Source organism: Opisthocomus hoazin, chromosome 6, assembly GCF_030867145.1.
Source record: "Opisthocomus hoazin isolate bOpiHoa1 chromosome 6, bOpiHoa1.hap1, whole genome shotgun sequence".
NCBI lineage: Eukaryota > Metazoa > Chordata > Aves > Opisthocomiformes > Opisthocomidae > Opisthocomus > Opisthocomus hoazin.
The window spans coordinates 60377441-60639473 of record NC_134419.1 but is presented as its reverse complement, the minus strand read 5'-3'; the positions used below and the strand labels follow the sequence as shown (position 1 = coordinate 60639473).

General features: G+C 44.5%; 8 protein-coding genes and 1 long non-coding RNA gene across 10 annotated transcripts; 3 read left to right on the top strand and 6 right to left on the bottom strand.

Annotated features, from left to right (window-relative positions):
* The first annotated feature begins 23663 nt into the window (after window positions 1-23663).
* LOC142361636 (uncharacterized) lies at window positions 23664-39334 on the top strand. The gene is made up of 3 exons (XR_012764276.1): window positions 23664-23944; window positions 26851-26972; window positions 39136-39334. It is a non-coding gene; the product is annotated as an uncharacterized LOC142361636 (long non-coding RNA).
* On the bottom strand, window positions 27093-44701 carry FAS (Fas cell surface death receptor). The gene is made up of 9 exons (XM_075423392.1): window positions 44597-44701; window positions 36902-37067; window positions 36153-36287; window positions 33688-33799; window positions 33122-33186; window positions 32676-32753; window positions 32481-32554; window positions 31958-31982; window positions 27093-28356 (listed from the first exon to the last, which is right to left on the bottom strand). The coding sequence occupies exons 1-9, from the start codon at window positions 44624-44626 to the stop codon at window positions 27941-27943; spliced, it is 1101 nt and encodes a 366-aa protein (XP_075279507.1). The 5' UTR covers window positions 44627-44701; the 3' UTR covers window positions 27093-27940.
* Window positions 44702-60004: 15303 nt separating this feature from the next.
* Window positions 60005-71637, top strand: ACTA2 (actin alpha 2, smooth muscle). Its single transcript, XM_009935660.2, has 9 exons — window positions 60005-60086; window positions 62687-62839; window positions 65724-65852; window positions 67203-67313; window positions 67819-67903; window positions 67989-68150; window positions 68400-68591; window positions 69528-69709; window positions 70515-71637. Exons 2-9 carry the CDS (start codon window positions 62711-62713, stop codon window positions 70656-70658), a joined length of 1134 nt encoding a protein of 377 aa, XP_009933962.1. The 5' UTR covers window positions 60005-60086; window positions 62687-62710; the 3' UTR covers window positions 70659-71637.
* An 838-nt stretch (window positions 71638-72475) lies between these two features.
* STAMBPL1 (STAM binding protein like 1) lies at window positions 72476-96203 on the bottom strand. 2 transcript variants are annotated; one of them, XM_075423390.1, is made up of 11 exons: window positions 96092-96203; window positions 84193-84387; window positions 83057-83274; window positions 81571-81646; window positions 80057-80152; window positions 78368-78722; window positions 77643-77767; window positions 76614-76751; window positions 75856-75968; window positions 74227-74326; window positions 72476-72728 (listed from the first exon to the last, which is right to left on the bottom strand). In XM_075423390.1, the coding sequence occupies exons 2-11, from the start codon at window positions 84274-84276 to the stop codon at window positions 72672-72674; spliced, it is 1362 nt and encodes a 453-aa protein (XP_075279505.1). In that variant the 5' UTR covers window positions 84277-84387; window positions 96092-96203; the 3' UTR covers window positions 72476-72671. The 2 variants fall into 2 exon arrangements, with proteins under 2 accessions (XP_075279505.1, XP_075279506.1); XM_075423391.1 differs by lacking the exon at window positions 96092-96203 and adding an exon at window positions 95560-95662.
* Window positions 96204-100946: 4743 nt separating this feature from the next.
* On the bottom strand, window positions 100947-116497 carry LOC104330462 (lysosomal acid lipase/cholesteryl ester hydrolase-like). Its single transcript, XM_075424123.1, is given in 12 exon segments — window positions 100947-101180; window positions 102667-102735; window positions 104035-104106; window positions 105073-105123; window positions 105126-105212; window positions 107129-107258; window positions 108050-108182; window positions 108185-108263; window positions 108489-108602; window positions 109228-109372; window positions 111089-111163; window positions 116406-116497. Coding segments are annotated over 12 exon segments (1281 nt in total).
* A 4215-nt stretch (window positions 116498-120712) lies between these two features.
* ANKRD22 (ankyrin repeat domain 22) lies at window positions 120713-126082 on the top strand. The gene is made up of 5 exons (XM_009935658.2): window positions 120713-120964; window positions 122719-122826; window positions 123141-123218; window positions 124097-124195; window positions 124973-126082. Exons 1-5 carry the CDS (start codon window positions 120713-120715, stop codon window positions 125048-125050), a joined length of 615 nt encoding a protein of 204 aa, XP_009933960.2. The 3' UTR covers window positions 125051-126082.
* Window positions 126083-127435: 1353 nt separating this feature from the next.
* Window positions 127436-141156, bottom strand: LOC104330438 (lysosomal acid lipase/cholesteryl ester hydrolase). The gene is made up of 10 exons (XM_009935657.2): window positions 141121-141156; window positions 138058-138196; window positions 136166-136280; window positions 134904-135102; window positions 134225-134334; window positions 132766-132902; window positions 132044-132184; window positions 130535-130606; window positions 128631-128699; window positions 127436-127669 (listed from the first exon to the last, which is right to left on the bottom strand). The coding sequence occupies exons 2-10, from the start codon at window positions 138187-138189 to the stop codon at window positions 127436-127438; spliced, it is 1209 nt and encodes a 402-aa protein (XP_009933959.2). The 5' UTR covers window positions 138190-138196; window positions 141121-141156.
* Window positions 141157-144261: 3105 nt separating this feature from the next.
* Window positions 144262-163260, bottom strand: LOC104330437 (lipase member M-like). The gene is given in 18 exon segments (XM_075424122.1): window positions 144262-144483; window positions 145698-145769; window positions 147308-147379; window positions 148460-148606; window positions 149161-149291; window positions 150018-150121; window positions 150847-150872; window positions 150874-151046; window positions 151754-151865; window positions 152832-152940; window positions 153031-153210; window positions 153834-153916; window positions 154409-154465; window positions 155797-155813; window positions 158883-158933; window positions 161175-161422; window positions 162383-162571; window positions 163208-163260. Coding segments are annotated over 18 exon segments (2046 nt in total).
* Window positions 163261-174628: 11368 nt separating this feature from the next.
* Window positions 174629-180645, bottom strand: TMEM72 (transmembrane protein 72). The gene is made up of 5 exons (XM_009935656.2): window positions 180576-180645; window positions 176570-176636; window positions 176135-176206; window positions 175279-175418; window positions 174629-175089 (listed from the first exon to the last, which is right to left on the bottom strand). The coding sequence occupies exons 1-5, from the start codon at window positions 180643-180645 to the stop codon at window positions 174629-174631; spliced, it is 810 nt and encodes a 269-aa protein (XP_009933958.1).
* Between the last annotated feature and the right edge of the window lie 81388 nt (window positions 180646-262033).

Below are 262033 nucleotides of genomic sequence, written 5' to 3'. Positions count from 1 at the left end.
GAGGCAAGTAACTCATAAAGTCACAGTCAAAGAAGAAATCTGAGGTCAAGATATGGGTGTAAATGACTAGAAATTGGGTGAAAAATTGAAATGGAAAACACATGGCATGAACCTGTGCTTAAAGAAGAGCAGAAGGCACCAGAGGGAAAGAATAGGTTGATCGAAATACACAGAGGGTAACCCCGTAAATCCTGGGGGCACAGCTGCCAGCTGGCAAAACTTTTTGGAGATGTTGGGATCTTTCTAGAAAGTATCAACAGTTTGTTTGATCTGCCTGTGGCATGCCTAATCTGGCAGCAGAAGGCCACAGTGGGTTTTTGCATATAGTGGAGCGAGAGCCTGAGGCTGTGGTTTTACAGCAGGAAGCCTTGAATGTTGTATCAGCAAAGATGTTCTTGCTCCAGCTCCAAACCTCAGGCACCTGCAACGTGTTGCTGCTCTTGCAGGAGCACTGGTCTGAGTGTTTGCCCAGCTATCCTGTGAGCCGCCTCGATCACAACAACCCCATGCAACGCTACAGGATTGGGTAAGAGTGGCTGGAAAGCTGCCCAGTGGAAAAGGACCTTGGGGTGTTGGTCGACAGCTGGCTGAACATGAGCCAGCAGTGTGCCCAGGTGGCCAAGAAGGCCAACAGCACCCTGGCTTGTATCAGGGATAGTGTGGCCAGCAGGAGTAGGGAGGTGATCGTGCCCCTGTACTCAGCACTGGTGAGGCCGCATCTTGAATACTGTGTTCAATTTTGGGCCCCTCACTACAAGAAGGACATTGAGGTGCTGGAGCATGTCCAGAGAAGGGCAACGAGGCTGGTGAGGGGTTTAGAGAACAAGTCTTATGAGGAGCGGCTGAGGGAACTGCGGCTGTTAGGTCTGGAGAAGAGGAGGCTGAGGGGGGACCTTATTGCTCTCTACAACTACCCGAAAGGAGGTTGTAGTGAGGCAGGTGTTGGTCTCTTCTCCCAAGTAACTGTGTTATAGGACGAGAGGCAATGGCCTCCAGTTGCATCAGGGGAAGTTTAGATTAGATATTAGGAGAAATTTCTTTACTGAAAGAGTGGTCAGGCACTGGAATAGGCTGCCCAGGGAGGTGGTGGAGTCACCATCCCTGGAGGTGTTCAAAAAACATGTAGAAGTGGCACATCAGGATATTGTTTTGTAGGAATGGTGGTGTTGGGTGGATGGTTGGACTCGATGATCTTAGAGGTCTTTTCCAACCTATGATTCTCTGATTCTAAGTTGATCTGCCCTGGAAAAAAAACTGAGGAAAAAAGAAAAAAGGGTCATCTCTTGTCTATTTTGTTTTGAAGTCAAATCTCTTCCTTGATATGGTCTAGCATGGTGACGGGGGCCAGTATGCCAGGAGTAAGTGGCTGACAGGCCTGAGCAGGACTACTTTAAGGCACTATAGCTACCAAAGGCTTGTGTTACAGAACCATAATATGAATTTTCCTACAGATGCCAGAATGACCATGACGTGGTGGTGGATAAGTACACTGCTTCTCTGTTTTTACTAAATCTTTATAATAACCTTTCTTCACACAGACTTCCTTACAGGCACAAAAGAGCTGATCATATGTTTGATTAGTTACTGAATGGCAGAGCAGAAATGTAGAGGAAGACAGGAGCCTGACAAACAGAAAGGAGTTTTCTACAGAGTGCAATCCAAGATTTCTTCTACAATGTATGACTTTTCAGAATGCTGTCATGTTTAAAACAGAGAACTCTTGAACAATCTTCTGCTTGCATAAGGAGCTTGTAGTGCCCTGAAAATTTTATGGTCTTCATTATGTTCAAGTTCTGAGAAAGCTCTGTGTTTACTGAAGCTGCTTCATAAGTAAACACTTCTAGAATTAGCTTTACATTTACCAATTAGTTTTGTTATATTTTGGTAATCTTTGTCTAAACAGAATGATGTGAGTGACTAATACAGTTGTCTGCTACCTACTCTCTCCCTTTTCTCAACAGCTTCCTACACAGCATTTGGCCACTTTCAAGCAAATCTGATGGTGGCAAAATAATCTTAAAGACAGCAAGTTTCTCCAGGTGTGAAAACACCATGCAGTTAATAACAGATTTTGACTTCCTGTGCTGATGACGTACCCACTTTTCCCAGATAAATAAGCAAGGACTGAAAGCTCCTGCAGGCATGACTGTCAAAGCATTGCACAAGCAGCAGAGTTAATGGCATGCCGGTCTTGCAGAGTCATGGCTTGTGTCTGGATTTCCCAATGTCTAATCTAAGTGGCGTCCACACTGTAACCCTTTCTTCATTATAAAATCTCCCTTCTTCTTGTCTGTTTTTCTGCAACCTGGAGAATGTCTTGTCTTTGGTCTGTATGGGTCAGATTTCTTGAAACTGGTCAGAGACTGTAAAGCCATCAGGAAAAGGAGGCAACCACATGAGAGACAGATAAACTGTCATACACGGGCAGAGTGATCACATAAAACTTTGTGTTGAATGTGGCAATTTTATTGCTCTGTGATAGGAGGAAAGGGAGGCAGAGTGGAGTGGAGGAAGTGGCACAGGGGAATTCTCTAGTCCATGTAAAGCCTGCTTCAGATAGCTTTATCCACCAAAGCAGACAGCAGCATCTGTGAGCTGCCTACATGTGGCAATGGCTAAGTAGTCCTTGCCATAAACCTCCTGGGTAGGTTGCAGCTACGGGCTGCGGGAGCAGCTGCCCTGGCCATGCAAGTGGCACAGGTATTCTGCCTTTCTGCTTCTGGGGAGGCCTCCAAGTACGAGGAGCTCTCATCTGCAGCAGAGCAGGAACCTTAAATCTTTGTTGCTATAAAGAGGAGGGAATGTAGGTGTTGGAAGAGTCTGCTGACTTTTCCCTCTATCTCTTGCTAGGAATCAAGAAACTAAAAGTCACTCAAAGGAATTTTTCCATCCCCAGAATCCCTCGCCTTGGGAACGCAGCCACAGGATCGAACACTTCATGAGCAGCATAAGCACGGTCATTCTGAATATTTGTTCTCTCTTATCTCTTCATGTTTTCCTTTGAGATTGAAAAGCCTATTTCTGGTATTTGGCTGAATTTAATCTGGGCAGAGTCAGCGAAGCCAGACTTCATCCTTTCATATAATTCTAGCCTAGCCCTGGGGACAAGTCTGAATCCATAGGGACTCTGCTGGCTTCTCTTCATAACTGGTTCCTATCCTCTGTGTTGCTTATTGCACGTGTGTGTGAGTATTAAAAATGAAACACTGATTAAAAGTTTTCCGTGGTAACGGAAAAGGCAATGTGATATGTAGAAATTATTTCCTATTCCGCAGGTTTTTTTGAGTAGTTTTTCTTAGTATTTCTTTGCTTCTGTGCCATACAGTCTATAGCTCCTTGTCTTATAAATGTGCAGTTATATGCACAGCAGATCCATGGAGATCTCTGTGCACCAGGAACAGCACACAGAGCACCTCCAATGACCACAGGCATATTCCCTTCAGAAAGGCTGGGTATAAATTGAGGATAAGTTTCACCATTTGCTGTCAGAACAATAGCTAATGCCTAATGTTGGCAAATACGCAGCTGTATCACCCTTACATAACATCTTTGATACTGCTGCCAGCTAAGTTCGACAGCATTAAGGGCATCTTTGAAGAAAAGTACTTGCGGCTTTTTTTATAATTTGAATGGTATGTCCAGAGTGACTTGCTGAAACAAAATTTTGAAAAGTATGCAAGATTAAAAACTAAAGAGCCTGCCAACTACAGCCACCCTGTTACCTGTGCTACCATTGGCTCTTTAATGATCCTGGCTGCACAATAGTTTCAGGAAGGTCTAAAGGTAAAGTTCAGGGCTTAGCCTCTCAGGTATGCAATACACAGCTTCAGGCGCAGTGACCTGTGGGCTGTGTAAGTCCTGTTCCTGTTCTTCTGGGAGCTGGAGGAGACTTGGGTGTAATTCAGTAGAATTGGGTGTTTATGTAAGTGGTGACTGATCTACGATTCAGAACAAAACCTGGGCATTTCGTTGTAGTCTCTCCTCTCCAAATGGACTTCCTTACCTTATGCCTATGCTTCAAGGAGCCAGTATTGAAGCAGCTCTGCGGAGAGGGACCTGGGCGTCCTGGTGGACGACAGGTTAACCATGAGCCAGCAGTGTGCCCTGGCTGCCAAGAAAGCCAATGGGATCCTGGGGTGCATCAAGAGGAGTGTGGCAAGCAGGACGAGGGATGTTCTCCTTCCCCTCTACACTGCCCTAGTGAAGCCCCATCTGGAGTAGTGTGTCCAGTTCTGGGCTCCCCAGTTCAAGAAAGATGAAGAGCTACTGGAGAGAGTCCAGCGGAGGGCTACGAGGATGATGAGGGGACTGGAACATCTCCCCTACGAGGAGAGGTTGAGAGAACTGGGCTTGTTCAACCTGAAGAAGAGAAGGCTGCGAGGGGACCTAATAAATGCTTACAAATATCTGAAGGGTGGGTGTCAGGAGGATGGGGCCAAGCTCTTTTCAGTGGTGCCCAGTGACAGCACAAGGGGCAATGGGCACAAACTGAGGCACAGGAAGTTCCGTCTGAACATGAGGAAGAACTTCTTCCCTCTGAGGGTGACAGAGCACTGGAATAGGCTGCCCAGGGAGGTTGTGGAGTCTCCTTCTCTGGAGATATTCAAGACCCTCCTGGACAAGGTCCTGTGCAGCTTGCTGTAGGTGACCCTGCTTCGACAGGGGGGTTGGACTAGATGACCCACAGAGGTCCCTTCCAACCCCTACTATGCTGTGATTCTGTGATTCTGTGTATTGAGAGAATCCTCACCAGTGCAAAACTGGGAATTTTTTTGCCTTTTGGCAACGTAGGGGAGATGAAAATGTCTCTCCACAGGCTTTTGAATGTTTTGTGAAAATTAGTATAATTTTAGGCACTCTATTAAGACAATGATTCTTCACTAAGAAGTTTTTATTTTTGCTTATAATTAGTCAGGGTAGATTTGATCTATTTCTGCCTCCAGGGAATCTACTGGAATTACTCCAACTGAATTCAGTGTAGACAAGATCAGACTCACCTGGCTGTTTGTTTCAGTGTAGAATACTTCTGTTTCTGATGGGACTTCCTGGTTAGGTGATTTTATTTGAGATCATAGAAAACATATTCTCCAGTCACTTTTTCATTTAAATCTATTAGTTTGCTATGGCAAAGTTGCTAAGTAGCCCTTGCTGCTTCCTGACCTTTGGCCAAGTGTTCTAATAGTTTCCCTATTAACAGTAAGCAGACATAGAATTTCAGATGGTACCAGCTTTGCAACAGGAATTATGGTTTGGAATTTTGTTGTTTTTTTGGTTTATTTTTTTCCTCCTTGGGGACTCTTCTTGCTCTATATGAGTTTCATGTGAGAGAATAAAATAGCACAGAAGACAAATAGCTACATTAAGCAACAAACAAAAATCGTGACATTGATGCACCACTAAAAATTGTTCTTAAGAGAATCTCTGAGATTGGAAAACATCTCTACAACATGAAAGCCAAAGCCTCTGTGATAGCTTGTTGCAGCTTTTATAGGGATCACCTGGTTTGATCTGTTCATTGTGGTGTTAAGAGCTAGAATGTTCTCAGCTGTGGCCAGATGGAAAATTTACATTTAGATTCTGATGACTTAGATAGGTGCCAGCCCACAGGTTTAATTAATACGGACAGCAAGTTTTCTCATGCATTGATGTGGGTGTACTAATTTCAGCAGAGCTGCTCCCATTTAGCCATCTGGGAATTTAGATTCTTCTGAATTTTGAAAACTTTGAATTGATATTGGTATTGGACTTCTTTCTGCTCTTGATTGCTGCGAAAGTTTTAATGATTTCACTGTGAGCTGAAACTACAAATGAGCATAAAATTTGCATATAAGTAATTACTTTTGTAATTGCTAAGTATGTTTTTTAATTTTTTTTTCAGTGAATTCTACATAGTTTTGTTCTTCCACATTCTACATGCACAGCTGCAGGTCCACTGCCCCGTTGGCAGCCATAGACCCTCTGAATCAGTGAGGGGAAAAGCTGTGCTTTGAGGTCTGCAGTGGCTGGCTGTGATCCTCGGGGAGGTGCTGGTAGCCCAGTTTCTGGTGGGAGGACAAGTCCAGCCTGAAGTGCAAGGAAAGCTAGAGGCACTTGGTGGAAACTGCGTCTGTGGTGCAGGGTTGCATTGGGACCTCTGTGCTGAGTCACTGAACCGGAGCTGTGTGGGTGCGGCAGTGCCAAGTCGACGCTCAGCACCTTCGCGGTGAGCAGCCTCGTGCAGGGCTTGCCATGCCGGGGGCTCTGGTAGCATCTCTGGGCATATGGCATCCAGGGGCCGGGAGCGGGCACACCCTGCAAGAAGATGAAAGAAGAAGTCTTGCTCAGCATGTGGTGGGAGGAAATAAGGCAACCGCTCCCTGATTTTGAATGGCCTTATGCAAGGCTGGTTTAAAAAAAACAAACTAAACCAGAAAATTACTTCCTGTAATGTTGAGATGACAGTCTGCTGCAGTGTGTTAATGTTCATATTTGCACTTGGCTTTAAGAGAGCTCAGACTAAGGAGGAAAGGGATGCAGCCTGTGTCTGGTTTTATAGTGGTCAGAAAAAGATCTGGACACCACTGCAATAAAACTTTTGCTTAGGATGGGAATTTAGAGTAGAGTAAACAGACAAACAGAGCAAGCAAATGACAAGCAATCAGCCAGACATAACCAAACCACTTCCATGTAAACACTCCTGGAAACTGGGAACTGTGGCCAATACGTCATGCTAAGTTCAGAGGAAGAGGCAGCACACGAGATCTTCACACACTGATTCCATGCGTGATGTCTTACTTCTCTTTCCTTTTTGGCCACCTCAAGTGGAATATTTGGGGTCGGAAGAGCCTGCACCACCACTGCTGTGGAACACGGAGGCAATTATAAAACCCTGCTCTGGAGGGGAAGTGAGAAGTGGTGAAGTGCGAAGATGGAGGGATTTAGCTAGCTCTGGTTAGAATGACCAGATGTTTGGTTGTTAAGGGGCAGAGGGCGAAGATCCTTCTTGTATCTTTTTAAGGAAGAGGAAGATGTGCTGCTGGGTCAGATGAGCAGTGGAGGAGCTTGGGCTGAGATCCATATCTTCCCCTGTCATGGAATAATAATGGAAGCAGGATAAACATGCCTGGCACTGCTGCTCAATGGGTGAACACTGCATTTTGTTAGCAAAATGTGAACACACAACATCCCAGAGCTTTTGTCAGGATGGCAACACTCTAGAAATGCCCCAGCCAAGGGGTATAGCTGATCCTCCTTTTTGCAGTGGCCTATCCATTCGTACAGCATCTCTGTTAGCTACTGCCACAGAAACATGACACAAATAGTCATCTTCTTTTGCTGTTTACTTAACTCATTTTCTCCCCATCTCTGTTTCCAGCGTGCTTGCTCTGTCCCTGTTTCACCTAATGCCATCAACTTCAGCTGCTCCACAGACATATCCTGTCTTTTATTTCATCTCACTGCTGTTAGCTTTGCTGCTACCACTTAGTGCAGACCTCTTAAGACCGCTTTACTGAGAAGGCAGGAAACAAGATAGTTATGACACTGTGGAAACAGCCTACTGTTTCTCCTCCAGCAAACTCCCTCTGGACAACAGTGCTGGGAATAAGCTCTTTTTGTGCAGTGTTTTTTAGGAGTTGCATTGGTGGTGTATGTCATGGTAAATTTGGCAGGCACAGAGAGTCACTGCCTTTCACTGCAAAGAGGCACACTAGACTGTCACTGTGGAAAATCAAACATTCAGAAATGCTCCACAATGGTGCTTGAAATCTGGACTGTTTCCCTTGGTAAGGGTGGATGCTCTGGGAGGAACCAAGCGCTGGAAGCAACATGTCCTGAAAGTCAGGACTTCTGATCCCTTCTGCTAACTGGGACAGAAAAGCTGTGGGCTTGGTAGAAAACAGCAAATAGCATGCTGTTGAGGAAATTGGGAAATTTTGCTAGTGAACTTAGTATACTCAAAAAATTCTTCCTGTCTCAGTCTTTTTTCCTTTCAGATTTAGGCTGATATTAAATAAGAAACATACAATATGAAAGCTGCCACGTGATTATTCTTCTTCTGTTTCCTGCCCTCAAACTTGATTGTTTCTTCTCATGTATCTTTGTCAATACAGGTCTGTCCTACTTCACACTACTGTCTAATCCTTCTGTGCATATTATCAATTCATTGAGACAGGGTTGCTACCATGAATTTTGATGCTTAAGAATCCATGGTGTAAGAGACTTCAACCCCATTATGCAACGATGTATAAGGTATTAAAATCTTATAACTGAAATTGGAGTTCAGCTAAGTGAGCATGGAAAGCTTTGATGAAGTGGGTTAAGCAAGCAAAATCTTTTTTCAGCTACATATAACGGAATGGAAACAATCTTTGATAAAGACATTGAATAGGATACAGTATGTTATGAATTATAAATTATTGTATAATTAACTGTTTGTAAAGTAGAACCTGATGTGTAATTTCTACAAGTGGTCTCCTGCAAGACATATTTGAATAGATATATGGACATGGAAAAGTTTAATTGATAGGTATTAAGACACATCTTTGCCCTCACTGAGATTAAGGAATATGTGGAAACACCTCATTTGGTTAGAAGGATTTAATGTTTCACCTGCACTCACTTTTCACTGATCAGTGGCTCCATAATTCACTTAGAACTTAACTGGCATCAAATCGGGAATCACACTTCAGCAAAATATTTTGGTTTTTTGCTTATAGTCTTGAGCCACTGTTAAAAGGATATTAACAAGTTCTTCACCCTTTTGTGAGTAACACAAAATACGAACTCAAAGAGTCCTTGGGGAAATTCCTCTCATGCAAACAAACTCATCAAGCTAGTGGAGGAGCTCTGTCAGTTCCAGTACTGGCTCCAATGTACATTCTTTAGCTACAGCTTCTGTATTTGATGCTCTCCCAGGCAACAGGATTCTGTGGTTAGATTTGGTTGGAAATCACAGTTAAGCCTTGTAACTTATGCCAGTTCTTCTTACTCTTCTTAAGCTATTGGATGTTTTTTCATTTTCTTTTTGCGTTCTTGTGGCTGCTGAATATTTTCCTTCTTTTGTTCCTTTTTTCTTAATTATAGACAGTACAACTAACATGTTTCTGTGGAGATATTTCTAAACATATACAGTCAGAAATATTTTTTAATAAAATAAACATGATAAACATGGGAAAAACTCAGAGAAAAATAGAGAAACTTTTTTTAAGTGTGTCAGCATGACTTGGAGTGACCCTTGATTAGGATATCTTTTCAAAGTGGCAAGCATATTCTGTTGTCTTTTGTTTATCTAAAGATAGGTAGGGCACGCAAAGATTAGCTTGAAACTCTTCACAAATACCTGAAAATCCTTTTCAGGTGCCATAATGCAGATGTATGGACACTTCAGTTTCCTTCTTTTATCTGTAGCTTTGTGTAACATAGAAACCCAAATTGTGCTCTTCTGTGATCTTTCCTCAGTTGCAAGTGGAAGGCAGACTGAATGCTTCTGTGGCTTATTCATAGCACCTTCATGATAACTGTTTGCTGTTCCATCTGAACATGAGGAAGAACTTCTTCCCTCTGAGGGTGATGGAACAGGCTGCCCAGGGAGGTTGTGAAGTCTCCTTCTCTGGAGATATTCAAGACCTGCCTGGACAATGTCCTGTGCAGCCTGCTGTAGGCAACCCTGCTTCGGCAGGGGGGTTGGACTAGATGACTCACAGAGGTCCCTTCCAACCCCTACCAGTCTGTGATTCTGTGAAATGAGGGATAATCATGGGTCTTACACCACAGATCTTAATGTGGTAAGACGATTATAAAGTCTTTCATAGTACTTGGACAAATCAAGAGATACTGCTTGTGCACTGCAATTTAACTATTCTTGGTAGTAAAATGCTGAATTGCCTTCTCAGAAGGAATGGGAAAAATAATATATTGTCCTTTAGGGAGAATCAGAATTTTAAATGGGTATTAAGATGACACCATTTCAAAAGATTTCTGGAACTATTTAGGAGAAAATCTAGGTGCAGTACAGAAGTCGACTTCTGTTGCCAGTAGTGATGGCGTACATTTGGTCAGGTAGTTTTATTATCAGTCATGGGATTGCTACCTTGGACAACTCTGGTCCATTGAAACAAAAATTTCTTTCTAGGTATATATATGTACACCTTTGAAAAACTTTCAGTGGAAATACTTGAAATTTTTGTCAAACTAAATGACAATGGATCTTATAAAAGAAACAACCGCATAGTGGCCTGAACACTCAGCAACAATAGGAGACCTAAATTTAAGTCTTTGTTCTGTCTAGTTCAGAGCAGGGATCTGTACCTTATACTGTTATTGCAAGAGAGAACTTTGGCCACAAGACTTTACTTGTGATGAATCTCCCTTTGTGTTTCCACAGTCCTAAAGGTGCCTGTTTTGGTCTCGGCTGCCGCCGGCAAAAAAAGCGCCACGCGGCCGCCCCTCCCCCCGCCGGCGTGCGGAGGAGAATGGAAAGAAAGAGGCAGAAACTGGTGGGTCGGGATAAGGGCAGTTTAACAGAACAGCAAACAGAGGGAAAACAGGAACAACAACGATACAAATAAGGAGAAAACACAACCACGAACCGTACAACCGCCGCTCTCCCGAAGGAGGACTGGCGCTGCGCCCCCCCCAAGCCGCGAGTGCGTTCCCGCCGCGCCGCCCCCCCCCACCGGAACCCAGCGTGACGTCACATGGTATGGAATACCGGGCTCTGTTCGGCCAGGTGGGGTCAGCCCCCACCCCCCGGCTGTGCCCCTTCCTGGATTCCGGTGAAAATTAACCCTGTTCTGGCCAAACCCAGGACAGTGCCACTTGCTTTCCTGTAAAGAATGTGAATGTTTTTCACGTGAAAAATATATTCTCTTAATAAGGCAATTTTTTTCACTTTGCTCTAACATACACAAGCATTTCAAAGCCAGTTCTTTCCCATGGAAAGGAATGAATCAAAAAGTTGGTTAAGTGCATGTATACCCTTGCTGAGGAGCGGGAAGTGAGGCCTGAAGGAAGCTGCAGCCCATGGAGACCCCATGCTGGAACAGGATCCTGTCAGGAGCTGTGGTCTGTGGAGAGAAGCCCACACCACAGCAGATTTTCTGACAGTAACTGTGACCTGCCAGGAACCCACATTGGAGCAATCTATTCCTGATGGACTGTACCCCATGGAGGGGATCCATGTTGGAGCAGTTTTTGGAGAACTGCAGCACATGGGAAGTTAGTGAAGGACTCTATCGCACACTGCAGCTGTGTGGGTCTTCTCTGGAAAGGATTAGGGAGGACTGACAGAAATGCAAGAGTATTCTTGTCCTTGTGAGAAAACTGTGAGTTCACTGTAATGGGTATGTTAGGCCTGGAGAAATTCTGGGTCTTCCCATTGAATTAACATGGCCCCAGCAAAGTTCTTCTCTTTCCCATCTGCAGATTGGTTCACTACTTGATTTAGCAGTGTACCTAATTTAATCTGTTGGGATTCCTTTTCTATCTTTCACTCCTCTTCCATGATCTCAAAATTTGGGTGGGTTCCTGACCTCTTGAATTTATCTGGCAATGTTATGGTCCTGCACTAAGATTGATAAACAGCATGCTTCTACCAAGCCCACAGCTTTTCTGCCCTAGTTACTGTCCTAGAATACACCTGTGACAGAGGAGAGAAAATGAAGAACCTCAAGGAAAGGCTGCTAAAATTCCTCTTTTTCAAGGAGCAGTCTTGCAGGATCAGTGTGGAAAGTTTCTGTCCAGAACAGGATCCTTGGCAAGGACGCACCACTGCCAGGTGAGAAGCAGATGCCCTCAAGACCAGGCAAAGCATCCAACATTCTTCCTCCTGTTTGCCCCAGGTATATATTAGGAAGTTGTGGGAACAAAGCTGGGAACTGTCTCCTTGCCTGTCATCCTGAACTGCACATGGTGGTTTCCAAGACAGAAAAAGATGGGTATGTGTCAGCTAGGAGGGGCTGAGGAGCTCAGGGTGGCAGGGCCAAGCTGTTTCTGTTGCCAGAACATTTCTCAGGTTACTGCTGAGGAAGAAGGTGGCTGGCAGTAGCTTGCACCAATTGTCTGGCAGTGGCAGCCTGTGCCTTGCTGGTGCTCCCCAAGCACGCACACGCTTCACTGGATGGCTGCACCATGCCTGAACAGTAGCTCCAGTGCTTTCAAGGAGCATCACGTTGACTGTGTGTGCATTGAACACACAGTCTTGTGTGTGTGTGCATGTGCAAAACATCCAGTTTTCTGCAACAGCAGCAGACCCGCTGTTCTTGCAGAAATAGGCTGGGCTGTTCCAAGTGCAGCCGATGCATTCGTGTGACAAAGGACAGCTGTTCACGCGGCTTACCGGAGAGGGTAAGGGAACCGGCCGGGCACTGTTGTGCTACGTAGCAGTGTACTGGGCCATTGATCCCACTTCCCCAAGAGAAGTGTGGTGAGGAACTGAGGACTAGACAGCTATACCTTAGGGAAAAGGCACAAAGCTAGCACAGGACTTTGTGGGCTTTAAGGTACAACTGAACTGGTGACCCCTAAGTAACATTGACCAAAAAAGCTTAGATGTTCTGGTGTATTTCTATCCTCAACACCAGGGATGCTAGAGGCTGTGACAGAAATTTAAGTACAACAAAAAAAAGAGACAGTCTGAGGTTTAAGAATAGGTAGGTGGAGGACAAGGAGAAAGATATGCAGCCGTGTATGCAGTTTGCCTATTATTTTTGACACTTCAAGAGCAAAGGAGGAAAAAACAAATTTTTGCAGCTGTAGCCTATGTGGAGCCACTGTCACATTGTTTGTCGTGCAAAAGTTTTATCTTCCACTTGAAGAGGTAAGGCTGCAGCTGTTTAAACGGTCTAGCTTTCTGAAAGACAATAACATATTTATGCTGTTGCATTTTTTTTAAACTTAAAGAATGGGAAAACTGAATGTTGATATTTATTGAATTAATAAAAGCAAAACTGAAATATACCTTTCTATTTAAATTTAGGTCCTGGAACTATTTCAGGTCATCATATTATTAAGCATCAAACTTGTATGTATTATATTTCCTTTTCCTTTCTTCTTCTGTGTTAGGTAATGTGAAGTTCTCTCTCTGTGATTTACCATGATGCAACACACTGTAGCCCTTGGTTTGGGCCTTTTCCTACACATATCAAAACCAGAGTCTTCTTCAGTTCTCTATTTTTATTCTTTCCACACACGGATGGAACTGAAAGAGTTTCTGCAGCCATTGCATAATGCCGTGGGCTGCCATTAGGTGCTACCAGCTGTCTAGAAGATCTAGTTTGAGTCCTGTGGTAAGAATACATCACAATTCTAATCTAATTTACACTGGTAGAAATTAAAAGTAATTCTATTGAAATGAATGAGCTATGCCAGCCATCTAAATGTGGGGAAAATCTATTAATTTCCAAGGGTCTCTTCCCTTTAATAAGCTTAGGCTTGGTTTAGTGCCTGCTGTAAACAAGGAAGCACTTTTTTTTACAATAGCTACTTATCCAAAATTATCTGCATTAACTGCATTACCTACAGCAATGGCATGGGAAATACCTTATACTGACATTGGTCAGGCCAAGGCAGAAAAATTACAATCAAACTTACAGGCAGCCATAAGATCTGCTATATTTGTGCTCAGTCACATCCCTTAATTTCTTCCTTTAATTTACAGACACAGATATATTTTTTCAATTCTTTGCGGGCTTACCTACGTTTTTCTTCTCATGCAGCCTCCATATTCCCACGCATCAGATACCAGCACATGGAGCCTCCAGCAATATCTGCAATTTTCTGCCATGTATCGAAGCTGCCAGCCTCTAGTCCTGGACCTGCTTTGCTCTTCAGATGACCCATTTGTCTCTAAGTCCTCATGGGAAGGTAGCTACCCCTCTTTACCTTCTAGGCACTCCATGTGGAGCCTCCCCAGGACATATGAAATGAGATTAGTGTGTGTAGGGCTGCCATGATTATGATGCTGAAAAATCCACCTTATTGCAGAGTAAGCTTGATGGTATCTGTAGTTACAGCAGTGCTCTGGGTACTCGTCCAGTTCACTGATGAACAGGGCCTTGAGATCCTGAAATCTGTCATTTATCTGAAAGGAGCCAAACACCAGGATGCTCAAGACAATCCTTATACTTGCCTTGGGGAAGGTGGTAGTGTAGATACACAGGAGACATCCCCAGGGGAGGTCAAATTGCTGTTGCCTGGCTCTGATGTTAAGGTGAAGTTGAGAAATGTCCATCAGTGAATTTGGAGTGCTGGATGGGGGTGGGGTTGTAGTGTGGTGCATACACAATCTCCTCCTGGTGCTGTTTAGTCGGCTTTTCTAATCTGCAAGTGATAGCGGTTTGTGTTCCTGTGAAAATACAGGCCTGTTTTGGGAATCTGTTGGGACTCCCATCTCCTGTATCTGTCTCCTTCTTAGCCCAGTTTCTGGTCAGGTCCTTTCCTTCTTCATCTTGGGTTCCTGCTTGCATCCCATATGTGATCAGCTGTCATTTCTGGCTGGGTCCCTACCATGTATTTACAGTTCTTCCTTATTATTAGGACTGTCTCCCTACAGTCTGTCCTGTGTCTGCTCTATGACAATGCAGTCTTAAACACCCAGAGAGAAACCTGCTGTCTGTCTGCCCGGCTGTCACCAGTGCTGCTAATCCTGGGGGCAGGCGGGAAGGCATTAGGTTGGTGTTGTGGTACCAGTGGAGGTGTTTGCATCTGTGACGCACCATCTTTGCTGTTGCTTTCTTTCTGGAGGTGCTCCTAGCTTTGTGCTATCTGGCATAACTAAAAGTAACAGACACGCAGATGGAAAAAGAAGAACAGATTTCTAGAAGCAGAAAGTGAATTTTGACATGTGTTGCTTATGTTCCAGACATCTGTACCACTATTGCCACATAAAGAAATCACATGTAAGGGACAAAATATGACATATCTATATGTCTGCAGTTACAGTGCATTTACAGTAGTACTCCACGTATTTTAACACGGATGTTTAAATACAGCTACAGATGCAGATCTTTGGCAGGTTAGTGGGCGTGCAGAGTGGTTGCTGAGATTAACTTCTGTCAAATGCTACCATATCTAAAACTGCAACACACCTGTGAGGCCTCAGAATAACTTTTCAGATGCTGGTCACATTCAGTGCTTGACTGTTTTGCTGAATCGGACTGTGTTTTGGCTTAGGATAAACATTGTGACTGATATGCCGCATCCTGGAAGTGTTTTAGCTGTGTGGCCACTGGCAGCCCTCTAGCAATGTGTTCTTCCAAACATTTTTCTGTTGCTGTGGCACATATTGTTTACTTTATTTGCATTCAAATGTGCTTTCTGTTAAACATTTTCTGTATTTCTTTTTCTTTTCCTCCTCACTTCATCAGGTGCAGCAAGGCTGACTGCTGGTGTAGGGAAAGGTGTCACAGGAGCCAGTGCCCAGCGTGGACCACAGAGCTTCCCTCCAAGCTGGTGAGTCATGTAGCATCTCTAAAGATGCAAATCCAAATGGCAGATTAGATCCCTGTCTAGGTTCGAGCTGCAGAGGTTGTTTGGAATCCAAAGTTATACTGGGAACAAACTGGTTCACTAGTGTCATTTTACAGCTGATCTTCTTCAGGGCAGAGATAGACCACAAAATAATTACATCTTTAGGGTCTTAGTTGTGTGACCAGTGTACCAACACTGTTGACAAACCCCTGTTGTGAAAGGGATCCCACCAGTAATGGATGGCATGAGGGACGCAAGGATATGTGAGATTTAGGGTACATGATGCCTGTTTCCCAGTAGCCACCTTCTTTCTTTTGTTCATCTTGATTATGGCATGTGGTCTCATAACCCATTTAAAATGTATTTACATAGAAAGTGATGCCTTTGAGCTAGGGATAGAAGTACTTATTTACACTTAATGTGTTTAGCATCATTCATATGCAACTATGTAATCTAGATTAAGATTTTGTTTTAGCAATAAGGTATTTTAGAAGGAGTTTCCTTGGGCACTGAGCAGTGTTCTCGCTGGAGTTCCTGTCTACACACATCCTAAAACTTGCTTTGAATGACAGTGCCAGAATATGTGTGTTTAGGAACGGGGTTCTTTCCTAGGAGGTTGACCATTTGTTACTGATCTTCAAGAGAACACTTTAGTTTTGAATCTAAATATATTTATACTTATTTCATTTGTTCTTCTGTATCATTTATTATTGTTGTCTGTAACTACTGTTGCTGCACTGTTGACAAGAGACTAAAGATATATGGTGGAGCATGGTGTGATGGCTATCCTGTGGGGACAACAGCTGAGGTAGAGTAAGCCAGGAGTTATGTCTTAACAGAATGGCACCTTTTGTGACTGCCTACAATGTCCCAACAGCAGAGAAGGCGTTGATTAATTATAGTGATTCAGAAAGTTATTGCAATGATTCAGAAAGAGCTGCAGTCAGAAAGAGCAGAAGAGTTATGTTGAAATTAAACTTTAAAGACTAATTCCAGGAAATAACTGATTTTAGACTAGTGACAATTATATTATTTTTTCTGTTAATGGTCTGGTTGTATCTTGTAACTAAATATTGAGAAAATATGTAAAGCTGCAAAGCTGTCACAGCAAGGGGTAGGGGTTAAAGGACTCTGGCTAGCACAAAATGTTAATGTCTTGTTCGTGTAATTTTGAAGTCATAGCTCCTAACATGTGCAGTGATTTAATGATCCCATTAAAGTTAAGAAGTGCATTTAGGACCTGGCACAATAAGAGAAAAAGGCATCCATTTAAAGTAATCAGCTGCATATTTGTGGCCTTGTTACAAGAAGGATGAGGCAGAAAAGAGAGAATTCCTCAGCAGTCCCTTAGCATGACAGCAGAAAAAAGGAAACAGATGCACAGAGCTCTCTTAGATCATATATCTAAAGTAGGTGAATACAGACTTAGTCCTGATGAAAGCAACATTTCCTCTGGAAATGAAATCTAAAGTATTGTAATACCTAACGATTTTGTACAGAGCCCAGCTCCTTGGGGCTTCTCACAGAGAAATATTTAGAGGATATGCAGAGAAGAGCCAGAATAGGCCAAGTTCTGGTTGTGACAGCAAGCCTGATCATGTGTAAAATACCTTCACGCTTGCAAAAGGTGCCTGGTTAGGGGCCAAGGAAATTAATATCAGCCATTATATTTTTGCCAACTATTTGTGGAACTAAAGCACTAACTGCGTAAATTCTGCTTCATTTGCTGAGGTGGTAATAGATACAGGAGATTCAGCAGAATTAGACTGAAATTTTTTAACCACCATATTTTCAAAAAGAATCCTGGACTACACATTATATACCCCTAAGCATACATAATGCTGTGTGAGAGAGTGTCAGAAGTCCCAGCTGTTTAATTCTGGATTGCAATGTATACAGAAATGTTTGTGTCTTAAAATACTCTCCTACTTTGGGGACTAATTAGCAAGTTTCAAAGATAGCTAACCAAAGGGAAATTCAAGGGTAGCTAAACTAGCATGCTTAATCATGCTAATGTGATCATGCAGAAAAGCAGAAAAAAAATGTTCTTTTCATTTTTGTGTGCTTGTCATTGTGCAAAAGATGTTCCCTTCAGTGAAAGACTTAACAAACTGCTGCTGTGTAGCCTAAAGGAGCAAAAAAGATGAGGTGGGAAGCACGATAACAATGTACGAATATGTACAAGGCTGATGTAAAAAGCAAGGGAACAAGATCTTCTCCATGTCGTAGTGGGTATGGCAAGATGTGGAGGGCTGAAAATACACCAAGGGTTCATTTTGACATTAAGACAAACTTGTTAAGAGAGTAGAGATTGTGAAACATCAGTATGAATTAACTAGAGAGTTTTGGAGTCTCCGTCTCTGGAGATAGGACAAAAACATTTTGGTTAATCCTGTGTCAGGACAAAGGGCTGCACTAAATGACCGAGTCCTTTCTAATCTCTCAGAAAGTAACTGGTAGCTTTTAAAGCGGAAGGGCATCTATTTTAAGGTGGCTGGAATTTCCAGACCTTTCTTTTTAAACATGAACTCTTTCTGGAGTCCATTGTTCCACAGGAAAAATTCTTGGGTTTCACTATAACTAGAAGTCTTCGTTTCCTGTCTGATATCACAAACAGTACTGTATTCTCAAAGAGAAAGTCCCAGATACCTTATTAGGAAAAAAGAACAAAACCAAAGAAAAATCCCAAAGGACATTGTAGTGTGACAAAGTAAAAAACTTTGTAGTGTAACACTTCCTTCACCGCATGTTTTTTTCTCTTGCTACCTCCTGCAGTCTAACCCAAATTAGTCCCACAGCAGAATTTGGGTAGCTAATGTATCAGTAGATGCCAGTGTCTGCAAGTGAGTTCTCAGTGCTGAGCTGCTGAGCCCGTTCCTTAGCTGGGTTCACAAACTGGGCAATTCCTTGGCTGCCTTTCCTCTGGCATGCGGTCCTCTAGATAACAAATGTGAATAACCTAATAGTTTAGGTATCTCCTGGAACAGAAAGAATCGATTTCAAATTTACACAGGAATGAATATTTAATTATGCATATTGGAACTGCTTCAACAACAGTGATCAGGAAAGAGATGTCCTCATATAGCCCAGACTCCTGCTTCTGGGAGGTGGGAGACTTGCATGCAATTTTCTGCTCCAGAGTGAGGAGGAGATTCCAGTCAGGTTCAGCCATATCTTGCGTGAATGTTAACATCTGCTGCACCAGTTAGTATGGGGTTAGAGTGCAAGAACGAGGAAGAACACCTGGCTTGCATTTCTGTGTTTGATAGTGTGGCAAGACAGGAAAGAGACAGGCATCATCCCATTTCAAGTCATGCCTTTAACTCCAAGAAGACTGTTTTAGTATTTCTAGATTTAAAAATTCTGCTTTGCTTTTTGGCTCTGTCATGGACTCCCCTATATACCTATCCACACTAAGGTTGTCTGTAAGTCTGCCCAGATTTGTTAAGTGGTGAGTGTAAGCATATGACTGGGTAGGTCCTCAGGTGGACTGCTGCCTAGAAAACAAAAAATCTTCTTGCTTTCTAGTGATAATAGTTTGCCTCTTCGATCCCAGATGCTGGTTTGAATCCAAGTAGAGCAAGACTTCACTTCAAGTCCTATTTTGAACTACTTACAGCTTCTAACGCTTTCTTTTCTTTGCTGAAATGTTCTGGACCTGGTTGCTGTCCAGACACAATGTGTTGATTTAATTTGGCCAACAATATTTTCAGTCACATTTGGAAGAACGATTACCTCCATTTAAGTAAAAAATGAATACATGGCTATCTTTCTCTGGAATAGGTCCACAGCTGGGAGAAGAAAGTAGGAAAATAGTATTTCTTGCTGAGAAATGGTTTTTCATGTTCTGCTGTTAGTTGGTTCGGACTTGGATGAGTTAGAGGATGTTGAAAACTGCATTTCCTGGAGGATCTATGTGTTTTTATTGTGATGTATGTAGGAATGCCTTTGGAAGTGGGAGAAGGAAGCTGATCTCTGAAAGACTGTTTGACTCCAGCCTTTACACAGAACAGAGCTTTTATTTTGTGTCCAGCTCTCAGATTCCAGCTCACGAATTTACTCATCTGTTTTCATTTACAAATAAAAAGAGAGCCTAATATGCTGCACTGACAGCAGGTTAATAGACTCGTACGGTTGTAAAGGCAAGCAATGGTGAGAGGAGAAGTAACCCCACAAATTTTCTATGCATTTCCTCTGCTCTCCCATACAGTGTATATTCCCTTGGTCACCAGGTAAGTGTAACTCTGTCCTGCAGTCCATTGGCATTGAGCCCCAAGGACCTTGTAAGGGGGCCACAGCTCAGGAATCCTTGGAAGCAGCTGTTAGTGTAACTGTTCAACAAACCACTAAACCGGGGCTCGCTACAGGGTGCCCAAGAGTACCTGCCCATGTAACCTATTATATTCAAAATTGCATTGAGTAAGGTTGCTTGTTACTTTCCTCGTAGCATCTTTATAGGGTGGTCTTTGGAAGTTCCTCACGCCAAGGTGCTTGATGTCAGGGAAAGGCTTTTGAGTGCTGTAAGAAGATCTGAATAGCGCTCCTACAGTAAGACCCTTTCTCAGAAGAGGCATCTCAGTAAAGGAGCTGCATACCTTGCACAGGCAGTTGCTGATTGGCTGTTTGCTAAAGGTACATATATAAAGCTAACAAAAAGTGTAATAAATGGACTACTTTGCAAGTTCTGATGTCTCATGGTATATTTTCAGGCACTCATGATCATTTCAGTTTTTCTGATGGAAGCAACAGCCATGGATTTTATAAGATTTAAAAAAATCTTGGCAGCAAGCTTCCCAAGGTGGTTATTCCCAACATTTCTATAGCTAGAACAGAAGTCAAAACTGCTTTTAATGTATAGTTATTTAAAATTACAGGCTAACTTGCAAGCCTGGAAGAGAAAGAGGACAAAACCATTTACAACAGCACGTTGTAGCAATTAAGGGTCTTACTCATAAGGCAGTTCCTCCAGAAAGTCTCTAAACTGTCACGACCCACCCCTTCTCCTCCCCTGTGCTCACCAGTTGCTTTTTCACTTGATTATGGTGATACAAAATTACCCTTTGGAAGACCCAACTTCAGGACAGCCGTCCTGTCTTTCCCAGGCTTTTCAGCCACTGCTGACGCTTCCCTTTGGTATCTTGGCAGTTGTGTAAGCCATGACCAAGCGGATGGCAAACTCCCAACTGCTTTATTTCTTCTGTACAGGTTTATTAGATGAGGCAAGGCACATCGGTGTGGGCACTGGTAATGCTGCGCGTACTGCAGTAACTGGGCCAGTTCCAGGTTCCAGAGTGTTCCGTTTGCAGCCCGAATGTCTTGTTCTGACATAGCTTTTCCCTGTGGCATTAAACTTAAAACTGGTGATGCCAAGTCATCGTCTGTGCTGCGGCGGAGTCCGGCATGGCAGCGCGGGACTTGCCGAGCCGCTGGACCCTGCGGCGACCGGAGGGGAGGGAGCCTGTGCTCGTCCTCCGACCCCAGCAGCGCTACCAAAGCCGCCACGCAACACGGAACGGCGCTGCAGGTGTCATTCTCGGCCTGGCGGGACACGCATCGAGGGCCGGGACTGGCTCAGCCCGCGGGCCGCCTCCGCTCCGCCCGCGCACGGCTTCGCGCCCCGGGCAGCCCCGCGGCGCCGCCTCCCCGGCCCGGAGACAGCCGCCGGCCGGGGGGCGGGCCCGGGGCGGGCGCGCGCGGGGCCGCGCGGACACAGGCTGCCACCTGCCGAGCGGGGCGGGGGCCGCTCTGCGGCGCCGGGGCCGGGGGGGGCGGGGGGCAGGGCTGCCGCCGCTTCCCGGGGCGGCCGTCGGCAGTGTAACGAAGCCTGGAGGGGTCTGCATCCGCAGGGACTTGGCTGAGAGGGTCGCAAATACCGAACTGTTTAGTGAGCGCTGTCCGCTCGTGGATGGAGGAGGGAGCACGTGTCTGGTACAAACGGAGCTGCGCCCGCCTCCCGCCGTAGAGGAGTGCGGTGTCCTCCTGCCCCAGAGACAGGCCTGGCACCGCAACACCCGCTGAGACCACTGAGCGGCTGGAGCGGGGCCAGAGGAGGCCGCAAAGGTGATCCGAGGGCTGGAGCACCTCTCCTGTGAGGAGAGGCTGAGGGAGTTGGGGCTGTTCAGCCTGGAGAAGAGAAGGCTGCGGGGAGACCTGACTGCAGCCTTCCAGTACCTGAAGGGGCCTACAGGAAAGGTGGGGAAAATATTTTCAGCAGGGCTTGTTGCGATAGGACAAGCAGCAATAGCTTTAAACTAAGGGAGGGTAGATTTAGACTAGATATAAGGAAGTTATTTTTCACCACGAGGGTGGTGAGACACTGGCATAGGTTGCCCAGAGAAGTAGTGGAGGTCCCATCCCTGGAAACATTCAAGGTCAGGTTGGACGGAGCTCTGAGCAACCTGATCTAGTGGTAGATGTCCCTGCTCACTGCAGGGGGGTTGGGCTAGATGACCTCTAAAGGTCCCTTCCAACCCAAACGATTTTGTGATTCTATGGTCACCGCCATCCTTCCCCATGAACCACAGTGAGACGCAGAAGCGTGGAGGTGCCAGGGCATGACCAGCCCCAGCAGGGACAGGAGCTACCTCAGCAGAGGGCTGGCAGTGTGTCAGAGTAATCTTGGGTGTCATAAAATGGTCCTTACAGCTTTGGATACCCCAGAGATATGTCTGGAGAGGGATCTTCATATAGCATGAAGGAAGGAACAGGAAAAGGCCAAAAAAGTGAATGTAAATCTTCAGATATTCATAATCTGGAAAATGTAGGAATCCCATTAGTGACTGTAGGATAAATGTGCAGGAAATGAAACTTTGTACTTTTGCTTCGTTTTTTCTTGTTTGTATCTCAACGACACACATACAGGTATATTTGTCCTCTCCTGTGGACAGCCAGTCATAAGGACACCACTGCGGGAAGACGTAGGGGAGGCAGGGTCAGCATCACCTGTGTGCCGCGTGTCCCTGGGCACAGGAGGCGGAGTGCTGTCCCTCCAAGGACTGCACCTTTGGCTCTCCTGCCATCGCTCTCCGTCACTAAATCCTCCCCTGCGTTTGTTCAGGAGCCTTTTTTCAGCATCCCAGATGCTGGTTCCTTCCTCGTTTGCCTGCAATGAAAACAGCAATATGTCACAGCTGCTGGTTTATCGGGGGAGCAAGAGACCTCTGTTTAAAGCTATGGGAAAGGGCCCTCTAGCACTCTGTCTGCCTTAGAAGTCTTGCTTTCAGTTTGGAAAGGAACTTGAACTAAAAACCACCAAAAAGCTATCCAGAAAACATTGAGTGTACATTAAGTTTTGTGATTGTTCCCACATCCCTCCTAATACTCAACCACAGCTCTGTGCTAGAGGCTAAATACACATGGTGGGCATTTTTCCTCTAGCTAGGAGTGGGATAGCAGGAATGCGAGCTTCCCTTTCAAGTCCAAAATCAAAGTATTGACAAACAGTAAGAGAGGAATGTGAATTTTGAGGCTGTATCTTCCCTCAAACAAGAAGGTGGTCCAGCTCCAAGGCTTTTCCCAATACAGTTTTATCCTGCTCATGATTTTTTTGTATTTTTTTCCTTTGCTCTTCCCCATACAGGAAATAAGCCTACGGCTCTCTCACACTTTAATATGCTTGTCATGCTGTCTGTGCAGAAACGTTTCAGACTCTGTACTCAGCACTTAATTTCTCAGTCATGTCTTTTCAAGGACTGGCAGCCTGCAGGATAACTTTAAAAATCATATATTTGATCTTGCAGCAATCCTGTATACTGGAGCTGTCTTGAACCTCTCATGCTTTCTTCTGGTGCCACACTGTAACAGCGATCTCATTTCTGTCTCCTTGCAGGTGTTCAGTTTCCTTGCAGGGCCAAAGGAACTACTCTACAGTTTGCAGCGTGGGTGAGCAGATGGGGTGGGTGTGCGCAAGCTAAGCAGCCTGTGGAATTTCTGAACAGAGCCTTCGCTTGTGTGGTCACTTTCGACTTGCAGGGGACTGAAGTAAGATCATCCTTCTGGCCTTGTATTTCTATGTTCCTGTTCTTCTATTGCTTTTATTTTTAAATAACAATTGTTCTGGTTTTACTATTTAAATAGCAAATGCAAGTGTTTTGCAAAGTTTTGGCTTCCTGAAAAGGGAGCTTCCCCTTTGAAATCTACTTTTCAAAATGTGCCAAGTCATTCCCTCGGCAAGTTTCTGTTTCAGTTTCCACTTGCTTTTCTGAGGCTGAGTTTCCATAAAACCGGAGAGTTTCAGTTTTCAAAGTAATTTCTGTTGCTTTCATTTTTTCTTTTTTGTTTCTTTTCCCCTACCTAAAGTTGAGAAAAGCATTCTCTTATGCTGCTCATGAAGCAGCCTTGCTGTTTGGGAGAAAGGGCCTGGTCGCTGCAAGTGTGCAAAGTGCAGAGCACAGAGTGAAGACACCAGAACTGTATTTCAGCGAGCAGCTAAAGCAGGGGCAGTCATCTTGCTTATCAGCATGAGACTTGGCATGGACTTTCTTTCTGAGAAGGACAGGTAAGAGCAAAAGGTGAAACAGTGCTCATACAACCTGCTGGGTACGATTTTCCCGTGCAGCCCTAGTTTGAAAAAGAGGCCAGAAGCAGGAGGCAATGGAAAGCCGGGCACGTTACTGGGGGTCAGCGGAACTAAATCACTGTCAGTCCCTGGTCCAGGGACTTTAAGCTTGATCAGGTAGCTCTAGGCTGCACTGCTGACTGCGGTGTAGACACATGTGCACTCTTTTGGAAAACTAGCTGCACGATATAATCAATCCTCTTATTTGATGCACAGTGTTCCAGTTAAGAAAAAAAACGATGATGTATGCTAACCACTAGAGTTAGCAGCAGTCTGGGTTCAGCCTTGCAGACATCTCCTGAGCAGAATATGACTCATTGCTCAGGGACTTTTTTTCTTTTAACCATCCATGTTATACCGAGTTTGGGGAATTCCAGTGTGATGAAAGCAAAATTTCTCACTCTATTTCACTGCCACAAGTTTATGAGGTTTGGTGCCTCCATTTTAAGACCAGCTTGGTTCAGATCAGTTACATCAACTGACCCACTGAAGCCCTGAGAGGTAGACAACCTTAGGTTCTGGTGGCCAGATGCCTCACTCTGAGAGAGAAAGCCGGAAGACAAAATGAGCCAAAGTTTAGGTCCAGCACCGGCCAACATACCTTTAAGCTACATTTATGCCTTCCTGGGTGAGACACGGTACAGGGAGCAGCCTGTAGACCAGGGCTTGTGAGAGCATGGACCTTTCCTTCCTTCGTGTCTTGGCTGTGCTTCTACTTAACTGCAACCTGGGAAAGACGGCAAAGCCTATGCCACTGCTGTGCTGCTTTTCTGAAAGGCAGACATGTTATTCTCCTGTATATGTGGAACCTGGCCAACATATGACAATGAGCAACACACTTTTGCAGTATGTCAGATCTGTACACAGGTGGTACAGGCACATGTCATTTGTACAATGCTATGCCTGAATCGGTTCATAGAGGCACAAGTCTGGTACATGGCTGTTAAACCATACAGCTACAGCACCCTGAAGTTTCTCCTCTGAAAAGCAGCACAGTGTGGGGATTTTGGCAGTGTAGCAATGGCAAGATGATTGATGAGACACTTAGAAAATGCAGAAAAGTTAGAGGCAAGAGGCTCCAAAGTGGGGTGGAAGGTTTTTCCAAGTGCTTAGCATCTATCTGGTGCTGAAGGCTTGGGGGAGTGCTGTACAACCTAAACTGACACTGGGCTTGGCAATCAAACGTGCTCTATGGCCTTCAGACCTTCCACGGCTTATGAAAGACCTATGAAAGGCTTAAAGTTTTTGAAGCTAATCTAAGTCCTGCATTTCATTTCAGGCTCCTGCTTAACACTATATGCAGATTTCTAGCTGTTTTCAAGGGCCACGTGCTGCCCTCCCAGGCACCTCACTTCCAGCAGTGTGACCTAGAGCAGCCCCACACAGCCGTGGGTGCCCGGCGTTGCCCAGGGGTTGATGTCCACCCAGCGGCCATGTTTTGGTTTGGCCTGGATAAATGCCAGGTGCCACCAAAACCGCTCTATCACTCCCCCTCCTCAGCTGGACAGGGGAGAGGAAATATGATAAAAGGCTCGTGGGTCGAGATAAGGACAGGGAGAGATCACCCACCAGTTACTGTCACAGACAAAACAGATTGAACTTGAGGAGAAAAGGGAGTTTAATTCATCACCAATCAAATCAGAGTAGGATAATGAGAAATAAAACTAGATCTTAAAACACCTTCCCCCCACCCCTCCCTTCTTCCCAGGCTCAACTTCAATCCCGTTTCTCTACCTCCGCCCCTGCCCAGCGGCGCAGGGGGACGGGAAGTGGGGTCTGTGGTCAGTTCACCACGTGTTGTCTCTGCCACTCCTTCCTCCTCAGGGGGAGGACTCCTCACACTCTTCCCCTGCCCCAGCGTTGAGGTCCCTCTCACGGGAGACAGTGCTCCACAAACTTCTCCAGCATGAGTCCTTCCTATGGGCTGCAGCTCTTCACGAACTGCCCCAGCGTGGGTCCCTTCCACGGGGTGCAGTCCTTCAGGAACAGGCTGCTCCAGTGTGGGTCCCCATGGGGTCACAAGCCCTGCCAACAAACCTGCTCCAGTACGGACTCCTCTCTCCACAGGTCCGCAGGTCCTGGAAGGAGCCCGCTCCAGCACGGGCTACCCGTGGGGTCACAGCCTCTTTCAGGCATCCACCTGCTCTGGTGTGGGGTCCCTTCCATGGGCTACAGGTGGATATCTGCTCCACTGTGGACCTCCATGCAGGGGGACAGCCTGGTCTTCATCACGAGTTGCAAGGGAAGACTCTCTGCTCTGGCATCTCGAGCACCTCCTCCCCCTCCTTCTTCACTGACCCTGGTGTCTGCAGGGTTGTTTCTCTCACATCGTCTCACTCTCTTGACTGCCATTTTTACCGAAGTTTTTTTTCCCCTTATTAAACATGTTCTCACAGAGGCACTACCACCGTCGCTGACTGGCTTGGCCGTGGTCAGCAGCAGGTCTGTCTTCGAGCCAGCTGGCACTGCCTTTATCACACATAGGGGAAGCTTCTCGCAGAAGCCACCCTTAAAGCCCCCCCTTCCCCCTCCCCCCCCCCAACCCTGCCACGCAAACCCCTAACAGCCTGGCACCCTGCTACCAGACCTGCCCTGCCCTTTCCAACCTGCGGGGCCAGAGCCAGCAATGGGACCCCAGTCCACAACGGGACTGTAGCCCACGCGCCCGCACACCCCAGCTGGCAGGCGGGAGCAACCCAAGCAGGTCTCCTCACCTCTCCTCCGACTCTTGACACTGGCTGGAGATTCTAGGGAACTGATGGCAAAGCCAAAGAAGAAAGTCATCCTGCTTACTGTGTTACCTGGAGAAACCAAACCTTTCCACTGGTCTCCTCTTCTGTTGAAAGGTTTTGTGAGACTTTGCATAAATGGGTGTGTGAGCGGGAAAGGCCTCACTGCAAAGCAGCCCAGTGCTACTGGTTCTTCGAATTGAGGAGCTGCGCCCTCTGCGCTCTGTGATGGAAGAAAGGTAAGGTGGGTTTTTTCAGGAGACCGATCTCCCTTTTCGTGATATACTGAGCTGAGTAAAAGAAAACCTAAAAGTGACATCTGTAGATTGCACAATAAGAAGTCATGCACTATGTGGGTTTATTTTTTTTTTAATGACGATGTTTTCATTGTATCAGTTCCTGCATTAGAAAAAGCTAGTGTAGCACACTTGCATATGGAGACATCATAGCTTGTGCAGGTTGCCTTCCAAAACCCATGGTTCTGCTGTGCTGCTTCGGCTCCTGCTTCTTTGAAGGGTTTTAACAATAGAAAAGGCTTGCAATCATTGCACAGAACAGGGGAAACAATAATTTTTACTTGGCACTGGGAGCTTTTGCACAGAAAACTTGCACGTATATACACACATATAAATACACACACACATATACAAAACTTGCTATACACACACACAGGTGCTTTCATACAAGGGAGAAATCCCATTTAAAACAGAGTAGAATTTAATTATACAGCAACATCTGTATTAAAAATTAGTCAGATGTATATTATATAACTTTTTGTTCAAGTATTCCTCCTGGTACACTTCATAGACTCAACACCAGAGTTTTCACTTTGAAAAATGCAACATCCCACAATTTTAACGTAAGCAAAACAGTACATTGATTAAGTAATGCAGGATCATACATTTAGACTAAACCTTTTCTTCAAACAATGACTAGTTCGTGTTTCTTGTTGCAGTGAATGCTATAACTGGACTCTTCTATTTTACCTTTTGGTACATAAGCCATAAAACTCCTCCTCCCAGTTGTTAACAACTGAAAAAATAAAAGCTAAAACTTTTTTAAAGGAAAAATACTGCTATAAAAATCGTAATTATTCCCTGTTCATATAGCTTCCTTGAATCAAGCTTCCAATGCAAATGGCATTTAAAAGCTTTGTTATTATTAGAAAAATACTAATTCAGTCAGAAATAATTTTCAAATGACTCTGCTATGTCGCTTCCAAACTACCAGAATAGGTTTTACTTAGCTCAGCACTATCATCATAAGAGCTTCTACCTTCCTGAGCGCAGGTTTTGCTTTGCTCAGTGTCATCACTATCAGACTGTCCCCCTTCCTGACAGCTAGAAACAGCTGCCTTCAGTTTTTCCTCGATTTTATCAGCTGCAGTGCACATTTTAAACTGTCTCAGACTGCTTATTAGGGTTCCATAGGCTCCTTTCATCCCATGTCTTTGATACCAGACTTGAAACAGCTTAATCTTCTGTTCAGATGTATCGTTAACATAATCCCGAACAGTTTGATCTATGATAGGTTCTGGTACTTTGTGATAACGAACAAATGTCTTGACTTCTTGGAGCGTCATCTCCTCCACAATACCAGCAACATGGCTGCTGAGGTCAACATCTAGAAGCATAAAAGAAAATTAATGCTCTTGGCACTTATATCTTACTGTTTTTTCTCACCTGCACACAGAGTTGATACTTTTCCTATCCAAAACAGGTTAAGTTTCAGGTATTCATGACTCAATATGTTTTCTATGTGATTTTTTACAACATACAGCGGGTCTGCTTTCACATGTTCCTACTAAATGCTAGGTATTCAAATATTTAGGGTTGCATCCATATTGCTTTTTACCACTTGAAATAGAATCTCAGTTCCCTCTAACCTATTCTGTCCTTCTCTATCACTGAAGTCTGCTTCATGCCTCATGTACCTGTTCTGCTCAAAACAGTGTTGGGAAAGGTCCTGGAACAGGACAGGTCTTTTGTTGTGATACAGCCTTGAAGCTTATGTCCCCTTCCTGTACAGCAGGACGGCTACGACTTGGTCGCCATCACAGAAATGTGGTGGGACAACTCGCATGACTGGCATGCTGTCATGGATGGCTACACACTCTTTATCAAAGACAGGCCAACAAGGAGAGGTGGTGGAGTTGCTCTATATGTGAAGAAGCAACTGGAATGCATTGAGCTTTACCTGGGGGCAGATGAGAAAGGAGTTGAGAGCTTATGGGTTATGATTAAGGGACAGGCTCATACAGGTGACATTATTGTGGGTGTGTACTACAGGCCACCTGACCAGGAGGAGGAGGTTGATGAGGCCTTCTACAGGCAGCTGCAAGCAGCCTCACAGTCACAGGCCCTGGTTCTCATGGGGGACTTCAACCACCCTGACATCAGCTGGGAAGACCACACAGCTAGGCACATGCAGTCCAGGAGGTTCCTGCAGAGAATTGATGATAACTTTCTGATGCAAGTGGTGGAGGAACCAACAAGGAAAGGCGCTCTGCTGGGCCTTGTACTAACAAACAAACAGGGACTGGATGAGGATGTGAAGGTTGGAGGTAGACTTGGCTGCAGCGACCACGAAATGGTGGAGTTCAGGATCCTGCATGGAGGAAGCAGGGCGATAAGTAGGATCAAAACCTTGGACTTCAGGAGAGCTAACTTTGGCCTCTTCAAGGAGCTACTGGGAGGAATCCCGTGGGCCAGGGCTCTCGAAGGCAGGGGGGTCCAAGAGTGCTGGTCTCTGTTTAAACGTCACTTCCTTCATGCTCAGGAGCGGTGCATCCCCCTGAGAAAGAAATCTAGAAACGGAGGCAGGAGACCCGCATGCATGAGCAAGGAGCTTCTAGCGGAGCTCAGGTGCAAAAGAAAGGTCCATGGAATGTGGAAAGAGGGGCAGGCCACTTGGGAAGAATACAGGAATGTTGCCAGAGCATGCAGAGATGCAACGAGGAAGGGCAAGGCCCACTTGGAAATGAAGCTGGCAAGGGATGTCAGAAACAACAAGAAGGGCTTCTTCAACTACATCAGCAGCAAAAGGAAGGCTAGGGACAATGTGGGGCCGCTGCTGAATGAGGCGGGTGTCCTGGTGACGGAGGATGCGGAGAAGGCAGAACTACTGAATGCCTTCTTTGCTTCAGTCTTCAGTGCCAAGGCCAGCCCTCAGGAATCCCAGGACTTAGAGGTAAGAGAAGAAGCTTACAAAGAGGATGACTTTCCCTTGGTCGAGGAAGACTGCGTGAGGGATCGCTTGAGCAATCTGGACACCCACAAATCCACGGGCCCCGATGGAATGCACCCATGAGTGCTGAGGGAGCTGGCGGATGTCATTGCTGAGCCACTCTCCATCGTCTTTGAAAGGTCCTGGAGGACAGGAGAGGTGCCTGAGGACTGCAGAAAAGCCAGTGTCACTTCAGTCTTCAAAAAGGGCAAGAAGGAGGACCCAGGGAATTACAGGCTGGTCAGCCTCACCTCCATCCTGGGAAAGATGATGAACAACTCATTCTAGAGGTCATCATCAAGCAAGTGGAGGAAAAGAAGGTTATCAGGAGTAGTCAACGTAGGTTCACCAAGGGGAACTCAGGCTTGACCAATCTGATAGCTTTCTACGATGGCATGACTGCCTGGGTAGATGAGAGGAGAGCAGTGGATGTTGTCTACCTCGACTTCAGCAAGGCTTTTGACACTGTCTCCCATAACATCCTCCTAGGGAAGCTCAGGAAGTGTGGGCTGGATGAATGGTTAGTGAGGTGGATTGAGAACTGGCTGAATGGCAGAACTCAGAGGGTTGTCATCAGCAGCGCTGAGTCTAGTTGGAGACCTGTAACTAGTGATGTCCCCCAGGGGTCAGTACTCGGCCCAGTCTTGTTTAACTTCTTCATCAATGACCTGGATGAAGAGTTAGAGTGTACCCTCAGCAAGTTTGCTGACGACACAAAACTGGGAGGAGTGGTGGATACACCAGAAGGCTGTGCTGCCATTCCGCGTGACCTGGACAGGCTGGAAAGTTGGGCAGAGAGGAACTTGATGAAGTTCAACAACGGCAAGTGCAGGGTCCTGCACCTGGGGAGGAACAACCCCATGCACCAGTACAGGCTTGGGGCGGACCTGCTGGAGAGCAGCTCTGTGGAGAGGGACCTGGGTGTGCTGGTGGACAACAGGTTGACCATGAGCCAGCAGTGTGCCCTTGTTACCAAGAATGCCAATGGGATCCTGGGATGCATTAGGAGGAGTGTGGCCAGCAGGTCGAGGTTCTCCTCCCCCTCTACTCTGCCCTAGTGAGGCCCCATCTGGAGTACTATGTCCAGCCCTGGGCTCCCCAGTTCAAGAAAGATGAGGAGCTACTGGAGAGAGTCCAGCGGAGGGCTATGAGGATGGTGAGGGGATTGGAGAATCTCTCCTATGAGGAAAGGCAGAGGGAGCTGGGCTTGTTCAGCCTGAAGAAGAGAAGGCTCCAAGGGGACCTTATAAAGGCCTACAAATATCTCAAGGGTGGGTGTCAGGAGGATGGGGCCAAACTCTTTTCAGTGGTGCCCAGCAACAGGAAAAGGGGCAATGGGCACAAACTGAAGCACAGGAAGTTCCAGCTGAACATGAAGAAGAACTTCTTCCCTCTGAGGGTGACGGAGCCCTGGAACAGGCCGCCAGGGGAGGCTGTGGAGTCTCCTTCTCTGGAGATATTCAAGACCCGCCTGGACAAGGTCCTGTGCAGCCTGCTGTAGGTGACCCTGCTTCGACAGGGGGGTTGGACTAGATGACCCGCAGAGGTCCCTTCCAACCCCAACCATTCTGTAATTCTGATTCCTCATCTGTGTTACTACTGTGGATTTACCTTTGAACGTAAGGTAGGTTTGCGTTTCTGCAATCTCACTGCTGGGCACGCGACTACTCCATTATCACAATTATCCAGGATTCTAGAAATCCAGCTTGCTGCCTCCTAGTGTCTGTACCACATACAGAACAGAAATTCACCTGTTGTCAATTAGTAATTGCTTCCTATATAACAGAAACTCCTCCTGAGGCAAAACTTTCAAGATACCACTAAATGCCTCAATAAGCACAATAAGAAGTGGCATTTCTTTAATAAATGCTCCCTGTTGTGCTAGAAAGACAGCTTTAGGCAGTGGCAAAGTCTACACACAGAAATACCCTTTTTCAGTGCAGGATTTACTTGCTTTTTTTTTCTTCTACCAAATTTTGAGAAATTACTTGTCTCTTACCTGTGGATATGAGAGGTACATTCTCCTAAGAAGAGAAGAAAGAGAGAAATGAGTAGAAACAATTTTGTAAAACACCAACCTTCTATAAGAGGATAAACACATTTCATGACACACTTGACTTTTGTAATTTTCTTTTAGTTTTCTCCATGATTACTGTTTTATGAGAGAAGGAATCATATCAGACAGATGGACTTCTTTTGACTTGGGTAAGCTTGGGGAATCACCTCACAATTGTTATTGCCTAAAAATATGCATGGGGACAGGTACCCTGGGTCAGTGGAGGCCTGATGATTTATGAAGTTTTGATCTTGGTCATGTAACTTAGGAAGCATGTCAACAAATACTGAAGAAATAACACAGGGTTTCTCTTACTTCTCCCAAAAGAGTCCTCATGGTGAAATTTACTTCATTAATGTCGTAAAAGAAAGGTATGCAGATGCTTGGGGACTCTCAGTGTAATTTAAATGGAACAAAGTTCCTTGCATCAAGCTGAGTATTTTGTGATCTAAGCAATGATACTTACATAAGAAACTTCTTGTTTGGGGACTATTTCACTTAAGTCCTCCGTGTTACTAAGACCCTTCTGTTTTCTCTTGTCTGAAACAAAAAAGGATTTTCAAAATCCAGGACAGAGTACATCTCAGGTCTCCAAGAAAATAAAATTACATCTGAGTAAGCAGCTGAGTATAATAGGAACAAGGAATAGGGAATCACTTACAGTAGATTCTTGCTCCAGCTGCTGCTGCTAGTACTAACACAATTATCAAAGCAATGGCCCACCATAGCGTTCCTCCTTCTGTTGGAACATTGGAAACATTACATTGAAGTTAAGTCAAGACACGCAATACAGCAACACACTCTGAATTTTAAAGAAGATTGCATCAGATTATAAAAGCCTTTCTGTTGTCTCCTAATGGCAGAAGCTGCCTCTTTGTTAAAGTCTTACCTATCACCAGTTGCCCCTAAAGAGGAGTAATAGCTCCTACATCTGCACAGCGATCAAGGGAAAAGAGCAGTCACGCTCTGCAGGTCACTACAGGGCCCAATAGATATGATGTCCTCAGCTGTCAGGAATCATTATGGGCCATTGTGTAGAACAGCAAAATTGCAATAGACTCTCAAAATATAACAGATGCTAGACCATGCTAGGTTTAAAAATGGTACCTTTCGTTCCGCACACAGTGTCTGAAGTTGAAGTACATTGTTTTTCAATCAGACCGCTTTCACATCTGCAGAAAACATGAACAACAATTATTATGGTATTTGTTTCTCCCTTTATAAACTCTGTCAAGAGAGCAAATCAGAATCTTCTAACACTTTTTATCAGCTATATATTTTGTATATCAAGACGTTGCAGTTTGGAATTGAACTGGTATGAAAATGGTATAGGAAGGTATGGGAGTAGAAAAAGGTGTGAAAACAATTTTCTAGATGTAACAGTACATCACACAAAGACAACAGGAAAGCTCAGACACTTCATTACATTTTTTAAAAAGGATATACAGACTTGGTGGACATACACAAGTTTTTCTGCGTGCCTTTGGAAAGCCTGCATGGATGCAAGTTGATGCAGATAAGTCAGCTCAACAAGCTAAGTGCAAAGGAAAACTGGTTATGTTTACCCCCAGGTTACACATTACCTTAGCCTCTGCCTTGAAACTGGCTGGAAAAAAGTGTGATAATATATGATATTGACAATGTAATATTTAACAACAAAGGCATAAACTTACATGGTACATGGACTGCAGAGTCTACATGGTATAGAAGAATTGCAAAAATGGTTCTTTGCACAGGTGCATTCCGTGTTGTGTTCTGGGGTACAGTTTTTTGTAACCTCCAAACCTAAAATAAATTTCTTGAAGTTTGTTAATTCGAAAAAGTAGACGTTAAAAGCAGGCCTCTGCTCACAAGCCCTTGTCCTCAGATTTATGTGCTTTTAACTCTACCACTGCTGGAACTAGTGAAGCTTAACTGTAGAACACGAATTTTATAAGGAGCCTTGCTGCGGGAGTACCGGGAGCATGGAGATGGCCAAGAGACCTCTGCTGGCCAAGAGACCTCTGCTGGCCAACAGCTCTAAAAACTGATCACACGATAAAGCACTTGCTAGAAGAGGACTCGCTTGGCACTGCCAAATGTTCTCAGCTTCTTTTACCCATTCAGAAGTGTAAAGCCAGAATGAAGACTCAGAAGATCACATAGCCCATCTCCCTGCTTGATGTCAGAGACACATTCTTTCACTGACAGACAAAAAGTTTTATCTCTTCTTGAGGACCTCCAATGGTGAAAAATTCCACTCTCTCTTTTTAGCTAACACATTCCCTGCTTAAGTATCAAAACAAGTGAATTAATTTTCTCCTAGCCTTAGTGTATATGATGAAGTTATCTCCATCTATGAAAAATTATTTATGCATTAAAAACCACTGTAAGTATGTACTTACTTTGAGAGCTATTTTCACAGGCATATAGGAGTAGAAGCAAATTTTTGAGTTATCGCATTCAGTGCCCTGCTGTAATGGGAAATTGTTATCTTTCAAAGTTTGATGAAGCTCTACTGTGAAACCAGTGCTGAAGCCATTAATGGAAATATAAAACATGAATGATCCTAAGAACGGTTCTCATGGAACTTCAGTAGTAATGGTCCTCCTGCCTAATGTTCCTACTGACTTCTCTTCATCTACATTGTGCATGAGATAATGCAACTAGTCATCCCATTACTCTTTTTTTTTTCCTCTTCAGTTTAACTAACAGTTTCCTTTGTGGCACTGTACAAAATATTTAATTGTTTTGCTGTACTCAACTTCATTACCCAACCAAAAATGCTTATTATAGTAGCTAATGAGAAGAAAATTTTCTATGCATGTGGTGGCATTACAGAAAGGGGAAAGCAATAAAGATTGATATTCCAGCAGGTGATCTGAGTACAACCATAGAATCATTTAGGTTGGAAAAGACCTTTAAAATCATCGAGCCCAACTGTAAACCTAACACTGCCAAGTCCACCACTAAACCATGTCCTTAACTGCCACATCTACAAGTCTTTTAAATGCCTCCAGGGATCGTGACTCAACCATTTCCCTGGGCAGCCTGTTCCAATACTTGATAACCCCTCCAGTGAAAAGATTTTTCCTAATATCTGATCTAAACCTGCCCTGGTGCAACTTGAGGCTGCTTCTTCTCATCCTATCGCTTGTTACTTGGGAAAAGAGACCGACACCCACCTTGCTACAACCTCCTTTTGCGTAGTTGTAGAGAGCAATAACATCTCCCCCAAGCCTCCTTTTCTCCAGGCTGAAAAACCTTAGTTCCCTAAGAGCTGTCTCTCCACTCACCAAACTCTATTTTAGATATGATGAATGTCGAACCATCATTCCCTAAATCCAGGTATACTAGAACTACAGGACACCTGGTGGAACTGGTAGGAGATCAGTTTAATCCATTAAAAAAAAAAAAAATCTATGATGCAACAGGTAGTGAATTTCTGGAATCTGGTGTTCCTCCCCAGGTTCATAGATGGATAGTAAAATGGCTAGGTATGGATGGACCTTCTATGTCCTTTCCCACAACAGCAGATGCTGGTAGACTTTGCAGGGAACAGACCACAGAAAGTTGGCAGGTTTGTTTGTGTTTTCTCTAAATAGCACATCTTGCCTCCACCGCTGAATGGAGAACACTTGGCTAGGTGGACCACTGATCTGACCCAGTAAGGCATGCCTCGTAGTCTCCTAATTTGATCAAATATCCCACACAGCATCTTGCATGTATGAAAGACAACACTCTATCAGCTCCAGCAATTTTAAATAATATTATTAATTACATGAAAGAAACCATTGGGAATCTCCCATCCCTGCTTCTTGCAACACCCCTCTTCTTTTAAATAGAGTGCAAAGCAGAGAGCCAGCTTTTCTTGCTTAACTCTAACCAGTTTGTGTAAGGTCTGCTTTGCAAGGACTGCTTTGGCTGAGCAAAGGCAGATATAAGGAGAAATAATGGACCAACATAGCTTGTTCTTCTTCCTACTTTGTGCTTGACGAAAGGGAACTGTATGATACACCTATGACTCTGTCATTCCTTCATGTAATACCACTAAAACATATTAATCTGCATGCTACCCACTATTCAAGGATTGTGGAGACTTTTCAGTCAAATCCTGTATCAAAAGTCATCATTAGAGTTGCTATTTCTATAGACGTACCGAATACGCTGTCACATAGAGAGCATCTCATACACTCGTCCAAATCATTGTCATGATCTATGTACTCCTTTCCATTTTTACATGGAACACAGTGGTCACTAATATCTGTTGGGCAGCTGATATTTTTAACAAGACCTGTAGAGAGAGAAAAACAAGAATTAAGATTTGCAATACCTTTGGACAGACACCATCAGCTCTAACACCTACGTCAGACCTTCTTTTTAATCCCTAATACTTTTTGATTTACAAATACGGACAGAATCTATATTCTTTACTCATACATATACGCTCTTCAGGAATGCAGTATACAAAAGATCTGATTATGCCCCCTCTTCCTCCAATTTAGGACTGAAGAAGAACACACCAAAAAAAATTGTACATGCAAAATTGGAAACCCTATGAGTATATGGAGTCTCACAGGCAAAAGTCTGTGCCTGCATTTTTTAACCTCTTTCAAAGACGTGTATGTAATTCTTAGCTTCTTAGTTCTTTTGTGACAAGCATGTTATGTGAGAACTACTACGGGTAGTGAAAAGTTTTTGGTGCACTGAGCTCAAGAAATACTTTTGAAGTGTCTGATATCTTGTAATATAATAATATAATAATAATAGATAAAGATACAGCTAGAATCAACCACTGCATCCAGGATATCACAGCATGCCACTTAGCTATCCCAGCAAAACGCAATTGTGCATGTTGCATTTTCCATTCCTAATGATTTTTCAACACAGTCTTACAATGATACTCACCACGTTTACATTTCTTGCAACACTGAACACCTAAACTGTATTCATCCACGTTACACTTAGTTTCTCTCTTAGCAATGATCCTTCTCGTGATAAATTTATTGTGCACTATGTGTACTGGAGCTTCAGCATCATTTTTGCACTGAGTTTCAATAATTAAGGCAACCACCTGGGAGAGAAGAACAGCAAATTATTAAAAAAAAAACTGTCAAGGAATGTAGACATGTTTTACTACTAGCACAGATACATCAGTACCATTACTCCACTGCTAAACATACTGATATTTACCCCCTTCTTAAAGTTGTTCATTACTTCAAAAGAGTTAATGGACAATGAGCACGCATATTAGATTTAATGCCATCAACCTTAACAGTACAGGCACTGATCATTTGAAAATGAATGTGTGCGAACAGGCCTACACATCTGAGTCATAACAATTACCTTATATGCCTAATTATAGTGCAAAGCAAAAGAACCCCCATTATTTTCCTGAAGAGCTTTCTCTGCCTCAGATCACTGTACCTAAATCTGCCCTTTCTTAGCCAGTAAAAATAATCTCCCATAATGAACATTACATTTTTCTTAATTTCTTGCCACCCTACTGTTCCTTGCAAACTGAACAGTGTTAACGCATCTCTGAAGAAAACAAAAAAAGGAATGTTTTAATCTCAGCCAAAAATACCCAATTTCTAAAATGATCCTGTTCTCACTTTATTTTCCAATGCAATTATTTTTCTCCTTAGTAGATGATGCCTCTATATTCCTGAAGTATCACTCTCCTTTCAAATTAATTTACACCCTGATCCATTTCTTTGAATGCACTGTCAAGTTAAATTGCATAGTGCTGCTTTTTAATTTTTTTTTTCCTGTTACTAGTCAGTAATAACTTTACTAGCTGTCACTGTCCTGCCTCTCTTCATAATAAGAAAGCACTGTGGACCAGAGACCAAACCACTCTTTTTTTCTATTTTGGGAGCAAGGTGGGAAAATGAGGAGGGTAGACCTGCTATAGTTTGCCTTCCTCTTGGCAATGGCTTGTGGGGAATTCTGTATAGACTTGGCAGGCACTAAGTATGAGATGTTCGTATAATGGAGCTATGTAATGCTTGTTGGCTGTCTCAACTAAACTCCCTCCTAGAAATACCATTATGCAGAACAGACTGAGGACAGTCTGCTGCTAGTTAATCCAGTTTCTGAGTCTGGTTTGGAGTGACTTTAACATTTTCACAAGTGTGTTACTAACTACCTGCATGGAGCTGTAGCAGAAAAAAATAAGACAGTCCTTGTCTTGAAGAGTTTGAAGTCTTAACATCTAAGCTGAGCTCTACGTTCACTGTTTTGCTCCTCTTTAATTAAAAAAATATTGGTTTGTATTTCACAAAAGACTCAGATACACACTGTGAAGGATACTGAGGAAGGGGCAAAAATGATGCCCGGGAAGAAATGGAGCAAAGCTACTGACCTTGGCAAAATGAAAGAGCAGGCCAAGCTGCGAAGGAGAGGGGCAGCAGGGTACCTTTTTTGGAAAGAAGATTAGTGGGGAATGAGGTGCGATACAAAGAAACTGCCAAATCGTCACACCAATGGCACACTGCATGGACTAAAAGGCCCACTGATCATAGATTCACTCACGTTTTAAATAAGCATGCAAAACACCTTGACTAGAATAATTTATTTTTGATTTTGTCTTGGATATTTGACAGAGGTTAATTCTCAATAGTTGCTTATCTTTGAATACTTTTGAATTGCAACTTAATACAAATTTGACTGTACCTGTTAATGCTAACAACAAGGGACATACATATTTAAGGAATTCGCCAGTAGCTTGGTGACTGGTTATTTTTATTGTTACATTTTTATTTTCCTGCCAGAGGGTGATATTTAACAGCCGATTAATTCAGTCTTCATGATTTTGTGTGAAACTGCTTGGATGCTGACCGCAACTTTAGTTAGATGCAGAAAACTCTTTAATTAAATATTAACTTACTGAAAAATGGGTTTGGATTTCAAACTGGCATCTCAAGGGAAGGAATTGTTATCTACGACTAATTAATTGAAATTACCAATATGACCACTGTCTGCTGACTTCTACAAGTAGCCAATTCTTTTGATCCTCTAGTCTATTCCGAGATGGGAAGGTGAAAAGCATTTTCCTTCCTTAGCAGCCATCTGTTTTAAAATGTGTATAATATTAGTTACTAGACTGAAATTGAGAAGGCCTTTCTTTGCACCTGCAGGAGAAGCTTCAGCTGCTAAAAAAGTGGTTTAGCACTTGAGAAACTGTGGGTATGGATGCTCAGCCCGTCACTTCTCCCGTTCGGCGCTCTCTCGCCGCTTGCTGCCACAGCTTTGAGGGTGCCCTTCTCCGAATCCCAGTGGAATTATGTTAAAAGGTTAAAGCTCGTGTCGCGCCTTAATAGAAGCTGTCAAATGGATGAGCCAAATTAGCATGATTTGTTTTCCTTTTGCCTGGGAGAACTGTCTTAATAAAAACTGGGATAGAAAGTCCGATTGACTACTTGTTAGCAATTGTTTTTTAGAGGCGGGCGTCCAGTCCGGTCTCGGTTTCCCTGAAGCAGGGTGAAGCCCCGCACCCCCATTGCTCCGCTGCCATGCCTTGGACTGGGCCGAGGGAGGGGACGGTCACAGGACATCACTGGGGTGACATGTTTTGTCCCGGCTCTCCGAGCTGGAGGACTGTGACACCCCGACTGGTCTGCTCGCCACGAGGCCCTGGCCAGCAGAAGAGTCCGGAAGCGAGGTGGTCGCCGAGGCAGGGAGGCCCTGAGGCAGCACGGCAGAGCTTTGGCCGCCCCCGGGAAGCCAACGGCGCCCTAATGGGCATGGCTGGGGCACGTGGCGGGTCAGCGCAGATGCCGCTCATGGGTGAGGAAGTTGGTGGGGGAGCAGCTCCTTGATCTCCCCGCGCTGATGGAGGAACTGTGACTCAGTGGGGCAAGAGAGGAGCGTGGCCCCGGCCCCGCCACCAGCTCCCTGCTGCGCTCAGCCGCCACAGCCCAGCCCGCCGCGACCGGGGCCCGGCCGCCTCCTCCTCGCCTGCCCTCACAGCTGCACCTGGCGAGGCCCTGCGCCCGCGGGGACCATCTCCGTCCTGCTGCTGGCACCCAAACCTCCCCTTTCTAGATCAGAGAAGTCAAGCCGTTTCTGGGAGGAAAAAAAATACCCTGGGCAACAGTAAAGAGAAGAGGGAGAGTGAAGATAACCACAGCCCTAATGCACCCACAAACAGTACCTGGGCATGGCAGAGAAACTGAACGGCACTGGGGAAACACACACAAAAAAGACAATGTACACAATCTCATGCGGAAAATGGGATATAATGAAAGAAGTAAACATCTTTCCAAATGACTGATGTCAGTAGAACTTAGCTGAGTTTCTTTTTGTGTTTACTGAATGCCTGCAACCACAGCGTGTGCACAGACACAGGCTTCCCTCATGCAAACAAACCTTTCCACTCCTTGCTTATGCTTTTGCCCAAACAAGCTATGCTCATACAGTGAGCATACTGGGGGACAGATTTATAACAGTTTTTGATGGAAGCCCTCTGCTGTCGCTCATGAACTTCCTGGTACGCTTACAAGAAGTGGGGATTACTTCTCAGAATTTGACATTTATGCAACACCAAACACCTACATCAGTGCTGCCTGCAGGGATGTCTTACACTGCCTTCCTATACAAGGAATAATCAGAAAACTGTGAAGATTTCATAGCCTTCAACATCCTAATTTCTTCAAACTTTTTTCTCCTCCTGGATTTGCACCCTCTTAAAAGCAATCCATTTGCTATAGAGAAATTTTGATATGTCTTACAGGAAAAAAAAAAGTTAATAGCCATTTAGCTTCCTGTTCACACCTTTCTTTCCTTCTTGTAACTGAGCAGCGAGTGCTAACAGCAGAAAGGAAGCACTTCAGGGGCTTTCACAGAGGCAGGGGTGATAGGTGCTTTTTTTGTGATGTGTATGTTCAAACAGTGGCTGTAGGTTTTCAGCCTAAAATGACTCACAGAGGCTCTCTTCTACCTTTCTCAATATAACCTAAAAAGCAGCTGTCATATCTAAACTGAAGACTTAGATTGAACTGAGCACTCAATGGGAATAAAATCAATCAATCAGGGATATCTAACCTCAGCAGAATCCATAAACACCATCACACGAGCTCAAATTTTTTTGTTTCTCTCCTTTCGCATTGCCCGGGTATTTACAAGACCTTTCTACTTCCCCCTCCTTCACCCCTACAGAGCCCTCCAAAATGCTTTCACCAACAGGCATCTGCTAAGCAGACTTAGAAAATGTGTTTTCGTCTATGTTCCCAAGGCTCAGTGACAGGAACTTTGCTTTCTTTGAAAACCTGTGTGATTTAGGGAATTCTCAGCCCTCCAGTTCTTCCTATATCAGAGTATTCTTCATAACGGGTCAACTTCCTTCAACTGAAAAGTTTCAGCAGACCTACCTTTGGGGGATGTCATCGCAGCTTTGGAAGTGAGTGAATGTGTTATTTGCATACAGGGCTTTTTAAAGCTTTACAGCTTTTAACCCTGAGAAAAAAAAATTCTCTGCTTTCTCCTGTTATCTTTGTAATATGCTATATTTTTAGCAAACCACTTCTCCCATTTCTAATCCATAGATGGCTATGGAAGGGTGATGCCTTCAGAACTTGGTGGCCTTTTTTTTCCACTCCACATGCATTACATGGGGCAACGTGCAAGAGCTCATCAGGGGCTTTCTAAGTGTTTGAAAAAAGGGGGGAGGGAGGTTTCTTGCTTTTTTGCCTAGTGGGAGCTGAGAAAAACTTTAACTTATTTTCTAAGTTTTGATTTGCTTCTAGTACTTTTGAGAAACGGTTGCTAGAGTTCGCTCCATTTTAATACAGTTTTCTATGCAATTAATCTCCCTTGCATTAACCCTGCCAGGATGGCTTTTTTCAAAGAGTAATTTCACGCTGCTTGTTAAGAGGACTCTCTGCTCCAGTTCTTTGACAGTGATAAGTAATTTCTGCTTCCAATATCTCCAGTATCATTTTTCCCATCTCTTTTTTCCCACCAAAGCAGAAGTTGGTAGCTAGCACCAAAATAACCACTAAAAATAATATTTGATGTTCTAAACATGTTTTATGAGCAGGACAAAAAGAATCCAGTTCCATTTTCTGAAGCCCAGCAATGGGAGTTGATATTTCCCCACAACTAGAAGTATCCTGAGCTGCTTAAATTTCAAGTGAGATGCCTGTGTTCAGTGCCTGAGAGAGTAAGAAGGCTCAGTTACTATCCAGTGTCTTAAAACAGTTGCTGCCCAAATTCAGTCCATTGCTATTTCACAAATCAGCTGACTCACATGCAAACTACGGCAATATACTCGGGGGTGGGGGTCGTATGGTTGGTCATTTTATTTGGTTTTTTTTTTTTTAATTTTTTTTTTTTTAGGAGTACTGTACAAGTGAAGACCTAATAAATACTATACAGTTTGGGAGAGTTGCAGCAATATTAACAGGTCCCACCTCACTTTGGTGGTAATGCGGCTAAGGATGAATAACAGCGTAGAAATTTAGCAACTCTTTCCCCTTTTCCTTTTGTAACATAATAGTTTCCTTATTGGCACTTTCTCTTTGTTCAGCGACTTGCCTCAAAGATAAAGGCATTTCACTATGGAAACGTGAGCAGAGAAATGTTTCTAGAATTGGGGCCCTTATACTTTTCACTTGAGTCTTGGGTCATCCCATGACTTTATGGCCATTTATAGATATGTATTTCAATGCATCTATTTGTTGTCTGGGAAAGGAGAAAGAAGGGTCAGCGCAACAATGTAGGAGTCCTATTTTCAGAGGTATGTCTTCTAAATTTCTGGAAAACTGCCTGCTCTGTAATTCTATCAGATATTTACAAAATATTTACGATTAACACTCCACTCCCTTAAGGTGGTCTGTTCCTTTAGAGTGTGTCTCTGAGTGGCATGTGGTTTTGCAGATTGTTTTACAGCATAAAGTTAGATGTTTTCTAACTATGTAGGACATTGCTATTTTGCATGACTACCCCTGCAACTGCTTCTACTTTAGTGCAACACGGAGTTCCTTCCAAAATTGAGGTCTCATTCAACAAACTACTTTCATGTTCTGATTTAATCAAATTAGTATGCCAAACACTGCCCAGGTTTACTGATTTACAAGTAGTGGGACAAGACGCTAATAAAAAACCCCCTTCATTTTTTAAAAATAGAAAGTATGTGGGAGTGCTACAGTCTTTCTAAGGGGTACTGAAATTCAGAAACAAGTGGAAAATAAGAATAGGAATGATACTTCTTCTCTGGGACCAGTGTGGTGAGAGAAAGTATTTTTTAATCTTAATTTATATTCTGAATAGTTCCCAGGTATCGAGCTAGACTGACATTTCTGCCAGTTCTTTGCTGTTCCTGTACAGGAACAGATAATACACACTTCTGTCAGCAGATGAAAATCCTTCTTTGTATTTAACTATGCTCTGGCGCTTTGTGCATGGATATAACCCTCTGAAACACTTTACTACCTGTTACATAGTAAATCAGACCAGAATTTGAGTAGTGTTTACCTTAACAACCAATTTTAACCTGCCAAACCCCAAAGCAAACTGCATTCATTAGCGATGTAACCACACTGTGAAGAGATTTTGAATTTTGACTGCGAACTCCAGCCAGTTCTCTCTGAAGCAGGCGAGAACTGGGGCTGGGGAAGCCACGTACACCGCACCCACGCTTCCAGGCAGGTCACGGCTCCGCGCTGCAGCAGGGCTTACTCCCACCTGCCTGATCCCCACTGTCCCACCTCCGGGCTCTCGGAGCAGGGCTGCCAGGGCGCGGGCAGAGCTGGGGCATCTGCACCGGCACATGCCCAGCTCTCCTGCCCGGGAGCTTGCTGCCACTACAGCTCTTTGGCCTCAGGCACCGGTACCAGCGGAGATCCCCGTGCTGCAGCCGCCGAAACACCTCCTTACCTTCCTTGTTGACAGGAGCCCTGCAAACCGAGTGTTTGCCAAGGTAACTTTGCTGGTGACTGTTAGACACGTGACCTAAGCTCTGAAGCTGCAGAGGCTCACACTGCGCACGGGGGATGATTAAGGCAAGAAAGCAAGGCCCTGCCCCGCTTCCAGCAAACGCTGCGCTTCACGCCACCGGACTGCGACTATTTCTCTCACTTTTCCTGGGTCGCTGCCCGTAGCGGTTCAAAACTCCTCCGCCACAGGTATCCGCTCTGACGCTGCCCCACCGGATCACTTTGTCACGACTCGGTCCCCGAGGCGCCGCGCACGTCGGCTCTCACCGAGGCGCTCTTTGCCCGGGCAGACGCCCGGCCGCAGGTCCAGCCGCCGGCCCTGGCTCGCCAGCACCTCGGGCCGGGGCCGGGTGTCCCCGGGTCCCCGCAGCCGCGGCGCACGGCCCCGTGCCCCCGACAGCCACCCGCAGCCATCCCCCGTCTTCCCCTCCGCTTTTCCACGACGCCCGCTTCCCTCCGCCTCGCACCCAAGAACAGACTGCAAAAGCACAAAGTGCCGGAATGCGGCGGGCGCTTCTTAAGGGAGGGGGGGAGGAGCCGCCTAAATCAGTTATTTACCTGAAATTTCGAAAAACAAAGTTTGTTGCGGCCGGCGGCGATCAGAAACCCAGCGGCGCTCCCGTCCCCGCCGCCCGCCCCACCGCCCGCTCGGGCCGACACTTACGAGCAGCAGGGGCAGCAGTCCCCAGGCCATGCCGCCGCCGCCGCCGCCGCCGCCACCCAGCGCCCTCCCGCAGCCCGCGGCAAAGCGAAAGCGGCGCGCCGGCCCGGCGGCCCGCGCCCGGCCCCTCCCATGTTGGTAAACACGGCGCGGGCGCGGCCCGGCGCGGGGGCGCGCGGCGGGGGCGGGTGACCCGCGGGCAGCCCCCCGCGCTCCGCCCCCAGCTGCGCTCTGCGAGCGGGGCGCGGGCGGCGCCGGCCCCGGCGGGGTGTCGCGGGGCCCGCTCCCCGCGGGGCTCTGGCGTGCCGGGCTGCGAGGGGCCGGCGCACCCGCGGGGGAACGGCGGGCGCGGCCCTGCGGAGGTCGGGAAGCGAAGCGCCGGCGGGCTTCGGGCCGGGCGTGAGGCGGCTGTGCCGTGTGCCTCAGCGGGCGGGAGGAGCGGCTGCCCCCGCCGCGGCGGGAGCCCCCGCTCTGTGCTGCCGGTGGGGCCGGGCCGGGCCGGGCCGGGGGTGCCGGCTCCGAGGGGTGCAGCAGACGTTCGGAACGGGCCCGGTTCCCTGCAGCAGAAGGCACTGTCTTACGCTGTCTGGTTGGAAGGGTTGCTCAAGCCTGCGACCCGCACGTCGTAGCTGTATCCAGTCGCTCCCTGTGTGTTTTCCTGCCAGTTTTCAGCGGTTTGCAATGCCGGCAATCTGGCCTCCGCCACAGAGTTACAAACAACGTGATGGTGTCTGTTACCGATACATGTTTCAATCTTTCGCGTTTTGACGTGATGCTGTTGCCTTGGGAAGGCCATGTTTGCAATTGAGCTGGCATTTTCGTTTTAAACACCATTTTTCAGTGGTTTATGACTAAGATTTTCAGAAGGCCTTCAGATCTGCTGCTGGTGTGGCTCTTAGCTGCCATACTGATAAGCTAGGTTCATAACATCATCAAAAAATAGCTGCTGTTTTAAATATTTCAGGCTTTTTAACCACTTCCGGATACAATGAAATGTACTGCTGACACGATTTTTAGAGATGCTGCCTTTGGAGCATCCTTCAACAACCAGCTCTGCCTTCCCAGTGGCAGTATGGAGTACGACGGACAAGAGACACTTCTCTTGGTGGCAGTGCCCATGTTACGCGTCTGTAGTTCCTACTGGGCAAACCCAAACCAGTGTGTACCCAAGGCTGCTAATTTTAGTGGAAATTTGCGTGCGGGTAGGGGTGGAGTAGGGACTGCAAGCCGTGTTGTCCGGATCTGGATGGCTGCTGCAGCAGAAAGCTCAGTAGAGCTGTTTCTGAATTCATTACCTGAGGGATTGTGGTTTGTCCCAGATACACAACCTGCCATGGCTGGGCCCTCAGCAGGCATCGCTCAGCGTTGAACAGCACCTCGGTGTGCTGCTTGCCCTAATCATCCTGTACCTTCCGCTAAAGCAGCTCATGCCTGTGCGACGCGTGTGGTTTGCGCTCTTCCCCCGCCCGGAGGTGTGATGACTGCATGTGTATCTCCATTTTGCGGTGGAGTGTTTTTGGTAGGGAGCTTTGAGAGACCTTTCAGAAGCCGCCATGTTCTTGTCAAAACAGTAGTGTCTGCGTGTGACTTGGAGTCATACCGCATGTAGTTAATAACTGTAGCTCTTTGGGGTTTTTTGTATATACAATAGATACAAACCAAAAGGCAGCAAGGTGTTTGGAGGATTTTGTTGTTGTTTGACTATCCTGAATTGGTACTGCTGGGCACCGTAAGGCCAGTGTTTTCATCTTTGCACTGATTCTTGGGTTGCAGCAGCTTTTTTGGGCTGGTAAAGTGGCAGCCTTGACCATTTTCTGTATTCACCCTTCATCTAAAGCTTCATTCAGGTGTCAGCTGAAGAGGCCTCAGCAGTACAAGACGCTGCACTATTTTTCTTACCAGCAGATGGCCTTGCACCTTGCCTAACGTGCGAGGAGGGATCAGGCTGTGGCGGGATCAAACTGCAGCAGCAGGAACACCCAGGAGACTGACTTTTTAGTTCCTGTGCGATTCCACCTTTAAAAAAGTAAGGTTTTTGAATTAGAGTGAAGTTTTTGATTTATTTACTGTGCGGTTTTGATTTTTGCATTGTTTTGTTTTTTTTCTTCGTATTGTAGTTCTATGTCCAGGTGTGTGCACTGGTTGCAGGAAATTCTGTTCAAGATAGCTGCAAAAGCACCGGAGGAATAATTTTGGACACACACGACCACAGATTTGAGAGTGGCTGAGTTGGAATCTGTGTTCATGCCTTAACTGGCATCAAACCTTTTCTTCCCTCTCCAGAAGTCTGTTTGCACCTAGAGAAACTGACTCCATCAGGGTATTATGACCTTATGAATTGCAAAGTTTTTTAGAAGGCTGACTTAATTAGTCTCTCCAGGTGAAGTAAAAATTTGTCAAGGTGAAATAAAACATGACTGAGGGCCCAAAGGCCAGTGCATTGTATTGGTCTCACCTCAAAACATTGAATCATATTTATATTCCAGAGGGAAAATAACAGGGTAGGGGGAAAGCATAAGATCTGACTTGCTTTCTGCTGCTTCTTTCTTTGTTAAATTGTTACAGATTTTTTAAAATTTAAATATACTGTTGTTTTAAATAGTTGGTATAGATTTGTTTTGTCATAATGGTAATTGTGTAGCAGTTCTTTTGTACTAAGACTGGGAAATTAAATTAATTAACCAAAGTAGTTCCATCAAACTTAAATTCTCCTTTGACCTACAATACCCATTAGAAGATCATTGTTGCATGGAAGACTTACATGGCATACCTGAATATAATAAATTTAGGAGCTGTTGAATTTGAGAAGAGTTATGAACTCCTTACTACGATTGTCTTCCTGTTCGGTTAGCATTTTCTTGTCTTGTATATGTTGACTTATTCCCCTGTCTTACTAGATAGTAAGTATGCCTTAAAATGTGGGTTAGGGGACATAACTGTTGTATTTGAATGTCTTATTTTGACTGGAAAGGGAGGAAAGTAGGAGACAATAAAGAATATATGTTTTGGAGATATTAAAATGAAACACTGTGTTACGTGATTCATGTTTTTTAAATAACGTGAAGTATAAGTGGAAGGGGGATAAAGCTCAAACACTTAAAAACTGGGCCCAAAGTAGCATCATTTTGTTTCATTTTCTGTGGGTTTTTTTTTTATTTATTTTGCTTTTCTGTTTTGCCTCTCCCCTCCCTCACGCATGTTCAGAACAACCTAGTTTTGACTTTTGGTTCAAGTACTAGACTGACTAATCCATTACTCACGCAGCTCTATTGCATCTCCTTCATCCTTGGTTCAAACCTGTTCTGTTCTGTGACTCTCCTCGGAAGCGTCAGATAACCCTCTTGGGAAATGATCAGAGTGGCATCAGTCCTTAAATCATCAGCTCTTACTGAGGACAGTTTTACAGTGGGATGCTTTGCCCTTGGTTTTCCAAATCTTCCATGAAACATGAACATGGTGACCTCACGCCACCCACCAGCTGCACCCTTTGCTCTATGGTGTTGTGGACCAGAAATGATCTGTAACCGCTGTAAATACTGGCTGTTTTGTTGCACTGTGATATGGCCAGGTTCTGACAATTTGAGGTTACCCTTCTCCCTTTGTAAGGTACTAGTTATAGTCACTTAGGGGTTGGTGGCATAATGAAAAGTTCTTGGTCAGATGTTGTGCTGGCAAAGCAGTGTACTGGCCCGAACACTCTGTTCTGCAGGTAGAGAAGCTGATAGACAGCACAGAAGGGGGAACGCAGTGTGTAATCAGAGAGGTTTTTGAACACCCTGTGGTTTTTTTGTAACGGTGCTGCACGGTGTTACATCAGATCAGATCAGGGAGTTCTGGCACGCAGCATGTTATTAGAGGTAAGGGTGATCTGATACACAGGCCGGTGGAGCCATAGACGCTAGCTAGCATTTATCTAAAAACGCCCACACTAGCAACAAAACAGAGTGGAAACACAACAAAACAGAGTGGAACAAAAGAGTGGAAACTGAAACTCACAGGAAGTCACTTGTCCCCTCCAGCAGTTCTCCTCTGGGGTAGGTGATAAAGGAGAATTGGGAATAGTTCCTGTCACTCTAGAAGAAAGCTGACAAACGAGTGTCTTTTCTCTTGTAATTCAACTTCTTGACACAAGCCTGGATCCATGCTCTTGTTCCACAGACCCAGTTTGATGACGTCAATGCATTCTTCGCAGCAGGGGAAAAGAAAATATCATTTTTCAAACAAACTGAGCATTTCCTTAGACTGGGAAAGCAAATTGGCTGGATGCCCAGTGGCTCCTACAGCCAATCATTATAACCTTACCATAAATGTAGATGTGTTTCTATCTTAGGGTTGATTATTGACCTTATTTTAGCCGTGGGACCATCCTGTCCCAGTCCTCTGTGTGTGCACACTATCAGTAAGTGCTGAGGTCCTGAATGCTATATTATTTAGCAAATATTTTGCACATCACATGGACTCACTTAAAATTTCACTATGTGAATTGATTTAATGTAAATGCATCTTTTTGAAATGCTTTGTAGAGCTCCTTCTACATTCAGAACTTACAGCAGGCAGCTTAGGTTCAGCGGTTGGCTGGTGCTCTTTTTTTCAGGCTAATTGCTCTTAGTTGTTTGTGGAGGATGGTATTACTAGAATTAAGATTATGCTTTGTATTGGCAAAGCTTGGTGTACAGCAAATGCTGTCAATTGTGTAACAGATGAACTGTAAAAGCTGTTGAGATAATGTGCTAGGGAGGCTGGATGTTCTCCTGAGGTGAGTGAGGAAGTGTTCAAACCCTTTCCCTTCGGGCACTGCCTGGACAAAGCACGGCTGATTTAGTCTGTGAGTTAAACCCAAGTCAGTGGGTTTAGTCTTCATACTGAAGTTGAGAGAGGAAAGATCTGTAAGAGATCTGTAAGAGAAATGTCCGGAGTTACAAGGTAAGTGTGAGTAAATGGAGGTCTTTAGTTCTGCAATTAACCTTTTATCTGAAGATGGCAGTAACAGGCACAACAGATGGCTTTATTTCCGATGTTGAGTAAGTGACACCCCTTCAAGGAAAAAAGTTTTCATCACTTTAAAGTTAACTAAGACAATTTTTATTAAAGGTGGTGGTAGGGAGGAGAAGCTAAAGGAAACTTTTTAAAAGATCTTAGTATACTGTAGTTGATCAGAATTTCTGGAACTGTAAGAAACATGATGTCTTTTGGGATTTAGTTCCACCAGTTTGCTTTGCTCTGCCATGCTCTCTTTCTGGGATATCATCTAACAAGTGGGACTAGCATGCTTAGATAAAGCAATGCCTCGTGGCTGAGACTCCAAACTCAGGTTTTTTTGGATATCGCTTAAGCTTTGAAATCCTTTGGAGGGGGGAGGGACAGCGTGTGAAAAGTTTTATCCCTCCCACTAACGTCTCAGATGCAGTTCGGCATCCTCTGCAACATCAAACGTTGCTCAGAGCAAGAACAGGATGCAGTGATCTCACTCTGAATGTTTGTCTCCTGGGCACTGCTGCGTGCGTTTAACCAGGGTTTGTGCTTCAGGTACATGACCGAGACCTAAATTCTGGTAGAGAGGGGCTGTTGTGGTAGGAGCAAGGTTTGGAGGTGGTGAGGCTGTCACAGTTCCCTGCCTTCACCTACTCACCCACTTCTACCACACGTCTGCACAAACAGACCAGAGGCCTGGGTAGCTCGTGCAGCTACCGGAGTGAGTCATATCTTCACTGTTCAGCTGCACAGCCTGCTGCATAGTCAAGCTTTTATGAGCATGAAGCAAATGCAATGAATACGTAGGACAGATTGATTTATATTTCTATCAAAAAGCAGTTGATTGTTTTTTGTCAGTGGTTCTCATCAGCAATTAAATGATGGACTTAGAAAGCTGTGGATCTCCAGGAGTGGAGTCATATCAGGAAGGAATACACTAATATTTGCTGTCTGAAGCAGTCTGCTAAGTTCCCAGACAAGACGTTAGCGGTGTTTTTCAGCTGAGTAATTTCTGAAATACTTCTTTGGAGCCAAGTATTTTAGAAGAGGCGTCCTTTCCACACTGCACGGTAGCTGCCTCTGCTGCTGTTAGCCAGCTCACACAGGAGCCAGGCACGGGAGACCGGATGGGGACCACAGAGGGATGAACCGCAGAATGTGTGTTTCTGGTTCCTTGGGATGGGCAGGAGAGTCTGGTGCCAGCACAGGCCACACCTTTAACAGCCACAGGTTTCCCATGCATTTCCCCCAGCTCGGGGGTGCTCAGAAACCCCTGTCTGAGGGTAGCCTGCTGAGAGGAGAGCAGTTCCTCAGTGTGAGAAATGAAGAGGGACTCATCCCTTTGCTGTAATAGTGTAAGGAAATGGTCATACCTTCCTGAAATAGAGGTGTTGTACCGGATTCTCAGCTCTCATTGAACCATGTCAGTGAGCCATGAGTTTACTTCGAGATCAGTGGTAACTTTGCTGTTGTCTTGAGTGAAGGTAAGGTCTCACTGCATATGCGCAAGGTGGATGTAAAGATACGTTAGATCAGTAAGTGGGGACTTCCCTCCCTGCGGGAGGCAGAGCTGGCCGCCAGCCCCTTCTCTGTCAGCCCCCGAAGGGGCAGCCCGGTCTGCCCTGCGCTAGCCGTGTAGCAGAGACCGAAGCATCTCGGCTTGGAGCAGTGAAGGGCTGTCGCTGTGTGGAGCTTGTTCCTTGCTCTCCCAGCTACTGTTCCACTATTCCTGAATGACCCGGTACAAACCTCATGTTTTCTTTTCAGAGGGCCTACATGAAAAACAGGATCTGACAAGAAAAAATCTGCAGAAGAGTAATTATAAATCATTAAAATCAAGGTAATAGGGAAGGTTTAGCTCTCATGAAAACAGTAGCTTATATTGTGTAAACAGAAAAAAAGAAGACAGAGGTTAGCCCTTTTTCCCAAATGTGGTTGTCCCCTGTTCCGCCCAGCCCGTTTTTCTGAGGCCTGGCCATTTGCAGTGCAAGTGGCACTGAGTTTTTAATGCTATGAAATACTACTATAGCAACACTGTTTTATTTAAATATGATTCAGAAAGGGAGACATGTTTATGCTGAAGACCTGCTAATTGCGTAATTTTCTCCTTTTATTAAACAACATGTTCATGCTATGTTACACAGACTAATCAGAGTGCAGAGGAAAGATTTATATTATGTTGAAGGGGTTTGAGCACTTGAGCTTGTAAGTGAATTACCAGAGACAACTAAATACAATGCAGTAAGTAACAGGCTCTAGTTAGGAAGCTGAAACAGTTGTGTGTAGTTAAGGTATCCTGATGTGGAAACTGTCCAGGCATTTGCAAGATCCTTGGGCAACAGTGTTTTGCAGCAGTGAAAGGAGTTACTATGTCTATTCAAGGAACTGAAAGAAAGAGAAACCTGGCAAGTGCCTACAGGAGTGACAACATGGTAGAAACCGTAATTCTGAGACAGAGATATACAAACCCTTGTCTTTTATTTTAGTGCTGTTACTGACTCACAAGAAGAACAGAACATGAATCATCAGGATTTGGTATTTGTTGCCTGTAGGTACCCAGAATATTCTCGAAGTCCTGAAAAATGCAGTGAAACCAGGCAGATGTTAGCCTTCCATCTATGGAATGGTGAGCTGTGTGCGGTGAGAGCTGTAGCCCTCCTGGTCCCTATGGGCACACTATATGTGTGTATGCAATACAGAACAGTATCTGTGATCTTATTCTGGTTAAGAAATGGAATAAAAAGCAGCTGAGGTTGGAAAAGTCTCCAGCTGGGCTATAGACAGATTAGACCCGAGTCCCGAGTTTTCATCCCCTGTGAGGCCAGCAGTAGTCTTGCCATTGATTCCCATGGAACAATTGGTGTTGAAATGGGCTGGAATGAGAAAAATCTTTGCAGACTTCTGTGGATTTCCTTATTTCTGAAGGGTGGTTATGTTTGTGTCAGAAATATGTGTCTAAGTCAATCTTACAGTCATGAAAGAAAAAGAAAAAAATATTATTCGTTGGTGTGATAGAGAATTTGAGCAAACAGTTAACAATGGGCATGTAAAACACATTTAGTGGAAGAGAAAGAAACGCCCCCATGTTTGACTGGAAAATGCTGACACACTTTGAGAAAAGCAGCCAGATAATTAAATAAAAATAGCATGTAATCTTGTACTTTTCCATAGTTCTTATGGCTGTGTGTAAGAAAGAGGAAGAAGAAACTACCTTATGTAACTAAGACGCATCTGCAAAGCAAAGGCGAAAAACCTGCCTACTTCCATCTTCTTGTGAGACTTGAGCATTGTTTGGGGAGAGGCCTCTGAACTGAATGTGCTAGAGCAAGAGTAATAGCTGTGTGCTAAGTTCCTCCTGGCTAAGTGACCAACCATCATCAGCTGCCAGTCGCCTGGAGCACCACAGTAGATAACAGGAGGGTCTCCCAGGCCCAGGCAGCAGCCAGGATGAGTGCAGGAAGGTGTGACGCAGGCAGGCTGACACTGCACGCAGGGCAGAGGAGAGCACCAGTGGAATCCTGTCCTTCCTGCAGCCTTTGGTGAGTTAGGCCTCAGGTTGCTGGGTGCATTTGTCTGCATCTTGTTTTCGTCAACCAAAACAACATTCAGCAAAAGTGCGATGGGAGGGTTGCACAGGTGAGAGATGCAATGAGTTTTATCAAGGCTTCGTATTATAAACAGGATTCTGCTGGGGTGGACTCTGTTTTATCCTACATCTATAATGTAGAATGTGGCAACTTATAAACACACACACACATACACACACTTTATCTGTGACATTTGTCTGTAGCTTCTGTTATTGTTCAGAGCACTGATAAAGGCGTTAAGGTGCATAGGCAATGATGGGTTGGGAAGGTCCCACAGAATCGCACCCACTCAGCAGTGATTTCCCTGTGCTGATGTGCTGTGAGACTTCAACTAGACAGTTCTCATGGTACTCTGCATAGGTCGATTCTGCATTTGACTTATTTTTAATTATTTCATGTTTTAGAAAGTAAAAAAATTTTGACAAGTCATTTTTATAAAGCCTTATTAATCAGAATTTGTTATATTACCTCTTTTTTTTATTTTTTATTATTTGGCTTCTAAATTGGCAGCTGTGATGGTTTGACTTAGAGTGGTGTGTTCATCTGGCGAGTCTGTAATTAGCTACTTCTTGCCATTATGTGCTTGGCATTTTTGTTAAATTGCCTTTCTTCCTGTTTTGGGGAAACCCCTTAAGCGCTTTTAAGGACTAATGAAAATAAGTGTTAAATGTTCTGGAGACACTTTGGCCTGTTCCCTGGAACACCAGGATGGATGCAGGCTATCCAAACCTGCTGCACTGTGCATGCCCAAATTTACTGCTGGCCCTTTTCATACCCGCCTGCAATGGTGTTGGAACAGAAAGACCCAAACTGTTTTGCAATCCTTTGAATTGACATCTGACTTTTTCCTGGTACAGAAAATGCACATATATTTAACATGTTTGCACTTGCCACACTTTTTTTGACAACTCCATATAACAGCATAGATTTCCATATAATACACGCCAATTACAAAAGTACATTTCCTTTTTATCTTAAGGTATTTTTTAAAGTAGATGTTCACTTTAGTCACACAGGTTGTACATTTCCCCATGTATTTTTTGTACATTCTTCAGTTTATTGCCATATAATGCTTATATGGTGATACAGTGGTTCACACGGAGGTTTAAAAAAAGAGTTCAGCTGTGCTGTTAGCAGTTGTTTGTTTAGGGGTTGCGCTGAGTGGTTCATACTCCAGAGGGTGAGGAAGTTGCAGCAGTGTCAGGTCTCCTTGTCCTGCCCAGCAGCAATGCTGGACTGCTCCAAAAGCGCTGAGCCCAGGTGCCAGGGAAAGGGGATGGAGACCAGGGCTGGGCCATCTGGAGAGGTAGGTACCTTCTTGTTGACGTTTGTGTGAGAGGGACTCCACAGGCTATCATCATTCAGAGCCCATGGGCAAAGAAGCTGTGTCAGTTGCAAGAAGTGAAACTCCGGCACTATGGAAAACTATTAAACTCGGTAGTGAAAGACATTGCCCTGTGGAAGTCCTTTTCCTTGCTGTTTGCTGGAGAGCCAGCCAAATTGGCTGGTACAGGCACTTGAGTTTCTGAAGCCGTGTGATGTAATTAGGCATGCAGAGTCCACAGGTTTAATCTGTAAGTAGTAGCCCTATGAAACCTGCTTCCAGGAAATGTCTCTGATGGGAATGATCTGATTTCTCCTAATGTGCAAGCTCACCTTGAAACCTTTCTTTTGGTGAGATAATAACAGGGCAACCACTTCCAAAAGTGTGGTGGGAACTCGGCCTCTTTGTTGCTGTCAGTCTGGGGAGCTTGGAAGTTGTTGTGGAGGAAGGACCTCTGTGCTCTCCCTGCCCCCCGCACAGGCTGCGTAGGTCTGACTGCCTGAGGAGTACAGGGCTTGTTTCTCACAGTGGTGGGAAGATTTCATTTGCATTTTTGCAAGTTTAGATAGCATGTTAGTAGAGAGGTTCTGGTAATTATATGGGGGAATCTGTTCTTAGCTCTTAGGAGACATGCCAATGTAACATAACCTCGAAGCCTTGTCTATAACGTCATTTAGGACAGATGTGTCTGCATGAACCGTGGCAAGCTACTGAGGTGCTGCTAACAGTTTATACAGAGTGGGACAGAGCTCAGTCTTGGCCAGTGGCCTGAGGGCCTATCCAGTATCTCTGGTGGATTTGCAGCTCTTGGTATAAAGACAGTGTTACTTTGATTATGCTTCTGATATATTTGATGTTTTCTTTCTAACATTAGGCATGTCTACACCAGCTGGGGTGTGAGCTATGGGTGCTGCCTTGCAGATAAAATATAGAGCTTCTTTCCACAAAAAATCATGGAGGGCACTCTATCTCTAAAACTACGTGTTTAAATTAGGCAAAATAATGGAGGAAAAATCTGTCAACTTCTATTATGCATAAAGATATAGGTGCAAACTCCTGTCTCAAGAAATCCTTATGCTGCATATAAAGAAGCAGAAAGGACAGAGGAAGAAAATTATTACTGTAGGTGTCCCATTTCTTTCCTTAGCATCTGCTATCAGGAAATCTCAGAGACAGGATACTGAGCTAGATGGGTATCAGCCTCGCCCAGCAGGGCTCATTCTTACGTTCTGTTTATTTACGTAAGAAGGATGGGGAGGGAGCCATTAGCTCATTTTTAGTTTGAATATGTTCCTTTGGTTTTGAATGATGGATAATTTTACCTAACATTACTGTGCAGAAAGATACCTTGTCAAGAAGATGAAGGAAGATTGTGGAGTAACTTGCTTCATGACCCTACTCAGGAGGCTCAGGAGGAAAGCACTGTATCCTCTAGCTCTTGAACAGCACCGGCAAAACTATTTTCCAGACTTTGTAAGTTGAAAACTGCCATATTTGAGAGTGATTAGAGCTGCTTTGTCTTAGTTGTTAGAGAGAGACCAGTGCAAGAGCCTGACAATCATGGAGAAAGCTAGTCTGTGTGTCTGATATCTTATGGTTTATCTGACACTGTACAGACGCATACAGTGTGACAGCTGCAATGAGTCAGGTTATTAGAGGGACTTTCTGCTCCCTAAAGCTTATTTATTTCTGTCTTTCTCAAAACAGGGGGTTGGGGAAGTGTAAAGCCTATCAATGAGATAGAGGAGAGGGCCTGAAGCCAGACAAACCAAAACATTTAGAGATTCTGCTAATGCTACGAAGATGAAAGGAATCCCCAAATAAAAAGGAGCCAGAGACATATTTAGCCGAGCCTCATTCCTAAACAGCCGATTGGATGTAGGCAGGAAGGTCTCCACACACATCTCAGAAGTTGTTTTCCCATATAAAGTCATGGCTTGTAATGTTATGAGCAAGTGGGTTACTTTTATTCCCATATTTCTGTAGCGGCTGGGATAAGACTGCAGCTTCTGTCCTCCTTTACCGAAAAAGTATGGCGTCTACGAACTGGTGTGTGGCATCTGAGATGGCATTCTCCAGGCCAGCTGAAGCCCATTTCCTAGGCGTGGTGGCTATACAGCTCCTGGTGCTGTGGAGTCCTGAGCACATTTTGTGTCCCTAAGACAGTCTGCACGAGTTACTGAAAACCAAAGAACTTAAGGAACATGTAGCTCAGAGTTGCCACTGATGTCCTGAAAGATGGTTGAAGTCAACAGGAAATTTCCCAGCGTGCATGGAAGCTGCTTTTCTAGTATCACTATAAAGAGATCGGGGAAAAGGGTATGAAAGAAAGAGGCAAAATTATTTTCCTGCTTATTTTCCTTTCTGTGATCATACTCCAGACATGCTCCTCTGATGGAGACTGCACAAGGTTTAGCATGGGCAAATAGAGAAATTCTCAGGGGAAACCAAATAAAAGCCATAGGTTTTGGCTATGGGTACAAAGAAAGCACTAGGCCCTCAGAGTATAGACACACCGGGCAAATTGTGCTGTGGCGGTGTCTATACAAAGGAGTGGGAGAAGTACTGAAAGACAGGCAGCAGAAAGTGGTGACAGAGTGGCCTCCAGAGGGGAAGCTAAATTACTTTCTGGAATGGAGTTGTGTTATTTTTCTTGCAAAAAATTATATATATAGTTGGGCTGAGCTGGTATGTGTCCATAGCTACAGAGGAGGCTTCAGAGGTTTGATCCCCTGCATTTAGATTTTGTTCTCAGAGCACTTGTTCTGTTCAGTTCTCTTTAGGTTCTTATTCCAGTCTTATGCCAAGCACTTTCTCCGCTTCCCCCCTACCCCTCTGGCAATGAACTATGTTGCTGAGAAGAAAGGTGTAAACTACTAATGTCATTTTTTCCCATATGTTTTCATCTGTAGTAATATCTGTGTGATCATAACTCGAGCATGGAATCACTGAAAAGAAATACGTATATTCTATAATGTCCCTTGAGCCAGACTGACCTAATTTCCTTGCATAGTTCACCTGTTTGCCTGCCTTCCTTCCTGCCCCAGGACCTTCCATAACGGAACGCCCCAGAGACGGGCTGCCTGCTGAGCTCTCCGTTGTGTGCCAGAGGCACGGTTGTATGGCATCTCTACATTTTTCCTGTGCTCTTCCTGTGTACCCATCTGGGCTTACTTCTCCCTTCTAGTTTGCATAGCCCTGTCTCTAACAAATGTCCTTCATATGGTAAATCCCTCCAAACAACTGGTATTTCCTCTTCATCGCCATGTCAACAGCTATCTGCTCACAGTGAGACTCTGCGTCAGCCATATCTTTTTCATGAGCACCCTGAAAGCTGAGATTCTGACATCTTTGGTGCCCATGACAGGCAAGGTTACGTGTGATTCCCACCCAAATAACCATCCCTCATAGCACCCAAGGGGCTGCTGCTGCCATCATTGCCAGCACTGGTAATTGTGGTATACACCAGGAGAAGTTTACAGGAATTGAGATGGAACTTAACAGAGATACAAAGGTGTCTGTGGTATCTGCATGGCCACTGCCTCCTATAATATCCACAGAGGCTGCTTGTAGAAAACTGTCGCTGGTATTTCTAGCCATGCAGATGTGCAGTGTGAATGGTTTACCCATTCCACTGAAGGGCTGTTTACTTGGCTCTGCAATGCCATATATGCTGTATCTGCTAGAGCATCATCACTAGTAAGATTTTTTGGGAGCGTGAACCTCTTCTCAGTAAGTTGAAGAGTTTGGATCCTTTTATAGGTTTATCCCAGCCCTGGTATTTCCAAGGAGAAGTAATAGATGATGTTTGTGAAAACCTTGGGTTATGTTTCCTCCAGTCTAGGAGGCAATTGATGTTTGTATCAAAATCAGACATGATCCTGCAGTGGAGGGTTCTGCTGTGTGAAATTCTCCTTCCCCTTGACCTGAGTTCCCTGTTCTAATACCATACGTTCTATGCGAGGGAGGTATTTTTTCTCAGCTCTGTTTTTGATTGTTGTTTTAAAACAAGGAATTTGGTTTTGGCTGTCCTTTGAGAGTCAGCTGGAGATATGCAAAAAATGATCTGTTTGTATCCTTTGTTGTAGGTTGCTTACCTTGGTGGGTATCTTTTCTGTTTTTTTTGTTTTCTTTGTTTTTTTTGTTTTTTTTAAATATCTCTTATCTTTTGCCCCAATGCTAGAAGTGAAATAATAGATTTCTTTTTAATGGCTCATGTTCCAACACTTGTTAGCTTCTGTTTCTGACCCTCAAAGGCAGTTACATTCCTTAAAAGTTCCTTTCCTTAAAAGTTAAATTCCTTTTGGCCTTCATTCCATAATTCTGCCTGTCTGCTGTCCCTACTTGTGGCCTAATCCTTAAATCTCTGCATCAGAAAAACTCCCACTGCTGTTGTATGGGAGATTTTCTTTCATTAAGACTACTCAGGCACCAAACACTCTGTAAGCAAATACATGATGCCCTTCTCCACTGTAACAAGACTCAAAAGGCAAGAATCTTGCTTGGATTCTCACATCTTCTTGGCTTGTGTGCATAAAGCAGTTCTGAATTTGTAATGATTTAGTATAGGAGTTTAGAGATGCTGATTTCTGGTCTTTAGTACAAACTTAATGACAAAGTATTGTTGGCTATGAAAGGGCTGCTTTGCTGTCTAGAGAACAGCTGGCTACAGCTGTAAAAATCCTGTCCTGTGCTGAAAATAACTTGTACAGTGAGAACCCTTGCTTTATTTGCTAAAAATATGTTCAATGGAAAAGCTAGATGGGGGTTGCAAACTTCAACAACTTTATTAAGAGTAATTTGAAATAGGCCATCGGTTGAATAGCACTAGGGTGAAGCTGGCCCACAGGTCCTAGGGTTCTGAAAATAAGCTAACACAGAAACAGAATGGATTCTAACCCATTGCAGTCCAAAGGGGATCATAACATTCTTCTAACAGAACATTTTCACAACCTTCAAGGCCTTCACTGCGAACCCTATAAAACAACAGGTATTTTTTTCACTATGCTTAAGCCTATGGGCAACATTTGTTATACCAGCAAAATGCCAAACTTTTAAAGAGACTTTGTAGCAAAATTCAGCAGCTGTTTAGCTTGGCAGAAATATTTTCATTGTTTTTGTCAAAATCTTTAATGAAAGCAAAGTGTTTATTTTAAAACACCTTCCCTATTATAAATGACTGCTCTTCCAATTTATCTCTCTGCCCCTTGGATGTTACTATGGAGGCCTGGACCTCTCTTGTTTGAACACACGCTCCTCCTGCCAGAGGGTATCTATTGTGGGCACACTCTGTCTCTCTGTATTTTAGCAACTCTCCTGAAGTTTTAAAGTGTTTATCTTACACAGCTGAAAGTCTCCTCGTGTTTCATGAGCTCTACACTGGAATGCAGTGGAAAAGACCCAGGGCCTGTGGCCACACAGATTAGAAGTTTTTGTAATACGGTCCCTATATGGTTTTGTTAGAGACTTCAGCTCTGTCTCTGTCTGTCTCTGCTCCTTGTTTGGGAGGCCAGTGGGAGGAGAGGAGCTGAAGGGATCTATATAACCTCACAGCTTGCAGATACGGAGTGCGCCATCCCAGAGCAGCTATCCCCAGCCAAGCACTGTCAGGGTAAGTGGCACGGAACCAATAGCATGATTTACAGAATGCTGGAGGACTTCAGTTAAATAATGTCAAATGGAAGCTATTCAGGAGGATGTACTGCTGTGCTGTAGTTTGCTTGAGCAAACTTACTTAGTATAATTGAATTGATAAAATGCTTGTAATATCTGCACTGAGTTGTATTTATCTTATAGCACTTCTGAAAGGGAACTAAAAGCTCTACCTGATGATTTTGCTGATTCCACCCCAGCACTCCAGCAACTGTATAAAGACACAGGGTGTGTAATGCCACAGCTGGAGTTACACCTATATTCGTGTTTAAATGGACATGTGTGACCTTGGGGTGTTAAGTTTGGGACAGAATAGAGTTCCTGAAGCGGTACGTAGTAGCGTTTCTCAGCAGGTTTACTTCAGTGCTGTTAACTCAATGTAGGGTGACGTGAGTGTTTTGGGGAATGTGACTGTAAGAAGAACTGGAAGTGGGCAAATTTGCAGTGTCTAACAGGTTACAATGAGGATGTGTGTATATTCATCCTTGTCTCTATGTAGATGAAACTACTGTTCTGTAAAATGACACACATTTCATTAAGGAACACGCTACGTGCAATATTACTTGTGGGGCTGGAGTTCTTTTAATAGCCTTTTGTAGAGAATGGTGAGGTCAATGGTTATCTTTAGACATAAAGCAGTCAGAAGAGAGAGGCCAAATACTGTATTAATTACTTGGGAGAAAAATTTCCTTTCTTCCACAGTACTGAGTGACATTTGCTGCTGGAAGATGTTGCTACTGCATGCCGTGGCAGTCCTGAGCTGTAACTCGCTGGCTGGCAGCAGAGCGCCCTGTCTGAAATCATTCAGCTTTGATTTTTCAACTTTTTGTGCTTTATTACTAAATATGGTTTTCATTTAGACTCCACTAAGCTCAGAAATGCAGCCTTTCCTGCCCACTTCTTTCCCCTCCCCCAAGTGATTTTTGGCATTACATTAGCTGCATTGGTTTGAGCAAACCCCCTGACCTCGAACTCTGTTCCAAAAACAGACAGTTGAAAAGCCTATTTCCTAATTAGGAAATGGTTTGTCCAAACCAGTCTGTTCATTCATGTTAGATAACAATTGTACTCCAGTCAATAAATGTTTGAATATAAAGAGCCTGTTTTCCCAGGAGTTTAATAAATGCCAAAATTGCAACCTACTTTCCTTTCCCAACGATAGTAATAAAATATCTGGACTACAAGAAGTTAGGATTTCCCTAGCCTGGTGTTCCCGTGGGAGCTATGCCTGCAGGAGCGGGGCTGCAGCCGTGTCTCTCAGCTGCCTGGCTGGGGAGAGGCGGAGGGTTGCAAAGGAGGGATTTGGAAGCACTGGATGCTTGCTCCATCCATTGTAGAGGCTAAACAGATTGTGGGCTCTCTTGCTCATCGGCCATGGCTCTCACTGACCCCTCTCCCACTTGGTCCTGCGCTGCCAGTATTTCTGCGGCAGAGGGTTTAGGAGACTGCGTGCAGAGCCAGCTGGTCTGTGGATGACAGCTGTATCCTTTAGCTGTTAACACACTGCAATTTGTTGAGCTCTGCATGGAAGCCCAGGCTCAGAGCTAGCCAAGTGATTCCCTACCACACTATAAATTGCAAGCAAATAGTTCTTGAGTCCTGATATTCAGTGCTTGTTTCTGTAATTGACTTTAATACAAAGCCTTCAAAGCATTTTTATTACCCATATTATCTTCCTGTTGTCAGAGGAGGAAAACAATTTCTTTTTACTGAGACAAGGAGCCAACATAAATTACTCTGCCGCTCTACAAATGCAGTTTGTTAGCTGCTTTGAAATGATGATAGAGCATACGCTGTGGCCTGTTTTTAAAACGTGTACAGTCCCTGACTTAATTTTAAAGGCAGGTTATTTTTTCTGAGTGACTAGGAAAGGGCTTGAAAAGGCATGTTTTTTTGTTTTTCGTTGTTTTCTTTTTAATTTTGAATATTTCTTCTCTTTTAAAAAGTTAAATGTAAACTTAATTTGCCATCTTGACCCAGTGGGTTAATACCTGCATCAGGAAAGCACCACTGGTACATTCGTAGCACTTAATGTGGCTAGTCTTTGGGAAGCCAAAGATGGAATGGGAAAGACTGAAGTGCTCTTACCTTTGATAGCTTTCCACATGTGTCAGGATTTTATCAGGGTGACAGAAAAGCAGGGGAAGTTGTGCTGAATCCAGTGCAAAGGGATCTTTGTTTTTGCAGCTGCCGGTCCAGCATTCTCTTTTATCTCCCACTCACCCCCAGCCGTGGATTTCTGTGGCCAAATTTAGATAAACTTTTGCTGCTCCCTGATGTGTCTGCCCATGCCACAGGACTGGAAGTCTCATCTGGAATCCCCTGGATAATCTCTAGGGAATACAGCCCTCCAGCAGATGTGGTTGAAACCGCTCACACTTTCAGAAGGAAGCCAGTTCCCTCGTGTGGCCCGGCAGGCCTTGTGGTTGCCAAACCGGTGCTGTACCTCTCTTTGCTGGTGCTGGCTGCTTTCATACAGCCATCTGTCTTTAAGGGTAGCTACCTGAATATGTTTTTGGTTTTTTGGTCTTTTTAAATTATTTTCTGCTGTTTTCATAGGGCCTGAGGACGTTGACGTAGAAGATGTGTGAGGAAGAGGACAGCACTGCCCTTGTTTGTGACAATGGGTCAGGGCTCTGTAAAGCCGGCTTCGCTGGGGATGATGCTCCAAGAGCAGTTTTCCCTTCCATTGTGGGTCGTCCTAGGCACCAGGTGATGAACTGGTTTGGTTATTCCTTACTGGATTTGTAGAAGGCTTTGCTGCCCCATCTCTAGCCGTGGACCCCAGAGCTGCCTTTTCCAGTGTTTGGGACTGGCCCAGCCCTGGGTGATCTGTATAGAATCACAGAATCACAGAATGGTAGGGGTTGGAAGGGACCTCTGTGAGTCATCTAGTCCAACACTCCTGCCGAAGCAGGGTCACCTACAGTAGGTTGTAGAGGACCTTGTCCAGGTGGGTCTTGAATATCTCCAGAGGAGACTCCACAACCTCCCTGGGCAGCCTATTCCAGTGCTCCGTCACCCTCAGAGGGAAGAAGTTCTTCCTCATGTTCAGACAGAACTTCCTGTGCTTCAGTTTGTGCTCATTGCCCATTGTCCTGTCACTGGGCACCACTGAAAAGAGCTTGGCCCCATCCTCCTGACACCCACCCTTCAGATATTCGTAAGCATTTATAAGGTCCCCTTGGAGCCTTCTCTTCTTCAGGCTGAACAAGCCCAGCTCCCTCAGCATCTCCTCATAGGACAGATGTTCCAGTCCCCTCACCATCCTTGTAGCCCTCCGCTGGACTCTCTCCAGTAGCTCCTCATCTTTCTTGAATTGGGGAGCCCAGAACTGGACACAGTACTCCAGATGAGGCCTCACTAGGGCAGTGTAGAGGGGAAGGAGAACCTCCCTTGACCTGCTGGCCACACTCCTCTTGATGCACCCCAGGATGCCATTGGCCTTTTTGGCAGCCAGGGCACACTGCTGGCTCATGGTTAACCTGTCGTCCACCAGGACACTCAGGTCCCTCTCCGCAGAGCTGCTCTCCAGCAGGTCCACCCCAAGCCTGTAGTGGTGCATGGGGTTGTTCCCCCCTAGGTACAGGACCCTGCACTTGCCCTTGTTGAACCTCATCAGGTTCCTCTCTGCCCAACTTTCGAGCTTGTCCAGGTCACGCGGAATGGCAGCACAGCCTGCTGGTGTATCCACCACACCTCCCAGCTTGGTGTCATCAGCAGACTTGCTGAGGGTACATTCTAACTCTTCATCCGGGTCATTGATGAAGAATTTGAACAAGGCTGGGCCCAGTACTGACCCCTGGGGGACATCACTAGTTACCGGCCTCCACCTAGACTCAGCGCTGCTGATGACAACCCTCTGAGTTCTGCCATTCAGCCAGTTCTCAATCCACCCCACCGACCACTCATCCAGCCCATACTTCCTGAGCTTCCCTAGGAGGATGTTATGGGAGACTGTGTCGAAAGCCTTGCTGAAGTCTAGGTAGACAACATCTATAACACAGCATTTCCAGGCAGAATGAGTCCAGCAGCGCACTCACCTGAGTCAAAGCAGGTCTCTTGCCTTCTGAGAGGACTTCTAAAATTTTTCACTCCCTTATATGCTCTCTTCTCTCTGTCCCTTAGTTTTGAATTACGCAGAGAACTCGGTGAGTAAAGCTAGTTTACAAAAACCACAGAAGCCCAACAAGAAGTATCTGCAAATTTTGACTGCCCTAAAAGCTGATGGTAGGTGATGCATAGAAAACTAAAGGAGGAAGGAGAAGTATTCAGTCAGCTTCCTATTAACCTTCCTGACTTTATTAATTTAGTTGTATCACAAATGGTACACTGTCTAGGGTTGAGTTTCTTTCGCTTCAAGGTTTACATTTGAGTATATGATGCATTCCAGTCGATTTTAATAGTTTGCATAATACATACATTATCTGAGCTGTTATACACAGAGAGTTTCTGAGCCAGGTCATTATTAGCATGAACTAAGCAGCTTGGCTAGGCCACAACAAACAAATCCTCCTAATTAGTAGATCCACCTAATTGCTTCTATGCCATCTAAGGACCTGGTGAAATGGAAAGAAGTAAACTGGTTGTAAGATGCAGCACTTTATGTACCCAGCAAATATATTTTTATCTTTCCAGGGCAGAAGAAACTTGTGCCTAATTGAGACATCTGGGTATTAACATAATCGGAAAAAAAATCAAATACGAGCTTCTGTAGGTAGTGTGAATGGTATTAATTGTTCAAAAGCAAGGCAGACGGTCACAGTTGAAACAAATACAGCAGATTTCTGGAACCTTTCCTTCCTGATCACGTACCACAGATAGCATGAGTGCCCTGAAGCACTCATCCCATCATAAATTGATCATCCCATCGTAAACTGCAAACCCAGCTTGCTTATTTCTAAGACAGGGCAATTGGAGATGCCAAGGTTTGGAGTGTGTAATGACTAAGTTCTGATGAGGGTATTATGCACTCAAAGCATCCTACTGTATACTGTTTAATTCCAGTATATCTAACTTTAACATAGAGATTATTGTATATCCAGAGTAGTTTCCAGCTTCTGGTCCATGGACCATTTCTACAAAATCCATGAAAATACCTAGAAAGAAGTCTGTACGAGTAGATTTAAACTGTCTGTCTCAATGGCAATATTATAGTGTTTAAAAAGAAGATTAAAAAGTCTTGAAATTTAAGCTTTGGCAAATGTAAAGTGTGTATTGCCCCATCTTGACCCTTAGATGGCACAACATCGCTTTCTGCTTTTACTCCACTTTATTATAGTTTAGCAGACAGTTCATCCCTAAATAATAATGAACATTAAAACAACCCTATTTTTCCACTTTATCTTGATGAATTTAACAATGTACTTGTGCTGTTTACTTAAACTGTAGGGGAAACATGAACTCCAGAGGTTTAAGCAAACTAAACATTTAATTTTGAAAAATAAAAAGCAGTGAGTAATTCTCCATTCATTAGTATTCATAAAGTATTTTGTAACTAGTGTCGCTGGCAACTGGATTTATTTCACAGCTAATGTTCTATCTATTTTGTGACACCTGTCTTTGAGAGACTAACTCCATTTGTGTTATTTTATAGGGTGTGATGGTTGGTATGGGTCAAAAAGACAGCTACGTAGGTGATGAGGCTCAAAGCAAGAGAGGAATCCTGACCTTGAAATACCCCATAGAACATGGCATCATTACAAACTGGGATGACATGGAGAAGGTATTTTGGCTTTGAAGAGTTGATGTTTATCACTGGTAAACAGAAATACATGAACCAAATGTTCACAGACTACCCACTAAATTTTAGATGAAAGTGTCAAGCTATCAAGTATGGTTTGACAAGAAGGTTGTTAACAAAAAAGGTTAACTTGCATCTAAAGCTGATAAGCAGTACATTTATTTTGTTACTGGGAGTTGTTTTACTCCAGTATGATCTATACATCTTTGCATTAGCAAAGAAGGAGGAAGGAAGAAAAAAGAAAAAAAGGAAAGAAACAGAATATCCTCAATTTGCTAGTAAAGAAATGGAATTTAAGAAGGTATCCGTTTCTGCAGAAATGCAAAGCATGTATGTAATTTTGATGTGAAGGGCACTGTTTACACACATACTTTTTCATGCTTGAAAGATTAGTAATATTGCAGGGCATATCCATTTCAGAGCCAGCAGTTAGATGAAAGGCTTGCAGAACCATGTTTACAGTCGTAGTCTGTACAGCTGATACAATTTCTAAGATGGTATTTGTATTTAACACTGTGCTGTGGAAATAGGGCTATTTGGAACAGTCGGGACATCACAACACAGTGCGTGTGGAGCCAGGACTTACTGACTCATAGCATTGTACATTTTGCTTGGAAAGACAGCAAAACCTTTCAGATGTCTAACGTATCAACCGACCTCTAATAACCAACAGCTTGAAAACAAGCTTAGAAAAAACATTTTGGCCTTTAGAAAGACTCCGTTGGTTTTACTTCTTATTGGTGTATTAACATCATCATTGCAGTCCACTTTACCTCAGATTTTTATAGCTGGTAGGAATGAGCCGTGAGGAGGTGATCAACACAAGCTGACTTTCAGCTCACAAACCATTTGCCATCATTTATTTTTTGAATTCTTGGGCTGGCCTCTACAAACCAAAAGATGAAACTGTCTTCAAGAGACCCATTATCTATTGCGCTCTACTACATAGGTCTGCGTATGTTCTAGAAGTTTTTCTGGAACAGTTTCACTTTCAATCATTATTGAAATAGCATTGCTGGAACCAAGTCTGTCCTGCTCGTTCTATTCTACTGTAAGAATACTTATTTACATTAACTTATGTGTCCTTAAAAGAAGTCATGTATTACTAAAAAAGTCTTATATTACTAGTAGTAAAACCTGAGGATAGTGCTTTTCTTTTTCCAGTTACTGTGGTAATCTCTAGGAAGGCAGTAAGAACCACTGCGTGAGAAATATTACTAGCCTGTCTCTAGGGCTGTAAGCAGAGTGCTGGAGCACAGTACCTGCCTGGAAGTGATTCTGAGCTGGGGGCTAATGGTGTTTCTTTCCTTTGGCTTTGCCCATTGTCCTCAGATCTGGCATCACTCTTTCTATAACGAGCTCCGTGTTGCACCTGAAGAGCACCCGACTCTACTGACTGAAGCACCGCTGAATCCCAAAGCCAACCGAGAGAAAATGACCCAGGTAGGCTCACACTGAAGCTATGGAATAATTCCAGCTTTGTGAGTTCAACAGGATGTGAACTTCATCTTTTCAGTTAGTCATGCCGGCTTGACTGTCTAGTAGTATATCTCTCGTAGTTATGGAAGAGGGAAAGTGCATAGTGACCAGCTGTCATATTTGCATACAATTACCTTTACTTTAGAAAGATAGCATGTCAGTTTTGAATATGAGACCTGCAGTCCGTCCATGATTTATGTCATCTTCATCTTTTTTTATGCCCACACTTATTACAAAATTACCTTCAGTATGTGCATGTGTCTATATTCATACCTTGTAGATATAGGCCAGATACAGAGAGATGTCTTATAGGACAAATATTTTTTGATTTAAATTTTGTATTGTACTTCCTTGTTATTACCAACCATCAAGATACATGAAAATCTTGTCTTCTGCCTCTCTTTCAGTATATTGCGTCAACTAAGCTAAAAACCCTAGTGTTAAGGCAATTATTTTACTTGCATTTCAGATTATGTTCGAGACTTTCAATGTGCCAGCCATGTATGTAGCTATTCAAGCTGTTCTGTCCCTCTATGCTTCCGGACGTACCACAGGTAGGCCTCTGGGGAAGGTGGCATAGGCATTTGAAATACTTCAGTGCGGTGATGTGAGGATAAATCACGTGTTATCTTCTTGAAGGGATTGTGCTTGACTCTGGGGACGGTGTCACGCACAATGTGCCAATTTATGAAGGCTATGCCTTGCCACACGCCATCATGCGTCTGGACCTGGCTGGCCGTGACCTGACAGACTACCTCATGAAAATCCTGACGGAACGTGGCTACTCCTTTGTGACCACTGGTAAGGACACTCTGCCGACTGAGGAGGAGAGTTGTTTGATGTGCAGTGTTTCTAGAAGCCTTAGGTGGACTAGCAGGGATTCTGCAGTTGATTAGACTCCAGAAGGAATCTGATAGGAAAATCCCCTGCAAGACTAGCAGAGGATTAGTTTAAAAAGTGGGGGGAGTATTAGAGAGTGAAAGGGAACAACCTGTCAGCATGTCTGGGTCCTTCCTGAATGCCATTCAAACGATTGAATCCTATTGACAGCGGAGCGTGAAATTGTCCGTGACATCAAGGAGAAGCTCTGTTATGTGGCCCTGGACTTTGAAAATGAGATGGCCACTGCTGCCTCTTCCTCCTCTCTGGAAAAAAGCTATGAGCTTCCTGATGGTCAGGTGATCACCATTGGAAACGAACGCTTCCGCTGCCCCGAGACCCTCTTCCAGCCATCTTTCATTGGTAGGTTGAATAATTGTTCTGCCTTGGTAAACTGCACATAAATATCAAGTCCCTGTTTGCTTTTAATTGTGCTCCATTGCTAACTCACTCAGACGTATACACAAGTATGTCCTAGCACCCGTTATAAAATAATCTTTTAGAATAGCACAATTAATATGGTGGAAGGAACTGCATGTCAAACAATAAGGCAAAATGCTTTCCCAAAATAAACCCTGAATGTTTATTTCTGGCTTCTGGCGTTGGGCCCATGCCATTCTGTATGTTATGCAATTGGCTGCTACGGGAAGGGAAGCCGCAAAGTCACTTTTCTAAATAGTGTGAGGATTGTAGTTTGAATGTACTTGCAGAGAGGTGGGGGGTGGGGTCGGGAAGCACTACTTTTATTTCTCAAAAAACTGCTCCAAATCCTGAATCCAAGACAATGTCATACTAACCAACAGCCATGAAGGCAAGACTTGCAAGGAGGTCAGACAGAAATCCAGTGTCAGTTCTGCCAGTCGGCAGAATTTCAGCTCAAAACCAGATAAAGTAGTTGCATACTTGGAGGTATTAGGACATATTTTGACTGTTCTGTCTCTGAGTTGGCTTAATTTAAAAAAAGAAAAGAAAAGAAAACAAATGATTCCAAGACCATGTAAGGAATTCTTAGGACATTTGAGATTGCCTGCAAAAGCCTAGTGGAAACTTTATTATTCCACACCCCCAGCTTTCTGTTTAAGGAGGAGTTGTGTGTGTAAGAAGGAGAGGAGGGCTGTACACCAAGGAACTCCTAAGCAAATAATTTAGGCAGCTGCAGAATGACGTTCCAGATTTCCACAGCTCTGAAGACTGATGTCTTCCAAAGAGACACTAAAGTTCATGTTGTCAGTTCTGTGTTAACAATTTTAAGTCTCTGTATGGAGTTGCTTCCTCAGTGTTCTTCTCTAACTTTTCCAGGCATGGAGTCTGCTGGCATTCATGAAACAACTTACAACAGCATCATGAAGTGCGACATAGACATCAGAAAGGATCTTTACGCCAACAACGTGCTGTCTGGAGGCACTACAATGTACCCGGGTATTGCAGACAGGATGCAGAAGGAAATAACTGCTCTGGCTCCCAGCACTATGAAGATCAAGGTATGGCACAATTATTTGTAGACTACTTGAGTCGGCATGTACAAAGTCCTCAAAAATCTAGTGAAACATAGCAACACTTTGTAAAGTAAGTGCTTTGTACATATTTTGAATCATGTCTGTACCTTCTAGCAAATAACCAGCACCTGGTAGCCTTGCTGCTAGAAGAAGAAAGCCGCCTCTCCTCTCATTTCCTTGGTCATGGTGAATTCTGCAAACTGCACTAACATGGCCAACGAAGAATAGCACGGACCCAGCAGCATAAATTTTCCTGTGGGGCTATAAGTGGTCTTCTTCAGCCCTTTTGGGCTGATGGAGATGGGAGAGAGGAAATACTGGTTTTGTCCTTGGCCTACAAGTTCAGAAAAGAAAGATCCTCTGACAAGCCAATCTTCCCTCTGCTGCTTCAAATCCTCTGTTCCTTGCTTCACAAACATTTTATCAGCTATACCAAGAAGAGTGCTCCATTGGTCACTTGTTTTTCCAAACCCTCCTGGGCTATCATTATATCTTTCCAGAGCAATTATTTCCCCTTTTCTCATACGCAGCCACGAATACGCAAAGGCACTACTCCTACTGGGCAGACTGACTTAGGCAGAGAAATTGAGGATTTAGACTCAGACTTAAATAACAATTTTTTAACTTTACTGCTTACAGCAATGGCCAACTATAATGCCAGGGGTGACACTAGCACATAGATAGTGTTTTTGTTAATATCAAATATCGTTGCTTTAATATTTGTGTATAAAAAAAAAATTATTTTATTCACAGTGGACAGTTGTACTTAATGCTTTTATTTCTTAAACAGATCATTGCTCCTCCTGAACGTAAGTACTCCGTCTGGATTGGAGGCTCTATTCTTGCCTCCCTGTCTACTTTCCAGCAGATGTGGATCAGCAAACAGGAATATGATGAAGCTGGCCCATCCATTGTTCACCGCAAATGCTTTTAAATTGTTTTATCTTTATATGTCTTCTTAGTGTATTACTGTGAATGTATTCAGGAAAATACATTCTTATAATTTCATTCCATAAATCCTTCATCGTAATGACTAATTCATTGGATACTATGTATTTTTTTGGAATAAATTTTAAATATGCTATGAAACTGCTGCTCCTATTTAAAAAAAAAAACAAACTTACTTTTGTGGAGGTGCCATTACCGCTGGTTTGAAGCTCCATCTTGTGACATGAATTTGTTACTACACTATACTGGGCTTAATAGAAAAAGTGGTACCTTTTTTCTCAAGTATACAACTGCTAGAAAACACTCAGCTATCAGGCTGCACGTTGTCAAAGTTTAGCCTCAGTAAACATTTTAGTCTGCAAACAGAACCAGTCTTGATTCTTCCAAAGTTCTGGGCGGTACCAAAGGAGCACAGCATCCGTTTGATATCAGGACGAGCATATGCACTCAGCTTTGCATCTGCTCTATCTAGAAATATTATCTATCCCCATCACTTCTTAATTCACAGCTGTGGTGCTGGAAAAGCTAATTTTTTACAGAGTGTGGCCTAGAGGTGTGTGATGCATACTAAAATAATTCTGTGTGCTTTCTTTAAAGAAAGGAAACCTTTTCCTTTGGGAGTGTATCTGAACACTAAGATTGAACACATGACTTTCCTATCATATGCCCTCGGGATGAGTGCATCCCATTATTTTTACATTGTGATTTCTGGCATGGTCTAAAGGGTAATTAAGCTGGCTTAATACACTTTCTTTTCAGAACTGTTTCTTTTTTTTTGGGGGGGGGTAATATAATCAAAGTAGATAAAATAATTTAGACAATTTTCTTTTTCTGTGATTTTTCCAACTCCATTTATAGACTGAAATACTTCAAAAGTGATATTCAACTATAAGTATATGCATAGAAGCTGAAGCCAGTAATACTGTCTTAAAAGTATAGTTGTATGAATAAAGAATTCACTGAAACAGAGCTGGTAAAGGTCAGTTCTAAGGAACTTGCTGCAATCTGTATTCATTAGAGTTCAGGATAAAGGATGCTATTTATTTTTGTTACCTATTTCCCTGTCTAAACTCAATAGTTTACCTCACTTGCCTGTTACTTGTTATCTTTTCAAACTGTAAGCTCTTTGTAACAGCACATTTTATTTACCATGTCTGCATAACCCCTGGGTTCCAGATCTTGTCCAGCTTCTGACTGTTAGCACACATTCCAAACTTTTTTGTATTAACATTATTATTTAAAGTATAGGTCATCTAGGTTCTTGGAACAGATACTAAATAAACTCTTGTAAGACCAAATAACTTTGTATGGTTCTTCCTTCTAACTCTATCTAGATCTTTTTATCTAACTCTAGACAGATCCAGGGAATTCCTTTCAGGATACAAATTTGATCTCAAATAAAAGTTTCTACTAGAGGGTTGCTGGAGAAGGCACATTTCTCCAAGGGACTCTGATGCATCTCTTATATTCCAAGATGTGATGACGGTCAGCTCTCAGGTAAAGGACTTGTGTGTTCTCTGCTTAATAACTTAGCTGAAACTCGAGCTATACAAGGATGGAATGGGTAAAAGGATGAAAAAAAAAAAAATCACCCAAACTGATGTATTTGCCTCTACTATACAGAATGTAAATTCACTGAAGCAGTGAAGAGATATACATAGCTGGAAGTCACAAAAAGCCAACCACTGTTAAAAATCCCTACTTCTCAGAAAGCAATTAATGCCAAGTGACAAAGAAAACATTACTTATTTCAACACAGTTACTGTTGTTTGAAGTTCATTTTATTGTTTTGTTTTATAGGTGAGATTTTTTTACAGATTCAGGGTTAATGCCACTGAACTCCATCTTGACAGAGCAACAAAATAACTCCAAAACAGGCTCAAGCAATAAATATCAAACCATTCAATCTAAAATGTATAAATATAAATGTAATTTCTGAAAATGTAGGAAAACCAGGAATCCATTTTTCTGTTTTGGCCATCACTATCGTCCATCTGTATCACCTCAGATCCAGCACAATTATCTTTATGTCTTTCCCGACCACATGGGTACATGGCTGCAGAAGAAGTCAACCCATTACTCACAGAAATAAGTTTCAATAAAATAGCATATGAGGACTATTGTTTCCTTTTAAATTTCTGAGCCTGCTTAATAGAATGCCTATCTATCCAGCTTTGATTGGACCTGTCGCTGTGCCTGTTCACAGGAACCCTGGCCGTCACAGGTATAGACTGCTGAATAAAGCAAGGGCTACAACATACAATCAGCAATAAATTTCTAAAGAGGATATTGTTTAGTGCTTAGCCTGTGAAACAGATTATAATTCTGTGCTATCCTTTATGTATCGCAGCATGGGGCACCCGAAATGGGGAAGGAAGATGTTGCGTGCTGCATTAGAACAGGTGCATGGGGGACAGCCGCAAGCAAAGCGTGAACTCTGTTCGCTCCCTGCAGTGGCTTCAGATGTGTCTGCCCACATGATGGATTTTTTTAAAACATCTAGGACTAGATAGTGTCTTTAAACAAGGTCATGACTAAATAACAGCTTGGATTGGGTCTGTGGAGAAGAGTTTTTCCCAGAAACCAGACAGATGCAGATCATGATTGTTTCAGTCAGGTTTCATGAAGCTTCCTGTATTATCACCCTTGATATTTTTCCTCCAGGAAGCGAGACTGTGATCTTACACTTTTTTCTGGAAGATCAATCTGTTTCGGAGATTGTACATGAAAGGATATTTGTGTTTGAGATGCAATACCAGCAGTGTGTCTAATGATTATAACTGAGCTCATGGGGCCAGTAACTTCACTGACAAACTAAGTTTGTAAAGGACCACCAAAAAGAGCCCATCTGCAACAAAAGTCTTAAAATTTTTCAGAGTTGGACTACCTTCTCATTATCTCCACAGTCAACAATAAAAGAACAGAACAAACCAAAACAAAGAACCCCAACCTCTCCTTCTTTTGAGGAGTAATACTGACATTCTGAGAGTCCTAGAAGATTTCCAGTGTCTTTCAACATTACTTCTCTGCGTTTGATCATTTTATTTTGAGCTATACGAGATGCTCTGTATTTGAAATGAGGCCCACTTTAAAAAAAAAAAATCTTAATTATTCAAATGTAACGATTGTTGTCTTCCAGAGAGCTGTGACATTTCTGATAATTCCAAACAAGTATACTGTTCAGCCATACATCTAGCGTTCTATGCTATTAAAACATCAAAAGATATGGTAGCTACTGAGAAAGACTTATGAGAAGCCAGGCAAAAATTATGGTCAATGAAGGAAATGGGGCTTAATCTACGCATAGCTGCACCTTTTAGCAGCTGGGATATTCTGTTGTGACACTGCACGTCAGGAGATGAACTGAATTCTTTGTTTAAAAACTGAGGAGCTCAGGAATAACTCCCATTTGAAATTGTGGCTTTTGTTTCTCTGAAAGCAGGTAAAAGTGGTTTAGAAATCTAATCTAGGACATGGGACATAAAATTTCTCCTTGCAGCAGAACCATGGGCCTGAATTTGAATAGTCAAAACCACGTTTGATTATATACTTACATTAAACAACCTAGGGTCCTTTGTATGTGGATGGAATCCCTTCTTTTTACAAGCAGAAACTTCTAGCATGCCAGCATTAGTAAGTCTGAAGATGCCAGTGCTGGAAAGCAAAAGATGAAACTTCTGTTACATACTCCTCCCATAATACAAGTCCAAGGTTTCACATACAAATTGCTTAGCTTAACAGAAGGACAACAGAATGGTACTCAGTAACCTTTGATACACAGGGGCCAAGGCTCAGCTGGATTCTTAAAGGCATTTGAAATCAAGGGGAGTTGTATTCCTGTAAAGGAAGAGACGATGAGGGGAAGAGGAGAAAAAAATCACAGTACTGGTGCTACTGTCACTAGGCAGGTTAGCCTACTAAGGGCCAAGGCTAGTTCATACAGGAGCAGATGCAATCCATTTCACAACTCGAGGAGCAACTTAAAAGCAAACAGCCTTTAAGCTAGCTGTGTAAATGACTAGTGAGAGTACACATCCTCCTGCCACTTTTTTAGGTAATCAAGTAATACAAAGCACTAGAAAATGCACTGCTGCATTGAGTATTGCATAAAATAGTAGAAAACCCACCCTTCTGTAAAGAACATTAATACATAATAACTACAGGACAGCACCTGATTGATAAAGGTTACAGAGAGGAGTAACAGGTTAGGATTGGTTACAGGGTAGCAGCATAAGCTATGAAAGACATTTGGAAGACCAGAGATTTGAAAATGTATGCAGACGTGCTCTGGGTTACAAAGCCTAGGGCTCGTGCACTTGCCACTCAAGCCGTATTTACAGCTCTGCTACCTGAATGGCCCATATAGGAAGTTAGGCAACCAGGATGGGATTCATGGAAGCCATCTACAGAGGTGGAAGGCCACAAAGAAAGGCTGAAGAAATGCACAGTCTAAACGATGGAGTTAGCCCTGGGGCCTTGAAATGCCAAGCACGCCAAAGCTGAATTACAAAATTGTTGAGGTTGGAAGGAACCTCTGAAGATAGTCTAGTCCAACCGCCCTGCTCCAGCAGAATCACCTTGAGCAGGTTGCCCAGGACCATGTCCAGTCAGGTTTGGAATACCTCCAACGATGTAGACTTCACACCCTCTCTCGGCAACTTGTTCCATCATAAACCTTCACACTAAATTGTTATGCAGTTCCAGGTTTTTCTAGATACTTATTGTTTGTATTTTATGAAATACAAAAATAGGATCTTATTATCAAAAAAGTGATCTTTATCCCTCTACTCCCCAAATCACAATTTTCCTATCATCCTAGAGAAATACATCTAACCCCTCCACTTCCTTCATCAGACAGAATGAAGCTAGGTCCATGGCAGGGCACTGGCAATGATGTCTCCAGAAGAACAGCTCCTGTCATTACTACTAAGTTTAGCAGAGTATAAAAATAAATAAAATTTAAAACCTGGTGATGGTAAGGGAGGAGGAGAGAGAAGCCAGAAACAATACTGAGCACAGAGTCTGACTGGAATGCAAGTACAAAGAGCCTAAAGAAAACAAACTCACAGTACAATATTTCTGCCCTTCATCCCAGATGGCATGTGCTGTTTGCATTTGATCAAATTTTAAGATAAGGAGCAGGGGAAAAGATCTAAATATTACTTAGAAAAATCAGAACTCACTCATTATGCTTTGGTGAACAAACAATTGCAATGGCCTCTGGCAACATTAGCTGATAAGAACAATGAGTATGAAGATCAACACTGGATAAGAATGCAGTTTGTGTTGGATGTGTCTACAAAAAGAAAGGGAAAACTCAACATCATGAAATATTTCTTACAAATCAAGGCCGACATACATTCAAGAAGGAACAATAATTTGTAACAATTGAAAGCGTCAGTACTTCCCCAGCTTGGTTTCTTAAGTTCCTATCAACCCAGATTCTACATTGTTAGGGTGGCTTTGCAGTATGAGATTTATGGAGGCACATTCACAACCAGATGTACAAACAATTTTCTGATCATGGGGGGAAAATGTGGAATGAAGCAGCACAAGACAAAGGGAAATTACTTGATTGTCCAATATCCCTAAGGGTGAAATTAATATAAAATTTAAACAACGCAATGCCCTAGCACCCAATATTTTGAATACAATAGAAAAATAAATGGCATAAAAAGTAATAAAATACCCCTAAATTGACATAAACAGATGTTGCACTGGCAAAAACAGGCCCATTGTGTCAACAGGATGCCTCAACTGCATTAAGAAATACTCATCTATGGAGAACATTAGTGCTCATTTACATCACTACAACTAGAATTAAGTGAGCAAATTAATCCGGATTATTCCAGTTATTTCTTTAGTTTGTTATTTCCAGGTTTTTCTCCATACAGTATGCAGAGCTGATATAGACAAGCCAGAATCTATGAGTCATACATACATGGATCCAGCCCAAAGTGAGGAGATCATGCTGATCCTGAATACCAAATAATTCTTCCACATTCTCCATGTCACAGTAGTCTGGTCCTGCAGATTGCTTTGGCACTATTACATGAGTAATTGTAAATTCATTATGTGTCTGTAAAACAAACGTTGACTTGGAGTGGAACAAATGAACTAATGAATACGTGCTGAATCAGAATCTGAAAGATGTCAGCCTATCAGCTAAAACAAAGCAGTATAGCTCCACTGATTCCAGTGCAGCTATACTGACTTATTGCACCTGAAAACATGCCTTAGCATTTTGTCATGAAAACATATTGGTAACAACACAAGGTGATTGTATTGAAACGTTCTCAGAGACCGGTGTGAAAAGGTTATAGTTTAAAATATTTTCAAACATGCATAAAATATTAAAAAACATGAAAAAAAAGGGTTTGAGAATCCTAGAATTGTTTTCTGTGAAACTTGGAACATCACTATTCTCACTATTCTTTGTCTTTATATGAGTCAAATACACTGGGACATCATCTTTAATATCCTTTTATGCCAGCATCAGCCATGACATCTTTCCCTGCTCTGAAAGGACATTCAGTGTTAAATAGGTCAAAGGGAAAAAACAGCCTGAAAATCAGATGTTCTACAGCTTGATGGGGGGATTTTCTTCTTCTTTTTTTGTTGTGCCATTATGAATTTGATGACTCCAGTAGATTCTAACAGTCTTTATATCTCATTGTCCTGTAACTAAACCTCACTTACCTTACATGAATGCCAGAGAAAGTACTCGAAAAAGCTTGTGTTGTACAGCATGCTGAAAAACTTGCTACATTTTATAGTGACAGCAATGTACTTTGATTAGATGTTTTCCCAATAAGGCAAGCTGAAGTGACTACTCAGGTCATAATATACTGTTAATTACATTAAAGACTAATTGTTTAGCAATGCTTTTGCTCTGAAATCAATACATTACAGGAAAATACAGCACTATCCAATATGTCTTCCCCATACCAATGTGAGGGTTAAACTGTACCAGTTTTCCGCAGAGAATTCCACATGTCTCTATTCCTCTTACTGTATTTGCCTCTGCTAGCAGCAGAAATCTGTGACAGAGATCCCTGGGCAAAATGACACCTCTGAGTGCTTCGGCCAATTGAGCTAACAAAGAAAAAAACAACAAAAACAAGGAGGGAGAGATAAAAAGACATTTGCAGCTTACACAGTGAAGCTCCCTGAAATAAGGAAATATGCACAGCTACAGGAACTTATTAAAAGTGAAAGAATTATACTTACCACATCACAGATTTCTAATGAGAACAAATGTACAGCACAAGCACTTCACCCTAAACTGAGGTCACCAGCCCATAAGACACGCTCACTAGCCCGCCTCTGAGGTGGCGGTGAGCTGATAGCTTTTCACAGACCAAGGCTTTCCAGGGTGAATCACCGCAGGTTCTGCTTTTGTTCCTTTGAAGTCCACGGCAAGATTCAGACTTCATTCCACAGGAACACTAAGGCTGAATCACTAGATCCATCTACTGGTACTCAACTGGAAAATGTGAAACTGTGCAAATAATCTCCTCTCTTAAAATGAAGAAACTATATGGAACTGTTGTGTGTATATCAACCTGTTCATGCTTATTTCACCATGGACATCCTCATGGTGAATACATATATATGCATACACAATATGTGGACTGCTATAATCAGCAAAGAAGCAGGTAAAATAAAAAGTGAAAAAAAAATCTCTGCACTTACTCTGAACTGCACTCAAAGTAGCTGCGGGCTTTAATACCCGGTTTACTGGAGGTGAATGTCCAGCACAGCCAGGTGTGCCGCTCCTCTCTTTTTTCTCAAGCAGTGTAGTAGATAAGGAACTGTTCTCTGGTACAGAAATACAAGATAGCATATTTCCATCTATCTGTTCAGACATAACCATGCTCCCTTTGATTTTCTGATCTCGAGCTAGTTCTTGCTTCTTAAGTTGATCCTCAAAGAACTGAAACTGTTCTGATTCAAGCTGCTGTTGCCGCATATGTGCAATTCGTTTCTTCTCTGCCTCTATTAGCTTTTGATGCTCTAGTTTCTTCAGAAATTCAGTTTTGCATTTGTTCTGAAACATACGCAAAATAGTGACATTCTCAGAACACTAAAAATGCTAAAAATAAAAAAGAAGGAAAAGAAGCAATCTAGTTGTTTAATATAATCATCAATCCTGTCATTACTATTTAAAAGCTTTTAGCAACCTGTTTGCTGAACTGCCAAAGGCAACTATATCACCAAAAGCAACATGATGTGGAAGAAAATATGGTAAGTAAGGGATTCCTAGCATGAAGCTTCCAATCCGCGTGCCTGTGGTGCCTTTTGTTCTTACCTAAGTAGTGATAGCGCTTGCTTCGTTTACCCATTATAATAAAGTCATTAAAAAAAGACTTTTCAGAATAGTGATGGTGAAGAGGCTAGACACAAGCATAAGCTCTTACAATTTTCAGTGCAACAAGAGATCCATGAGCACATGGATTTTCTGGTTTTGTTGCTTGCTGCTGCTGTTTGGGTAGGTTTGTCAACTTTCTCCTGCTGCTTTGTTTCCCCCACTTCCCCTGGACTGCTCAGCCTGGCTGTGGTGTACAGGCTCCCCAGCCTCAGAGATGTGGGGTGCCTTCTCCACTCTGGTCCATGCCCCTTGGCCCCAAGCCACCTGCTGTTCTATAGACTGCAAGGGAAGCTTCAGGTTATAACAGGCCCTCCTGCTCCCTGGTGAAGGAGAGCATCGAGCATCTCCAGAAACAAAAGAAAAAAACAAAGTAAAGTCATTTCTTAAATGTCATGAACAAAATCGAGCAGACAAGAAAGCCTCAAACCAATCGGTGACAAGAATGTGGGGTGTGGGGTGTTATGGCTTTTTGTGTTTGTTTTAGTGTTTTTTTTTCTTCTTCCCCCCATAATTCCCTAGGTCAAATTTAAGGGAAGGAAAGAAAAAGATAGTTTTTTCTCACTTTTCCCAAGACAAGTTTTAAACAGTTTGATCCTGTTTTCAGTGACTTCAGTACACAAGATGGAGGTATTTACAGTTACTTCAAGACTCAAACACGATCAATTCAAACCTGAGCACATTCAGAGCCAAGACGATTTTTCCACACACTCTTGTAAGTGTCTGAACAGTATTCTCTTGATAAAACAAAATCGGAGTGTATTCAAGACTATTCAGATATTCATAGACTGTTATTACGTAAATGTCACAGCATGTTTATTTCCAAGCACACGCTTGCATTACCTATTTTCAAATGACCAACTGATTAGATTCCAAGAATAAGTGAAGATCCATTCTAAGCAGCTCATGAAATGATTACTTTCTTGCAGAACTGGCATTTTACTGCTTAATTTTTAATAAGATTTATGACAGACAAAGTATTCATACCAAAGATTTAGTAACCATATAAAACTTACTTTGTTTTGCATATATTCTTGATATTCTAAGTTATATTTTTTTAAAAGATCTCTCTTCAATTCATCTGTCCGTGGAAATGCAACCTCCTTCAATTTCTTTGGAGTGGGGGAGAAAGACAGAGAAGTTTATTTTTCACTTTTTAAAAGAACCACTTGGAAAGCAAACTCAGCTGTAATACAGATTCAAAATAATACAGAATAAAAATAAAAATACTGCCCTTCTCCCAAGAAAGAAAGGAAGAAATGCACACTAAATCACCAGCTTATGAAAGTTTAACAGTACAGTGATTTCAATAACGCTATACTAATTTATGTCAGTGAAAAGTGTGACATAAGTACTTCTTATCTCAAGCAAAGATTTGTCCTTTTTCTATCAATCTGTTGTCTCCATTTTGCTTAGTATGTGTATGACAACTTTTGTTGTAAGGTGTCATTTATCAAAAAAGCCAAGTCCGACTTTCAATGTTTCAGCTGGGATCACCGCATTTTTCTCTGGGACTCCCTGGACAGAAATGTGACTGATTATGCCCATTTCCCGGTGGGGAAAAAAATGCTTATTTGCAAAGATAGCTACACCTGTAGCTTCCAGTGACAGCCCCAGCAAACAAAACAATTTTGTTTCACAAAACAAAAACAATGCCCAATGTTTACCACTGATGCAGAGGCTACTAGGAAATAATTTAGAGGCTGTAGTCAAGGGAGGGAGAGACCATGTGCTTAATCCTACAGAGTGCCGTAGGAGCATGTTAGACGCCCCTTCTCAAGACGGATGTTTTCCTAGATTGTGGGCCACCGTCAAAAATTTGGCATGAAGCATTTTGGCTTTGAAGATGATGTTATTCAGCTTCAACAGTGGAGGAAGCATGAAAATAAGGCAGTAGGAAGCAAGAGACATTTATGCTTCTTCCAACAATTCTCATTGGGCAATTCCAGATGTTTTAAGCTCAGTGTAAGGCTGTAGTTGAAATTTCTCTTTTAGGAAAAAAAAACAAACAACCAAAACTATTTTGTATACAGCTGAAGGAAAAAAAATCCGGTAACCTCTAAATACATACATATCTGGTAATAAAGGCAGCAAAAATATGTTTAGATTATTTAGCAGAGTAAGCAAATACTGCACAGGTACCAGTAATGCCATACATCTCTTTTTCCCCTCTGTTTGTAATAGTCAGTTTGGACTATTGGCCACTCACATAACTGAGAGAAGAATCAAACTAAGTACTGTTAAATGAGTGTATTTTTAATATGGAAATTTTCAGAAATAGATGTACCTGGGTTTCCAACAATCTACCAACTTATGCAGTGACCGTTCTTGTTCACCTTTTAGAATGGTAATTTAATTTCCAGTAATGATGAAGTGATCAAACCAAAACACTAATGGACAAAGGTATCCGGAATTCAAGCTGTGGTGGCTGCAGTGGGCTATGCATGCACTCTGGGAAAACGAGTGCTGGGAAAGAACGGAGAGATTCTGAGGGAAACATTTCTTGAAGTCCAGGAAACCATGACCCTACCTTAATAATATCTTGTTTTTCTGGTACTGCACATTGGTGATAGTCTCGGTGACTGGGCAGCTTTTCTACAAACAACCTAGAAAATTAAACATGCGTGTGTTCGCCTCAGTAGCCAGAGAAATATCCATAACAGTTCTTATGTTGGCAGAAAAGTCAGTTTCATACAACTTTTAAACACTGAATTCCAGGTGACTCCAAGCAGGGTTCTACACATTCGTTTCAATGAACACTTAAATTCTTGTACAGACTTGTATGGGACACATAGGGTAATGACAGGAGATTATTTTCCACATCTGAATGTAGTTTGGTTTTCATTAGTAGTGGGTTGGGTTAAAAAAAGGATTAACTAGCAGCCAGTATTTAAAAATAGCCCTCAAAGGCACCATCCACCCTAGCCAGGGTTAATAAATCGTATGTCTAATGTCTTCATCTCTCCTTAGCCGAAAGGCTGAATCTTCACTGGAAAGTCCAGAATGCAGCAGTGACTATCATTAAAGCAGATATTTTTACCAGACCAAGCTGAACAGCTAACTGCAGCATTATTAACCTGCTCATACATCTAAACTACAGAAATACTCAACAGCAAAAAGTTTGGAACACACAGCTGCTATCATTCTATCAGCTGTTTGTGCAACGTTCACCTCCAGACCTTCTTTTTATAGAGATACATACATTTAAAATTAAGTGGAATAAAAAAGACTTGGTCTAGTTTTCAGAATATGAGAAAAATAAGGAAGGAGGAAGGGAGGTCTCCTATTACAAATATTTTAAAATATGCCTATTAAAAAAAAGAACCTTTCACAAGTAAGAAAACAAACCAATCAATCCTACAGCAAAACTGGCTAATTAAAAAGTTTAAATCTGCCATGATATATTTTTCAGCTGGCTATTTTGAGATTTGTAATGAAAGCTGTCTAGATTTATTTTTTTGCTTGGGGAGAATAACCATACAATGAACATATATTGTGGATTTTGAATTTACTCATGTAAGAAGCAATAAATTATAGTTAACCTTTTGGGGGAAGTAAAAAAAAGGCAAAAAGCCACTTTTTCATGTTTTTAAGTGCTGTGCAATACTACCATCTTTAAGATCGGCAGAAGCTCACACGGTGTTAACTATTAAAGGCTCAAGAACCTTATCTAAACATTGCTTTTTAAGCCATGCACTGTATTTAACCAACATGCAGACACAGAATAATCTGTGGGAAACAGTGCTCATAGTATAGCCTGGTACAGTAAACTTAAACCTCTGTGTATTAGATTAGTTTATGCCTGGCAGTTAAAGATGGATAAGACTGCTATAATAACAGTTGAGATGAAACTACAACAAAGCCCGTGGTTAAGGATCTCCAAAAAGCAAAGCTATTCTTCAAGAACACACTATATATTTTTCTCCTGATCTAAAGGGATGCTCCATTTTCAGAGCAACTCTTCATTTCAGTTTACTCAGAATGATAAGCTTTAGTGACTAAAAATGATTCCTTACGTTATGAACTTGTTATAAAAAACAAAAGCATTCTCCAGGTTTCCCTCCTCCATATATACTGATGCCATTCGCTCCATCTCTACTCCAGATCTAAAGTAACGACGTGGAGTGATATCTTCGTTGATTGTGATATTGCTGCCAAGTTTGCTTAAGGCACGTACTCTCTCTTCTGGGGTCACAGAGATGTCTGTATGGTCGGGAATAGCAACTAGCTTTTTCTGGAAAAGAACAGAGACATAAGTAAAGAGAAACAGATACTATGTTTCACTTTAAGTGGGCTCATTCAAGAAACTCAAGGGAAGACTTCAGCTTTATTCTCAAAATAGTCATTAGTTTCCCCAGCGCTAGCCACAGCTGAAACCTTCCAACGTGTGTCTCCATTGCAAATCAGTTGTGATTGCAATTACAAATCAAAAGTGATCTTATCCCCCTCCCTAAATCTTCAAACTACAAAAAAAATCTCAGAAAAAAAAAGAAAAGATAAAATTAAGTAAACCCCTGTAGAAGTGATCGATGGCAACACAAAGTGTGTCCTCTTCAGAATCCCACCCCACCCCCCCCGTGAAATTTTACAAGGTTCTGTCTTAAGTCATTGAAATAATTTGGTGGAGAGCCTGAATACTCAGATTTCCATTATGTGATGTATAGCGTAAGAATGTTATGGTTCAGCTAACAAAGAGCAATAAATTCCCCTGGTCAGTCAACAGTTCACTTCAAATGTTCATTTCCAGTTTCAGATGAAGCAGTTAAAGAGTAAGCAGTTAGAACTAACTCCAGTGAAGAAGCAGCATAGTTGCTTATTATAATCTTTACCTTCCTGTTAAGTGGCTAAAGAAGTGGCTACTGCAAGTTGTTTCCTCTTACTTTGACGACAATTTTTACTCTTTCTATTCAAAATGTTCACTTTAACTTCTTAAAAACCTGATCACTGAAACAAGCTAAAACCTCATAAACCTCATATATAGAAATAAAATAAATTCCAACAAAGCCATCAGGCAGAAAGCACGAGGACCTGGCAGCATGCAGGAAAAGACCCTTGCAGCTGGCAGCCACCACCGCTAAACAGCTCTCTTGAATTATTTCCTACTTGAACAAGAGGCTGCTAAGCCATTCAAGCATTTCTTTGCAATACGTACCAACGAGCTAACAGTGAACGGTTGTTCCATGTTGTTCTCTGTCTGCAAACCAAGGAGATCACTCTTTTCCTCCAAAGTCTCCATCTGACTGCAAAGGGCAGTATCAAACCAGTGCTCAATATTTGCAGCCAGCTGTCCCAGCGTTTATTAGCCCAATGGAAATGTGAACACAGACACGTTGATCGTGGCTGTGTGCTGGAAAAAATATGACAAGTCATTCCAATGAGAAATAAATTCAAATGTCATGTAAATTTACACGCCCGTACCCACTCATTACGTGAGTATCACAGTACTTACATATTTAGTAATAATCCCAAATTTACCAGGCATCTAGAATTTAAAACGGGAATGCATGGGGGCTTACAGGACAGATGTGGACTAGTTCATCTGTTCTAACGTTATTATAGTGGATTAGAACACAGTACAAGAAATTATTTTTACAGCAACTTCAAAAAACCTCAACTTTCAGGCATTAAGTGAAAAACTCTAAAGTCAAACACTAATCACAGAATCTGTGTTTCCCTGAGCGTATGTTTGGGCAAACATAAACAGTGTCAGTTTGACATCTGTTTTCCTGCTAAGTCTATAATTAAAAATAAAGCTTCACACACAAACTCGTATCAGTAACATAAAGCAGAGAAAATATTTCAAGCCCCATGTGTTCCACCTGCACAGCTTGCCAACTTCAACAATACTCAAAACACAATGAACTCTGATGAGTCAACTGATAGTAATTGCTTCTTGCACAGCTCTGAACAACTAAAGACAAATATTTAGACATGTTGTGGTCATCAGCAAAAAAACCCCAACAAACCCCTGAAAGGGAAATGAATTATTCAAATCACACTGGAAATATGAAAATGAAACTCCTAATGTGCTTTTTCACTTCTGTCCACCCAATCTAAGCAGATTTCGTCCTGAAAGTTGAAGGCACTTTATATGTTGCAATAAATATGCTTTATGCTTTTATAAAAGCAGAAAGAGTAGGTTCAGCAAAGATATTTTCTCAGCACACCTCTCTCTAGAGACCAGAAGACTCTGGGTTAGAGAAAAACAACCCTAATGCATTTTTGTCTGGTTGCATTTCTCAAGTATCTATTTCTGTATTTAGGCCTTCCTCATTTTTTCCAAAAACTAACAGTATCTATTAGATAAGCCTGTGATTTTAATCATTAGTGTAAGTATTACAGAAGACATTAAACCCATTTAAGTAATACACTTTCTTTAAAATAATCAGAATCACCCTGTTTTACTTGTAAAAGCCCTTACTGGTGTACTCATACCACCATATTGAATCAATATTACTCCGCTTTCACGTACGCCATGCCAATCTCAATGAATGTATTCTTACTTCACTTTATACACATGCTTTCCATTTTCAAGATTTTTATTCTCATTGTCAAGTATGTCACAGGTCTGTGAATTCAATTTCAAGACTTGCTTTTACAAAATTAAGGTATTCAAAACATTTGCAGAATTTGTGACGAAAAAATGGAGCATGGCTTATACACCCAAGACATCAACATTAGTTGTGGTTGCAGTGCTAATGGAAACAGTTCTCTTAACAATTTAATTTTATACACGTGGAGCTCTGGCGTTAATGATCACTTGGCAGGAGAGCCTATTCATTGCCTATTCACAAACTGTAGAAAGGCCCCATGGGAACACAATAATGAAATATTTTTGCTTTAGCCTACACCAAGAAACATACTGCCTTACAGCTAGTTCCAGATGAAACCCTTCTTCAGCTGGACCACTGAAGATGTGGTAGACTGTGAAAGAAGGCTAAAAGCTTGACCAGTGCATATGTTAGTCTTCTGCCCTGCAGCTCAGATTCTAAGCAGAAATAAAATCTTCAATGAGAGACTCTGCATTCATATGCTGTGTGGCTCAGGAGTAACACTTGGAAAAAATATATGAGATGTAAAAAGCATATATTTTAAAAACATTTATTCACTCACTTATCCATCACTTGTGGATTTTTTTATTTTTCTTTTAATTTCCCTTAGAAGCAAGTGGGAGATCTAGGGTAGCTGAATGGAAGGCTAGTTTTGGTCTAAAGTATGCATCCAAGTAGGCCAAACTGCAAAATATTCTAGCCATTCAGTTTACAAAAAAAAAGAAAAAAAAATTCAGAAATAAAGGGTGTAGAAACATTTCTATATTCAAATCCCCATTTCAGCTAGCAGCTTTTGAGCAAGAAAACTGCTTTTCAAGACTTCCTCCAAAACCTAGAGAGGAAATCGACATTCAACAGAATGTGCTTGAGATGCTTCCCTATGGAGGACATGTGATATGGATCATATGCTTCTTTCAACTATTACCACACCTTGAAGACCATTCAGCCTTGCTGTGGGCAAGTGGAAAAATGTTAGTGCAGCAAGTGGGGAACACAAAAGACACAAATTGGTGGTTTTCTTTTTTTTTTTTTTGTTTTGGTAGGGAGGGGTCTGTATTGCTGAAGAGGTCTTTGTTAAAGAAGCCTAAGTTATCCACCAGCCAATCTCTTTGGAACTGGCACAGGGAGACGTCATAAAACCCTTTACTTCGAAACATTTTGCTTCTTGGTTGTCTCTAAGACAATTAAAGTCATCAAGATACTATTTCAGTGATTTTTAACCTAAAAAAGCATTCATAATATGGAAAAACATGTAATACTATGTAATACATGTAATACTTTAAAGAGGACACATCTGTTAACAGCAGAAACTCACACTTCCTCAAAATTGTGTCAGAGCTTTGAATGGATGAAGCAGCTCTGCAGAGAGCACAAGTCAAGCCACTGTGCAAGAGCTTAGCAGAAGAATCGCTGCAAACGAAAGAGGAAACTGACTTTTTAAATCTGGCTTCAGGAACACACCAAAACCCAGACACCGTAAATAAAGAAGAAATACTAGGATGAATTTGTGTAAATTTTACAAAAATGTCCAATAAGACTCAAATATCTTAGCAATTACACATGGCAGTGTAATTAAAACCAAGATCCTAGATAGAACATGGGCAGTCTTACAACTGCACTCGAACATGTTATTGTTAACACGTGGAAACACTGGTCAGAATTCTAAATGATCAAAACATGGAAAGTTAAGCTTTACTGAAAACACAGCCATAGGCATGTCTGCCAGCTCCCTGGGATGCCTCTGCACATAATGGTCCTCACAGTGCAGCTTCACAATCACCTGCAGCTGGTCAATGACCACGATACAGCCAAGGGGCTCCTCTCTCCCTCACCATACTTCTTTGTACTGTCACTTTGTTGACACCAGTCACTTCAAGACATATTGTAGCTGATCCAAATTAAAATCAAATAGATTTTTAAAATTAATTACTTCCTTCCCAAACTCAGAATGCAAGGGAGGGTGCAGAAACATGAAGCAAATAGACAGAGTGGCCCTTTCTGAGGCAGTGCTGTCCTAGACTGCTATGAGCTGGCTTTGAAAATGTGCCCTCAACACTTGTACAGCACATGACAAGAATTGCCCAGCACTGAAGAGTGACTCCGTCTTATGGAGATAGACTGATTTTTCATTCTGTAAGAGCAAAGAGAAATTCAAACACCAAACCTCTCTGTGTAACTGAAACCAATTATATTCACGTCTACAAAACAGTTATGCTAATACAGTGAACTGCACTCCAACCCCAGCCACATGGGATAAGTAGCAACACTAGCATGGAGCTGTCTTAATCTGTTAGAGTATAAAATGCTCTAAATTCTAAGAGTAAACATGCATTTTCTGCTTGACAAATTCAGGCACTCCAACTCACTTAGATGGGCTTAGGTCATGTTTCATTAAGAACAAATGTCCTTTAGCATGAAAATCAAGCTTTTTCTAATTATGAACTTTCTGAGATTCATTATCAGAATACGAGAATTTAACATTCATTCAATAGTTAAGAAACTTTCCTTGATTTCATTGGTAATGGCACTTCTCACCAAATCTCTTTTCCTCCTCAAAAACCACTCGTTTTCTTATCTGATCCAGCTTATTATACTATGCATTGATCCTCTGTAAAATCTACCTTTATTAAGTCAAAGGCCTTCAGCCACGGAAAATATAGTGAGAAAATCAGTGTTTGAAATGGCATTGAAAGTCACTCTTGCTGTTCAGGCTAACAAGCATGGTACCAAGTACCAGGGAAAAGCAGAGACAGTAATTTTAACTTAAAAGTCTATGCAAATAGTAGAACATGAAGATAGATTAAGTATACTACAACATATCAAGTACCTCAAGAGTAGGCTAATAGGACAGAGGTGGTATGAGAAGATCTGCAGAATGCACACACAAACTCTCAAGGCTTTCTGGGAGCTATATTGTCACAACTCAGCACAGATTCTCCAATGTCCTCAAAGCAGGCTGCATACTGGCATGTTTCGAACAATAGCAAGGACGGATGGATGTGGACAAACAAGAGCCCCTCTACCTATGCCAGGAGCCAGAGAGGCATGACCTAACCAAGTCTGTAAGCTACCTAACTGTGCTCTGTGGTAGTGAAAGGTGGCACACATGGCTGCACAGCAAGGCTTATTATCTCATGTGCAGTATGAACTACTTAAGTTACACAGTTTGTGTTTGCAATGCCTTGTGTGAAGCCAGCTCACAATCTGGGCAGAAAGAGCTTGTATCAGTCTTCATGCATTCCTATGACAGAGTCTGAAAAGTCTATTTAGTCTGATATGCCCTTCACCAATATAATCTATGTGAGATGACTGCACCAGCAAAGACAACGAAGCCAAGCAGACCATGCTCTGGCGGAGGATGCACACAGTGACTGGCTGTACTCCACTGGAAGCTGCGTTGCTGAAACCTTCTGGAGAAGACACAGCCCAGAAGAGGAGCTCTGTGTACAAGTGCGTCCCAGAAACTAGCTGAGTGCAGGGCGTGGGGAGTGAATTTCAACTCCTTATCATCATCCTGAGGCTGCTTCTCGTTCTTCAGAAGGGGTTTTAAATGTTGAATGAGCTTTTTAGTTTTATAAACAAGTAACTGCCTAACTACTAACTAACTACTAGTTTTATAAACGAGTAACTGCCTAACTACCCTCAGCAAGTTTGCTAATAACACAAAACTGGGAGGAGTGGTGGATACACCAGAAGGCTGTGCTGCCATTCAGCGTGACCTGGATAGGCTGGAAAGTTGGGCAGAGAGGAACCTGATGACATTCAACAAGGGCAAGTGCAGGGTCCTGCACCTAGGGAGGAACAACCCCATGCATCAGTACAGGCTCGGGGCGGACCTGCTGGAGAGCAGCTCTGTGGAGAGGGACCTGGGAGTGCTGGTGGACGACAGGTTGACCATGAGCCAGCAGTGTGCCCTGGCTGCCAAGAAAGCCAATGGGATCCTGAGGTGCATTAGGAGGAGTGTGGCCAGCAGGTCAAGGGATGATCTCCTTCCCCTCTACACTGCCCTAGTGAGGCCTCGTCTGGAGTACTGCATCCAGCTCTGGGCTCCCCAGTTCAAGAAAGATGAGGAGCTGCTGGAGAGAGTCCAGAGGAGGGCTACGAGGATGGTGAGGGGACTGGAGCATCTCTCCCATGAGAAGAGGCTGAGGGAGCTGGGCTTGTTCAGCCTGGAGAAGGCTGAGAGGGGACCTAATAAATGCTTATAAATATCTCAAGGGTGGGTGTCAGGAGGATGGGGCCAGACTCTTTTCAGTGGTGCCCAGTGACAGGACAAGGGGCAATGGGCACAAACTGAAGCACAGGAAGTTCCATCTGAACATGAGGAAGAACTTCTTCCCTCTGAGGGTGACGCAGCACTGGAACAGGCTGCCCAGGGAGGTTGTGGAGTCTCCTTCTCTGGAGATATTCAAGACCCACCTGGACAAGGTCCTGTGCAGCCTGCTGTAGGTGACCCTGCTTCGGCAGGAGGGTTGGACTAGATGACTCACAGAGGTCCCTCCCAACCCCTACCATTCTGTGATTCTGTGATTCTGTAGGTATTAGTTTAACCATTAGTTTCCACTTTGTAACAGCAGTTACTTTGAAACATTGTTATTAGATACTTTGAAATTAGTTTCTCCTTTGTAACATGTTTTTAAATTCCAGGGGACTTGGTCATAACACACCACCTTTACTGCTGTCAGCAACACTTGTCCATATTTTGACTATTGGTCTTACCAAAAAATTGCATTAAGGACACCACTGGTAAAATTTTCCAAAGCACTTTTTTCTTTCAAAGCTTAGGTTCTGTTAAAAATAACAGGGACTTGGGGCATTAGCAATGATTTATTCTTTGCATATTTTTTAATAGTGGGTTATTTCACAAATACTCATCCCTTTGTTTGATAATTTTGGTGGAATGTAAAGCCTAGATGTGGTTCCCATCAAAATAATTCACTTGAATTAATTTGGATCAGTATCCTTACAGTCTACCCAGAAATAATTGTTAATATAAGAGCTAAAACGTGGCATAGTTCCACTTTTTACAAACTACTCGAGAGCCCTGTTCTGCATTCATCCCATGATAAAAAAGCATACTTTAATACAGTAATAAGAAGTTAAAACAGAAATACTGTGTTTTACTACACCATGAAGTGTGATGACTATAGAATCCCACAATAAAGATGCATCTCAAACCACAAAGGGATCAGTCCTCACTAAAACAGTCAAATCAGCAAGTGCAAAAATCACCTTTTAATTACCCTTAATGGAATTAATAGTCTCAATAAATATAAAACAGGGCATATCCAGTGACTGCCAGGTCAAGATAAAGGACTGTTCCATGCTAGTAAGTCACCCATGGTGCTGATACCTTATTTCTGTACTTTAAAGTGGATGTCTAAAATGAATTTGGTGAAAAATAAGTTAGAAACACTGGCACCTAACTCATTCAGCTCTTATTGAAATGCTAGGCCATTTATTGGCACAGCACGTAATCATTTATACACACACTCTGGTTTGATATAAAATATGCTAAAACACAGCCTAAATAGCAAACTGCCTTCTGCTGGTTCTCTCCAAAAAGAAGCAGCATGTTCATCTGTCAACATGTTTTTTAAAACAACTGTTCACTGTTGACAGCAAGTGATTCAGCTAGTATAGTAAGTAGTCTCTCTTGGAAAAAAAAACAAAACAGCAAAGGACTGAATGTCATGGCAAGATCATTCTCTTGCACACAGAAAAAAACCCTAATCAACCAAAAACAACAGAAAGGCCTTTCAATGAAAAAAAAAGCACTGCAAGGAGCAACTTGCCGAGAACCCCACACCTTTCATTGGAGAAGCTGCTCTTCATAGCAGGAGCTATCAAGCTTGGCTCTAGAAAAGCCTGTCTCAGTAATGGTTCACAATTTAACTCTGACCCTTAGCTCCATGGATCCATTTAAACAGCATTGCCAAGACCTCCTCCCAGGCTCCACCACCTCCCAGAAGCAGCTGCTGAGCTATACAACCATCTCACCTATAAATAGCTCAAGGTTATATAGTCTTTTTCACCTACTTTGCAGGACCAGTCCCACTCACCTCCCAGCACACTGCCTAGCGCTCTTTCTTCAGACTGTGTCCATGATGTACAGATAGTAGCATCTTCACCTCCTCAGGTACGGAGAGGGTGAAATGATGTGCAGAGGACATCCTCTATGCACAGATCTGCCAATCCCAAGTCTTGCCTGCGTGGTTATGCCACTATGTGCTGCACCTTACATGACAAAATTGAATCTTATTTTCACCTAAAGAAAACGCGGGTGACAAATGGGTCTGTTTTCCCGCAGTTCAAAAAGTTAGAACAATTATTTGAAGACTTCTAAAACTGTTCTGCAAATATTTGGATGACTGCAGCCAGTTAATGTAACTACTCAAATATCATTGACTGCCTTTTTTCTAGGAACAGTTTTCCTTTTAGAACAGATACAAACATTACTGCATGAAGAAGCTGCACATATAAAAGCTGCACCCAGTCTTAGCCACTGGATCTGCTAAAACTCTGATAAACAACCACAATATGTAGTTAACATCCAACATGACACATGCAAGAACCTGACTTTTACTCCCTATGGAGAATACGAATGTAGAACCTGGAGGCTTCTCTCTTTGATTCAGAGCACAGAGGAGATCTCTGACCTTCACCTATTTTCTCACTTATTTTTATGCAGAATATTTTGAAGTCAAGATCCGGCATGTTTGTGCTACTACAACATAACTCTACGCATTTGAGGTGTATTGTATACAGATATGATATCTGTGAACATATTCATCACTTTAAAGAGAATGTGCTGAAAAACAGACTGGAAATACTGAACATTCAAACATCCATCTGGGACCTACTAACAATTCTTTCTCTTGTGGTTTCTCATGTCAAAGCAAAACACAATCCCTCCCTCCCTCTCCCTATTTTGGTAACACCATTCAGTTTCAGCAGAAAAGTATTTTTAACATCATGGATAAAGCATCACCAGTTTTAGAATTTCTTGGATTACAAGCAATAGCTTTCTTAGCCAGTCATGGAAATACACTGCTGCAACACAGAAAAGCATCTTTCCAACGACCCACTACAAGGATGTTTTAGCCATGCTGTAGAGAAACAGTGCCATTTCCTTCCTTTAGGAAATTCACAACAATCCCCCATCCACATTGGTGTACCAGGGCACAGTAAGCCAGAAGAGGGCAGAAACAAAAGAAATAGCTGTTATATAATTTGTTCTTTGATGATTCAGCTGAAATACTAGGAAAAAAAAAAAAAAGAGAGATACCTGCAATACATAACCTCACTGGTAAAACTACCTTCCACCATGAAGACAAGAAGCTGTGTTGCTAAGGGAAACAAATGAGGCCAAGATCAGCACAGAGGTCTGCAATACTTCATAGACTTCCAAGAAACAAAGAAAGCATGATTCCTTGCAAATCCTCAGGTTTCACAGATTTTCCTGCCTGCAGCCTCATTTCTCCCAGAGGCAAAGCCCCGTTAGGACAGAAGACTTAAGAACCTTCCTGTTCTTCCTACAAAAGGTAATGATTTGTCTAGCAACAGTTACTATTTAATTTTACAATGCTTTCAGACTCCATAACCTCTAATACTGACATTTGTTAATTGCGTGAGTAACCGGTTGCTACAATCAATTTCTGTTTCTATCTGCTGACAAACTGCTATTCTTGTCTTACATATTGTGGTTCATAATGTAGGTGAAAAAAAAAAGGAGAATTAAATTTAATTGACCTGTCTGACATACAAATTCACAGTTCATGTGAAGTCTATTCAATTGCCTGTAAACAATGCTGCTTGTCTTGTGGCCTCGAAACTAGAAAAAAAGAATTTGGTGCATTAGTTCAATGGATCCTGACTATTTTGTACACTAATGGTTAAGTAAGAATAGTGCAGGTGAAAAGCTGATAGTGGCACTACATACAGGCTAGAGCGTGGTCAGCTAGTACAAATATCTACTAGTTAATCTGGCATGTTTCTGTGGCACGATGCTTATATTAAGATAATACAGTTAGCTGATTTCATAATGAAGTAATCGACAATGTTTTATAGCAGCACTGACTATAACACAGTCAGCTCACAGCGTGGCTTGAAAGTCAGCTGAATTATCCAGAATATCAAAGCTGAGCACCATGACGCGTGGCTGACATTTTATACACTTGTGGGCAGACAGGCTGTTCATCCCAGTGAAGCTATGCGCAGACTACTTTTGAGCTGATTTCCAAGTTATTTGCTTTTTCCTTCAGGATGAGTCTAATGATCCTCACAGCCTATCCAAGCTCCTTTCCATATCAATGGACAGAGCTAGGTGTCTCTCAAGGCCTTGTGAGGGTGGTTCAGAGATGCTAAAAGAGGAAGGTACTTTCTATGTTGACAATGTAGGGAGCCCACAGTCTCCCTGATGTTGTGTGCTGAACTGTGAGTCACCCGGAGCTGCTGGTGGGAAGTGGTAGGCAACGGTGTTGTGTCTGAGCAGGTGCTTGACTCACAGCATTGCCATGGGGTAGCATCATCCACGTAACAGTGAAAATGCTGGATTTTTATAATACGGATATCTGTGCAACAACAGCACTAAGCCACAGCACATGGATCATTCAGGAACCATATAAGCAAGATCATTTTCTTTCATAAACTGATACTTCTATTTATACTGCAAACTATGACCAGAAAATATGTTTTTTGGCATGGCACTCTAAATGTCAAATATTTATTAAAATGGTACAGAAAAAGACTTTTGCTACAAGAGAGCAAACCAAGCTGCAGAACACAAACTGGAAACGTAATGTTTAACACAGAAATAAAACCTCAGGAGTTAGAGAAGAACATAAAAAAATCCACTATGCATACAAGTCCAGCAAACAGAGACCAAGTATTTATTTTTATACAGTGTTTGCTCAGTGTCTTCATGCGTAAGTCACCTTGTCGCTCCCTCAGCAGCTGAGTATCTCACGACAGCCCTCACCTTGAGCTATACTCTTCCTCAGCTTGGTGATTAACTTCCAGGAAATGCCTTAAGGCCTGACCTTGAGCATACTTCGTGCATGTGAATAAAACCACATGAGAAATGCCTTCACAGTATCCCCAGAGCATTATTGGTAATATACATGACTGGAGGATTGATCAAGACACTCAACCATATTTTTAAACATAATACTACAAAATAATCCCCCTGCACTTATAGCCATTTAAAATACTATTAAAAAAACATAACTATGACATTTGCACCTACAGAATTATACCTGATTTGAAAGGAATAGTTCCTACACTCTCATCCTGTGAAACTCTGGACTTGTCCACGTTGGCCTTTGATTCAGTTATTCATACCTTTACCACCTAGACACGCAATATACCAGGCAGAAAAGCATTTAGCACATCAGAAAATCCAGCTGTTGCAGAGGAACACAGTATATTGCCTTAACAACACCCACAACAACAAACCTGGACTCCGTTCTCCCAGGAATATTTCATGAAGTTATCAGTCTGTATCCTTAGACCCGATGGTCTAAGACAATTTATCAAATATATGCTAACTACAGCTTTGGACAGTCAACCACTTCAGCCTGCACCGAGGAGAAAACCCACTTCTGCGCAGACAGGACCCTCTGAAAGCCAGTCTTCACCCGAGGAGTGCACTTGCTAGGAGCCATAGTCCACCCAAGACCTCTCAATCTCACCGCTTTTCATTCTCTGTAGAAGGTGGGTTTTTTTCTGCCCTTGACTTCTCAGCCAAGAATTCAGAACCATGCACATATTGAATAAAAAGAATTCCACACCGAGAGGAATTCCCCCAGCAGAGACTTTTTGCCACCCCCCTGAAGCAGGACGGCGCATCCGCTGCGAGAAGCGAACGGGGACGCCGGAGGCCCAGAGGTCAGCAGGAGGCAGGCGCAGGGGGAGGCTCACCAGCAGAAACAGCTCGAGAGAGAGTTACAGACGCCCGCCGAACGCACCTTCTTTTTTTACATCATTTCACTTTCTGTTCCGACGATAATCTCTCACGCGTGTGTGGAAATTCTTTAAAAACCGACTACTGCTGACCCTGAAACGCGACAGCGTCCCGAGCTCCGCTGCCCCCCGCACCACAACCCCCCGCTGCTGCAGACGCGGTGAAGCCAGCGGCTCTGCCCGCCCGGGCCCGCCGGCCCCCGCCAGCGGCACCGCGACGCGCCGGGGGCCGCTTCCCCGCCCCCCGAGGCCGCCCGCCGGTGCCGTCCCGCCTGCCCGGAGGAGGGCGGTTCCCGACGGGCCTGCCGGCCCCGCGGCACCTCGCACCCGGGGCGGGCCGCAGACATCGCGCACCGGGGGCGTTCGCCAGGGCGGCGGAGCTGGCGGAGCTCGCACCGGCCCCGGCGGGGCAGCGGGCGGCGCGGCGCCGCGGCTTATCTCGCTCCGCCCGCCGGGACCCCCGGCGCGAAGCGGCGGATGGAGGCGGGGAGGCAGCGCCCCGCGCTGCCCGGGCCGGGGAAGGCGGCGGCTGCTTACCGGGTCTCGCATCCGTGTGAGCGGCCCCGGCGGGCGGCGCTCCCAGAGACGAAGCGAGGGGCTGGGGGGGGCAGGCCGGAGCGGCGCGGCGGCCTGGGCCTCGCCGCCGGGCCTCGCCCCGCAGGCACGCGGTGCCCCGGGCGGCAGGTGCCGGCGGCGCCGCGGAGAGGAGCCGAGCCGAGCGCCTTGCGCCGCCGCAGCCGGCCGCGGTTGCGGTGCGGAGCGAAGGGAGGAGCCTGCGCGGCACCGGGACGAGCGGCGTGGCTGCGTCCCGCTCTGCGCCGCGGGGTCCGCCGCAGCCCAAGGGCTGCTCGGGAGCGCGAGGGGCAGCGGCGGAGAGCGCGGGCGACGGCGCGGGCCGAGGGGGCCCTCGGGCAGGGGAGGGTCCCGCGGTGCGGTCCGTGCGTCCCCTCACGCTCCCCGCGCCGCGGGCGCCCGTCCGGCAGGCAGGCAGGCAGGCAGCGCTGCTGCTGGGGAGGTGTCTACGGGTGAGGGGGAAGGAAGGTCTGAACGAAGGTGCGGTGGTCAGCATGGGGCTGCGGTGCTGGGGAAGAGGGATGGCTGGAGAGGAGGGGGCTTTCCCCCTCAGGCGGAGGAGGAAGGGGGCTGCGGCAGGCAGAGGGGCTGCCGGCCTGGGTTTCTGAGGAGGCAGGGCGGTGCTGTGCTCTGCCCCAGGGCGCTGCTGGGCACCTCTAGCCGTGGTGAGTTTGGATGACCTTCTTGGTGGCCTTCTGCTGAACTTGCTCAGCAGATAGTGATCTTATCGATGTCTTTCCTGGGGGCCCAAACCCGGACGTGGCAGTCTAGATGTGGTCGAAGATACCTGTGTTTAGCCCATCCTGTACCCCCGGGCATGTGAGGGCTTTTCCTTTCCTTCCGTTCGCTGTGTGCGTGGCCGTTGTGGCTGCGTGGCAGCCCTGCCTTGGAGTACTGCTCTGGCTGCTGGTGGCTGTGGTGTGGGGCGGCAGGTCTTGGTCCTGGCGTTGAGAACGGGAGGGACTGATTTGGGCAAGCAACAAAAATCCTGTTTGTTATCACTTACCTTGTTATCCTGGATTTTTCATGCAATGCTGGTGGCCCGCTGGGTTTGGCTGAATGTGTTATAAAATAGAGGCTCCAGTCTATGCCACAGAGGGGTTTCTCTGTGCTGAGCAGGGCTGTTGAGTTAATCCTATCCTGAAGCAGAGGTGCAAGGAACCCTTACAGTGCTACAAGGATGTTGTCTACCAGCTAACAGTCTTCTGAGGGGAAGAGTGAGGCGTGGGTGTTCCTCTTATCCAAACACCAGCCATTCCAGGACTGCATTGCTGATGGATGGCAATAAGAAGAGAACATTTGGTTGCAGGAATCTCTGGCAAGTGGAGACCCTATCTGATCAGCACTTGGAAATTGTTGTCTTCCATTACAGAATGTGGCAATCCTTTGTAAAACTCAGGTCAGAGGTGATGTTATGTTGAACATTAGGCTGATTCAGGTGTTCAGTATGGAAGACACTGCATGTTGTGCTCTTTCCCAAGCAGTGTTGGTCACTGACCTGAACGCTTCCCTGTAGCCTCTTGCAGGCTGTGTCTGTGGCTGATTCTTCGTGTACAGCACACGAAGGACCACTACAGAAGTTTGAACTTGATGTCCTGGAGTGCCCCTTGGTGGCTGCTTGCAAGCTGAGTGAGCTTAAACTCAGACCTGTGTCCACACAACCAGGTTTTGAGGAGCTGTTAGATCCCCCTTCATTCACCTCCCCGGAAAGGGCAGTGCCCGCTATCGGCCCTTTGCTTTCTTCAGCCAGGCAGAGCCGTGGAGAATCTGAGTTAGTTCATGGGTAGCCCTGATTCTGTGGCAGGGAAAAGGCACCTCTGGTGAGGGGAGAAGGAACATGGTGTTTTGATTCTCTGTTTTCCCTCCCTTCCCTTGCATGTCCACGCTGTCAGGTGCATCGTGTGCCTCTTCTGTAAATGCTAGCTGGTGCTGCAGAAGTGTGTGAGAGAGCAGAGGTGAAGGGCTTTGCTGCCAGACAGTTCAAAGAGGTGCTCACTTCCTCTTTAGCTAAGGTGGAATTCGTGGTCCTGTTTCCCCTCCCTTGAGAGCTAGAGCTTCCATTTGTATTAGGTGTCCTGTCTGCTGTGCCTGTGCCAGGTCTGCCCTGCTACACTGTGGAGGTGGGCCAGGTCTGTTGTGAGTTCTCTGGGGTGGTCAGGACACTGGAGTTTATAAATAGTGTGATGTAAGTGAGAGCAGCTGCTTTGCAATCTCTGTGTCTTTGACTGTGAACCTCTCCAGAAGTTGTGAGCTCAGTTCCCAGCAGTACCACAGGCTGCTAGAGAAGGTGTGTCATCTCCATGGCATATGTTTTCTGTATTGCATGGGGCAAACATGTTTTGCTTATGTATTGATGTCCATCTCCCAGATTATCATCAAATGGGTTTCACTGGCCACAAGTCTTGACTGAGGAATCTGGGTTTAAGCCCCACCCAGAAACACCCACAGTGCCTGAGCTACCCTGTCTTGGCCTGTAATGATGAACCCTTTGATGTCATCTTTCACCTCCTGGATTAATCTTGCAGGTGAGCAAGTAGAACACACTAAGATGGTGAACTGAGAAGTAGAAGATCTTGAAGCAACTTCTTTAGTGAGAGTGCCAGGAATATTTCCTAGGATGGATGATGGCATCCTTCGTGTGCAGGCTGCTGCTTTGTCTGCACCTCCCCAGTCCTCAGTTGCCAGGTATTGAGCATGAAGACAGTAGTGCTCTTTGTAGTAAGGGGGTTAACAAACCGTTATTTAGTGTGAGAGTAAGCAAGTATTTGAATATGTCCAACAATCAAATGATTTCTTTCTGACATAGATTTTCTGATGGATTTCTTGGCATTTGGGCCATTAAGGATGACAGCTGTCTGCTTAGATGCCAGGGTAGTCTTACAACTGAAGGTCTTTTGGGTCTGGCTTGCTGCTGTTGGTAACGTGAGGAGAGGAAAACAGGCAAAACACTCTATCAAGAGGGTCGATGATTTAATTTAAACAAAGATCAATAATACTTCAACAGAGAAATTAGTATCTCCCATTTTTATGTTTTCATGGGATAACACAGAATCACAGAATAGTAGGGGTTGGAAGGGACCTCTGTGGGTCATCTAGTCCAACCCCCTTGCCGAAGCAGGGTCACCTACAGCAGGCTGCACAGGACCTTGTCCAGGCGGGTCTTGAATATCTCCAGAGAAGGAGACTCCACAACCTCCCTGGGCAGCCTGTTCCAGTGCTGCGTCACCCTCAGAGGGAAGAAGTTCTTCCTCATGTTCAGATGGAACTTCCTGTGCTTCAGTTTGTGCCCATTGCCCCTTGTCCTGTCACTGGGCACCACTGAAAAGAGTCTGGCCCCATCCTCCTGACACCTACCCTTGAGATTTTTATAAGCATATATTAGGTACCCTTGGAGCCTTCTCTTCTTCAGGCTGAACAAGCCCAGCTCCCTCAGCCTCTTCTCATGGGAGAGATGCTCCAGTCCCCTCACCATCCTCGTAGCCCTCCTCTGGACTCTCTCCAGGAGCTCCTCATCTTTCTTGAAGTGGGGAGCCCAGAACTGGACAAGAGTACTCCAGATGGGGCCTCACTAGGGCAGAGTAGAGGGGGAGGAGAACCTCCCTTGACCTGCTGGCCACACTCCTCTTAATGCACCTCAGGATCCCATTGGCTTTCTTGGCAACCAGAGCACACTGCTGGCTCATGGTCAACCTGTCGTCCACCAGGACACCCAGGTCCCTCTCCACAGAGCTGCTCTCCAGCAGGTCCGCCCCAAGCCTGTACTGATGCATGGGGTTGTTCCTCCCCAGGTACAGGACCCTTCACTTGCCCTTGTTGAACTTCATCAGGTTCCTCTCTGCCCAACTTTCCAGCCTGTCCAGGTTACGCTGAATGGCAGCACAGCCTTCTGGTGTATCCACCACTCCTCCCAGTTTTGTGTCATCAGCAAACTTGCTGAGGGTACATTCTAACTCTTCATCCGGGTCATTGATGAAGAAGTTAAACAAGACTGGGCCCAGTACTGACCCCTGGGGGACACCACTCGTTACCGGCCTCCAACTAGACTCAGTGCTGCTGATGACAACCCTCTGAGCTCTGCCATTCAGCCAGTTCTCAATCCACCTCACCGACCACTCATCCAACCCACACTTCCTGATCTTCCTTAGGAGGATGTTATGGGAGACCGTGTCGAAAGCCTTGCTGAAGTTGAGGTAGACAACATCCACGGCTCTCCCCTCATCTACCCAGCCAGTCATGCCATCGTAGAAAGCTATCAGATTGGTCAGGCATGGTTTCCCCTTGGTGAATCCATGCTGACTACTCCTGATAAACTTCTTTTCCTCCACTTACTTGATGATGACCTCTAGAATGAGTTGTTCCATCATCTTTCCAGGGATGGAGGTGATGCTCTTTTTGAAGACTGGAGTGACACTGGCTTTTCTCCAGTCCTCAGGCACCTCTCCTGTCCTCCAGGACCTCTCAAAGATGATGGAGAGTGGCTCAGCACCTCTGTCTCAGGTGGAATATGTGGTATTGATGTACAAGGGAGGAGAAAATGAAATCTTAGCTGTAGCAAAATCAGTCCTATAAAAACTAAAATCTTCCAAAATAAGTGATTCCTGAAGTGTTCCTTCTTATATGTTTGCACTTTCAGCAGTTACCTCCGTGTTCCTCAAGTTCCTCGGAGAGACTGCAGTCACCAAAATAACGTAACACCATGGAAAACAATGGGGAAAAAATATTGCAAACCAGTCGACAGTAAACCCCTATATTCCTGTTCTACTGCTAAATAGAAATCTTTGGGGTTTCTACCAGATGAATGAATTCCCTGGGTGAAGATTTAAGTGTGTTTTGTTATTAGTTCAATGATTTTCCGATACATTTTCCCAGTTGCATCAAGGCCCCAGTTGAAATCAAGATGTCCCCAAACACGAAAATGCTCATGGTAAATGAGATTAGTAATCCGAGGAAGTAGCTTTGCCATGTCTTTTGGATTTGCAAATGTGTCATGTCCACCGCTCCAAACAGCAATTGGTGTGCTTATCTTCTCTATCTTGTACACAGGAGGAGTAGACTGTAGGGAGAGGAGGAGACCTGAGTGAATGCTGTTGTGTACAAGCATCTCTCTTTCCCTTCTGCACACCTTGCAGTAAAAGAGTAAGGATGAAGGCCACCTTCTTAGCGTCTGTTTCCTTAACCCCATTCCCTGTTGACCATGAAGAGGAACGATCCATCCTTTTGCTGTGTCTTTCTGTAATGCGTGGTTATATGTTGTCCTGCAGTTTGACACCCACTTGTGCCCTTTGGAGGTGAGGATATGGAAAGAGCAGTGTCTGTGCTTATCAGGCAAGGACTGCGGAGTTTTTCATGTGTGTCCCATTTTGGCCTGTGTGGCATCCTCTTCATGCTTTTATGGGGCATGGAGTGAAAGAGTTTTAGTTGTGTTGTTCCAGACTTCACACTGTCTCTAGGTCACAGTGCTGCTACTGATGGAGTCATAGCCCATGAGCATACTTGCCTTGCCTGTCATCACAGAGGAAATCAAAGAAACATGGAAGAGTAGAATGGGGATCTTCCGAGACCTCAGTGAAATGACTTAATGCAGGACGGTTGTTTTGTCTGCTGGGTGGTAAGGGACCATACACAAGATGCTTTTAAACAGATTGCTGTTATCTAAGGGTGGTCCTGTTATTTTTCTTGTTGACTGCATTTTTGGGCAGTTTCCTAGCCAGCCAAAGTATTGGGGATAGAACATTCCCCATTCCAAAATTTAAACTTCAGTGCTTAAAGGCCATATGTGTGTATGGAAGTTATCTGAGAAGTCTTTGGAGTCTTTCTCCACCTCTGAAATACTGTGCTGCCCATAAAACAACATGCCCTGACTCAGAAAATCTCACTACAAGTCAACTGATCTGATCAAATCGCAGAAACTTGTCAGACAAGTTATCAGTGTTGCAGGAGGAGCACAGAATTTCTGGGTGTTAACAGGACAGTAACCAAAGCTCCTAGAGACCAAGTTTTGTCTGTTTCCTTTTCTCCTTACAGGATACATTCGTTCACTGCAACAGCAGTCTCCACTGTGCTGTACTGAATCATCCCTTCTGTTTTATTTGTGCGGTAAGTTGCTTCCCAAAACCAAGGTATACATTTCAACTTTTTTTTTTTTTTTTTTTTTTTTTTTTTGTGCCAGTCTAGTGTTTAGCTGAACGGCAGACCTTGAGGATTTTTGGGGAAGTGAAGAGCTCCACACGCATCCAGTCCTAGCACTTGGGTGTGGCTCAGACTTTTGGGAATGGCAGGTAAATGAACATGTTGTTGGTCGCATCCCTGCATCAGTAGGGCAGGCAAAACGAACTTCTGTTAGCTGTCTGCAAGGAACTGTCTATGCCTTGCCTGTGAACAGACTTTTACATTGGTGAGTATTAGATTTAGGTGAAACATTTTCTCAGACCACTCTCTCCCTCTTTCTGCAGCACTTAAGGTGCTAAAATCTGATTTTTTCTGTTCTTAGTTTTGCCAGGATCTGAGGATGAGTTTTCAGGGAAAGCGTACTGCCTTACCTGGTTGTATTTCTTCATGTTTTCCTTAGAGCTGTAGTCAGAAGCTTGAAATTGGTCTGCATGTGTTAACTATTAAATTTGTAACAAGGACAGATAAAATGAAAGTGTTAAGAGACAAAGCAGAGTGCAGGAGATGTTTTCTTGCCTGTGATTGAAGCCAAAGCTGAGGCAGTGGAGAGGCTTTCAGGCATACTGAGGATGGATCATAGGCTTCGTCGCCTTTCCCCTTGCTAACATCCTCTCCTGCTCCTTTGCCACCACACTTGCTAAGTTTTGTCACTAAAATTTTGCTTGACTAAGGTTCAGGTCCCTCTTTGTGACACAGAGATGTGTCAGGGCTATTACTAGTCTAGTGTAACACACGATACCTCCTCACACACCCTGACTTGTGTGTCAGTTTCATCTGGTCTGCTCAAAGTATTGGTGACATTTCCCGAGGCTCTGCAGTTCTTCAAGAATCTGGCTATTGGGAGCAGGGTGTGATTAGCTTAACACTGAACTGTTTTCTTCCTGATTGTGCTTTCTCTAATAGGAAATGAAAAATAAAAGATGGATCTGCCTTGCTGAAACTATGTGTGCATTTTTTTTATCCAGTCCTTTAAGTAACTGAGGATATGCTAGAAATCTGCTAGCTTGTCTCTGTTTTCTGGCTGTCTGTGCAGGTGGTCTGTATTCTGGGAATTTTAGTCAGGGGTGTATGCAGGAGCACGCATATATTTAAGCATTGGCAGAAGTGGCCACAATTCTGTGCACATGCAGTGACTTGTTTGTGACCCGACACTCTCTTGCGCTGGTCTGATTTGGAGCATAGGCAGAACAAGCTTAGGTCTGAGAGTGGCGTAAGATGCCAGCAGAAGAGGCAGTTCCCCACTTTGCCGTTGTGCCAGCAGAAGAGTTTGTGTGGTTAACCGGCTTTGGGAGGTGATCCAGGCTGCAATTAACCCTTTGGGAGAACAGTTTTACCCTGGATCACTTCTCTGTCTGCGTCATACCCTGGCTGCTCAAGTTTCCACTATCCTCCTCCTGCCTGCCAAGTGCCTAGACTGTGCTTCTGTTCACTTCTGCAGCTTTCAAGGCAAATGTCTTCACAAATAAAGACAAAGGCTGGAAAGCATTAGAGCCCAACATGCAGCAAGGCCTGATGTGCCCTGGGGAAATCTCAGTGCCTGACACCACAGAGACTATTCAGGTAATGGTCTGGTGAGCTGTGGGACACAGTGCTCCCTCTGTGGCAGGTGCTCACGGCAGCTCATGAGAAGATGTGATAGGCAGTTTCCCAGATCCGCTGCCTCTGGACATCCCTGGAGGCTGTCACTTGCATAAAAAGCAGTAGTAGGAGTCTGTTTATACATTAGCACGTGGTTATACCTGTTGCCAATGAATAATGTTCTGTACTGATGTTCCAGCAGGGAAATGTCCTACATAGGTATCTATTCGACTCTGGAGAGAAAACAGAAGTGTTACAAAGGCAGGGAACCAGTGTGGTGACAGAATAAATCTGTGAAGAACCCGGCAACATCGTGTTGCTGTGCTAAACCCCCATTTTGATAGGATATTCTTCAAATATCAGAAAGAAAATTGAGGAGAGGTTCACAAACCTGTTTTACAGTAGGAATGAATATATGGAATTTTATGCCTTTGGGAGAGTCATTCCCACATTAGTACTTAATCATATGGAAAACATCATTTGGGGAGTGTGTGTGGCCTTTGTTCTTCCCAATTTCTACAGTTTATATGATGCTTTTAAATAGCATTGTGCATAACTAGTAGAGGAGGATTGTTAATAGACCGTCTGCTTGAGCATCATGAGGCTACATGTGTGCGAGATTTTTGTGGGAACACTTTTACATAGTCGGAGTATGAGAGATTTAGGGGCTGGGAGAACAGACGTGTGGAAGGTCTACAACAAGAAAAGGCAGCAGACAGAGTAAAGGAACGAGATATTGCTGTTGAGAGAAGTGTGAAGAAACAGCTTTGAGTTTTGGCTGGGAACGTTTTGATGTGTAGCAACCAAAACGAAACAACCTCTTATGTTCAGATGATCTGGATGTCTTCCTATTTAGAAAGAAAAACATGACTTGTGCAAAATAAAAAAATCTTTTTCTGTCTGTTTGTCCATTTTAAAAATCTTTGGTATCTGTCCAACTTTTCTTTGGCTTAGCGGTAGAAGTGAGGGACTTATCACAAGATGAGACCATTCTGAATTCAGCCTTTCTTCCTAGTGTGATTTGAACATGTCAGGCGGCACATCTGAGCATTAGCTGAGGTCCTAGTTGGCATTACTTGAAAACCTCAACACATTTCTCTATCTACCTGCAACTGTATGTAGACATAGGGCAGAAAAATCGTTTTCCTTCAAAATTACTTTAGCTTTACTTGTATTAATGTGTTCTTGGATGTGTGTACTGTGTTCAGATTTTGCATTTTGTCCCCAGCTATGTAGCAGAAGAAACCGCAACAACTTTTCCTGGAGATCCATAGATCCATGTTAGAGGCCCTTTCTGCAGTTCATTCTGGTGAAGAGCTCCTTTGCAGCCAAGTAGTAACTAAGGGGAGGAAAAGGGCAAAACTTTTTTTGTTTTTTTTCCTTGTTGCTGAAATATTTCATGTAGAAAACTGTCACTCCCTCTTCTCTAATAGCCTCGCCTTTTAACTAAGGTTGCTGAAACTGCTTACCATCCCACTATCCTTTAAAGTTTATCCTCCGCAAGAGCACACCACATGTTCTTCCTGCTTCTTATTATTCGACATGAGGCCTGGAGGTCACTGTCCATCTGGTTTTAGTGCACTGACCTGAGTGAGAAAGGGCAGTTGGCTGCACTCATGACTGTACAGTATAGGAAGTCCCTTTTGTTCTAGTATTTTTTCTGGGCAAGTGCACAAATTGCTGCTAAGTAAGGAGGGAGCAGAGATATGAGGAGAGTGTAGAGCTGGATGTTCTATAGTCACGTAAAGGGTACAGCTAGGACAGAAAGGGCATGTGTTCCTGCAGTTTGACATAAAGTATATCATGCAGGATTTCTTCCACCATTCCTAGCAAATCATATTAAATTGGTAATTCTGGTGTGAAATAGCTATTTCCATTTAAGTTTCCTGTATCGTTTTACAAGCATAAATAAACTACAGGTCAAAAAAAATTAAGAGGTGAAATATCTTTTTTGTGGTTTTCTTCTAGTGTTTAAGGATAGATTTAGTAGACTATTTAGACTCCTTTTATTCTGGTATTTGTGAGCTTCCTTCAGAAATATTTGATTTAAATGAGTAATGGTGAAGGTATACCTGTAATGTTAAAGAAGTTCCAAAAGAGATACCGTGTCACAGCTTATCTCTGTGGAAAGTCTGAAGACTACCAGCACTGTCAGCAGTTTGATACACTGAATTCATTCTTAACTAAGTTTGTAAAAGACTGCACATGTTTATGCTGGCGTGCAGTAATAGAATAGCTATCTGAAGGTTGGCAGGTTAAGAGCAGAATTTTTCACCAGTAAAGCATGCATCCCATCCTGTTTTCTGAACATGTCCAAATTTCTCCACTGATGGATTTGGTGAGAAATTTAATTGGTTGCCTAAAAAATAGGTATCTACAGACACACAAAGTGATGTCATGGCCTGCATGGTTTGTTCTGCCGAAAGACCCTTAGAATGCACTTATGAGAAGAAAGGAAAATAATTGTCTAAGAATTTGGCCACATGCCACTCCCCGCCCATTTTCTGCTCTGTTTCCAAATTTGTTTTTGTAAAAGGGTCGTGGCACACCATGATATAAAATCCAGTATCTACTCATGGATCTTATATATGTCATACATACTAACAATATTCAAAGGCTGTAAGTGGCTTGATGTTGATATGCAGTGCTAATAGCAAAGAAGTTTTTAGCATTGATTTTCTTTTCTTACTTCCAGTGTCTGGTAATTTGTTTTTAAATAGTAATGCTGTCAATTATAGTCATACATGAACTTTGCTTTAAATAGTAACTCTGGCATGAATTTATGAGACTTAGTAATTTCTTTTTTTTTGTCTTTTGTTATTTGAACTGTTTTAAGGACTGTTGCACTGTTTACATCTAATCCATGAGGATCTAACATATAGATCTTTAAAACTGAAATTAATAAAATCTCATTGTTACTGAGACTTTAAGAAGAACATCGAATTGCTGGAAGACTATGCAATAACAACATTAAATGCTTAGAGTGCAATAAGAAAGGATACTTAGCAAACTATAGTAGAGGGTATCTGGTAAGTAATAGCTTTTATATGTAAGTAATCCTTACAGAAGTTAAAAGTGGTTTTGGATCATCTGTTATTTTCTTGTTTCAGACAGAACAGTCCTTAGAATAGTTTCCCATACTTTGCAGGTGACAGATTAGAAAGTACTTCTTCTTTCAGTAACTTCTTATGAGATAGAAAGACACTTGACAGAGGGACATATTCCAATCAGGTAGTGACGTTAACTGTTTTGTACCCAGATAGTCCTGATGTTACCTGCAGCTGAAGCCTCTGAGTGACCGGCATAATATACACCCTTCTGTCCAGTTTTATTCATGATGAAGTACAGCTCTGCCGGAATATCATACTTACCCATTTCCTCAAAGCTACAGGGGAGAAACACGAAAAGCCAACAGGCAATTTGGCTATCACAGTGTGAGCTACTGAATGCCAGTTTTGTTCATTGCACTAAGCAGAACCCACTGAAAGAAGAGACTGCACTCTGTCTGCATTCTTGCTTGAGCTGGGGCAGGGGGTAGCGAGGCGCAGCCATGCTGGCAGGCTGTCTGATGCCTTGGGCTCTCTGCGGAGGAGGTGGCAGCTTCACCTGTCAGCTGCAGCCCTTGGGGAACTGAATTTAATCAGGGTTTTCAAAAGCAAGGGTTGCAAAAAATAATTCTCTTTCAGTTAACATCAGTTGTGAGAGACCTGATTTCTAGACTGACCAGTCTCCTCCCCTGTTGCGCTTGGGACATGGTATCTGGTGTGAGACTTCAAGGTTACAGATGCCTGCCAGTTTTGGAAGTCTCTTCCCCAAAGAAACCAGCACTTTGTAAGAACAAATGTCACCTGTACACTTTGAGCTTTGCTTCTGTATGTGCTGAACTGTTTCCAGAAGGGCTTGTCCAGATCACGAAGCCAAGCCTTTGTTATGATCCCCCCCAACATGCCCAGAAGTGGCTGCATCTGTAGAAAAGAGTACATCTAGTCTGCTTAGATGTTGCATGTCCCACTTGAAGTCGTACTGTATGAAAACCCTACTGGTTTTCATATAGTACAGGAGGGGATTATTTCAAACACCCAGAAGGGGAAAGGTTCTGTGTCCCATTATAAAGTACCCAGGCTTGCTAGTCCCCTGAAAGTTGCTTTCTTCAGCAATTCTTTCTCTGTGGGGTACCTGAACTGCCAGAACTCTTTCTGTCTGGGATTAAGGGTCTTGTATTTTAAAGCCTGTGTGTCTCCTCGGCTGTTTCCCATCCAGACATCATAGCCGGCATCTGTGAGGATGAAGCCTAGGCTGTTGTTGGGTGGTTAGAAATCCAGTGAACAAAATCTGAAGTACCGAGGTGTAGCAGGGTTTTCCCTGTAGAAGAGGGTTTTCTTATGCTGTACTAGTACGTCATGTGTAATTAAAACTGGGGTGCAGTCTGGTTTTGCAGGAGTGTTTTAACTTTTATAAGGAATTCAGGCCACATTCCTGACTAGATACTCTTACTGACATGGACTGAGATGGAAAAGTGTGGAGCATGCCATTGCATCTGCAAAGGGCAGAGATGGGGGACCCACATAAGAGCTGGCTCTCAGACCTTCCCTATGTCCTGTAACTGTGTCACAACTGTATTCTGGCTTTTCCTCCCTGCAGCAATTCTGAAAACACCATGAATGTATCCATCCTCCGTAGTAACTTGATATTCCTCGCTGGAGTATCCATGATATCTGATAATTTCACCCTGTGAGAAGCCAAATGAGAGCTTGTTAACATGCATTTATGATGTAGAGATGGGTGGAGAAAGGGTCTAGAGGCTGCTTCTGTCCAGGAATGTGAAGCTAGCCAAGAATGTGCCACAAAGATGTGATAATGTGTTGCTGTTTTTTTTCTCTACTGCTCTGTGTTGTACTGGCATGAAGGGACCCAAAAGAGGTTCCTGCAGGACAGCACAACCCATGCCTCTCTTTTTCCAGGATGATCAGATATATACTTTGGGGATTCAGAGCAAAAAGTCTTGGATTACTTTGTGTTGTGAGAACCTGCTGTTTGAAGAAGGGGTTCAACCTCCTTTGCCACTGTACTGAGCAAACAGCTTGTTAGAGAAGGGCAGGACTTTGCTTCACTTGAGATTAGAAACCATCATTTGCCTCCATTGCAAAGGAATTCTTGTCTTTGTCAGCTCAGACTGTTTGGATGAGAGCATCAAAGTTTCTTCTAGGCTGGTGCTCCCTATCATAGTGCTGGAAGAACCCTTTCCAGGGGTCCTACTTTCAGTCTCCTGATAGGGACTGTGAAATATGGGGCAGTGGCAGTGGTACTGGGACAGACACTTTAGGAAGAAACAGAGAGAAGGTGACCCAGCTTACAATGTTCATCAAACATTTGGGGTTGCGAGTCTTCCTGTACTGGTTTTTGTCTGAATTCAGAGTGGAGGGTGTTGTGAATCCTGCTAAAAAGTCAATTCCTTGGGAGCAGAGCAGCATGAGGAGGCACCACGTCTTGGGGCTGTGTGAAAGAGCACAGGTAGTGGTGTTTGTGTTAGGAAGACAGTAGTGTGGAATTCCACAGAAGACCCAAGTGGGGAGTCTCCTTTGTCCAAGGTCTGTTCCCCAAGGGGCTGCCAGGATAAGCATTTGTGTGAGGAGGGACAGTCCACAGCTCGCATCACGTAGTGGGTGTCAGGAGTGAGCCAAGGGCTCCAGGAAGGTGTGGAACAGACCTGGGGGAATGTGCTTGTATGATACTGGTGCTAGCTTGTGCCATGAGTTTGTTCCTTTCTCTCTCATGTATCGTCCTCCCCATTCTACATCTGTTTGTTGACCGCCTGGAAGAAAGACTGCATTTTCATGGGATTTTGGGTTTGACTGATGGTCCCAGGAAAGCTTTTCTGAATAGAAATTGTAGAGTGAATTTTATCTAGTTAGTGCCCTGCTTTTTGGCTGTAGCCACCTTTGTAATTAGCATAGAGGAAACAGGTTGTAAAAACAGTGTATTTTCTGACGTATCATGGGGAATGCTTTTAAGATTTGGAGAGACTGGGAAGGATAGCCAAGAGATTTGTTCTCTCTGGGATATACCCTTGATTTTAGTATTGGCATCCAAACTCACTTTAGTCCATCCACTTTGCAGGAGAATACTTGCATTCTTCTGTCAATAGAACAGAAATACTCCCACGTGTGTTCTCTGGAAGCACAGTTTTGTAGTAGATACTCCACTGCTTTCTGCTGGCTTATTCAGTTCAAAAACAGAAGTAAAATGCATGTTCCTCTATTTCTGCATGTGGAATGTCATTTGGGAATGAAACTAAAAAATTCAGCTTAAGTCCAGTTTGTTTTTGTACTAACAGGTGAGGCAATGGGGTAGCTAAATTGTTGCCCTTTTCAGGGTATAAGTTTTACTGTGTGCTGTATTGTCACCTGGCTTAGCTGGCACTTTTTAAGGCACTTCCAGATGAATGCTTCGTAAATCAGAGAGCATGCCAATTAACTCCAAGACTTGGCACACACTCTCTCATTAATTTCAGTGGCAAAGTCTTGACTATAGGAGCCTTGAACAGCCATCTACTCTTTTCATCTAATGAAACACCACCAAAGAGGACCATTTACCATGGCAAACTGGAATTAAAGGAAATACTTAATTGAAAAAACAAAAAAGTATCCTAAGAGACCACTTGAAAAACACATTCAAAAGGCCACTTCTGGAGACTTCTTATATTTAATGAAAATAAGCTTTAAACCTTCTAGAAATTCATCAATGTGTTCTTGAAAGAGTCATAATATTTTTTTTCACATACACCTTAAGTGGGACATAAAGGCATCAGGGCCATTAATGTTGTTAGCAGGTACCAGAATATCCTGGTTAACTTACAAGGAAAACGTAACTGTATTTGAAACCGTGGAAGAAAAAATGTCCACTTTATGAGCACACTTTCAATATTAAGATTTTCAGGCATCCACAGTGACATCCTTAGAAAAAAACCAACAACACAAGTAGAACAAAAGGAAACCATCAGGTACTCTTTTTTTCCCATTTGTGCAGGTCAAAGACTTCTTCCTCTTCTCAACTTCAGCAAACGCACACTTTGACGCATAGAAACAGCCTTGCAGATCAGAAAGGATGCAGGCTGTCTGGTCTGACAAGCAACTGCACAGAAGCAGGGCTGAGCATCTTTAAGGAGACAGGCAACAGAGACCATGAACACATGTGTATGAGCAACTTGCTTCTGCTTTGACTGCCTTGCTTGTGTCTTTTGCTTTTGTTCCTGGTCTGTCTCCACTAGCAGACTTATTCACTGGCAGAAACCTTTGCCAATAAAAGGAAATAAAAATTCACTTGCGAGCAGCAGTAGAGTGCTCTCTGATGTCTGTATGTATAGGAGAGCATGTTTAAGTGCTGATTTGGCAGTATTTAAGCAGTGGATTTATTTCATGATAAACAGCACCGTTGCATGGTATTCTGAAAGACCAGATTGCACCATGGAGCAGGAGAGGTAAAGAGGCTTCTAACCAATGATTAGGATATTTAGCAGGGACCTGGGGATTCTTGTCCCCTGAGGCTGTGACAGATCTTGATATGTACAACTGCCTGTCTCAGGGAGTACTGTGACCACATTATTTTGGGATGAAGAGGAGCAGAAGTCCAGCTTTTCTCAACACTTTCTACCTAAGAATGCAGTCTCTGCTGCTGTGATTTGTACAGAAGCTGGCATGATCACTGGTTCCACACCTGTCCCTTGTTTTCTGAACTACTGTTCGCAGATTGCTTGGGGATGATTCTTCTTTGTTAGGTAATCCTAGAATAAAAATACAGGTGATTTGAAAAGTGTGTATTTAGTATCATGCATGTATTCCTAAATCTGAGGTTCAGTGAACACCACAACATGCAATGACTGGTTTGCTCTGAATTAGCTTGCTCCTGTAGGGATTCTCAAGTATTGAATGAAGTTTGAAAACATCATGTAAACTTTGTCTCAGAGAGGATGCTAGCCAGATTTCTTGCTTCTTCCAAACCATTTCCTTTAACTCAATGAAAACATAGTATCTTTGGAGACTTCTGCCTAACAGCTGAATTAGTTGTAGTCAGCCTGAGGGCTCAGTCCTCACTGAAATTGGCATCCTGCAGCAAATTCTCTGGAATGTGGGTGCTAATCACGTGCTGTATTGTGTGGGCAAATTGAGTGAAGTAAGTCTCTGTTAGTAAACAGAACCTGAGAGTAATCACAGAAACAATATCTGCTTTATAAAGTAGCATACTGTCTGTGGAAAGACCAAAAATGTGATTTCTCAAAGAAAAACATTAAAGCTTGGCAAGTCTGATATCCCTGCTTAGAGAGAGATACAGAAGACCTTTCTCTGCCGTATTTCCAGCTAACACCATACTACATTTTTTTTTATTTTATGGAATTGTCAGCCTGGAATGATCTGCAAGATTTTACCTGGTTTCACCTCATGCCAGCATAGGGCATGTATGATATTGTTTCTGATATTCTTAATAGGAATCGAGTGAAGAGCAAAAGATGGGTAAACTCACCCGAATAGGGGAAAGAGGTGATTAAAGTAATGCATATAAAAAGAGCATAGGAAACACAGAACCTAAAATGTGTACAGAAACTTCCCGGAATGTGTTGCTATGCTTTCCTGACTTAGAGAACCATGCCAGCTGAGATGGTAAGTATCCTGTTTTGAAAATGCTGGAGCAAAATTTTCATGCCCAGATGGTCTGGCCTGCAGCTGGACATAGCATAAGATACCCAAGTATGTCTTAACCCCCAGCGTCAGGCAACTCTCTCAGGTACGTCCTGGTTATCCTGTGCCTCTAAACATCCCTGATGATCCACAGGGTTAGAGAGAGAGGACAAAGGGGAATATGTGTGTTCCTTGCTCCTTTGCAAACCCTATAAAATAGAAAAGTAGTGGTAATTTAAGGAAATGGTCTGTATGCGCTCTTCTTTTTGTCTTTGAAGCCTATTCCTCTTCCCAGGTACTTCCATGGTTCTCATAAATTTTCTCCTTGCTTTTGCCAGTTGTCTACTTTTAAAGCAGACTTGTATGGGAATGGAGCTAGCTGTTTATCAAATGCTTCTGTGTGCTCAGTCACCGCCCAGTCACTGTGCTGCCTGGCCAATTTTAAATTAAGAGTTACCGTATAGGATAACGCTGGTCAGGAAAATACATACACTCGTCAGCTGGTTTGTGCAGATGTACAGCCCTACTCACTTCTACAGGACTGTTGTGTTCCACATTGTGCAGTATTGCCCATGAACTCTTTATGGGGAATCGGATCTTGGGCAGGCCAGGATCGGCCTATATGAATGGTGAATCCTAAGAGTGACGCAAAAGGGAAGGACAGAAATTCAACAGCCCTGACTCCTGTGTTCTCTCCTCAGGATACATCATGAAGTGGGAACATGTCAGTGTCCTGTTTTCTAGTACTTGCTTGTTGGAAGAACTCTCCAATGCATTGTGCCCTGCAGATACAGTCAACAGCTTAAGCCCAGGGACAGAACTTTCTCAAAACTAGCCCAAACCTGAAGAAATGGATTTCCTGGAACCAGCCTCCCAGTCCTCAGTTTCACAACTTTTAGTTCTCAGTAGAAAGTGTATTTTTCTGCCGTGATGTCTTCAGCACATATTTAGAACCAAGTGTGTAGTAAATAAACTCCAAACCAAAATTCATGCTTTTCCTCAAGGAAGAGAGTGTGCAAGCATGTGAGAGATGCTAGCCATGTTGCTCAATGCACCCAAAGGACAACTCTGGAGGTATTTAAAAGACATGTAGATGTGGTGCTTAGGGACATGGCTTAGTGATGGACTTGGTGATGTTAGGTTTACAGTTGGACTCAATGAGCTTAAAGGTCTTTTCCAACCAAAATGATTCTATGATTCGATAATTCTGTGACATGTTTAAGCAAAAAAAGCTTGTGATGGAGCCTAAGACTTTTTGGTTACTGTATGCCCAGGTAACTTCATTTCCTTTTCACCTTCTCCATTTGCTTTCTGCCTTTTAGCTTATGGTAATTTCTGACAGTTCTTTTGGGTTCAAGGCATGACATTTGACAGCTGGGATGGAGCTGGAAGAGATCAGTTGTCCACTGGGCATGTTAAGGAAGGCAGCCAAGCTGCTGGAGCTTAGCCACAGGATCAGCTGTGACAGAAGTAACCCAGGAGTGACCATGTGAGCATCGGGAGGCAAGGGGAGGGAGGACGAGAAGACTGAGCGAAAGGTGATAAAAGTGGCTGGCCTACTTAGTAAGAGACAGAAGCTAATTTTACTGAGAACTCTTCATTAAAAGCGTGGGATCCAGTTACCTCCCTTTTCCTGGTAGGCATCTGAGGTGTTCTTGCAGTGAGTTTGGGATATGTTTTGAGCAGAAGTAGCTTGGGTGGCAAACTACCTACCATTCATAGTTACTTGTTTAAAGTTTTAGGTTTCGTGTTTGGTTTTTTTTTTTCTTTTCCCCCTCTCCCTTTCTTCAGTTGTGAAATTTTCTTCCTCTCTCTCTCCCTCCTCCTCTCCGCAACCTGTTTTGCTACTTTCCTTTTTAGGCAACTGGAGGCTGTTATTGCAAAAATGACAAAGGAAAATGCTTCTCTGTTGTAACTTGTTCTGTCAGTCTCTTGTAAGCTGCTGTTCTCTTTTTTACCTCGTTGGGTTGGGTTTCTGAAGACAGTTGTTTCATGCTACCAAGCAGAAATCACTTAAACGAAATGTAGCTTAAGAAAGAGTGGTACTTTTGAGTTAAATATTAACCAGATTCAAACAAGATCAAGAGTATTTCAAGTGAGGTTAACTTGTTGGGCTGGTGGACAAGAACGAACACAAGCAGTGAAGAGTAGGCATGGGGATACTCTATTCAGAGGTACGTGACCATTTTCTGCACAGTAACTGAAGCTATTGGAGATGTGAATATTCACTGGGTTTGGTTAGTTCCCTTCACAGCCTCCCTTACACATGCTTATCCAGATCTGGAAGTTCTTTTCATTTGGAAATGCTGTACTTCGGCTATTACAAATTGACAGAAGTACTGTTTGTAGGGGTAAAGCAAATGCAATAACCAGGGTAATTATTGTGACTTCACAGAGCAAGTATTTGTTCAACATTTTTTATGGTTCTATGTTGAGATCAGAGTGATTCTGAGCATGGTGCAAACAACAAACGACTTTGCAAACTGCAAACAACTCCTTGGCTTACAATGAATATAGATAGCAAAGCTAATGCCGAAGGAAACATTCCCCACCACCTCATGATTGTTTTAGGAATTTGATTATTTTTTACCTCATCTCTTTATGGGTTTGTCTCCAGACCATGGGCCAAGTAGCATACCCCTGGATTTTAGCATAAATGCTACCTAAACATATTCATTACTTTATAAACTTTCCATTTGTACACTTGTGAACAAATGAGGATTTTGGTCTTTTTTTGGCTGTGAATACAGTGGATTGCACTGCTGTTTCTTTTTCTGGAGATAGCATTACATAGCTGTTCCTTTAAATGCTTATGTTTCTGTGCTGAAAGCCACCTTTCTGTTTTTAAAAGTCCATTCAGTGAAATCGAATATCTTCTCTTCTTTCAGTATTCTAGGAAGCTTGAATCTGTGCATTCATAATGTGAAGGGCTGGGTAGACTGCACCTTATTGTGAAAGGGTTTGTTGCCTCTCTCCAGATCTACTACTCTGAGGTAGTATTGTACACGAAACCAGTGTCATCTAGCTTAATTAAAGCTTAATTAGATGCTTTCCATGTCTTCCATGCTTATTAGTTAATATTTTCATATATGTTAGTTCTCTTCCTTTAAAAATTGTAAGTCAGGTACAGTTTCCTGGGTAAGGTATGGTTTGTTTATCCAGGACTGAAATCTAGAGAAATGCAAATAAGAAAGTGTAAGTTGCCTTTTCGAGAGGTATGGATTGGATACTAGTGCATTTCTTAGCATAGCAAGCCTGATTTAGACTTCCCTGTTTAGTTTGTAGCATGCCTCTGTATGAATTTTATTGCACAGGAAGAGTCTCCGGATTGGTTCAGAATATCTGGACATTATGAAGTGACTCCTTTTCTTCTAAAAAACTGCAAAGCATTGAGGTAACTGAGGCAATCCCCTGCAGTTCTCAAAGGAGGAAGCAATTATAGTCTGAAATAGCTCTCCCAGTTGCAAGACCGGCTTTCCCTTAGCCTTCTCTCTATTGGCTGAATGATTTGCCCTTAGTGCTGCACCTTTTAACCTTTATTTATGTGTGGTAGAACTTGCTGAATAGCGGTGGTTATCACTACCGCAGCAAAGCTAAGCAGAGGGAGATGCACGAAGCTCTTAAAACAAGTAAACTAATTCAGATGTGGCAATTCATCTGGATATAAGTAAACTACCAAGTCCTGATTTCAACCACGTGGCCCACAACTGATTAAAAAAAAAATTTAAAAAATCACTTGTGTAGAGGCATTGTCCTTCTTCCTGACAGTGAACGTTTTTTACTTTTCTCACACCCTGGTGATCTTGTACTGAATGATCTCATCCACGAGAACTTTTTCCTGTCCTGTGACTAATTCTCACCTATCCTGAAGCCTCAGAGACTGAACAATGAAATCCTCTTCTGATGGGCTTGTAGAAGAAGTAGTACTGTAGAAAGAGAGATTCCAATCCATCTATAGAGGTTTTGCTTTAAAACGATATGTTCAATTTTCCTTTGAACATCAAATTTGGCTGAGCATCACTCAGTCAATGGCATATCTAATCTTCAGACTCTAATTTCCCATCCCCAATGTTGGCCCTTTGCTTTCTTCAGCCAGGCAGAGCCGTGGAGAATCCGAATTAGTGCATGGGTAACCCTGATTCTGTGGCAGGGAAAAGGCACCTCTGGTGAGGGGAGAAGGAATATGGTGTTTTGATTCTCTATTTTCCCTCCCTTCCATTGCATGTCCACACTGTCAGGTGCATCGTGTGCCTCTTCTGTAAATGCTAGCTGGTGCTGCAGAAGTGTGTGAGAGAGCAGAGGTGAAGGGCTTTGCTGCCAGACAGTTCAAAGAGGTGCTCACTTCCTCTTTAGCTAAGGTGGAATTCGTGGTCCTGTTTCCCCTCCCTTGAGAGCTAGAGCTTCCATTTGTATTGGGTGTCCTGTCTGCTGTGCCTGTGCCAGGTCTGCCCTGCTACACTGTGGAGGTGGGCCAGGTCTGTTGTGAGTTCTCTGGGGTGGTCAGGACACTGGAGTTTATAAATAGTGTGATGTAAGTGAGAGCAGCTGCTTTGCAATCTCTGTGTCTTTGACTGTGAACCTCTCCAGAAGTTGTGAGCTCCGTTCCCACTGATGCTTTCTTCAGGGTTTTTTGTCTCAGGAGCACTGGCCATTGTTTCTCACATGTGCCTGAAGGAGATGCCACAGACTGTATCTGTGCTCCAGTTGCCAGTGGATGTCTAACAAGGGAAGCTGCAGGAGTTTTCATGGCTGTCCTACACTGCTGTGAGACTTCTGCACTCATAGTCCTGCTCCTTTCCACAGCTGAGCCTGAGTGTGCGATGTGAGCTTTGGATTTTTCTGATGCTGCTTCCCTCTTGCATGTGAAGCCCGGTTATTCTGAGTACGTCTCACAGTTTATTTCCCTCTTGTGTATGAAAGGTACATAACAAGAATGTAATAACCATAACATGAATCAGAAGCTGATTGTTAAGCTACATCATTACAGAGGTGCTCTTCTAACACTGTGGAAAACTGAGTGAGGGTTTCCAGAATTTTAGCCTCCATTCTTTTCTGTAGATATGAAAGAAAGATCTTTTTTCGAGTTTTAGGTGGAATATATTGCTTGTACATAACATTGTGCTGACTGTGTAATTGGCCTCACCACCTCACCACTGCTATTCTAGACAGATGCTGTCTAACTGTGGGTATGTAAGAAACTCTATTAATTGTCTTCTGTGCAAAGTTTGGAGAATTGTTTAAAACAGTCCTAAATACTAAGACCAGTTAGTCCTGATTTAGATAGAACTGCCAGAGTGGCAACCCAAAGAACTGAAAGGTGGAAGAGGGGTTTGTGGCAGAGGCTTCACAACCACAGAAATCCTTGCACGCTTCTCAAGCTCCAGCCTGGAGCCAGTCAGGCTTTCTGTCCATTCTGCTGCTACTGGAAGCCTGTTTTAGAGCTTTATTCTGCACATGGCTAGAAGTCTTTTTCTAATTCTCATGCTAAATTTCTTGGCCAGATATATTGCCTTTTTTATGTTGTTCCTTGAAATTAATTGACTCTTCTTCTCAAATGCTTGCCCTTTTATTTGTTTTGGAACACTTGCTGCCCTGTCTCTTTTCTTGCTAACCAAGCTAAGCAAATCAGTCTTTCTTCAGGCTCTTCATGTTCCTCTGTTGTGTGGAGGTTTTATGCTCTTGCCATAGTCTGATCTCATTTTTGGACCTGGAGGACAAGAACTGTATCCACTATCCCAGTTAAGTGCCTTCTATAACAGGTCTCTTCTCTTTCTGTGAGAAAGACTGCCTAATATAATTTTTGCCACTGCTTGTTGTTTCTGATGCCTTTTTTACACAGGTATCTGTAACTTTTATCTTTATTCTTTCCTAACACATTATTTCTGAAGTCCTATTGTTATTGATCTCAAAATAATGAGCTTATATTTGTTGGGAGTATTTGGTTCACTTACTTAAATATTCTGCTGCTATGTTTGCTCCTCCAGTCATGGAGTAGTGTTTGACAGTTTGTAAGGTATGTTACAAGTCTGATCTATGGAACCTTTCACTTTCTTTTGACCTCAAGGGGCATTTTCTAGAACGCAAACATGCAGAGTGGGCCTCAAAAAGATCCCATAAAACCAGGGTAGAAGTCTGGGTTTTGGTTTTGTTATACAGTATGAATGGAACATATTAATGCATAAAAGAAGCAGTTCTACAAAGCCCCCCCAATGCACTGGAATAATAATAATTTAAAAAATACTTTAAGTACATCAGTTACCCATGTATTAGCTGTTGGAATGGATGAGAATTTCTTCCTTACCTTCTTTGTGCCCTGGGTGTTTTCTTAGAACAGTCGGTTTCAGAAAGTAAAAGAGCATGTGAGATTCTCGTCTGCTGGTCTCTGTGCATGACTTCAGTCTCAAATCATGTACTGTTTTAGGGAGTGGTAAGTGCTCCATCTTTATTCATGGCTCTAGAACTGGGTTCAACAGTAGTGTAAGGTTTAGAAAAAGATCCCACAGGTCAATGAGAGTATCAGTCAGAATGCCTTGGGCTTAGTGGCCTAGCAAGTAAAACTCTTTGAGGTAGTACAGAAAGAAAAGCACAAAAGCATGTCAACTGGTGACACGAGCTGCTGAACTAGCAAGAATCAGACTAGAAAGGAGTAAAGTGGTATGGTAAATGGCTGGGATTTGAACAAGTGTTCAACTAAACAGCACATCTCCTGCATCTTTAGATAAGCAAAGCAATACTTAAAAGCAAGAATAATAGGGAGAGCAGAGGTGCAGACAGACTCCACTTGATCTCCTTCCCGGGCATGAAAATACTGTACTACACACCGATGCGACAGAGAGTTAGGTTCTAGAGCAAACTGGTCATTTAGATGGCACCGGTGTGCAGGTCACTTACACCAAGAGGGATTTAAAATAAGGGTTTTTCCTCAAAATCATTAAAATGGTTCTGGAGAAGTGTATAATAGCAAACTATGTGTATGTAGGCTTTTATAAGAATACAGGCAGATGTGCAAATTTACAATATCGCAGGTATTCTCTGTAAATTTTTGTCTGATATAATAATAACAAAACAAGAAGTGGCGCAAGGTCTAGTAAGCATGTAAATACTTTCTTTAGACAGGAAAATCACTCCTTTTACGCAGCTGTCTGGAAGACTGAGCAGGAATGAAGCCGCAGGTAAACCAGTATTGTAGGTGGTATTGTAGGTCTGTTTGTCTGACGTGAAAATGTAAATAAGATGAATCTTTTTAATCTGGGGGGGAAAAAAAGCTAGTTGCAGGAGGAATGAAGAAAGGGCTCAGAGTTCAGGGCTAGATCTAGTTCATGTGGTGTCTCTCGGATGTCATAAAGGAGGATGGGAAGGAAAAACTGCAGGCAATATTTAAAGAAAATGTCTATCTTGGAAAATGGTGACTAAAAACCTCAGTGTCGAAGACAGAAGAAAACAAATTTATTCTCTTCTTGACTGGAGAACTTCAAATGCTTTGAGTCTGCCACACTTCTCACTGTTCTTTTCTGCTTGTATTAGGCCATCAGAAACTCATAGTACTCCTGTCATTGTCCGCCTCTCCTTAGTCTGAGTTCTTGCTGCTGGAAAGGGAAGGAATTGCAGGTTATGTGAAGCACGCTTAGAAATACTGAGTGAAGACCTGAGCAGCAAGCAGTTCTCAAAAGCCAAGCAGGATCTGAGCTGTGGGCATATATGCATGTATTTTTTAGGTATGAATTTTAACTTCAAGCCCTAGAAAAGGAATATTTTGGGAGCTGTTTTTTTTTTCCACTTCCACCTGCAGTGTGGTTCTGTTCTGGGAATTGATGAGTCAGAAGTGGTACCTCTTGTTCAGCAGCGCTCATCCAAAGGGACAGCCTGTTGTAGCTTAGAGAAGCATGGGCTTGTCAGTGCTTGCTGCTTAATACTGTGACCGACTCCTATAAGATCCGGAGCCGGTTTCTTAATGGCTGGAAATAAACCGGATTTATTTCTTGGATTACAGAAAACATCGTCCAAAATGAGCAGAAAGTTCATTCCATCGTGCAAGGGCTGAGGGCGGAGAGCCGCCATGGCGGCTGCAGGAGGGTCTCTTGCCACCATCTTCTGGAAGTTACCTAGAACTACAATCTCTGTCAGAAGTGCTTGACAGTGTCTTGGGATGTGCAAGTAGCAGGTCAGAATGCGAAGTATGAATGTCTTAGTGAAAATTGTGCTGATGAATATTGTCTTCTCTCTTCAGCCGATCTGTCAGGCAGCTTATAATAACGATTTCAATAAAGTTAAGCTCCTTTTGGAGAGCAACAGCAACTATCTGAACATCCAGGACAGCTTCAGCGGAGACACCCCCTTAATTTGTGCGTGTAAACAAGGAAATAACAGGATAATTACCTATCTTCTCAAAAGAAATGCTGATGTCAACCTCAGAAACAAGGTAAGTGGCCACCAACGACTCATTTGCAGTGACTGTTCTTTCAGATTCTTGGAGTGCGTATGTGGGGACACTGGCAAGCAAAGCCAAACCTGAGGTTTGTTTCCATCTGAGGCAGAAGTATAACCTCTAGATTAGAATTCAATAAACCTACATGTTTCTGTTTGTCTCCTCATTTATTTTCCTAACTTGCCAGTGCACACAAGATAAAAAACATTGCCAGACTGAATTTGTCTCTGTTCATGCTACCCGTTTCGGTAACACTGCATGCAATCCCCAGTGAGTTCTGCCTGCTTAGTCGTGCAGCACTCTGCATTCACCTTGCTCTCCAGCTTGTGTCCGTCCCTTCTGTAGCCTTGCTTTACCCCCATCTTTTTCTTCACGCTGGGTAAAAGGGAGGTCTGAATGAGAGCCTGTCCATCTCTCACAAATGCATCCCTGAGAAGAGACTGACTCTGCAAAAACCTCCTTTATTTCCTCTGCAGACCTGCTTTTGTCATGCCAGAGAACAGCATGACGTGTAATAGCATGCTGGGGGTCAAGGAGGGAAGCCTTCCATCTTCCCTTGTTCCCTATTTCAAAAAACCTGCCTGCCTTGCACAATAGTTGTGACTGGCTATTTTCCCTGAGGTGATGAGGAAGTGTGTTTTTGTGGTAGATTTCCTTGTAGGTAACAAATAAAAGTAGCTGAAAGATCTGTGTTCTGGCTTCATTATTAATTTATTCTTATGATGTTAAGAGTGATAAATAGCCAGGAAAAAACCCCACAACACTGTCAATTCTATTGTATCATCTCATACTCCAAGGCAATATTTAGCAAGTTCCTACACATTTATGGGTGAAGTCATACCTCTGGTTTCCAGTGCATTTGTTTATTTCATCAGGGGCAGCAAATGTTTGTGAGGTCAGTGGCACATGCTATGCTACCTCCTCTTCTTGATGCAGCAGGCTTTCCATCTTACCTCAAAGTTCCTTTGAAAGTGTTCAGTATTTTGCAGTAAGATCATTCTAATTGCACTGGCAGCCATTTGCTAGCTGTGCCTGGCTTGCTTAAATGCTTCTCTGCTACACCTTTGCAGATGGAATCAGACCCTCGGGTGCAGAGCTTAACTGTGGTGCTCAGGACTGAGAATGGGGAGCAGGGGTGGCACAGAAAGGTTTCTCTGCTTATTTTGGACCCCAGTGCAACACTGTAACCTAGTCTGTCAGCTCCAGTTTGACAACCTGTAGGAGGTTTAACACCAGTGTTCTTCAACACACAAGTTAAATACTCTATCCTTTAGTTGCTTTGGTACACTCAGTATTCAAAGATACTTTAAATTCTCTTCTCACTGGGAATCTGCTGGGGGTGTTGCTACTTGCCTGTGTTTCTCATGTGTGCCAAAGGAGATGCCATGAGCCCTCCTACGTCTTTGCTTCAGTAACTGGCACCTTTGTAAGAAGAGGAGCTGTGGGGATTCTTCCTGCTGATTAAACTTGCTGGGCAGTGGTAGCAGCCACATGAGATGTCCGCTCTGCCCTCTTTCTCTCTGTGGCCATGTCCAACTTTATAGACACATGTATGGAATTCTTTGGGTCCCACTTCCTTTTGCATATGTTGCCCAATTTCCATGAGTCCGTATGAGTTTAATGTGCTTCGACTTGAAGAAAGCAAATTGCACGTGTCTGTTTCTGCTTGAAAATCAGATAAATATTTCTAGTAGGCAACCTGAAAGAAAGGTTGTGTCTGGTAGTAATCAGATTTATTTTGTGTTTAGAAAGAACGTACATGTCTGCATTATGCTGTGAGAAAGAAGTTTACCTTCCTTGACTATGTGCTCATCATAATCCTCATGCCAGTCATGCTTATTGGATATCTTCTCATGGTAAGTCTTGATGAAAGCCGGAAAGCCACCATACCCTTCCCTTTCTCATGGCAGTATTTCAGTCCAGGAACCTGTGTAGAATGTGGACTGCTGTTTTTAAAGCAAGGACTGATGGAGACGAACAGAAGCAGCAGGGATTTTGCTCTGAATATAGCTAGTGAAGGGACAGGGTTGTATCACTGCATCACTTTGGCATTTGCAGAGGCCAGATGTTCTTCTTTTTGGAAAAAAACCCAGTATTTAGCCAAAATCTACCTGGTACTGTATGTAGATGAACTGTCTTACTGTGTTAATCTTTCTTTCTCACCAAACAGGTCTCAAAGACTAAACAGAATGAAAACCTGATCAAGATGTTGCTTAGAGCTGGAGTGGATGTTAATGCTACAGACTTTGTGAGTGGATTTATACAAATGCAAATGTGGTTTGTATGCATACAAAATTAATAAAAACAGACTTCAGAATCTTCTAGCAATATAGTCCTGTAGTCTAGCAATATAGTAGGATCAGCAGCTGAACTGACTGTGATGTAGCAGGAGGATTAAATGTTTCCCCTTGACACTTAGGCAACAGTTCTGTAATGTACACAGAAATAATTCTTCACTGATCAACCAGTTCTCCCTTTCTGACCAGTGCCCTCTTAGGAGAACCCAGGCAAGCTGGGTTGAGATACTTATGTATTAAATAGCTGATCCTATAAAGAATCCAGTGATATGAGGGTTTGAGTTTATCACCACTTATGAGTTCCTGGACTGGAGCAGATTTGTGTGCAAAAGTTGTGCCACAGCACTAGACCCTGTGTCTTCTCTTGCTCTTCAGAGTGTGCTGATCTGCCATATGCAGATTTCTGTACCCATTAGCCTACTCGGGTGTGGTAAAGAGCTCCTCTCTTCTAAGGTAGTAAAGGAGACTCCCCAATTTTAGCAGCCCCAAATTCTAAACCACTGAAGTGTGAGCAAATAATATTGCTTGACATAGTTGTTGAGATCAAGAACATGGAATCTTCTGAAATTAGTAAAGAATTATTGCCTTCCCAATAAAGGAAGCAGACCTGTTTTAGCAGCTGCATCCTGGGGGAGGAATGATTTTTTTGTTCCCATTGCTCTTATGAGAATGTATTTTTTTTTACTGTGTAGTGTGTCATGACAAGAAAAGGTATGTGTTTTTTGCATCCAGCTGTTAGAGAGAAACTGATAAGGCTACAGGTAGTCGTACTTGTCTAAGGTCTACTAAGCAATAGAAATAAAATTCATCTGCTTCTGTTTCCCTTCAGTCTGGTAGCACAGCCCTTCACTATGCCTGTGAAATGAAAAACCAGGCAGTCATTCCTCTACTGCTTGAAGCTCATGCAGACACTTCTGTCAAGAATCAGGTAAGAAGGTGAAGTTGACAACTGTGTTTCCTTGTCATGATGGTGAACCAGTATGCTGTAGGCCTTAGCTGGTGTGCAGCAGTTTAAAAAAAGGATGCAGATCTTCCTGGCAGCGGACTTCTTTGCTGTGTGGTGTCAAGCAATGTTTGCTCCATTGCCTTTGTTGGCAAGAGCATCTTTAAAGTCCAAATCCTTCACTGCTCTATTTCTACTAATAAACACTGCCTGCATGTCCACTGGATTGGCAGATCTCATAGCTGTCTTTACGGTACCTCTTCTTAACTCAGAGCTGCCCTACTGTTGTTCCTAAGAAGCAAGGTGCGGGGGAGTGGTAACAACCTTCCTAGGTGCTTTATGTGCCACCAGACACCATTCTTCCGAGAGGGGCTAAGTCAAGCTTCTTCTGTCATCAGAAAAGCCCATATGTTGTCCAAATATATATTGACCTGGGAGTATCTGCATTACTGAGTTGAAATGAATAATGTATCACCCATGTTGCTCTTGAAATAACCTCTTAGCTTAACTCTGCACTGACTTTGGACACTAGCCCCAGGAAACAGTGGAATGGGTGTCAGTACTGGAGGGGATGACTCTGCCTCTGGCTTCAGTGAGTAGGAATATTAGGCCCGGCACATTCCGAAACCTTTGTTTTAGAGGAAGGATGTGACAGTGAAACTTATGCAGGAAAGCGCTGCATCTGGGTGGCAAATTCAGGAAAGCTCTTTATACTTGATCCATGTCTATCATACTGCAATGTATTTCATCTGTGTCTTTCAGAATGGGGAGACTGCCTTAGATATAGCAAGAAGACTGCAGTTCCACAACATTGAAAGCATGCTAAAGAAGACTTCCTAGTCATCAACGACTCCTGAACATGCAGAAAATTACCTCATCAGGCATTCCATCTTGCACAGCAGCAGGAGTCCTGCAGAGGGTTGAGGGCTGTTACTTGGTATAGACTTGGTCTGAATCCACCCATTCCTTGCTGCAGACTTCTGACTACGTTTTGTAAGACTTGTCAGTACCCCCAAGGCCACATGGGCTGAAAGGAGTTCATTTGCTTTTACTAAGCTTGAGTAACACTAAGCCTTACTAAGTGTTCAAAATATTGCCCTTCCCATCTGCTTCCTCAGTTTTATTGCTTGGCTTGTGCAGACTGTGGATTTTGAAAGCTAGCTATAGCATTGCTGGAAGCTTAAACATTTCATATGATGATTGGCAGCCAGTGCAAAAATAAAATATCCTTTAGAGTGTGTATTACTTGTTCCGTAGCAGATACACTTGACAAATGAACAAGATGCCACAGCAGCTTATACAAAATCCGGCACCCTTCCTCTTTGTATTTCTCTTCCTACAACACGAGAGACTCAGAAAATAGATCTCTCAGCCTAGAACTTCCTTCTTCTGACCCCGTTACAAGTTTCACATGCCTTTATTCTCACTATGTTGCTATAGTGGAAGGATTGTCTTCTCTTTTTTTTTTTCATATACGAAACCACAGAAAGAAATTCTATGACTTGTTGGAGACCACAAAGAAGGTAAATTCCCAGGTTGCTTTAATGCATTAAGAAATAATAATGAAAATATGTTTGGTGCAGAAGGAAAACAAGTCTCTTAACTACTTTTTCAATATTAACAATATGCTGAAGAAAACAAAAATCAATAAACAAAATGTTGTTGATGGGAACCAGATGTGTCATTCCCAGGGGACTGGGCAGGACAGCACATATTTCAGAGTGGTACACGCAGCAGGGGATGCATATACCATAATAATAATAATAGTAATAATAATAAATTTGTGAACCTTCTCTTGCATAGATAAAGGCAGAAGAAAACCTGTAGTGGTAAGCAATGTATTAATGTGGCCTGGCTCTTTGTGATTTAATAATGCAGCAATAAAGGGGAGTCTCCTTTCAAATGCTGCTGTATCTTGCTGTCTTGGTCTAATGGATCTTTGGGTTTGGCCATTTCCTGTAAGCTGTCCTAAGTTCAGAAGATAGATGCCATGATCAGCACAGTTAATGGCTGCTGGGCAGGGTGCATGGACAAGTTGGTGTATTTTTCCTGTGTTGCAGAACACATATCTATTTTTCAGTGTAAAGGTTCCATTGGATTCTAGCTCCAACTGCATAGGGTCTTGGTTGTGCAATAGGAGCTTGAGGCCCCACCCAGAAACACCCTGGGAAGAAAAGTTACCATGTCTGAGCCTGTAATAATGAACACTTTGGGTGTAACCTGGGGGCAGACACTCTCATTTACCAGATCAACTTCTAGGTGAGTAGTTGCGAGGCACTTGCATGGATAATAAAGGTGCTATGTCTTTGGGATAATGGCTGGAAAGGGAAAAGAGTTGACTGCTTTCCCATGCTGCAGAAATTGTTTGAACAACAGATGGTCAAGACACAGAGTTGTGTAAAAGTCAAAGCTGCTAGCTTGGAGTGCTTGCAACAACCTCATTGCCAGTGTCAAGAATAATTCATGGGCTGGAAGCCGTCCTGCATGGAGTGCAGCTTGCTTGACGGGTCTACATTTCCTCATTCCTCAGCTGCCATCCACGGTCCTTGAAGTTGGAGGGCTTAGAGAGCGTGAACAAACATTTGGCTGATGTGTAGGCATGGAGGGCAGCAGAATACTTCTATGAACTTTTCTGAGGTTGGATTCCTTGATGTTTGGAAGTTATCTGTAACCTGCTCTGTTTCTTGTGTCTGAAGATCTCTTAGTTGTCTTGACACTGTAGGTAAATGTGAGGAGGGGAAAAAAAAGCACCATGTTCTCTGTCAAGTGGGTAAGTGATTTAATTTAAAGAAAGGTCAGTTGTACTTCAACAGAGAAAAGAGAAAATCCCACTTTTGTGTGTTCATGTGAAGACGGATTGGGCATGGGAATGCCTCTGTGGGATACATAAGACATACATGAGAACAACAGAGTTTAGGCTTAGGAAAATCAGTCTTGTAGAAATAAAAGATGTCCACATTAAGTGATCCTTGTAGTCTGTGATCAAGTATATTTAAGATTTCATTCCTATACGTCTCATACTCCACAGGCAGGCAGCAGTCACAGCAACACCACAGAAAACCTCAGACTATGAGGAAAGCAAGAAACAAACAAGGGCAGATAAATACCTATACTGGTATGCATTATGTGTGTCTGTGTGTTTACCTTTTCACCAGGTATCACCCTTATTGCCAGATGGAAATTTTGTAGGTTTTTACTGAGTGAATCCACACTCTGCATGTGGTTTCAAAGGTATTTTGTTATTAGTTCAATGATTTTCCGATACAATTTCTCTGTTGCATCAAGGCCCCAGATGAAATCAAGATGTCCCCAAGCAGGAAAATTCTCATGGTAAATGAGATTAGTAATCCGAGGAAGCAGCTTTGCCATGTCTTTTGGATCTGCAAATGTGTCATGTCCACCGCTCCAAACAGCAATTGGTGTGCTTATCTTCTCTATCTTGTACACAGGAGGAGTAGACTGTAGGGAGAGGAGGAGACCTGAGTGAATGCTGTTGTATCAGAAGTTGTGTTTAGAGAAAGGGTCGTATGCAAGCACCTCTCTTTCCCTTCTGCACTCCTTGCAGTAAAAGAGTAAGGATGAAGGCCACCCTCCTAGGGTTTATTGGCCTGTACCCCATTCCTCGTCTACCGTGAAAAGGAACGATCCGTCCTTTTCCAGTGTCTTTCTGTAACGCTTGGTTATACGTTGTCCTGCAGTTTGACAGCCGCTCATGCCCTTTGGAGGTGGGGATATGGAAAGAGCAGTGTCTGTGTTTGTCAGGCAAGGACTGTGGTGTTTATTCATACATTTACTTGGGGTGGGAAGGCCTTCAAGTTTTGTTGGGGTGTGGAGTGCAACTGTTGGACTTAGTTGTTATGCTTGGGACTTCAGTGTCAAGAACAGACTTTGTCCACCCTAGAAAATTTCTGAGACAGTGTGCACGGGTGGAAGTGATGATTTTATCTCTGGAGCCTTTCTGTCTGTGAAAAGCAGCCTGTCCTGGTACAGCACAGGACACTGCAAGTCAAATATGCTGGTTAAAATTGAAAGGATTGTCAGCCGATCGGAAACGTCCCTTAACGGAAAGGCAGACCTTGAGGATTTTTGGGGAAGTGAAGAGCTCCACACGCATCCAGTCCTAGCACTTGGGTGTGGCTCAGACTTTTGGGAATGGCAGGTAAATGGACATGTTGTTGGTCTCATCCCTGCATCAGTAGGGCAGGCAAAACGAACTTCTGTTAGCTGTCTGCAAGGAACTGTCTATGCCTTGCCTGTGAACAGACTTTTACATTTGTGAGCATTAGATTCAGGTGAAACATTTTCTCAGACCACTCCCTCCCTCTTTCTGCAGCACTTAAGGTGCTAAAATCTGATTTTTTCTGTTCTTAGTTTTGCCAGGATCTGAGGATGAGTTTTCAGGGAAAGCGTACTGCCTTACCTGGTTGTATTTCTTCATGTTTTCTTTAGAGCCATAGTCATAAGCTTGAAATTGGTCTGCATGTGCTATCTGTTAAAAGAACAGAAAAAATATAAGTATTGGGAGACCAAGGAGCAGGAATGCAGGAGATGTTTTCTTGCCTGTGATTGAAGCCAAGGCTCAGGCAGTGGACTGTGAGTTACTCCCACCTCTTCCTCTGGTGGAAGGCTTCCAGGAATACTGAGGATGGATTGCAGGGTGAGTGGCTTCATCAGCTTTCCTCTTGCTAACTTTCTCTCCTGATCCTCAGCCGTCAACCTTGGTATGTTTTGTTGTTAAAATTTTGCTTGACTACTTTAGTTAGCTAAAGTTGGGGTCCCTTGTTCGTGATGCAGAGTTGAGTTCACTTGTCACGTGGAAAGAAGATTTGTATGTCTAGAACGTGTCAGGGCTATTAGTAGTCTACTGTAATATAAAATCTCTCCTTACATGTCTTGTGTTTTGCATGTGAGTTTTGTCTGGTCTGCTCGCAGTAGTGGCAACATTTCCACAGGCTTTGTACTTACAAGACTTTGGCTATGCATGAGTTGTGCTCTGACAGCAGTTTTGAGGTGGGACTTTAGACTCAAGAAATCAGCCTTCCTGAGTCTGTGTTGTCTAAAAGACGTGATATATGCCCTGCAGGACTGATGAGTGATGAGTTCAGTACACATGTGTTTGGGGTTGTTTGTTTGGGGAGAGGGGGTTGTAATTTAATTTTTATTTTATTTTTTGGACAAGCCTAACAAGTAACATCATTTGTGAGTGGCTGTATGTAATACAGGGTGAGAGAAAGCCACTGTCTGTCAGTTTAGAAAACCTTGACTTCAAGTAGCTGTGGATATGCTAGAAATCTTGCTGTATTGTATTTGCTGTTTTATTCTATGCTGCTGCATCTATATTTGCTTTGTAGCCACCTGACTTTGTTAGAGGCTGGCAAAATAGGCTTTGAAGCCACTGGCTGTCAGTGGTTTCTCCCCATTTCCTGGCTCTGGGTAAGTATATCCTGTGGGACTGACTGCTGGGAATTTTTGTCAGGGGTGTCCTCAGCAGCACACCTATATTCTAGACCACATCAAGTGTTTGCAGAAGCGGGGTGTCTGCTATAGGATATATGCAGATACATCCTGGCTCAGCAGGTACACCCGGACACACTCAGTGATGTGTTTCTTGGCTGGAGCTGTCTTCCCCTGGTCAGAATCAGACGACTAGCAGAACAAGCTCAGATCTGCCAGTGCATAAGTAGAAACTCACCTTTAGAGAACTGGAATTTGGGATCTGGATGTGGCAAGTGTGACTAAAAGGGTTTTGGAAAAAACTGGCTGTTGGGAAAATCCCCGCAGAGCAGTGTTGCTTGACATGCACTGTAGTAGTATAAAGCAGTTCCCCACTTTGCCGTTGTGCCAGCAGAAGAGTTTATGTGGTTAACCGGCTTTGGGAAGTGATCCAGGCAGCTATTAACCCTCTGGGAGAACAGTTTTACCCTGGATCACTTCTCTGTCTGCGTCATACCCTGGCTGCTCAAGTTTCCACTATCCTCCTCCTGCCTGCCAAGCGCCTAGACTGTGCTTGTGTTCACTTCTGCAGCTTTCAAGGCAAATGTCTTCACAAATAAAGACAAAGGCTGGAAGGCATTAGAGCCCAACATGCAGCAAGGCCTGATGTGCCCTGGGGAAACCTCAGTGACTGACACTACAGAGGCTATTCAGGTAATGGTCTGGTGAGCCGTGGGACACAGTGCTCCCTCTGTGGCAGGTGCTCATGGCAGCTCATGAGATGTGATAGGCAGTTTCCCAGATCCGCTGGCTGCCTCTGGACATCCCTGGAGGCTGTCACTTGCCTAAAAAGTAGTAGGAGTCTGTTTACACATTAGCACGTGGTTATACCTGTTGCCAATGAATAATGTTCTGTACTGATGTTCCAGCAGGGGAATGTCCTACATAGGTATCTATTCGACTCTGGAGAGAAAACAGAAGTGTTACAAAGGCAAGGAACCAGTGTGGTGACAGAATAAAGCTGTGAAGAACCCAGGCAACATCATGTTGCTCTGCTAAACCCCCATTTTGATAGGATATTCTTCAAATATCAGAAAGCAAACTGAGAAGCAGACTTATGAGTAGCTGGTTAATAGTATGCCTCTTCACGCTTTCTCCATGAAAACGAGTCTGTTCCATGAAGACAGTACTACTGTGGGGTCCTCTGGTACAGCAACAGTAGGGAAAAACCTTCCAGTCCTTTCAAAGTAGATTCCTCACCTCACACCAAACCCCCATGCATGTATAAGCCTTTTGAAGATTTGTTTTTCTCTTCACTTTACTCCTACTGCTAGAAGAGACAGCTTACAAAACAGATTGCTTTTTCTTCTGTTTGCATTTTTACAGTTCCTTTAAGATGTTCCAGTTCTGTCTCCCCAGATTCCTCCTCTGACTTGTTATCTTGCCCTGAGAACCCCATTAATGACTTCACACAAGTCATGGAAGATCCTTAAAGGTTTAGCTCTGCTATTCAAAAGAGCTGCAAAGCCCTTAATTGCTTTCGTACTGAGCCTTTGATTCTCACTGCTTTCCTGTATGTGCTTTTCCAGGTGGTTATGGATGGAGAAATATGGAGGTTATGGATGTCTTTAAGACAGTGCAGTAATAAACGTTTCCCAGGCCAGGTTCTGAATACTTTGGCCATTGTAAAAGGGGTTTAAGACACACTACAGTGCCCATATGTTGGCAAGTGTGGGGACAACTCTCCTGTCCTGTCCCCCCTGACTGATGCACTAGTCTAGTTGCACTTCTCAGGCACAGTGCAAGGACTTTCTGTAGCTCTGCATGTTGTGGATTGAGCTGTTGGGTCCAGTTCTAAGGACCACAAAAATGTGAAAATGCCCCTTAAAGTAGTTCTTTGGGACCAAGTTCTGGTGCAAGTAGTCTGAAAAGTAGGAAGAAGAAGGAGCTTTTTTCTGTCTTTTAATTATTCCAGTGTTCAAAGGATCCTGGTGTCAGCACGCTAAGGAAGGAAAGTGGGAACTGTATTACCAAGAAGAAGTCTGACTCCATCACCCATTGGCTCTTATTAAAGAGCATCTGTGCGTGACCAAAATCTGGCTGGCTTAGTCCCAAAAGAGGGTACATCTATTGACAAGTGCAATATAGCTCCAGACTGAACTCAGTCCTTTCTTTGTAGGATTGGAATGTGCCCAGCTGTTGGTCCCATCCATCACTAGCTCTAAACCTGTTTGGCACTGTTTGCACCACACGATGTCCTGGCATTCCCTCAGTCTGCCAAGAACTACGTTGTGGTTTATGTACATTTACATGCATGACAGTTACTAGATAAGGACAGAGTGCACATATCTAACTTCCAAAATCACTCTACTTTGAGTAGGTGTTCTTGCCTATACTTACCGTGTTCAGATTTTTTATGTTACCTCCAGCTATGTAACAGAGTACGTGGCCGCAAAACTTATCCAGGGTTGTACATAACTGTGTCACAGGTCCTTTCAGAAATCCAATCTGGTGTGCAGCTCCTTTGCAGCCAAGTACTAACTGAGGGAAGGGAAAAGCGCAACACTTTTTTTTTCTTGTTATAGGAGCGTTTCATGTAGGAAACTATTGTTAGTAACCTAGCTTCCTAACTCAGTATTCAAAGAATGCTGAAACAGCTTGCCCTCCCAGTGCCCCTTAAAACACCTTCTTTCCCATAGTGCATTACATATCCATCTTCCTGCGTATCACTGGCATCAGTTCTGGAGGAAGCCATCCTTGCATTTCAAGCGTACTGACCTCAATGTTCACTCATTTCTGAAGTCCCAGAGATTGTCATGGCGGTTATTGCAGCTCTGGTTTAGTTCCTCCTGCACGAGGCCAGCAAAATATTAGCTGACAGCAAGAGTCCTATGACGAGACAGGGTTTCACAAGTCTCCTACTTCACTGGGACCTACTGCTACAAGCCCTATATCTCCAGTATTTTCCCCACAGAGTTTAGGAACAGATTTTTCAAGAGCACTGAATTCATCCCAAGCTCAGGATCAGCATATCACCTGTTTGGGAACACTTCGTGTCAGGTTCAGTGAACCCTGTGAAGGTACAACAGACATCAGGCCTCTCAGAAGGATAAATTACATACCCTGAGTAGCGGTTCAGGAAGATTTGTAATCTTAAGAAGAGGACTTGTAGCATGTGAGCATGTGGTTACTGGGCCCAGAGCAGAGAACAGCTTCACCCGTTTAGCTAGCTCAGGGTATGTAGAAAATGCTATGAAGCCTGTAAACACAGAACAGATAGCCAGAATTAGTGAAGACAAATTCCACAGACAAAATAAATAAATAAGAATAGGTAGCAAACAAGAAGTGAGACTAGATTTGCAGCCCACTATCTATTGTCTACGTTTGACTGTTGTGCATGTTTTACCTAGGGCAAATGTTGAAACTAAGTCCTGAAATTAATTTTAGTTGGGAGGCAAAGTTCATTCTGAGGTTTAAAGCATGTCTGGACATTGCCTTCATCAGAACAGTTTTTGTAAGTGACATGTCAATGAGGTTTTCATAATAAAATCAATTCTCTATAAAGTTCATAGAACTCTCATAAAAAAGAGGTTCATTCTTTAGGTTACAGTCTCTGAAGGTCTATGTATGTTTATGCTTCCATGAAACTGTAGAATAATTAGCTGGTTACTGGGAGCTTTCATTGTTTGCAGCACAGGCAGCTGAAGAAAGCCTAGATCGTTAGTTTATTTTGCCATGAGGGTCTTAAAATACTCTTATGAGGGGAAAAGAAAGAAAAGGTCTGGAGCTGTGACAATACATGATTTTCCCACATTTCCTTCTCTTTTTTTTGAGTGGTTTAATGTACTGGCAGTTGCTCATTTCTAATTAATATCCATTCATTGATCTTACACATAAACCACAACAACCAGAAGCTTTCAGCGGATGCTAAAGGAAAGTTAGTTGCATTCAAAGGCTGTGAAGTTAATGCTAAAGCCTAACGCTACGAAAAAAAAGTTATTAATATTTTTTTCTTTCCAAATTTTCAGTCTCTGGCAATACGTATACAAACAGTAATGTGGCCAGGTATAACCACTCATGAATTCTGCTTTGAATTGTCAGATTGTCACTAAGTCACATGACTTAGTAATGTTGAGGTTCTTTTTCCTTGTCTTCTGTTATTTGAAATTATCTATTATATAAGCTGATTTATCTTTTTAGTTTTTCCTTCCAGCTCACAAGGAAAATAATTGTATGTCTTAATACAAAGGATAGACTACATGAAAATTCCTGCTGCTGAGAATTTAAGAAAAATATTCAGTAGCAGTACCTGAAGTACCCAGTAAATAATCACTTTTATATCTCTGTTTATTTGAGAAGATGAACTATATTTTGTTTTGCTAATAGATTTCTTTGCTTATTAATGGTAACCAGAGCTGGTTTTAGAAAAGTTTTGCATATTTTGCAACTCTCAGCTCAGAAGGCACTTCTGTGTTTGCTAGCTCTCTGCAAACATGAAAAACAACTGATTCAATGGGGAGACCCACCTACTGATCAGATAGGAACACAAATGGTTGTGAGCCGTGAGTGTCCTGACATTACCTGTTGTTGTGCCTTCAGAGTGACCGACATAATATACATCCTTCTGTCCAGTTTTATTCATGATGAAGTACAGCTCTGCCGGAATATCATATTTGCCCATTTCATCAAAGCTACAGGGGAGAAACATGAAAAGCCAACAGGCAATTTGGCTATCACAGTGTGAGCTACTGAATGCCAGTTTTGTTCATTGCACTAAGCAGAACCCACTGAAAGAAGAGGTTGCACTCTGTCTGCATTCTTACTTGAGCTGGGGCAGGGGGTAGCGAGGCGCAGCCATGCTGCCAGGCTGCCTGATGTCTGAAAAAACTGAATTTAATCAGGGCTTTCACCAGCATGGGATGCAAAACACATTTCTCTCTTGGTTGAATGCAGCTGTGAGAGATCAGAGATTTCTAGACAAGGCTGCTCAGCCTGTCCTGGCTAGGGATCTGCTCTTCCTCTCACAGTACTGTCTCCCTTTTCCTCAACATCCTCTTTCATTTCCCAGTGTCTGAAATCTCTTCCCCTGCCAATGCTCCCAACTCTGAGTAGTAGTGAGCATCCTTCTTCATCTGGTTCTTTACTCTCCTTGGTTGGTGTAGACCCTGTTCTGATGCTGTTTTAGGTAAAAACCATGAGGCTGAAAATATCTAGTACCCTTGGAGTTTCTATCTTGAGTAATTCTCCTTCTACAGAGTACCTGAACTGCCAGAACGCTTTCTGGCTGGGATTAAGGGTCTTGTGTTTTAAAGACCAGGTGTTCCCTCGGCTGTTTCCCATCCAGACGTCATAGCCAGTATCTGCGAGGAGGAAGCCCAAGCTGTTGTTGGGCAGGTTAGAAATCCAGTGCGTAGCGTCTCCTAGAAAAGCATGCTGTAGGAAGACTACAGGCTTTTGCCCTGGAAAAGATGAAAGTGTTCTTATATTGGAGCAGTACTTCATGTATATTTATGATAGGGGTGCAGAGTTTAGTTTGTGAGAGGTTTTAAATATTTCCTTCTCCAAGAAGCTCCCAGGAAGACTATGCGTAGATATTGGTCTGAGAAACTGGAAGGATTTGCTCCATGCATGCAGGAACCGTTTCATGACATTTCATAATTGTTTCATGACAGGACTGGCAAAGAAATCATTTAATGAGGAGGCCTATATCTACCTCCTCTTGCACTGGAAAGAGAACTTACAGGACCTTATGCTGAAACCAGCTACCCACAGCTGAAAACTGCTGAAGGCATGACAGTGTATGGAAGACAAAGAACAATGCATCCAAAGAAGCATATCTACCCATAGGTCTATTCGGTAACCGACTGAGTATGGCTGAGAGGCCTCTGATCTAACTTTGATTAACCTTTGAGAATGGGGCTGGTCCAGGTGATCTCCAAAGAAGGAGATCTAAATAGGAGGAGGCATCCAAAATAAATTATTCTATAATAATAACAAGGAATAATAAATAAAGAAGCAGTATCCACGGTACCTCAAATTCTGGGTAGAAATTTTTATTCCTTTCAGAAAATGTGATGACACAGATGAAATGCATTTTCATTGATGACCTGATTTCTTATCAGCTTCCTTAAGAATATCTCTGTCCTTCAGAAGGCTGGGTATTAATATTCATACGCCTAAGCAGAGAGGCTTTGTTGTCAGGCTTCTATTTTAAATGTATATTACTTTTAGGCTGTTAATGCAAAACCTCCCCAAATGCAGTCTACCCAACCCTCCCCCAGCCCACATGAGGGAAAAAACCTGAGCTGTGACAAAATCATTAGAAAAGTCTGAAATAAGGACAGAGACACTGAATGTGTGGACTTCAGACAGATTCACAATTCAGGCTACATTCCTGACTAGGTACTCTTGCTGAAATGGAAAAGTGTGGAACACGCCATTGCATGTGCAAAGGGGAAAGATGGGGGACCCATGTGGGAGCTGGCTCTTAGACCTTCCTTATATCCTATAACTGTGTCACACCTGTATTTTGGCTGTTCCTTCCAGCGGGAATTCTGAAAACACCAAGAATGTATCCATCTTCTGTGGTAACTTGATATTCCTCACTGGGGTATCCATGATATCGGATAATTTCACTCTGCGACAAGCCAAAGGAGAGTTTGTTAACATGCAAGTTGTCCTGTTTTGGAGGGTAACCAAGCTGAGCAGTGTAGATGTGGGCTGTTCTGTGATGGCAGTTCAAGGCCCTTGGCCACAGGGATTATGGCTGAGAATAAATATCACAGGTCCTGTGAAAACATGCATCAAAAGTCTTCAGACCTGCTTAGGTGATATTTGTCTGGTATTTGACCCCATATTATGGGACAAAGCAGAACTGTAATGAGTGACTAACTTTTGGGGAGGTAGTTTGTCATGCCATGCAAGGGTGATGCAGATCATACCTTTCTAGAGAGTAAACATGCAGCAGTATCTGTATAAGACAGCACCAGAAGATGTGGGGTTTGGGCCATAATGAATCCTTTCTTGCCAAAGTGTGGTTAAGCAAGCCATGCAGGCAAGGCAAACAAGGGTGGAGCTCTTTTCACTAAGGAACTCATGAGACCACCTACACCTAATTTTGCATGTACAGTGAGGAAATCTTTGGTGATTCAGAGCAAAAGATCTTGGATTACTTTGTGTTGTGAGAACCTGCTGTTTGAAGAAGGGGTTCAACCTCCTTTGCCACTGTACTGAGCAAACAGGTTGTTAGAGAAGCGGAGGACTTTGCTTCCTTTGAGACTAGAAACCAGCCTTTGCCTCCACTGCAAAAGAATTCTTCTCTTTGTCATCTCAGACTGTTTGGATGAGAGCATCAAGGTTTCTTCTAGGCTGGTGCTCCCTACCATAGTGCTGGAGTTATCTTTGTCCTCTTACCAGGATGGTACTCCCCTTTTTTTTGTGCAGCATCCCAAAATACCAACATGTGTTGTGCAAGGTGACTGGCAACAAACATCATGAGGCGTGGCCCAGCCTTGTGTTCATAATATATCTCTTGGGGTTCACCCTAAACACAGGCAGCGAAAGTCTGTTTTTCAGTTTGGTATGGACTGGAGCGTGTAGTCTGTGCTCTGGCTAGAGTCCATGGCTGAGTCACAGAATCACAGAATGGTAGGGGTTGGAAGGAAGCTCTGGGGATCATCTAGTCTAACCCCTCTGCCAAAGCAGGGTCACCTACAGCAGGCTGCACAGGACCTTGTCCAGGCGGGTCTTGAATATCTCCAGAGAAGGAGACTCCACAGCCTCCCCAGGCAGCCTGTTCCAGTGCTCTGACACCCTCAAAGTAAAGAAGTTCTTTCTCTTGTTCAGATGGAACTCCTTATGCTTCAGTCTGTGCTCTTTGCCCCTCATCCTGTTGCTAGGCACCATTGAAAAGATCCTGGCCCCATCCTCTTGACACCCACCCTTAAGATATTTATAGACTTTTACAAGATTCCCTCCTAGCCTTCTCTTCTTCAGGCTAAACAAGCCCAGCTCCCTCAGCCTTTCCTCATAGGAGAAGTGCTCCAGTCCACTCATCATCTTTATAGCCCTGTTGCTGGAGTCAAAATTCAGTAGCCTGAATCTCCAGTGCCCCTCATGAGGTTCTGGGGAGTTTGCTGGGCTGGGAGCCAAAAGTAGCAGCCAGGACTCTGTCTCTTGTCTGTCCTCATGCAATGTGCAAGAGTCACATCTGTCCTTGGCACATTCAGAGACAGCCTTAATTGCAGCGGTGGCTCTAATGCAGTGGTTTTGGAAAAGGTAGGTTGGGAAAATGAGAAATGTGGAAGGGGACTCCCTTCTTAACCTCCTGACAGGGACTGTTACTGATGGGGCAGTGGCAGTGGTACTGGGACAGACACTTTAGAAAGAAAGGGAGAAAAAGTGACCCAACTTACAACGTTCATAAAGCATTCGGGGTTGCGAGTCTTCCTGCACTGGCTTTTGTCTGAATTCAGAGTGGAGGGTGTTGTGAATCCTGCTAAAAAGTCAATTCCTTGGGAGCAGAGCAGCATGAGGAGGCACCACATCTTGGAGCTGTGTGAAAGAGCACAGGTAGTGGTGTTTGTGTTAGGAAGACAGTAGTGTGGAATTCCACAGAAGACCCAAGTGGGGAGTCTCCTGAAGGTTGCCCAAGGTCTGTTCCCCGAGGGGCTGCCAGGATAAGTACCTGTGTGAAGAGTGACTGTCCACCGCTCACTCTATGTAACAGGGAGAGTTGCAGAACAGGTGACGAAAACAAAGAAGCATGAGTACCTGAGAAAACCATCACCCACTTGTCTGCCTTTATCTGTCTCCTCTGCCAGCAGTAGAGGTGAAAGGAGAAGAAGGCAATGTTTGTTTCCTGTCTCCTCAGGAATGAGGTGAGAGAGTTTGAGATGGGCTCCCTTTCCACCTGCGCTCTCCTCCTTTGGAATCCAATGCCATTCTTGGTGCTGGTCAGTGGTGTGCTGGGGTGAGAGATCAGTCAAAGAGGCTTGTGAGGGGTTGTGTGGGGGCCAGGAGTGATTCAGGGACTCTGGAAGGACATGTAATGGGCTTAAGAGAATGTGCTTGCACTAGATCTGTGCCAGCTTTGTCTTCACCATGGGGCGATGTGCCCCAGACCAGGTTCAAGTTCTGTTGGAAATTAGTTCCTCTGAAAATATGAAGTGAATGAGGCAACTGTGTGTGGCTCCCCAGAAGCCCTGTGAGTCAGTTCCTAGTCAACCTTGCATTTCATACTGAAACTGAGTCATCTAGATCTCCGTTTACCATTCCCTTGGGCTTCTTCACCAGCCCTGTGCTGCCCATGTCTTTCAAGAACTGGCTCTGTTGTCCCCAGATAATTATATTTTTCCTACTGCTACTTCTGAGCCCAAAGTTTCTGTCTCTTGGAAGAGAGGAGCAAATGAGAGCTGTGAAGAGAAAAGTAGCAGCCATTCTGTAAGCGGATAAAGACCATAAAGATCAGGCTGGCTACCTAAATGTCCAACAACAGAATCCATGGGACGAAAGGCATACCTAATGAATGCAATGTAAGTCTTCAGCTCTTCTAGGCATTCTGTTAAGACTGCCTCACCAGTAGCTCTTGTAGGCTTGATTTCCTCGAAAGAAGAGGGCATGCTTCTATTACTGCGGTGTGTTTATGTTAGTTCACCTTTCTGTCCGTCATGTAATTACCTTTTGATGTCATTGGTAAATATCTGCCAAGTTCAGCACTGAGATACAAGTCTGTAAGGTAAAGGGGTTTGCAGGAGCTCCTGAGGACTGTTTGCTGGGGGAGGACTATTCAGCAATTTAGTGACTTGCTGGGGCAAAGGCAGGCCTAAGGCAGCTGTTACGTGTTCTGAAGCCAGCTGAGAGGTCAGCAAAAGTGAAGTAGCCAACTAGTCAGTGTCCGTGTATCTTCAAAGCAGCCACAGCATGCACGACTGCGCATCATGGTTTGTGAGAGAATTTCATAGGAGACCTGCCTGTATTACAGTTTGCGTTAGGAAGTGAAGCAGACTCAGGAAACAAGTCTTTCTGAAACCAGGCATTGCTCGGCCCACTGGAGGTGCAAAATCCAGTTTTTAATGAAGAACAGAGGTTCTCATGCAGCTACATGTTTCTGGAGTTTTCTTCTAATATAAGACATTTGCTATGACGAGACGTGCTGCTCTGTGAAGTTTATTTGGACTTGGAAATGCAGCTACAAATCAAGAGAAAAGAAGAGAGTATTCCCTGGCGTGTAATGGGGAAGATGAGCAGGATTTGTAGGAGTGATAGAGGGGCAACCAAGAGTGTTTTGCGGTCTCTAAATCTCCTTATAGGAGAAGGAGTTTCAATCTTTTCTGGTCTTCAAATTAACCTTTATATTTGACTGAACAAATTTAAAGAAGTCAAATGTCCTGAGTCATCAAACAGTTGGAATGAAGCAGAGTTTGGAAACACCCAAAACTTTAATCTTGGCATCAAAACACACTCCGTTCAATTCTCTTTGTAAAACAAATACTTCTTAATCTTTATTGTCAAAACAGGAAGCCTCACAACTACATACTCAGTCAGCACAACATTCTTTCTTGCTTTCTGCTGCTTTACTCTGTTCTAATAGGAGTAAAATATGCCTCTCTTCCCCTGCATGGGGAATCTCTTTTGGAAAGAAAAAGTTCTGCTAATGTCTCAGCTTGTTTTTGAATCACTACCAAGACTAGCTGCGGCAATGCAGAGGCTAAATTATTTCTCTTCTTAGGGCAAACTTTTCTCAGTGTACTCTGTGAACACCTGGCTTAGCTGGCATGGCTCACGGACTTCCAAGTATTCACCTTCCCTTAAGCTTCAGTAATAAACATTTGACAGTTAGGAGCTGTGAACTGGCATTTTTATCTAGTGAGATAAAGTCATAAGGAAATATTGGGCATCACAAACTGTTGTGAAAGAACATACTTAGCAGAAAAAAGGTCAGAGGGAGAAATGCCCTTGAAAGTTTTTTAGGCGCTTTGGAGATTTTGTGAAACTAAGATACAAGCCCTTCAGAAAATCATCTACCTATGCTTGTGCTTTAAGCAGTCTAAAATTTATTTCATATAAGCTGTAAGGCATATGCAAAGCAACCAGAGAAGCAACTGTGACTCAATGCATGTGAGAATCTTCTGCCTTACTCGCAAACAAAACATACATGTACATGAAAATACAAGAGCAGGCAGTCCAATTTCTGCACACACTGTTGCAATACTGTGACTTTCATTCCCTTGTTCTCGGACTGAGGAAAACAAGTAGAAGAAAAGGAAGTAGCTGCTCTTTTTCTTCATTTTGTGGAGGTCAAACTTTGTCTTCTAAAGATCAAGTATGCATTTCTGTGTATAGCCATACACTTACAGGTCAGAGAGGCAAAAAGCTGTCTATTCTTACAAGCAAATGCACAGAAGCAAGGCTGAACATCTTTAAGGAGACAGGCAACAGAGAAAAAGACTATGAACACACATGCATGAGCAACTTACCTCTGCTTTGACTGCCTTGCTTGTGTCTTCTGCCACAGTTCCTGGTCAGTCTCCACTAGCAGACTGATTCACTGGCAGAAGCCTGTGCCGATAAAAGGAAGTCAAAACACAATGAGCACTTCAGGATAGCAGCCGTGAGTGTCATGAGTTGGCACCATGTATTGTAGAGCGTGTTTAAGCGCTGATTTGGCAGTGCTTCAGAAGTGGGGAAATCTTTGTGATGAAAAAGATCTTCCGGTTAAATTCACAAACCCAAAATACACATGCAGCAGGAGAGTTTAAGTACCTACAAATCCGTGGTTAGGATGTTTAGCTGAGACCTGGGTGTTCCAGTTCCCTGAGGCTGTGGCAGACCTTGACCTGTACTGTTGCCCAACTGAGGGGTTGCTCCGAATGTAATCTTTTAGGGTGAAGAGGAAGAGGTGTCCAGCTTCTTTCAACATACACTCTCAGGAACAGTCTTTGCTATTGCTTTTCATTTTATTTATGTTAACTAACATTACACACAGGCTCCTATATCTGTTTTTCTGTGAGCAGCACAATGCATGAAAATCACCTTATTCTACCTCAGTCACTCAGAATTGACACAGCTTCTGTGAGGGAGGGACCCTCTGGTGCCAAACAAGGCTTGAACACATCATATAATCTTTCTCCCAGAGAGGGAACAAAGATTATTGTTTCTCCCAAGCCATTTTCATCGACTCAGATAACTTAGTATCTTTGGAGATCTTTGCCTAACTGCTGAATTAGCTGTAGCCAGTCTAGGCACTCTGTCCTCAATAAAATTGGCTCCGGCAGGACACGTTCTGTGCCCTTAGGCAGCTGGGCTACAAAGTAGAATCCTCCTACTGTAGGACCAGCCCTTTCAGGCAATTAACTCCTAAGTGTCTTCAGAAGAACCTGTGTTTCATCACGGACTGATGAGCATTTGGAAGAACACCAGATGAAAGGGATGTGTTCTTCAGAGCACCGTTGCAAGTGATATGATGCTTTTGGGTGGTGGGGGGAAGGAAAGGGTGGAATAAGAACAAAATGTCAGCAAAGCCACAGTAAGAGTTCTGCTTTACATACAAAGTAGAGAACATTGTTTGGGATGGTGAAAAAGGTAATTCGGCAATTTCTCAGTGAAAAGCATTATAACTCCGCTGCTCTGATTTCTCTAAGCGATGATAACTTTCATCAAACCATGAACTGATCATTCAGAATAGCTTCTGCAACACGATGTCTAGTCTCTCCTCTTGTCCCAAGGTAGGATCAACAGTCCCTATGACGTTTCCAGTGCTGCTTGCCCAACCTGTTTTTACTGATTTTCCATAAAATTCAACACACTGCCTCTGCTATGCTCTCCCAGGTTACAAGATAGCTGCACAGCTGCAGTATCTTTCCTAGGTGAACTTGAGGGATACTCTGGCTTCTTTCAGGTAGCTTGCTATTGCATTTCCCATAGTAAGTACTGAAAAATTGTAAAATAGGTCTCAAGAGCTCAAGTGTTTCCCTTACAAGCAGTGAGTTAGTTGAAGGGCTGACTTTCTGGAGGATATTTGTCCCCAGAAGTTTGTACTGAGTGTAAGGAATGTCCTTGTCTGGAAGGGCGCTGCTTTGGTTGGATCTAGCTCTACTTACGTTCATGGAGCACATGGAAAGACGATAGGCTTCAGCAACGAGCTCAGGACAAGAAGCAGACCTGTTGTTTGTCTTGGAGGGGAAAGGGACAGAAGTGGCACCATGTGTGGTTAATTTACTTGGATAATGAACCATTTCACAGTGTGAGATGCTGACCCTTTGGTCATATAGTGTCATCAGTGGACTGTCTTAGTGTAACCACTGTACTTGCCCTGAGTAGCATCCCAGACTTGGCCCATAGTAACATTCAAATGGAGAATGAGGGTGTCACGCTGAAAGGAAATCCTTTAATGTACTGTGTTTCTTTTCACAGCGGAGGTAATGGCATTTCATAGTGGAGGGACAGTAACCCATAATGCTGCAACCTAGTAACCATGGAGGCTACCCTTCACGTGAGTGTCTTTGAGCAATAACTACCTATTTGAAACAAAATTTGCAGAACCAGATCCTCCCCAGGAAGTTAAATAGTATGACAATTTCTTCACCACTCTTTTCAAAGCAGCCCTTGCCATGGATGAGCAAAGTGCTTAAAATACCCGTGGGATGGAGATAATGGATTCTTTCCAGCTATGTTTAGTTACTTTTCATTTTAGTGTTTAAACCCCAAAGAGGCTTCTCTGAGTCTTGGTAAAGGTTAGCACAGCTCAGCTATGTGGTAGCCAGGAGATATGAGCTTCCTGCTTGTTTCAGAGCGTGACTTTGAACCAAAGTGTCCCACTGAATTCCTGTCATTGCCAAAATTAAATCAGCTCCTTCCTACCAACCTGGAGAGTTCATACACATAGAACCTGAAAGTGCTGTCAGCAGATACTGAGTCTGCCAAGATTCATCTATCATCTCAGGGGGTGACTTGAACCCAAATTCAAGTTTCCCATCTTCCAGGTGCATGCCTGAACCACGAGACTGGCTATTGTTCTGTGTGTACCTTGGTCTTCCTCATGAAAAAGTGAGAAGCTCTGTTTCGAATGAAGACAAACCATCCTTTTCTCTGGAATAAGTTTTTTGTGTCAAGTCCATTTTTACTTTCTGGTTATCATCTCATCTAGTAATAAAATTAGTCAATACCACAACTGCTAGAATTAGTCTTGGCTTCTACTACATCTTTCAAGAGCGGCCAACACAATAAACAGAGATAATACAAAGAATGGAAAACTTCTTGAGATCACTGACCATATCCAGAGAAAGTCAGTGCTTTCATTACTGTTGGGGTCTAAAGCACAGAGCAGGCTGCAAGAAAACCCTGTCTTCTGCTAGTAAAGTATGGTTATTGCAGAATCTAGGCTGTATCAATTAAAAAGTGATTATTGACCCATAAGATTTCCAGAAAGTAAGAAGTGCACCGTCAGGATGCAGAAGGATCTGCAGTGACACAAGGTATGAATATAGGATCAGAAGGAACTCTTTCTCTGACCACAGCAGAAACCATTTGATGCAAAAGAAGGTTTTGTTTGTACTCAGTGAAAGCAAGTGTCAATGAACGAATTAGGTATGGCTATAGATTGTTGGTTAAGGATATTTCTACATCAGATCAATAATTTCATTGTACATGCACAAAGGTGTGTCCAATCCCCAAATGAAATCCAGACATGCCCATTCAGGAATCCTCTTGTGGTAGATCACCCTCTTAATCTGAGACAGTAAAATGGACACGTCCTTGGGATCTGAGAGCAAGTCTTGTCCCCTAGTACATACTACAGTTGGTACAGTCATCTCTTCTAAATTGAAGAGAGGAGGAGTAGCCTGGAAAACATGAAGCACTACAGGAATGAATGTCTGGGACAACACAGCTAACTTTAAACATGCATTTGCGATTTTTCTTCCAGCAAAGTTCACATTAGAGGTTCCCAAACCAATCAGGAGGGAAGTGCCCTTGCTTGTCTTTTCTGTCTGTGCTTGCAGGGCAGGGATGACCCAGCTGATGGCACAGCCAAAGCAGAAATGCCTCCTGAGTGGACAAAAGGTCACTGCTGGGTATTTGCCCTCTCATCTAGGAATAACAGGGCAGGAGCCCACAACAAGACAAAAGATGATAGTGTGCCTCTGGACAAACCCCCATCTTGGTCCTTTTGGAGTACTGGTCAGCCCCAGAAGACGTACGTGGTCTAGTTAGAAAACACCACATGTGGCAAGGATGAAAGGGAGCATGGAGTAGCTACTGTAGGAGGATAGAGGAAGTAGCTTAGGATTCCTAAGTTTGGAAAATAGAGGCCAAAGAAGGGACAGGAGACAGACATAAATTCATAAATGCTATGAAGAAAGAGCACAGGAAGTAATTATCCCTTTAATTCTCATAACGCAAAACCTAGAAGGTATCCAATGACTTTCCAGGGTCAAGCAAATTCAAGACAAACCAAAGGAAGTTGGGTTTCATGCAAGCCATCATTAAAATATGTAACTTGAAATGACAGGCTGTTGTGGAGACCTGAAGGGTAGGAGGGTCAAGGATGGGATTAGAGTCTTGGATGGTGAGAGGTTCCTCAGGAACTGCTTGAGGACAAAGTCCTTTTGTCTCTGGCTGCCAGAATTTACGGGTGGCTATTAGCTCTCTAGTTGCCCTCTTCCTAATGTTGTTTCCCTGAGCTCTTCTACATTTGCAACTGTTTCAATCACACTAGTAGGCAACATGCCTCTTTGGTCTTATCCACTAGACGTACTCTTCTTTCTCAAAATTCATTTTCTATCTTTCCTGCCCTTACTTCCTCTTATTACTCTTAATCATCTAATTGAAAAATTTTGGTCTTCCCCTCTCTCTCTTTCTTTTTATAATTTACTATTGCCGTTAGTGCTTGCATGCTTTCTCTGTTGACTTTCAAACTGAAAAGCAGTAATACAAATGGTAGTGGCTAAATCCATCTACTTGTATTCTGAAAATGTGCCTCCTACTACATCCTTTCTTTCTTCCTTTGTGCTTCTGTGGTGTTCAAGACTGATAATATTGTTTCACCAAACTATACTTGTTGGTATTTTTCCATGTTCTTCTTTGAACTGCTCCAGTCATAAGCTTGGAACTTCCCTGAATGGGACTCCTAAGAGGATGAACAAGAGAAGAGTAGCTACAAAGCCATCATTCACAAATTTGTGGTTCTTTCCCTGCTGAGCCTCTGACTCCAATCTAAAGCCTCACTGGAAGTCCTTCAAAAGACTGTTTAGCCAACAGTACATTAATTAAAAGTCTCAATCAGTGAAAAGGAGTCGAATCTTTTTGTCAGAACTAAAAAAAATCACTGCTCTTGCAGAAAGACCCAGGGATGCTCTCTGCAGGCAGTTTATTCTAATTCGTAAATTTGCTATTTACAATTTCCTCCAGCAAGTTCCCCTCACCACTGCTGATGTGTCGCCTTCTGACAGTCATGTTGCCATCACTCTGCTCTGTGAGTGGCTCCTTCTCATGTTTTCTCTTCTGTCCCTGGTTTGAATACAGATGTCACCATTTCTAGTTCTTCGTTTGTACTCCTTGACTTTGCCTACAGCAGGGGTTGTTACTACTGTGAGAGATACCATCAATGGGATCTTAATATTGAAGGTAAGGTGTCTGTTAACTCTTTTAACAGTAATAAGAGCAATTACAATGAAGGCTTAGGAGTATTACTCCTGCATGTTTGTACTTGTTAGTCTGTGGCTACATCCTAAATTAAACCCGAGTCAATTTGCAGAGCTCCCCCCCACTGTGTCTTTGTAACCCTTTTTCTTTACAGGTCTAGGCCATGGTTACAAAAGCAACTTCATAGAATCTAATATTTTACATAAATTCACAGCCAAAAGTATTGTTTGATTTTGAGTAAATGCCTGTGAAGATGTCACTCAAACATATCCATGTATTGGCTGTGTTGGAAAGTGCATTAACACTCTTGCAAGCTCCCTGCATCTGCAACTGCTCCTTGCTCTGCTCCAGAACCTGGAGAAACCTGCCTTGCGTGCGGCAGCTTCTGAGACTGAGCCCAGACTCCAAGAATCCTGAAAGTGTGAGCCCAAAGACAGAAAGGCAGCTTCCGTCAGCACTGCTGCTGAGGATGTACTGTGACAGTACATTGTAAGTAAGGGATATAGCGAGTCTACTAAAGAGTTTATTATTTACAGTACCATTGTTGCCCAGACACTGAGAGCTTTGAAATCAAGAGATGAAAATATAAGGGCTATTACTAGTAAAATTTTATATTTTGCAAAGCTTCCTATGTCTTGCTCATTTCTTGACCACATATTGGAAACATAACTAATTTCTTAAGGTAAGCTCTGTACAGAACTGCAGACATCATTTATACAAGGTAATGGACGCACAATGAAAAGAGTGATCTGCATCCACAGCTTCCAGCGTATGCGTTTTCACACAAATACTCGTTGTTGACTTCAAATGTACCTGTATCACATAAGGTATCTCTATCCTACCGAAAAAAGCAAGATCAATGAAAAACAGTGATTTGAATTGAGATTTCAATTGTAAGCCACAGGTTGCATGTGTTTCCAAGAAGTTAGCAATGGCTTCACAGCAGGACATCAGCCATATCCCACTCTGCACCCTACAGCCACAGGTGAGAACCTGTTTTGTGCTCCAGGAGTTTGCTAGTACCTGACTCCAGTGGAGTATGTTCTGCACAGAAGTTCCAGCAGCGGTTTGTGCAATAGACACATCGATTTGGTTCTGAAAGAAAATATTCAGGGAGTATTCTTTTCCTCCCTTCTATTCAGATGTACATCAAAGCATCTGCCACAGCAGTGTCATGTACCATTAAAACCAACAGAAATTGGACTGATATGATTGGAGAGTCCCCCAGAGCTACTCCAGATGCAGTGATGTGTCCGGTTTGGAGTAGCACCAAAAGAACAGTCTCTAACCAGAACATTTTCCAGGATCACTGAGAATCCAGAAGAATCTAACAGGTGGAAAGGATAGAATAGAAAGTCAGCAATTTAGACCCCAAACTGGGTGCTTTTTTTCAGGAGTCTGTAACAGATCCTGTGTGAGAGAGGATGGCTGTTGAATGGAACAGCAAAAGGAACTGCAACTGCCTGAGGAATGCACGGCTATTTGAGATAATATACGCCCTAGTCCTGCCAGACTTTCTTAACAAGTTGCTGTATGATCCTTCCTCAGAGAACACACTGTGAGGCATTTTCTGGAAACTGCTGGAGCAAAACTTTGGTGTCCAGCTGTTCTGGCCTACAGCTGGACATCACATTAAGAGCCCACGTATGTCTTAACCTCCAGTGTCTGCCAAATCTCTCTCAGGTACCCCTGAGGTATCCTGTGCCTCTGTGCAGATTCCTGATGGTCCAAGGCTTGGAGAAGGAGGATAAAGGGGTGTACATGTATTCCTTCCTTCATTGCAAAGAGCTCCTGGAAACATGAAGTAGGTAGAGGTTTTATTTCTTCTTCTGTGGTGTGCCAGCATACTGAAGATCTCTGACAAGACCAGTAGTCACCGTATGAACCAGGAGACGGTGCTCTAGGTGATGTCTGGCAGAAGACAGACTGCAGAGTTCTGAAGGGCTTTGAGCAGCTCTTAGTTGTAGGAATGGTGCCGAGTGCTCTTCTGAAGAGCACGCGCCTGGTCCCCTGCCAGTGATGGGGAAACCAGCGGATATTGCTGTCCGGTAGTGGGTACTGTTCTCTGCAGTGTCACACTGACTAACAGAAATTCAGGATTCACACCATAGGACAGAAGGTAAGTTTTGAGAGCAGAAGCTTAAACTCAGTAGAGCTGGTAAGAGTTATACATACCATCTCAATATTTTTCAGGTTACAGCCACACAGACTGAAGAAGACATGTCTACAAAGCCTGGTAAAAGCTCGGTGGTTGCAGATAGGGACTATTAGCCTTCTTAGACTTTCAGTCTGGAGAAGGAACTCTCTTTTGCCAAGCAAACCCTGTGAAATACAAAGGTAATATTCATTTAAGAATGTAAACTTGTACATTGTGCTGTTGTTTTTAAAAGTTGTTTCTGTCCTGTTCCCCTTCTCCATCCCTTTCAGTGGTTCTCACTTGCTTTTTCTTCATTAGCCAGACGATGTTCCCACAAACAAGAAATTAGGTGTTTTTCCATTGCATCAGTCTGCTCAGGCATTACTCAATTGTGTTACATCACTTTTAATGAAGAGATATATTAAATGTTAACTCCAATCTGTATTTTAGCTCTAAGCTTGCACATCAGTTGTGGTTTTGCCTAGAGGAATCTTGGAAAACTTTGAGGATCTGCATCTCTGGACCTCTCTGTGTAGCCTCTCCAAGTGCTGCACTGTTGCCCTAAATAAAAAGTTTTTCTTATGTCCACTCTGAACGTCCGACAGCTTCAGTCATAAGGTAAAGCTACCCACATGCAAATGAGTAGATTTCATAAAGCCCTATATTTTCTGTATATCCATTTTAAGAGCTGAAACAAACAAATATGTGGTTAAACAGTTGAAACCAAGATATCATATACCTTAAGCAATTTTTCGGGAAGGAGTTTTATTGCTGGGCTTCTAGCATACGTAATAGTAGTGACAGGTGTCAATGCAAAATAGAGTTTGATTTTTTGAGCCACCTCTGGCATTGTTGAAAATGCAATGAAAGCTGAGAAAACAAAATAGAGGAGATAAGAAAATCATTGTTTGTACATTAGACAGTTCTCAGTATTTATAAACACTATTCTGCAATTTCAAAACTACAAGCAACCTTGCCAGTTGTTCAGAGACTATGATTCAGCCTAGATTTGTGTGAAATCCCTCTTCTCCATGTGCTACTGGCTTCTAGTTTTAGTTCTGTCTTCAGAGAGAAATTTCTTCCTCTATTTTGCCTTTGCAGCTTTCTTCCAAACATGTTTAAGCATAAGTGCACACTTCTGATGTACATTCATGCATTTTGTATGTTATTGGTAGGAGTAGTTGTTTTTCTTCTGGTCAATCCAATGTTATATTTTCTTTTTTGTGTGTGTGTGCTGTCCAAACTTGTCAACTTCTCTTTCTGTACTCCCATCTTCCTATTTTGTTTATTTCGGTCAACTGACCAGCTGCTGTTGGGCACACCCTTGCAACTTGGAAAGAAACAATTTACATGGCCCACAATAATATCCAGTATAATTCTAAGCTGATAGACTTACAGCAGCAGTGCATTTTGCTTGTTATGTTTTATTGTCTTTGTAAGAAATTAAAAATACCCACATGCTGAAAACAGCTTATCCTGTGTTTTTCACACCTGCAAACAGATAATGAGAACCCCAGGTACATTCAGTATCTCAGTATCTCAAATCACATTTTACTCCTGTTTGCCTGAAACAGTGGTCTGTTGCGTGTAACTTACCGAAGGTAGTACCTTGTGAATAGCCAATATAGTACAACCTTTCCTGTCCTGTTTTCTCCGCAATGACATTTACTGCAAGATCAAACCTTGCCATCTCAGCAAAATTGCAGGCAGGAGATTGAAAGAGAGGCATGCATAAATTAAAAATCAGACTTTGAGTTGAATTCACATTTTTATTACAGGCTTGTCAGCAAAGAAAGGACATGGACAGTTCAGTGAGCCATTCAGCTACTTTTGGTTCTATGTTTTTCTGGCATTGCATACAGAAGATACTACTCAAGATTTTCTGGGGTATTTTCTCCCGTGACATCAACAGAAGGACTACAACTTCAAGAAGTGTCGGGCTGAATTGTAACTGTCTACATAGCAGGAACAGGTGGTGATGTAGTAACTGAGTTCCTTCCATGGAATCACACATTATATACAATTAGGCATTAAAGAAAAGGTCTATTATTAAAAGCTCATTAAGATAAGTGCAAAAATTTTTTACATTTTTTCCTTCTGACTTTTGTGTTATTGAATATACAGTCTATTGTTTCTACATAGCCTCCAAAACTACTCCAGAAGTGAGGAATGGCTTGAAGATAACCTGTTCAGGTTGCTCTGAGTTGCTCTGCTGCTATGCCTCTAGTTTGAGGAACTTTTTCTAGCAGTAATTAAAATTGTCTCCATCACTATTAAAGTTCACATGTGTGTATAGGGGCACCTAAGCAAAAGTGAATGTAAACAATGCTTTTTAAAAAGTAATATATGTAAATTCCTTATTTAGCCAGCTTAAATAAATATGTAAGGATAGGCAAAACAGATGCTCTTCAATGATTCTGTCTGCCTGAAAGCCCAGAATTCATCTTGATCGAAGCAAAACATTCTGATGTTTTCTGTACCAGTGATTCCCTCTGCTATTTCCCATCCAAACATCAAAACCAGCATCAGCTAGTACGAAGCCCAAGATGTTGCTGGGCAGGTTTGTGACCCAGTTACTAGTACCTCCCAATCATCCATGTTGGAGAAACACAGCAGGTTTCAAAGCTGAAAAGCAAATCAGAAACAAAACAACAATATATAATTTTTTTTCATTTGCTGGTAGTTCAGGGACATTACTGTCCCATATTCAATATTAGGCTTTTTTCCTGCACCAACTTAAAGGGACACAACTTATCATAAGAACTGTACATCCCTTTCTGTAAAGAGAGAACTTCCAAGCTTCTGTAAGGATTTATGGAAAGATCTGCCTGACACCAGTGAAAAACAGCTTGGCGCCCTCTGGTCATTGTTTGTATAGCTCAGTTGCATGAGCTTGAGATTCTCAACACTGAAATAAAGAACAAAAGTGTGGAATTGTTTGCAGAGGTTTCCTTTACCCAAAATATGAATCAGACACTGATATTAACTAGGTGTAAGCAAAAGCAAAGCAAAATTATAATCTGGAACACCTTTCTTGAAACAGGCTGATTGGGCAGATCAGAGCCTTTACCCTGTTTTTACTTTTTTTTTCTTAACTTGTACTTATTATCTCTTATTATGATGGCATATGATTCATATTATAGTGAATTTTTATAATAAATAGGTGTGCTTGACATAAATTCTGTTGATATTGGAGGCTATTCAGGGCAGCCAGAATTCTCTGCTAAAATTTCGCTCACACAATTTATGGCGGACATTTCACAAATACAAGGTAACTCTTTCCAGAAAGCATCCTGTCTAGGCTGGTTTTGTGTCATATTAAAGAACCATACCTGGGTTTCCCTCATTCTGTGTACTGTAAGGGATTCTGTTAATGGTAATGGCATAAGCATCTTCTGTCGTCACTTCATACTCCTTGCTGGGGTACCCTTTGTAAGTAATGAGCTCATTCCAGAAAAAAAGGTACAATTACATTTGCTTGCAGAATTCTATTTCATATATTGCATGCATAAGATATTTACATTGAAGAAATGTTAGAAAGCAGATACAACTGGGGATTTAGTCCATGTATATCAAGCATTTGAATAAAGCTAGATCAGATTGGATATTGTAACCCTAAAGCTACAACAAGTTGTCTTCATTATTTGTGTTATATCCAGGATTTGACTATTCAGTCAAAAATATGTTCTAAAAAATATGTGTTATACTACTGCCACACAACCTCAAGTCCTTGCATTCTGGTGACAGAAGAATCACTATAAGCTCATAGCAGGAGTTTGTGATTCCCATAGCTGAGATGAGGAGCTGGCTGGATGAAGCTCTGAAGTAAGTATTACTTCTGACCTGTAATGTTCAATCTGTTTTGTTAAGAAAGAGGGTTGGTTTTCATAACTTTTACTCAGATAATTACTCAATATGTAATTTGTCACGCAGGACAGAAAACCCAAGATTTTAATAAGTAACTGAAGATTTAAACAAGCTTGCTTGGCAAGAGGTGCTCTTTTGGAAAGCCAGCCATTTCTGATCTATGCTGGTCATTCAAAAAAGGAGAAAAAATAAGTTACCTGTTATTTAGGGTCTTCTTTGCTGACAAAATGCTGACATCTAGATGACCATTCTTTCAGATAGGAGACTGATGCCAGCAATAGCAAACAGGTAACTGATATTTTGAAGGAAATTAGCTGTGGAGATTTAATAAGAAAAGATGTTCGCCTTATTTTCTATCAATCAAACATGAGACGTGCTGTTACACATGCAGAAAGAAGAGAAAGCAGCAGTATATAGAGTAAATGGAGAGGACAGGTAAAATAAAGGCAGCCTATCCACCTTGTTATTTTCAATACCTAGAAACCCCTCTGCTGTGTGACACGGATTCCTTCAATCCCCAGGTCATTCTGTTGAGGAAATCACAATATTCATAAATGCTTCAGGGTCCACAACTCTCTTCAGTCTCCTCGGTTCTGAAGAAGTAATTCCCTGAAGCAAATTTGCCACATCAACCAACAGCCGTATCTTCTCTCTGGATGAAACAGTGCTGCCTAGTACTGAATGGAACTAGTCTGGTGCTCTCTACTTGCTAATTAAACAGAACAAAGATGACTGTCAACACCTTTCAGAGGGAGTCTGGCAGCAGTCTGGATTCTCTGCTAAGGTTTGGACCAGGACGTTGCTTTCAATCAGGGCAAAAGTATCAGTGAACCCAAGGAAAGGAGCAAAGCTTTCAGAGAAAAGGATTTCACTCGTTCCTCTGAGATGGAAGTTACTTTCATTACCATGCCACACATTTGTTCTGTAGATGAAATATACGAAACATTTCTGGCTAACTCTGGGGATTACTGGAGTTATTCAGCAACTTGTAACTAAATCAATCATTGTCACAGTGAAGTTTTCAAAGTGGAGACAACCAAGGTGTGGGATAGATAACTGAAAAAATAAAGACAATTGAAAGTAAACAAAGTAAAGTATTTATCATTTAAGTACTTAGGAACCTAAATAACACACTTATTTACAGTTGTCTAGCGTAATTTATACAGAACTGCTCAGTGGCAAAATTTATCCACTCCGTAGCATGAGGATGGAAAAAGGAAAAGACAGCTTTCCTAAACCGAGTGCAAGGACATCCTTTTTTGTTCAGGAAATGAGGAACAGAAAAACCTGAGCGGAAACTAGCCTGCTTAGATACAGCAACTCTGCAGCCTGCGACCACCTACATACACCTAGCTTGAAGAAAATGCAAAGTGCTTGAACTATCATTCTCTCTACACCATACAAACCCCTGGAGACTGTGTCTAAACCTCTGTTGTCCCAGTGATAGAGCTCTAAGCTAGACTGAACCAGCCAATGAAACTACTGCATGTATGGTTTTCCCAATCAACAAGACTTTGTCACTTTTTCCCCATATGAGTAGCTTACTTTTTCTTATCAAAGAACAATTTATATTCTAACTTTCTAACACTACATTCTGATATCATCTGTATCTTGAAAGTACTTGGCTCCTTTTGTGGTAAGAGGAACAGGCATTTTAAAAACTGCTTTTTACTTAACTGCCTCTTGCTTTCTTTTGACTGAAAGCCACTGCTACCTTATTCCCATACTTGGCATTTTCCCATGCCTCTCCAGTTATCCCAGAATTATGTAAATTCAGGCTAGGTGAGTCTTGTTACTCCTCTTTAGCTGAAAGAAATCTTTCAAGAAATAGCCATCCTTTCACCTATGTGAGTTACAAAAAAACAAACAAAATTTATTTGTTCTCAAATAATAAAGCAACTCCTCGAGCCCAGGTTTGATACTGTCTTTTGCAGCTTTCACCAATTTTGGGTCAGAGAGAAGTTAGTGTTACCAGCCTTGTACCAGAAATCATGTGTTCAGCTGTGCAACAGAGACGACAGAAGAATGGACACTCAGTTCCTGGGTGTTTGGAAGCAGCTCTGGGAAAGAAGGCAGCAAAATGATGGTCATGTACCTTTTTTTCCCCAGTCACGCAGCACCTTGACAACAGCTATTTCTTTCACACTCATTATTTCTGCTACCACTTCAGCTTTTCCCTAGGGCAGCACCGGAAAGAGATTACTCCTTCTGTTCTCAAACCTTGTGCTTTTCATCTTCTTCACCACTACATTTATAAAAAGGCTCTTATTACTGTCACAGATTGCTCGATATTTAAGGAGAAAACCAGCCTATGTGGAGTGGCAATGCAGGATCAGGAATTTTGAAAACAAATATGTTCGTAGATATACCTTATCATACCTAATGAAATTGTCAATAAACCTGCAACAATTTTCACTTTTAGTAGCAACCTGCCAATTCCAGCTTCTCAGGTTATGTGGAAAGGGTGGAAGGAACTCTGACTCTTTGATACCTCGAATCATAGAATCATATAATCATTAAGGTTGGAAAAGACCTCTAAGATCATTAAGTCCGACTGTCAACCCGTCACCACCATGCCTACTAAACCATGTCCTGAAGTGCCACATCTACATGTTTTTTGAACACCTCCAGGGATGGTGACCCCACCACTTTCCTGGACAGCCTGTTCTATAGAAGTTCTTGCACTTTTTTTTTTTTGATTCTTTTAATGTTCACTTTGCTGTTCTGTAATTTCACATTGCTGCAGGAGTGGTTTCAGGAGATTTCCCTTTATTCATATTTTACCTCTAAAATGGCCATAGAGTAAAATGGATGTTCCCTAAATGTATGGTTATGAAGCTAGAATGCTTTTCAATAATCTATATGGACCTAATCTATGCAGTCTAGGAAACATTACCATAATGGCCACTTGTCTCAGTGGTCTCAAGTATGCTGGGAGTGGGCCAATATTGTCCAACAGTAGAAATTAAGTAGGTCTGAGTAGATTGTTAGGTCTTCAGGACAGGGAACTTCGCGAGGCTCTTGTTTTTGTGGAGTACAAGCAGAATACAGCCATGTTCCCTAGCTGATGTCCTAGCTATTAATATAACAGAAACTTTGCAGAAGTAGGATTGAGGCTTTCTTTATTATTTTCCTCACTTGCATGTTCTGTTATAAAGCTGTTGGACTTTAAATTCTGCATCTTCCAACTCTGTATTTTTAAACCTTAAAACTAGTTGTTCTTTCTTGTTCGGTTTCCCACACTTGTTCCTCCAACTGTTCATTCTGTCTTACAGATACCATCCGTCCACACAGAGCAGATCAACTTATGCACTGAGATGAACGTCTACTGAGGTTTTGAGCAGGCTTTGATACTTATATTTATATTAAAGCTTGTATACTTTCTCCTTGCAATACTGATTCTGGTTAGGACCAGATTTATTTAATGTATCCTCAGAAGTTTTTTCCCTAACATTTACAGACCAGAGAGAAATATGAAAGAAAATCTCAGGAGAGGACCTGCTCCTACCAGATTTGCTAGCAGGCCTGCAAAGAGAAATATAAAGGTCCAAGCTCAGGCTCTGGCAGGGAATTAGGAGAGGAAATGATTTTCAAAGAGCCGGTGTAGAACATGTTTCCGAATATTGAGTCTATGTATGGGGTGGGGATTTTTGGAATATTCTCTTTATTACCTTTCATATACTTTAACATCTTTCATCTGGCCTCTAAGAAAATTAAATTCTCTCCTTTTTAAAGTCCCAATGTCTTTCAAAGCTCAACATAAGTTCCACAAATGAACTGTTTAAATATGTATTTTCCTTTGAGTACCTCATACTATTCTAGCTCATTAAGATGTGGTATTAACTCGCTGTGAACAAAACCAGCTTCATTCTTTAGTGTAAAGCAATGCTTGATTGATAAAAAGAACACACTAAAGCAATATTGAGTAAAAAGACAATGTATAAATGGCATAATACCATAAATAGCAAGCTAGTGGATAAAGTCATCATTGCAGGTTGTTGGCAGCATGTGTTTGAAGTGAGTCTTTGAGATGGGAAAGGAAGATGAACAAGGGTGGTGAGTTCTTCAGAGTTACTGAATGCCGCCTTTGCTTCAGTCTTCAGTGCCAAGGCCAGCCCTCAGGAATCACAGGCCCTGGAGGTAAGAGAGGAATCCTGCATAAAGGATGACCATCCCTTGGTCGAGGAGGATTGTGTGAGGGATCATTTAAGTAATCCAGATGCCCATAGATCCATGGGCCTCGATGGAATGCACCCACAAGTGCTGAAGGAGCTGGCAGATGTCATTGCTGAGTCACTCTCCATCGTCTTTGAAAGATCCTGGAGGACAGGAGAGGTGCCCGAGGACTGGAGAAAAGCCAGTGTCACTCGAATCTTCAAAAAGGGCAAGAAGGAGGACCCAGGGAATTACAGGCTGGTCAGCCTCACCTCCATCCCTGGAAAGGTAATAGAACAGTTCATTCTGGATGTCATCATTAAACAAGTGGAGGAAAAGAAGGTTATCAGGAGTAGTCAGCATGGATTCACCAAGGGCAAATGATGCTTGACCAATCTGACAGCTTTCTACGATGGCATGACTGGCTGGGTAGATGAGGGGAGAGCAGTGGATGTTGTCTGCCTCGACTTCAGCAAGGCTTTCGACACGGTCTCCCATAACATCCTCCTAAGGAAGCTGGGAAGTGTGGGCTAGATCAGTGGACAGTGAGTGACGTGGACTGAGAACTGGCTGAACGGCAGAGCTCAGAGGGTTGTCATCAGTGGCGCTGAGTCTAGTTGGAGGCCGGTAACTAGTGGTATCCTCCAAGGGTCAGTACTGGGCCCAGTCTTGTTTAACTTCTTCATCAGTGACCTGGATGAAGAGTTAGAGTGTACCCTCAGCAAGTTTGCTGATGACACAAAACTGGGAGGAGTGGTGGATACACCAGAAGGCTGTGCTGCCATTCAGCGTGACCTGGATAGGCTGGAAAGTTGGGCAGAGAGGAACCTGATGAGGTTCAACAAGGGCAAGTGCAGGGTCCTGCACCTGGGGAGGAACAACCCCATGCACCAGTACAGTCTTGGGTGGACCTGCTGGAGAGCAGCTCTGTGGAGAGGGACCTGGGAGTGCTGGTGGACAACAGGTCAACCATGAGCCCTGGTTGCCAAGAAGGCCAATGATATCCTGGGATGCATTAAGAGGAGTGTGGCCAGCAGGTCGAGGGAGGTTCTTCTGCCCCTCTACTCAGACCTAGTGAGGCCCCATCTGGAGTACTGTGTCCAGTTCTGGGCTTCCCACTTCAAGAAAGATGAGGAGCTACTGGAGAGAGTCCAGCGGAGGGCTACAAGGATGGTGAGGGGACTGGAGCATCTCTTCTATGAGGAGAGGCTGAGGGAGCTGGGCTTGTTCAGCCTGAAGAAGAGAAGGCTGCGAGGGGACCTAATAAATGCGTACAAATATCTCAAGGGTGGGTGTCAAGAGGATGGGGCCAGACACTTTTCAGTGGTGCCCAGCAACAGGACAAGGGGCAACGGGCACAAACTGAAGCACAGGAAGTTCTGTCTGAACATGAGGAAGAACTTCTTCCCTCTGACGGTGACAATGCACTGGAACAGGCTGCCCAGGGAGGTTGTGGAGTCCCCTTATCTGGAGATATTCAAGACCCACCTGGATGAGATCCTGTGCAGCCTGCTGTAGGTGACCCTGCTTCGGCAGGGGGGCTGGACTAGATGATCCACAGAGGTCCCTTTCAACCCCTACTATTCTATGACTCTGTGATTCTGTGAGCGCTATGCTGATTTTTTTTTAAACACAGGCATGCACACTCTGTTGTAAGTTGACAGGTTTCCAGGGAAGTTACTCACACTATAAACAGGTGTAGAATTCAGTGGAAATGCTTAAAGGTTGAAATGTCACTGTCAGAGGTGTGGCTGCAGCTTCAAAAATGTGGTCATAGGCAAATGAACTTTAAACTGGTCAGTCTAGGTGCCCTTATACAACTAAGTGCCTTAGAATAAATTGTTGACTACATGCTTGGTTTATGAAGCCTCAGCTCCTTCCAGAGCTCTTTCTGAATAAGAAAAGCCAGCAATGCACAGGAGATAATCCCTAGCATTTTGGTGTTTTCTGAAAACTCTTTGCTCTCTGCATTCCCTCCTGCTTCAGGAATTAGACCTGGCTCTGGATGTGACTTAAGAATGGAAGATATCTGCAAGCAACTGAATACAGCAGTTCTTCATGGATCAAATATGTCCTTTTGGTTTCTTCATCCAGCTAGTGTAAGTAGTTATCAGAAAAATTTGGCTATTTTTTTATTATGTTAAGGAAGGCCTTTACAGGAAGGTATGCTTTATTGAGAGACAGACTTGTTTTTGTGTAAGTTGCCAGCCAGGGATCTCCAAGGGAACACACAGCAGCAAACTCAGAAGGAACCCCTCTGTGCACTCATATGGCTTTAAAAATATTTCATGCCACAACAGTGTAAGCAATTGTTGCTTGAGAACGAGCAAAACACTGAGAATCAAGAACAAAGTCTAACAGTGTGATCTCCATGGCATCCCTGGAATAATACCTGGTTTCTGGCAGCATGGCCGCAGCGCCTGCCCTCAGCCATCCCACCCCATGCTATTGCCTTGGCCAAAGCATTGTTGGGTCCCAGCACAGGCATGTCTGGGGGGTGAAGGCAGAGTCCCCCTGTCCAGCAATGGCCCCTACACCTCCAAACAATGAAGGGAGTCCTTCCAAAGGCACACACACACAAAGCGACGCAAGTGCAAAAGCATAAAGCACCAGTGAGAACAGGTGTTGCTTGGGTGAGAGAGTCTCCTCAGCTCTGTCAGGCCTGCAAAAACATTCCTGGTGCTCATCATCAAGGTAAATGGCATGGGCTTGCCCAGAGGATTTCCGGCAACTAAGCAGAGTGGCACAGTATTCCTAAGCGATGACTGAGGTAGCTCTGAGCTGGCACGTATGTAATTAGGAATTTTTCCTGTGGCAAAGTTAAAGTAAGAAGTGTCAAAAGGAAGAGCTCAGGAGGGACAGAGAGGGATGCATGCCGGTCTCTTCTGCTCACACTGCTGACACCTTGTCTGGGAATGTTCCAGGCAGCGCTGCCCTCCTGCCCAAGCCTCAGTCACCCATAGAAGGTGCAGCTTGCAAACAAAAAGCTCAGCAACAGCCCTTGATTGACTTCCAAAGAAACACAACTTCTGAAAATGGAAATAATTTCCACAGTACTTCCTGGCTGATACTGAAGTTTGTGAAACGTATGCAAACCAGGATTTCTTCACCTCTGGGGGTGAAGATGAAGTCTTTGTTGCAATTTACAGTCTTTGCATAACTGTTCAAATTGCTTTGCCCCACAATCCAAGGGTAATTCTTCATATCCTTCTGCTAAATTTGTAGTAATGTGTACAGCAATGTCTTCTCACCCTCACATGAATCAACCATAGTAAGAAAAAAAGGGAATTCACACATCTGCATACATGTGCATGGAAAGCTGAATGAAGTACAGTTTATTTATCTTGCACTTGTTGCTAAGGAGTGTGAATTCAAATCTTCTGGCAGAAGAGCTGGAACCAGTATGAGCACTAAGCAGGAGTTACACATAGTGTGCACCAGTCAGTGTTAGTCAGTGTGCCCCAATCAGTCCTGGTGAGCATGTGCCATTAAGCACTGGTAGGCATGAATTGATGAATGAGGCTGGGGCTGGGTCAAGCAGTTTGCTCAGGTCAGTTTTGTGTTGGCAGCAGCAGGAGCTACCCAGCTATTTTTAAGGATGGGTCAGAGAATCTGTGGGCAGAGTGGCTTGTGTTTTTCTTAAGGCTAAGAATTACAATAACTGGTTTACTCCGAGGCAGAAGGAGGCTGCTGAGGGGTTAGAGGTGGCATCACAAAACCTCCATCCTCTGTTCAAACTGGGAATTTTGCAAACCTGTAACTGGGTTGGGCTGGGTCTGAGTTGGCTGCAGCCTGGAGTGGGCAGTGAGCTGAGGTCAGGGCTGGGCCCCCGAGGTGACTGGCAGCTGGGACTGCAAGCCCTCTTCCTGTGAACACCTTTCTCCTTGCCTGCTTTCTACTAAAAAATTATCTTCAAATATGAATTCCATTACTAATTATCTCAGTCTTGTCTTTTTGAATTTCTTCATGCATAAAAACCAACTTCTCATTAACTTATGCTAGGTCAAAAGCTTGGATAATCATAACTCTACCTTTCCAACTGTAAAGCATTTGTTTTTTCCTTTTTCCTTTATACACAGTGGGAATTTCTTTTGAAAGAGTGAAAGTATGACTAACTCATAGATCTCGCCCTTTTTCTTTAAAAAGCTAAGATACACTTACCAATACAAATTGCTGGTCTGCTCTGGGCATCAACATTAATTTTCCCACATTAAATAGTCCACCATAAAATAATAGAAAATAAAATAAAAATAGTTACAAAATTAAGATAATTACTTTGTAATAGGGCTTAGAATATTGTTTTGATCTTTTGTAAGGAAAATGGAACATGATACAAGTGTTTTAACCCTAGCTATAGAAATTCATCTTAAATTGCAAAGCTGCATATCAAATATAGTCTGATTTCAATAAAAGCTTTCCCTTATAAAGGCAAAATTTGTCTGCTGGCCCCAAAGCAATATTTTTCAAAACCAAGTGAAAAGTCTACACATTCTATTTTACTTATGTCAGCAGTATTTCATTCTCTTGCTATGTGAAGGAAATTTACTTCTCAAATATTAGTGCCAACACATAGTTTCACAACATTGCACAGAAGTGGGGCAGATGAAATTTAAGGACAACTTTCAAGCTCTGGTCCATTTGATGGTTGCACTGGACATTCAAAGTTTCTGTGAAACAAGGGAATATTCTTTCATTAAGCCAAGTAATATCAGACAAGGTCATAATTCTTACCATCATAAACAAAATCCATGTCTTTTTTATGGTCAGGATGATCTCTTTGCTTTGGAAGCATTCTGTGAAGTGTCCTGAAGCAGGAAGATCCCTTTGCAGAGTGGCTTCCCAACTGTTTAACCCCCCTGGCGCAGGCAGCAGTGGACATCTGAAAAGTGGTGAATTCCCAGAGTCTGTGTAGGAGCATGATATGTCCCTCAGTAGGGATGCTTTGCAGCTGCACACTCTCTGCTAATGAGAAAGTCAATCTGCAGCAGAGAAGTTCTAATGTTAGAGGGGAAAACTGTCTGAAAAGCCAGTAATTCGCATTTTCCTTTTGAAAGCCAACAGGAAAACTGGTCACGTCTTCACTGCCCAACAAGTGGTGGTGCAGTGATTCCCAAGCTGATTCTGATCTGAGCTGGCAGCATCTCTACAGAGTGGCGTACAGAGGTACCAGCTCAGACGTGGCTATGGGAGCACCACTTCTAGGGTCCATACCCCTCGCACTGCACCCTGCCCCTCAGCTGGCAAAGCTCGGCTGGCATCTCCCTGCTGCATTCCCTGGCCCCACTGTGACACTGCTCAGCCAAATCGCTCTCCACTTGTCGTACCCACACTCTCACTCAAATCATCCCGGCATCTTGGAACAACTGGTGTCCAGGTCTAACAAGTAGGACATTCAACTATTTGTCACTGTTGACCAATTCTGCTCATTTTGACATCCAGGGTTTTAGTTTCCTTCCTGCTGTCCAGCTGGCATCTCCAGCTACAATGATTTTGTGCACAAACTGCCCCTAATACTTGTCTGAACAGTGTCTAAGGAATATTTCAGTTTAAGCTGCATTCCTGTTAATCTCTATGAATATTCAGATAAGTAAATTAAATAATGGCTGAAATCTTTACTTCTGTGCCCTAAGGAATGTCAGGTTTTATTCATATAAGCCATAAAGACAGACATGTCCTTATTACAAGCTGTATTGACAGAGATGTAAGAGAATGGACTACTGGAGATAAAGAAGTCACTGATGAGTTTTTGCTTTGAAATAAAAGAAAGCAATATCTGAAAAAAAAGATTTAAACAGATTTTTCACAGGTAAGTTGATTCTTGGAGCTATCAATGCTGTCAAAATTTTCATTCCATCCTATTAGAATTCTTCCTTGTTTAATAAACCGTTCTCTGAGCACTTGATGTAGCAACACTGGTTTCCTGTCAGTTTGTACCTTACAGTTGATTGCAAATTCCAGTTAAACATTTCCAATGATTGGGATATCTCTTATGCTCTTCTTCTTCCTCTTCTAATCTCCTAATCATGCTGCAGTCTTTACTGGTCAGGACACTGTTGTCTTTCTCTTCTACTTTGTCATCTTTTTTTCGTGAAACACGTGAAGCCTCAATTTTGTGGAGGACTACACTGCTGTTAGTGAAAACTGGCCACAGGGCTCAAAATTTACCAGGGAACATACAGACAGGCACACAGACAGCATAATCTCCTGAACATTGTTCCCTTAGGGAGGCAACTAAACCATCCTCCCTTAAACCCCTGAATAAAATCACTGTATGGTTCAATACTCTTGCTGAGTTGCTCTTGTCTTCATGTTTTGAAAACGGATTGTGCCATTGCAAAATAAAATGAATTTTTAGACTAGTGTAATTTTCAGATTGTAAAGACAAGTACAAATATTTTGCATAAATGAGTTATTCTGACATTATAGATCCTCTGATGTTACTGACTCACCCTTAGCATTATGGGCAACGTGCAGTGTAAAACTTGTACATGGTGCCTATACTGAGTAGCTGCCTTTTTGATTTCATGAGAAAATATTTGTCTTCCGCAGAAGGTACCAGCTTAGGAAGCATCCTGAAGTTAGGACCGTTGCTTTCTGCAGAGCTGTCCATGGTTCAGTTTCAGCAAGGGAGGAACTGAAATTAGACCTGTTCAGAAAAAACCTTGTATGGCTCACCTAAAAATGGCTGGGAGGTCCCAGTCTCCAAGGGTCTTGGCATGTACACAGAAAGATACATTACCATTTTGCGTACTGTGAATTCTCACCTGGCATGTTCAACACCATGGAGGATGTTCCAGATTGTACAGAAGTGAACCATGTCACCATGTCATATCCTTGTCACACCTTATGTCCTAGTGAGGGACATTGAGGAGGACCATTGGGATGACCTGTGGAAGGAGCCAGCCTTCCCTTCCCCACTGCAAGATTACCTAGCTCAGCAGATCTCGCACATGATGTCTTCCCCACGCGCAATGACTTTCCGACACACAATGCCTTCCCCAAGCCGTTTGCTGTCACCGGCGCCAGGGATTGGGAGCAGCATCAGGGGTAGGTCAACTCTGAGATGGCTTCTGTGACCACTAGCCTGTAATTTTCTTCTGGGACTGCAGAGAATTACAGCCTTGAAGTTTATGTATTAGAAATTAAAATCAAAGCCAGAGCTAGATAATTGCTTACGGCAAACCAGCTGCTCTATGTGGTACACCAGCTGTCAGCTACTAGTGGATGAAATCATAAATGCAGGGTGTATGTGTACAGGGTGTGCACACACAACCCTCTACTGACAATGGCTATTTTTTCTCTTAGATGACAACTCACCTCAGTGGGAATTTTGGGGAAATTTTTTTTGCAGAATCACAGAATTTCAGCTATTAATCTGTCTGCTTTTTTTTTTTTAATCTTTGGCCATTGCTACGTATGAGACACTGGACAAAGAAAAGGAGTGTAGCAAGATGAGGGGATACTCGAGGTGCCAGTAATCAGTCCATGGATCCGCCAACAAAACGTAACCAAACATGGGGTTTGGTGCCATTTGAGATGTCTTTGGGCACCTTGCCGGCCTCTGGAGTTGTCCTGGGCTTTGTGTGTATTAATGTTGGCTGAACCTATTTCTTGCTGGATCATGTCTGGAGGGTGTAAAGTGTTTTGTCCTCATCCGTCAAAGACAGCTTTATTTACAAAAAAAATAGTAAACAATGAAGACTGGATTTTCAGGTATCCTCTACTTGATTTATTCAAAACAACAGCCAGATTTTCAGATGTAGAAGAAGCTTTCCATCTGTGATGACTGAAGGGCACAAGTTGGTTAAACTTGTGAACGTCTGTTGTCTGCAAAATGTTCTATGCTTCCTTTGGTAGCTGAACATTATGGAACAAAAAAAAGGATTGATGACAAGTGGGAGGTCGTTTACAAGAGGAATTCTAAACAGTTTTCTGTTTCACAGGTGATGCAGACTAGCCAGTTCTCTGCTTTCAAAGCCATAAACGTGCTCTCCTGGATCACCGGGAGCTCCCAGTTCTCAAGATTTTTCTCTATGACAGAGACATCTCTTGGAGCAGAAGCTGAGAGTCTGACATCCTCACATGGCTCCAGAAGCAGCAATTTTAATGGATTTGCCACCAATCTTTCAATAAAATCTCTGTAAATTTATTAATTTATAACACCATTATAATTTAAATTATGGCTTTTCATAGCTACTGCAAGCATGACAGGTATTAGTATAAGCATATAGGGTTTGATATTATCCTTGGACTTCAGAATACTTGATAGGCAATTTCATAGTTTTTTATCGAGTTCTTTGATATTGCGCAGATTATGCGTTTTTTTAGGTTTTTTTTCCCCCATTGCTGACATCTTTGTTTTTAGTATTGACTCTGGTGGTAAGGTTACTTTATGCACAGACTTTTCTAGTCATGGTATGTTTTCTTACATGCAACAAGCCATTGTGCTTGCACTGATCTGTGCAACACATATAAAGTGTGTGTAACTGAAAAGCACATGCTGCAGAGGTTAGCTCCGTTAGCGTACTAATCCCAGAGGGTTTGATGCTGTGTTTGAAGCATCAAATGAACTACGCGTCAGCTACCCAGCACACACTCATGCATCTCTGTCTGGGAAATCACTGTCAGAAACAGTGTAACTGCACCTAATTGGAGACAATCATCCTGATATTTCCCATCAAAGCAATGTGGATTTACTGGAGTGACACAAAATGAAATAGCAGGCTCTTACTATGCAATGCACATTTGTCTTGTTTATTAGCAGTAGATAGGGGAGGTCATTTAAGATTAACTTGGTTTGCTAAACACAATCATAGCATGAAGAGGTGTGGTATCTCCTGTATGAGCTAAGGAAAAGCTGATTAGCTGCAATCGTGGTGCTGTAAGAACGTGCCATTCCCATACACACCCTGGCACGCTGCATCTCCAAGTCCCATCCAGTCATTCCCATCTGCGCTGTGAGGTGCTGCACATTGTGTCGCTGCTCTTCCCACAAAACCACACAGCTATGCTCAAGCAGCAGCGTATTGCACAATGTGTTCCAACCATCTCAGAATTAAACAGCTGACGGAAAAGTTATATAGGGTATTTAATTATCATCTATCCACATGTTTGCTTATGTTTTCTATTCATTTGCTTTTTTCAGTCTGGCTTCTGGTCTTTGAAGGGGAAGGAACCACTCCTAATTAACGTGACAATTTCAGTTCCAAATTCAACCATCTGTTACCATATTTCTACTCAGAATGAATGAAACAAATCTTCATTTACCCATGGACAAGGAGAGCCTTGTCCATGAGGTGAGGCTAGCTCACAACCCAGGCAGTCCCCTGTCCCTTGTCTACTCTTCTGTTCTTCAGTCTTCTTTGCAGTCCCGTCAATGTCCTCTACTCGCACTGTTTTCTTGCACCTCCTGTCCCTCGTGTTTTCATTTCATTTCAGTATCTTGTCATGTTTTCTTAGCTACCTGTCCTTTTGCAGCTCTTCAGCTTTTTGTAAATTCCACCTGTTTCTCAGCTTTCCTGCACACTTTTTTCTGTTCTGCCTTCATGATCTGCATATGTATTTGCTTGCCTCACCATCATTTCTCTTCTGTCCACAACATACTTTTACATCCCATGAAGTTCTCAGGCTTATCAAGACCCCAGGTGAAATCCCAGTGCTTCTAGTCATGGAGTTTCTTGTACTAAATCAGAACACTGATCCGAAGAAGTAACATTTCAATGTCATACCATTGGTGTCTTTCTTCAGCTCACACAGCAGTTGGCGTGGCCTTTTTTATTTTACAGAGATGTGTGAAAAGCGTACATTTAAGAAATTATTGTAATTTTAACACAGAAGCACTAACTCACCTTTGGACTTCAGCCCTGGTCCATCAATGAGCAGCCCTCAGCAATTTCACCTTTCTAGTAGTGGCAACTTGAAATTATACCTACATTGAAATTACATTTATATTAGCTGAAGCTCTTCCTTTCCTTTCCATTCCAGTCTAGTCTAATTCATTCCATCTACTGTATTCCCTGACCCATGTATTCTCCTGAAACTCAATATATTATTTCTTATAGAACTGACTATAATGCAGCCTGTTGTCTCAGGCCTTCTTCCGAATATCAGGCACGTATAGCAGATGTGATTTTTGAGATGTTTGCCATAAAACAATTTCCTGACTGCTTTTCAGACACATCCATTTGTGAGTGGTTCATCCAAGGCAGAGTAAATGTATAGACTTTGGAACTCAGAGCTCTGTTCAAGTTTCTCACAACTATTTTAAATAAATCAGATTTTAAACATGATTATGTAGATCAAAGGAAATACAAACCACAGTGTAGTAAAACAGAAATTCTACTTGGCTTCAGTGCAACTTCTTCTTAGCTGTTATCCTGTGTAGATATTGAGCCACTGTACACCTACTCAACTGCAGAAGAAGATTTTTTAAAGATGGCAGACTTTTTACTTAAAGGATAGAACAAAGGCAAAATGCTATTAATAAAAATGTCTTTTGTCTTAGTAACCACAGCATTAGAAAACATTAAGACTGCCAAAAGAAATTAATGTTTTCAGAAATATGATTGATCTTGTAATTCCTAACTTCTGTTACACGAAACCTCTGTAAAACTTGATTACAAACTATTGCTAGTTTCTACTTGAGACTAGCTTTGATTGTGTCCCATTCAACTTGTACTTTTCGTTGTGCTCGCCTGAGACATACCATCTTTTTCAGCAAGATAAAAACCCTGTCTGAATGGCTCCTCTGAATGGCTCATTTAAAAGCCAGTAAGGTGAGAGTTACAGTCTTATAGAAAAGGTTTAAGACATTGCCTAAGCTGATTTTTCTTACACTTTTTAAATTGTTTTACTGATTTAGCTGCTTGTGGGGCAATAGCTCCAATAATTGCATTTGCCAATAAAACCACTGAGTAGAAAAACTAAGCTTTTGCACGGTAGCTCCATGCAGCCCTGGGTGACTGTATGAGCGTTTCACAGGTGTCAGCCACACAAGAGTGGAAACCACAGAAAATGCCAGGGCAGGTGGGCAGCTGGAGCTGAACCTGGGTATTTCTCTGCTGCCATTTACAGCTCTAAGCAAGTAACAAGAAAGGAGAGGGTCTGTCCAGAATGGCATGCAGGCCATTGTTTCAGGGCAGAACCAACACAGTAGTTGCAATAACATTTCCAAGGCAATATAAATTATGTGTGGTATGTTTTCCTTTGCCTTGTCTGGTAGTTTCTATCACAAGACCTGTCATGGTATCTTTTCTAAAAATGTAGTGTTCACTATTGATGGAGTAAATCATATGTGTGGTGTTGTTTCACGAATGAGCAATGCTGTAATTAATGGGTTTGGGGCATTCTTAATTGTAGCTGCAGGACACAAAGCAAAAAATATTTTGCTGTTTTGTGCCAGCTTTTCCATGGTTGAAAGTGCTATGTAAGTGGAAAACAAAGACATACAGTAACAGTAACATTATGAAAAATATCAAGATATGAAAACTAAAAAGAATTCATTCTTTTAACTATCTGATAAATACATTAGCAAAGGGACTATGTCGTGCTTTTGTCTGGAGTATTGTTTTAGAAGGAACCAGATTGAACGAGAGAATGCTTGTGCCTGCTACTACTAGTTGGAAGTGAAGAAATCATAAAACAATTTAGCATGGTATTGATAAAATAATTACAGCATAAATAGAATAGTTTAGTACTGGATAAGAGCCAGAAGAAGTAAAGACAACAGCAGAGCCTTCTCCATTTCCAAACCAGTCAGCAGGAATTTGTTTGCGATTTCCTTCTTAAGACACTTCCACATGAGAGATGCTGACAGTAAGCTTGTCATATTTTCACATTGTGACCACATGCAGTCCCAATGTGAAACACATAACATGTCTATTGTTGGAGAAGATGCCTTTATTTCCATTTTCCAGCTGATGATTTAATCTGAACTTGCTGATGCTTGCATGAGAAACAGGTGCTGAGAGGGAAAAATAATAAATTTGAGAGGAATAAGATGGAGTTCACTTTCATGCCTGGGCCTACGTTTTTAAGGCAAATGTCTGGCTAAAAGGTGTCTCTTCCCAAGCACTTCCCCTTGAGAACCTCCCAGATCAAGCTTCCCTGCTGTTCTACTACAGATGCGTATGCCGAGCAAGGAGCTTCAGGTTGCCTGGTGCACCTGACTTCACCCACCAGGTCTGGGATTATGGAGAGGATTCAAGTGTTGTAACACACCTGCACCTTCATTGGCACCCTCACTCTTCCTGAGCACATGAAATGGGCACATGGCTCTGCAGTGTAACATCAAATGCTATGTGGCCCCTTCATCTGATCAGGCTTGGAGGCAGGCTTGCTTCCATGCTGGGAACTGTTTCCTCAGTAGACACAACTGTGGAAGAGGTGACCAAGAACTGGGACAAAGCTTTCCCATCTTGAAATGGAGAAATGTAGTGTTACTATATCAAATTCAAAAGTAATGTCACTATACCAAATTCCCTCCAAGAATTCTTCTTGAGAACAGCCAAGAAAGTTACCAATGTAGCAGAACTTCTTCAGCTCAGTTTTGTGTACTTCTGTTTTCTCACACTATCGAAGGAAATAACACAGTCTAGCACAAAATGTTACTGAAAAAACAAACTTGGTTTTTCATGGTGCAAACTTTGTAGTACATCAGCAGGCATCAAGAGTTGGAATGTGAGGTTTGCCCAAAAACAACAGAAAAACTTCAGAAGTTAGTTAGAGCTGCTGGGCTGTCTCCTGTGTCTGCTGTCTTCTTTCCTTCTAGGCAAAACTTGCTAGGTGGTGCCTCTCTCTGCACAGTTGGAAGCCTCACCCAAAACAGCAGCTGCAAGCGTGGCTCTCCAGGGAGAGCATGCGCAGGCGTGGCAGACGATGCACCAGCCGGGGAGCTGGGTGCCGGCAGGCAGCCGGGGCTGATAAGCGAGGCTGGGCGCCTGGGTGAGTACCAAACCCAGCCCCTCTTATGGGGGAGTTTCAGAGAGGGAGGCAGTGGAAAGAGAGTTAGGGCAGGGAGGAACTGTGTAATCATGTCACAGTATGTATAATTTTCCTTAGCACGGACTGATCAGGATGATACTTCTTTTTAAACAGCTCTTCTAAATGAGGCCAGCTCTGGGGTGGAAAAGGTTGCGGTCAAGGAGGGGCTGGGCAGAAGGAAGAGGCAGGACTGGGACGGGGATTAGTGCTAAGATGCTGTTCACAGCTTCCTCCTGTGCTTATGAAGTCCCCTTTAGGTATAGGCTGGGGTGAAGAAGAGCTGCCAGGAAACATTACTCTTTCTGGACTTTGCTCTTTGTTTTTTGTTTCTTGGGGTTTTTTTGTGGGTGGTTTTTTTGGTTTTGCCTTTTTTTTTTTTTCCTGTCTGAGATATGGATTCCCTATTTAATGTGTGGTCCAAAGACCTGGGCTGGGAAATCAAGTTCCCGGTATTTTGCACAGAGCCTCAAAACAGGGTTCAATAAAGTCGCATGGTGAGTGAATAGCTGCCTAGAATTAATTACCTAAAGGTACCTTAATTATTCACTAAGATATAACCTAGGTGCAGACATTTCACCCGTGGTATGCAAGCTGGTATATGGTGGCTGGAAGACAGATTCCTGCTTTTGCCTATGCCATGCCAGGAAGATAAGGGAGCCGACAGCTCTGAGGAATCCCAGGCAGGTTTGGGACCTGATTTCTGGTTCCTGAAATTTCTGCATGGCACAAAAGGCGGGAGTGCAGCCAAAACAGAACCTGCATTTCTTGCCCAGCACATGGGAGAATCTCCTGAATGGGAAGGGAGAAGACGCAGGGCTGAGGAGTGGTAGGGTTGCAGGTGTGTGACAATGCAGCATTTGTAATCATGTGGAGACAGGTCCTCTCCTGCACGTGGATATGACTCAGTAATGAATTAGGAGCCACCCATGCCACTGATGCCAATACCAGTGTTTGCTGCTGCGAGTGTTGCACACATGGGTATGAACCAGGCATTTCTGATTTCGAGTGCTGACACTGCAGAAACTGAACACTTTTCTCTCCAAAAATACCTTGTTGTCCTAACACTCCTGTTGCATGGGTAAAACGTTCATACCCTGTTTTGAACAGGGAGCAGTGCTCAGAGCAGCTGGGGGGAGCTGGGGAGTTAGGAGGGCGGCTGTCTGAGTGCCTGGCACGAGGTGGGAGCACTGTGGTGTGGCAGGCAGTGTACCTGCCTTCGGGGCTGCGCAACAGCTACTCGTGCTAGTGCACGTTGGACACAAAGAGGAGTTGTAATCAAAACCTTCACTGAAATCTATTTTTACCTTCTTATAAAAGTTAAAATGGAGTATTTGTTTGCAACATAGTGGTTCACCTAGTTGTGATGGTTGCTGACAAGTAGCATTGTAAAATATTTCCAGTACACATGTACTTGCGAAGCAGGCAAATTTTCCATCATGCAGGGAAATCTTTGTAGGAAACTTTGAAGAAAACAATTTCTGGCAGGATTACCTCACAGAATTTCACCTTACACATGTATTTCTTTTGCATGATTCATCTTTTTTCTTTTCATTATGTGAATCCATAGGAGTTTATAGCTTTACACTGAGCTCTAGCTCAGTGACTTAATCTCAATGGATTAGCTCTATCATGAATTAACTGTTATGCAGGTAAAAGTTCTACAGCAGTGTTCATGTGGTGCTGTGTGGACTTACTGTTCAGGCAGCTGAAGTTCAGATATGACTGCACTGCACAGTTAATAGTGTCAAATTCTTCCTCTTTTTCTTTTCCTGCAATTGCCCCTCATATATGAAGTTTTCATATACAGGCCTCTCAACAGCTCTTTACAGCATCTCTGGTGCTTTCAATAGACCCTGGGACACCCCTCACAGCCAGATGTAAGGAGAGGGGCCAACACAGAAGTGCACACTTGAGCAAATAATCTCTGAGCCCTCTGTGAAGTCACCTGACACCCCCTGAGGCTGAACATTTCCTTTGCACTGGGATATTAAAGAAAGCCCGAGGCTGTATTTCTTTAAGCAGTTGAGCTGCTCTAACAGCCTGCTGCCTCTGAAAGGGGTGCTTTTATCCCTCATCCCCTTCATTTTGTGGCTGGCCCTTCCTTCCATGAATTTATTTGGCTCATTATCCCTGAAGATAGCCACCCACTTGCTTTATCCTAATTATGTTTCCTCTGAGCTAACGAGCTCTGTCAGGTGATGGAGCTGGCAGACAGCACCAGGAGTGGGATGGTGAGAAGCAGAGCAGGCAAAGTACAGACTCCTTGGCAGGGGTGACCCTGGGAGCAGCTCAGTCCCCGTGGCGGGACAGCACCCATCTGCTGCAGTTTAGGGCATAGCCCGGTGGCCTCTGGACCACCCTGCCCCCAGCTCTGTGATCCCAGCACTTCCCTGGCACTGATGCAGGCTCTTTGCAACTCCAGGGTGAGCCATCCACGGACCTTAACAGAACAGGCACAGAAAAGATGAGTAGCTATCTTCCAGCCTTCATCTCTGAGCGAGCTAGCTGTGGGCTTGGAGAAGAGCCAAGCCAACACAAGAAAGAAGGCAAGCAAAGCAACCAGGTCCAGTGTTGTCTCCAGGAAGGCTGAAAAACCACTCCACCTCTGGCTTCCCCCAGTCTTACATCCTAAGGAAAACCTACAACAGATTTTCAAAAGATCAGCTTAAAAACTGAAATGCCTAATACTGCAGAATCTAATGATTACAAATTCATTCTATGCATTTCACAGAGCAATGAAATTTGCTCCCCACATACTTCAAGGTGTCACAGGTGCTTTCACCACATTGCTTCTCCCCTTGCCAGCTGGTCCTGCAGCCCCACCAGTACAAAGCACAGGGCTGACTGAGTAAGGGCTGCAGGATAAAATTTGTTGCAAAGCAGCTGTCCCCCACCCAGGCTGCCCTGGAGGTTTGCTCAGGGCTAGAGAAGAGGCTGCAGAAATGTGGTCTTGCTCTCCTCAGCAGATCACTTGATCTATTGGGAGCGGTGCCTTTTCAACAAACCTTATCTCTGTGTGTGTAATTAGTTATGCAATGTTCAAAGAAGAGCCTTGGATGATGCAGAAAGCTGAGCTTGCTAATGAGAGCACGTCTAATAACAGAGCAGATGTGTGGTGGAGCTGGGGAGCCAGCTCTGAGCACAGTCTTTTGGGGCAGAGCTAGCAAGAGTGGGTACCCTGTTAGCATGGCTAGGTCAGCACCTTTGTTGATGTGGGTAAGCTGTTTGGACTTTAGAACAAAATAGCTTTATTTTTATTTCTTAATGTGGTGAAGGCACTAGCTTGAGGGTGGAGCTGTGGCTATCAGTTGTGCAGCGTTAGGCTGTAAATGAGCATGATTTTCTGCAGAAAATTTTGCAGGTGCCAAACTTCCCTAAAAGCAGATACGTACGTGACTCTTCTCCAGCACACAATTATGGGGTGGAGGGTTAATTTGTGCAGCCAGAAGGAGGAGGTCTCTGACCCAAGTATTGTGTTTAGAACAGATTGATACCAGCTATCATTTTAAATATTGATGATGCAACAAAAAGCTTTTTGATCATGTCTGACTGTAGGAATGACGAGTGTGTGCAACCATTCATAAGCTGCTCTTGTGGACAGAATTTCCTTATCAAACATAGGTAGTTGAATATTGTGGGTCAATGTCTTCCTCCTTCTTCCCCATCCATCTCCCAAATTAGGAGTCATTTAAAAAGAGTTTATTAAAAAGTAGCACTGGGTTTTTATCTCAATTGCCTTCTGATTTTTGAATGCTTACACTTCACATTTGCCACTTCAAACTACACTGCTTTCCTGAATGAACATAGTGATTGTGACTCAGAGACCTGAGATTTTAAAAAGAAGAAATTTTGTATTTCTAAGAAAGACATACAGCCCCATTGGCTTCTACCTTACAAACAGTCTAAGCAGGTCTCAGGGATCTTCTCTTCTTACCACCACCTCACCCCAGTGCTTTCTTTCTGGGCTCTAACCAGATAAAGTCTCTTCATCCCAGCAGTGGTGACAGTGTGGCCTCACATCCCGTATCTGGGAACACCCAGCCACCTGAGCCTTTTCCCATGTGCAGCCAGAAGAGTTGCCTGACTCTGATGAGAGGGTCTTAGTGATGGTGTCTGCAGGCACAGATGGCATTTGCCATCTAGAAACAGAAAGTCTTAGTTCTCAGGTGGGAGCGAGCCAAGGGCATGAGTTGCAGAGGAGAAATGCCTGATTGTAGGTGAAAAATCCTCAAAGGGCAGAATGAATATATGGTGGGATTAAGCCAGAGGTGAGGGGTTCAGGGAACAACTGGCATGGAGGGGACTGGTGGGACAGCACTGTAACTTTATTATTGCCTTTGCCTTCTGGGGCCCATAATTAACACATGTAGGGAGTTACACATGGTCTGATGTGCTAATGCGATGCTGAACCTCATGACCTGAGCTGCTATGTCATCCCAGAGTTATTCTAACTCAAGCAGACTGTCTGGGCAGGGGACACCAGGAAGCCCCAGGGTCCTCCCTTCTCCTGTGTAGGTGTCCACAAGGTCAGAGGTGATTTCCCTGCTGGGCTCAGAACATGTCTCAAGGAGGGGAGGCACTTGGCAGACGCTAGCCTCAGGGGTGTGCTTGGTCTCAGCCCACCTTCAAAATGACATTTTGGATACCCTGGGCCTGCTGCAGACTGTGCAGGTGCTGTGAGGGAACCTGCAGTTTGTGGTGCCCTGCGCTGGATGCGTCTCAGCCCTGAGCGCTTCTACATGCAGCGAGGGCAGGAGGGAGACAACTGCCTGCAGCAGGGGCTGTTCTGGGGGAATGGTGGTCTCCCCTCATCCTGCCTGCTGCTGCCTCATGGAAGGCATGTACCACAGCTGTGATGTCAGGCAGGAGCAGCTGCTGTGATGTGTCGTGCCGTAACAGAAGAGTGACCCACATGTGAGGCCATGGAAGCAGAAACCTTACTATTCTGGCACTACCCTGGCTGAACAACCACTAGTCCCCTGGGCATGACGCTGCAGGGCTGGGGACCACTACTGGCCCTGTCACAAGGTATGGGACCATGTAGTGCAGGCATCCTCTCGAAAACGGGGTGACACAGTTGTCACCCTGGAGGCAGGGAGGGAAAGGAGGGCCACCTCTGGGGGCCCCTCAGCTGCTAGAGCAGCAGGGAGAGATGCCAGCAGCAGGGGTAGCAGGTCTGGCTTGTCCTTGTTCCTGCTGAGGTCTCAAAAGAGGCCCGTGGAGCTGAGGGGAGCAAGGATGATGGGGGCATCAGGTGGGTTGAGGATGGGTGTTGTGTCCGATGTGGTCTCATCAGCCTCGCTCTCCATCTCTTCCAAGCTCTCGCTGACAGAGGGGATGATCTGTACCACCTTCTCCTGGAAGTGCACTTGCTTACGTGGGGCTGGCGGGGCCACTGGTTGTGCAGGAGCTACCAGGGTTGGGGTCCAGTCCTTGCTGCCCTTGAGGATGCTCTTCATGTGGCCCAGCAGCGAGCGGTGCTGCTCCCTCTGGGCCCCATCAAAGGTGTAGGTCTGCTCAGTGTCACCAGCGACGGTTGGGGCTGTCATCATGGCTGAAGGGTCCACGTACTGTCCCACCTGGGGATGCGTCTCTTTGTGTGCTGAGCTCTTCCTCCTCTTGCTCAGCAAGAAGTAGGCCAAGGCAGTGAGCACCAGCATGGACCCTGGGGAGAAGGTCATGTTGGCTGAGCATTGGGGCAAAGTGAAGTGCTCACCAAGCAGTGCCTGGTCCAGCTAGCTCAGTGGTCCCCGCAACTGATTCGTGCCCCACACACCCCCACCCTCTCTGGCCCCCAACAGACCATGCTCCTCTTCCATCTGCACTACTCCCCACCCCAGCACGGGCTCCTCACCAGGGATGGTGACATGCCAGACAAGGATGGGATGCAGGAAGCAAGCCACTGACAGCAGCATGTACCCCAGGAATTTCTGGAAGCTCCCTGGCTGTCTAGCTCGCTTGCAGCAGGCCTGTACCAGGGAGTCGGGCTCATATCTGGGGAGAGAAACAGCGGTCCTTGTGGAATGGGGCACCAAGCACATGGCAAGAAGATTTCGACTTAAGAATCACCCATCTAAAGGTTCAGATCCTCACTCTGGCTTGCCAGGAAAGCACTGTGTTGGTGAGGGAAGGTAAGCAAAGCCTGAGTGAAGAGGCTCGGGGATACATCTGCCAGAGGTAAGCATCTCAGGCCATCTCTCCTTGGTGCGTTTGCCTTCCTGGCAACTAGTTGAGTGCCTGTTAGCTGGAGTAAGGCATTGCCTTTAAGCTGTCAGGGCTTTTGAGTTTATGCTAAAAGCAGAAGTTCTCAGCCTCTGAGAAGTACATAAGGATTTTCTACATTCTAACTCCAACTTCTGTGCTGTCTCTGGGAGGGAGCTGCAGCTCACCCTGGGGATTTGGCTCTTCCTTCAACCCCAGTCCATTGTGGGGCTTCATACTGTGTGTTAAGCAGATGCTGCAGACCAGGGTTTTTCATGCTGATGCTCAGCAAATTATAGCACAAGCTTGGGTTAAAACATGGGCTTAACTGTCTATGGACATGGCCCCACTTACCTCCTCACTGTCTGAGTGCACTTGCCATGACAGTAGGGGCAGCGCCTTTGGTTTGGCACTTGCAGCTGAGCTAGGTCTGGTGTTGCCTGCAAGGGGCAAATTGCCTTAATGGAGGTCCCACCAAGCCTTGAGAAAACCGGACAGGGTCTACTCACGTGAAGCACATCTCCAGGCACAAACTGAGAAAGAAGAATCCTTCACAGACAGTAACTGCAACCCCTGAAAAACTGAAAGGCGGAGCTGTCAGGGGTCAGGGCCAGGCTAAAGTATGCTCTCTGGGTGGCAGAAGGGGCACAGAAGGCTAGGATTTACTACCCGGTTCACAGCAGAGTCTGTGTGCTGGGGTCTGAACACCCCCGTGGGTCAGCTCGCAGCCAGTGTCACCTCTGGCCTCCGTGAGCCTGCAGTATCATCACTTTCTCTAACAGAAACAGCTTTCTTATCCGAAACTTAGAGGTGGAGATCTGAATTGCCCAAATCCTCGGACACTGCTCCCTGCTGCTGTTGCAGTCTCACCTGGTGCTACATATGATAGAGGGGTTGGATGTATCACCCCCACCGACTCTGATTCCAAGGGCAAAAATACTCACAGCAGATAGAAAGCCAGGCTTTTGAACTGTCCTCGCTGCAGAGTTTCTACACCCACACCGATCAGCACTAGAAAGAGAAGGCAGGAAAGATGATGACTGCAGGACTGGTTCCCGACTCTCCAGTGCCCCACCAGCTCCCAGGATCTATGTACCGGTTTCCCCAGGGGCTGGCGAGGCTGCTCCTCCCGTGGTGTGCAGCATGCTACGACTGCCAACACCAGTGATTCATACTGACACACCAGCCCAGGGGGGTCAGAGCTGAACGCTGGCCTTGACACACAGCCCAGAAACCCATCCCAGCTGCTCCCCTGTCATAGCAGCCTCGCCACTGCGTGGGCTGGGGAGAGGTGCCCTGGGGATACCAGCTGGCCTTGGACAGCGGGGGGAGGAGAGCAGGGGTGTCCTGTGTCCCTTCCACCCCCTGCCATGCAGCTCCATCACTGCTGCCGCAGGGACTTCCCTCCGGTTGCCCCATCCACCTCTACCCACTCCCACTCTGGGGACCTCTCTGCCCAGGCGCCCAGTGCCTGCCGGCCTCTCTGCCCTGCCCTCCCTGCGTGCCCAGGCCTGCTGCACCCAACGTGCGGCTGCAGGGCAGCAGCAGGGCAGGGGAACCGTGCCGGCTGCCTTCACAAAGGGCTGTAGCCATGGCATCAAGATCCTTTGCTAGCCAAACAGAAAAACATAACGGGAGCAGGCAGATTAAAAACATGGAATGAACATCTCCTCAGTGCCCCGGCCAGCACAGCACACCAGGGAGTCAGTTTAAGGGCGATTAAGAGTATTAGCGAGGCTAAAATCTTCCCTGGACTGGCCATTGGGGGCCAATAGCTTCAGAGGATGGAAAATTTACTTCAACATCCTTCGATTCCCCACAAGACTGTTTCCAAAATGGTGCAAAACCAAAGTTCCTCACACTAGCTACAGCAAGTTGGTTGGTCCATGACCAACAGGGTGCACAAGTGCCAGTGGCATGGGGCTGTGTGAAGCCCAGGTCTCATGGCCAGGGCATTGCCCTAGGCAGACACTGCACACCTGTCCACGCGTGATCTCTCTGCATCTCACCAAGCAGTTCCTGCCCATCCACTGGTGCTCAGGAAGTTTACTGTTGGTCCTGCTCAGTGCATGCTGGCCAAGGCTTGAGGTGCTGGTTGGCTTCACTTACCTGAGCTGTGGTTTATCCCAGCTGGAGAAGGGTACAAGGCTCCCAAAGGGGGATGCAGTCCAGTGTCCACCAAGCCCATGAGGTGGGCCAATGCTGAGGGTCTGTACCTGAGCACACAGCTCTCCTGTCCAGGCTGAATTAGGCCTCTGTGCAGGCTCCCTGTGTCACCTGCAGCTGCTGGCCCCTGCCAGCCAGGGGAATGCATGGGGCCCACATGACACGCTCCACAATGGAGGCTGCATCTCCAGCCCCGAGCAGAGGCGTGGGGAAACCAGTCCCATCAGAGGGCCGTCAAGCTATGTAAGCTGTGTAATCCTGCATGCAAAGTATTGTTCTTTGCTACCTAGTGACCAAGAAGCCTTCTTTATGATTTTCCCTACAAATGCAGAATTCATTCACTTGTCCATTCATTCCCTGTGGATGAATGCAGAATTCAACAGCTTGGCTGTTACGCTCGAGCCTCTGCTCTGGTTGGGGAGGTTGCCTTGTTTTGCACAGCTTCTGCTTTATCCGCAAAGCTGTTTGGATGAAGAGTCTGCAAGAAGCAAAGGACTTGTTTCCATGATGTTTGTTTGGACTAGTTGCTGCCTTGATTTGGATCTGATCCAAACCATGTGGCTAAAGGCACATGATTAGGAATTATATGGTTGAAAGCGTGAGAATTAAGAAATAAGTAAAGACGCTCTCCCTAGATGCAGAAATCACAAGGCCTAAAATCTCTTAACTCCAGAGGTGCCCCAAACACTGCACTGAACTGCAGGGCTGTTGGATCACTCTTCCTGAGGCTCAGTTGGTAGCTGGGCTGCGTGATTTCTCACACTGAAGAAACCCTGTAGCCCCACCATCGCAGACAGACATTACACTCCAAGATCCTGGGAGAAGGGGAGGTTTATATTAGGTGGGTAATCTTCTGTGTTTGCAAGCAGCTTAAGGACCTGGCCAGGCCTTCTCAGAATCGATTAGCGAGGCTGATGCACTCTCCTCTTCCTTTCATGTTTGTTTGTTGTTTTTTTTTTTCAGACAAAACCCATGGGATTCTCTTCTGCATGGTTTCCATTTCATGCAAAAACCTCACACATCTCATCAGGCACTAAACACTGCATCAGGCTGTTTTCTTACTCCATTGAGGCATGTATAGGAATAAAATATAGGCACCCCCAGTTCTTCACTGGCCTTTTGGGAAAGTCAGGTGATATTGGGAACATCAGAGCAATGGAAAAGCATAGAGATCAGTAGTGCAGCTGTCTACGCTCTGTGATGCTTAGCAGAGAGACAACTACACTGCTTGTTTCGAGAAGAACTACAGAAAGGGTGCAGATGATGCAAAATTATGAAAACAAGCGGGAGAGAAATAGATTGTATTATTTCACTAAGACACTTCCAAACTGTAAGCTACTTTCAATGTTGCTGTTGTAGCTTTAGATTCCCCATGGCAACAAGCTCATGTTTTCTCCCAGGAAGGTCTCTGCGAGTTTCCTTGAAGCTTTAAGTGACAATAGGACCAGCATGGGGCTCATACGGGCCGAGCAGAATGGGAATGGATAAAGGAAGAGATCTGCATTTGCTGGTTAAAGCTGTGTCCCAGCTCCTATCTGTTGCAGTCTCATCATCATGTGCACTTATCTACTGGGAGTTTGTAAACTCAGAGACTCAGATCTCTGCCCATTATCGGTAGTTTAGCGCACATTCCAGAGCACAGCCTCCAGCATCCCAGCTGGGCTCTGGGGACCTGTGCTCTCTTCCACTGACCTGCGTGCTTTCTACTTTGCCCCTAACTTGAGCAAAGTGTCTCTCCTGGCAGTCTGCAGTCGATAAAGCAAATGAGGAGATAGGAGGGCCTGCTGCGACCTACCCTGGATTGTCCAAATCTGAAGTTCCTGGGGGTCTGACACAGGAACCACAGGCACAACCTCAAGTCACCTCTCACCAGGAACCTCTGGTTCACACCTCCAGCCTTCAGGGAAATCAGGCACTTTGATCTCTGCTTTACTGATGGGGAAACTGAGTCAGGGAGTGCTGCCTATCCTGTCACATAACAGTGAGTCAGCAGCAGTGCCAGACTGAACATCTGAGCCCTCGGCATTAGCTGTTTCCACATGTGCCATCTGGAGATGCCAGACGTGGGAGGGTTATTCACCACTGAACAGTCCTGGGTGAGATGCTGTGCCTGAGACATCCAGCTCAAAACACCTGCATTTCACCTGAAACCAAACGCTCAGCTGTGTCACCAAAGTAGCCCCTGGCAGTGGGTGAGCGGATGCAGCGAGCCAGGTGGGTGAATTTATGGTGTTTGTACTGCAGCTATAACCTGAACTGCTTCCTAAGCCTGCTCCTTGATGGGTTGCTAGAGAGGCAGAGCAGCACTTTGCCAGTAGCTGTGCACCATGGCTGGGACCTCTCCATCCTGCCTGGCACAGGACAACTCACTGTACACAGTGCAAGCTGCTCCTCCTTCATCTTCACATCCCACACAGCAGCCTGGCAGTTTTGCGCAGCCATGAGCATTTTGATTTTCAGTCTCATTCACATCTTGCCTGTGCCCATGTCTGTTTTAGAAGAACAAAATTTAGTTTTCTTTTCCATTTGTGCTTTAGCTTGTCCTCTGCCATACTGGGTGCTGGCTCTTCCTTTCACTGTGCCTCCCACAGCATTTGGAAAGAGCCAGGCCAGCACCCAGCACTCTCCCTCCCTGGGTCCCAAAGCAAAAGTGATGAAGTTTCCATGTCCCCCTCATAGGATGGGGCAGTGCCTGCACATGGTGAAAGGCAGGGAGACGGCTCAGGGGTCCCGACACCCACTCAGTGCCTTTTAGTGCCAAAGTAAAAGAGAGCTGACTCTTACCTGCTGCAGTGGAGATGCCCAGCAATCGGCAGGCGTACTCCAGGACACTCCAAAATGCCCTGTGCCGCATGGCGAAGAGATGAAGACTGTGGTGCTGACCAGGCAGAAGCTCCTCTCCACAGCCCGTGTCTCACGCACAGCCCAGCAGCTCCCAGCAGCAGGCAAAGTGTCCCGCACCCAGGACCGAGTGACCTTCCTTGGAGCAGGGCTGGCCACCTCCACTGGGGCCTCCCAGGGGAGGGTGGTCGGGGAGCGAGTGCCACCACGGAGAACCGGTCAGCACCGCTTCCAGCTGCTCCTGCGGGGGCTCTGGAGACCTGGCGTTCTCCTGCTTGCTTGCCGCTCGCTCGTGTTGCTGGCCCAGTGGTGATTAATGATTGGTAAGGGGGGGAGCGGCTTTGGGAGCATTTGCGCCGGGCTGCACGGCCTTTCCTGCTCCCGAGGAGGAAGCTCTGGAAGCCCAAGCTGATTAAATGCATGTGAAGTCATTAGTGCTGCGCAGCTCCCAGCAGGTTAACCATTTGTGAGGATGGCGATGTTTGCTCTTGGCGAGACAGAGGCAGGTTTCTGGCAGGGTGTGGGGCTCCCAGGGCACCCCAGTCCTGCCACCTCCTGCAGCTGAGCCCCCCGCTGTGGCTGCTGCTCATCTTGCAGGTTTTGCCAGGCTCCAACTAGTACGGCTGGGGCACCGTCCAGGCTGACGTGCAACCACAGGAACAAGGAGAACAGCTCTATTCGCAAGGGTCCTACAGACCCAGGCTGACCACAGCAGGGGAGATGTGTACCTCTCTTCTTGAGAACCTCAGTGAAATGCCTTTCTGTGTTGCAGTTGCCAGTGCCGTGTGAACAGTACCGGGGTTACACAAGTGTCCTCACACGGGAGTGGGGTGCATACGTACACAGACCTCTTTGTACTGAACTGCTTGGGGATCCTTGGCTTGTCTCTCCAGAACACAGCACCTCTGGAGAGGGAGGGGCAGCCCTAGGCATGTCTGAAGGCCAAGATGGGAGAGCACTGGCCTGGACCCCATCCCCACATGCCTCTACGCATGAACATGGTGCATCTTACTGGGCGTCACCAATTTGATCCCCACCTGTTGCTGCCGGGCAAGAGGCGGTGTCGGCAGACGCATCTGGTCATTGCAGTCCCGGCAGGAGGGCTGTGTGAGCAACAGCACAGTCCCGGCGGGCAGCGCAGCCGTCTGGTGCCTGCGGGGCCACAGGTTCACAGGTCAGTGAGCTCACCTTGTGCTGCAGTCAGTGTCGAGCGAGTCACCGCAGCCCCTGCCCCTCGCTGCGCTGGCTGCAAAGCCGGCAGCGGTGCGGGCAAGGGGCTGGGTGAATCACCTTCAGCTCATGCACAGGCAGCCCTGTGGGGAGGCGGCAACTGGCCGAACCTGTCTGCTGTGATCCCTTCTCACCTGCCTGAGACTGCAAAGCTGAACCTGGCCAATACGTGTTGTACTGATGTGTCCTGGGGTTAGAGATGACTTGGTCTAAGGGCACAGCAACATCTTTTCTTGCACAAGATCTTGGTCTGTATTTCAGACTGGGATATTCCCAGGACAGCCAAATGCCCGAGCTCATGAAATGGGTCCCGAATTCTTGTAAATAACTGCAGACATCATTTTTCTGAACACTTACAAGGTGGTGGATGGCAGGGATTTTGCAGCAGGAAATGCTGACAAGATTTGAAGGCAAAGCATGTTTTCCATGTGAAAAATGGAAAAGCCCGCTGAAGAAGGGCTTCCAGAACATCCCAAGGGGCAGTGCTGAATGGTGCAGACCCAAAATGTGTCTTTGCCTTGCAGCACAGGCACTGCCTTTGGGTGTTCCTGTTTCCTCTTGTCCTGCTGCTCCACCGCGGGTGTTTGACAAAACTATGGGTTTTCCACGGCTCATGACTCAGTGGTGTGTCAAAACTTCCTTTTCAAGAGAGACACAAAGAGGGAAACAGAAGCACGCCAGTGTGGAAGGTCACCCGAAGGCTGGGGAAGGGCCCAGCCGGGGCTCCCCGCTGCCCTGCCCGCTGTGGTCGGGCACGGCCTGGGTGATCCCTGTGCCCTCTCATGGTGCATTGCTACCAGCTCCAGGAGCACCCTCCACTTCCAGAAATCACCAAAGCACCTTAAGAGCCCTGAGGTTGTGCAAACCATCTGTGTGCCTTTTCAATTTTTGTCTTATTTTTTTTAACATTGATGCATTGCTTTTCAAGTGTTTCTTAACAAACATGAAAGCTTGAAAACTACACAAGAAGCAAACAGATGAGAGGAAGACACAAGAATCTTTCAGAATCACTTAGAACCATGAACTTAGCCTTGAAGAAATGTAGCAAGCACCACAGTGCAATTCTGAATACTGCCAGCAACCACTCTTCAGCGGACCCAGCACCTCCCAGTGCAGCAAACTGCGGCCTCCTCCTGTGGCAGGGGTCCCCATTGCCAGCATGGCAGCACCGCGTGCCGGGCTCAGTTACTCTGGAGCTCTTATTAAACTGCACTGAGTTCTTACCCTGACACTGAATAACTTTGTCTAAGTGCCCTTGACAGCAATGTTTCTTTTCTGGAGAGCAACAAGCCTCAGGGTTTAAAATAAACGTAAATTTATGGGTGGTGGTGGTGGTGCTGAAGAAGGAACAGAATCCATTTGGGAAAGGCAGATTAATAAGTTAACAATTTCAGCCTCCTGTCTCCCTCCCATGTTCCCTTAGCTATTGCCCAACCTCCATCCTCTGAGTGGGCCTACATCAGCGTTCCTGGGGGTGCTTATCTCCTGCCTGAGGAGACCCTTAGCCTGGGGTAACTCAAGGTCTTCCTCATTCACTGTTCACCAGTGCACTAGTGCTTCTCACTCCGGTGCCCAGGAGGGGAGCAGGGAGTGAGCAGGATGGGTATCCTCAGACATGCTTTGTACCAACAGTCCTTCAGCAGCTCCTTCCTTCCATTTAGGATTTTTTTGGCTAGTGCTCCTACAAATCAACCTCACATGAACCTGACTTTTCTTGGCTGAGAGGTCTCTCCTCATTCTGTCTCTGTTCAAGTGGGGAGATGAAACCCTCAGTGAAACTGTGAGCCATTTTAAGTGTGTTTTGTTGAGGTTTTTAGGCATAAGTTTACGCAGTCAGAAGAGGACTGAGAACTTATGACCTTAGAGGGGTTTAATAGCCTGTAACCAACACTGCAAAACCTAGGCACTGGCACAGACTGTTCTGGGACACGTAATAGCAGTGGTCCCCACTGCACATTAAGCCACTTAACTTGCACAGAGGCCTGCCATTTGCACTTTGGCTGCCAGCCAGGACTCACATTTACAGGCTGCTTCCAGTGATATATGGTTTGATTTGAGAGGATTTTATTTCAGTGTTCGAGTTTCATGGTGACGTTAGTCCTAAACTTCATCTCTGCCTCCTCAAACTTTGCTCGAGTCATTTTGCTGTGGCACAGCCACCGCGACCTTGCTTCTGTGACCCAGGCCACAGTGCAGTGTCTGTACCGAGCGGCCACCCTTGGAAGGCTGCGGGGGAGCAGCATGCACCTCATGCCTTTCATCTGCAAAATGGTGATGCTGCAAGAGGGCTGCGGCGAACGGAGATTCCCATCATGGGGCGTAGGACACCACAAGTCATTTTCTGGCAGAAACCTATGGGAACATGCTTGACTTGCTCAGCTACTCTCACTCCCTGCCCACTGTGTAAAAACAGTTCACAAACTGCCTTGCACAATGCTCTAGACATTTGTTCCTGCTATTGTCCCCCCTCCTTTCTCTAAGCCCTCAGCTATAATCACCACAGGCTTGGCAGCCTTGGTTCCCTCTCTGAGTGGTAGCAGCGGAGGAGGGATGGCCTTCCACCAACGCATCCATCTGAGACAGACCAACACCAACGTTCTCCCTTGGCCACTGAAGGACAGGCAGCCAGCAGGCAGCTGCCCAGAGCCTTTGCAGTGGTGCCCGTGCTGCCTCCCTGTGCCCTCCTTCCACCAGATTGCCTGTCATGGAGAGGAAAAGGATTTTTATGACAGCTGGCTGATGGTAGACTGACCCAGTTAATTGGAAATGCCAATGAATTGCAGCTGTGGTTTCACTGGGTACAAACATCTCCTTGCAGTCACGAGGATCTCTCTGCCTTGTAGCACCAGAGGTCCACAGCTTTCCAAACCAATCTGAATGAACCGAGAGCATCCTGAGGTGAGCTTGGCAGACCTCCCTCCTCTCCTGGGGCAGGGAAAAAACATGGCACTAGATGCCTGAAGCCACATAAACAGCAGAGCTGGATAGAAAATCTTAAGTGTCCCCCCTCCTCCTTAGCTGTAACCACTAAATCTTGCCCTCTGGAGTCTTCAGACCTGGAGTAGGGCTGCAGACCATGCTGGGCATGCCCGGCAGGGGCCAGCAGGACCCCACTGCTGCACTGCCAGCCCGGCTGCTCCCTGCAACCGGCAGGCTGCAGGCATCCCTCTGCAAGGCGGCGATGGCAGGGAACAGTAAAGCTTTACTGGCTGAACAAGAGGAGCATGATAGACACCACATGGATCCGAAGGGGGATAAGGAGAGCCCGGAGCTGCAGTGAACGCGAGTCAATAGCTGACCTGTTATGTACGCTTTGCAATCAAACAGTGTGCAACATGATGCCGAACACCACCCTGCTCTTCTGGCAATTTCCACTCGGCCAGGGATGGGGTCAAGGCTCGGCAGCCTACTGCCTTGGTTCTCCCCCCACAGGACAGCCAGCCCCAGAGGCCTTTGGCATCACAGCCCCAGTGCCACAGGCTGAGCCAGCGGAGAGGCTGGTGAAGAGCCTCTGTGCTCATAGCCTCTCCTGGGGACCTTCTCACTGCTGGCAGGCATGGAGAGGTACTGTGCTTCTCGTGGGGCCAGGCCTGACATTCACACAGGCTGTGCCTTGTGCCTGGCAATGGCTGGGGTTGAGCTCTCATCCAGGTGTTAATAAAGCTCATCACGCTGTGGTGTGGGATGGCGTGGGGGTGCTGCCAGGGGAAGAAAACAGAGGTTCGTGCTGCTGGCACAAGGGCAATCTTAAACAGAAACTGGACGTGGGAATATATCTGATGTACTTATGGGGATCTCACAGACCTCTACAGCATTTATATCACCCTCCAGTGGGTGAGGGCCAAGGGTCCAAGTAGACTGTGCCTCTGACTTGCTGGTGACTCCTGCTTTCCCTGTGAAACCTGCAAGCCATCTCCCCTCAGCCCCAGGCTATCTCCCCTCGCTCAGAAGGGAACTTCCCAGCTCTTCAGCATAAAATTCTTTATTTGGTCACCTTTTGACACCAACCATAGAGGCTTTCCAGAAGGTGGACTAACACTGGCCCCCTGCGGCAGTGCATGTGAGGGGCTCCCAGCTGGCCATCCCCCAGGGCTCTGCTCTGCTCAGGACACCTGGGATCAATCCCCATCCCAGAACCACCCTGCTCAGACTGGGTGGGCTGGGCACTGTGCACTGAGCTGGCAGCATTTTACACAGTGCTCAGCGGAGAGGTGTGTAATCAGGGTATACACGTACATGTGCATGTGTATGTATGCACGCACTGAAAACCCACATAAGTGTCTTACACCAAGCTGTAATAACAAGAACTATCAAAAGCAGATTTATTTACTATGCATCCAATCTCCAGTTCAATAGCATGGTTCCCAGAGGTTGCTACCCAGCTGCCAGAGCCGAGTGATTATGCAAGACCCCATGAAAAAGCATTTCTAGCTCACAAAATTGCAGAGAAAAGAGGTGATAAGAGACTCAAAATGCAGAGAAAAGAAAACTCCCAAGTGAAAAACAGCTTTGTTTGCTATTATTAGTAGTATTTCTTTTATTTGCATGATTTAAAGTCGTGATCTTTGGAGGATGACATTAAAGCTAAACCAGGAATGTCGCCAGTGGAATGAGGGAGTGGGGACAGCTGGAGAGCTGAGACTAAGTTCAGTGCACTGAGTTGAAGGCTAAGCCCCAAGGAAATGAATGTCTCCAATCTCGCTGCTTCTCAGCTGCCTGTCAAGTTTCTTTGCTGACAGCAGAGTGTGAGTGATTAGCAGGGCTGAGACAGGACTGGGACGGGGAGCTGCAAAGTGCTGTGGAGGTGGCAAAGCCCTGACAGGGACAGGGGTGCTCTCCCAAAATATCCAGGGTGGTGCCAGACAGCGGGATGTATGAGCTGCCTGTCCAGGGAGCTGCCGGGGTCCTGGATGCTTCTGCCATCAGGGATGTACCTTGTGCACCAAGCTGTGGCTGCTCTGTGTTGCAGGCATAAGCCCTCTCCAGTGGGACTGCTTCCACTCTGTCGAGGGGCAACACAGCAAAGGAGCTGGTCTCCACCATCTGCTCAGTGCTTGCCTCCACTGAGAGGGAGTGGGACAAAGTGGAAACCTCAGTGTGATGGGGTTGCTGTGGCATACTGGGACCAGAGGGAGCTCAGTTCTGGGCTTGGTGATGAAGATTTGGGGGCCTCATCCCTCTTCTTTTGGAATCTCTGGCCTTCAGGAGCCTGATCTTGGCTCTCAGGAGGATGACCAGAGATCTGGACTTGGCATGTAAAGAGGGAAAGGAGACATGAAGGAAGCTGCATGCGTGATCTTGAGGCACGGCTGTGCCCTGCACAAGTCCCTGTGTGTCCTCTATGTATGTGCTGCCCCTCAGTTTCTGTCCTTTCTTGCAGTAGTGTGGGCTTGGTCAGACTCCACTGCTGTGAGCTGCTCCCATACGATGGCTGTAGGAACTCCAGACATGTTCAAAGATGAACTGACATGTCACATGCACCATGTTGCCCACACATGCAGGAACCCCCCCACCATGAAGCCGTCAGGCTGCCGCAGGACTTGGAGATGCTGGTCGTGCTGAAGCTGGCATCAGTGACTCTGGATGGACTGTCACATTAAAAATAGCTCCATCTCCTTTTTCCACAAAATCTGCATGTGTGGGCTGAAATCCGAAACACTCCCAGAGCATATTGAGTTTGATGTGACAAAGCTGTCCTAACAGGTGGGTATTGTTTAAGAGGCAGCTAGAAGGGATTGGTAAGGCAGACACAGGCAGGCAGAGCAGATGGAAAAGTCACTGCTTAGGATTACTTACTGCAATATAGACATAGCCTGTGATCTGGATGCAAAGGCCACAGATTTCAGCCTCATGGAATGACGTGATTCATGTGAGCACGCATCCACTTTTCACACTGGCACTCGGAAATTCCTCACCCCCCAAAAAGTCCCATGGCACCTGAGTGATCAAACAGGGAGGTGAATAAGGGGCCTGAAAGACCCATCTCCACTGTTAATAACAGCATATTATTTCTAACAGTGGCCTGTAGTAAAAAAGCATGGTCCCACACCACAGGTCAAAAGAAAGCACAGAGTCTGGGGACTACCAAAGATAACTACACAGGAGCAGTGCAGAGGCAGAAACACTACCCATGAGATACTCCAGAGCAGCCTCAGCGTATTTGTATGTAGCTAAAGAAGGGATGAAATCAATAACATGTATTGTTTCTGAATGAGCAGCTCAACTGCTGTTGGAACCCTTGAATAAAGATAATAGCCTGCTCCCAAGGCCAGCCAGTTTCTTCTTCAGTAGCTGCCAGTGGATACAGGCTCTGGGCTGTCACTCTAGGACGTGTTTGAACTGCTGGCCAAAGCCTGCTGTCTCAGGCTCCATATCCCCTCTGCCAACTTGTCCATCCCTTCAGCTTCCCCCTGTGAAAACACTGCTAATACGAGCTGTCACTCTGGGAGAGAGCAACTTGTAGCAACAGTGCAGGAGCCACGTGCAAGGGTGCGAGGGCATTCACAAGGGGTTGCTCTCCCTTGAGAGGCATGACATGTTGTAGTATTCTGTATATGCAGGCTGACTCTCGTCATTGAGACCCGACAACATTGCCAACAGAAGCACCATGTCAACATAAAGTAAACACTCTCAGTTTATCTATTGCACTGACTCATTTTCGTCTTGAATGGGGAAACGGAGGCAGAGTGGTGATTTGATCCAAACAGTATCACACAGCATGTCAGCCGCACAGGTCACTTGAGGATGATGAATCTTGTATGCCTGTCAATGAGTCTACACATCCCGTGTGAAAACTGAGGGTAGCTCTTAATCAAGAAAGTGACTTAACTAAACTGTAACCCAGATGAACACGATTCGCTCACAGGACTCAGAATAAATGCTGAAAGTTGTGCTGTGATGATGAAGAATGAGGTCCACCTCTGTGCAGAGTGGGTCTGTAACACGACTGATATACCACCTTCACACCACAGAAAAAAGGCTGATGTTAAACTTACTCCTGTACAGAGAGGAATTGCCACCACAGAAGGAAATGCAAAAGGAGCTCACAAAGAGATCAAATACTCATGTGCAGGCTCTCGGTCTGGAGTGTATTTCATAAGGAGGGGTGGAGGAGGAGTATTTTATCAGCTAGCAGGAGGAGAGAGTGGTAGTAACTCTCGGTATAAACAAGCTCTGTGCATGAGGCTCAGCCCACAAACATTTATCCATCCATCAACACCATTTGACTTTTTGCCCTCTTTTCTGGCAAAGGGGACTGGTAACTCCCTGTGTGGGAGCAAGCAAGGTGTGCACAGCAGTGATTGATTCACCTGGTGATTGAGACATACAGCAAAGAGCCTGCTTGCTGCATTTCAAGGCCCAGTGAGAAATTTATAGATCGATTTATGCAGATAAATAACCAGAGAGATTTATGTGAAGCAATACAAAACACATGTTTTTGGCTGCAGAGATGTAGAAATGATCAAGTACTTGCAAGCTGTGTAGCAGAGGTTATTTATGAAAACATTCAAGTTCAGTAGGATTTATTCCGGGCCTTCATTTTACTTGCCGTTGCCTCCAAAAGGTCACAAAGTAAACAAGCACAGCAGGATCCATCACCTCTTTTAACATGTTGTCTAAAAGATTTTCAAGTGTAGAGGTTTAAAACCAGGAGGTTTATCACATCACCCCTACCTGGGACTGGGAATAAAAAAACTCTGAGAGCAGCAAAAGAGACAGACCTCCTGGAGATGGGGCTTGGATGAGGCTAGATGCATCCCTGGGGGGACCCCAAATGCCAACTCTCTGTCCCTCAGCCTTGGCACTGGGCACTGGACCAGAAAAGAGAAGACTTCCTTTGCAAAACCAGTGACCCTGCCATGGCTAGTGTGATTTAAACGGAGAGGAGGAGGCTGTCCTGGCCTCATCTGGGAAGCTGAGGTGTAAACTGCGACATCAGATCTCTAGGTGTGAGTCTGTGGGTCTGGGCAGAAGTCTCTGGCCATGTATTATATTTTTCTGTCTTTGGCATCCCCTGCGATTCTGGGTACCTGTGTCTCTGATGTACCTCACTTTACACTGAGGTCCAGTTCCTGAACCTGGTGTTGGGCCTCCTGTGTTCGCTGAAAAGTAGGAGCAGGCTCAGTGCTGTGTTAGAGTGACAGTGAGCCAGAGCTTGGGTGTGCTCTCGCTGCTGTCCCAGCCTGAAAGCTCACCCTCTTAGGTGGCCGTGTGCCCTGGACCACCTTCCTCCTGCCCCTTTGCACCCATGCGGAAGCACAGAGGACCAGAGCTGGCAGCTTGATGCAGACCTCTTCAGTCAGAAGAAGAGACGTAGGTAGCAAAGTGACCATCTAACCTAGCAGAGGGTATGCACCAGTGAGAGCTCACAGTTCATACACCCAGCCCCACCACACTACACACAGCCCCCAGCACATCTGCTCGCCTGACAGAGGGTCAGATCCCCTGCTGCCATGGGACACTGCGCAGGAGACGAAGAGGCAGCTGTCTGGCAGTCTTCTCCTGAACTGCCCCCTGACCTATTTTTCCAGTCTGAGCTTCTTCTCTTTCAGGAAGGAACAACATGGGAGTCACTCAAACAGATTCCCAGCAGGCCCAGAGCTGGCCCCACACCGCGTGCACCCTGGTAAACGCTGATTTACACATATAGCAGCAACAGGAAGACTGGAGAAATCCTTCCCCTCCTAGTTGCATACCACTCATCCGTGAAAATTCCTCCCTACACATCTCTTGTCCCCTGACCCTCTTTCCTCTAGGTCTCCATCTCCTGGTGCTGGAGGCAGATCTTAGCACTGACAGAAACTGGCATTTCCCATCCTAGGTAGAGGAAAAGATCAACCATTTTAAGAAAAGTTGTGACTGCTTCTAAATCTTACACTGCCTTTCTCTGTGCAGGAGTGCAGGGCTTGGGATTTGTTTGGCAATCAGCCTTCCCATTCATGGGAAAGAGCCCCTGCCCTCATGTATGCTCACCACATGGGCCATTGTATTTACATAGCTGGGTCCACACATTTATATTTAGTATGTTTGAGAGGCCACCAGAGACTTAATAAGCTAAAAAAGAGGATGGAAAAAGATGCACGAAGGTTAGGGAGGGGGGATATGAGTGAAAACTGAGGAGGATGGAGATAACTCCCGGGCTTGCTTGGCTGTGTGGCTGTGAATGCTGGTGTCTCCTGCTGTGGGCAAAGGAGTCAGAAGTTGAGGTCACCTTTGAATGTGAACTTGGGACAGATTCAGGCTTTTGTTTAAGCATTCTCTTAGAGGAATCCACACTTGAATATGACTCGGCTTTGCCCTGCCCAGCAATTGCAAAAACAACTCAGTTTCATTCACCCAGTCTTATGACTATAAGCTGTCTATATATATGTCTATATAGAGACAGTCTTCTACTAATTATTTTTGGTTATCATGTAAATCTGACCAGAGTCAGGCCTGAGGTTTCTAGATGCAGTCCTTTAAGCCAGTCCTCTCCTTAAGTGAGGCCCCAGGAGATTTGACATTGTTCCCTCAATGCAAGCCCCCCTAGAAGGAGAAACCACGCAATGACAGATGGGAGCTGATTACACATTCCTCTTCCTCCCACACCCCTTGTGTCTGGTGTGCATTTGTCTTCTTTTGTTTACTAGAAACACACTATGGGGCTGCTTTTGAGTTGGGAATAGTTCTTAAAAATGAAACATTAGACAGGACCATTACTCAATTGTTGTGGGCATGGTGCAGCTGCTGGGTTGCCCTTGCCACTTGCCAGCACCATGGTGCCCATTGAGGGCAGCAAGGGAAAGATCTGGTCTGCTCATGGGCAACAGGATTGAGTTTGAGGAATGGCTTCAGATCTGGTTTGGGTGCCAAATAGGAAGTATCTTTTCTCAGATTTGCCTTTGTCTTCTTCACAGGAAATATTTGTGTAAAGTTGGTCAAAACAAACATTGAAAATAGCATTATTATTCAGAAAATGTCAGTTAAGATCAGGTGGGATGTGGACAGACTTCAGCAGAGGATTTTCTGTGAATGTGGTCCTGCTGGGCGTGTGCTAGAGATCATGGTGTATTTTGGAGTCAAAATTGCAGCAAAAAATAGAATAAAATCTCCAAAGATGCAAGAAATTTTCTTAGTTCTTTCTCCAACTCTACCTCACGACTTTCTAATTATATACAGCCTTTTGCCCCCCCATAAAAACAGATGACTTTCAGCCTGTGGATTGTTAACAAGCTCTATGCTTTGACTGGCTCCTCTCTGCTGCGGACTATTTGGGGGATGTCATGAACCAACTAGCATCGCCTTGTTTCTAGATGGCAACTGTATAGAAAGGAGAAGCATTCTTATTAATTTAAAGCACAAAGTTATAACTCGCTTTGAGGTACAAACCCTTTGACAAATGGTTCCCTTTAACATGAAAGCAACGTTTCAGGCACATCGTTATGCAAACGGCCCATGTGGCTGAGCAGAATGTATTTGTGTCTGATCATGAACTTTATTTTGTGCACCACTGCAGCTTACCTAAGCACAGCTTGCCATCATGCCCTCCAGAAACATTTTCAGGATGTTGCTACAGGATTACCCCAACAATTAAACTGTAATCTGGGCCTACAAATAGATATTGTCACCCATCTACTGGCTGGCACTCACATTTGTTTCCTTCCCCATCCTTTTTCCTGCTTCCCAAGCTGCACCAGGGGAAATTGTAGTTGAGGTTTTAGAAGCCAAGATCTGCTTCACCTGGGAGAGTCAGGAGCAGGTCACATCTCAGGTGAAGGGTGGGCTGGGCTGGTTGTGGTGGCCTATGGGAGCACAGCTGGATACTTCAATAACAAAGAGAGCCGGTGGGTAGGTCTTGCTGGTAGATGTTTATTCCTGTGGAGAAGGCAGTCATGAGCTGGGCACAGCCACCATGATTTGGGAAGTGTACTTTGATGTGTTGGGGGATGAACCCTGCTTCTCTGATGCTGCTGTCACTTGATGTCTAAGTTTGGAGGTATGGGTGTGTGCCCAGAGCAGCTGTGCTGCCTTCTCAGTTGCCTCTTCATTGGTTTTGGAGGTTCTAACCAAACTCACCACCTCAGGGTTTGTGGTTTTTTTTTAAACTCCTTGCCAGAATAGCACCTCACAAGTAGGACCTGTCTGGCAGCAGGAGCTGGAGGCACCTGGCTGAAAGGCTGGCTCTGAAGGTGAGTGTCTTGCCCAGAGAAGCACACTACCCTGTGGGTCAGGGCTGTGCTGCTGAGTGCATGGTCGAGCAGGCAGGAGCTTGTGCTGTGCCTGGCTCTGCTGGAAACTGGGGGGCTTGGTAGCCGACAGGCTGCAATGAGCAAGGCATCCTGGTGGGGTGTGGGGCCAGGTCATACCCTCATCCAGCACACAGCCTGCTGCAGCTCTAGTGACATTTCTCCTGAAAGGACTGCTGCAGCTGGTCTGTGTCCACAAATAGCTTTGGTCCCACCTGAAAGACTTTTTTTCCTGCCATAAATGTATTTGGCAGAAATGCTGTGCTTAGTGCAACTCATTCCTTCCTTTAGTAACTACAGCAGGGTAAATGAAATTTTCACAAGGCTGAAGTACGTAACTCCCCTTGGGCCCCAGGGTCTGTTTGCCTGGCCATCCTGCAGCAATGAGGGTTTGCTGGTGGTGTTGGGGTCCTTCGGGGACATGGTGCTGCTCACCCAAGCTGGTGGTGTAAATAGTGCTAAATTCCTGCTCAGCAATCCCATTCTCAGTAGGTTTTGTGTAGCTGGTGATTGAGGCAATTTGAGTGTAGTTAGTGGGAACAGCAAGGGCAGCGTGGTGCCATGGCTGGGATCGCTCCCTACACAAACAAACAGGGGCTTGCAGACCACCCGTTAGCCAGCAGCCTGTTTCCATTAGCTGAGTGCCAGCAACCCCCTCCCCTTGAGGAGGTAAATTGCCCTTGTGCACTCTGATGAGAAGAGCTTTAATTATGAAGAGAATGTAAAAGTACTTTTTTCCCCGAAAACTTGTTGAAGGTGCAAGACTCCCTGGCCTGTTTTGTGCTTTGCTGGCAAAAAAGGAGGTAAATGTGCAGAGCTTTGAGGTTCAGGCAGGCTCTCCACCTGGCTGGCATGAGCAGCAGTGTTTCCAGGGAGCTGATTCCTGGGTGCCCAGGTTGTGATACTGCAGTGCTTTGGTGAGAAAAGGTGCTGAAACCCTCCCTCTCTGCAGGCGTGCCTGCTGTGATCCCCCAGCACCTCACAGTTGCTCTGCTCTCCTGGGAATGGGGTTTTCCCTTCCACACTGGGGTCTCCTGAGCCCTGAAAGGAGCTGGAGCTTAGCCTGCCTCTCAGGGATGTCAGCAGATACAAATTTCACTTACACTGATTCAGTGGCTTAACACCTTTGTGGGATAGCTGTGGCAGCATTTTCAGTTAACATGTATGATATTTCCTATGACGGGGACTGCAGGACTGTGGATCTCTTGTAGCCTATGGTAAAATTTGTTTAAACTTTGGCACAAAATTAAAAGGAAATTTTAACCTTTTTCAAAAAGTCAGGTAGAAAAGGGGGATCTTAGGAGCAGGTGAAATTATCTTTTAATGAATCCAAGATCTCTTCATCTGATATTTCTACTTCTAATTGAAAGTAATCTTGCTTTAGATTCATGTCTTCTTGTAAAACTCTCAGTTTTAAGAATCTAAGATTTTCTTCGAAGGGAACACTGTATTATTCATCTCTAGCCAGAAGCCACCAAATTTTACTCTCTAGATCATGTGAAGTGAACTGAGAAAAGATGATACCCTTTAAGCAATCTAGTCTGTGTGGGTGGGAGGGATTCTAGGGGATTAACTTCCCCTTGGCATGAGGAGAGACAGAAGTGGAGGCAAGATTTCGCTTTGGTGCTCTGTGACCTTGATAAATCAGGTACCACAAATCACTGCTGGTTTCAGATCAGGAATTAAAGAATTCACATCACTTAACAGGCGGGAGGTGGATGTGCCCTTTCTTCTGAGAAGATCCTCCTGTTATTTGCCTCCTAACTTCGCAGCTCCTGTAATAGCCAATAGTAGCTAGATTCATAATTCATAATTAAAACTACAATGTTCAGGCTCCACTGTTGGTTTGACCTCTTTGCCTCTCGCTGAGCATTCATTTCAAGGGATGCTTGCCCTCTTCTCAGGGAGGGCCCTGTAACTCATCCCGTCAAGTTAACAGAAGGTCATGTAATAGTCGTAAAAATATTATGGATCCCTCCCACATTCTTCACCCATGGTAAAATACTGCAACAGGGAACAATCAGAGCTTTCTAGCTGGGCATCCAATACATCTGGAGAGGTATTACGCAGAACTGAAACTCCACAGCTGTTGGGGTAGAGGGTGAGTGCAGATGGATGGCTCAGGAAAGGGGGTCCTTTATTCCCTGTTACTGCTTGGAAGCAAACACATACTTCAGGAATGTCTATGAAGTATAAATATTTTGTTTTGTAAAATATTGTTTGCTGTTTATTCATCAGCTGTATTGTGTAGTGATCTTCTAAGTTCAGTGAAGTTGAATTAGGTTTGCAGAAATGCTGTTCTGCTCAGTTGCTTTCTCAGTACTGGTTGTACCTGTTAGGAAGTTTATTCCGTATGTGATCCATCCCATAGCAATATCTCTCCTAAAGCCCTGTGCTGCTCCTTACTGAAGTCTCACTGCTGTCAGACAAGTAGCTTTTATCTTTGTCCCTTGGATTCCAGGAGCAGTGTGTAATTCAGCCTTTCTGTACAGAGGAACTGCAATGTCTCCTACAGCTTGTCCTTCTACGCAGCTCCAGCTCACTGGGTCCTCTCCCTCTGTCTGCTCTCTCTCGGGCTCTGCTTGCAGCTGATGACTGAGTCCTGCTGGCATTGCCAGCCCAGCAAGCAGCCAGGTCACATTGTCTCCCTGCACTGCCTGAGCTTGTCTCCTTGGCTCATTCCTTACCCTTTCCTAAGACCCCATGGAAGACCTGAGGAATTGTGCCTCTTTGTACACATTTACTATCTGATATGTCCTGCATCTGAGGTGCCATCTGCTTATGTCCTCAGACTGGGCTATTTGGGATGAGTTGTGCTGTGTGGAGTAGGGTGATACTGGTTGCTGCTGCTTAGGCCAACACAGGGTCACAAAGTTTTCATGTCATTTGGAATTCCTGGGGAAAAGACTTGTCTGACTTGCATGTGTAATCTTTCCTTCTTCACACTCTGAAATTTTCTCCTCTTTAACATTTTACGGAACCCTTTGGTTCTTTTGTGCCTTTCTTGAAATATACAGAGATACTGTTTGTGCCTTTCTTGAAGGACTCTGCTGCCATCCCAGCTCTTCTGTGCACTGAGTTGGGCCTCCACCATGTATCGATTCCACAGCCCTGCCAAGTCCTGTGTCTCATACCTCAAAATTTAGCAAAACTTTTATCTATGAATTGCATTACATTTTGTTAAAAATGTCACACGAACCATGAAAGGAAGGATGCTGTTACCATGTGACTGAAGGTGTTTCCCATTCCCCCAGGCCTGGCAGATCATTGCTGCTCTTGCTGTTGTCCATGGTGTCGTTCCAGAATAGTTATGCTGACCTCCACAAGCTTCAATACAGTTTAAATGAACCTGTTTCTATTGAAATCAATAGCAAATTGTTGCTATATTGGTATTGAAGAATACAAAATAGTCTCAAAGCATATTAGGCTTTACAGTGTATGAAAGCCCTGGAAGGCATTATTTACTGTTCTACTTATCAGTTACATATAAATTTTATTGAAGTCAGCCAAGTTAAAACATATGTGGGATGAAGTGAGTTGCCCAAGATCACACAAGGATAAATAGTAGTTGCCTTTCTACAGACTGAATTTCACTTCTCTACGTTCTGAACCCTTTGCACAACTATGGTCCCATCTTCTCCTTGCTGTTGAGTGTGCATGCTGTGCTGTATGCTCAAGTGTGCAGCAAAACAAACCTTGTCTAGCTACTAGGCCCACCTGTGTGACGGTCAAGAAAATCAGCCAGTAGCCAATATAGCCTTGATGATACGATCAGCCTGCAATGGTACTAGTTTTCAAGCTGAAGGTTGATCTTCGTAGGCTTGTATTAAGTATGTTTCTACCAATAAAATGTGCTCATGGCTGTATTCTCATATGATTTCTCTACGGATGGCAAGTAGCTGGAAGTTTAAGAGCACCAGAAGTTTCTACAAACAGAATTAATTTTAAGAAACTGATGTGTGCTCTTGTCATTGACTCTACTGCAAAGTTCATGTGAGCAGGGTACCAAGCCATGTGGCTGAGGAAGGTCTTTCTGATGCTGGAGGTCAGAATCATTTAAAACACTATCTTGAAGTGAATTAATGTGTTGACAATGTGCAGCAGGGATAAGGTCACACAGTGTCCCTAGATTTTTCTCAGGGGCTTATTTTGCTGCTCACAACAGTTTTCAGCCTGAAATGATGTGTATGGAGGAGGGTAGGATGAGAGATGACTCCAGCTCCTCCCCAGTGAGCCTTTTAGCTAAATTTCGGGTTCTGGGGTGAAGGTGTCAGCCATGCTGTCTGGGAGGGAAGGAGTCTGATTTCCTACATCTTCAAGCTGGTGGGTACCCTGTGTTGCAGCTTTGGGGTGCATTGGTGAATGAGGGCCTTCAGCTTCGTGGGGACTCTGAGCCCAGACTGGCATCTCTGAGCTGTCGGTGCTCACTGCCTCACAAGGATGTCTTGGGGCCAGCTCCTGTCACGGTGTCCCTTTCTGGAGGGAGCAGAGGGGGCACCTGCAGATCAGCTGCTGTGTAATTGCCTTTGAGGATGTCTGCCAGCAAGACTCTGCCTGATGCAGAGCAAGGCTGGTCTCTGCGGGCATCCTGGTCAGCCTCAGACTTGGAAACCTCCTGGAGATGAGGCTGGGGCCCCTCTGTAACCCTTGCTCAAGAGAAGGTTGGGCACAAGGAGAAAGATGACCTCAAGGAAGTAGCTTCCACAGGCAAACTCTTGCAGAGACAAAAAGCCAAAACCTCTGGATCAGAGCCAGACACTGATGAAGGAAAAAACTAATTTCGCCTTCTTGTGGGGCTTGTAGTATAGGAAGTGTGGCTCTCTGGGACAGATATAAATTTAGACATGTTAAGCTAATGCCATACTTGTCCGAGAACTCCACAAATCTAGGATCTCCCTATTAAGCAGTCAGTAAGATGATTGTAATGGGAGCTGTTATGTTCGAGATGGTGTTCGCTTTTTCCACTGCCTCCCCACCAGTCTGTTCCCAGCATGTTAGGTGAGGGCCAGTGGCATTGCAAAATAACTGGCATGAGTTATTGCACTCGATTCCTTCAGCTTTCCACGCAACGTGCTGATCAGTCTGTAACCTCCTTGCTGTTTCTTCTCTTCTTCCTGGACAGGGCTCTAAGATAGAGGCCTTCAAGCCCTGCTTCAGGTATGGGAAACTGCTCTGAACAGCAGTCTTTGTATCTGTCCATACTCTTTTCTAGTGGTGCTGCACCTCATCTTCAGCTGAGACCTGCCTCAATTTGAGTGGACCCGAGAGCTGCAGGACCCGGGGCTCTTGCTATCCTAGTGATTTTGCTTGTGAGCAGCTGGCTTGTTGGTGAAGCCAGAGTCTTCTGAGTTGGCAGATCTGGGCTTACTTTCTAATCCTGCCTTTGTGAGCAGGCAGGGTGGCTCTGGAATGGTCGGTGCAGGTCTATGCTTCAGTTTCCACAAAGGGATATAAGAACTATTGCTTCAAACTGCTGTGAGGTGATTCAGTGTAATCACAGGACAAAAGATGATGGAGTGCATCAGACTAAGTGCCAAAGAACTGTTCTATCATCACTCATCAACTGTGATCTCCACAACTGTTGTTATAGTGCAATACACACAGTCACTTGGCCAGGGCTTGTTGGTGTTAGGAATCTGCTGGATGTACCACTGAGCAAAAATTATTTGAAGAATCCACACTGCTAACTCAGGCTTTATTTGGCTATCTCAAAAAGTGGTCTGTCTCTTTATGGAGTGGTGCATTGCCTGAGATGTGCCAAGAAGATCTAAGAGTAAGTAGATAAGTTTTCCTTGCATGCAGAAAACGTGTGGGTAAGAACCCCAGAAGACTGGCTGCAGGGAGAGCATTAGTTAGATATGCAAAGTATTCTGGTTCTATTTCCAGCTGTCTTTTGTTGTGTTAATTGTCTGTTATCCAAGTGGGGTTTTTTCTCACCACGTTTTTGAGGAGTGGCAGAGCCAAACACTGCAAAACACTGTTGTTTCTAGGTGAAGGAGCAGCTGTGTGTGTTAGATGGGTTTGCTAGATTTTCTGTCCCAGGGAAAGGGGAATTGGAGTGCTCAGCTGTTCCTAAACCGTTGCTGGTAAAAAAGGCAAACTAACAGGCACAGCAGGGATCTTGCAGCAGACGGTTTTGGAGCTGAGATGTTTTCCCCAGCAGAGCTCAGCACCTATGTGCTCACAGCCCGCAGGCAATGGGCTCTGTGGCAGAGGCTGTGCTCAAAACCAGCCCGAGGGAGCCGCCTCCCTGCTTGGACACAGCCTGCTGAGGAGGGAGTGGCTGGGTGGGCAGCCAGCCCCCCAGCAGCCGGGGGGCAGAGGCTGGAATCTAAGGGCGAAGAAGAGCCGAGTTTAGTCAGGACAGACAGGGTGCACATTACTGAGGAGGTTAGGCTTACAGTTCATGAAATTACGGAACAGAAATCAAGACATAGAATCATAGAATGCTTTGGGCTGGAAGGGACCTTTAGAGGTCATCTAGCCCAACCCCCCTGCAGTGAGCAGGGACATCTTCAATTAGATCAGGTTGCTCAGAGACCCGTCCAGCGTGGCCTTGAATGTTTCCAGGGATGGGGCCTCCACTACCTCTCTGGGAAACCAGTTCCAGTGTTTCATCACCCTTACAGTAGAAAATATCTTCCTTATATCTAGTCTAAATCTACCCTCCCTCAGTTTAAAGCCATTACTCCTTGTTTAATTACAACAGGCCTTGCTAAAAAGATTTTCCCCATCTTTCCTACGTGTTTTTTTTCTGTAAAGTCTGTGCAGGTTAAACAAGAACCCATCCCATCTTTGTCCCTTTTGCAGCACTGTCCTGTTCCTGCAATGAACGGTGAAACATCAGACTGATGCTGCTGATGGCAGAAGATGGAAAAAAAGCTGTATGATGTCCAGTTGTGAAGGCTCACTTCATGTACTGCTGAAAAATTGCCAGTCTGCCTTCATAGTCTTGTATCCCCTGGGGACCAGTAATGCCAGTTTATGCAGTTGCTTGAGTCCCCATTAGCTGCTTCATACCTGAGCCCTTAGTACAATTGCTCAGTCGTGCTTAGCTGCAGGAGAGCAGAAGTGGGTGAGGTGAAGTTACCCAGACTTCTGTTCTGGGAATCCCCCAGCGATGCAGGCAGCTTTTTCTGCTTAAATGAAGCTCTTGGTAGCAGACTGATTATGTCAAACACTCAGTGCCCTGGCAGCACTTCTGAAAGCCAAACGCAGAGTGAATGACAAAGTGTTTTTCCGTTCCTTGGAAAGTACATGCTCCCAAACCGCTTTCCTCTCTGCCGTCCGCCCATTCACTGCACGTGGAGGATTTGTTTATGTTAGGCTGTGTAAAAAAATCTATGTGTTATCTCTGAGCTGGGCAGATTAATCCAGAGGAAGATTTACTTGAGTGTAAATCAAAGGCTTTGTTTTCTTGGATAGTTCTTCAGTGTCTTGAGTCTAAATCCATCATGTTACCCCTGCAACACTCCGATATTCCAAAAGAATTTGGGAATTTTGCTATCCGCCACAGCTTGTAACCAGACTGGAAACACTAGGTGTATTGCTGTCTTTTTTCTGCTCTTGGGGCTTCTGCTTTGCTATCTTTTATCTAATTTATTTTTATGTTATGATTAATACTGAAGAGCTCTGAAGCCCAGCTGAGGGATGTACAAATAAAAGCTACAACCCAAATCCATGACATGCACTCCCTGTTCTGTGTAAACAGATTCTGAGCTGATCCTGTGTAACTGCTTGTAGCTGATGTGCCCAGGGCTGTACTTAGCTAACCTCTCTGCCTAGGAGCAGGTATATATTCCCATGGTTGCTATACTTTTCTAGTTTTCCTAAGTGTTTCAGGTGGGAGTTAGTACTGTTCGGTTTTAAAGTACTGTTAGGTTTTAAACTGCATGATATATATTAATCATCCTGTATTCCTTGCTGCAGGTGTTAGATTATTTCCTGCATTGTATTCTCAGGTTGCTGGTGTCCCACAGGTACCAGCCTACCTGGTGTGCTATGCTGCCATGTCTGCACCAAGTTCTTCAGGAAGTTGTTGGGAGCGACAAACTCTCCCATTCAACAGAATTGTTACGTTTGAAAGGGGAACGGAGGTGAGCTGCTGCATGTTCTGACACCTTGTGGGTACCTCTGTACATGGAAGGCTTTAGAAGTGGGTGACCCACTCATTCCCAACTTCTGCTTTTGAAATATGAATGTACGGAGAATATGTCTCTGAGTATACTGACAGCTGGAGATGGGCAGTGCAAGAAATGTTGGTGGAGCTCTAGAGACTTAGCAGAATCACACTGTGAGTCTGGGTTATTTAGAAGGTTGGGCAGGATGAGTTCTGGGTATTGACAGATAGTTTATGGTTTGTGTATAGCAGCTTGGCTTCCTGGACTGATTCACACACACAAAATCACACACACAGAGAATGGCAAGGGTTGGAAGGGACCTGTGTGGGTCATCTAGTCCAACCCCGTTGCCGAAGCAGGGTCACCTACAGCAGGCTGCACAGGACCTTGTCCAGGCGGGTCTTGAATAAGGAGACTCCACCACCTCCCTGGGCAGCCTGTTCCAGTGCTACGTCACCCTCAGAGGGAAGAAATTCTTCCTCATGTTCAGACGGAACTTCCTGTGCTTCAGTTTGTGCCTGTTGCCCCTTGTCCTGTCACTGGGCACCACTGAAAAGAGCTTGGCCCCATCCTCCTGACACCCACCCTTCTGATATTTATAAGCATTTATAAGGTCCCCTCTCAGCCTTCTCTTCTTCAGGCTGAACAAGCCCAGCTCCCTCAGCCTCTCCTCATAGGAGAGATGCTCCAGTCCCCTCACCATCCTCGTAGCCCTCCGCTGGACTCTCTCCAGTAGCTTCTCATCTTTCTTGAACTGGGGAGCCCAGAACTGGACACAGTACTCCAGATGGGGCCTCACTAGAGCAGTGTAGAGGGGACAGAGAACCTCCCTCGACCTGCTGGCCACACCCCTCCTAATGCACCTCAGGATACCGTTAGTTTTCTTGGCAGCCAGGGCACACTACTGGCTCGTGGTTAACCTGTCGTCCACCAGGACACCCAGGTCCGTCTCCGCAGAGCTGCTCTCCAGCAGGTCCGCCCCAAGTCTGTACTGGTGCATGGAGTTGTTCCTCCCCAGGTGCAGGACCCTGCACTTGCCCTTGTTGAACCTCATCAGGTTCCTCTCTGCCCAACTTTCCAGCCTGTCCAGGTCATGCTGAATGGCAGCACAGCCTTCTGGTGTATCTACCACTCCTCCCAGTTCTGTGTCATCAGCAAACTTGCTGAGGGTACATTCTAACTCTTCATCCAGGTCGTTGATGAAGAAGTTAAACAAGACTGGGCCCAGTACTGACCCCTGGGGCACACCACTCGTTACCAGCCTCCAACTAGACTCAGCACCACTGATGACAACCCTCTGAGCTCTGCCATTCAGCCAATTCTGAAACCACCTCACTAACCACTCATCCAGTCCACACTTCCTGAGCTTCCCTAGAAGGATCTTATGGGACACAGTGTCAAAAGCCTTGCTGAAGTCTAGGTAGACAACATCCACGGCTCTCCCCTCATCTACCCAGCCAGTCATGCCATTGTAGAAAGCTATTAGATTGGTCAAGCATGACTTCCCCTTGGTGAATCCATGCTGACTACTCCTGATAACCTTCTTTTCCTCCACTTGCTTGTTGATGACCTCCAGGATAAGCTGCTCCATTACCTTTCCAGGGATGGAGGTGAGGGTGACCGGCCTGTAGTTCCGTGGGTCCTCCTTCTTGCCCTTTTTGAAGACTGGAGTGACAGTGGCCTTTCTCCAGTCCTCGGGCACTTCTCCTGTCCTCCAGGACCTCTCAGAGATGATGGAGAGTGGCTCAGCAATGACATCCACCAGCTCCCTCAGCACTCGTGGGTGCATTCCATCGGGGCCCATGGATTTGCGGGTCTTCAGATTGCTTAAGCGATCCCTCACATAGTCCTCCTCGACCAAGGGAAAGTCATACTCTCTGTGGGCTTCTTCTTTTACATCCGGGGCCTGGGATTCCTGAGGGCTGGCCTTGGCGCTGAAGGCTGAAGCAAAGAAGGCATTCAGTAACTCTGCCTTCTCTGCATCCTCCGTCACCAGGACACTCACCTCGTTCAGCAGCGGCTCCACATTGTCCCTAGCCTTCCTTTTGCTACTGATGTAGTTGAAGAAGCCCTTCTTGTTGTTTCTGACATCCCTTGCCAGCTTCATTTCCAGGTGGGCCTTGGCCTTCCTTGTCGCATCCCTGCATGCTCTGGCAACATTCCTGTATTCTTCCCAAATGGCCTGCCCCTCTTTTCACATTCCATGGACCTTTCTCTTCCACCTGAGCTCCTCCAGAAGCTCCTTGTTCAACCGTGCAGGTCTCCTGCCTCCTTTTCTAGATTTCTTTCTCAGGGGGATGCACCGCTCCTGAGCATGGAGGAAGTGATGTTTAAACAGTGACCAGCACTCTTGGACTCCACTGCCTTTGAGAGACCTGGCCCATGGGATTCTTCCCAGTAGCTCCTTGAAGAGGCCAAAGTTAGCTCTCCTGAGGTCCAAGGTTTTGATCCTACTTACCGCCCTGCTTCCTCCACGCAGGATCCTGAGCTCCACAATTTCATGGTCACTGCAGCCGAGTCTACCTCCAACCTTCACATCCTGAACCAGTCCCTCCTTGTATGTTAATACAAGGCCCAGCAAAGCACCTTTCCTTGTTGGTTCCTCCACCACTTGCATCAGAAAGTTATCATCAATTCTCTGCAGGAACCTCCTGGATTGCACCTGCCTAGCTCTATGGTCGTCCCAGCTGATGTCAGGGTGGTTGAAGTCCCCCATGAGAACCAGGGCCTGTGACTGTGAGGCTGCTTGCAGCTGCCTGTAGAAGGCCTCATCAACCTCCTCCTCCTGGTCAGGTGGCCTGTAGTACACACCCACAATAATGTCACCTGTATGAGCCTGTCCCTTAATTTTAACTATAAGCTCTCAACTCCTGCTTCATCTGCCCCCAGGCAAAGCTCAATGCATTCCAGTTGCTCCTTCACACACAGAGCAACTCCACCACCTCTCCTTGTTGGCCTGTCTTTCCTAAAGAGTCTGTAGCCATCCATGACAGCGTTCCAGTCATGCGAGTTGTCCCACCACGTTTCTGTGATGACGACCAAGTCGTAGCCGTCCTGCTGTATAATGGCTTCCATCTCCTCCTGTTTATTGCCCATGCTACGTGCATTGGTATAGACACACTTGAGCTGGGCTGTCAATCTCTCCCCTGACCCTGGCACGCCAAGCCTGGGCTCATCCCTAGTGAGCACGGCGATGTCCCCTTCCCCCTTCGAACCTCGTTTAAAGGCCTCTCAATGAGCCCTGCCAGCTCGTGGCCAAGAATCCTTTTTCCCCTTTGAGATAGCTGCGATCCACCTGTTGCCAGCAGGCCCTGTGCTGTGTACAGCTTACCGTGGTCAAAGAAGCCAAAATTTGACCAATGGCACCAGTCCCTGAGCCACCTGTTAACCATGTGAGTTTTCCTGCCCCTTTTAGTGCTGTTCCCTGCCACTGATGGGATGGAGGAAAACACCACCTGAGCCCCTGATCGCTCAACTAGTCGCCCCAGTGCCCTGAAGTCCCTTTTGATGGCCTTGGGACTTCTCTCTGCGATCTTATCACTGCCAACCTGCATTACCAAGAGGGGGTAATAATCAGAAGGCTGCACCAGACCAGAGATTTTCTTAGCAACATCCCTAACCCGGGGCCCAGGGAGGCAGCCGACTTCCCTGTGGGATGGGTCTGGTCGGCATATCGGGCCCTCTGTTCCCCTCAGAAAGGAATTGCCTATGACAATGACCCTCCTTTTTTTCTTGTGTCCACAGTGATCTGGAGGCATTTCTGTTGAGAAATTGAGTCCTAGCTCCTCTGTTGCATCTGCAGGGCAAGCTGGAGACTTTGCTTTTTCCAGCAGCTGTGAGCACTTTTTGGTTGATCACATACATGCAAGTCAAATGGCTAAAAAAGATACAGCCAAACAGCTGTCTGTTGCTGATGCAGCCCTTCAGTCCGAGTGAAAAGGAAAGTGAAGTGGCCCTGAGGCTGAGCTCCACATCTGGCTGTCAAGCTGCAGGGAAGCCAAATGCAAGGGGCTGGCCTGGAGGAGATGTGAATTCAGACTCACAGCCAAAGGCACTGGGATCACAGGGAAGGTTGGAAAACCAGGTGCAGGAGCAAGAGCAGCGTTTTCATTGTGGGATTCCAGAAAAAGGGCAGAGAGCTTAAGAGATAAAAAGTTAATTAAACTAGAGCTCTGGGTGTTGTTTGGTATGTGTCTTGTAGTGTTAGGAAACCAGCATCTTTAACGAAGCCTCTTCCTTTGAGATATAAATGCCGAGTTCAAACAGCAGTCAGGACAAGGGGAAGTTTTGTTTCCCATGTCACATCAAACTGGAAACAGCAAGATAATCCAAACCAATTGGCTTCTTGTGCAGAAGGCTGAGAGTTGCCAGCCAATACTTCTCTGGGCTGTTTCTTTAATTTCTTTAACTTGCTGGTATGTAAAGTTGCTGTCTGCATTTTTGCTCTTGGCCCCTAAGAATCAGCTTCTCTTTCTTTTGGCTTGGGGAGCACTAAAGCAGCACTCAAGTGACGAGTCTTTTTGTACAGCAGCTTTGAAACAAGGTGTCTTTCTCCATGTTTTGTGCAGCTGTGGGCAGTCATACATGCTCCCAAATTTTTTCATTCTTTATTCTGTCCATGTTTCTGGCTCAGGCACTGTAATTGAGAGCTGGACAGAGTATTGTTCCTGCATTGCTGCTGGAGATTTTTGTCTTGGTGCTGGCACAGTTACAGTTCTGTGTTGGCATGAGACTCCAGAAATCAGCACTTGCCTTTGCCTCACAAAATACACTGTTGGTATATTTCCAGTGCTAATAAAAGGTGTTTCCCACAAAAGTGAACTCATGAGCAGTTTGTAAGGCTCCCTTGTCTCCTATGATGAGATTGCCCATGGATTTAATGTCTTCTAAAACCTTTATTAGCAAAATGATCGATCGGCTGCTGCATTTGTCATATCAATTGCACATGAGTCTACTTGGGAGACAGACTGTTAGAGTATTCAAAACCATTAGGCAGCTGTCCCAGCGATTTCCTTTTTCCTTGGTACACGTTTGTCTTGGTGAAGTAGATGGCAATTCAGAGAACTAGTGTGATCAAGATCAAACCAGTTCATTTCTGCTCAGATTAAAACTTCTTTGGCAACTTTCTGGAAAGTCTGGATAAATGAGAAACCTAAAATCTGCTATGGAGGCACTGTCTGTTTTGCCAGAGGTTTCTTGGAAGCAAATTAGCTTTGGACAAGAGGCAGCTCATTCAGTTTTTGGTCAGTGTTCTTGAGCAGGTGGAAAATGTTGCCCATGCCAGAAGGAGCAGATTAGTTTGATTCTACCCATAATATGCTACAAGGTCCACTGGGGACATGGGCAGTTTGTCTGACCATATGCCTGCCCATTGCAATTTGTCAGATATTGTCTCTTAGGTAATAACATGCCAATACTCTTATTTCATTTTTCAGGGTTTGTTCCCTTTCTGTGATATCTAGGGGTGATTAGTTCAGAACCTTTCATTCTGCTTTTTCTGTTATCTTCCAGATCTGTTTCAGCTCTGCCCAGCTCTCAGTGGTGTAGTTCTTTGTGCCCAGGGTTTTTTCACCTGGCCCAAGGGAATCTTTTTTTTTTTTTTCAGTGGACATTAGATGAACACTAATTATTTCTGTGAGGTCTGCCTTATTTGGAAAGGCCCTGCTGTTCCAGTCCAAAGTAAAATTAATTGCTCTCATGACTGACTCAGTCTTTCCTTCCACAGGCTGCATTCTCTATTTCTGGGGTAAGCCACACAGAGGTGCTACTCCCCTAGATGCCCTCTTACATGGTTATAAAGCTCAAAAGCTATTTGGAATTAAAATTGGATGACGTGTCATGGTTGGCTGACATGAGCACCTGTCTGACCTTGTAGCCGACCCAGTTTTAATCACAGATTCCTATTTATAGTTGGACATAAAAACATAAATCAAACATAATAGGATAGATAGTATTCCAGCTGATGACAGAGGCATTTTCAAAGGGGTCTGGGATGAAGACCTTGTTGGTGTCTCCAGTCCTTGTGATTAGCAGCATTCATGGACATGTGTGGACATTTGCAGACCATGTGTGAGAAGCCAGACTGAGGATTTCATTAAATCTGTAATCTGTTGTCATTTGCCTCCATATCTATGATGAGGCAAAAGCAATCGCAAAAGATTTGCAGGTATTCTGAATTCTTAGATCTTACCCTGGAAGTAAATTCTTCTATCTGAAGAAAAAAATTCTTGTTGTCTAATATTTCCTTGAATTCTGGTAAAGATGGAGTGCTTTGTAAATGGCCTGATAAATGACTGCAGTTCTGGGGCTGACTCACCTACAGTCCCAGTCCTAGCCACCATCTGAATTTACCTGATCTTCGCTTTCCTTCTGGTTTTTCAGCTGGTCTCCTATTCAGCCTCTGGCTTTGTGTACTTCTTCATGTCACTTTGGTACAGCTTTTGGACAGTTAAGCAATGTCCAACATCTCTGAGCATATTGAGTTTTCTAGAGAATTTTGGAGCTCAAACAACTTATGCTGCTTTGACATTCCCTTTTGAATGCTACGCTAACTACTCGTCGTCGTACTTAGTGCTTCGTCAAATTCCTTTCCAGACGTTTTCTCAGACTTTGTCCCCTAGGAGGTGCTCTGAGATAATTTCCCACTGTCTATGAGAAACTGGCAAGTCTGTTTTCTGTGTTTGCTCATTAAATCTTTGTTTAAACTACATCAGGACGGTGTGCTCGTTTCTTTTTTGCTATAATGTAAAACCTGACAGCTGAGAAACTCTCACTAAGAAGGAGAATCTCTTCAGTTAGTTATTTTGTAATCAAAGCTTGGGAAGGAGAAAAAAAAGAAAAAAACTTTCTGGAAAGTGTGAAAGTTGCAGCCTGAACCTGCTAAAACAAAGGAGTGTATAATGCATTGTTTAAACTGTAAATCCAGGCAAATGTTCTTTCAGAATTTGCGCTGGGATTGATGCTTGGCTGAAGACAGAGATATTTTTGGCCCCAGCTAGGATTTTGCTTCATTTTGTAGCCAAATACAAAACCACTATGCAGCTGCACTGCTAGATACAGCACTGACCTTTTCACCTTATTGGACCACAGTTTGACTCTTAATTGAAATTGCACTATAATTACACCTTATGTCCCAATGGACACTTGTCTATCTCATAAAACAAACACAACATATTGGAACAATCTGTTCTCAAGTGATATGGAGCAGAGTCAGAGGAACAACTGCCTCTCATCTCTGCTGGTGGTGGCTCCTCCAGGACAACATGGCTAGAGCTGCTATTGAAGGAGGCGTACACCTGGGTTTTAGAGGTCAGTAAGATTGTGGCTGGTTTCAAGGGAGTTGGCTCCCCCCTTTAGATGACTATCCAAAATATTTCCATAAAGTAGAAGCAGAACCCCAAGGTCATTGAGGGGAAAAAAAAATCCTTGAGATCTCACAGCAGCAGGAATTTGTGTCTGTGGAAATTTTGTGCTCCTTCAAGTGTGCTGTGACATTATCACAGGTCTGTAGAGCAGTGCTGCATGGGTTGTGCCTGTACACCCTGACACTGGCTTCAGGTCTGGCATTTTTGTTCTGGACGTGTTTCAACCCTGTAACAGAAAAAACATCAGATCCCATCAGTTCCACTGCCCTCTCCTTTGCAAAGGCATTCTGAAGGACAGAAGAAGGCTGTTACATGTATGGCTAAGTTCCTGATCTGGACAATTAGAATACCAGGAGCGTGAGGACATCAACGTGCTTAGTTGAATATATTTACTTTTGTTTCCTGTAGTTCTGATGCTTTCCTGACTGAAAGAAAAGGCAATCTACACCAAAAGGCTCAGAGAACTTTGTGCCGAGGACTATAGTGATATTTATACAGAGGCTGACTTGCATTTGCACTCTGTACCTGAATGCTCTGCCTGGGAAGAGGGATGCAGAAGGGTTTTGAAACATTGGCTGCAGACCCTGTCAGCAGGGAGTGAAACGGGCCTGACTGATTTTGATGGTCAGTTGAGTAGGATACCATTTTCCACCACTTAAAAAGACTAAGAGGAGTAAAAATTAGTTTCTATGTGCAGCTGAAATGATACCTGCGAAACAATGATACAGAAAACAAATGCTGTAGCAGCAAACCAGTTCTGCAGTATCATGTTGAAATAATGGTTATGTGGCATGTGATGCAGGTGAAAACTAAGGGCAATTATTCTTTCCTGAACTCTATCCAAACTACTTTTGATGGTCATCAGTAACGAGAAATTTGTTACTTTCCTGGACGCCTCCTTTGTTTAGGAGCCATTTCTTCCTATCAGTCTCTGTTCACTTTCTTTTGATCAGATTCCTGCAGTCGTACCTGCTCTGGCCCTTCTTTCTCTCACAGATTCCTTCTCCTTGCTTTATACATGCCTGTGAGAGCTGCACAAAGTCTGTACCTCTAGGAAAATTACCTGTCCCAGGAGGAATTTCCCGGTGTTGAAGATGGGTTATCCATCATAATAAAAATGCCTCATGGAGACAAAGTGAAGTGTGGAGTCTCAGGGACTTGCCTGAAAAGTTGGATAATTTGTTACACATGAGGTTGGTTAATCACTGTCATCAATGTGAGTGTACAAAAGGAGGGTCATTTAGTGACGAGGGGATGTCCAGTGTTGCAGGGTAGTTGGAAAGATCAGTGTTGCTAAATGGCTAATGCTAGTTAAATCCTACGAACGCAGTGTAAAGTTTTTGTGCAAATCATGTCCCAAATACTGTTGCATCAGTACAGGCTTGGGGTGGACCTGCTGGAGAGCAGCTCTGCGGAGAGGGACCTGAGTGTCCTGGTGGACGACAGGTTAACCATGAGCCAGCAGTGTGCCCTGGCTGCCAAGAAGGACAATGGCATTCTGGGGCGCATTAGGAGGAGTGTGGCCAGTAGGTCAAGGCAGGTTCTCCTTCCCCTCTACACTGCCCTAGTGAGGCCTCATCTGGAGTACTCTGTCCAGTTCTGGGCTCCTCACTTCAAGAAAGATGAGGAGCTACTGGAGAGTCCAGCGGAGGGCTACGAGGATGGTGAGGGGACTGGAGCATCTCTCCTACGAGGAGAGGCTGAGGGAGCTGGGCTTGTTCAGCCTGGAGAAGGTTGTGAGGGGACCTATTATATACTTACAAATATCTGAAGGGTGGGTGTCAGGAGGATGGGGCCAAGCTCTTTTCAGTAGTGCCCAGTGACAGGACAAGGGGCAACGGGCACAAACTGAAGCACAGGAAGTTCCGTCTGAACATGAGGAAGAATTTCTTCCCTCTGAGGGTGATGGAGCACTGGAACAGGCTGCCCAGGGAGGTTGTGGAGTCTCCCTCTTTGGAGATATTCAAGATCCACCTGGACAGGGTCCTCTACAGCCTGCTGTAGGTGACCCTGCTTCAGCAGGGGGGTTGGACTAGATGACCCACAGAGGTCCCTTCCAACCCCTACCATTCTGTGATTCTGTGATTCTGTGAAAACATGTGCATGCATTCAAGATGGCATAGGACTGACAGACATAGGTAGATGTCTGCCATTGGTGTTAATTTGGGGTGAGTGCGAAGGAGTTATGATGACCCCACTTCAAGTAGGTGTCTTAAACCAGGCAGAAGAACATGGGGCCTTGATTTCTCAGCTTGATTACTTTTGGCCTTTAGCTCTGTGCCTTGCTGGTTGATCTGTAAATTTGGGGTAATGCTGTCCTGCCCTCACAAAAGGTTATTAAATTTAATGTTTGTGGGGTACTGAGCAAGATAAATTAAGGGAGATGAAAGTAACATTATCATTGTACAGACAGCAGGGCTTAGGAGCCACTGCTGGGCAATGGAGGTAGATGAAAATAGTGAGAAGGTATTAAATGAGTCCTGTCCTTCCTGTGTGCTGATGTCTGTGGAGAATAGTCCGTGACCTGTATTTTAACACTGGCTGCAGTGGAAGCTTTTCTCTGCTGTCATAATGGTGGCTTTGGCTTTTCTTGTTCATTATAGGTCAAGTGGGAATGAGTGTATAAATTCTGTGTGATGAAACATATGTGGAGGATGCTGGGGAGATGGGAGACACAGCTGATGCCCTCTGCGTGCTGACTGCTCCTTCATCTTTCATCTTCAGGTGGGCTGCAACAAGTCAAGCTAGCTGGGTGAACACAGGGACAAAGTGATCAAGAGTAAATTACCTCCTAAGAAATGACAAGCCCGGAATGATGGATGTTATTTCTCTCCAGTGAACTTGTGGAGCCTGGCAGCAAACTGCTGTTTTGTCTGTTGATGTAAACTGTTCCTCTGATAAACTATTTGCACCTACTTGGTAATCAGCTTCCTCCAGCTCACTTCATGCCATCTGGAAATGGCCAAAGCCTGGCTGTTAACAACTGGCTTCTCAGCTCAGCAGGAAGACTTTGGGCTCCTCATTTGCTAATCAGAGAATCAGGCAGTCACTGCTGCTGCTGTCTGGGCTTGTGGTGTGAAATACAGCATGCTTACAGCTGAGGGCAAGACTACTGTGTGGGGCACTCCAGATCCCAGCAGCACCCTACCCACCATACTGTGTGTGAAGTGGTCTGCCTACGCTCATCGAGGGAAACAAGCAGGGGTTTGTTCCTCCCTCTTCCCTCCTGGGGACCATTTATGTTTGGGAACATCCGAGGAGCTTAGGCAATGCAGCACTCTCACAGCTGGCTGGTACTGAACCCCCCTGCATGCAGTTTGAAAGGTCCAGGTAAAGCTTTCGCATCTACAGGATTAACTTTTCTGGATTTTTATTCTCTATAGAGAAGAGAAGGGAGTTCAGAGTTTTCAGTATTTAAGAAAAACCTGTAGCAAACAACTACAGTGTCACTTGCTAACTTACACACCGCTTTGCCCAGGAGTTCCCTGTGAGGGCAAATGAATGAAAAATATGAACTTTCTAAGATAAGATATTTGTAAGCTCTCATTTCCCAAAGAAAGCAGGGATGACTTTGGGAAAAGTGAGTGATTCGAATGCCTTGTCATATTAGCCACAAACTTCTGCTATGAAAGAAATTGGCAGAACACCACACAGGATAAACTTCAGGGAGAAATCATCCACTTGGTGGGAGAGGTCTCAAAACAGGACTTCTGGTGGGAGAAGGAGTTTAAATTGTAACAGGACGGCGACTGCACTTCCAGTGCAACCACTTCATAACACGATGGACAGGAAGGAATAATTCCCTCTGCCTTGTTCACTGCGCTGGGCAAAGGCGCCAAAGGCTGACCAATGTTTAGGGCAACAGCCGCACAGAAATCCCACTGTGGAGCCAGGCTTTTTTTTTTCTTTGTCAGAAGTGTTGCAAATGTTTCACAGACAGACTTACTCAATTCATCTCTTGTTCAATTGAAAGAAACTTAGTTGCAAAGGTAGTGTCTATTGTAGAGTATAAATTCATAAGGAAGATGAGGAATAAAGTCCCTCTTCTCCTGGCTAATATGCACATTTTCAAAGAGGAAAGAACATTGTTGATCCTGCACCTCTGCTAATATAAGCCAGCCACCTGGAGCTCAGTTTTCTCTTCAGAATCATTATTTTCAAAAGAAAACAAAAAATGCCACAGTTGTTTCCTTCTCTTTAATTCTGCTTCTGAATTTTGAGAAAATTTGTCTGGAAGAAACGGTCTAGCTTTTTTATTCACCAAAATGGCTGGAAACATGGAACACAACTTGATTCCCTGTAATGTGACCAGCACTTGGGCTGGGGTCAGTGCCCATGACCGTATCCGCAGCAGCACCATGGTCCCAGTTTGCACTGATGCAAACCCAGCTCATCTTTCCCCTCTGCAGTGTCCATGCTGCTGCTGCCTGGGGGGAGGCAGCAGAAGTGGAGGTCAGGTAGGAGCTGCTCAGATGCTCTAATACATTTTCTTTCAGTAGTGGGGCTAAAAACAAAATCCAAGAATCCCGTTTCCTTTTCTTAACACTTACTCTGGATGAAAAGTCCTGCGTGCTGAAGAGGTAGAATGAAAATCACAAGACTTGGCAAAGCCAAAGTAATTTGTTCTCATATTTGGCCTATGCTTCAGGTTTTTGAAGAATAGCTTTTATCAATCTTCCCAAGAGAGTACTTCTAAACAAATAAATATTTTTCTACTGTTTACAATCGGAAAGGGCAGCCAGAAAGTTTGAAACCAGTGAAAAATAAGTTGGTCAGTTCGTGTCCTTGCCAGTGGGGAAGCAGAAGAAAATAAGCAGCTTCTGGATGGAGATATCTTGTATTTGAAAGCTGTTGTCAAGTCCAGGCTCTCAAGGACTATTAACACCCGTGTTGAGGACTCCTGGCTTGCATCTTTGATTTATGTTTCAACTTGTTCACATGATCTAAGTGTTGATAAATGGCCAATTTCACAAACAAAGCCTTTTATTCATAGCTATGCAGGGTTCGTATTGCATTTTTGTGTGTAGATAATTACTTAGTGTATCTTGACATTACCGTTTTTCATGTTTGCTAATAGTTGCCATTGTTTGCCAACAATTAGTGTCTTTCTGGGGTCTTTACTGCAGGCTGTTGCTTTCTCTCTAATCACCACTGATTTAACAAAGCACTTGTACTCTAATTTTGAGCATGGGACACCAGCTATTGACTCCAGAGTCCTGCCTTAAAATGTGGTCTTGAGTAGGTCTGGGTGGTTAACTGGATCATGGCCTAATCAGGAAGTGATCTCCAACATAAGCAGTCCTGAAGAATTAGTATATCATTTGAAGGTCAAAAAAAGTATGAATCAATCCAGTTAGTTCTTTGGGGCTACAGATCAGCAATACTGGTGCCTGTAGCTGTCTGAGATAAGACGCTCAGCCCTGCGTACAAGCATTTGCTGGTCAGGCAGTCCATCACAGGTATGGACGTGACAACTTCTCTCTAGACTTGGAGTGTCCCAAAAAGTTTCATGAGGACAGCAGGGAGGCATTAATCTCTGTGAACGGAGTCAGTCTGGTAAAACCAGATCAGGTTCCTAGTTAGCTATTCTGTTCACTGTTTGACTCTGTGGCATTCAACATGTGCAACCACAATTTGTGATTCAAACGGGCATTTGCATTGTTATAAGAGCACCACCTACCTTCAAAGTGGCTTATAAACATTACTAGCTCACAAGATCTTTGAGGTGGAAGCTTGTTTTTACAGACTGATTTTTTTTTCTTTTTGCGTGCTTTAGGACAGGGGAGATCTCTTTTAGCCTTGTTGCAATGGAGACAATGCCATTTTGCATTATTTGCAATTGATTTTTGTTTTCTACTTGTTTTATTTGGATAAAACTTACCAAGACAATGTGGGAAATTCAGAGGTCGCGTCACTGCTAAGTCATGGGTGGGTTCACATTTTAAAGTGCATTTTAAGATATGCACTTAATATCTCTCTTATTGTGTGAAGTAAAATACCTTTTCACATCAGTCAAAAAATAGGATGGTACATCTTTAAATCTTGTTTTTGGGGGTGCTGTGTAGCTCTCATTCTCCCCTTCTGGTGCCCAAAGGTGGTCTGCCATAGTGATAACCTCAGCAAAGGAGGGTGTAGACGAACCATGATGTGCTCAAGCAACAGACAGAGACATTCTCCCAGCAGGCATGACTTTTGGTCGGTGAGCAAGAACTGGCCATGAACTCCTGGGTTGCTTATTGACACGTTATCAGTTCAGGACCGCATTAATGGGCAATGGATGAGAGGGTACTTACAGCACTGAAGTAGGGCAGGTCTCTCTCCCTGCCACTTTCCCTGCAGAACACAGCTGCAGGGCCAGTGCTCTGTACAGTGGAAGAGGTAGCTGATAAGCTAGGACAGGCTTCCTGGTGCTCAGGGGCTCTGCAAAGCAAACTGTGCTGTCCCCAGCCAGAGCTTCCATCAGCCAATGCACAGGCAAAGAGAATCCTGTGTGACCATGGTGCCAAAAGCAGATGGTAAATCCTTCCGAGCAGAGGGGAAATCTGGTTTAGAATTAAACACAGAAAGACCTTCCTACCTTACTATATGTACTTCATACTTTACCAGAGAGCAACCCATTTACTTTAAAAACAATAGGCATCTGTTCAAAGAACTCCCATTCCCCAGTCTGTTGAATTTTCATCCCTGCAGTCAGTGTAGTCTTCCTTCCTGCCTATGGGAAAGGAAGACAGTGAGAAGGGGAGACTGCTGGAATCTCTCCTCTTTTCTGATTGCTTCTTGCAAATGCAGCGTTGGGCCTTGTCAGTGGAGAGGAAGATAGTTCTAGGAGTACAGCAACCCATCAGAAAATCCTGTCAGAAATTTTCCACCAAAACTCATCAAGTTTCCCCACCAGCCTGTAGGAGGGTCTGGCAGATAGGTAACGAAGACGATTCCTAGCTCAAAGGCCATAATACTGGCAAATGGGAATTTTGAAGCTAATCAGAGCATCTTGGTTTATGACCCAACCATGGGCTTTAAATGATGCAAAAATCATAAAAACCTCCCTTTCTTGCTGGCACTGATTCCTCAACAGCTTTAGAAATGTCTACTCCACATGTTTATCTACTGTATCTTGGATAACACTTTTGTCTTATCACCTTGCCTTACATGGTGTGCAAGCAGGAGAGATGTATCCTCAGGAAAGAACCATTATTTTTGTCCTTCTAAGGACATGGGAGACATTGAAGTGCACCTTTATGTCTTGTGACTGAGGACTCAAGAAAGTCATTAGGCACTTAATTAGGAGCTTAACTTTCACTGAAAAACAATACATGTGTACGTGCGGTATGCTGGCTATCTTGATAAAATGGTTTCACTTATTTTATCAGCCTGAGCTCCTACCACTGCTGCTTGTATGTGACAATGTTAATCAAATGTGCTACACAGAACACCATTAAGTTTCGAATTAGGAATTCAGTTTTGACTGACCTTTCTTCTCTGTGCTATGGAAGGAGAACATTTGGGTAGCAGTGAGTACAGTTTATTCTTGGTTTGTTCTTGCTATGTGCCATAAACTGGTTAGACATGTTCATCAACTATCCAACACTCAAAAAACATCACTGCAGATGAACGGCATTTTGCATAACTCCAAAGGTAGTTAATTTGGTAACAGCCTAGCTGCCAGATTCTCAGCTCTTCCCCTATTTCTGCATGCTTCTCCCTTGTGCTGAGCTGCGAGTAGCATTGGGGGAGAAACTACTTCAGCAGGCCAGTCTGCAGAATGACCATTAGTTATTGAAGAACAGCAGACATGAGCTGCTTCTTAATTTTGTGTGTCCTTCCTTTCTTTGTAGCTAAAAGTTTGTGAATGGTCTCCTTGCCCTGTTCAGGAGTATTACAGGAATCTCTCCTACTGACCATCAGTTGAAGATCATTCTGTAGAGCCAAAAGTGGGATACTGACAGCCTTGACTAGTACAGGTTTATTGGACTAGCCATATAACTTCATGATATATGTTATACTCTGAAATACTCTGAAAATACTCTGAAAATTCCTTTCAACAAGAACAACGTTTTGTGGTCTAGATTATATTGCTGACAGAATATTCCGAGCTCTTGGTCAGTTGGGAAATGATTAAGATTTTCTTTAAAGGTGTTTTTTGTATTGGTTGCTCACAGATTAAATACAGATGCAAGACTGCTTGAGCTATAAATCTGGCCTCAATCATTCCTAACATTTCAACATCATATTGTGCAAAACAGCCTCCACTTAAGTCACTTTCAAATGACTGAACTTCACATTTTTCTTCTGTTATTGTCATCAGCCTCACCAGGTGTCATAATCAAGGAAGAGCCACTAACGAGAAGCCGCTGGTAAATCTGGCATGTCTCAGTCACTTCCATGTGAATACCTGGAGAACAGACTGAGCATCTACAACTGCCAATATGAATCAAAAACAAAACTAAGAATGAGAACACGAATGTTAGCTGCTCTTTCAAACTACTCTGTACAATCAAAATAAATAGCCCTATCAATGAACAGAAAGACAACAACCTGAGAAGATGAACCTTTCCAGTCTTGCGGTTCCACAATTATGCACTAAAACTAGGACTGGAGACACAATTGTCTTCTGCACCAAACTGAGCATGCTGAACGTGGCTATTTTATAACCAAACTCAGTCTTATTTTAAGATACTATTCATACATCCCAGGTACACTCATGGCTGATATAAAGTTACAAATGTCTTGCTGCTCCAGATCTCTTAAGATTATATATATCAAGACAGCAAAGAATTTTCATTTTATATTGTTCTCTTGCTGCAAAAGTTGCAATTACTGGCTGTGTCTTTCCATTGATAACTTTCTTATACACAGCAGGCATCTTCCAGATATTTGCATGACTGAACACTTTTGTGTTTACATATTTCCTCACCCAGACAGATTTTGTCACAGATTCAATTTGAGAAAACCAATGGAGAGTGAGGAAGAAAACTGAGAAGAAAGTGTGCAACATATTGTGTTTTCATCCCAGCTGTTCTTTTGGTGGAGGTGATCTCTGAGAGCATTTTGGATACAATGAACTGTGACCTTCAGTGAACAATGGCCCATCCCCAACATGCAGAGCTAAACCTTCTCAGACAAAGGGCTGTCCTCAGCCTCCCTTTATTGTCCAGGTTCCCTTTACATGGATCTTCATAATGAAAAAAGCCAAGATCCAGGTCTGAACACCCAAATATCTTGGTCAAAAATATAAGTCCAGGGCCTCTTGTGGCTGCCTGTTACGATCGTAGGGAGAAATGGTTGTAAAGCTGAAATCTGTTTGCAAATAGTTGGTTGACTCAGAAGCCAAGTTATAACCTGGTCCCTTTGTGCAGCTTTCCCTTTTTGATGTTTTGCAAGTTCTTGCTCATGGGAAGATTTGCATTGTTGATGGAGAGTGATTTATGAGCCTGTGGCCAACACGCATTTAGCCAAGAAATAGATTTTGTTTTGCTGTTTAACTTTGAAACAAAGGTAATGTATTAAAATCAAGTGAGGTCATGCACACAGTGACAAAAACATCATGCCATGTGCCCCAGATGACCAGGCACAAAGCCTAAGCAGTAAACTACATACACGGGACAGACTTATGTTAAGAGCAGTTTGGAATCATTTGGTGCTGTGGTCCCTTGGGAAAGGTTATGTTTGGCTCTATTAAATGAAAGGGAGGATAAATCCTCACAACCTGTCTAAAGGAAATTTGTAAATAGAGGGGCTGGAAAAAAGTGTGTTGAAAAATTTTTCACTAGTTCTAATTATTTAACTAACACAGTATGGATACTTCAGTAGTGGAGAGGATGATTAGACGTGTGTTAAAGAAGGCTGGATTGAATCTGGACCTCTAGGATTATTTTCTGTGACAGTTTTGTTAATTATAAGAACCACATGAAAAAAGGCACATGAACTTCATCCTGTTCTGCTTTAAAATTTTCCCCAGAGCTAAAGCCCTTCTTTAAAGGTTACCCTCTGATATGTAACACGTCCCGTACCGTTTTACTCAGCTATGACTCTGTCATAAGTGTTTAAAATTTACAGCTTCAGCTAGTCATAGACTTGAAAAGTGTTTATTTTTTCTCAGTTGTTCTTGCTATGTAATGAATGTAACTCACCGAGTACTCTCAGACTCTAGCCCTGGACTCTGGTAGTCTTGTTCTTTCCAAGAAATAGCACATCAGCTACAGCACAGTGGTAATATGAGTGAGGTCCTTCTGCCTATTCCAGAATAATAGTTTGCAGACCGAGGAGGAGAGACTGGAACCGAAGTCACACAAGGTCATTTCTGGCTGAATTGACAACGAAGCCCATGTTTTAAAGGCAACTTAGGAAAATTGCAGCCACTTACCCCTATTGGTTTACAGAAAGAGTCTGTCTGCCTATTTGCACGTGGTGGCTGCAAAATGGGGGGTTCCTTTTCTATAAGTAACTCATTTGTTTCTGCGAGTTAAAATTCCCTATGTGGATAAAGGTCTGTGACTGCTGGCAGTGACTGTGATTAGTACCATGTTTCAAACAGCTCGGGGTTTCTTGCAGGCACAGTGGGAGCTGCTGTGCATAAAGGATTCTGGATCTTCTTCAGGAGGCTTCAGAAGCATTTGTTTGTCTTTCGAGAAATATTGAATGTGCTTTATGGGAGAAGGAAATGCCACCATTAATGCAAGACGTATGTTCAGTAAATGACCAATACAGCAATTAAATTCCAATTAAAACTATGCTTCTGTTCATCAAGACTGATTAGCAAGTGTTTACTGCAAAGTATTTGATTTATTTCGTACTTCCACCATGTACTAAACATTAGCTGTGTAGCACGTACATAAAGATTTGTTTCAAAAAGTTCTCAGCAGCCTTTTGCTGTGCGGAAAAGCTGCGGCGCTGTGGCCGTTCCTCCTGCTGCCGGCAGCGGGTACCCATTCTGCACATGGTGGTCACAGGGTGGGCTGCAACAGCAGCTGCCCCCGGGCTTGCTGCAAAACGCTGCACCGGGCTGCAGACCCGGCATCACTGCCTGCAGGCTGTCCAGCTTCTGCTGCAAGAGCCGGTTTTGTTGGTGGTATATTTGCCAGCCTTTTGCTGCTTGAGCTGAAGCTTTTTGTGCTGGTGCCTGCTTCAGAGCAATTTTTCTTAATAAAAATAATATAGGTTCGATTTTATTTTTTCAGGTAGTTAGGGAAAGTTTGCAGTTCTGCCTCTGTTCAAAGGTGGCAGGTCACTGGTTCATTTTTACTGGCATTAGCTGGGAGGTATTTTGTTGTTCTTTTTTGTTGTTTTTCCTTTGATATTCTCAGTCTGGGCTAGACTTTCTCATTGGTGAGTCCACCTCTCTTCTGTCTCCTCATAGCATTACCTTTACGGGCTTCCTTTGCAGCCCCTGGAGTCTGGCAGGGCTGTCAAACAGTGTGGAGAGCTGAGGCAAGAGTGTTTGAATTCCCCTGTCAGCCCAAATTGCCCTCATGAGGGGGGCTCTATTCCTAATGTATCTGCAACTCACATGCTCCATGCATGAACACTGCTTAGAGGTGACCAGTGCCCCAGTCCTCAGCTGCAGCAACCGCTGAGAGTGTGGACAAGGCCCTTGAGAGTGTGTTCGGCCTTTGCCATAGACAGGACCAAATCTGGTGGTCTGTGCCCACCAATGGTCTTCCAAGGAGTAAGGATGGAAATACATCCTGCCTTTTTTTCCACTGCAAAATGCCATGGGAGAGCTGCTCTAGACCTGCTTCGGCAGCAGTCACCGTGCTTGTGAGGATGACCTGACTGATGTCTTCGCCCGCTGCTAAGCTGACACAAAGCACCATGTGCAGGTAGGCCCTCTCCATGGACTCCACCTTGTATCTCCCTACACTGGTACCATGCAGGTTTACGTCAATAATAAAGTAAACCTTAGACAGCCTTCAGTGAAGCCCTTTTAGAATTAGATTGTGTGGGCTGTGGGCACGGACCCCTGAAAATGCAGTGGAGGCTTCATGTATTTACTCTGTGTCCAGATCCTGTGCTCTCTACAGCCTCCAGATCTCATCTGCCTTTGTAGTGACGTCAGGCAGAAAAAGGGACCAGGACATTTTCACTGCAGCAGCTCCACTGCGTTTCCTATAAAAGGCTTGAAACTGCCTGCCTGGGGTTTGGCAATAGCCCGAACTAACAACTACTGGCCGCACAGGCTATGGGACTTATGGACCTGGGTCATGGGATCTACCAGGAATTCAGGGCTCTGGGAGTATTCTCACAGGCTGTATTTCAGTGTAAATTATTTCTCTGTGAAAATATTCTTTTTTCAGGGCTTTACTGGGCCAGCAAATGTGGCCCTTCGGAGATGGCAGCTGCCTCAGGCTTGCTGCTTGGGTTAAAATATAAAGCTTTCCTGTTCCCCTCAGATCACTTGGTACCCAGCTGGGGGTGCTGCAGGGAGGATGCACACCCCTTGCCCAGGAGCTGAATAGGTTTTCTATTCATTCAGCAGAGTAGAAAAGAAAAATAGAGAATGATGCATTAGGGACTCATTTGCCGTTGTGCAAACAATTGCTTGGCATCAGAGCAAAGCCAAGTAACCCCACCAGCGCTCATTCACAGTTGGCAAGAAAGCAGGAGGGTCAGGTTCACTGCATGGGGGATTCTGCTCAAGAGCAGGCTCCAATCCAGCACGGAGACGTCAAGAAAGAGTGAAGGCAATGTAATCAGCTCCGAGTGTAAGTTACAGTCTGTTAGAGGAGGGAGTTTGTAACAGCCTACAATCAGTGAAGTAAGGATGGAGCTGAAGTGCGGAGGAAATCGGGGGTGGAGGATTTTCTGGCTTTTGAGGTTTTATGAACCTTGCAAACTGTTTTATGGGTTCACAAATCTAGCTGAGTCTGTGAACCATTTTTTTGTAATTTAAACCCTTTTCTTTCAAGGGCCATTCAGATTAACAATAAAAATAATGTCAAGCCATGAACTCAAGCTGAATCTGTTCTGCAGAGAGTACAACATCTCACCAAACTCAGCTGAGTCACAGAAAATGCATGCACTACCTTTATTCACTGGATGATGTGTTGACTGTTCATGTTGGCTGTGACTGGTTTCTAGTCTCATCCTTATTTTCAGTAACTTTCACTATTTTCTGTGTATTTTCTTCTATTTACTCCATTTTCTTAAGGAATTAAAGGTTATGAAATTTATCCTTTTGCACATGTATGAGTTTCTTTTGATCTCTCCCATCCAGTGTTTTTACTGTGGCAACTAATTTCATCCAAATTTACCAGAAAGGCACAGTTCTCAAAGGTAATTTAGTTCCAATAGGTTTTGTGAAAATAAGTGCCTGAAGAGAGGCGCAAGACCTTGTTAATGTTTTGAGCAAGGGGCAAAACTTCAGGGAGCGAAACTCTTTAGGCACTATAAACTTACCCCCCACCAAAAAAAAAGAGGAGGGAGTGGTCTTAGGAGAAACACACCATGCCGCAACTTCAGGAAAGTCTTGCGAGTACCATGAGACTGAAATGCTTAGGGAACTGTGTCGTTAGCCCATGGAGCTCTCTGGGTTTCTGCTCTGCTGAATGTCTCTGTAAAGCAGTAAGTAACCTCTAACATCTGAGAACAAATCAAACTGACAAAGCAAGCAGCAGTGAAACCAGATCAGTCTGTTTATTGTTCCATGGCTAGTCACGAGAGAAATGTGGAACTTGTTTCACAAATTGAAACATCCCAAATTATCAGCAGGCCTGTGACTATTCTGTGTTCTTGATTTTCACTGGTAGTTACTGAAGCCAGACAGGACCTGACCAAGTCTGTTACTTCATCTCTGCTCAGCTGGAAATGTCGCTGTGGTCTGATTGTGCTCCTAGAAATATCAGACTTGGCTTTGCATCGGACAATGCTGGATCTGGAGTTAATGTGTTGTGAGCTGGTCACACCACTTGTGGGATGAACTCCCTCTGGAGCCCACTGCTTGCTCTGGACTCTAAAAGGCAGGCATATGTGAAAGGAACAGTGATGTGAATGCTTTGGAGTTAGCTCTGGATAATGTTGTTTGCATGTCCAAATTTCCACACAGTCCATGTGATTCCAGCAGTAAGTTTAGGAAGGAGGAGAAAAAAGTAAAAGATCTAAATATTTAAAAAAGGAGTGGGGGCATAGGTTTCCTTCTTGCCAACATATCACTTGCACAACCGTCCAGTATTTCAGGGGTACAAGTGAGTGTTTCTCCTTCAATCCCTAAAATGCAGCTTTGCTTGCTGACAAGGCAGTACAGCAGCTGGGCCGTGGCAGTAACTGGTGTATTTTCCCCAGCTTCTCTTGAAAGGTCATCCTAAATTTTTAATCCCTTAAACTCTTCCGTTCCTGGCAAATGTGCTGTCATGGTCATACAGCAGTACTGCTGCCAGGTAAATATTTTCATGACCAAAACCCAGGTGCCTAAATGTGTGTCTAGTGAAAGTAACTTCAGAGGTTTTTCACCATGCCTTTTCCTGCATTGGGGTCCAGCATCTGTCCCTCTGGACTGGGGATCACCTCCCGTGTGCAGTTGTTTGGGAGAATATGATTGCTTTGGGAAATGCACAGAGGTGTCATATATAGGCTCTGCCCTCCTATATCCAGTTGTAAGGTGGTGCATACAGCCAGTCACCGGGGCATCGTAACCAGGTGTCTGACCGGCTTGTAAAAACTGACTTTGCTATTTATGTAGCTACCTCTGTTGGAGGTGCTTGCCCAAGGCTGTGGTGCTCTGCCCAGACAAGGGCCCTGCCTCCATTAATTTGCAGCCTAAACAGAAATATGCTCGGGAGAGGAAACAAGAGTCCCTATCTCTCTTTGGCCTTGAAAGAGTTCCCTAGTACATGGCTACCTGAAAAATTCAGTGTCTGGGGAAAGACTGTGTTGCAGTGTCAAGGCTGCTTTGTCTCATGGGAGTTAGAAATTCAGCCCTCTCCTTTCTAGAGCTGCTGTCTGCAGTGTATTACAAACTGAAAGTGCTAAGCCCACTGTTGAACCTTTTTGTTTTACAAACCATAAGGCCTGACTTTGAGTGTCCCTGCCAGTAAATGGTCCCTGGCACCCTCCAACCATCCATCAGAGGGTGTGGGGCCATGGGTGGTCTGTCCTGGTGCCATTAGCGTTATCATTGTGAAACCCAGGACCAAAACTGCTCCAGGCTGTGGTGTATTATGGCCACATCACTTTTGCCTTTGAATAGAGGCTAAATCTAGCCCCAAAAACCATAGCAGGGAAAACAGCCTGTGTTTTGGTTGAGCTGATTCCCAAGTGAGGCTCCAGGCCCTGTGTAGAAGGGCATCCCCTAAGGTGATTAGTTTCCCATCTGGGAAAGGTGGTGTGGGTAGGCAGTGTTGCAAGTATAGATTGTAACTGTGTGCTATTCTAGCCAAATTTGCAAAAAACAGCTGTCAAATGAGTAAGAACAGCAAGGAGTGTTTTGCTGCTTCATTGCTCAGGCAGTTTGGGGGAGGGAGGGAGGACAGAAGAAGCTGGGCTTGATCCATTGCAGGCTACCTGCATTCCTTCTCCAGGCTGGGTGCTTCACAGCACAATTCCCTTATGCTCTCTTATCAGCAATGGGAAGGTGTTTTATTATTGGGTTGCTGCTGGCTGCTCACCAAGCACCTCTGAGACAGGAATCGTCACTCAAGCTAAATTAAAGAGTGCTTGAGTACATACAGGGGAAGGAGAAATAAACTGTCAGGAACTGAATCCAGAGCTCCTGACATTCAGAGCTGCCAGGACGACATCAGGCTTTTCCCTTTCCCCTAATCAAGTTCCCCTCTTGCAGATGAAACCTGGGTTTCTAGAGCTGCCCAAAGGATTTAGGCACCCATGTCCTTTAGACAGAGACACCTAATGTCATAATTGAGGTTTTCTGGGAATTCCTCTGACTCTGTCACTAGTTCTTTGCATGCTCATCAGTTAACTTGTGTAAAGTATCCTACTCCGTGCAGTAATCCCCCCTCACAGTTCAGTGATGCTGCAGGCTGTGGAGAAGGTGTGCAGCTGTTCAAACTTGGATGTGATGAATCATGCAGGCCAGAGCAGTGTTATTGCTGCAGGCATTAAGGTACCTTCTGATGTCGCAAGGCCATGGGAGCCCTGTTTCCAGCCCCACCTTCAAAGCCAGGGGCTGTGCTAGCAGAGCAGCGGTGCGCAGGCTCTGCCGTGTTTGCCACGTGAGGTCTCCAAGGGCAGCTGGGCTGAGCTGCTGGGAGGCTGAGGAGAGTCCCAGAGTCCCCATGGGTCACATCATTTGCAGACCAGGCCCGCAGACAACCTACAGTAGGGCAGGGGCTGTATTTTCTCAAGCACCGTATTTTGAAGCAGCCCCTAACATGAATGTAATATAGGGATTTTACTTTGTGGGAATCGTAATCTACAGCTTCCGCTTTCCTTTGGGATGAGAATGTATGGACCTGGCAAGGAAGTGGCCGATTTGGCAGCTCAGCAAGCCTTGGCTGTGAATGGAAACAGATTGCATGGTCTGCATCGAGGTTTGGGCTGGGAGGGGACGGGGTCTGACCGTGCACCAGTGGTCTGCGGATGCAGCAGGGCAGACAGGCGTTAATGTGTGGGATGCCTGTAGTACTGTAGAGACTGGGACATCTTATATTCTGCCTGTTGTGACTCCACCAGAGCTTACATTTTTCCTCTCATGGGAAGGGATGCTGAGCTGAGTTCCCTCAAGCCATTATTTTGCCTCATCTCATTCTGTGTGCTGTGGAGCTGGTACCTGCCAGAAGCAGGTCTGGTTGTATCATGAAAGAAGCATTTTCCTAAGGGGCAAAATGTTATAGCTTTGGGGTGTTTAAATTTTAGAATAATTGGAAAAAATGTATACCTATAGCACTATGTCAACAATTACTAATAAATATTGTTGCAGAAAACAGTATTTTCTGCCAAAAAAAAAAATTCTTTCAAGTGTATTTTACTTACCTATGTGCTGGTCAAAAACAGCAACCTGAACAATAACTGCCTGGGCTGAAGGAGAGGGAGAACTGCATATAGAGAAGGAAGATGTGGGGAGATGTGGACGGTCTGTGGAGGGAATTCGTTAGCGTCCCTGGTGAGGGGGTTGGACGTGATCCTCACGAATTCTCTGTCAGTCTCAGAGCCTCTGTTGTGGGCAGAAGGATCCCACTCTCCACCCAAAAACATCCTACCTTAAAGCATTGTCTAACATCAAGTTTCTGAGGCAGTTATTTAAATACTTGTGGCTTAGAACCACTTGTTCTTGATAACCCCCAATGAACTTCTTTGATAAACCAGCCCTGACTTTGACCCACATCCTTGAACCACAAGAAACACCAGCCAATGTCTGTCTGCAGCATATTGGTAGCCTGGAAATGAGAGACCCCCGTGGTGGTGGATGGCTTGGAGCACAGATAGATATTTTATGAACACTGGTTATCAGGCTTTCCATGCATTTGGTGAGCAGCTTAATACCACAGGATAAATATCTGGGGACAACATCTATCGTCACAACAAACCCCCTGTGAACTCCCCCAGACCCATGTTCTCTGCGAGCAGCATTGGGTTCCTGTTACAATTTAAGTCCACGCTCAGCCCCTGATCTGTTTTCAATTTGCTGGTAATGATGTGGTTCATTTCTTGGTCCGTGTGCAATTGCAAATCAGGTTGGCTCCCTGCAGTCGTCTTGCTCTTTCTCTTTCTTCAGTGATACGCTCCTCTGAGCAGCGTTTTGATCTCACTTGTATATATGCATGCGCAGGGAGGGAGGGTTATGGATCAGAAGGGATAATTTTTATTTCTTTCAAGACAGATTCCCAATTCCGCACTAATATGGTTGATTACGGTGTTTGTGATGTGCCAAGTCTGGATTCTGAACAGAGCCCAGGCAGCGCTAGGTTTGAAAGGCCTTTGGCAGGGGGATTGGAAAAGGCTGCTGGAACAGTTAAGGGAAGAGCAAAGCAAAGGAAAGGGTCAGACAGGTTTTCTTCATGCATGCAGCGGTTGAATGAAGTCAGGAATTGATCCCCAGGGACTGGGGCTAGAGGCTGCATTTGCAGTCAAGGGCACCTCTCCCCACCCCAGCTGCAGCAGAGAGGTGCTATGCCTCACCCTGTTCCTTCTTGCAAGGGATTGAGCCCCTCTGGGATTTGAGAGACAGAGTGAATATGCCTGCTATTTCTGCCCCAAGAAGGCTGGGAGTGAGGATGGGTTTAGTAGTGGTACTAGGCCTGCAGGACATGCCAGGGTGGAGTGAGAAACCAGTATCTTCTGCTACGTAAATGCCCACGGTAAATACCCAAATGGCTTGTCTCTGGGCTGCGCAGGGAGGAATCTCCCAAGAAACGGGACCAACCTATCTGGTTGTCACCTGGTACAGAGTAAAAAGGTTGTGATTTTTCTCTAATAACAGCATTTGCTCTATTTCCCCAGGTTTACAGCACCTTGCAGCTCCTGCTCTCTCTAAGCTCAGACATAATCTTCTGCTTGCTGCCAGTCCTAAACCTTTGTCAGCACTACTGCTTCCAGCTCCTGCTCTCCTAGAGCAGATCGTTGTTTCAGATTATTTTCCCCAAATTAATCTGCTTGCTTTTTCCCCAGTCTGGCTCTTTGCTTGTTCTAGTATGCTCAGAGTGTGTTTTAAAATCTCTCTAAATGCAATTGTGTCTTCTATGTCTCCCCTACTATTGGTAATGTCTCTCTATTAATTTTCATCTGTGAATTTATTTGTTATTTGTTTTTCTTCCCCAAAGGATGCAGTGTTTTTGTGGTGACAGAATAAATATATAAAGGCTGATTCCAGGAGCACAATGGAGACTACCTAGCTTTGTAGGGCGTTTTGGAGTATCTCCAGGGCTGTGTAAGTAACCTGGATATTTAGTGATGGCTAATGGGCTTGAATGTACCAGGGGCAAAGGGTGTCTAAATATTTGAAGACACTTGAATTCCTGTCAGCTCGTTCTTTCAGAGCAGGACTGAATCCAAAAGGATAATATTTTTCTGGAAAGGCATTTTAGCAAAGAGGTTTATTATTGAACTAAGAAATGTGCTGCAGAAATGTAAATGTAACTCCCTGTAATAAAATATCACAAACATTTTTTTTCACTCTGCATGTGGCTTTGGGAGTCCAGTGTCTCTGAGAAGCTTGGTATTCAGGGCCAAACTATGATATCTTATGGGCAGAGAGGAAAGTGTGCATTCAAGTTCAGTCGCGTGTATGTTACTTATCTTTCAGTTTTCATTTGCTAACCATGTACAAATTTGACTCGCTCTCAGCAAAAAAGAAAGCTGCAGGTGACCCTACGACGGAATTTTGTCCCTTGTTAAGGTCAGTTAAACCTCTCTCAAGCTGAAGAAGCCAGAGGTGTTGAGTTTTTCATGGGGCTAATGTTAATATGAAAAATCATAGATTCATTATAATTTTGCAGTGCTGGAATGGGTCTGTGTAGAACTCCTTCATCACTTTGCACTTAGGCAGGAGGATTATTTCTAGACAATGCTTATGGTTGTTAGCCTGACTTCTTCTAAAAAACCCTCTCTAGGTAACCTGCTGCAATGTTTAACTATCCTGATAGTCAGAAAGCTTTCTTAATATCCCCTTTAAATCTACCTTGCCTTGAGTAAAACTGGTTTTTCTTCTCTCACTCTTAGTGAACATGGAGAGCAATCATTCATCATCTTCCTGACCTTTTCTATGTGAGAAGATTGCTATTACATCTCTCCTTAGTCTTCTGTTTTGTAGACTAAACAAATCTACTTCCTTCGTCTATTCTTCCTGCGCCAAATTTTCTATACCTCGATCATTCTTATTACTGTCCTTTGGATTTTTTCCAGTTCTCTACATATCTCTCTATCTCTGGTGCCCCAAAATGAATACAGTATTCCAGAAGAATGAAGTCATTGGTGTTGTGTTATATACACATAACACTTGTGATAATACATCTTAGAAAGGAATTTGTCTTGTTTGCAATGGCATCACACTGTCAACTCATTAAGTTTATAACTTGATCATTTTATGCTGCAGAGTTGCCTGTTCAGTCAGTGCATGGCTAATCATTCTCTCTCCTGTTCCACCCTTGATTTCTCCTTATGGCGGTAATACTTTGTACTTGAACTTACCAAAGTTCATGTTAGTTGGGACCATCTCTCCAATTATCAAGGCAGTTTTTTATTCTGATCACGCCTTTCCAAAGAGTGGCAACCTCTTTCAGTTTGTGATGTTTTGCAAAGTTTAGAAGTGAGCTCTTTTGGCTGATGTTCAGAAGGTTAGGACAGAGCTGTTTGTTCAGCAGGGACTAGGAAGGTGTTTGAGATTTATAACAGGGGAAAAAATTTCTGAATCATTAAATTATTATTTAATGTTATAGTTGTGTGTTATAGTTGTACACTAAAGGCATGTTATAAAAACTGTACAAGTGCTCATATCTTCATGTTATTTCCTCAAAGTGTTCTCCTTCCTTTTCTAGTCCCATTTGTAGTAGAGATATATTGACCTTTCAGGCTGAGAATGAGATCAGTTTTCCATATTATTTCTATTTAGGGAAAAGATACACTCTTTATTTGTGAAGGTGTTAATGCAAAGGCGTTCCCTCAGCTGTAAGAGAAGAGACTTCAGGACTGTGGTCTGTGATAAGAACTCCATCTAGATCTGCAACTTGTCTGGTTTTGCTTCTCTTGCCCACTGAAAGTTCACAGGGAGTATCTCTCCAAGGAAAAATCCAGTTCCCTGAAATTGATCCTCCCATGTGTCACCGATTTCTTCGTGTACAGCCTTCTAGTATCACTTCCTCGCTGTCTTACTCTCTTTTGGTTCCATACTAATAATGATTCTTCCTAGGCTGTGCGTTTAATTAGCAGATGATAATGGAGTTCACAAAAATAGTGAGGAATTGGGAAGATACTTAATGTTGTCAAGTGAAGGAAAAGGGACTTCCTTGTTCTCATCCTAACAAATTGCTCGTTACAAGCAAAGTTGCTCTGCAAGCATCTTCTGTGGCAGACTCCATTCCTGCAGACTGTTTCCCTGGCAGCGTGCTGGCAGATACTGCTCTGACCAGCAATTCTAGCAATGTCCCTGTCTGCCCAGCTGTCAGAGGACTATCTGAGTATTTTCAGTAAATCAGCTTTAATAGTCTCACCATTTCATCTGTGTAAGGTTGTTAGTCCCCAGGTAACTGTTGAGACAAACTAATCACCTCCTGTCTGCTGCACCATAAATCTTTATTTTCACTTACAGTTCTGCAGTGGAGCCAGTCTGCAGCTTTCCCATGATGTGGTGATCAACTGCTGGATCACATCACATGTGGAACATGGTCAGCTCAGTAGTACTTCTAAGAGAGGATGTAATTTCTGAAAGCTTCACCCTCCCACCTAGATTTTATCTACCTAGACATAGGAGTTGCTGGAGAAAGCCCTTTGACCAGGATGTCAGTGTAGTAAGGAACAGAACAGTCCCCGATCACTCTACTGTCTGTGGACCCATTACTCTTTGACCTGGATCTGTATTTAGGATCTGCAAAGCCTGCTGAAGCCCAGCTTGCTGATGCCAAACTCTGGTTTCCCACCTTTCTGCCATGCCACAGCTGGCGGTCAATGGCAGCTGAGGGTGATGGGGCTGGTTGGTCAAAGTGATTCCCAGGGCAGCATGGAGCCACAGCGCATGCCCAGCTGCTCTGGGGTAGAGGTGGTTTTCCTAGATCTCTGCTTGCACAGCAGTAAAACTACAGTCTGTCAGGGAGGCATGGTAGGGATTTTTAGCTGCTGGGCTAGGCAACCTGCTGTATTTAAGAGGATGGAAGAAGCTCTGGTATACTGAAGGCAGAGGCTGCCCTGTAAACATAGGAGACCTCTGTGCTGTCAGATGGCCTGTGTGCTGCTCTCCTCGCTTGTTTCCATCTCTGCAGTTCTTGGGTTCCCAAGCAGAAAGAACTTGCTCCTCTGCTGTGGCAAAGCAAAAAGGGGTTTCTTGTCTCACCTCTGGGGCAGATCTGAGATTTTACACTTTGGTAGGTCTTTATTTGCTTTTCTGATTTGTCCTTACCTGCTGCCTGTGTCCAGCCACACGCTCTTGCTTCTCTCTGCAGGGGAAGGGGCACAGTCTGCTGCTACGTCTCTGTGGCACATGGCACACAGGGTTTCCAGCCTCTGACAGGACACTTAAGTCATTACATTGGCCGCAGATTTTCTACTGAGCTGAAGGGATTTCAGCACTTCCCTGCCCCAGGAAAATCACTCATCCTACCCACAGAGTAGGACTTGGCTTTGTGGGATGAGGCTCTTGGAGGCAGCAGAGGTGATCCGTTTGCTCAGCTCAACGGGGTGCAAAGCTGATTGCACCAGTTCCTGCCTGACTGCTTTGGATCACTCGATGGTCCCACCTGGCCTTTCCCCAGAAACACTGACGTGTGCTCTCTGCCAAGCCAAGTAATGTCAGGGGATTTATATAGTGATAAGGTTTTTTTTTGAGGCTCCCCTCTGCATGGCACTACCCTGGAGGACCTGAGAGGTGGCAGAAGCAAGGATGGATGGAGCTCAGGCATTTCTCTGCTCCCAGGGTCCTTCCTGCTGTGAAGCCTTCCCTCTTTCCCCAGGACCACACTTGGACTATTCTCAGGTCATTTGTCCTCCCTTGGATCACTGTCCACAAGTTTTTTCTCCAGCCTGTGGATACTGGAGAGAACTCCTCTCTTCCTGTAGTGAGAGCTGAGGGAGGGAGAAAGTTGAATGAGATGTTCTACGTTGGTTCCAGAGGCTTTGTTTATGACACACCAAGGATAAAGCTGATGCTCCCATTTAGTAAGACAACTCTGAAGTCTTGGAATACACTTCAGTTTGGTGGCTGGATATTATATATTATATTTGGCAGAAATCCTCTTTATATAAAATAGTTCAAATTGTGTTTGGAGCACAGATGGTCTTCTCCTGCCAGACAGTCCTCATCTCCACATCTTCAGTTCCTGCTTTCTAGTTTGGTGGATCTTGACATTTTCACGCTCTGTGGCAGCCTTCAACAGAAATGATGAGTGCTCCAACTCATCCTCTGTGTGCATTCACACTTGTCAGCCTACGGAAGGTACAGTTGACTCAACCAGGCTGAGTGACAAGTGACCCAGCCCCACTGCTTGTCCCAGCAGGAACTACTCACTCACAGGAGAAGCTGAATAGACCCACTTTTGTCCCCTAACACATGAAAGCAGGGCACCTGTTAGAATAAAGGTCTGTTAAACAGAAAGCAAAACTGCTTTCCAGACAGTTTCTTCAGTGTCTTCCGCAAGAGAGGACAGAGCTGGGAACACCTGCCCTGGCCAACTTGCTGGTCACAGCTGCCCTCAGTTCTCTCCCTGTGCAAGTGCAAACAAGGTGCCTCTGTCAAGTGACCCTGTGTGATGTATTTGGCTGGCTACCTTGGCTGGTTTTGCCTTCTCAAGCAGCAATGGTGTTTGGTCATCCTTGGACTTGATTGACAAGTGGAGGGAAGACAGTGCAGGATGGTGTTACCTTCGTCACTCTTGTGGTCCAAGGACATCTTTGCTCATGCACAGCTGTCGTATTGCCCCTGTGACTGAGCTCCTCCATCTTGGCTCATCCTCCTCCTTCAAGGGCAGAACAATGCAGGCAGCTCCCTTTCCCTGCCAAGGAACATCTATACTGGGACTTGTATATGAGAAGCAATTGTTATCTGCTCTGCCTAATCCCTGCAAACCACATGCATTTGGAGGCACCTAGGGCTGGGGGAGCCTGCTCTATAAATCAGGATGAATTAGGAGAATGTCAGGATGATCTCTGTGCACAGTAAGGAGAAAGAGACAAGCTGGAAGACATTGGTCAAATGAAAAAAGGGAGCAATCGAGGAGAAAAGCTCATTCTGGGCAGGGATACTGGGCTTGGCTGCCTTCCCTGTGGGCTTGTTCCATTAACATTTGGATAGTCAGCAAAAGCTGTCTTTGCAGGGGTAAGAAGATAAGCAGAAATATACTGATGTTTAGTTTATAAGTAGCAGAGCTCCAGGTTTCAAGTACTTTCTGGCTGGCTTTGCCCTCCCCTCTCAATGAAATACTCTGGCTTTTCTGTACCAAAATATGTGAGTGAGCCTGGGACATGCCTGTGTTCGCTGTGCACATGTGGTTCTGCTCCCCTCATCTGATTTCATCCAGATGTCTTTTTTTATTATTATTATTAAACTATGCTGCTATTAATAACTTGGAAGTAGACTTGCTCCTCTGAACAGCAACTGGATGCAAAACCACTACTACATTTAGTCTGCAATGCTGGCACCTTTCTTCACCTGTTTACCATCCTAGTATTAAAAGACACATTCTCAAAAATAGGGTGATATCAACCCTTTTTTTGCCTCTCTGAGCTGACGCCTGAATGTTGCTGTTATAGTCATAGTTATACTGAGGGCTCTGGATTGTTATATTAAAGTCACTAAGAGCAAAGTCTTTACAGGTTGGTTGGCTGGCTGGTGGGGCCAATCAGTGTGTTGATTTTCCTGAGTTGAGGAAGAACTTCCACAGAAATTAAGAATTTTCACAGGAATGAACATTGTCTTTAAATACCCATCTTGGTTTGCAGTATGCATGCAGGTGTTTGCCTTCACTCAGTGTGCAGAGGTCTATTACCTGGTCCTCAGCACAAGCAACAAAAGTGCTTATATGGTTGTTCCTAAATATCAGTTTCACGGACTGAAAAAGGCTGCTGCTGAGTCTATATTGCAAGTTTCAGGGCATGTCTGGAGGGACGCAACCTCTTTGTAAGAGAGATTAGCTGTCCCTGGAAGTTTTGCTGCAGAAGAAGTGCCACTGGATTCATTGCCTGGCCAAGAAGCCCAAATGCGGCACCTTTGAAGTCACAAGAGGAGGGAGAATGTTGGTTTAGTTTTGTGGGTGAGGCCTCTCCATGTCAGATCTGAGATAGGTATGGTGTTTAGTATGGCTACACTATCATCTTAAAACTTTGGAGGTGTATTTAGACACTTGGATTATTGACCCTGCCATTCAGCTGTATGGAGCATCAGCAAATCCCTTTGACTACAGGCTGGTACCTTGAAGTTTGGGGACCTGTGTGACTGTAACTATCTCCTGCCAGTCTTTATGCAGAAACTAAAAGTGAGCCAAGCCTCTAGGGATTGTGCTGTACGCTGCTACAAGCAGTGGACTTTATGATCCAGCAAATCCTTTCCAGGCCTGCGTTTCTCTGGTTTTGAAGCTGGAAACATGAAACAGGGTGATTTCTGAGGACCCTATTAGTTTTGGCTTTCAGAGGTAGCACGTATCGCCTGAGAACCATTCAGGACATGAAAAGCCTTTCTTTTTTCTTAATGGTAAAACCTAAATACTTCTCTCAACAGTGATTTAATGAGCGGAATATTCTCATTGTCAGGGTCTGATGCTAATAGTAGACATATGGCTGGCCGTTCGAAAAGCAGTCAACACAAAATATTTGCTGTATAAAACCCAAACCATTTATACTCGATAAAAATCAAAGTGCTTATTCCAGGGTCAGATTGTTAATGAGTTGGCAGTAAATACAACCTACTGACAAGATGTATTTATACTGCAAAAGTCTTGAAAACACATATAGCACAAAATGGTGCATCTGATGCTAAGTGAATTATATGCATAGAAAAAAAGAGGTGGGAAGAGGGTACTTGATGGCAGGTAGGAGCAAACTTGTCATGGGAAACAGCAGAACCAACAAGAATGGAGAGTTAAAGATGAAATTTATTGGCTTGTTTGCAAGAGACTGTTCTGCCAAATTCAGAATTAGATAATAGTTATATTTATTGCTCTGCATTGTTTTGAAAAAGTCACTGAGCAAAGTCCTTACAGGTGGGCTGGTTGGCTGGTGGGACCAAGTGCACAATCGAGTAGTGTTAGATGTCCATTGATGTCCTTGATGTTTCTCCATTGGAGTAACTAGCTCGGCCAGACTGATAACAGTAATGTCCCAGAGTCTGTGTGTCCTGGGGAAGCTGAGGGAGAAATTGCATCTTGAGGTGTTCCTAAATTGTGATAGGTTTGGGTCATTTGTGTATACCAGTTCTTTTTCGGGGCTATTTCTTAGTCCTCAGTTCATTCCTGGCAATCCCAAATCCTGGATTTCTTTCCAACTCTGTTATCTCTAGCCTCGGAGGTTCGAAGATGTAAAAGCACAGTCGAGGTGAGGAGACCAGTGACTCCACTTCTTGGGATCTAGACTAGCAGGAATTCTCACAAAAGCAGGAAGTTCCCTGGCATTTTCCGCTGCTACTTACTGCCTAAAACAAGGCATGAAAAACTTGCAGGGTGTGCATTATAGCCTGTCTTCAGAGCTGTGTCCCGCTATCTAATAGTCACGATAAAGGAGTCCCATGTTTCATTAAACCATTCTCCAGATAAGAATGGGAGAAAGGCTCAGCAATTTGAAGATCTGTTCTGGGTTTGCATAGAGGAAAAGGACAGGAGCTTGTCATTGCCACAGAAAGTTCAAGGTGTCAAGTGTAATACACTAGAGCAACTTCAGGGCTACTTTTGGGGCCAAGAACTATCACTGGCCCCCATGCTGAAATGAATCCTTATATTCGGGAAGAAACTGTGGAAAATAACATATTGGAATAAGCTGTATGAGGCCGAGCAAAAGATACTGATTCCTATCTGGATTTATCAAACAAGAAAACAGTCTGTGCAATAGCCCTACTTAGCTTGCAATCATATGAAGGTATAATGAACAGCCAGAGATAAGATTTAGAAAGACACAAAGCAGCCTATGGAAGGACTGCACGTAGTTTCTGATGTAGAGTATTTGTGCAGTAGAATATTGTTTGTCAGCACCTCATGAGGAAAACCTTTCTATTCTGAAAATAATAGCAATGATTATTCCTTAAAAGAAAAACGCTTTAAATGTCGTCAATGTAAAAAAATCAGTGATTCTTTATTCTAAAGAAGATGGAAAGAATCTGTGAGCTTGGTAATATCACTAGAGATAAAGAACTGCAAAACAAAGGCATGCTATACCTGCTGAAGATTCCATTTTAAAATTAAACAGAATGTGATGAAAGTATGAGACAGATCTACTGAGAACCTTTCAGGAGAGTCACTGAAACTAAGTAGTGTAGTGTGGAGAAAGATATGCAGTCTCTGGCCTGCCAAGCAAAATAGTTCATTCTTAGCTTACAATGAAAATCTCCAGTTCAACAAGGGAGCTATGATTGCTTCTTCTATAAGCTAGTAACATAGATCAAATGGTAAGGTAGACATGGTTTTGTGATCATAGATCCAGTCCTTTCAGGTTAGCCAGAGTCTCTGCAGGCAATAATAAGCAGCCCATTCCAAAGATATCTGGTAGAGCCTACATGTAGGTTAGTATTGAGCAGATACTAAAGGGATGGTTTGGAAATGTACATTTTGCCCTAATCCTTGTATCTATTTACATCTGTTCTTTGAGCCATGGATCAGTTTTGGCAAATTTTTTGACCTCTAAATGCTTTCACTTTTTTCCTTACAAATACGCAACATGAAATATTCAAAGCAAATTACAGAAATAGGTGCACTGGTAGAGGCATTGCCATCTTGAACACAGGTTATGCAGTAAAGCTGTGCCATCTGTAAGGCTTCCTTGTGCTCATTTGGATTTCTGGAGTGGTAATGCTGCACTGACCATGGTTGGTAACAGGCTTTTCCTAGCTGCTGTACCCTCATGTGTTTCCAGAGTTTAGTCATACAGTTCGGAAGCAAAACATAAATTACAGCTGAGGCAGGGAGCAATTGACAGGTATGGGGGAAAGGGAGAAAGGGTCTATTGTGTGAGAAGCAGACAGCTCTGCTGACCTGAAAATATATTATTCTATGGAAGCACAAACCAGAGGGCCTGTGGAATTTGTTCTCAGTTCACCATGAAAACCCTGGGCTGGGGCGACTATCCATTTGATGCGGGTGGTCCTTAATGCATGTCATAATTTACACTTAAAGCATATACGAACCTTTGAAATTCCCTTCTTAGGAGGACCATAAAAACAGTGTTGCATATGGAGCTCACTGGAGGTTTCTGCAAAGCTCCCCCATTGTCAGACATAAACACATCCTATTATTCTAGCTTAGGTCAGAGTTCAATGACTCCCCAAAGTTTATTTCAGTCCTAAGCTGATCCCACTGCAGTCCGGGTGGGCAAAATAGAAGCATTTCCAACACAGCTACTTTCCTGTGGCTGCTCCGCTCCGCAATCGAAAGCAAACATGACTCCTCAGGCTGTAGGTTAATGCACAGCTTATTGCTGAAATCACCCTTGCTCATCCTCAGGCTGTTTTCTGAAGGATTTTGCAAGCGTTAATGGAGTTTCCTTTTCTCTATGTATGAGATCCTAGGCCTATCATTAGCCTCATCTTCAAGAACAAGAATCAGAAGTTAAAAGACTTCATGCAGGCAATTCTTGTTAGCACAAGAAATAGATCACAGATGTGCCTTTGCCTGTCTGCTGTGATGGCAGAGCCCGGCCCCTTGCCACAGCCTGTGGGGCTTGGCCCCCAGCTCGGACACAGATATCAGAGCCATGCTGCTGCGCTGGGCACTGCCCTGCTCCTGCACAACTGTTACCGGAGGGGCTTGCTGTAGGACCCCTGAGGCACCGTCTCTGATCCCATCTCTGGCAGGGTGGCAGCAAGAAGTCAGGGTGAACAGCAATGTACCCAGTACATGCAACGTGGCATTTCCCTAGACTAAAGCTATTGCTTGCTCCCTGAATGCCAAATGAACTTTCCAGGGCCATTCGTTTCTTGATTGTGAGCATGGGAGGCACTCAGCTTGGGTAGCTCCCCAAAGTGGTCCCTCCAAAAAAGACCCCTCTGCCTTTGGGGCCAGTGACCCAAGGGCTGTCAGTGCCCAGGGCAGGAGGTCACGGATGGAGAGTGAAAAACCCCTTCCTCTGCTGAAATGAATGAGATGGAGCTGCAGAAGGGTTTGTACTTGGACTGGAGGTCAGGGCTGTACAAGCTGTGGAGAAGGCACTGCATCCCACTCTGGGAAACGCATGGTAAAGGTTTTACTTTATACCTTACCTAAGCTGACAGGAGGTAGTGCTATTTCTTTGGACTACATGGCTCTGTGGTATGAGGGACGGCTCCATGAGAGCAGGTGAGAAATATGTTGGCCATAGCTGTAGTTCAGAGACTTCAGAGCCAAATGAAGCAATGAAGGAAAAACAGAGAAAAATCTTACCACAGAATGTAAACAGAATAAAAAATGCTTCTTGTTAGGCATCTTATAATAACTGGGCCAGGTGCCTGGGGAGAAAACCAAGCTATTTGACCTAAAATTGCAATGTGCATCAGTATTTGTTTCTCCTTTTTATTCTTCTGTCTCCCAGAATCAGGCAGTTTGTATCCTTAGGCATGGTCAGCAAAAGACCAGAATGGCAACTCAAGTCGAGAGATCGGGTGGCTGGATCTGGCCCTTGGTGGTATATTATCTCTGCCAGAGCTGAACAGAGAGAAAACAGCAGGGACAAGCAATGGGCACACACAGCCTCTTTCCCTCCTGTGGCCTTCCCAGAGAGGCTTTCCCTGCTAAATTTGTGACTAACAGTCTGCTTCCCCTCTCTGAAATATTGCCTGCTCCCTTCACCAGAAGTTTCCTGTGCTGACTGAAATATTAAAAGGCCAAAACAACGTGGGGGAAAGTTTGTTTATTTGTAGGGTCGTATATTCATGCCTGGTTTAAGCCCATCCTGCTGAGGAATTTCAAATATTTTGCTGGAAAGCTGGAGGAGGGTTATGTCCCTGGTGGGAAGAGGTGTCCTGTGGTGGTGCCTGGGACGGGAGTCAGGCCCGGCCAGACAGCCATGTCCTCTTAATACAAACAGGGGTTGGTGAGGAAGAGGGACCGGGTGGGAACTGGGATGTGCCCTCGGGATGCGGCTGCTGGAGGGGACAAATTGGGCCCAGGCTCACGGGCACTGCAGGGTAAGCGGAGCAGCACACAGCGGGGCTGGGCTGCTTTGTGCCCCCCCTTCCACAGCTCATTCAGCCTCCGTTTAGCACCTGAGGGTCTCCAGGGCTTTCCCTTTGAAAACGGTCCCTTCCCTTTTCCCTTTGAATACCCCAGACCTGGTCTCCACTGGGAACTCCTTGGGAGCCTCCTCGCAGAGGCAGGCTGTGCTGGGACCTCCGTTCCCCACCACGAGGGCCTTCAGCCACAGGCTGCAAGGAGGTGGAGCACAAGGAGGAAAAGCAAGCGAGCCCCTTGCATCCCAGGGCAATTATTTTTAAAGCCAGTGCAGCAGTAATTAATGTTCAGCCTGGAAGCTGGGCCTCTCTCCAGCTGGTGCAGGCTCCTGTGGCACACTCCCTTGTGCCCTTCCTCTGCCGTGAGGAGCTGTGGTGCCCCAATGGTGGCAGCCGCAGCTCGACTTTCACCTGCAGCATGGGGAACAACAGCAGCGGTGGTGGCACTGGCACCTGCCATTAGGAACCCTCCAGCTAGAGCCTGGGAAAGATCCATGCTTCCTGCTGCTCTGGGGTTTTAGTGTGGCTGCACTGGGCAACAAATGTTCAGCCAGGCTACAAGCGCTGTACCGGCCACCAGCCTTGCCGGGAGCAGGGAAATGGAGATGCTCGGCACGAGCTGACCATTGATCTGCAAACCCCCTGGGAGCATAGGGTGGCTCAGGAAGCTGTTTGAATCTCTGTAAGCAGTTGGCACAGCAAGCTGTATCAATCTGTTTCAGAGGACAGTTCTTCCCCAGATCCAGAGGAAATGCAGGTTTAAAACATTGTCTTTAAACAGACTACTTAAATAAAAATGGTAGAGGCAGCAAACTGCAGTGTGCAATCAAGATTGTGATGACTGAAGAATGGGACCTGACAAAGATCAATGTCCTCTCATGGCAAAGGCTGTCGCTGCTTCCGCCTGAAGCTGTAGAGACCAGTGTAGCTCATTATTGTATGGGGTTTAATACAGAACCACGCTGGGATGAAGGGCTCGCTGTGTGTGATGCTATGAAGTCGTGGTCCTGCTGCAGACTGGACTGTGCAGATGTGCACTGAGAAGAGTGGCTTACTGTGCTGCAGATGGTTCACTTGCTTCATGAGTTTAGGATTCCTTTGTCTACATGCTGGCCAGATTTGGGATGCTGAGGATATTGGCTTTACATGCTCTTTTCTACTAGTATTCTTTCAGTGTTCTTTTTCTGTTGACAGTCTCTACAAAAAAATATGTTTTCACTAGAAAATGCTGTGACCCTTCCCAAATTTCTAGTGTTGGAAAACATTTGAGTTTGTGTGTGCTTTGCAATCAAAACCTTAAATGGTTCTTAAAAAAAAAAAAAAAAAGGAAATACTCCTAACATTTGAGAGGGGGTGGGTGTTTCCAAAAGAAAGATTAGCTGTTGCTTCTGAAAATTGATTTTCTGGCAAACGATTGTATTACAGCCATTTTTCATTAAAAAATAATCTGCTGGCCAGCTGTAGCACATTCATGTTTCAAGAGAAGGAGGGAGACCTCCACGTGCTGAAGTTTGCCTTGGACGGTCAGAAGGTGGGAGGGGAAACAGCAGTCCGGAGGCTTTCCCAAGCGTGGGTGCCAGCAGCGTGTGACACGGTAGGCAGATTGGACACCTGTGGCATCCCACTGGGCTGGCCATGTGTGTGGCCTCGAACTGAGAAGCTGCATCTACCTCTGGCACCCCAATACAACATTCCCTGCCGCTGGAAGGCTGCATGGACACAAACCACATAGTCTGCAGAGGTAGGACAGAGGTGTCTGTCTGGTCTGCCAGGCTGAAGTTGGGATGTCTGTCCCTCCAGGGCATGAAATCTGGTGTAGAAGTTAAAGACCATTAAGCCATGGAGAAGGGAAGCAGAAATGCAGCCCCTGAGCTCTCCAGTGACTCTGGAAATCACCATGACCATGCACAGTTTTGAAATTGTGGCGCAGGCTGCAGGCACGTGATAGAAGGTGATGTAGAGGTGACTTTTGACGCACCACAGTGCCAAAATAACTGCTGGCTGAGGGTGCAGTGGGCAGTGGCACATCTGTAAGAACTCCTAAGAAATGTCTGATACCCAGATGACACCCTAGCACTAAAACGCAGCTGCAACCCCTGCAGCATACTGCCTGAGCCGAGCACTGCAGAATGTCCCATGAGCTAGGCTGTAGGCTTGTCAGGGCAGGGTCAGTGCTACAGCAGTGGGGCTGGAGAATTGGCAGTTTTCTGTTTTGTGAAGTTCTTGCTTTATGTTTGATTGGTTTTTCTAGATCTTTCTCTCCTTGTCTGAATAAAAGCAAGCACACGTAGCTTAGGATGCTAAATTAAGGGCTGCTGGACTGAGCATCCCAGAATTCAGTGGATGCTCTGTCCAATTTTTCCACACAGGAATTTTCCTTGCTGCATGCAGTGGGATTTTAGCCTGCATTGTGAGCATGCTGGGATCTTTGGGTTTGTGACAGAGCAATAGGCTTGCAGAAGAAAAAAAATCCTGACCACTGCAGTTCTTCCTGATCGCTTACAAACCAACAACCAGTTCCGCCTCTGTATCTTTGTAAGCTGACTTGTGTTTGCCCAGCATGTGTTGTAATTGATTGCTGTGTTAACAGACTACTGAGTTCACAAATCCAGTGACTCTGCAGCCACTAGAAAGAGGAGTAAGAAGGCCAGTTTGTAAACTTGCTCTTTTTTACTATCCTTTTTTAGAAATCAGAAGGGTATTTATTTCTGTTATGTTTTTGCATGGGAAGGCAATGGGCATGGGTGGCCCATTCTAACTGTACGGGGGGTTGAGCCACTGTTACCCTGGCAGCTGTCTGCTAAACCCTGGCAAGCAGCAGTTAGAAGAGTTGGGGTGAAGGGAGCTGGACCCTGGGCTTGCAACTAACAGCAAAATTTGCTAAGGCTTTAACCCACATTCTCATCTGGACACAGCCTGCACAGTCAGTGTGTGCAAAGTGCCAGGGGCTGATAATGAGAGGGTGCTGCCTGTTGACAGCCTACAACAGAAGGTACCAAGAAATTCCAGTGTTGCAAGTGAGCAGTACGGTAGTAACGGTAACGACATAATAGAGTCATATTGCTGGATTGCATTAGGCAACTGGGAAAATGTTCCACCACTTCTTTGTTGACCGACTTATCAGACTGCTGAATCTATTGAAGGAGGGAAATACTGAAATATGAGTATGATAAAAGATGGGAAGCCATGCTGATGCTATTCCCCACACTTGGTTCCTCTCCACAAATATTCCTGTAAGTAAAACTCAGACCACAAAAATTCTTGCAGAAAGCTCATAGCTTCCTACCGGCAATCCCAGGAGTCTGCATCATGGCCAGTTGTCTCCTGTACTGCTGGCTTTGTTGAGAGCAGATGAGCACAATTAAGTCGAAATGAATTCAGCAATGTCACAGTAAGAATCAGGTTGCTTCCCATATACCATTATGCTCAAGCAATCTTCTTGATGTTGTCAGTGAAGTATGCTGAGGAAATATGTGCCCTCTGGTTATGTGCAGTGGTTGAGTGTTGGCATTGGACTACCAGCATGAAATCAGGTGTTGAGCTGCAGCCCACATCCCGCTATGGAGGTGCTCTGCCAGCAATGCTTACTGGGTTACATGAGGTGTGGGATTGGTGCCAGTAGTTCCCTGTCATGGCTTTAGTTGAGACGTGCTCAGCAGATTTCCCAGTCAGCAACAAAAAGCCTTATGGCCTGTCCAAACTTGATCTGGAAGAGGGGGGAGCTCCTAGACTGCGCTGTTATCGGGGTCAGCTGGCAGCTCTTCCCGCGTCACTCTCACTGCATATCACATGAGCTGCCAGTCAGCAGCAGAATTTACTACTGCTCTCTTGCTAGTGCTTGGTGGATTTCAAACTTGACCAAACCCGTAAGTTGATGGTTTTTCCAGTCAGTCAGTATATTTGAAACTTGCTGGGAGTCTCTGTGCCCTGTACCTTCCCGTGTCAGAGGAAGCAACACTTCATTCTAGGAGGTGGCAATGTCCCAGAGGACTCTGTCCTCACTTGTGTTTGCTGTCATAAGTTTGTGAGGCAATGACTTTTTCTTCCTGTATCTGTACAGCACCAAGCACAGCAAGGGTTGTTGGCTGAGGCTGTTGTGCCTATGTGCCATCACAATAATAGTAAACATACAAGAGAATCATGTGATATTTGTCAGGGAAAAGCACAATAATCTACTCTGATTTTTTGCATTTGGTTATATACATCGCTGGAAATTTCACAAAAACCTAGCCAAAGGAGTTGTATAAACTGCCTTAAATGTAAACCAGATACTGTCAATTTAGGGCATTCGTAGTCATGGTGTAAACTGAGCCAGAAATGCTGAGCTGTGGGTCCAGAAGACAGCCAAAATGCAGCCAAAAGTCTTCTCCCTGTATTTAATTTAGTACAGGCGTGACTGGATAGGTACGAAGCCATGGTCTTGGTCACGCTCTGTGTAGGGAAACCTTAGGGGAACGTGACTGGGGACTTTTGGTGAGAAGCCGCAGATCTTCAATCAAGTTTTATGACGAGATAAAAGAAGTGGGTGGGTGGGTACATGGAAAACCTGCCCTGAGGGTTTATATGTTATGCTTATCTAAGGATATGCCTGTGAAGTGCAATGCAGATAGAGGTGAGTTCAATCTGCCCATGCCCAAGCAGACTGGAAACCATGCGAACACACACTGGGTGACCCTGGGTCTCAGCTGATAAACCTCGCTATGACCCTCAGCTTTGTACTTGTAAACCCCTTAGGAGTGAATCTGGAGAGATGTGTCATGCAAAGGGTCACTCTGCCTCCCTTGGGTTTAGAAATTTTTGTTTAAATACTTGTGGCTGGCTACAGTCAGAAACAGGACTGACTGGTCTTTGGGCCTGAATTATGCATCTACTTTTATTTCTGGTTGGCTCGGCACATGTGGCTGCGTGGGGGTTAAGCATTTTATAAAAAGACTGTGCAGACGTACTGCAAGCAAAGCTTTAAAGGTGACCGGATCCAGCTTTACATGAGCTGCCAAGAAAGGTGGATGCCGGAGCGCTTCTCTTGGAGGTGTGGTCGAAGCAGATCCAGCGAACTGGAAGCTGAAGCCAGACCAATTCAGTGTGGAAAGAAGGTGCAGATTTTTTTACAGTAAAGAGAATGAACTACTGAAATAATTTACTAGAGGCTGTACAGGGTTCTCTATCACATGTAATCTTTAAATCAAGCCCAGGTGTCTCTCTAAAATATGGCTTTCCTCAGCAGAAGTGTGGGCTCACCCCACCACAGGGAATGATGTTCTTCAGCCAGTGTGATGCCAGACACCAGATTGTTTGACTGTAACATTTCCTTCCGGACTTAAAAACCTACGGATCCTGCAGACAGAAAGAACTGTGTACTCCGTAACAGGGAACAGCTCTTGCATCCACTAAAAGCATCTGGGAAAGTCTGACAAATTTATGAACAAAAGGGACTGTAGCTGCATCTTGCAGTTTATGGCAGAAGAAGATGTCCCTGAATGTGAAAGCCCAGAGGCTGGACAGGGGCTGGGCAAGTCTGCTGCCTACGGGGGATCAGAATGTTGATGGTCTAAAGGAAGAGCTGAGAAATACTGATGTACCCGCTTCTCCAGTAGCAGGTGGATTGAGAAAGCTGATGAATTTTATGGATGGGCTTCTGTACTGGCACTTGTGCCAGGAGCTGCCATAGTGCTGCAAGGCGATGGGACAGGGAACAAGGCTCCTTCTTGCCTCCAGGTCAGGCCTGAAAAATGTATGTGTGAGAGTGTGGGTGGGAGAAAGAATAGAGAAAAGGAAACACAGTTCAGAGACGCACTGATACCAGGATTGAGTTTACATGGAAGGTTTCACTTTCTTCAGTGGCATCCAAACCAGCTTGGGAGGTAGGTATTCAGGAAAGTGTGTTTATGTGTGATCCTCCTGACTGGATAGCAGCTCGACTGCTGCAGGAACTTTATTAAATTCAGACTCACTAAGTGAAGATGTTCTGGAGAGAAAATGAAGACAGACAAGGAAGAAAAAAATAATCCTTCCCCACCAGAAATTGTGGCTTTTCAGAGCAATCTCGTATGAGCTGCAAAATCCATGTAGTCAGCAGTCCTAGTTCCAGCTACTCTGATGTCTGGAGAGGTGATGCTGTGCAAACAGAAGTGTGAACGAGGTGAGAGTGGTAGGGGCACAACATGCGCTGCACTTGCCAGGCACTGCCAAGCCCCCTTGCAGCGCATACTGTGTGCAGTCAGCTGTGTAGCTGTGGTGCTCTTGTGTCCCTACAAAGTGTGCATTTTCTAGCTGACTGTTTCTTCCTTGGTTGGCTGAGGATGTCCATATAAACCAGGATAAATCACTTTGATTCAGTGAACAATCTCTCACCTAACAAGTAACTCTCCCGATCACAGCCATCACATTGGCAGGCTTTGCCGACGGATAATGCTACATTTGGCAGACAAATTCCTGACATTTACAGCTTCTGCCTTGGTTCCACTAGAAACAGCCTGCCTGGCTAAACAATTCGACCTCACCGGGTTCCTGGCTCAGCTCATCATCATTAGCTGTTTTAAAGGCAGCCTCTAATATTTTCTGTGTTTCCCCTCTCAGCACCTCACAAGTGTGAATGCTGCAGCATGCTTACAGATGGGGAAAACAAGTCACAGCAAAGTACAGGCTGGTTCTGGGAAGCTCCTTCACAGTCAGCACTCATTGAGTAAGTGTCCACAAGCCCTGTCTGAGACTGGGGCTATGTATGAGGGCACGTGCTGTCCTCATGAATTCCAGCATGTTGTTCTCATGCATGAAGTGAAGGAAGTGCTTTACCAGCTTGCCGAGCTGGCTTGGGGCCAGCAGGCAGAGTACTGATGAACATCTGCAAATCCCACACTGGGAATGCTGTGGTTCCCCTCTCCCGGTGAGCAGTGAACATACACTGCTCACTACACCTGGTAGTTAATCCCCCCTTCCACACTCCAGTACTTTTCTGCTCCTCCTCCCTGGACTCCATTGCCAGGCTCAGACACACTGCCTCTGGTGTGTGCAATTCATAGGAGCCCATGGGCTGGCCCCATTCTGCCTCCAGTCTACTGCCCCAGGAACTGGGGAAATGAAGATACATTGGCTCTGACATGCTTCTGTCTCATTTGCTTAATTGCATTCCTTGGCTCTGGACCATTCTTGAGTATTAGAAAACAGGATCAGATTTCCCAAAATGTTCAGGTGCCTACAGATGTAGGTGGGATCTTCAAATATTCCCAAAGTGGAAAGCCAGCTAATTACCCTGCAGTATCCATTTAGTTCTTCTGCCTCTGTGGGAAGGGGCCAGTGTCAAAGGAACCAGACAGTTTAATGTTTACATGAACTGATGAGCAGCAGGTAAGAGCTGATTCTCTATCCTATCCTCTGTCTCACCTGTGCACCTTATGGCCAAGGCTATTGCAGTGTTGTACCATATTTGTTTCTAGATGCGTTTATTCAGCACTTTGGTCTGATTAGTGCCTGATGCTGAAATTTTTAGTACAAATTAAAATGTGCATTCAGAGACCACCTTCAGGCAACCCGTCTGTGCAGCCTCTGCCTCTGGGCCCTGAGCCTTCCCAACCAACAGCCTCCTTTAACCTACATCATTTTTCTTAGATTTTGTGCCATTAAAATATTTCTTCTTCTTTAAATCCGAAATTAAATATGTGATCCACATGTTTCTGAAGGCTGTTTTTGAGCTCTTCTGAAAAGTACAATTTTCATTTCTATGGGCTTTCCTCGCTTCCTGTGTTCTCACAGGTGCTGCCCTATAGGGATGGCTGAATGAAGAAAATTTGCATGTTGTTTGCATTTACAGAAGGGATTTTGGGGTATTCAGAGGCTGAGTTTCTCAGGCTCTGAATGGGCTAGTGTCTAAGCTCAGAAGGAAACCTGAGGGCACCACAGCAGCTTTTTCTTTTTTGCATGATGTTTAATCCTTGCCTGTGATCACCTGAAGCAGATAAGAGTAGAAATTTTCCTGCTGCTGCACAAGTTCTTCCTCCTCTTTGCTCCTCATTTCTTTCCCGGCTGAGGCGCTCCTTTGGAAGGCAGTAGACCAGAAGGAGTGCCCACATAAATATGACTAAGGGTAGGAAGTCCCAGATTGCTTGCTGCCCTTTCTTGCACCAGCTATGCCCAGAAGTATTGCCGACAACAGAGGAAAATCTCAGTTTACAACTGAAACTCTTTTGAATCAAAAATCATTACTTTACCTAGAAATCATTCAAATAATTAAAAAAATCTTTTACAGATTTATGTTTTTTTCAATTAAAAATTCTCACCTGAATGGAGACTTTCACCAGAAGTGAAACTTCCATCTCTCCTGGAAGAATTTGCCCACTCCAGCTTCTGGGCATTTCTAACTCTGCCCTGGTATTTGGAGGCGTTTGTTGCACTTGCTTAGGCATTTTCAGAGGAGAGGTTTGTGTGCCCATTTCCAAGCATACAGTTGGTGGCCAGGTGCCTACGTTGTGTCATAGGACAGGAATGCTTCTCTGGTTGTCCCTGGGCTGAGCGCTGGCCCCTAATGAAGCAGGATGGTAAGCCATTTTTTTCTCCTCCTGAGGCTTTTATATTTGCATGTTGGTGTTTGTATTATTTCTTGGGATCTTTTCAACCCTCTGCATGTCTGCTGGCAGAACAGTCCCTGCACATTCCTGCCTTTACACCTTCTCATCCATTTCCATCCTGACCTGCTGAGTGCTAAGAGGTTATCTACAGAGGAAATAAAACTTGTGTGCCCTGGAAGCTACAAAGTCACAGGCTGATCAGGGAACACCTCAGCATGGTGATAAATATCCCTGCACAGCATTTTCTACTCCATATAGGCCAAAATCAATTGACATAAGAATGGCTTTTTTATATGACTTGTCTCAAGAGCAGGACCGAAAATGCTTTTACGTGGCAGATATGCTCTAGTGCTTTCGTTCTTTTTACATGGTTGGGAAAGTGGCCCATCTCACTTTTCATAGCTGCCATCTGTTGGTCAAATTCATTCCAACGCAATCAACCAAGTAATGGTTTTGTTTTGTTTTGTTTTGTTTTAATTTGTTTTGTTCTGGTTTTAATTATTATTGTCTCTGGGAATTTAATTTTGGGCTTTTGGATTAGTGAGGAGAACAAGCATTTCTCCTGGTCTTACAATGGCTGCTGGAAAGGGCTTACCGATGGTAGAAGGTATTTTATCTTTCTGCTTGCTTGCAAGTTTTTCAAAAAAATAAACCAACCAAAACCAAACCTTTGAACAGGTGAGCACTCAGTCAAAGTCATGGAATGATTGATTTGAAGCCTTCTCACAATGCTTTGTCCAGGTCAACAGAGGACAATAATTAAAAGATCTGTATCAACATGGCTTGAGTTTCAGGCAAATTAAGAGCCAAAGAATGCCAAGAGCCTCTTTCTCTTGAAAAAGAGAAAGGTTACATATTACTCCCTAAACTAAAGCGTTTCTCGCAAATTCCACTACACTAAGTTCATATCATCCACTCTTATAAAGTAATGATTTGCTTTGTTTATTTTTATCAACAGTCCTTGCTTCTGCCTTGTAATTATGCTTTGTAGTGACAAGGAAGCAGAAATGGAGAAGCTTTCCTGGGCATCCATCAGAGAGGTGAGCTGTGCTTCTCCTGCCCTGAGAGACGGTATGGGGATCAGCAAAATCCCAGCATGTAGGGGCAAGCGCTGTTCTTTCAAAACTCGTTGATGGTGTACTGTCTTGACTTGTGGTGGGCATCCTGGCTCCCAAAGCATTCAGACCTTGACAGAAGACGCGAGTTGCGAGCCACCGTCTTCCCACAAGTGTCTCACTGGAGGTGCTGGGGCTTCAGACACCACCACCTCCTCCCTCCTGCTATTCATTCCTGCTTGTAGGAAGTGATAGAGGCTGCCAGCTCTGTGTTCAGGGTTAAGGGAGCCTCCTTGGAGAAACACTTTCCTGAAGGATCTCACCTGGTACCTAGCCCTGTTCCCCAAATCCCTGCTGGAGGTCTAAGGACCTGACATCTGAAAACCTGTCTGGATTCACAGCCACACATGTCTGTCGTTACACCTCCTGCACTGAATGCAAAACCGGCTCTAGTGAAACATCTCTGTCCTTGGGACCTCCCCTGCACTGACAGTGATCACAGTGGTCCAAAGCCACCTCTGTGAGAGCGTGACAGAAACTCTCAGGATTCATAGCACCCCGCCAGTGCCCCAGCTGCTGCAGGGGTCTTCTCACTCTTTGCACATCTGTGTACACCTTGTCTCTGAGTAGAAAGCTATGCACTTTCATAGCCACATCTTCCGGACCCAGCCTTGGAGTGGGGTGGGCAAAATCTGTTCACAGTGGGTCCTCTGGGAGGATGGTACCACAGTGATTCAACTCCCCATAGTGACTCTGTGGACTTCTACAGAAGAGCAAATGACAGTGTGAGAATAAGAGTTTAAGTCTCTCTTTGTGGTGGTAAAAATTTAGGAGAGATTCAACCGCAGACAGCAGAGCTATTCTGTCAAGAAGCAAATCATATCCTCTTTTTTCTCAATATGGGCAAAAAGAATGTGCTTTCTGTCCCATACTGCATTGAAGAACGGGACAGAGAGAATTGGTCTTTGTTTTGAAAGCACTGGGAATCTGACACTTTCAAAGCATATGCAGGGAAATGCCTATAATTTAAGAAGATTGTAGGAGAGTTTTGGTCAATGTAACTGTTCAATTACCTATAGGAAATGGAATTTACCATGTAGGAATAATGATTGAAGGAGAAATAAAAACCCTACTTAAAAAGAGCTGAAGATGGTGTCACTCTGTTTTTTTCAAAATGATCTTATTTTTAACTTCTACTGAGAAATTTTGACGGTAGTTGTGTATTTTTACAAAGTCCTTAGGGTTCCACTGCAAATTTCTTGTACTTTCTGTGAGGGAATGTGATTTCTTTTTTTTTTTTAAACTAGAAACTTGTCATATACTGTGTATCAGTTTTTAGCTGCATTTATATTTCCGTCAGACAAAGTTCTGATAATAACTATAAAAAGGGCTGTGTTTATTTTGCCAGAAAATAATTATTGTTATAAAAACATCTCACAAGAAAAACATCTGTTTTGAAAAAAAAAGCATTATCCTCTGACAAAAAGACCCTGCTTGTTTAAAAGTGTTTAACTTTTTTCAGAGCAGGTCAGGAAAAAGAAAATTTAATGAAAAAAAATGTGGGCAGCTGAGAATAAAGGTAACAACCTCTTTGACTAGCTACACTTGTGGGTGGTGGTGGTGACTGTGCTTTTTCTATGTAAGTACAAATGATTTCTGATATTTCACACCTTTATGAGCTTTGTTAAGGTGGACCAGCTTTTCAATAGGAACTTGCCCAAAATACCTAAGCACTACTTTTCCACCTTAAGGTAAATGTTCAGTGAAGTGAAGCTGAATTTCACACAGCCAGGTAAAGAGCAGTGGAGAGCTTACATTGCAGAAGCAGAGGTCAGGTTAAACAGGGCTCTGTCTCACATTTCATGTAGCTTCCCTGCCTGTAGAGTGGCAGAGGTGGGCACCAGATGAAAGGGGAGGAGATGAGATGGTGAAAGGGGTGATGACAGATGGGTATCACCCATACATTCCTCCTCAGATGCATTTTCACATCTGTTTGGCATTTCAAAGGTTGTTTTCCTATGAGCATCACTCAGAGACATCCAAGCAGGTGAGACCCTGCACTTGAAAGGCCAGGAAGGAGAAGAGTTTACCAGGGCGGTACATTGGGCATATGTGGTAAAGTGTGGCTGCATAAATTAATGCACTGAATGAGACTGCAAAGAAATATGGACTATCCAGCCTTTTTCCCCAAATCAGTGGAGTCTCTGGGTTTTCCTTTTCCTCCCAGGGAGAGGGTATTTTTCCAGTGGTCTGAACCTCTGACCCAAACTTTTGCAGATCTGTAAGTGGATATATTATTTTACTCCCCAGGTGCTACTATTTTTAAGATCTGGATCATATATAGAAAATAGGACTCACATGCTTTAAAGTCTTTGTAGGAACTCTGCCTGGGGCAGCAAACTGTCTGTCTTTTAAGATCTTCTTTTACCTTGTGGATGTTCTTCAGTTGTAGCCTCAGAAATAAAGCCGTAGCCCTACATGTGCTTCCATTGCCTTCTGTCTTGCCAGCAGAGCAGTATGCCTGGGCATGAAGCCTCCCAGAAACGTCAGCAGGTACTGAAAGCTACAGGGTTCCTCCTCTGCAGACCAGGGGACAAGAGCACAATCACCTTGTCTCTTCCTCTGCCTGCTGGCATCTGTAATGTGGAGAAAACGAGGGACAGAGGCATTCATTCAGAAACTGACCCTCTTTAAAGTGCCTTTGAATACCTAAGTTCAGGATTTTTGCTCTCTGACTTACCAGTTCTGCTACAAATGCAAAAAGCGGCAAAGATCTTTTTAGGAGAGCTTTCAGCCAGTTTTGTTAAATGAAACAAACCTACTTCTGTAAAATTCAGCAAACCCAGCTCTGAGACTACTGCTATAACAGTGTTAAGACAGTACAATTTTCAAATCAATGTCATAATGGAATCTGATGCAGTGAACCTCAGTGACACATCAGTGAGCTCAAGTACCAGGTGTCCATTTCAAACCATGGATGCCCACTGCAAGGAACATGTGTGCAGGTACCCAGAGGAGATGTTTTCCTTCAAACAGGTATCTCAGATATTATGGCACTCTTCATGGGCATAGGGCTTGATATCCTGTAGTAGTTTTTGGATATTCCATCCAGGGAGGCAGCCCAGAGCATGAAAACCAGGTGAGCTATGGTTAGAGCATTGGAGGAGATGGTGACAGCCTGATCTAGCAAGGAGGCAACCTCTGCTTTTGCTTTTCTGCTGATCCAGTAGAGCACGATCTTCTTTTGCTCTGTCTTGTATTAAAAGAAGTCGGTTGCTTACACTTAGAAAGCTTCTTTAAGATTTTGGATGAATTAAGTGGCTTATTGCTTTTGAAAACAGATTTGATCTATTCACCTCACAGTAGGGAGGTGGGAAGCCACTATGGAAAGCCCAATCACTCCTGACAGTTTCCTTGAAAAATTTGCTGTTGAGGTGTCATGGATAATATTTCTTCCATATCACAAATACTGAATGTGAGTTTGGTCTATGGAAAAAAGAAAAAGCCATTCATTTGGAATTCTACATAAGATTATTTTACCTATTAATGGATTTTCTGTCATTATTTCATTAACTCTTGAAAAATATTGCCTGGTGAGATGTTAGGGAAGTGGCTAAAGTTTAGAATTTTTTCCCATAATAATTAACATGTAGACGGGGCTACCTTTCCATTTTTGTCTGGATAAGAGCCACTTAGGACAAAGAAATTCAAGACTGCTGTGCACCAGAAACAGGCCATATTTGGGTAACTTTCCTCATGAGAATCAAGTACAAGTTTCAGACTAAATCTTCAAGGCACGCTGTGGCATGGATCCAGTCTATCTAAAAGATTGCCTGTAGCTCTGGAATGAGGACAGTGAAGGAAAATCCTTTCCCAAACCACAGTGTGACTTTCCGGTTCCCAAATAAACCTCTCTGTGGGGTGACGCCTTCTCAGGGATGGGTGCTCATGCTTTCCTCCATGGTAACAGGGCCTCAAACACCGCAGTATTGCTGCTGGATACCACTGGGTCTTAAAAGGTCACCATAAAGCACTGCAGTCCCTGTTGTTGTTCTTTACATGTGAAACACGTCTCTCCTAGGTCCCTCTGCCAGGATGCTAAGTGGATGCACTTGTACAGAAATACAGCCCTCCAGTCAGCCAAGCAGTGAGATCTTTGCACCTTTTCTCAGCCAAAATTCTGCTTTTTCCACAATCTGTCTATTAGCTAAGCTCCTTCAGAGCACAATGGGAAGCCTAAAGGAGACTGGTGAGACTAGTTGGCTACCTTATTGACCAGCATCATGGCCCAAGTCACAAATTCTGTTTTTAAGAAGCAAGTTGCACAGGATCTTTTTTCTGTTACAATTACTCCCTTACTAAGGTGGTCTCTGCTAGGAGGTAGTAGTGTCCTTTCTAGGGAAGAAAGGCAGAACTCCATAGAATAGATAGTAGCTAATGTGCCTCACTACTATTTGAAGGAAGTGGCACTGGAGTCTTTGGCAGGTGAGGTCTAGGGGGATATTTACTAAGAAGCCTGGAGTTCTCACAAGGGTTTTAGTTCCATCAGTTGATGGGTAACATAAACTCAGAGCTCAGAAAATACCAGGCATTAAAGGTGATCCGGGATTTACAGTCTGCATTCCTAAAACTCTAGAGGACAAGGTATTATGTGGAGGCTAGAACCATTTATTTTAGTTGTATTAAATCGAAACTCTAGACACTGTCTGACTGTGCCTCTTCCTACTGCTAACACCACCTGGCAGAAAGCTTATATTATTATTATCTGCTGTTTACTTTTCTCCTTTTAAAAATCTTTCAGCCTCCCAGTCAGAAACGGGCATAATGCCATGGGTTCTAAGACATCAGGCTCAAATGAGGAAAAGCAATCAAATATGGAAAGAGGTTGCAAACATTTTTCATCTGGCTATCTGGGCAATCATCAGGAATGCCAAAGGATCTGAATGAAAACTCTCTACTATCTGTACAAAGGGATGACAAGTAATATTTTTCACAAAGATACAGAGCAGCTGTACTCATGAATCTGTAGTTTAGGTAAACGCTGGCTCACCCACTCCCCCAACACAGCTGGCAGCTAACCAGGACCATGAGAAGGACCATTGTCTGGGCAGTTCTGCCAGCAGGTCTGTGACCTTCTCCAGGGCACTGCAGATTCGCCAAGCTCTGTGCCTCACTGTCCCTTTGTGGTATAGTTTGGCTAGCTGGTTGTTGCATGGGGTTTTGCCTGGAAAGTGGCAGTTCCAGCCAGTGAGAATGGCAGGGGTTCAGTAGGGCTGCTTTTAGGGTTGTCGGAAATAGGTGAGACCTAAAGGAGTAATGTGGAGTCCTGGCTGGACGAGAGGGGACATAGTTTGGTGCCATTGAGCAACCCAGGTTTCAAACTAGAGATGGGCCTTGAAAGCGGCGAACATGGAACCCTGTTGGGAAGGTAGAGCGACGAGTTCGGAACACTGGAGCAGGGGGACTGTTACGTCGCTGCTTCCTGCCACAGTGACGCTTCCTGCCCACAGTGCTGCTTCCACATCGAGAGATGAAGCTTTGCACCAATTGCAGCGGTTTTGACTATATATGGTTAAGAGTAACTAATCAATTAGAAGCTGTAATTGCTTTGTTATATATACCCTGTTTTGATGACTAATAAAGAGAACGATCTTACTCACATTGGGATTGTATCGTTTCTACCGGTTCCGAGTTCCCACTCTGACAGAGCAAAGAGCTACTTTGAGGCATTTTCTGGGGCCTCAAAGCCTTCAGAGCCAAAGCGGTTCCTCACACTTCTATCTCAGCACCACTTCTGCTTCATCTGTAAAATTTGCCATCCCCAAAAATAAAGATGAAAGGGAGATTTTCCCCATAGTATTGAAAAGCCTTGAGCCAATTCCCATATTCAACACCTTGGGAGAAAAGATCCTTGCAGGTGAATGATTCTTTGCATTTACAGCAGTACAAAGTGAAAATTGTGTTTCAGGAGCATTTACGCTTCCCTTTTGGAAGCAGGAGGAGCGAAAGCCTGCTCAGGGATGGCAACTCAGGCCCCCATACCACATGTTTGTGCAAAGGGTCGCTATGTGGTTTCCAGGCCCTGTTTCTCTGTCTGCACAAGGCAGATCCAAGCTGCTGCCCTCCACCCCACTAAGTAAATCAGAGAAACCAAATCCATGCTTGTAATGATATGACACTCACAACAGCTCTTTTAGCATGGCAACTGCACCAAACCTACTAGGAAGAATAAATTAATTCCTAAAAATAAACAACTGGCCATAAAACAGTCCAGGAAATCTCTGGCCTCTGCTCTTCTCATAGCCTAGGGGTCTCAATGACAAATCACCCTTGCTACTTTCCCCCAGTGAATAATCTCTGCTTGTCAGCCCAGCTAATTGTTTTGGAGTGGATGTAATACATCTCCTGCCAGGAGAGGTTTGTGAAGCATATGATGCTGTAAACGATCTTCTGTTTATCTAATCTCTTCTCTTGCTGTTATCATTGTACTTATATACAAGCTCCCTTTATAGCTTCCCTCCAGCCACTGCTTGGTTACAAGTTTAAACAAGTCCTTGCTCATTTTAGAGCTACAGGATTATTTAAGGAAACAAATGCAATAGCACTAGCTTGTTATTGTCTCCTAGCAGGTAAGGTGATGTGCTGTCCATACTCAGCCTGTAATTATCTTTGCAGAAATTTCTCTCCACTTGACAGCTGCTCAGCTAGAACACAGGTCTGCTCTTCTTTGCTCATCTCACATATGCAGAGATGCACCTAGTTTGATTCAACATATGGATATACGCCATAAAAACAGATCAACACACCCAAGTTAGAGGAAGGTACAAGAAGTATTGTCACCCAAGAGCTGGATCCTGATTTCTGCTGATGAGATGGTAATGCAGCTCACTAGAAGACACTCAGACAAAGCTGAATAAAGACAGGACACGAACACAGCATCCAGCACCCAATGCGCATTCCTAAAGCAAGTGCTTAAGCCACAAGACTGCAATAAAAGTATGGCTTAGTGTGTAGGCCAGTACTAGAAGTGACCTTTTCTCTGTGTTGCCAGAGAGAAATAGGACACCAGAGAAGGTTTTATGATAGCTTATAATCTCCCTATCACTTCGGCAGGGAGTGAGCAGGCAGGCGATTAAGTTTTAATTGAAAAATTGGAAATAATGGGGGACAAAATCACAAAAAATAAACGCTTAAGTCAGCAAGTCACATTAGTGACAGCAGCTAATGTTTCTAATATCAGCTTTAAATCCTTAGCCTCCCTCCAAAGCAAACATTCTGTGTGTTGTTCGTAAGACTCTTAATTGGAAATATTTAGCCATCCAAATAGTAAAAGTACATTCATTTATTTGCTCAGAGCCTGGATCAATATCAACAGATCATCTTAGGGGAGACGTATTTAGTTTTTGTTTTAGACATCAGCTGCATAAAACAGTTTGAGTTTGTCAGCTGGGAATCTTGATTTCCTGAAACCAGTCTCTGAAAACAAGGAGCTGGCTGAAAGCATTAAGGTTCGTGATGGTGGGGAAAATGGATCTGGACTTTCCTGGCAGAGAAAGCACTCCTTCAGCACAGAGGGTCTGTCTGAAGCCACCTAAGACCTGATCTTAGGAGGGCTGGCACCTGCTGGAGTGACAGGATTTGCTCTCCAATGGTGTACACACAGTGCAATGATCTGCAGCCTCTGCTTCAGACTCTTTAGGAAAGACAGACCAACAAGGAGAGGTGGGGGAGTTGCTCTATATGTGAGGGAGCAACTGGAATGCATTGAGCTTGGCCTGGGGGCAAGTGAAGAAGGAGTTGAAAGCTTGTGGGTTAGAATTAAGGGACAGGCTCACACGGGTGACATTACAGTGGGTGTATACTATAGGCCACCTGACCAGGAGGAGGAGGTTGATGAGGCCTTCTACAGGCAGCTGCAAGCAGCCTCACAGTCACAGGCCCTGGTTCTCATGGGGGACTTCAACCACCCTGACATCAGCTGGGAAGACCATACAGCTAGGCAGGCGCAATCCAGGAGGTTCCTACAGAGCATCGATGATAACTTTCTGATGCAAGTGGTGGAGGAACCAACAAGGAAAGGCGCGCTGCTGGACCTCGTGTTAACAAACAAGGAGGGACTGGTGGAGGACGTGAAGGTTGGAGGTAGACTCGGCTGCAGTGACCATGAAATGGTCGAGTTCAGGATCCTGCGTGGAGGAAGCAGGGCGATAAGCAGGATCAAAACCCTGGACCTCAGGAGGGCTGACTTTGCCCTCTTCAAGGAGCTACTGGGAGGAATCCCGTGGGCCAGGGCTCTCGAAGGCAGGGGGGTCCATGAGTGCTGGTCGCTTTTTAAACAACACTTCTTCCATGCACAGGAGCAATGCATCCCCCTGAGAAAGAAATTTAGCAAAGGAGGCAGGAGACCTGCGTGGTTAAACAAGGAGCTTCTAGCGGAGATCAGGCAGAAGAGAAAGGTGCATAGAATGTGGAAAGAGGGACAGGCCACTTGGGAAGAGTACAGAAACGTAGTGAGAGCATGCAGGGATGCGACGAGGAAGGCCAAGGCTCACCTGGAATTGAAGCTGGCAAGGGATGTCAAAAACAACAAGAAGGGCTTCTTCAACTACATCAGCAGCAAAAGGAAGGCTAGGGACAACGTGGGGCCGCTGCTGAATGAGGCGGGTGTCCTGGTGACGGAGGATGCGGAGAAGGCAGAGCTAATGAATGCCTTCTTTGCTTCAGTCTTCAGTGCTAAGACTGGCCCTCAGGAATCCCAGGCCCCGGAGGTAAGAGATGAAGCCTACAAAGAGAACGACTTTTCCTTGGTCGAGGAGGACTGTGTGAGGGATCGCTTAAGCGATCTGGATGTCCACAAATCCATGGGCCCCGATGGAATGCACCCACGAGTGCTGAGGGAGCTGGCGGATGTCATTGCTGAGCCACTCTCCATCATCTTTGAGAGGTCCTGGAGGACAGGAGAGGTGCCCGAGGACTGGAGAAAGGCCAATGTCACTCCAATCTTCAAAAAGGGCAAGAAGGAGGACCCAGGGAACTACAGGCCGGTCAGCCTCACCTCCATCCCAGGAAAGGTGATGGAGCAGCTTATCCTGGAGGCCATCATGAAGCAAGTGGAAGAAAAGAAGGTTATCAGGAGTAGTCAGCATGGATTCACCAAGGGGAAATCATGCCTGACCAATCTGATAGCTTTCTACGATGACATGACTGGCTGGGTAGACGAAGGGAGAGCCGTGGATGTTATCTACCTTGACTTCAGCAAGGCTTTCGACACAGTCTCCCATGATATCCTCCTGGGGAAGCTGAGGAAGTGTGGGCTGGATGAGTGGTCGGTGAAGTGGATAGAGAACTGGCTGAATGGCAGAACTCAGAGGGTTGTCATCAGCGGCGCTGAGTCTAGTTGGAGGCTGGTGAGAAGTGGTGTCCCCCAGGGGTCAGTACTGGGCCCAGTCTTGTTTAACTTCTTCATCAACGACCTGGATGAAGAGTTAGAATGTACCCTCAGCAAGTTTGTTGATGACACAAAACTGGGAGGTGTGGTAGATACACCAGAAGGCTGTGCTGCCATTCAGCATGACCTGGATAGGCTGGAAAGTTGGGCAGAGAGGAACCTGATGAGGTTCAACAAGGGCAAGTGCAGGGTCCTGCACCTGGGGAGGAACAACCTCATGCACCAGTACAGGCTTGGGGCGGACCTGCTGGAGAGCAGCTCTGCGGAGAGGGACCTGGGTGTCCTGGTGGACGACAGGTTAACCACGAGCCAGCAGTGTGCCCTGGCTGCCAAGAAAGCCAATGGGATCCTGGGGTGCATCAAGAAGAGTGTGGCCAGCAGGACAAGGGAGGTTCTCCTTCCCCTCTACACTGCCCTGGTGAGGCCTCATCTGGAGTACTGTGTCCAGTTCTGGGCTCCCCAGTTCAAGAAAGATGAAGAGCTACTGGAGAGAGTCCAGCGGAGGGCTACAAGGATGGTGAGGGGACTGGAGCATCTCCCCTACGAGGAGAGGTTGAGGGAACTGGGCTTGTTCAGCCTGAAGAAGAGAAGGCTGCGAGGGGACCTTATAAATGCCTACAAATATCTGAAGGGTGGGTGTCAGGAGGATGGGGCCAAGCTCTTTTCAGTGGTGCCCAGTGACAGGACAAGGGGCAATGGGCACAAACTGAGGCACAGGAAGTTCCGTCTGAACATGAGGAGGAACTTCTTCCTTCTGAGGGTGACGGAGCACTGGAACAGGCTGCCCAGGGAGGTTGTGGAGTCTCCTTCTCTGGAGATATTCAAGACCCGCCTGGACAAGATCCTGTGCAGCCTACTGTAGGTGACCCTGCTTCGGCAGGGGGGTTGGACTAGATGACCCACAGAGGTCCCTTCCAACCCCTACTATTCTGTGATTCTGTGATTCTATGGTCTGCAGCTATGTGTTCTTACACCAGGTGGGGGCTGTGCTCTTGGCTTCTGCAGGCCCTTCACTGCACCTGCCCCAAATGTAACCCCAGGAGCAGTGCCCAGAGCTTCCTGGGTGCCAGGAGACTCTCCTGATGGCCTCGATCCACCACCTGGTTGAGTTTCCCCACCTAGTATATATAGCTGTTATCTGGGGAGAGATTGCGAAGAACATAGTGATGTACAAGAGGGGTAAGGCTCTCTTCAAAGCATTCACAACAATTGCTGGCGCTGATGACAATAGAAAATTACATTTTCTGGGTAAAAAGAAAATTATGTATTCAGGCGTTCTAGTCCCTGGGAGGAGGGAGGCTAGTTAACGAGTGCATGTCGAAACATATCCACTGCCAGTGAAGACATGTTTGAAGAAAATCCAAACACACTAACCAAGCAACTCAAGTTTTTTCTTTCTAGAAACCAGCCTAAATCCAGCTCATGCCAGAGATCATTTGCCACCTGAGATCAACCTGTGTGAGCTCCCTGTCCCTGTCCCACCACGCAGTTGTTGGCAGCAGAAACCTCTTACCTGTGGTCCCTGTACTCAGGGCTTCAGACCCCAGAGAGGAGTCCACTGTGGAGGGATTTTGTCTCTCTGCTTGGTTCATGTATGATGAGGGTGAAGGGGGCTGCAGCTAGGGGCTGAGAAGAGAAAATACTGAGCTTGTCATAGGCTGTAACCTCCTGATAGTCAAGAGTTAACGTATTTTTCAGTGCTTTTGTGTTAGGTGATTGTTACATTATGAAATTACCAAGGAATAAAACAGGAAGGCTGCTTTTGCACTGAAAGTATACATGAGAAAATCTTGTCTTTTTAGCTTTGCATTACAGGCTCATTTTTAACTCCAAATGGTCTTTTTTCTACTCATTCTTTCAGGAAATATCACAGAATCACAGAATCACAGAATGGTAGGGGTTGGAAGGGACCTCTGTGGGTCATCTAGTCCAACCCCGTTGCCGAAGCAGGGTCACCTACAGCAGGCTGCACAGGACCTTGTCCAGGCGGGTCTTGAATATCTCCAGAGAAGGAGACTCCACAACCTCTCTGGGCAGCCTGTTCCAGTGCTGCGTCACCCTCAGAGGGAAGAAGTTCTTCCTCATGTTCAGATGGAACTTCCTGTGCTTCAGTTTGTGCCTGTTGCCCCTTGTCCTGTCACTGGGCACCACTGAAAAAAGTTTGGCCCCATCCTCCTGACACCCACCCTTCAGATATTTATAAGCATTTATTAGATCCCCTCGCAACCTTCTCTTCTTCAGACTGAACAAGCCCAGCTCCCTCAGCCTCTCCTCGTAGGAGAGATGCTCCAGTCCCCTCACCATCCTCGTAGCCCTCCGCTGGACTCTCTCCAGTAGCTCCTCATCTTTCTTGAAGTGGGGAGCCCAGAACTGGACACAGTACTCCAGACGGGGCCTCAATAGGGTAGTGTAGAGGGGAAGAAGAACATCCCTCGATCTGCTGGCCACACCCCTCCTAATGCATCCCAGGATCCCATTAGCCTTCCTGGCAGCCAGGGCACACTGCTGGCTCATGGTTAACCTGTCGTCCACCAGGACACCCAGGTCCCTCTCCGCAGAGCTGCTCTCCAGCAGGTCCGCCCCAAGCCTGTACTGGTGCATTGGGTTGTTCCTCCCCATGTGCAGGACCTGCATTTGCCCTTGTTTAACGTCATCAGGTTCCTCTCTGCCCAACTTTCCAGCCTGTCCAAGTCACGCTGAATGGCAGCACAGCCTTCTGGTGTATCTACCACTCCTCCCAGTTTTGTGTCATCAACAAACTTGCTGAGGGTACATTCTAACTCTTCATCAAGGTCACTGATGAAGAAGTTAAACAAGACTGGGCCCAGTACTGACCCCTGGGGGACACCACTAGTTACAAGCCTCCAACTAGACTCAACACCGCTGATGACAACCCTCTGAGCTCTGCCATTCAGTCAGTTCTCAGTCCACCTCACCGACCACTCATCCAGCCCATACTTCCTGAGCTTCCGTAGAAGGATGTTATGGGAGACAGTGTCAAAAGCCTTGCTGAAGTCTAGGTATACCACATCCACGGCTCTCCCCTCATCTACCCAGCCAGTCATGCCATCGTAGAAAGCTATCACATTGGTCAAGCATGATTTCCCCTTGGTGAATCCATGCTGACTACTCCTGATAACCTTCTTTTCCTCCACTTGCTTGGTGATGACCTCCAGGATAAGCTGCTCCATTACCTTTCCAGGGATGGAGGTGAGGCTGACCGGCCTCACCTGGGTCCTCTTTCTTGCCCTTTTTGAAGATTGGAGTGACATTGGCCTTTCTCCAGTCCTCAGGCACAAATATCACAAAATCACAAATATGATGATTTTTCCCACCATCCTGGGGAAGGCAACAGGAAAAAAATGGATATTTCTATGCTTATAAAGAATATAATATGACAAAAGCAGTTTCAAGCCATTTCACCCTTTGCTGTGAATATTTTCACACTGACCCTCTGGGCACCCCAGATCCAGATGGGGTTTGCGTGCTGCTGCTGGGGCTCCTTGTCCTGGGCAATATGATTATCCAGGGTTAGGAGATGTATTTGCTTGTAAGAAGACAGAGACCGTCCTGGACAGAGACTGGCCTGTGATTCTCTGCCGATAAATAAACATCTGTTTCACTTTTGCACTATTAAACCTGATGGTAAAGGTTTCAAAGAAAAGTTGAGCTGACATCAAAAAAAGACTCTTGAAGGCAAATAAAGGCAGATTTATTTTCTTATTCAGGTTTCTCAAAGGCTCCTTCTCTGTGCTCTTTCATTACACAATCTTTTTCACCATTCAGGAATGCTTTCATTTAATGTCTGAAATAGCTTTTTGTATCTCCTGGTATCTTTCTGTAACCATAAAATAAACATTCTTTCCTTAACAGGTCTAAGGATGTGGGTTTTGGGTCAGCACGTAAATAATTGATCCAGAATATAAGTTTTTTGCTCATTGTACTATTAGCCTTTGATTTTCACTAGGCCACTCTCTATGTCCTGGTCTCCTCACAGAAGTTTAGACAGTAAAACGCTGTAAAGATGTAATTTTGTGTTTAAGCCAAAGTAGTCTCAACTCAGATTTAGTGTCGAGAATGTGACAGCTTTTGTATTGGTACAGCTTTTCTCCCTTGCTGTGCAGGAACAGCAATGGCAGTATGCATTCCCTTACACTGGTATGAGGGCGCCTGCGGTGGACAGGGCTGTATTCATGCAAGTCTGCTGGGATGGTTAAGGAGGCAGGTAGAGAAATCCTTATTACTGCGTGCGATCTACTGAGGTGTTATCTCCTAACTGATTTGCCAGGTCCAGGCTGCTCTTGGGAACAAGCTGCTGGGCAAGAAGGACTAGAGGGCAGACATACTCCGACCGCAACTTCATGACCTTCTCTGAGGTCTATTTTTTCTGAGGAATAAAATAAACCGTTCCCGGCCCTCCAGCACAAGCAGCTGCCACTAGCATTATTGAACAAGGCAGAGCATAC

What these genes read in the sequence shown, in the direction of transcription:
- FAS (XM_075423392.1), bottom strand. Translation starts at nt 44,626, where the DNA reads ATGGCCTGGGGACTGCTGCCCCTGCTGCTC. An exon ending in CACTGTGTGCGGAACGAAAG is followed by an intron (nt 32,754 to 33,121) that starts GTACCATTTTTA and finishes ATGTTCCAACAG; the next exon opens with AAGGAGGAACGCTATGGTGG. An exon ending in CCAAACAAGAAGTTTCTTAT is followed by an intron (nt 31,983 to 32,480) that starts GTAAGTATCATT and finishes TTCTCTTCTTAG; the next exon opens with GAGAATGTACCTCTCATATC.
- ACTA2 (XM_009935660.2), top strand. Translation starts at nt 62,711, where the DNA reads ATGTGTGAGGAAGAGGACAGCACTGCCCTTGTTTGTGACAATGGGTCA. An exon ending in TGGGTCGTCCTAGGCACCAG is followed by an intron (nt 62,840 to 65,723) that starts GTGATGAACTGG and finishes GTTATTTTATAG; the next exon opens with GGTGTGATGGTTGGTATGGG. An exon ending in ACCGAGAGAAAATGACCCAG is followed by an intron (nt 67,314 to 67,818) that starts GTAGGCTCACAC and finishes CTTGCATTTCAG; the next exon opens with ATTATGTTCGAGACTTTCAA.
- STAMBPL1 (XM_075423390.1), bottom strand. Translation starts at nt 84,276, where the DNA reads ATGGAGACTTTGGAGGAAAAGAGTGATCTCCTTGGTTTGCAGACAGAG. An exon ending in TACTTTGAGTGCAGTTCAGA is followed by an intron (nt 77,768 to 78,367) that starts GTAAGTGCAGAG and finishes TTTCTTTGTTAG; the next exon opens with CTCAATTGGCCGAAGCACTC. An exon ending in GAATTCTCTGCGGAAAACTG is followed by an intron (nt 76,752 to 77,642) that starts GTACAGTTTAAC and finishes TTTGTTTTACAG; the next exon opens with ACACATAATGAATTTACAAT.
- ANKRD22 (XM_009935658.2), top strand. Translation starts at nt 120,713, where the DNA reads ATGCGAAGTATGAATGTCTTAGTGAAAATTGTGCTGATGAATATTGTC. An exon ending in TTATTGGATATCTTCTCATG is followed by an intron (nt 122,827 to 123,140) that starts GTAAGTCTTGAT and finishes CTCACCAAACAG; the next exon opens with GTCTCAAAGACTAAACAGAA. An exon ending in ATGTTAATGCTACAGACTTT is followed by an intron (nt 123,219 to 124,096) that starts GTGAGTGGATTT and finishes GTTTCCCTTCAG; the next exon opens with TCTGGTAGCACAGCCCTTCA.
- LOC104330438 (XM_009935657.2), bottom strand. Translation starts at nt 138,189, where the DNA reads ATGTGGTGCCTCCTCATGCTGCTCTGCTCCCAAGGAATTGACTTTTTA. An exon ending in TTCCTGAACCGCTACTCAGG is followed by an intron (nt 132,185 to 132,765) that starts GTATGTAATTTA and finishes CCCTTCCCTCAG; the next exon opens with TTAGTACTTGGCTGCAAAGG. An exon ending in ACATGAAGAAATACAACCAG is followed by an intron (nt 127,670 to 128,630) that starts GTAAGGCAGTAC and finishes CTCTCCCTACAG; the next exon opens with TCTACTCCTCCTGTGTACAA.
- TMEM72 (XM_009935656.2), bottom strand. Translation starts at nt 180,645, where the DNA reads ATGCGGCACAGGGCATTTTGGAGTGTCCTGGAGTACGCCTGCCGATTG. An exon ending in TGCCTGGAGATGTGCTTCAC is followed by an intron (nt 175,419 to 176,134) that starts GTGAGTAGACCC and finishes TTCTCTCCCCAG; the next exon opens with ATATGAGCCCGACTCCCTGG. An exon ending in CTGGCATGTCACCATCCCTG is followed by an intron (nt 175,090 to 175,278) that starts GTGAGGAGCCCG and finishes CCTTCTCCCCAG; the next exon opens with GGTCCATGCTGGTGCTCACT.